The sequence below is a fragment of the Pelodiscus sinensis genome, chromosome 10, assembly GCF_049634645.1.
Source record: "Pelodiscus sinensis isolate JC-2024 chromosome 10, ASM4963464v1, whole genome shotgun sequence".
Taxonomy (NCBI): domain Eukaryota; kingdom Metazoa; phylum Chordata; order Testudines; family Trionychidae; genus Pelodiscus; species Pelodiscus sinensis.
In genome coordinates this window covers 2,293,761-2,578,060 of record NC_134720.1, presented here as the reverse complement: position 1 = coordinate 2,578,060, position 284,300 = coordinate 2,293,761, and the positions used below count along the sequence as shown (strand labels likewise).

Below are 284,300 nucleotides of genomic sequence, written 5' to 3'. Positions count from 1 at the left end.
CATTTCAGCCTCCTGAAAACCAAAAAGGAGTCTTACAGAAAGTGAAGACATGGATGAATTGCTGAGGAGGCAGACAAAAGAATAGCACAAGCATGGAGAGTCAAAATCAGAAAGGTTAAGGCACAGAATAAGTTACATCTAGCCAGGGACATAAAAGGCAAGAAGAAGAGGCTCTTTATGGGTGCGTCTTCCTAGCACCTTCAACTCGAAATAAGATACGCAATTTGCACTATGCAAATTGTGTATCTTATTTCAGTTGAATTTTGAAATAGGCTATTTTGAAATTTGGGACATCTACACAGCACCAAATTTTGAAATAACGTGCCATTTTGAGACATCTCTTAATCCTCATGCAACAAGGGTTACCGGGAAATAGCACACCTGTTATTTTTCGAAAAATATTTCAAAATAACGGGCGGCTTTTGTGGACGCGGGGTAGCTATTTCGGGATACCTCCAGTATCCCGAAATAGCTGTGCAGTATAGACATACCCTACGTAAGTTAGGAACAGGAGAAAGATGAAGACAGGGGTGGTCCTTCAGGTAACAGGGAAAAATAATGAATAACTGCAGATATCAAGAAGGCTCAGATGTTTAATGGCTATTTTGCTTTGCTTAGCGGTGACCAAAAACCCAACACAATCACTATTAAGAACAAGGGGGAAGGAACATAAGCCAAAATAGGGTCAGAACAGGGTAAAGGATATTTAGATCAGTTTAATGTTTTCAAGTTGGCAGGACCTGATGAAATTAGTCCTCAGGCACTTAGGGTGTGTCTAAACTACATGGCTCCATCGACAGAGCCATGTAGATTAGGCTGATCGGCAAAGGGAAATGAAGAAATCACGGCTTCAATTAAATTTACATGGCTGCAGCTCTGAGCCGACAAACAGCTGATCAGCTGTTTGTCGGCTCAGCGTGCTAGTCTGGACGCTCCCGCGCTGACCTGAAAGCCCTTTATCAACCCCCCCATTATGCCTCGTAGGATGAGGTTTACCGGGGAGGTCAATAAAGGGCTTTCATGTCGGCAGGGGAGCGTTCAGACTAGCGCGCTGAGCCGACAAACAGCTGATCAGCTGTTTGTCAGCTCAGCGCTGCAGCCATGTAAATTTAAATGAAGCCGTGATTATTTAAATCGCAGCTTCATTTCCCTTTGCCGAACAAACAAATCGATATGGCTCCGTCGACGGAGCCATGTAGTTTAGACATACCCTTAAAGGAAGTTGCTGAATCAATCTCAGAACCATGAACAATTATTGTTGAGAAGTCAGAGAGGGCAGGTGAGGTCTCTGGAGATGGGCAAATAGCATGTGTATCTTGAAAACGAGGAGAAAAGAGGGCCCAGGTGTACTAACAGGAGTGCAGGGTGCAAGGCATGTGAGATAACTGTCCCCTTCAGCTGAAAGGAAAAATGTGGACCCCTGAGAGCAACAAAAATGGCCTATTAAAAAAGTTTAACTCTCCCTGCCCCGATATGGTTAGTCCTGAGAAAAGAAGACAGATCGGGGAACCTGATAACAGGCCTCAGTCAGGTGATCAGTTGTTCTTCATGTCCAAAGTAGGGCAAGAAGAAATATGCCGGAAGGGAGAGCTGGTTAGTTAGTAGACACAATTTTCTAATGATAAGGGTGGCTAAGCTCTGGAATAGCCTATCAAGGGACATTTTGGCATTCCCAGCTTTGGAGGTTTTTGAGAACACGTTGGACAAAGCCCCTCCAGGGATGGTCTAGACTTATTCATCTTTCTTCAGCATGAGGGGTCGGACTTGCTGACCTATTGAGGTCCCTTCCGGCCCTACAGTTCTCTGACTCACGCAATCCTTGCGGTTCAGGCCAAGATGTTCGGGTCTGTTGTGTTCAACCCTGTGCTTCCCTTGAGGGGCGAGGGAAAGAGAAGGGATTTGAGAGTGAGTTTAGTGTTTGCAAAACGGAGGTAATGACCGTGCTGCCTGGAGCCAGGGGGGAGGCAAATTCCACAAACTACACGTCACCTTAATCCTGAAACATGCCTGTTGCTTGTCACCAAGCTTCTTTCATTCAGATATGGCCACTTCTGTGGATTTTTGCCAAAGTCCAGTGATGTGACCAGATGGGGACTAGGATAAAATCACTACCAATAAAAATCATTCACTGCCATTACAGGCATGTATAGTCTCAAATGAGACCAAGTCTCCACCTGGGAAAGGTAGTGGAGTAATCCACTTCCCTATGAGTCTTGCTACACATTATAGGCAGAACTGGTACAAGTTGAACCTCTCTAGTCCGGCACCATCGGGACCTGACTGGTGCAGAACTAGAGAATGTTCTGGACCACGGGAGGTCGATATCGTCTAGCAGCATTACCAACACTGAAAGCCAGGGCTGGTGGCTGTAAACAAAATTGCTGGTACTGCGGGAAACTTGGCCACATGTATGATAAGTGGACATCCAGCTAACTATAATCGTGCCGGACCACAGATGTTGCCAGACCAGAGAGTGCCGGACCAGAGAGGTTCAACCTGTAGCGTCATCTATAATTATGGCTGCTCAAAACTTTCCATTATAAGACCTTTCCTCAATTGCTTTGAACTTTAAGACTTTAACAGGGTTCAAAAGAGGGCTAGATAAATCCATGGAGGTTAAGTCCAACAGCAGCTATTGGCCAGGGTGGATAGGAAGGGTGTCCTTAGCCTCTGTTTGTCCTAGGCCGGAAATGGATAACAGGAGAGGGATCACTTGATGGTTCCCTGTTCTGTTCACTGCCTCTGGGGCACCTGGCGTTGGCCACTGTGGGCCGACAGGACACTGGGCTAGATGGACCTTTGGTCTGACCAGTCTGGCTGTTCTTATGGTCTTATATAAAGTAGCCAGTCTTCTAACTGGTTGGGTGAAATTTTCAGTGCTGAATGTCTGCTGGAGGTTGAATAATTTTGGAACGTTTCAGCCCAAAGTGTTCCGCCATCTCTGAGAACGGGGTTTGAGGAACACACACACACACACACACACACACACACACACACACACACACACACACACACCAGTGTTTTGCAAGGTTCAAAACACCCAGTGACTTTTGCTTTGAAAAGCCCCAGCACTCCAGTGCATTGGAAGAAGGCCTTGACGTTTGGCAAGAGGTTGGCCATGGTGCCAACCATGTGCCCTTTGTTATTGCTTTGCAGTGCACAAGGGGGTCTGAACAGGGCTGTGTAATACGGGAGACTGTTGTCAGTAGGGCCCTGCCTCATTTACTGCAGAAATTGGAAGTAGTGAACAAGGCAGGAACTTATAGGAAGAGAAAAGACACTCTCATGAAGGGAGGGGCAGTCTAGGCTAGTGAGTGGGCTGCGTAAGTAGACCTCTCTCATCTCAGTGGACCACAAGATTGTCAGAACCAAGATTGTCTCCCGGGATAGGGCAGTTTTGCTAAGTGCGCTTGCGTACCTACAATTGGCAGGGTGTGCCGACTGCACCGTAACAGCGCTTTGATTGGATGCAGAGGGCGTGCACAGCCTACACAACATTGTGTGCAATCAGCATGCAATTCACTTCATGTGCCCTTGCTTTAAGTGCATGTCACGTTTGTGATATCAGTAGGGAAAAAAACGATGTGGATGAAAACAAGTAGAATTTGACAACCCTGTGCATGGCCAACAGTAAACAAAATGTTGCATGGGCCACAAGAAGAATCCCATGGTCCAAGCTGACCCAGGCTAGTCTCGTGGTTCAGGCAGTTGAATGCTGCTCTGGAGAACTAAATTCTATCCCTGTCTCTTGCCACAGAGTCCTTGCAATTCTGGGCACGTCACTTGACCCAACATTTTCACAAGCAGCCACTAATTCTGTCCCCTTCATTTCCTGTGCGCCCCACTTGAGACCCTGGGGTCTGATTTACAGAAGTGCTGAGTACCGACAGCAGGGACCAAAATCAACAAAAGCTGTGCTTTGACCAAGTAAAGTAATCTGCTCTGAGCACACTCATTTCCCTGGGTCTTTTCTTTTGTGTTCATCACAACAGTACTTATTTTGGCCCGAGTGCTTCACCAGCATTAATTAATTTATTTTCACAATACCCCTACAAAGTGAAGGGGAATCACATCCTAATTTTGCAGCTGGGGGACACACAAAGCGATGAGGGTCAGACATATCCATTGATTTTGGGAGCCACCCAACATTCTGATAAAAATGGCAGATTTGGGGATACTGGGATGTTTTGGAAACCACGTCGATGTCACAAATTGTGCATTTTGAACCCTCCAAAATCGAAACGTTTTGTTTTGCCATTTTCAAAAAGAAGCGGATTGATTTCACTGTTTGTGAAGGGGCTCCACCTCTTATAGGTGTCCCCTTGTGGCCAAGGGCACATCTGCAACTTCCGTGCCCCGGCTGTCTCCAGGAGTGGAGGTGTCCCAGATGGCTTTCTGGTCACTTGTATGGGGCCAGGCTTCTTCTTACCCCCTGGCCGTAGCTGCTGGGGGAGCAGTGAGGGTACCCAGGCCTGCTCACTCCTCTGGGTCCTGGCCCAGGGACCCCATAAATAGCAGTTGCCTGCTAACTGTCTCTGCTGTCCATTGGGGCCTTGCTTTCTGGGCCATTTCCCGAAGATGCTGCTCCATCCAACCCCATCTTTCAGGGCTTTGATGGACCCTCAGCACACCCTGTTCAGAGTTCCATAAAGTGTAGTAGTCGGCTGTGGATAGTCTTCAGCCACTGGACCTGGGTCACAACCAGGTCTAAAGTTCAGCTCCCACTCGGAGCTGTCCGAGGTGCTGCTGTCCTCCCAGTCAGTCCCTAGATCTGGCTGGGTCGAGCTCCAGTGAGGAACTGCCAGGCCCTGGCCTATCAGCTTCTTGTGTATCAGCCTGCTGGGCCCTGATTGGCTGCCAGAGAAGCAGCCACTCTAGTCTGCTTGGAGGACCTCTTTTCTGCTCTTTTCCCTGGGGCGAGGTGTGGCAAGGCCTTCAGTCTCCAGCAGGGGGTGTCTAGTCCACCCCGTCACACAGTTGGAAACAATTTTCCATTAAAAAAATTCCTTTGATATGTGAGGAAAAAAAAGGAAAAATGTGTAAAAAATGGTCACAGCAAAAGATCTTGACTTTGTCAAAACAAAACATTTTAGTTGATCCGACACGATTTTTTTTTGTTTCACTTTTCAACGGATGAGAAATGTTGAAAACTTTTATTTTGGGCTTGGCCCGAAACATCTCCTGCCAAAGCTGTTTGCATTTCAGTGGTTAGATAGTGGATGCGGTGTTGGTGTAGCTACATTGCTCCCAGTGAGAAAAGGTGGGGGTGATAATATCTTTCATTGGACCATCTTCTGTTGAGGACACAGACAAGCCTTATATGGAGATGGTCTTCCGGTAGAGGATCTTTTGATTCCTCGGCACTTTCAAGAGAGTTTGTCAAGCAATTTGGCCCCTTTCTGCATGAACGATGCACCATGCATATAGACCCATATCATTATCATATAAGTCTGGCAACATGATGTCTGAAGGAAGGCTGAAAGAATTGGGTTTGTTTAGTTTAGAAAAGAGAAGATCGAGAGGGGACATGATAGCAGTTTTCAAGTATCTAAAAGAGTGTCGTAAGGAGGAGGGAGAAAACTTGTTCATCTTGGCCTCTGAGGATAGAACAAGAAGCAATGGGCTTAAACTGCAGCCAGGGAGGTTTATGTTGGGCATTAAGAAAAAGTTCCTAGCTGTCAGGGTGGTGAAACACTGGAATAAATTGCCCAGGGAGGTTGTGGAATCTCCATCACTGGAGATATTTAAGAGTAGGTTAGATAAATGTCTATCAGGGATGGTCTAGACAGTATTTGGTCCTGCCATGAGGGCAGGGGACAGGACTCGATGACCTCTCGAGGTCCCTTCCAGTCCTAGTATTCTATGTTTCCTAGTAATCTATGCCTCGTTTCTGATAAGTACACTATATTTTTAGAATAGTGATAGAAATGTAGCCGTGTTAGTCTGGGGTAGTTGAAGCAAAATGCAGGACAATGTAGCACTTTAAAGACTAACAAGATGGTTTATTAGATGATGAGCTTTCGTGGGCCAGACCCACTTCCTCAGATCAAATAGTGGAAGACTACTTTCTTCCACTATTTGATCTGAGGAAGTGGGTCTGGCCCACGAAAGCTCATCATCTAATAAACCATCTTGTTAGTCTTTAAAGTGCTACATTGTCCTGCATTTTGCTTCATCTATATTTTTAGAAGCATGTTGGTTTCTGACGGGCTCACACTTTTATTTTTGCCATTTATTCAGAATTAACTCTCAGCTGATTGGTTGATAGATGTTCCATTATTATTTTACCGACTATGTCACGAGACACCAGAAGGGTTAAAATTTAAATGCAGTCCATGGGCCTTTAAGTGCTGCATTTCTGTTGAGATTATCAGTTCATTCCCTGTGCAGCACAGAATAAGATTTAGCCCACGTTGGCTAGATTAGTATGAAAAATCTCTTGGCTACTTCTGAGAATGCTTTGTAAATCGGTTTGTAACTCAGTAAATTGCTGAAGATTCTATGGCAATAAAAGTGGCCTTTGTTTCTTTTAAAATAGAAGCAGCAACTGACTTTGAGGCTGCCCCTGGTTCCTTGTGGATATGCGCTCGGCGAGATTGAATTGAATGGAAACTGCTGAAGAATGTGAAGCAAGGGAAAATGTTTTTATAGGAAGAAGAAATGGCAAAACTTAGGGGAAAAAGCGGAGAATATAAGACCTTGAACCGAGACTGTTCTGAAAAAAAATAACGAAAAAAAAGTGCCCGCCTGAATAATAGAGTAACTAGCGACCTTGAACATAGATGGTGTGCATAATAAGAATGAAACAAAGGAATCCCTGAATATGAGGCATTCTTATTGCCGAGAATAATAAGCTTGAGTGGCAAATTTTAAAAATGGAAGATATGTAATATAATAGACTTCTCGGGGACCTGAATCAACTTGTGATTACAGAGAATGACTGGAGGGGATTAAATTGGCCTTGTGTAGCAAACAGCCTAGTTACAACCTACAGAGAAGAGAAGAAAATCAAGAAGGTTTTCTTTCTGCTCCGAAAATGTATTACTTACATCCTGCCACTACCTTTTGATAGTCTCCAGCAATACACACTGTTCAGGGTCTCTCACAGGAGGAATAATAGGTAGTTTGAACGAGGGCTTTAATTCGGACTACCGGGTCCCTGTTGTGTGTAGATGCGGGCAGTTAGTCAGGACTTGTAAATTTCAAAAGTGGCAACCGGCCAGGAAGATGCAAATTAAGCACGGGATATTTAAATCCCGGGTTTGATTTGCAACTTCAAATGCCTACATTAGCCTCCCTACTTCGAACTAGGGGGCTAGCGTAGACATACCCTAGTGGATTTCATGCAACCTTCAGACTAGATCCTTGACTTAAGTGGAGCCCCGTGGATTTACATCTGGTAGAAATCTGGCCCCGTGGAGCTGTGCTGTTTTATATCCGCTGAGGATTCGGCCCCACTGTCTTCAGTGGAGCAACCTGGATTTAAACAAGCTGGAGCTCTGGCATATGGACCTTTCTGTAGCTCTGCTGAGTTACAACACCTGGAGATCTTTTAGGTCCTTGTATTGGTCAAAGACTCTGCAGTACAATAGTCCAGTTGCGGTCACCTCGACTGTTGCCTCCTTATGCCAGGATCAGATGTCTTCATGTGTGCAGCCCACAACTGCGTTGAACTGTTTCGGATCCACATCCTATTGCAAACTCATGTCTGATCTGCTGCCCCCTGTAACCTCAATGTGTCTTGCTCTTTCACAGTGGGTATTGCTGTGCCTCGCAAGATCTCATTGTCTGCTTACGTTCTTAAATCTCTCCTAGTTCCCTTTCTTATTTCTTTGCCCCACACTGGCATACATAGCTTTTCCTCCTGTCTCGTCCCACCTGCAGGCATCTTTCAGGGCAGGTCTACGCAGCCGCATTATTTCGGAATAACGGACTTGATTCCAAAATAAAGAGCATGTCTACATGACTAGCCTTTATTTCAACATAATGTCGAACTGGAGGACTTCTTACTATGACCCCAGTAACCTTCATTTTATGAGGAGTAAGGGAAGTCGGAAGAAGAGGGCTCTATTTCTAAATATGTGCTGTGTAGACATGCCCAAATTCGAAATAAAGCTATTTCGACTTAAACTACGCAGTTAACGTAGTTCAAGTTGCATCGCTTATTTCGAGTGTAGCCCTGCTGTGTAGACATGCCCTCAGTGGGCTCACTAACACCACGGTGTAGACATAGCTTAACAGACTTAAATAAGACTTATCCCTGCGATGCACCCTTCCTTGGTCCTTGATAGTTACCAAAATGATCTGTGGTCTTTGAGCCACCTGGCATGTTCTGTTCAGTGAAGACTTTGAGAGGGACACATTGTTGCTGAGCTCCATGCTAGTGAATGCGCCTAGCAAGGTTAGAAATTGCAACGGACTCTTCTTCAAAGTCTTCTGCCTCTACTAGGTGCTTCTCCCCTGCGGAGCTAGACCAGGGCTCATTTATAGTTGTCCCACACATAGGGTATAGTCTTGAGAAAAGAACACTGAGGCTGTGTCTAGACTGGCCAGTTTTTCTGGAAAATCAGCCACTTTTCCGGAAAAACTTGCCAGCTGTCTACACTGGCCACTTGAATTTCCGCAAAAGCACTGACTTCCTACTGTAAGAAATCAGTGCTTTTTGCGGAAATACTATGCTGCTCCCATTCAGGCAAAAGTCCCTTTTGCGCATAACTTTTGCGCAGAAGGGCCAGTATAGACAGCTGAGATTTGTTTTCTGCAAAAAAGCACCGATTGCAAAAATAGCGATTGGGGCTTTTTTGCGGAAAAGTGCGTCTAAATTGGCCACGGACGCTTTTCCGCAAAAAGTGTTTTTGCAGAAAAGTGTCCGTGCCAATCTAGATGCTCTTTTCCACAAATGCTTTTAACGGAAAACTTTTCCGTTAAAAGCATTTCCGGAAAATCATGACAGTCTAGACATAGCCTGAGTGTAGACCTGATCATAGAATCCTAGAACACTAGAACTGGACCTTGAGAGGTCATCAAGTCCAGTCCCCTGCCCTCACGGCAGGACCCAGTACTGTCTACACCATCCCTGACAGGTGTTTATCTAACCTGCTCTTAAATATCTCCAGAGATGGAGATTCCACAACCTCCCTAGGCAACTTATTCCAGTGTTTCACCACTCTGACAGGTAGGAAGTTTTTCCTCATGTCCAACCTAGTTTAACTTCTTCTTGTCCCCCATTGCTTCTTGTCCTATCCTCAGAGGTCAAGGAGAACAATTTTTCTCCCTCCTCCTTGTGACAACCTTTTAGGCACTTGAAACGTGCTCTCATGTCCAGGTTGCTTCCTGAAGGTTACTTGGCTCCACCTCTCTTCCCTGTCTCTTCCAGGTGAGAACACGGGCATCACTCTTGTGGAAGGTCCTGGCCTCACCTGATACTGGGACTTTTGTGGGACCTGAGCCTAGATCTTGGCAGTGCAAAGATGGGCTAGAACTCGCACAAGAAAAGGCCCGATGGTATTTTATTTCTCATTCTCCCCCACTCCTGTCCTGAGCTGTAACGCACAGAGGTGATTCAAGCCAACCCCTCAACATCAGTTTCACTGGGGTTTGGTGCAAGCTTTGAGCAAAGGTTCCAGTTCCATGCCAGCTGGTTCACCCACCCTATGACTTATATCTGCTTCCCACATAGACACTTCCCTCCATGGCGGTCGGTGCAGCCACCTACAGCCCTGCCCCCTCCACAGAGGCCCAGTCTCCACCACTGATAGGGGAGGGGGCGGAGGCAGAGCAGTGCGCCCCCCCCCACGAGGAGGGGAAGAGCACACATGACCCAACATCCTCAGAGCTGTGCGAAAGGAGGTGGCAGCGACCTGAGCCTGCCCAATCTTCCCCGCCCCCGGGAGTAGCAGGACACGGCCCAAGCCACCCTGGAGCACAGGGAGGGTGGGCACTGGGGGCAGCAGGCATTCTGGGGGCGGAGCCAGGCTGGCAGTTGGGAAGACAATGCCTCCCCCCGCCTTATATACTGGACGCCCCACTTCCCTCCCTATAAAGTTCTGGCAGAGGTCCATCGCAAACCATTCCTTTACATATCCCTCCCGTGCCTACAGAACTCATCTCTGCCTGGCTGCCGCTTTGTGGGGAGCCTCATGTTGTCCTCATTTTTCACAGCACAAAAGATGGAGGATAATACTAATACCTATAATCCAAGAACGCCCTTCTGAGGACGGCTTGCCAGCTGGTATTGTACTGGGTAAGCACTCTGGGAAATAGCTTGTGTAATTTACACTCATTAGGAGGAGAATGCAGGAGATTAAAGGTAGCAAGGGTGAATAGCCTCCCATTTTTGTAAAACTTGCCTCACCTTTCATTCACCTACCGAGGCTGTTATTTTAGAATAATAAAAAGGAGGCGAGAGAATCATGCATGAACTTGGTGGAAGAAAGGAAGAAAAGAGAGCAAGCGAGGAGCTATTTTCTCTCAAGAGAAATGGAGTGGTAGAGATTAAAGGTGGGAAGACAGCCCTCATTTAAATCAATCCACCTCTCCCAAGTATATTTAGTCACAGATTAATTAGAGTTGCAAATGAAAATGATCAGGCTGGTGGGGGGCGTTATCAAGGCCTTGAAAGTGCAGGAGTGAAGATTAAAAGGAGGCAACCCATCCCCTTGCCTGGAGATCCAAAGAGGAGATCAAAAGAGCCGGCGTCCAATTAACAGTCTGGATGATTTCGCTCTTCTTTTTGTTCCTCGTTCATGTCCTCAAAGCTCATGTTGACACATGCAAACACAGTAGACCCGCTGTTCTGGGCTAAAAGGGGTGGAGGGAAGTTAAGCATCCTGGGTCGCCTTTTCCAATAATTCTAACTACAAATTGAGCCCCTCTAATCCGGCACCCTCGGAACCTGACTGGTTCCAAACGAGAGAATTTTCCGGACCGTAGAAGGTCAATATTGTCTAGCATCATTACCAGCACTTTCACTGTTCACTGAGGGTATGTCTACACTAGCTCGTTAGTTCGAGCTAAGTAGGCAAATGAGGGCAACCGGGGTGGCAAATGAAGCCCGGGATTTAAATATCCCGAGCTTCATTTGCATGTTCCTGGGCGCCGCCATTTTAAAATCCCCCTTAGTCCGAACTCCGTGCCCACGGCTACACGCGGCATGGAGTAGGTAGTTCAAATTCGGATCTCTAATTCGAACTACCGGTACACCTCGTTCTATGAGGAGTAACAATAGTTCAAATTATAGATCCTAATTCAAACTACCTACTACATGCAGCATGTAGCCGCAGGCACGGAGTTTGGACTAAGGGGGATTTAAAAATGGCGGCACCCGGGAACATGCAAATGAAGCCCGGGATATTTAAATCCCGGGCTTCATTTGCCACCCCGGTTGCCCTCATTTGCCTACCTAGCTCGAACTAACAAGCTAGTGTAGACATACCCTGAGCTCTTAGAAGCTTCAGAAGGTAGCGGAGTTAGTCTGTAACAGGAAAAACTTAAAAAACAACAAATAGTCCAGTAGCACCTTAAAGACTAACAAAACACATAGATGGTAACATGAGCTTTTGTGAGCAAAACCCACTCCTTCAGATGATCGGCCATAAGGGATGGGCTCTAAGAAGTCATTTAGGAGTAAATTAGAGCTAAATAACAGCACAGAACACAGAGCCAGGACCAATGGCTGTAGACAAACTTTTTGCAACTGTGGGAAACTTGGCCACACCCATGAAAAGTGGATATCCAGCTGCCTCAAATCATGCCAGTCTACGGAAGTTGCCGAACCAGAGAGTGCCAGACTAGAGAGGTTCAACCTGTAGTCAGGAAAGATCAGGAGATAACCGAGTGGAAGGTGTGGGGGAGAAGCACTTCCAGGTTTTAGGGTGTATCTAGATTACAGGGTTTTGTCGACAAAAGTGGACTTTTGTCGACAAAACTATACCTGCGTCCACACTGCCACTGAGTTCTGTCGACATAACGTCGACAGAACTCGGCAGTTTTGTCGATGGCGGTAAACCTCATTCTCTGAGAAATAACACCTTTTGTCCACAGAGTTCTGTCGATAGAAGGCGTTATTGCATCTACACTATCCTTTGCATCTACACTCTCATGTGGACAAAGCAGCTTGCTTTGTTGACAGAACTGGATGTAGTCGAGACGCTCTTTGTCGACAGAAGCTTTATCAACAGTATCTGTCAACAAAACTTCTGTCAACAAAAGCCTGTAGTCTAGACGTACCCTTAGGGTGTGTCTAAACTACATGCCTCCGTCGACGGAGGCATGTAGATTAGACAGATCGGCAAAGGGAAATGAAGCCGCGATTTAAATAGTCGCGGCTTCATTTAAATTTACATGGCTGCGGTGCTGAGCCGACAAACAGCTGATCAGCTGTTTGTCGGCTCAGCGCACTAGTCTGGACACTCCTGCACCAACCTGAAAGCCCTTTATCGACCTCCCCGTTATGCCTCGTAGCATAAGGTTTACCAGGGAGGTCGATAAAGGGCTTTCATGTCGGCAGGGGAGCGTTCAGACTAGCGCGCTGAGCCAACAAACAGCTGATCAGCTGTTTGTCGGCTCAGCACGGCAGCCATGTAAATTTAAATGAAGCCGCGATTATTTAAATCGTGACTTCATTTCCCTTTGTCAAACAAACAAATCTACATGGCTCCGTCGACGGAGCCATGTAGTTTAGATGTACCCTTAGAGTACAGGTGAGACAGAGGAAGGAAGGAGAGAATTTTTGTGTTCCTCATATATTGGGGTGCTGTAGACAGCTGTGTGGGTCTGACTGGCATGGACAACCTAGCTCCATCTTCTCCTTTATCCTGAATTAAGCATTGGTTCCTTGAGGTGCCCCTGGTCCCTTGTGATTGTTATAGGCTACACTAGAGACTCACATGGATTGCTATGACAGAAGCAAGTATAGTTTTATTTTCCAGGGAGGGTGAGGAGGAAACTCCTGGCCCAGAGAAGCCCCACTTGACCCTAGACTTTAGGAAAAAATGGGCAATGATAAACATTCCTTTACATCATTATAGAAGGCAATGCCCCTAGATCTGTTGTGAAAATTCAACGTGGAGGTTCTGGAACTACCACCACAAGACTCCAGGCCCTGTTATCTCAAGGACTAAAAGGGACTCGTTAGGCGAGCCAGCCCCTGGATGGGGACAGGAGGAGCCACACTTTGGGAGCATGAGTTACAACAACTATTAAGAACATCAGAATGGGCAGACTGGATCAGACCAAAGGTCCACCTAGCCCAGTGTCCTGTCTTCCCACAGTGGCCAGCGCCAGGTGCTCCAGAAGGAGTGAACATGCACCTAACCTCCATGAATCTATCTAGATCTTTTTTTGATCCCTGTTAAAATCCTTTTCTCCACAACATCATTTGCATGGACAAGGCCTACAAAAGTCCTGGTCTTCACAACATCAGAATGTATGGGCAAGGCCTATAAAACCCTACCACATCCATTGCACCATGATCTCGCTAGCTGCAGGACATAACTGGCCAAAATGGAACGTTACCAGCTGGTAGCAGTAGCGACACAGAGTGGCTTTGTTGAACATCCCATGATCAAGACATCTCATTAGTCTGGAGATCAAAGAATTACTTTAGGCTAACATGCCAGTGATGAGTATTGTAGAATACCTACATAGACTTCCCAGGTACATATAAACCATAATGTTAACGCTATGAGTCATGTGTTTTTCCAGCATTTTCACCCTACCCTTTCAGTGCATCTTCTTGGGACCTTGGCTAGTTAGTCATTCTGAACTTTTTATCATTTTTCCTCTAGTGTATTGAATAGCTTTTTCTTAGTTTAGCAAGCACACAGACTTACGGGTTCTTTTTCTTTTCTTGTGCCCTCTGAACTTAACACATGCCTTTTATTTGTAGGTTTCTATTGTAAATAGAGGCTCTCTGCTTGATCCTCCTACCTGTACTTAGCTTATCGAAAAGCATTGTTACCTCAAACAAAGCTGGCAATATGCATGCCAGTGACAAAGAACTGAATTTGCCTGCAGTGACCACAAAATGCAAGCGAGAAGAAGGAAATAAAAACAGCATCACTGTCGGGAAAAACATCTTTGCCTCTTCCTCATGTGTCCCATGAAGCAAGCCCCATCAGCTGGCTTCCAGACTGGGAAAACTCCCCATATGAAAAAAGGAAGTTGGCTTTCAGATAGCTCTGTGTTAAAACCTCGATCCTGAAAGGGGATCACATGGGATGGGATGGTGTCCAAACCTCTATCAGAGACTGGGAATGGATGACAGGAGAGGGATCACTTGATGGTTCCCTGCTCTGTTCACTCCCTCTGGGGCATCTGGCATTGGCCACCGTCAGCAGACAGGACACAGGGCTAGATGGACCTTTGGTCTGACCCAGTCTGGCTGCTCTTATGGGCACAGGTTCAACACCCAGGGTACATCTAGACTACAGGGGTTTGTCGGCAGAAGTTTTGTCGACAGATACTGTCGACAAAGCTTCTGTCAACAAAGAGCGTCTAGACTACATCCAGTTTTGTCGACAAAGCAAGCCGCTTTGTCGACATAACAGTGTGGACGCAAAGGACAGTGTAGATGCAATAATGCCTTCTATCGACAGAACTCTGTCAACAAAAGGCATTATTCCTTGTAGAATGAGGTTTACATACGTCGACAAAACTGCTGAGTTTTGTCAACGTTATGTCGACATAACTCAAAGGCAGTGTGGACGCAGGTATAGTTTTGTCGACAAAAGTCCACTTTTGTCGACAAAACCCTGTAGTCTAGACACACCCCCAAGGTTCAGGTACGACATGAGCTCCCCATTGATTGGAGAGCTTTAAACAGCAATTCTTCCAGCTGTTCCAATATGCTGAATGGTGAACATCTGAACCGGTTGACCAGAGAGGGGGGTGCCAGGTAGCTGATAGACATACTGACTACCTGTCTCTGAAGAGGTACCGAAAGTTTAAGAACATAAGAACGGCCAGACTGGGTCAAACCGTCCATCTAGCCCAGGGTCCTGTCTGTCGACAGTGGCCAATACTGGATGCCACAGAAGTAGGGAACAGAACAGGTAACCATTCAATGATCCCTCTCCTGTCACCCATTTCCAGTCTGTGACAGAGGCTAGGGACATCATTCCCCATCCCAGCTAAAAAGTATTGATGGACCTATCCACCACGAATGCATCTAGCTCTTTTTTGAACCCTGTTAAAGTCCTACTCTTCACAACGTCCTCTGGCAAGGAGTTCCATGAGTTGACTGTGCGCTGTGTAAAGAAAAATGTCCTTTTGTTTGTTTGAAATCTGTTTAAAGGCCAAACTGTTTGGCAGGTTCTGTGCATTCATAATCTGAGACCTGAGCCAGCATTAAAAAAATTACCGCTGTGGGAGTTGGAGGCAACCCTGTGGCCCTAGCAATTGACAGATGCAGGACCAAGAGATGTGAGGTTTGTACAATACCAGTAGCACTTTGGGTACAGGCTGCTGATTCCCTGGCTTGCTAGAAACAAGGAGAAAACGTGCTGTTCGTTCTGGACTCAGCTTTGCTGCTGGCTGAAGGACTCTGTGGGCGGGTAGTCGGTAAAGAAATGGTGAGGTCTCTGGAGGGGAACGCAGGAGGCCATTCTCAGGTGCTGGAAAAGGCAGGTGACACCCATACCTCTAGGCCCTACTGGAGAGACGGAGAAGGAACTGCTCCGGCAGAGGCATGTCGGCATGTATGTCTTAAAACAGAAAAGTGCACATCCTCTTTTGAAACTTGGCACCGAAATGTAGGTAACAGCCACCACATGGGAAATCTAAATTAAGAGCACTCACAGGTTCGTAAGAACGAAGATGGCCATCTTGGGTCAGGCCGATGTTGCATCCAGCTCAGCATCCTGCTTGCCGACAGAGGCCAATGCCAGGTGCTTCAAAGGGAATGGACAGATCAGGTTTTGGTGACCAAATGTGCCAGTGTAGGCAAGGCCTACATCCTATGTCAGCTCAGCTTAACCACATCAAGCAGAGATGCAATCTTGACCGATGGTTTAGATGTAACCCAACCTAAGTCACATTGTCAAAACCGACTTTAAAAATCTGAGCCTATCACCTCGTCTTTTACTCTATCGGGTACAACAATGGTCTCAAAATATCCTGAAGATCTTTTTTTCCCCAGTTTGGTCCTCTAAAGTAATTTTGTACCAACTAAAACAACGAGGAGTCCTGTGATACCTCAAAGACGAACACATTTATTTGGACATAAGCTTTTGTGGGCTGACACCCACTTTGTCAGACACATCTGATGATGTGGGCTTCTTTTTGCTAAAACCGACTAACACATCTACTCCTCTGAAACTTTGCACCAATGCTTGGGCTAAAACATTGACTATTATAAGGCATATATTGTGAATTCTTCCCCTACACCGATCTGAATAAGTGCATTCTAATTAATAAGTAGTGCTTAACAGTAACTGGACTGTGGTTTTGAGCCGTAGATTTTGCCATAAAGGCCCATGATCACAGAAATTGTGTAGGGTTGCTGGGTTCAACTTTCACTTTTTTCCCCCAGTGAGCGTTAAGTAGTGCAGATCAGAAACTTTTCCTTGAAATGGAAGTGTTTTGATAATGATGAAACGTCCCATTTTTAGAACATAAGAACGGCCAATACTGGGTCAGACCAATGGTCCATCTACCTCCGTATCCTCTCTGCTGACAGTGACCAATACCAGACGCCACAGAGGGAGGGCACACAACAAGTAATCCTCATATGATCCCTCTCCTGTCACCCATTTCCAGACAGACAGACACCATTCCTATCCATCCTGGCTAATAGCCATTGATGGTCCGAACCATCAATCTATCTAGCTCTTGAATCTATCTAGCTCTTTTTTGAACTCTGTTAAAGTTCTAGCCTTCACCACATCCTCCGGCAAGGAGTTCCACACATTGAGGCTACGTCTACACTGGCCCCTTTTCCGGAAGGGGCATGTAAATTTCACGAGTCGTCGTAGGGAAATCCGCGGGGGATTTAAATATCCCCCGCGGCATTTAAATAAAAATGTCCGCCGCTTTTTTCCGGCTTTTAAAAAAGCCGGAAAAGAGCGTCTAGACTGGCCCCGATCCTCCGGAAAAAGCGCCCTTTTATAAGAGCCTCCGGAAAAGGGCGCTTTTTCCGGAGGATCGGGGCCAGTCTAGACGCTCTTTTCCGGCTTTTTTAAAAGCCGGAAAAAAGCGGCGGACATTTTTATTTAAATGCCGCGGGGGATATTTAAATCCCCCGCGGATTTCCCTACGACGACTCGTGAAATTTACATGCCCCTTCCGGAAAAGGGGCCAGTGTAGACGTAGCCTGACTGTGTACTGAGTGAAGAAAAACTTCCTTTTATTTGTTTTAAACCTGCTACCCATTAATTTCATTTGGTGACCCCTAGTTCTTATATTGTGGGAATAAGTAAATAACTTTTCCTTATTCACTTTTTGACATTTGTATCATGGAGTATTTCAGTTTTTCCTTTCATAAAGACTTCTGAAACTTTTTAAAAAAAAGAAAACAACATTTTAACTGGTTTAATATGTTGGAATCGGAATAAACTGATTTGATATTAATCGGAAAGGGTTCTTCCCACCCCAGAATTTCATTTAATGGTAAATAAAGATTTTTTTTCATTCTATTTTAGAATGGGAATGGGTGGGACTGAAATAATGGAATTTCACTTGAAGCACTTGAAACACCATGATACTGTCGACAAAGCCTCTGTCGAAAAAGAGTGTCTAGACTACAGCCAGTTCTGTCGACAAAGCAAGATGCTTTGTCGACAGAGAGTCTAGACGTTCTCTTTTGAAAAAGCACAGTGTGGATGCAATAGCGCCTTTTGTCGGCAGAACTCAGTCGACAAAAAGCATTATTTCTTGTAGAATGAGGTTTACCGCCATCGACAAAACTGCCATGTTCTGTCGACTTACTGTTGACAGAACTCGGCAGTCGTGTAGACGCAGGTATAGTTTTGTCGACAAAAACCTGTAGTCTAGACATACCTATGTTATGCACTGGCCAAGCTGGCCATGTCCCAGGCTACTAGATGAAAGTCTAACCTGAGAACAGCTACTGAAGTATCACTTTTGAAGGAAGTATGTGCTCTGGTCTAGAATGGTCCCAGGTCAACATTTTTTCTCCTGTGGACCTGACATGGGGGATGCATACCTTCCTGGCCTATTTTGACCTGCTCACCTCTCCACAGAAGATCAATCCCTACTACTGCTACTGTTGAAGAGAGCTGTTCCCTTAACTCAATCAGAGCTGTCTGGACTTTGGTGTTGAAGTCTCCCATGCCTGACAACTTCTGGTTGGGGCCATTAGGTCGGCCTACGGCATTCGGCTAACCCATTCAATCTAGGATGATTTGCTGCATATTTCAGACTTGTTTATGCCAAGACTGTGTGAGGAGAGGATCTGAGAGGGATTGGGGTGGCAGAGGGAGGCCCCATTGACCACAGGAAATGGCCTAGTTACATCAGCCTCCAGAAACTCTGGGAAAGTTCAGATATTTATGGGCAGGTAAGAGGAGAACAAACAAGGGTCAGGTGCCATCGCTGACTCTTTAGTTGAGTAAAACACCCGTGAGAACCATCCATTATCGCCTTCTTCCACCTTCGTTGTCCATGTGAGAATTAGGAAGCAAAGAGGAATGTGATCCACCGCGTATGGGGCACTCCCATTCAAAAGAGGCATTTGAACAAACTAAGGGCATGTCTACAAACCAGGGTCAAAGCCGAATTAAGCAACACAACTTGATCTACACCAATTTTGTAGCTGAAGTCGAAATAACTTCATTTGGCTTTTGGCGCTGTCTACACTTAGCAGGAAGTCAAAGGAAGAGCACTCTTCTGCCGACTTCCCTTACTCCTCGTAAAATGAGGGTTACAGGAGTCCGAGTAAGAAGTCCTCCAGCTCGACATAATTTCAAAATAATGTCTTGCGGTGTAGACACGCTCTTTGTTATTTCAGATTAACGTCCGCTATTGTGAAATAACACTGCTGTGTAGATGTAGCCTAAGAGGGTGGCAGGAAAAAGGAAAGAATAAAATTATCCGCCGTTGGCCATGGAAATTAGCAAAACAAACCAACCAACCAATCAGCCCAAGAACAAATATTTTGTCAAAGACACCAATGGAAAAAAACAACCGCCCAACCAAACCAACCAACCAACCAACCAAATCAATCAACCAACTAAACAAACAAACAGCTTCCACCAAACCTTTGAAGGCTTTTGACCATTAAAAGTGATGCAAAGCTCTATTTAATGGACACTCCCAACCCCCCCGTCCCCTGCGCCACAAATGATTGCAGTGAGATTACGGTGCCATTAAAATTCATTCGGCCCATAAACTAATGCTGTGGAAAATGCTGACGTTTATCGCAGCTCCTACAAGAGACATATTTCAGGATGAAACTGAGTCCTAATGCAAGAACTTTATTTAGGTAAAACAACATCCGGGAGAGGGGGAGGAGGAGGAGGCGAGACGGTAGCACTCACGGAAGGGTTGATTTCATTCAACTAATGGGTATATGGACGCTAAATTTAAAAGACATTTTTAATAAATCTATTGGCTTTTGACAAAATCAATCCAAACCCCATAAACCAAGAAGTCACCCACTTGATATTAATGAGGCTGCATTTGCATTTATTTTTCCCTTACACTAGACAAACCATTAATTTCGTGTTTATGCTTCCTTTGAAGCCCGGACGCTTACAGATAGATGGCCATATCAAGTCTCCTGCTGCTACATTAATATTTGGCTATAAATGATAAATTTGACCATTTTCTACAACACCCCTTTTTTCTTTAAGAAAGCGGAGAAAATGCAAGCAATAAGTCTTAAGCCCCTGAAAGCTTTGCTGTTTTTTTTAAATTGCTCTGCAGTCATTGATTATTAAAGCAGTCATAGCTTTAACTTCAGGCTGTCTTTGATGGCACCCGGCACTTTGCTATTGAGAATTGTGGAATGTTCATTAACTAACTGTGATTGTTCTTTTCGTAAAGGCTGCTCTGTTTTGCTAAGGCAGAGGCTCGACCCAAGACAGCCTGGGAGTGGTCTCTCCCCAGATCTCCCCATGCAACTTCTACTGTATCTAAAAGGGTGTTAACCAGGAGGAGGGAGAAAAATTGTTCTCCATGGCCCCTGGAGATAGGACAAGAAGCAAGAGGCTTAAATTGCAGCCAAGGAGGTTGAGGTTGGACATTAGGAAAAACTTCCTGTCAGGGTGGTTAAACACTGGGATAAATTGTCTAGGGTGGTTATGGAATCTCCACCATTGGAGATATTTAAGAGCAGGTTAGACAGACACCTGTCAGAGATGGTCTAGACCAAGGGGAAAAAAAGGGCCTGGGGAAAGTTCTTGAGAAAAAAAAGGTCGCCTACCCCTTTAAAGGCAGCCATTTTGAAATCTGTTCTCCATGGCACACCTCCGATTGCCTCACGGCACACAAGTGTGCCACAGAATAGAGTTTAAGAAACACTGATCTAGACGGTGCTGGGTCCTGCCGTGAGGGCATGGGACTGGACTCGATGACCTCTCGAGTTTCCTGCCAGTTCTAGGGTTCTATGGTTCTCCTGCCCTTCAGGGTGGCCATTGGTGGTCGGACACGTTCCTGGAAGTTTCATCCTATGATATAATCTTCAATTAAAGATTAATCTTTAAATCCTGAAGACTCCAGGACAGCCAGGGAGGCCTAGCAGCCCTACTGCTGCATCCCTATTAGAGACCTGAGCTGCTGACCACCGAATGGGCGGGAAGCACGGATGTTCAGGCCAAAAGGAGCAGAGCAGCTCCACTAGTCATGCTGCACCTGCTACAGCGTTGCCCTACAGCCGTGCTTGTGTTCAACCCTGTCGTGGCCCTCTGGGTACTGTGGCAAAGCTCCGGGGGTGCCTCGTGGGGCCTGCCCTTTTAGGTGGTTGTTGTTTGCCTCAGAGGCCCGCTGTGACCCTCCACACACTAGAGGCCAGGGTCACAGCTTACTGAGCCCTCTTCGTCACTGGCAAAATCAAAGGATCGGGGGAGAGGGACTCCTCTGTAATTTTGGCCTCCCTTTCCAGGAGCAGACTTTTTAGTGGTGTGAGAAGGGTTGGAGGGACCCGGGCCCACCCGCTACTCTGGGTTCTGGCCCAGGGACCCTAGGAAGTGGCAACGGACTGGGGATTTTCCCCTAGCTCCAATACAGCAGTCCTTTCCCTGGGCTACTTCCCCAAGCACTGCCCCTAGTGCCTTCCTCCCGGTGAATCTTTCCTGCTTCAGCACAAAGACTCTTTCCTTTTCACAGTCCTCAGCGCACCAGAGATGCACTTTCTCCTCTCAGTCCTTCACTCTTCTCCTTCCCCCTCCCTTGCCTGAGGGGAAATCTTTTAAAGTAGCCCAGCAGGCCTTAATTGGTCTGACTGGCCTACTGCCTCAGGCAAGTTCTGAACTAAAATCAGGTGCCTACCTTGGTTACATGGCTACAGTCTCTGGCAGTTTCTTCAGGAAACCATTCACCCAGTTCCCATTATGTCTGCCCTCCACCAAACTATTGTAGCCATCTGCCTTGGGTACCTAATTCCCAACCCAGCTTCCTGAGTCACCAGCCTCTGGGGGTGGTTGTGGAAGCCAGAGATGAGCCGCATAACTCCAGATGAGGAAGGGTGGGAATGGGTTACTGCTATTCGGATGGCTGGGCAAAGCGCACAGTTCTAGGAGTTTCACAAGCTCTCGACTTCGCGTGGGTTGGCAGATGGAGGACTCTACTTCCACCATGTGACATGGGCATGAATTGTCTCCATCATCCCCACACACCCACCTTTGGCACAGCTAATAAAACTCAGTGCGATGTCAACTCCTAGTGCTTGGAATTTTTCCTCCTGAGCACTGTCCTACTAGAAAATGCCAATTGGTCAAAATTGAGACGTTCCATGGGAATGAGCCACAGAGTCACATTTTCCTGCCAACTCAGCTGCCTCCTTCCTTGGCTTCTCAGCAACCTGACTCACAAGGAGGTTGAGAGCTAGGGATCATCTAGTGGGTTGCAAGACTTGCAGGCTATAAGGGCTCTGGGCCTCCAGGGGGCAGGTTTCTGAAGCACCGTCTCTTCCAAAACTGTGATGTTTCAGAAGCTTCAGCGGGTAGCCGAGTTAGTCCGTTACAGAAAAAAACAACAAATGGTCCAGTAGCACTTTCTAGACTAACAAAACATGTAGAGGGTATCATGAGCTTTCGTGGGCACAGCCCACTTCTTCTCTTAACTCAGGTCATCTGAAGATGAGGGCTGTGCCCACAAAAGCTCATGACACCATCTACACGTTCTGTTAGTCAAGAAAGTGCTACCGGACCATTTGTTATTTTTTTGGTGTGATGTATCACTCTTTCTAAAAGGCAGTATTGGGGAATTTCATGTCCACAAACATTTCAAGAGCGTGTCTCTTTTGACGGGGCTTGTTCCAGGATGAAAATTGTTCCAAATATTTGACACTGTTTGTGGAAGTGAAACTCAGTTTCCCAACCAGCTCTGCGACTGATTCCAGGTTTAGGGGAGTGCTGAAGTGTGCAAAACGATGTCTAATGACCCATGGAAAGACGCCAGTGGCTCATGGAGCTATTATAGCATCTGCCGGCTGCATTTTGCACAACGTGGGTGTGCCTACACAGCACCCTTAGCTCAAAATAAGCAACGCAATTCGTGCTATGCAAATTGTGTAGCTTATTTCGAGTGCATTTCAAAATAGCTGATTTTGTCATTTGGCACAACTTCCAAAATAACGTGCTATTCCGAAATTCCCCTTAGGCCTCGTGGAATGAGGGTTACCAGGACATCAGAATAAGCCACCCGTTATTTTGAAATCTATTTAGAAATAACGAGCTGCTTCAATGGACGTGGAATAGCTATTTTGGGATACTTCTGGTATCCCAAAATAGCTCCACAGTGTAGACATATTATATGAAAAAGTGTTATTTCCTATAGGCACCAGAGTGAGGAAGCTGTGGCTCTTCTTATGGCAATTTATATCCAGACAGACAAACTGTTGTAAATGAGGCTTGTTGGTTGTTTTAACACAGCTGCAATGGGCTTACCGTTCTATTCGGGAATTCTCTGTGTATCCTTTCAACCTGAGAGGGAGCAACTGCCTATAAATAAGGAGTCCTTTATCGCTCTATTACGGGTAGGTTTCATGACACCTTTGTTAACCATCCCAGTTTGTTGATCAGTTGGCTGACCGAGTTAATGGAGGACCAACGTGAGGCGGTGTCAATAGAGGAGAAATTATTGGCATTTGCTGTCATGTGGCTCCTTTATGTGCTTGTGAGGTGGCAGGAATACCCGCAGGATGGGTTTGTGCCTTTATTACCTCATGCTTTCTGAATGGGTCTGGAACCGTTTTGGTAAGGATGACCACGGAAGCACGAATTGACGTTGCTGGATTGCCACGGACGATGGGTAGCCTTAACGTGCATGCTCTGTCTAGCCACTTTTTTAAGGGAAACATCGCCATCTTGCAGGCTGGTAAAATGCATGCTGTTTGGATTCCAAAATTCCTTTCCACACCCTTGTGAAGGAGTCAGATGACAGGGACAAGGCTGAGATGGAGCTAGAGAGTAGGTTCTATTTATTTACCATCTAGTCGGGTCACTTGATTTCTCTAGGGTCACCTTCTCGTGCTCTCCTGCACAACTATGAAACTTGCTTTCTTTAAAAATGAAACTGAGAGTCTATTAGAGACAGATAAGCCAAGTTGCCAGTATACCAAACACATGATAAAATGGTGAGGGCAGGCCAAACGGATGGTAAGTGTGGTCTCAGGAGTAGAATATTCTTCTAGTTTAGCTTCACTGACAGCACACACATCTAAGAGAAGACAGAAGGGGGACATGATAGAGGTTTTCAAGCATCTAAACAGGCGTTACAAGGAGGAGGGAGAAAAATTATTCTTCTTGACCTCTGAGGATAGGACAAGAAGCAATGGGCTTGAATTGAAGCAATGCAGGTGTAGGTTGGACATTAAGAAAAACTTCCTACCTGCCAGGGTGGTTAAACACTTGGCTAAATTGCCTGGGGAGGTTGTGGAATCTCCATCACTGGAGATATTTAAGAGCAGTTGGACAGACATCAATCCGGGATGATCTAGATGGTACTTGATCCTGCCATGAGGGCAGGGGACTAGACTCGATGACCTCTCGAGGTCCCTTCCAGTTCTAGGATTCTATGATAGGGACCATTTCTCTCTCCTATTCCATGTTCCTGGACATAGGTTTGTCCACTGTGCAACCACTGGAAACAATTCCTTGCCCCCATCCCCCCGCCATATCCTCCCAGCTACTTCTGGGATACCCGTGATATCAAGAGGGACACTTCAATAAGCAAGGGAAAAGTTAATGACCAAGCGAATCTAATTGTGGTGGTCATGGAACCCCAAACCAGAGCTAGCTGGGGAAATAAATCTGATGAAAACATTTGGTTTCTTCATTTCCATTGAGATTTGTCATTGATATGGGGGGGCGGGCGGGGGAATGTCGTGGAACGGAGAACCACGGGGTTTGCGGGTTTTGACTAATCCGGGACAAACCTGATTTTTATTTTCACAACAACCTTTCCTTAATCAAAAACCTCGCCATCAAAAACGTACAACCCCCGTGCCCTCGCAACAACCCCCAACCCACTTCAATAGAAAATTCCCAATCCTCCTTCCCCGTGTGCCAATTTTGGGCCAGAACATTCTCAGATAGTCCACTCTTTCAAATCAGACTTTGTGTGTTACGTGGCGGATTTTTCCACCCCGCTTGGTTGCTATGTTGAGTTTGAGCATGAGGCATGACCTAGCCACCTTTCTGCTGACACTACATATGGAATTATGCTCCACCGATCTGAACCCTTGAGCAGCTAATTCTGTAGTTCTACAGTGACTTTTGTTTTAGCGCCGTAGGTTAATCTCACAGAGCCTCAATTCTCTTTGTTATTCCTCATATAAAACCCTTGAGCTTCCAGCAGGAACAGCATCTGCAAAGCGACACCTTGCAAACAGAAGCGACGTTCCTGCAAGGGCTAGTTCAATGCAGCTAAATGCAAGAGCTCTTACAGCAGCAACTGCTGTCGGCTCCATGGGCAGGTTTCCAGTATCGCTAGTATGATGCCAGAGAGCCACAGTCTATCAGGACCTATCTCCATCATCTGATCAGGTCCAGAAAGAGTCCCGGCTTTATGTTTTAAAAAATGAATGAGCCCAAGCAGATTCAAGCCATACACACAAATCACAGGTAGATTGTGTATTCAATTAGTCCAAATGAGCTTTGCAAATGAAAGCTCTTTATTTCTGTTGTTTTGGGCCACAGCAGCCACGCCCAAAAAGGACCAGAATCGCTGACCTCCACTCCATCCCCAGCACAGTAGGTGCAGAGTTGCTGGATGTGTACTACAAACATATCATAGGCCATGTTTCCACTTACTGGAGGATTGGTGCCGTGGTGATCGATCGTCCGGGGTTTGATTTAGCTGGTCTAATAAAGACCTGCTAAATCAAACGCTGAGGGCACCCCTATCAACACTGGTACTCTTCGCTATTGCAAGAAGTTAGAGAAGTCAATGAGAGCTTTTCTCCCATTAACCTCCCGCTGTGGAGCTGCTTCCCTCCCCCCCAAAATCGATGCAAGATACATCGACTCCAGCTCTGCAATTCACGTAGTTGAAGTTGCGTCTCTTGCATCAATTTTCTCCGCCAGCATAGACCTGGCCATATTTCTATCAAAAAAATCCATCCACAGCTCAGTCACTCGCGGCATCAATACTCTTTCCTCTGGGATGGAAAATAGTAGCACACCCAGAAACAAAAAAGTGACGCTCATTGTCAGTGCGGAAGTCATCCTCACCCATGACCACCAGCAAACTACCTCTTCCCAACCCTGACAGCTGTTACTAAGAAGAGCCCTGTGTAGCTCAAAATCTTGTTTCTCTTCCCAACAGCAGCTGATCCAATACAAGATACGACCTCCCCCATCTTGTCTCCCTGATGTCTTTGCCTTCTTGTGCCACGGCCACTTCTGAAGTTAAAATGATAGCAGGAGAAGGCTACATCTCACAGGGTGACTTGTAGCACTTTGAGATCATTTTCTCCAGTTTGACAGTAGCTGTTTTCACAGTCTGAAAATGTGATTCTAGTGCGGGAGATTTACAATGCACCACTTGAAATCTGGCTCGGAGGGGAGTCATGCTTGTAACAATTGTAAATGCAACCAACTCTCCCGTCGACTTCCCTCACTCGTCATGACCTCCTGGAGCACCAGGGTCAAACGGGGCCACCATCAGCCATCGATTTAGTGGGTCCTTACTAGACCTGCTAAATCGAGCCCCGGAAGCTTGATCTCCGGAGCATCAATCTCTTTAACATAGATAAAATTTATCTTTAACATAGATAAAGCCTCGCAACTTTAAAATCAGAAGAGCTTCCCCATATTGCAAACTCATTCGAGAGATGGTGGCTTTGGGTCTGCACTTTTTTTCAGTCCTGTTGGAGACTGAGGGTAGATGAATGATGGATTAACAGCTCCCAGGATTGGAATTTCTCTTTTCTAGTGGGGTGTTATACACAGCAGCACTGTTATCCAGAGGTGACTTATCGGAGGAAATGGGTTTTACCTATGAAAGCTCATGATATATATTTTTGTGAGTCAGGGTTCAGAAAAGAACTAGATAAATCTGTGGAGGTGAAGTCCATCAATGACTACTAGCCAGGACGGGTAGGAATGGTGTCCCTAGCCTCTGTCACCGATTAGAAATGGGTGACAGAGGAGGGATCACTTGATGATTCCCTGTTCTGTTCACTCCCTCTGGGGCACCTGGCTTTGGCCACTGTCGGCAGACAGGACACTGGGGAAGATGGACCTTCAGTCTGACCCAGCATGGCCGTTCTGATGTTCTCTAAGGTGCCACAGGTCTACTTGTCGCTATCCAGGTAATACACTTCCTGTGCATGCCTGTCTGACTTGGACAGTCTCCGGGAATCCTTTGCCCACGTAGGCCAGCTCACTCCTTCCTCCTGCTCCTTTCAGGCCGCGTTGGGCTGTTCTGTTCTGTTGGCACCATGGCATCTGTGAGGCTGAGAGAGGAATTCCATTCCAGTCCCAGGTAGGGTGGTAAGGGACTGGGAGAGGTCACCTGGTGTGTCCCTTGTGCCGAGGCAGGAACAACGATCGCTAGCTCAGCTCTGATAGTTCTTTGCCTGGCCCGTTCTGAAAAGCGTCCGGTGATGGGGATTCCACCACCTCTGTAGTCAACACTGTACATTGGCTTTCCTTCACAGCAGGGCAGAAGTCAACAGGGTTTGCATCTCTCTCCCGATAACCTGACTGGTTAATGTATAATGGACTACCTCGTGTGCACAGCAGAACAGCCCCGTCCAGGCGAATTTACAGCAAGACACATGCTCTTTTCCTGGAACCTCCCCCCCCCCAAACAAAACAATTCTCCCTTCTCTGCCCTATGTGGATATCCCCTCCAGATTCTAGGATCCTGGGCAATGAAAAAACTCTTCTCTAGAGAGTCCATTCCCACTATAACACTGAGTTCAGTACCTGCCCAGAGAAGACATTGGGAGATTACTCCATGCTTTATGGATACTTAGATTGTGCAGACATGATCAATAAAATTCATAGGGGCATAATTCATACTGACAGAGGGTCTGGATTTAAGCAGCTCGCAGAAGCTGGGCTCGTAACTCCTTTGCCCTGTAATGTCTCCATAACTGCTCCTCGCTCTCCCCTCAGCCTCCTTCACCAGCGCTAACTCACTTTGTTAAGCCCAGGGGGGGTAAGACGCTTTGACTTAATGCAGAAGGACGCTGGAGTCAGGGAAGGGTGCTGAGAAAGCAAGGGATGCGGCAGGAACAAGAACATAGAATTGGAGAACACTAGAATAGAATAGAATAGAATAGAATAGAATAGAATAGAATAGAATAGAATAGAATAGAAGTCATCGAGTCCAGTCCCCTGCCCTCACAGCAGGACCAAGCACCATCTAGATCATCCCTGACAGGTGTCTGTCCAACCTGCTCTGAGATATCTCCAGTGATGGAGAATCCACAACCTCCCTAGGCAATTTATTCCAGTGTTTAACTCCCCTGACAGGTAGGAAGTTTTGTCCAACCTAAATCTCCCTTGCTGCAGTTTAAGCCCGTTGCTTCTTGTCCTGTCCTTAGAGGCCAAGGAGAACAATTCCCACCCCCTCCTCTTTCCTGTGACACTGGTATAGGCACTGAAAACCGTGATCATGTCCCCTCTCTGTCTTCTCTTTTCTAAACTAAACAAGCCCAGTTCTTTCAGTCTTCCTTCATAGCTCATGTTCTCTAGAACTTTCATTATTTTGGTTGCTCTTCTCTGGACACTCTCCAATTTCTCCACATTCTTCCCGAAAGAAAGACTAAGCTGATTGGGAGCAGACTAGTGGACGAGAGGCGCTGCTAAGAGAAAAGAGGGCTGGAAGGAGAGGCTTACAAGAAGTGATCAATGCATGAACGAGACTTTCTGGTCAGCGGTCCAAGGGAGGCCGAGCCATTCTCGTCAGGGTTATCAATGGCCCAGTGCTGTGGTGTGGGAGTACAACGCTCAGGCTCTGAGTGCAGGTGGCTATCACAATTGCCAGCACAGGGAGGGGAGACGTTAGGAACAAAGATATGGGCACTGGAAGAGGCTGGCGAGTGTTATTGCTTATTTTTAGGTGCAGCGCTTTTAAATGGAGAGACGCTCCCCTCCCTGCTCAAGCAATGAAGAGGGTCGAGCAATGTTTTGGGGACTTTCATAGCTGATGGGGCAAGCACAGAGACAGGACCAGGAATGGTGAAGCCTAGAGGTGCCTGGGTTCTTTGCCTTTGTCCTTTTTCATGGACCTCAAGGTGGCCCTCTCTCAGCAGGAAGCAAAGGCCTTTTGCAGAGGGGAAAGTAGAACAGGGAGCTGATCGCGGCGTTGGGGCGGGGGAAGCCCACCACAGCCATGAGGAACGCAGACTCAGCTTTCCTCCCCAGCGGTGGAGTTTTGCCCAGTTGTTTTCTGGAAGGAGATTTGTAGCCACAAGCGCAACATGAAGCGCCTCTGAGCACCTTCCCCCTCCCCGCCCTCTAAAGCTAAAGGAGAAGACAGAGCAGTCCGGTTGAATCGCTTTGACAATAGCTAACCCAGGGCCTCGCCGTGTCGCTCCAGGAGCATCTCGAGATCCTCCATGTTCTCCTGCTGGCCCCTCATGATGTCTCGCTCCCGCGGCTCCCCTCCAGGCTGGATTCCCACCACGCAAGCTTGAAAATGCTTCCTTTTCTGTTCCGTCCAGGCCTCCCCTCACCACCCTACACATCCAAACAGCAGCCTTTGTGCCCCCAGGACTCTCGTCTTTCCCAACTCCACCTCTCCTCTGCAGGGTATGGCTCCTGGCTGTCCACTCCTCCTTCCACAGGAGAGGAGACCAGCTGGGAGGGAGGGAGGGAGGAAGGAAGGAAGGAAGGAAATCAGGGAGGGAGGAAATCAGGGAGGGAGGAAGGGATGGAGGGAAGATGGAAGTAAAGAAGGAAGGAGGGAGGGAAGTCAGGGAGGGAGAGAGAAAGGGAGGAAGGGAGGGAGGGAGGGAGGAAGAGAGGAGGGAGGGAGAGAGAGGGGGGAAGGAAGAGAGGGAGGTGGGAGGAAGGAAGAAAGGGCCAGAGGGAGGGAAGGCAGGGAGGGTGGGAAGAAAGAAGGAAGGAAGGGAGAAGGGAGGGACAGAGGGAGAGTGGAAGGAAGGAAGGAAGGAAGGAAGGGAGAGAGGGTAAAGGAAAGGAGGGAGGGAGGGAGAAAGGGGGAAGGAAGGAAGGGAGAGAGGGGGAAGGGAGGGAGGGAGGGTGGATGAAGGAAGGGAGGAAGGGAGGGAGAGAGGGAGAAGGAAGGGAGGGAGAGAGGGAGAAAGGGGGAAGGAAGGAAGGGAGAGAGGGGGAAGGGAGGGAGGGAGGGAGGGAGGGAGGGAGGAAGGGGGGAAGGAAGGGAAGGAGGAAGGGAGGGATGGAGGGTGAAGGAAGGGAGAGAGGGGGAAAAGGAGGGAGGGAGGGAGGGAAGGAGAAGAGGGGAAGGAAGGGAAGGAGGAAGGAAGGAAGGAAGGGAGGGAGGGAGGGAAGGAGAAGGGGGGAAGGAAGGGAAGGAGGAAGGGAGGGAGAGAGGGGGAAAGGGGGAAGGAAGGGAGGGAAGATGGGAGGAAGGAAGAAGCGGAGGAAGGAGAAAAGGCAGGGACCTCAGAAGAAGAAGAAGAAATTGGGAAAAGAGAAGCGGGTTGAGCAGGACGGGGAAACAGGAGCTGCACATGATCAGAGCCCGGCCGCCTTCAGAGCTGTGCCCCTGGCTCCACAGCCCTCGCTGCCAACCAGGCGCGAGCCCCAGCCCCCTTCCCTCCGGCACCGTGCGACCTGCTCTCTCCCCGCGGCCCTTGTCTCCGCCACCCCTGACACAAAGGCTTGAAGTGGGCCCAGCTTGGCTGGACTCAAGGCTGCGCTGCGTTTCAATGTAGCCATTCACCACAGCTGTACGCGCGAGGGAGAGAAATGGGGGGGAACAAAGGTAAATAAAACCGAGAGGTGCGTTAACATGCCTGGCTCCGTATGCGCGCGGCAGACAAAGCCCTGCTTGTTCTGCAACAATGGCTCTGGAAAGCAGGTGTCATAGCAGCTGTACAAGGTTAAAGCACAGGGACCATTATGTACAAAATGAGTGAGTCTTTATCCGCAGGCCGCTTCAGCTCTTAAGAATGTGCTTCCCATTGTGCTGGCGTTTGCTGGAAGGACTCCATTTGCACAATGGAGAAATCTGTCATTCTCACCTTCCCCCAACCTCCGTTCCACCATCCCAGTCGGCAGTTATGGATATAATACAGACCTCTGGCATTCAAGGTCCTTGTTGCCCAACACTTCGGAAACAAAAGCTATTGTGCTCCACCATGAAAGCCCGTCTGTGGCAGGAGAAAACAGCCCCGCCGGGCAGCCTGAGAGGGTATTGGTGAGCCTCTCTCCAAGTTAAAAACCCGGGGAAAACAAAGCATTGCCAATTAAAAATGGCCTTTTGTTGTTTTGTTTTTGGGGTGTTTCTTACTGGCCTCTCAGAACATCTCGAAAGGCGGATGTAAAAAGGCAGGCGACCTGTCCTTGCTGTCACTCGCAGAGAGGAACAGGAGGAGGCGAAAAGAGGGGAAAATACATTGCTTGGGAGAGACATAATAGTCTAATAAAAAGGGCTGAGAAAACAGGAGCGGGCAAAATCTCTTTCCTAAGAAGCAAGGGTGGTTTTTGTTTTTTTGGGGACTAACAAGTCATGCAGTACAAGATAGGAGGGCACTCGAAGGGGGTCCTTTTGAGGTAATCAAGGACAGAAATCTTGGCTGTTTCCATAATATATTTTGCTCTTGTGGAAGGGGAAGGCTAGGTGCCTATGGAGCTGAAAATCCTTTCTTTGTCTCTACCACAAAAGGACAGCCTCCTCAGACCGCTCCTAGAGGGTTTATAGAAAAGGCATCGATTTGGCCTGGAGGACCCACGTGTAGGCAAAGGGGCCTGATAAAAGTTGCCCGGCGCTAGCCTGCACTAGCTCTCTACCCCCCAATACAAGGCGGCATCCTCTCAATAGGAAAACGCTCATTAAATGTAGGCCACTGCACTTCTTCACACATCGCACAGTCAACCTGTGGAACTCCTTGCCAGAGGATGTGATGAAGACCAGGACTTTAACAGCATTCAGAAAAGAACTAGATACATTCATGGCAAATGGACTTATGGACATGAATATACATAACTCAAAGGTGCTTGGAGCAAATTATTTCGGGTAACCCGTCAATCTTCATGCCACCATCCGCTGGTTCTGTTTATCTGACTCTGGTGTATGGATCGTGTGTGTGTAAAACGAGACACGAAGTGGGGAATACTTTGTGGGTTTCAAATGTGTGAATGGGAGACATGGAGGGTGTTACCCGCAACTTCTTGATGAGCCGCTGTTAAACACTCTTTTGTCCTTCGGTCTGAGAAGTGGGTGGTAGGGAGGGGCCTCAACTCCTTAACAAAAAGAATAGGAACACAGAGGCCTGGGTCTTTTGGCTGGGCTGCATCTGAAGGAAGGAGCCGGAGACGCCAGAGTGGGGAGACAGCCTTGGTTTGGAGCGGCAGCTGGAAAAGAGGTTTTAGGATGAGTCTGAAGAGTTTGCACTGAGGATTCAGTGGAGAATTAGCCAAGCGGTTTTGTTTCTTTTGATTTGCTCTGCCTGGTCTCACTTAAAACCACTTCAGTCCTATTGCTTCCACTTCATAAGACCATTTTTATTTTCTACCAAACCCAGTGTAAGTCATTGTTACCTGGGGAGGGGGGGCAACCAGTGTGCACAGCCCCCCTTTCGTTGTTAAAGGGGGCTCACCTAATTCTTTGGGGTTTGATCTGGGGAGTGCTACCTCAGGAGACTGGGCCCTCCACTGCTCTCTCCTCAGACCTGAAGAGGTTCCGTGTCTGTGCTGCGTCTCGGTGGGAGCAGGGACCTCAGCTCGGGGCCTTGGCGGGGGAGACCAGGGAGCTGGCCCAGTAGGACCGGGCGGTGAGGAGCTCCAGAGAGCGGGAAGGCGAGTGGCAGTGGATGTATCAGCCTCCCGGGAAGCCCCCGCATGGGGTCGTCTGTGACCACCCCCTGTCACAGGGAGTGAGGAGCAGCGGGGGTGTTAGCATTGGGGAACTGGACTTATTTCTCATTTTGGGCACGGCGAGCCCAGCTGCCGTTGGGAAACAGAAGAAACTCAGTCAAGAAACTGTGAGCCAGCCGAGAGGTTCACGCCCAACTCATAGTCGCCTGCTTCTGGTCACGGCACAGGCATGAAGTCGCCAGGTCATGAGATCGACCTGAGGGAGGAGGACCTGCCATTGGTCATTACAGGGGAGAGCTTTGAGAAGCCCGTGGAATCTGAAATTGCCTGTGGAGGGTCGGGGTGAGGGAGGTCTTGGAGTCACTTACACTCCTCCCTAGGAGGTCACAGTATCCCACAATGCCTTTTTCCACCCCAGCCAATAAGAAGATGGTGCCTGCTCTTCTGGGACAGACCTGGCGACGGGGCCTGTTCCACCGTTACTACTAGGCCGAGCTACTGTCATGCTGTCTACCAAGGGATCATGAGAGGAGCTACACAGAGGCTACGTCTGGACTGCAAGCCTCTTTCGATAGAAGCTTTTCTGAAGGATACTTTCGAAAAAACCTCTTTCGGAAAGGAGCATCTAGACTACAACCAGTACTTTCGAAAAAGCAGTCTGGATGCTCTCTTTCAAAAAAGCACAGTTTGCATTACCTACCGCCTTTTTTCCGAAAGAGCACTTTCGAAAAAAGGCATTATTCCTTGTAAAACGAGATTTTCCACGGTCGAAAAAACTGCTGCGTTCTTTCGATTTACTGTCGAAAGAACGCGGCAGCAGTCTAGACGTGGGAGAAGTTTTTTTTTGAAACAAGGCCACTTTTTTCGAAAAAACCCTCTAGTCTAGACACACCCTTGATGTAAAGTAAATCGAAAGAACGCGGAAGTTTTTTTGACCGTGGAAAACTGTTTTACGAGGAATAATCTTTTTTCCCCGCCATGTTTGGGTTTTTTTGTGAAACTATCTGGCAATCCTAGTAGGGACTATCCAGGACTAAGCCGAGGAGGAGATGTTTTCAGTGAAAGGGGCCCAGCAGCAGAGCCTCCAACCCCATAAGATGCCCAGTGCCCTTCCAAGCACAGATCTCGGCCGGATCGAAAACGAGAGTGGGTCTGATTGGTTGGCAGACAGGTATTCTTCCTCCCCTTGAGATCTATGGTTGAGGAGCGCTGGTTCAGTGAAACCTCCATGAGGGAGAAGCCAAGAACTTTCAATACTTGTATTTGTCATCCAAATACCGTGACAGTAGTCATGAGGGGACACAGAAGAATGATCCTCTGTCATGGGAATGGAAGATTCCCCTTTGGTAGCCCTGCCCCACAAGAAGTAAGTGACAAAAGGGTCCACCGTGTCTCGTTTTTGGTACATGGTGTCCGAAGAAAACGAAATCTCCTCAAAATTGGCAAATGAAGCCACCAGAGTACCCCAGCCTAGAAGGGGACTTAGCAAAGAACTGGAGGAACTAGTGGCATTTCTCCTAGATTTACTAGGAAGCAATTGACCCATGTAAGAATATTACTTGGTAATGACCAATTTTTGAGTGTGCAACTATCTACTTAGATGAGTTCCCTGCAGTTATTTTTCTCTCACGGCTCCTGGGCGCGGCAGGGAAGTAATGTTATTCCCATTTCATTAAGGCCTAGAGAGGGTAAGCAACCTGCTCCAAGTCACACAAAGTCAAAGGTGAGGAGCTGTGTCTTGAGCCCAGTTTTCCCAAGTCGAGTTGCACAAGCAAGAGGTTTCTGAGTTCGCCGGCAATTCTGAAAAACAAGGGGAAGTAACAGGCTTCCTGTCGAACCAAAATGATGCGGTCTTAAAATTTCAGCATATCAGCAAGTTAAAAACTCCCGTACTTTGGATCCAACTGTGGCGTGAGTTCGGTGTTTCTTAATGTTTACCGTTTAGCAAGTCAAATACAAGGACAGGAAAAGGCAAAACAAAACGCCATTTCAAATTGACAAGTCAGATTTCTTACATTTGGAAAATGTTCCAGCAAGACACTTTGATTCTTTTTCAGAATTTGAGGGTTGGGCGGGCAGAGGTCGACATGAACAAGTCAGCAAGATAGACGTGAAGTCGCTGAACGACTTTGGGTCACGGTGTCGGCATTTCTCACCGAAAAATGGTTTGGCCAAAAAAAAAAAAAATCACTTCCTTCCCCCTTTTCCCCAGAAGCCAGTTCTCAGAGGAAGGACCCTGATTTTTATGTTATGCTCCTGTGTCAGACCCATATGCAGGGGGAGTGAGAAGGGAACACGCCCCCCACGGTCCTCCAAGTAAAGTGTGAGGCTGGGACAGCACATGACCCCAGCCTCCCTACCCTATCCTCCCATTGGCTGGGGGAAGGCTGGGGCTGATTTACCACCCCCATAACCGAGGCCAGGGGTGGAGCTGATCCGTGGGGGCGGGGCAGTCACCAGCCCCTCCCATGGCATGCACCCCCCAAAAAAAATTCCTGCGTACAGGCCTGTGTGTAATAAAACAATTATCACATCATCAGAAATCTCACGCAGTTTGGGATTTGTGTGTGTGTGTTGCTTCTTGTAATAACTGCAGATTTCTCACTCGGACCCCTTACTGTCAATGGCCACATTCCTCTTGGCAGCTATTTCTTTGGCCACATGGGTTCTGGGGATTTTGCTTAGCGTTTCAGAGTTCTGGCATGTCCTTAGCACACAATGCCATCAAATGCAGGAAGTCCATCAATGCGCGCCCATAGTATACTTATACTTGGACACGGGCAGCAGGCCTTTTCTATTGGTCATCCACCTTGAATTTCTCCCTCTGAGAAAAGTTCTCGCTTTAGGTAACCTTTTTAGGGTGTTGGGTTTTGTTTGGGAAATGGGTAGCAAATGGAATTTTATATGGGGTGTGTGTATTTTTAATGAAAGCAACGTCTCCCTGTCCATTAAAGACCTAATCAGTGTTCTTAAAGAATCCAGAGAAGAGCAACAAGAATGAGGAAAGGTCTAGAGAACATGAGCTATGAGGAAAGACTGAAATAACTGGGTTTGTTTAGTTTGGAAAGGAGGAGACTGAGAGGGGATAGGGTAGCAGCTTTCCAGTACCGGAAAGGGTTTCACCGGGAGGAGGGAGAAAAATTGTTCTCCTTGGCCTCTGAGGAGAGGAGGAGAAGCAATGGGCTTAAATTGCAGCAAGGGAGGTTGAGGTTTAGGTTGGACATTAGGAAAAACTTCCTGCCTGGTTAAACGCTGGAATAAGTTGCCTAGGGCGGTTGTGGAATCTCCATCACCGGAGATATCTCAGAGCAGGTTGGACAGACACCTGTCAGGGATGATCTAGATGGTGCTTGGTCCTGCGGTGAGGGCAGGGGACTGAACTCGATGACCTCTCGAGGTCCCTTTCTGTCCTAGTGTTCCATGTGTTTATGTTTTATTCAGTTTGGTGGGCAATCTGTACACCTCAGATCATCAGTATTAACAGGCTGCTCTTCAGCCAAACTTGACCTGAGATGATCTGAAATATCTCTCTGGAGATATTTAAGAACAGGTTAGATAGACATCTGTCAGGGGTGGTGTAGACGGAGCTTGGTCCTGCCTTGAGGGCGGGGGGCTGGACTCAATGACCTCTCGAGGTCCCTTCCAGTCCTATTATTCTATGATTCTATGATCTAGTCTACTATTTCAAACTCCTCTCATCGGTAGCTTTCCCTTAATCGGCCTGCTTAGAAAGGACCCTGGCCTCATGGTGTGTCTGTTCTACGCACAAGCAAAGTTTTCACTATTAACTGTGAGTGGTCACTATACTCTTCTACATTTGCCGCTCGGGCTTGTGTTGAACTCAGCTCCAGTATCTAGCTTGAAATTCACTTTTTTGTTCATTTCCGTCCTTTATCTCAACTCAATCTCAGTGCCATCTTGTTTGGTGAATGTGCCAAACGATTCAACAAAAAACTTGGTTTCTGCATCAGCACCAGCGGGAGCATTTTTCCCCCCGGCCACATGTCCATGAATGCATTTGGCTTTCTCTGTGGGTTATGCCGTGAAGGACATACTGTTACCAAACCCCGGCTTTTCATTCTAGCCACGCCTTTCTTGGCATGCTGCCTGGTGATTAGCTCTGCATGTCTTGAAAACAATTCTGATCTCAGCCATTAGGTTACCCTTGTATTGCCTTGTATTCTTCTCGGCATCCGTGTATGTGTTATTTCAGTACAGGCAGTCCCCGGGTTACATGGATCCAACTTACATCGGATCCCTACTTACAAACGGAGTGAGGCAACCCCGCACTAGCTGCTTCCCCCCAGCAGACCAGGGAGACGCGAAGCTAGCACCTCCCCCAGCAGACCAGGGAGACGCGGAACAGCTTTTCTCAGCAGACACCTCAGCTTGAGAATAAAGGACTGAGGGAAGTGAGGTGTGGGAGAATAAAACTGAGCTCTGGAGAAATGTTTGGCTAGAGTTTCCCCTCCAATATGTCCCAGTTTCGACTTACATACAAATTCAACTTAAGAACAAACCTATAGTCCCTATCTTGTACGTAACCCGGGGACTGCCTGTACTTGTAAAATATTTCAGAGAGATGGGACATGTCTCCTGCAAATAAGCACTGTTCTTTGGAACAGCAAGTCCATCATACCTAGACTTGGAAAGGTTGGCTGTTGATCACTACTTGCTGGTAAAAGTCTATTTCATCACACATTCAACAACCAACCAAAATATGTCCCTCAATCACCATCAATATCGACAGATAGGCAAAGTAAGAAAATACCGCTTGAGAGTCTATTTGAGTTTGAACATAAGAATGGCCATATTGAATCAGACCTAAGGTCCGTCTAGACCAGTGTCCTGTCTGTCCATAGTAGCCAATGCCAGGTGCCCCAGAGGAAATGAACAGAAACAGGGCATCATCGGGTGATCCCTCTCCTGTCACCCATTTTCAGTCCCTGACAAACAGAGGCTAGGGACACCATTACTACCCCTCCTGGCAAATAAATATTGATGGACCTAACCTCTATGAATTTATGTAGCTCTTTTTTGAACCCTGTTAAAGTCCCGGCCTTCACAACATCCTCTGGCAAGGAGTTCCACAGGTTGACTGTGCATGGCATGAAGAAAAACTTCCCTTTGTTTTAAACCTGAGCCCTATTCATTTCATTTGGTGACCCCTGGTCACCAAGATACCATCTAACATGTATTGTTAGTCTATAAAGTGCTACCAGACCATTTGTTGTTTTTTAAGTTGATCCTGTACACACTAACTCAGCTACCTCCTAAAGCTCCCTAGTTCTTATGTTCTGCTTTGATATTAAGCCATTTACATTGCAAATTTTGACACGTGATGTTGAGAGCTGGTAGGAATGGCTAGAAAGCTTACACTTGTTGAATATTAGCACCCACTATCATTAATTGTGGTCTGGCAGCCTCAGGTCAATCTGACAGGCCAGAGACCAGAACCAAGCTGAGGTCAGAGTCAAGAGTCACCCCAAGGGTCACAACTGGAACCAATAACCCAAGCTAGGACATGAGGGCAGGACCTAGGCAAGGAGGCAGGAATCTGATCTCAGCAGACCTGGCAACACTGTTATAGGAAGAGGTGGGCTAGGAACAGGAAGCTTTATGCTAAGAGGCATCCAATCAACAGCCAGCAGATAGTCAGCTGACCCCAGTGAGTCAGCAGGTGTTTGTGAGACATCAGCTGCACTTTGCAGCCTTGCTCTTAGAGGTCTGTGGTGCAGAAAAGAGGCTTCTGTTGACCAGCCCTGGGGGTCTGGGTTCAAATCCTGCAATACCCACTGCTGATGACTGACCTGTATAACTTCTTGCTGCTATGAACACAAGCCTGAAACCTTGCCATCTTCTGCAGTATTGAAATGAATCAACTGCCTCAATAATTATTACCCATACAAATAAAACAATCCTATTCTGCCCAGCCTCTTTACTGTGGATCTGTGGAACCTTTAAATATGGCATCTGTGGCTGATTTTGTTACAGCCACTGTAAGGCCGATAGCCACATTCTTGTTAGCTGCGTGTGGGGCTACCCCACATTCCCCTGCCAAGAGGAGGCGTGGGGGTATTCAGATGTGTTTTCTTTATGGCTCCTCTTGGCTCTCAGTTTTATCGATGGGGGAGGAGGGTCTTACAATGATATCCCTGCAGAATTCTTTCCAATTTTATTTTTATTTGTCAGAAATGTCATTATTTCGGTTTTTTCCCCATTAACTCTCCTCCTCTGCATGTGTGTGACAGACAGACGGTGGGGGGGGGGGGGGAGGGGAGGGGGAAGGGCGTTCCCTTCCCGGCCTCCCACTGCCAGCCTGGTTGACGTGATGGAGGCTGAGGTTACTGCTCCCTGCTGGTCCATGGAGCTGTTGTCAGGATCCAGGCCAGCTCAGGACACTGGATACTGTGGCCCCAAATGGGGGGCTGAGGCGGTTGGGGTCTCCTGTGAAGCCTCCTTCCCCCCCAGGGTGGTGGGGGGCGGGGTTCTGTCTCTCCAGGGCCCTTCCCCCCCCCCCCCCCCCCGCCATGGGATCATTCAACTTCATCTCACATGTGGAGGGTGAGTGGGTGCTGAGTGCCAGAATCTTGGTAGAAGTGGGGGCAGAGCCCCAACTACACAGGGGAGGGATAGCTCAGTGGTTTGAGCCCTGGCCTATGAAACCGAGGGTTGTGAGTTCAATCCTTAAGGGGGCCATCTTGGCAGGGCCAGATTAAGACCTTCAGAGGCCCTAAGCACTGAAAAGATTATAGTGTCCCCCATATGTAATTCAAAATCAAAACAATATTATACCGTAAAATCTAATTTTTTTTTGGTGCCCCTGCTTTGCTGGTGCCCTAAGCACATGCTTAGTCTGCCTATTGGGTAATCCAGCCCTGCATTTAGGGATCTGGGGCAAATCTGTCAGGGATGGTGCTTGGTCCTGCCGTGAGGGCAGGGGTCTGGACTCGGTGACCTCTCAAGGTCCCTTCCCATTCTACAAGATAGCCCTCTCTCCCTGCTCCTCCAAGGCCCTGTACCCTGGCTAGGCTGGAAACCAGAGCTGATCTGAAGTAACACCTGCCCAGGCTGCGCTGGGGAACCCCGGACCTGCCAGGGTGGCACATCTCAGGAGGCCAGAATGTGTGCTGAGGGCTGTGCAGAATAAATTTTGTCCTGTGCACCAAGGCATGTGTGGATGTGCACCACCGAGAGAAACACCTGCTTCCGGCTGTGGACACTCTGCTAATCAACTGAGCAGCATTTGAACGGCTCCTGGGTGGCTTCCCACACGCACTGCTTATAGGGGACAGCAGATCTAATGGGTTAAGAGCCAGCCCCTCACTTCCTTCTGCATGGGAAGCAACTTGCATCTCCTGCGGGAAGGATTCAGGACAGCATCGGTCCCTGTGTGGACGACACAGTAGAGGACAATCTGGCCGGATATTTTTTTAAGGGACTAACCACGAGACACTTTCCACACATGAGCCTAGGAATTGCTGCAGCCTGGGAAGACCATGAAACAGGAAACAGGAAACAGTCACAGAATACACGAGCAAGTTAAACCTCGAATACACTGCCCAGGTAGCACCAAGTTCAAGAGTCCCGCCGGTGATAAAGCCACAATCCAACAGTCTTCCAACGGCGCCTCGGTCTCCTTTGTAGATAAAGGCAGCAGGTAGCCCTTTCAGCTCCCGTAATCCACGGGACACGGAATCCAGGAGACAGTCCGTGTTCCATGCCCTCCAAAGAGACGGATTTCCTCGGGCTCCCTGCAAGCCCTGCAGCAAACAATGACAACGACAGGCAATCTGTGCTGATCTGGCTCTTAATCTCCATTTGCCGGGAACAGGGTGGCTTATTCCGCCTCCTAGGGGAACACCATCAGGTACCTCCTGGGGGTGAGATCTCCACCCACACAAGAGGCAGAGCAGGTTCAGCTGGGTGAACGAATGCGACAGGCAACACCTGGGGGAGAACCAAGGGCGGAGCCCAATGGAGAAGAACCAGGAAGTGGAGCTGATATAAGCCCAGAAGTTTGCAGGGAGAAAGGGGCTGCAGGCTCTTTTTGGGTGGGGTGTTTGTGGGGATGGGGTTCAGTTGTCTGCAGTTTGGGGGGAGGGGGGATTTGAGCTGGGAAATGTAGGGAGGGAGGAAAGGCAGCAGGAGTCCAGGAGAAACAAGGGGGGCTGAGTACAAGCAGCCCCAGGTGCTAGGTACGGTCCTTGGCCTGCTGCTCTGTGCAGAGGGTGGGCCTGGGTTGCCCTAGAAACCCCTGGGGAAGTGGCACAGGCCGGGCAGTGGGGCAGCCTTCTGAGAGGACCCTGCTACCCCAGAAGGGGAGGTGGGCAGTGGCCGGGCCAGAGGGCCAAGCAGTGAGAACAGAGCTCCCTGAGTCGCAGGGAGGGTGAGTGGGGAACAGCCAGGAGGAGGTACCCTGTTCTGTTTCTTTGCATTGGGGGGAGTCTAGAGGCCGGGGTGAGGAGAGGGCTGTGCCAATGGAGGGGGGAGCTGACATCTCCACCAGTTGTAACAACACCCGTCTCCTCAGAGCCCTGCCGGCTCTGTCACACAGTGGCTGGGTCGGGCTCTCTGCACAGCAAAAGGAGGGTTACAAGGAAGGCAGGGCCTTGCGCTGTTCCTAGCTGGAGACCTGAGCGGGGAAAGCTACAGTTTTGCCAGCCAGACTCGGCCACTCCCCCACAACCGCGCACGGCAACTGAGCTGCGTGGGAGACTCGCATCTCTGTGCCGCTGCAGCTGCGACGTAGCGCCAGAGCGTAGGACCGGGTGGCATGGCTGGGCTGGATTGGTGGAATAGCTGGTGGACGGAGAACAGGCGCAGGACAGCAGGACCCGGGCAGCCCTCTAACGGCTGTTCTGTGCTGGGGGGAGCAGTGGCCATGCAGATGTGTGAGTGATTTGTTGGGGTTGGGTGTTGAGGGTGTACAGGTATGAAAGAATGGTTAGTGCAGGAAACCTGATCACTTGAAAAAGATGAGTGGCCATGTAGCCCAGTGTCCTGTCTTCTGACAGTGGCCAATGCCAGCTGCCCCAGAGACAGTGAACAGAACAGGGAATCAAAGTGATCCACTTACTTTTCAGCCTCAGACAAACAGAGGCTAGGGTCACCATTTCTGGCTAATAGCCATTGATGGCCCTAACCTCCATGTGTTTTTCTAGCTCTTTATTGAACCCTGTTAAAGTCCTGGTCTTCACAACATCCTCTGGCAAGGAGTTCCACAAGTTGACTGTGTGCTGCCTGAAGAAAAACTTCCTTTTGTTTGTTTTAAACCCGCAGTCTCTTCACTTCGGCTGCGTCTACACTGGCATGATTTTCAGAAAATCGCGTCTAGATTGGCAGGACGCTTTTCCACAAAAGCACTTTTTGAGGCAAAGCGTCCGTGGCCAATATAGACGCGCTTTTCATTTTAGCCATCGGGGCTTTTTTGCGGAAAACAGCGCTGTACTGTCTACACTGGCCCTCTTGCGCAAATGATTTGCGCAGAAAGGCTTTTGCCCGAACGAGAGCAGCATAGCATTTCCGCAGGAACACTGACGATCTTACATGAGATTGTCAGTGTTCTTGTGGAAATTCAAGTGGCCAGTGTAGACAGCTGGCAAGTTTTTCCGCAAAAGCAGATGATTTTGCAGAAAAACTTGCCAGTCTAGACACAGCCTTCGTGTGATGACCCCTAGTTCTTCTGTTATGGGAACAAATAAACAACTTTTCCTTATTCAATTTCTCCACACCTGTCATGGTTTTATAGACCTCTATCCTATCTCTCCCCCCTCCCCACCCCGTCTCCTCTTTTCCTAAGCTGAAAAGTCCCTGTCTTTTAAATCTCTCCTCACAAGGACCTGTTCCAAACCCCTCATCATTTCTGTTGCCCTTTCTGAACCTTTTCCAATGCCAATATATCTTTTTGGAGATGAGGTGACCACATCTGTCTGTGGGATTCAAGATGAGGGTGTGCCATGGTTTTATACAGAGGCAATATGAAATTCCCGGTCTTATTCTCTATCCCTTTTTTCATGATTCCTAACAACGTTTTAATGAGGCCTCAGCACCATTATTACATAATTAGCCGATGAAAGGAAAGCAAAATATGCGATGATGTTTCATGAAGGCAAACGTCTTGTCCCTATCTTAGCGGCACCAAGCGGGGGAAAGAAATGAATATGTTGGCGTAACGCGCAGGCGGTTACAGTAACATGAGCATGCTTCCTTGCTGCCTAGCTGTGGGTACAATGTCACATACCACCTGCCCGGCTGTTAGCAACCGGCCGAGTCCTGTACGTCAATAAAAAGGAGGGAACGCAGTGAAAGGCAACACAAAACTATGAAATGGGCTGGAAAACCCGCCTGACTTAAGTCTGTAAAGGTTGGCTAGGCAGGGGCTAAGGGGATGAGCTGCAGTGTTGGCTCTGTATGGAGACACAGCACGCAGCTTTCCTGTGGCATCAACTAGGACAGGGGTCTCCAACCTTTTTAAGCACAAGATGACTTTTTCAATATGGCTACATCTAGACTGGCATGATTTTCCAGAAATGCTTTTAATGGAACAGTTTTCCGTTAAAAGCAGTTGCGGAAAAGAGCGTCTAGATTGGCACGGACGCTTTTCTGCAAAAGGACTTTTTGCGGAAAAGCGTCCATGCCAATCTAGACGCGCTTTGGGGCTTTTTTTACGCAAATCGCCATTTTCGCGATCAGGGCTTTTTTGCGGAAAACAAATCTGAGCTGTCTACACTGGCCCTTTTGCGCAAAAGGGACTTTTGCCCGAATGGGAGCAGCATAGTATTTCCGCAAGAAGCACTGATTTCAGACAGTAGGAAGTCAGTGCTTGTGCGGAAATTCAAGCGGCCAGTGTAGACAGCTGGCAAGTTTTTCCGGAAAAGCGGCTGATTTTCCAAAAAAAAAACCTGGCCAGTCTAGACGCAGCCTCTCAGTTAAATGGTGCCCAGCCAGGGCCTGTTTCCGCTACCCCATCCCAGCCTTGATCTCCGTCCTGCACCGACCCCCTGCGCCCAAACTCCTCCCCGGAGCGTGCACCCTGAACCCCCAGCTAGACCGCAACCCCCTGCCCTGGGATAAGCCGCAAGCCCCTTCCGCACTCCAAACCCCTTGGCCCAAGCCCAGAGCCTACCCCCCAACCTGCTACCCAGCCTGGTGCAAGTGAGTGAGGACGGTGGAGGAAGAGGGATGGAGTGAGCAGGGTGAGGCTTCGGAGACAGGGCTTCAAAGAAGGGGCGGGAAGGAAGCCCTCAAGGATATTTGGGTTGGAGATAGATCTTACACTGCACTTATAGGCTGTGTCTAGACTGGCCAGTTTTTCCGGAAAATCAGCCGCTTTTCCGGAAAAACTTGCCAGCTGTCTACACTGGCTGCTTGAATTTCCACAAAAGCACTGACTTCCTACTGTAAGAAATCAGCGCTTTTTGCGGAAATACGATGCTGCTCCCGTTCGGGCAAAAGTCCTTTTGTGCAAAAGGGCCAGTGTAGACAACTCAGATTTGTTTTGCGCAAAAAAAGCCCCGATTGTGAAAATGGCGATCGGGGCTTTTTTGCGGAAAAGCGCATCTAGATGGGCACGGAAAGTGCTTTTGCAGAAAAGCGCCCGTGCCAATCTAGACGCGATTTTCTGAAAATGCTTTTAACGGAAAACTTTTCTGTTAAAAGCATTTCCGGAAAATCATGCCAGTGTAGTCATAGCCAGACAGTTTCCGGGTGGTGGAGCAGTGGGTTAAGGCAGCTGACTCCTGCCTTGAGCACTCCTGAAAGCAGCCGGCATGTACAGCAATGACTCCATGGCCCCTCCCACACAGGCACTGATCCCACAGCGTCTACTGGCCACGGTTCCCTATTACTGATCAGTAAGAGCTGCAGGAGCAGTGTCTGCAGGCCAAGTCAGATCTGCTGCTCTGCCTTTCTCAGGGGCTGCAGGGATGTGCCAGCCACTTCCAGAAGCAGCAATCCCCACAGGGATAATGACTCCAGCCACGCCAGGTTCGGCATTTTCCAACTCACTACTCAAAGCCTTAAATGTAAGCGTAAGAGAAATGAAAATGCTGAAATGCACAGACCCGTCAGAAACCGAAACGAACCCACTTTGCAAGCAGTAACAGGAGTAACACACGTGAGTTGGGTCGGGAGAAGAGAGGGAAGGACCGTGTGTGTTTGTGAGAATGACACACACACACACTGTGGCTGCAGCGAGACTGGCAAGTTTTTCCACAAAAGCACCTGCTTTTACACAAAAACTTGCCAGCTGTCTACACTGGCCGCTTGATTTTGCGCAAAAGCACTGACGTTCTACTGTCCGAAATCAGTGCTTCTTGCGCGAATGCTTTGACGTTCCCATTTGGGCAAAAGCCCTTTTCAGGTGATCCTGACTGGTTTGGCCAGGAAGCTGTCAGAGGCTCCAAGATCTACCGGTAGATCCCGACCTCCTGGTTGACGACCACTCAACTAGGGCCAAAAAGCCATCAGCTCCCTCTCCAAGCCTTTTGCAAGACTATCTGACAGCGTGACCCTGAGTTGGGTGGGACAAGCAACTTGCAAAACGCCTAGAGGTTCAAGGGAGCCAGAAGGAAATGGAAGGGAAAGGCAGGGAAAGTCTCCAGCTAGCTAGCTCTCTTTAACAGGGATGGTTCTCCCCGGAAAGCGATGGGTGCCCTACTGCTCGAGCCATTTCCCACGAGTCGGGGCAGAGAAGTGAAGAATCCTGCACTGTCAGGGGACGGGCGAGAGGATAGACAAGGTGTTTCTTAGCTCACTTCAGTGCTGCTATGAAGGAAGCGTCTGAGTCGGCCCATCAATGAACCCTCCGTCCCTGCAGACAGCCTGTTCCCTAGCTGCTCTGCCGTCATGCAACGGGAGAATCCGATGCCCTGGGGCGAGGGGCAGCCGGGGACCGTTACTCGTTTGTCGTTCCCGCCTCCTTGAAATTCTGGTGCCGCCTCGGTTGTCGTGGGCCTGTCGATGGAAACTGGCAGAACATTCTTCCAGACAATGAAACGGCTCAATGCACCCGGAGAGTCCATCTTCGCAGGCTGTGCTGAGGGATTCAGGCTGCCCGCCATCCGCAAGTTTTTGCTGCCATCTTGTGGCTGGGATACAAGTTGCTTTGTGGCTCCCACGGAGGGAAATTGGCCTTTAACAGGGCCCTCAAAGCCAAACAGAGATTTTTATCCCCAGGAGTAATGAATTCGGTCGTCACTATCTACAGATCGGGGCAAAAGGTCTCTTCCCTCAATGCCGGCATTTGTGTTCGGATTGTTGCTTGTCGTGGTTACAATATTGCCCGCCCCTACTATTCGAGAATCAGGAGTCGAGCCCCCCAGATTCTGAGCGTGGCTCAAACATTGAGATTATTAAAAACAAACACACACCTGGGCTACATCTACACTGGCCCCTTTTCCGGAAGGGGCATGTAAATTTCATGAGTCGTAGTAGGGAAATGCGCGGGGGATTTAAATATCCCCCGCGGCATTTAAATAAAAATGTCCGCCGCTTTTTTCCGGCTTTTAAAAAAGCCGGAAAAGAGCGTCTACACTGGCCCCGATCCTCCGGAAAAAGTGCCCTTTTCCGGAGGCTCTTATTCCTACTTTGAAGGGCACTTTTTCCGGAGGATCGGGGCCAGTGTAGACGCTCTTTTCCGGCTTTTTTAAAAGCCGGAAAAAAGCGGCGGACATTTTTATTTAAATGCCGCGGGGGATATTTAAATCCCCCGCGCATTTCCCTACTACGACTCATGAAATTTACATGCCCCTTCCGGAAAAGGGGCCAGTGTAGACGTAGCCCTGTAGCTTTAAAAGTGTACGATTGTAAAGGTAATTGGGTCACATTTGCAAGCATTTCTTCTACAGTCATAAAGGCTAGAAACGTAAAGAAAATTTGACATGCTAACCTAGTCACGTGACTCCGGGAGCTGGGGATTTACAAAACACCAAGTATAGCAAATGATCAATCGTAAGAGCTGGTAACATCTGACTACCTCTCTCCCGCAACCCCACTCCCGCCCCCTGAATTTTGTGACGTGCACCGATATGAAGGTGACATGGGCCCTCAGCCCCACACGGGTGCACGTAGGAAAATTCATTGAGGGAAAAATGAAAGGGGACACCGGTGCCAGGCCCACTCATCTTCTCTCTCCCCCGCCAGCTCCCTCGGTTTCCCCACGCCCGCTCCTCCCCTCTTGCGCTGTCTGCGAGGGAAGGTGGAAACTTCTAGAATTCTCCTCCTTCCGCCGTTGCAACGGCTGCGACTCCACCCGCCTCGTGTCCTGCCGCACAGCAGGCCCAGGCCCCAAGCGGCCTGAGGACGTCGACATGGCCTGCCTGGCTCTGCGAGGCTGCTGGGACCGGCACCATGGGAGCCATTATGGCGCCTGCCTAGTGTATTCCCGAGGCCCGAATTGTCCGCCTTCCGGGCAAACTCCGTGTATGCCCCCAACTCACGCCCACTGTTGTGGGGAGATGCACAGGATGGGGCCAAAGCGAGGGGAAGGGCTGGGGGGAGGAGGCATACAAGGAGCCTGACTCCTCCTCCCCTATGGGAGAAACCTCTGCCCTGAGGGGGTGGAGAGGGGACGCCTATAGGGGCAGCAGCTATATGAACGGCCCCACAGGCACGAGCCCCATCTGCCCTCCACAAAGGGCCCCCGTAGGAGTTCGCCCTCCTCCTCGGCCCAGCCATCCCAGCTGCGCCGAGAAGAGTCATGTACTACAGAGTCCCATTGGTTTCAAGGGGACCGTTTGGACAGATGAGTCAAGGCGGCACATCCCTCCTAAACTTCCTAGTTGCCTCATCGGCAGCCGTCCATATGGCCCCCCCGGGCAGTGACGGTTGCTGGTAACATCAATGCTCAGGCTGAACCAGGCGGCCAATTCCCAGCTTAAGGGTTTGTCAGTAAAATATAAAAGCTCAAAGCATCTGTCACAAACACCATTTCACGCTTGTTGCTGCGCCAAGCCTTTGTCTTCACTCATTGCTTTGGTGCCGTCAGATTTCCCTGGGAACCCCAGGAATTGTGTTTGCAAATAATACAGCCCAGCCTTCCAGAGGCCAGACGCTGGGCACTGAACAAACCAGTCGTCTGCCTCCCAGGTTTTTGGAAAGATAAAATATACATTGGCAGGGCCTCGGAGCTGGTGGACAGAGAATGCCCAGCGCCAGTATGTCTCTGTCTCTGTCTCTCTTAAATCTCCCGTTTTTCACAGAATCCTAGACCTTGAGAGGTCATCGATTCCAGCCCTCTGCCCTCACGGCAGGACCAAGCACCCTCTAGATCATCCCTGACAGGCGTCTGTCCAACCTGCTCTGAGATATCTCCAGTGATGGAGAATCCACAACCTCCCCAGGCAATTTATTCCAGCGTTTAACCACCCTGACAGGCAGGAAGTTTTTCCTAATGTCCAACCCAAATCTCCCTTGCTGCAATGTAAGCCCATTGTTTCTTCTCCTCTTCTCAGAGGCCAAGGAGAACAATTTTCCTCCCTCTTCCTTGTGACACCCTTTTAGGCACTTGAAACCTGCTCTCATGTCCCCTCTCAGGGTACGTCCAGACTAGGTTTTATTTTCTAAAGGAGATATGCAAATTTGGCACTAATTTGCATATCTTCTTCCGATCATTTTTTCCAAAACGGGTTTTTCGACAGTGAAAGTAGTCTGGATGCATTTTTTGGGGGGGGAACCCTTTTTTGAAAAAAACGCTCTTCCAAAAAAAAAAAAAGAGGTCTACACGGTTTTTCAAAAAAGGGTTTTTTTTTTCTGAAAAAGATGCGTCCAGACTACGTTCACTTGTAAAAAACCCGCTTTTGAAAAGGCGATTGGAAGAAGATATGGAAATTAGCACTGAATTTGTATATCTCCTTTTGAAAATAAAACTTAGTCGAGACGTACCCTCAGTCTTCTCTTTTCCACGCTAAACAAACCTAATGCTTTCAGCCTTCCCTCCTAGGTCACTTCCAGAAAGGAGGAGGATAAAGCTGCTAAGGGGTTCACTCATGGTGCAATCAAATAGGAGCCTAAGACATGTGACTTTCTTGGCCAAGCCACAGAGAGAGGGTGTTAGCACCCGTAAAGGCGCCCCTGCTAACTACGGGGAGTGAACAGGCATGGTCCCCAGCACTCTGGGAATCTGACACCTGCTTTATCATGAAGAAAGAGAGAAAATCAAACAGGAAGAAGCTATACAACCTACCTAATCACAGCCCATTCAGACAGGCCCACCTGCCCCTCGGGAGGGAGAAATCGGTGCCATTTCACCCCAGCTTATTTCGAGCCTTCGGCTTGGCAGCCTGCTAGGAAGGCCACTTCCAGTTGGCCAACTGGTGAGGTCTTCCCTACTTCGCCGGGTCTGTGTTCTCCCACTGACAATCCATCACCTCTCAGGGGTCGGAGGGTCAGTGAAAAGTAGAGTTGACCAAGTGAATTTCAGCTCAACAGGTTTGCCCTGGAAAATATCACTTCGTCGGAGTGACGAGGAGTCCAGTGGCATCTTATAGTCTAACAGAAGTGTCGGAGCATAAGCTTTCGTGGGCAAAGATGAAAGCTTATGCTCCAACACTTCTGTTAGTCTATAAGGTGCCACAGGACTCCTTGCCGCTTTTGCAGATTCAGACTAACACGGCGACCCCTCTGATATTTGTCGGAGTGGAAACTTTTCCCACAAAGAGGTTGGCTTTGAGCTAATTTTTGCCAGGAAGAGAACATAAGAACATAGGAATGGCCATATCAGGTCAGACCAAAGATCCATCTAGCCCAGTATCCTATGTACCGATAGTGGCCAATGCCAGATGCCCCAGAAGGAGGGAACACAACAGGTAATCCTCATGTGATTCCGCCCCTGTCACCCATCTCCAGAGAAACAGTGGCTAGGGACACCATGCCTACCCATCCTGGCTAATAGCTTCATGGAGGTTAGGTCCATCAATGGCTATCTAACTCTTTTTTTGAACCCTGTTAAATCCTGGCCTTCACCACATCCTCTGGCAAGGAGTTCCCCAGGTTGACTGTGCACTGCATGAGGAAAAAGTTTCTTTTGTCTGTTTTAAAACAGTTGCCTATTAATTCCATTTAGTGACCTCATAGTTTTTATATTGTGGGAATAAGTAAATAACTTTTCATTATTGACTTTTTCCACACCAGCCATAATTTTGTAGACCTCTATCCTATCCCCCCTTAGTCTCCTCTTTTCTAAGCTGAAATGTTCCAGTCTTTATAATCACTCTTCATATGGGATCCCTTCCAAACCCCTCCTCATTTTTGTTGCCCTTTTCTGAACCCTTTCCAATGCCAAGAGATCTTTTTTGAGATGAGGCAACCACATCTGTACGTAGTATTCAAGATGTGGGCATAGCATGGCTTTATATTGAGGCACTAAGATATTCTCCCTTACTCTCTATCCCTTTAAAAGTGATTCCTAACATTCAATTTGCTTTGTTGACTGCCGCTGCACACTGAGGTTATGTCTACACTACAGAGGGGGTTTCTTTTTCAGAAAAACGGCCGTTTTCCTGAAAAAACAATTACGTCCACACTGCAATCACGTTCTCCCAAAAGAAAATTGAAAGAAAAGAGGGTTTTTTCCGACATTGGTAATCCTCATTCTACGAAGTAGTCTTTTTCCGAAAGAGCTTTCGGAAAAAGGCATGCATGGACGGGGAAGAAGAAGTTCTTCCGAAAGAAGAGGAAAGAGGAAAAAGCACAGGTGCCTTGGTGGCCACTCCATCCATAGTAATCACAGTTGAAATGCGAGGGAGCATCCATTTAGTGTGGACGCTATCTTTCAAAAAAGCAGATGGCTTTTTCGATGCGCTTTTGCAGTGTGGACACGCTCTTTCGGAAGAAGTTTCTCCAGAAGATCTCTTCAGAAGAAGCTTCTTCCGAAAGTAGCCTGCTGTCTAGACATAGCCAGAATGAAGACTATCCCATGAGAAAATACCCTCTCTGCCAATCCCCTATCTAAAAAAGAACTAGATTAAAGAGCATTAAGCAACGGCATTAGAACTAGAGAACTAGATTAAAGAGCATTAAGCAACGGCATTAGAACTAGAGAACTAGATTAAAGAGCATTCAACACGGTCTACACCCAGTCCACACTGCTAGTTAATCTAGGCGAGGTTGAGTCCGGCTTGCTGCAAACTGGCCGTTCATAGAGACAACCAAGTTGAGAAATGTAAGACGACAGAGCATTATAATATGCCATTGAGAACTGGGATGGGAAACATGAAATAATGATTGGGCCTGAAACTTTGGCTGGCAGTTCCTACCCAATAAAACTCTTTTGACCTTTAATGGGAGCTTACCTTGAAAGAGGCCGGGCCCACCGATCTTAATGCATGTGCGCAGGATTGTGGGCATGGCCGTGCATTTCTTCATCTTGGCACTTCTCGGTTTGGCCAGCTGAAACGTGCAACATTAACATCACACTAGCATTGGGGTTTTCCATCTAATTACTAACCGCAGAAACGTTGCTGAACTGGAGGGAATCCAGCAATGGCCGACAAGTCTGATAAAAGGATTAGAGGGTATGGCTCATGAAGAGAGATTAAGGGAATTTTATCGTGGGCAGCCTAGAGAAAAGATGACAAAGGAGGCACATAGGATAACTGCATAGAAACACTTGAGAGGAAATAGCGCTAACGGGGCAGATGATTTATTTATGGTGGTAAAAGAAGAAGGAGGGACGCAAATCTGGGGGGGAAAAAGGAACAGAAACCAGACATTAGGAAAACCTTGTGTTCCAGACCGGTCAATTTCGACAATGCAATTGATGCTGCTGAAGTAGTAACATTAGCGGTGTTTAAAATGAGACTAGACAGGAACACTGTGAGGGCAGTGGACCTACCGGCTTAGAGGATCCTATTTTCACCTCCAGACAAGCTTTCCTAAACTCAAGAAACCCAGTGCTGATACTGCTCCTAGTAGTAATAGTAATAGGTAAGTAATCAAGAAATCATCCTCACTAACGAACACAGGAGAGGGGAGGTGTGATCCAAGCTCATGCAGGAGAATATGTAATTCATCACCGACGTTTGAGAGGATGACTGTGATATTTGGGTATCTGCCACATCTTCAAACCAGGCGCGTTCCTTAGCAGACTCAAGAGCTGCTAAATAAAACGGTAGGTCATTTTGAAAATTTAGAAAATCATAGATTTAAGGCGAAATGTGTCAGCTTGGTGTCTAAAATTGAACTCCCAAATACATATTTAGCTGGCTAAATGATGACCTCTCTCTGCCTATGAACCTTTAAACACCTGCTACGCTGTGTCTTTGAGAAGCAATAAAACCTTCCACTCTACTGGCTGGCTAGATGTGACACTCAGGTGGCCAGTAGAGTAGGTTTTATTGCTTCTCAGAGAGACAGTGCAGCATAGGAGTGATGTTAGCACAGGATCCAGGGTAGAGCCTTATTCTTCTCGGGGAGGAAAGGGGCTCATGGGCCCCAAACCCCCATTTCCTGCTCTCAATCTACTCTCCTCATCCTACCAGCCAAGACTAACTCACACTCCTAGCAATTGATCCCTAAGCCCCCAGGCGGCCACGCCCCTTTCTTTGTTCAGATCCCTCCACCTGGCCCAGGTGGCTGGTGGCTGGGCCACTTCCTACGTGCCTCCCCTCAGGAACCCATCCCCTGCTTTGTGCTGCACACACAGACACACACAGTCGCTGCAGACCACTGTAGGGCAGTAGGGATCACCCACAGCACAACAGAGCAACCAGTGAATGCAAAACCAGAGCAAATCCAGGGCCACAAGAGCGGGCAGCACCCCCACTGCGTCACAACCCCATTGGCAGCGCCGCTTGTGTTAATTACCCTACTCCCCGAGTGTTTCAGGGCAGAAAGTTTACCAAAGTAAAGAAAAGATATTCCTCCGCTCGGAACATGAATGAGATTTCACTTTGCTCGCTCTGAGGCAGGATGACAGGTCAACGTCGCAAATGTTTTTTGCAAACAGACAACCCGAGAAAAACTGGGTTGAGTGGATCTGAATGAATGACCTCCATTGCCCGTCTGGTTTTTGCCTCGTGAATGTTAGAAGAGCTGCAATCAAGGTGGTAAAACAGATTCTTTCTCAGTTCGGGGCTCTCAGATCTTCCAGCTGGCTGCGGAAAGTCTTTATAGTTATCAAGGATCTTCCTTTTCAAAGAAACATCTTATAATCTCTAGGAGCAAGCAGGTGGACAATCAGCTATTCTTGTCCGGTTTCTTAGTGCATGCAAACAGCCTCAGCCACCCATTGAGAAATTTAATAATCCCCAAGAAACATTCATTTCAAGGCTCATGGTTTACACAACTCCCCCAATAACATGCTAGAATTAATTAGCTTAGTTTGCATGCACTATTACCATTATTGCATGCCCAGTCTATTACACGATTCTGCGTGCAATTAAGTTGATAACTCGTAATTCGGGAAATATGTCCCAATCCATCCTTGTGAGTCCTTAGTTCATCGCTTAGAGAGGGGGCAAATCCAGAGAAGTCTCTTAGCTGCGACTGAACTATTGATTAGAGCTGGTTAGAAAAACTTTGATGGAATCATTTTCTATTGGAGACTGATCCAAATCAAAACAATTTGTGAAATCATGTGGATGTTGCCAAAAGTTCACTCTTAAGGTAAAAAAAAAGGGGAGGGGGAAGAAGCAAAGATCTAAGAGTTTCAACATTGCTGTATCGTTTCCTGAAGAAAACGTTTTGATTTTTCATTTGGAAACAACGTCCCATTTTGTCTTTGTTGTTTTAAATTCAGTATCACAGAAAAAGCCCAAATCCATCAAACATTTTGATGCACCTGAAAGGGCGCAGAGGGGTGTTTTCATTTTTGAAAATGTCAATATCTTCCCTGAAAGCAAGTTTGAAATTCTTTGTGAAATGGAATTTTGGTTCCCCGCATGACACGTGTCAGGAACCGGGCCATGATTTGCAAACTCGTCTTGCAGCTGGGCAGGATAAGTAGAACTCTGCTATGTGGGCTGGTTGAAGTTTTCCTGCTGGTTTTTTTTTCCTTTCCTCTTCTCTGTTTCCTTTTTTCCTTTTCTTCTTGTTCTTCTTGTCTCTCCTCTTCCACCCTTCACCCCCATTTTACCTTCTCCTCTTCACCCCACAGCTCTCCCCTTTCGGGTTCTTCTCCTACTTTATGCTGTCCGTGGACATACACTCAAAGAAGAACCATTTGCATTGATTGGGCAAAACGTGTCCAACTTTGGGCCACATTAACGGAGACATTCATGGTCCCGCAGACATCCTCTTCCCCCATTAGGAACTAAATAATGGTTGCAAGTCAACCGCAGCAACTGTTGACCTGGGAAGGTAATCTCATCATATGGGGGATGCGTCCGCTGCTGTGTTATGCCCTTCCGCCTCCTCATGTCCAAAAGGTGTTTCAGATGCCGAGAGGTGGTGGAGACCTGGACAAGTCTCTAAGGGTGCGTCTACACTGCACCGTTATTTCGAGAGAACTGGCGCGAGCGTCTACACAGCCATTCCGTTATTTCGAAACCATTCCAAAATAATGGGCGGCTGATTCCAAAATAGGAAAACCTCCTTCTACAAGGAATAATGCCTCTTTTGAAATAAAGCGGGTGGCGACGCCTCACTTCTGCTATTTGGAAATAGCCCCTCCCCAGGGCTATTCTAAGGTATTCCTCTAAATCGAGATAGCACGTCCACATTAGGGAACCCTGCCTTGGACTCATTTTGAGGTTTCCCTGTAGTGTAGATGTGCTATTTCGAAAGAAGCTATTTTGGAATAACTATTCCGGAATAGCTTATGCCGACAGAACTGTGCCATGTAGACGTACCCTGAGTGTCTGTTGCTGCCGATTGGTGATTAAGGACTGGTGATTAAGCTGCCTCCACTGGGCACAAGTGCAGCGAGGCTGGAGCGAAAGGATAAACACGAGAGCAGTATTAGCATGTTCTTTGGCTCTGAACAGCTGGCGAAAGCACAAGGAATCTTTTGGCACTTTTTTCCCCGGGAAAAAAAAAGAGAATATCTTTAATTGAAGCCCACAATGTTGTATAAATGGAAGATCTAAGTTTTAATTGAAAAATAATTATAACCATTTAATCATTTTAAATGAGGGCTATAATTGCAGTCACTTCATAATAGCCAAATGCAGACACTTAGATTCCCACAATAAAGCAGGGATGGTAGGGTTTGATTTGCTAATAGCACTTACACTTTCTCGCCCCTTTTGTCTCCGAGATTAATTCAGGCAAGGGCGATTAGTGCCGTTAATTGGTTCTGCAATTTAGACCTTGTGCTTGTGAATGAGTGACTGATGCGAGCCCTGCTGCCCGTGATGTGAGCACTCTGTCAAGGCGCGCCTCATTGTCCGGCCGGAGAGGACTTCCTGCCACCCCACCTCGCCGCGTCCCCAGAGGGATCGTGCTGAAAGAGCCTCTGCCGGCACGAGCGACTCGCTCGGCTTTAGATAGGGCGACGAGATGCCTTTGAAACGGCCGCAGACGGGGGAATCAAATAATTCGTCAGCCCTTGCAGGGACAAATCTGGTCGCCGGGAGGGATGTGCTGCCGCTGACGCCGGGGGAAGGAACGAGGTCGCAAGGAGGCCTGGCTGGAAGAAACCCTTGACCTTGTTGGACTGGAAATATACATGTCCCGGGCCTGATCCAAAACCTAGGAAAACCCACCGAAAGACTGTGGTTGGTGCCATAAATCAGGATCAGGCCGTAAGGAATGTGATCTCAGACGAGGGCTGGGCAAGATCGGCTCAGGGGCTGGATCCGGCCCTCCAAACACTTTGATCCGGCCTGTGGACTACACCTGGCTGCTTTCTGTTTGTGTCCTGCTGCCCCTGCCATCGAATTTCTAGGTAGTAGGATCCTGTTTGAATGGCTCCTGGTCGTGGTGCTACCCCGGCAGGGCCTGGAGCTGTGAGCCTCTTAAATCACCATAGCAACCCCAGGCGGCTGCCATGCAACATGGTAGCAGCAGGGTCGGGAGTCGTGAGCCCTTTGCTGTGTCTTTAATTCAAAGCCTCCGGCCTCAGACAGCTCTGGGAGAAGGGTAGTCCCCGGCCCCGCCCCTTCTGCTGCAGGCCACGCCCCTTCTGCAACAGGCCCCGCCCCTTCTGCTGCAGGCCCCGCCCCTTCTGGGGGTGGAACTGGCCCATGACCATGTACCAAAATTAAGTGCCCCCCCTCCTTAAAAATTATTGACCACCCCTGTCTCAGACTCATCTTGCAAGTTCAGGTTACACCCTTACTAGGTTGACTGTGTCTCTTATAACAAGCCAAGTTGAAAGAATTACCTGTAGGGGAGAGATGTGTCTACAGCCATTAAGAGACGATGTGCTATTGGGGGCGGAGCTAAGATTTCAAGGGATTCAAGGGACTACCCATTGAAATGGGACTTTCACTTCAAAACACCTTTCACTCTTTAAGAAATCTATGCCTAAGATGGTGGAAGGATATTGCGTTGTCCTCCCTAGTTTGAAGGAATTCAGACTAATGGCCCATGCAGTCAATCTGTGGAACTCCTTGCTAGAGGATGTTGTGAAGACCAGGACGTTAAAAGGGTTCAAAAAAAGAACTAGATAAATTCATGGTGGATAGGTCTATCAATGGCCAGGATGGGTAGGAATGGTATCCCTAGCCTCTGTTTTTCTGTGCCTTCCTATTAGTTAGGTCTTGTTTACGCTTCAGCATTAATCCCGATTAAGATTAAGAGCTAGGGGGGTCACCCAATGAAATTAATAGGTAGCAGGTTTAAAAGACACAAAAGGAAGTTTTTCTTCATGCCGCGCAAAGTCAACCTGTGGAACTCCTCGCCAGAGGATGTTGTGAAAACCAGGACTTCATCAGGGTTCAAAATAGAACTAGATACATTCACGGAGGACAGGTCCATCAATGGCTATTAGCCAGGATGGGTAGGAAAGGTGTCCCTAATGTCTGTTTGTCAGAGACTGGAAATGGATGACAGGAGAGGGTTCACGTAACGGTTACCTGTTCTGGTCACTTCTTCTGGCATCGGCCACTGTGGGCAGACAGGACTAGATGGACCTTTGGCCTGACCCAGTCTGGCCGTTCTTGTGTTCTGATGCAGGGGACCCGCCTAGGACTTGAGGGAAGCAGATGAAGAGGCAGACTTTGGCTCTGCCTCGGGGTGTGTCTACACAGCAAAGTTATAACAGCTGCTATTCCAAGATAACTATTTCGAAACTGTTTTCGAAATAACGGACGGCTTATTCCAACTTCTGTGAACCTCATTCTCTGAGGAATAACGCCTCTTCCGAAATAGCTATTTCAAAATACAGCGTGCGGAGATGCTCCGCCTCTGCTATTTGGAAATAGCCCGTTGCCATGGCTGTTCTAAGTTTTCCTCCTGGGGCTCTCAAACGAGAGAGCACGTCTACATTAGGGGAACCTGCCTCCGACTCATCTTGAGGCTTCCCTGTGCAGTGGAGACGTACCCTCGTTGCCTTCCCTCTGAAATAGTCCTGTCTACAGGCACGTTTCGTGCCCTCGCACCTAGCCTCCACACACTGCTCCTGGCAGGCCAAATCAAAAGGAGAAGAGCTGGGAAGGCGCCTTTCCCTCCGGCCTAGATACCCTTCAGGATCCTGGGCAGATTTCTGGCCCTGCCGGTCACTGCAGGGGCTGGCGCACCTCATGAGTCAGAGTGAAACTGCCCGGCAAGGTAAACAAAGAGCAAAGTGTTAACACAGTGACTAACAAATGGCTCTTGGTACCGGTTATCTCCCCAAACAGATAAAGGGAACTGGGCAAGCCCATGGTGCACAGGCCGGCTCCTTCCTGCCTCCATTCCTGACGTGGCCGGCGACTGCAGCTACAAGAAGCTTTGTGTTCGCGGGGAGCCCAGGCGCGATTCGGAGGGTGCGCGTGCCCATTCGGAGAGCGAGCCGTCAGCATGTCGGTGACAATGTGCCAGTCTCTGGGTTTTGTGGTGTCCCTGTTAGGGGTCGGCGGGATCCTCGCGGCGACGGGCATGGACATGTGGAGCACTCAGGACATGTACAACAACCCCGTGACCGCCGTGTACACCTACCAAGGCCTGTGGCGCACCTGCGTCAGGGAGAGCTCGGGTTTCACCGAATGCCGCTCTTACTTCACCATCCTTGGGCTGCCAGGTAGGGGCCTGCTGGTCTTATAACGTCCCTGAGGGGCAGAGGTGGGAGTCGGGGTGGGGGCTCTAAATTGGAAAGAGCTGGGCCTGCCGTCTGTCTTCTTCCCCCTACCGTTTCCCCCATTTCTGTAGTGATTGAGGACTAAATCTTGCAGAGGGACACGTCGTTTGGGGGTATCCAAACTGAGGGGCGGGCAAATGGCCTGTTGTTCTGAAGAGCAGGGTTCCCTCAAAATGCCTCAGCCTGTGTATCCAAAAAGCACCCGTCACATCTAAACACGTTATTTGGGACTCACGCAGTGAAAAGCAGAACTACGGCGTTTGAATACCACTTCCCCTTATTTCGGAATAACGGGCGTGGTAGTGCGGACACACTGCTTACAAATTTTACTGTGGGGGGGGAGGTATTTCGGACTAAGGTCCTCATGTAGACCAGGCCTGAATGTTTAAAGTGCGCCGTTTGCCATACAATCAGCAAAGTAGAGCAGAGGTAAGAGGCAGTAGGCTGGGATTATATTTCAAACCACTCACACATTATTCAAGCACAATGAGATTCAATCAGTCAGAGCCATAATGAATGCAGACGGGAGCCCCCAAAACGATGCCATTAAATAGTGGTAGGTTCTAGAGTTCGCAAAATGCATATGATTAGCGTAATGGAGGGAAGGATACAGAGTCATAGAAAGCTCCCAATTTTCATTTTGCAACTCTTCCTCTGTGCAAAGTTTGGAATTCACCAGTGCTATCTTCCAGGAAATGTTTTTTGTTCACTTGTTTTGCTGGACTGAGGCTTATTTTACACTCGGGTCTCAAAGAGACAGTTCCGCCGCCCCCGAACGAGCTGGAAAAAGCAGTTTACGATTGTGCCGTTCCTTGCACAGCTTTTCCAGTTCCCCACATTTCTCCTGGTTCTTCAGATCTTGGGTTGATACCTACAAGAAGAAGCTATTTCACTCTGCAAACATAAAGCAGGGGGGATCAAACGGATCAACTCACCAAACACTCGGTGATTTTCCAAATCATCAGAAAGCAAGGCGTTTTTGGTGGGCCAAAAGACAATCCAAAGATCATCCTACAGCGCAAACAGGCTTTTAATTAATTCATCATTTTCAAGTCCTACCAGTTAGAATCAGAAGCTTCAGGGGGTAGCCGAGTGAGTCTGTGCAGGATAAACTTAAAAAACAACAAATGGTCTGGTAGCACTTTAAAGACTAATAAAACATGTAGATGGTCTCATGAGCTTTCGTGGGCACAGCCCACTTGAATTCTCGGGCTCATTGCAACCACTGACAGTGGGGGTAAATCTCTTGTAAAAAAAATGGGGGTGATACGCAGGCCTCAGTCAATGGGATGTGAATATCGCCATGGGGGGGAGGGGGCACGCAGATACATATGAATATTTATGTTCTGTCTTTCTGATTTGCTGATCGTTACATCAGACGCAACCAGGAGTCTTGTGATACCTTAAAGACGCGCAGATTTATGTGGGCAGCAGCTTTCGTGGGTCAAAACCACTTTGGCAGACACAGACTAACGTGTCTGCCCCTCTGAGATCTGCGGCAGACAGTGTCTGCACTATCCGATGAAAAGGAACCTGGCTTTCCTTAAGGGGAGGGAAGTGAAAGAGACTTTCCTTGCCTGTTATACTGTATGACATTTCAAGTCTCTAGTGACAGTGGGGGGTGGGGGGGGGGCGGGAAATCCGACAGCCTCCCCATTGGATCTGCCGCAACATTGGCTTCGTATCTGAGCTAATTCTGCTGCACAGAAACACTTTTGCACTTGCAACTGTGGGGCTGGTTTTCAGCTAGAAAAAAAGCGTGTGAAAATTAAACAAACCCCTATCTCTTTTTCTTAATCTATTTTATTGAAGATGATCAGCCTGCCCACCCGTTTTAACTATTTCACCCCCTGATTTGCATTACAGCCGCCTTGCAAGTCGTGCTATAATTAATGGTATGTCAGTATTTCCATTATAAACCTCTATTTATTATCCCGACAATGGCAATTTATATTATGAACAATGGGGCCGTAGTGAATAAAAACAGTAAAGCAGGTCAGCCAGGTGACCCGAGTGCATGATTGAATTTTGAGTTTCTGTATTTTACTTTTCACTTCTCAACCCATAGCATAAGACAAACAGCAGAGTTGTAATTTTCCATCTTTTAGCATGCCTCTAATTTTTCTGGACTTTTAAATTTTGAATGTACTGGGGAGAAATCAATATAGGAAATTTGAAAACGAGAAATAACTTCTGTAGTTTATTGCTCTGACTTCAGCTGTTCCATTATAAACATTCTGTCTGGGAAGAAATTTGTCATCCAAGGACCAAGCTTGTTTGGTCTCATTTTGTTTCTGAATATTATTTTTTCTGGTAGATTTTCTGGACAAAAATACTCTTTTGTGATCATCTGAGGCACATGATCTGGATTTAAATATACAATAAATAGAGAGGTAAATAAACAAATACATAAAAATAATAAATAACCATTACTAATTTTTGGCGGCATTTTATTAACTGTATTAAATTCAGCTGGACACGTTCCATTATATACCATAGTTTTCAGTTGGTTATAACTTGGCCAAACGTTACTAATTCAGGATGAAATTTTCCACACCAGATGTCTGTTTCAGGCTGAATTTTTCTGGGAAGTTTCAGTGACATTGGTTCAGCCATTCAGCGAATGAGGCCACATCGTCACTCCATGGAAAATTGCTGCTGTCTTGATCCATCTTCCGGAGTTCTATTTAGTGAGTCTGGTTAAGACTTGCTAAATCAAACTCAGAGAGTGGCCACACCTGCATCCAGTACTCCTGCTATAGCAAGGAGTAAGGGAAGCTGACAGGAGTGTTTGCATCCCGTTGGCATCACATTGTGGTCCAAAGAAACATCCCTATGTGCTCAGTACAGATGTGCTGGTGTTTGGCAGCTAAGTTCTCCAGAGTTTCCATCTTCACTGATCATTCTCCAATCGGTGGTGTGTGACTATACTCTGCATGTGCCATCCCCACAGAGTGACGGGCATGCTCCATCCCAGGAGGGTCTCTGCAATTGTTGCTCCCGGCTCATGTGGTGCTGGGTACCAAAGCTGAGAGCAGGGATGGAAGGAGGGTACAGCTTGAGGGGGCTGAAACCAGAGTGATGGGTGTGGATAGAAGGAAAGGGGGAGGGAGACAGGTGGGCACACAGAGACAGAATACTCTATAACCACTAGATCATACTCCCCTCCAAACCCCAAAATTGAAACCAGTTGTTCTGAATCTCTATATTACTCTGCTACATAAGAACATAAGCATGGCCATACTGGGTCAGACCAAAGGTCCATCCAGACCGGAGTCCTGTCTGCTGAAAGTGGCCAATGCCAGGTGCCTCAGAGGGAGTGGACCGAACAGCTAATGATCAAGCGATCTCTCTACTGCCATCCATCTCCACCCTCTGACAAAAAGAGGCTAGGGACACCATTCCTACCCATCCTGGCTAATAGCCATTAATGGACTTAACCTCCAAAAATTTATCTAGTTCTCTTTTAAATGCTGTTATAGTCCTAGCCTTCACAATCTCCTCAGGCAAGGAGTTCCACAGGTTGACTATGCCAGAAAAGACTTATGAAACCCACTGGGAAAGAAGTGTGTCCTACCTCTTCCTGCAGTGGCTAGTCTACAACATAGAAGAGAAGAGCTTCTACTTTTACCAGTTATCCCGTTAGCTCAAATGGCAGAATTTTGTGTGGTGGACCTAAGAGTTCCAACCTGCTGATGACAAACGTTGAGCGCCAATATAGCGCCACATGCTAGAGCCTTTATCTCTTCTGTCTGTCCGTTTGTTTGAAATAGGAACTTACATTAAAATTCTACATGAAAAGAACAATGATATGGCAAAGCCAAGCATGGAAAAATGCCCGAATGAAGGTTTCCCTTGTCAAAGGCATAAGGAGAAATTTAATTGTGGCATCACCTAAATGATAACTCCTTGATTCTGCAACCGTAACAACCTTTTCACATAGGATACGTCTAAACTACATGCCTCCGTCGACGGAGGCATGTAGATTAGCCAGATCGGCAGAGGGAAATGAAGCCGCGATTAAAATAATCGCGGCTTCATTTAAATTTAAATGGCTGCCCCGCTCTGCCGATCAGCTGTTTGTCGGCAGATCGGGGCAGTCTGGACGCGACGCGCCGACAAAGAAGCCTTTCTTGATCGGCACAGGTAAACCTGGTTTCACGAGGCATACCTGTGCCGATCAAGAAAGGCTTCTTTGTCGGCGCGTCGCGTCCAGACTGCCCCGATCTGCCGACAAACAGCTGATCGGCAGAGCGGGGCAGCCATTTAAATTTAAATGAAGCCGCGATTATTTTAATCGCGGCTTCATTTCCCTCTGCCGATCTGGCTAATCTACATGCCTCCGTCGACGGAGGCATGCAGTCTAGACACACCCATAGTGTTTGGGACATAATCATGAATAACGAATGCACATCCGTTCCTTAACACTAAGACTTGTCAGAGCATGTTAGTTATAGAGCAGCAAAGTTTGAAAGCCAAAGAAATCATAGTTAAAATTCAACAGCCATTACCTCATTGCCTCCACCCTGGCTGGTCATGCTGTATATCCAAGAGTTAGACAGGGATTAGGGACTAGCAAAATACAGAGATCAATAATGAAACTCCTTTTGACTATGGTGGGGCTGGGATTTCATTGTATGTTTGGGAGTTCACATAGGTCAGTGATAAGTCTTCTCCGGTGCAGGGTCTGAGTCGTATCAGGAGGTGAACGAGGAGTACTAGAGTCCCAAAGAGCCCTATTTGGCCACCTGACTCACGTTCAGTGACGCCTTCTGTGGCAAGGATCTCTGCTGATGTCAGCAGCCTCATGGAGTAAGAACAGGAGAATGGCCAGACTGGGTCAGACTAAAGGTCCATCTAGCCCAGTGTCCTGTCTGCCCACAGTGGCCAATGCCAGATGCCCCGGAGGGAGGGATCACAACAGGTAATCCTTGTGTTATCCCTCCCTATACACCCATTTCCAGACAAACAGAGGCTCGGGACACCATTCCTACCCATCCTGGCTAATAAGTATTGATGGACCTAACCTCCCTGAATTTATTTAGCTTTTTCTTGAACCCTGTTAAAATCCTGGACTTCATCACATCCTTTGGCAAGGAGTTCCACAGGTTGACGGTGTGAAGAAAAATGTCCTTTTGTTTGTTTTAAACCTGCTACCTATTCATTTCACTTGGTGACCCCTCAGTCTTCTATTATGGGAACAAGTAAACAACTTTTCCTTATTCACTTTTTCCACACCACTCATGATGTTATAGACCTCTATCCTATCCCCCCCTTAATCTCCTCTTTTCTAAGCTGAAAAGTCCCCGTCTTTTTAATCTCTCCTCGTGTAGGACCCGTTCCAAACCCCTCATCATTTCTGTTGCCCTTTTCTGAACCTTTTCCAGTGCCAATATATCTTTTTGGAGATGAGGCAACCACATGTGTCCGCAGAATTCAAGATGTGGGCGTTCCATAGTTACATGTAGAGGCAGAAGGTATTCCTCAGTAGGAATAAGGCTGGCTTTATAAACACTGGGCTCTCTGGCTAATAGCATCTGGGTGGATAGAGAGGTTGTTTCTTGACTAAGTCTGGAAGATATGATGTCTGAGTTCTCATTGTCATGAACAGCCAGGTTTCACACCTTGTCCATTATAAACTGTGAGGCTGAGGAGGAACCTCATATTATATAGCACAGAATTTGGTGCTTGGAATTTTGAAAAGTGGAATTTCCCCTGAGTGTGAATGGGCACGTGTGTGACACCAACAATAGTCTAATAAGATTTCTGGTTTATGTTATTGATACATATTTAAAATTCAGCCTTTATAACTAAGTGATTAGGCAACAAAACGGCAAACGAATTTTAATGTTGATAAACATAAAGTAATGCACGTTGGAAAAAATACGTATAGTATGATGGGGACTAATTTGGCTACAACTACTCAAGAGGGAAATCTTGGAGTCATTGTGGATAGTTCTCTGAAAACTTCCACTCAGCGTGCAGCAGCAGTGAAAAAAGCAAGCTGAATGTTAGGAATTATTTTTAAATGGGTAGAGAATAAGACAGAGAATATTTTATTGCCTCTATAGAAAATCATGGTATGCCCAGATCTTGAATACTGCGAATAGATGTGGTCACCTCATCTCAAAAAAGATATATTGGCATTAGAAAAGCTTCCACGATAGAGGTCTATAAAATCATGACGGGTGTGGAAAAAGTGAATAAGGAAAAGTTATTTACTTATTCTCACAATATAAGAACCAGGGGTCACCAAACGAAATGAATAGGCAGCAGATTTAAAACAAACAAAAGGAAGTTTTTCTTTACTCAGCGCACAGTCAACCTGTGGAACTCCTTGCCAGAGGATGTGGTGAAGGCTAGGACTTGAACAGGGTTCAAAAAAGAGCTAGATAGATTCGTGGAGGTTAGATCCACCAATGGCTATTAGCCAGGGTGGGTAGGAATGGTGTCCCTAGACTCTGTTTGTCTGGAGGTGGGTGACAGGGGAGGGATCACGTGAGGACTCCCTGTTGTGTTCCCTCCCTCTGGGGCACCTGGCATTGGCCACTGTCAGCAGGCAGGATACTGGGCTAGATGGACCTTTGGTCTGAGCAGTGCGGCCGTTCTTATTGGAACAGAAGTCAGGGACCTCTGCTGACATCTGTGCTGAGTAGGACCGTTTTTAACCACTAAGTGATCACGGCAGTGCTAATGGGCATCGTGTCCTCTTCAACGGGCAGGAAGTGCAGCGGTTTCATCAACGCGAGGCCTGTGCTCTGCCTAAAACCCTTTGCCCCAGGCAGTTCCGCTCCTGAGTTGGACACACCAGTAGGGGAACGACTTAAACATCTTCCAAGGCCAGCTTTGTGGATGGCAGGGATGTGAGCCTCCTAGGGACAAGCCTATGGACTTCCCAGAGGAGATAAGGAGGCCTCAGAATGACCAGAGGCCAAAGAGACCAACACACAGAAAGGAGACCTCCATGCTAGGGGATACGACTTGTCCTCTTCTATGAAAGCAATGGGGCTCCCCCCAGATTGCTCTAGGTTTGGAAGCAGGGACGCTGGGGGCAGAGTGAACTGGGTCTCGTGACCTGGGCCATAATGAAAAACTCAGAAATACACTTTCCAGCCCATCCCCAAACCAGCCCCTCCGGCGTCAGTCTTCAATCAGGCCAACAGAAAACAACCCGACGCCAGCGTGTCTCTGCCGAGCCATTTACAAAATGGCCCGATCCCCTCCCAACCCGCAGTGGAAAGTGTCAGAGTAACCCCACTGCTTTTTCAGGCTATCCTAACTCCCTCCTGACCTGACTCAGACACTCCAAGAGGTCGGGAGGCAGAGGAGGTGGTAGTACTCGGCTTACACTCTGCCTGCAGTGCCCTGTCCCCAGTGCGGCTGGATGTTCTTGAGCAAACATCTGGGATGAAAGAGTTAAGAGTGTGGTCAGTAGGGACCAGAGTTAACACGATCTGATGTGATGCAGGGGGGCAGTTCTCAACTCACTTAGAAGGGCTGGTTCAGTCTCGCTGCCGCAGTTTACGGCCAGAAGGCTTTCTTCATGCGCAGAAGAGCTAGAAGTTTGCAGGGAGCTAGGTCCCAAGTTGCCGTATATTGGTGGCGCTGCACTGAAGTGGGCAGGGTGACTCCAAAGCTTAAACTCTTCAGAAACTGGGGGCATCGTGTCACTATGTGTCCTCGACTCAACCCATCCTGCCACCATCCCTCTTCCCCAAGCCCCTGGGGCCGTCAAAGATAAACCAGCCTGAAGGGGAGTCCAGGGCCCGGAGGAGGCCAAGGCGCCTTCAGTCTCCAGCAGACTGCCCGGAGTTCTGCTTTGCTCCCGCTAACGTTAAAGGCACCAACCCATTGATGCACGAGGGGCATCTAGCAAACTCCAAATGCTCCTGAAACCCCCACCGAGAGCTTCCGAGAAAGAAGCCCCTCCATTCCCCCAATACCAGGCACCAGGAGACCTTCATGGTGCCGTGGGGGGTTCTGGCGACTCCGGTTTTGCAAGTCACGTAGAGCAGGAGAAGAGGGTGGGTGTCTTTTGACTCAGTCTGAGTCGGGAACGGCTGTTGTGGGTGTGGTTTTGTGTTTGCCAACCACAAAGTACCTATGAGCAACAAGTAACTCCACGGGAGCAGCCGAGATAACATTCACCGGCGGTAATGGGCCCAGCGATTAGGTTGGAGATAAATTAGCACCGGCCAGATAAAGGAGGCGTGTCCTGAAACAAAGATTTTGACTTTCAGTTTGGTCCCAAATGGGGATGGAAATTCAAACCCACAGACTGTTTCACCCACAAACTATTCCGGAGCGATTTCCGTTGGCTCAGGCTGAGATGTTTCATCACAAGGCAAGCGGGTCTCCTTGTATGCTGGCATGTGTAATCCTTCGGCCGGGTCATGTCCCCTTTCTTTGGGACTCCTTCTGAAAACTTAAATAACACCCGCTCGAGCTCCCTAGCAGAAGCCTGGAACACTGAAACCACCAACCTGGGTGGCTTTCTTAGTCAACACCTAACGCCACATCCCCCCAAAGGACTCTGGTTCCAGTCTCGGGGCTGGGAAGAGCTAGGGGGCAGATTACCTCTGAAGGGAGCAGGCGATACTGAAAGTCGTAGGCCACAGCACACTCCGAGGGCAAAGGGCGAATGGCAAAGCCTAGCACGCCCCCAGAGAAAGCTAACCGTGCTGGACAAAACGGTGGGTGGAAGTACAAACAGCTGTCACCTCTGGAACAGCTGTACTTGAGCCGCTGCGTTCTGGGAGAGAGGTAGCGCACTCATCCCTTTCTTCATTTTCTGCGGGGAGTCGCTCTCTGGCTTGGGATTTTTGCTTGCCACGTGTTTGTTCTGATAGATGGGAGGTGCGCCAACCCATTTCTTGGCCCATGCAAGACTTCCTCCTCCGGTGCATTCACTAGCGGTTTTTTAGGGTCACTGTAACAACCCCAAGCATTGGAGGTTCCACCATGTCCCTTCGAGGGGTGCTTCTTAGGCAGGGCTACCCAGAGGCCTTCCAGAGATACAACACCTCTTTTAGGTCTTGGCCTAGTTTTATCACAGGCTACATGAAAATCCCTAGCGCGGTCAGTACAAACCCCAATTTCATACAGACAACGAGTTGGTTATACGGCTCTGTATACTGGTCACTGAAATGTAAGTACAAGATGTCTACTCCACTGGGTTTATCTGATAATTATCTGGTAAGAATGCGAAAGTTGGCATTTTTCAGCAGTTGTGTTCTGCAACCCGTTTGTATTTGTACGGCTGAGTTTTTAGACGTTAGGTGAGGTGAAACTTTGGAGGGACACGCAAGAGAAATCAGACTCCTGAAGGGGTGCCATAATATGGAGCAGGTGAGAGCCACTTCCTTAGAAGACACGTCCAGACCCTAACCCGGTACGTTGTTCGTTCATCTCCCATCTTGCGGCTCTTTCTCAGCCAGGCAGGCGTTTTCAAAATGAAGTGTCAGGGGCACACTGTGTTCCGAAAATGGTCCCTAAATTACCCTAGGGTCATGACCAGAGCTTGGGTGGTCAACCCCACGTGTTAGAGCAGGGGTAAAGGTCAGGGGTCAAGGGTCAGAGTCAGTGACTCAATCTACAAGTTAGAACTAGAACATATGATCAGTCAAGAACAAGGGTGTGTCTAGACTACAGAGTTTTGTCGACAAAAGTGGACTTTTGTCGACAAAACTATACCTGCGTCTACACTACCACTGAGTTCTGTCGACATAATGTCGACAGAACTCAGCAGTTTTGTCGACGCTGGTATACCTCATTTTACGAGGCATAACGCCTTCTGTCAACAGAGTTCTGTCGACAGAAGGTGTTATTGCATGTAGGGTTGTGTCTAGACTACAGGGTTTTGTCGACAAAGCAGCTTGCTTTGTTGACAGAACTGAATGTAGTCTAGACGCTCTTTGTCGACAGAAGCTTTGTCGACAAAACGTCTGTCGACAAAACCCTGTAGTCTAGACGTACCCCAAGGCCGAATGCGCCAGAATCTCACTGCCAGAAACAACCATACAAAATATCTAAAAATCCCTCCCCCCCCCAAAAAAAAATCATTCCATTTCTCTGTTTTCTGAAAGAAATGTTTCCATTTTTAATTGAGCAACTATTTTTGAATTTTAAATCAGTTTTATAAAAAGGGGGAAAAAATCCCACCCTCCCACCCAAATAAACAGAATAATTTTTGGTGGAGCAAATGAAATGTTTTGTTCAACCCAAAATGAGAGGCTTTGTATGTTTTCAGTTTGCTAAACATTTTAAAAAAATGTTATTTCAGGTCAACTTGAAAGATTGCTTTTAAAATTGTTTTTGTTCAGATGCTGAACCGGCGGGTTAACAAAAGATTTGACTATCCCATGAAATCAACTCCTCCTCTTGCGAGCATTTCTGCCCTTACCTCATTCCCATTTATTGCATTCGTTGTGTAAATTTAAGGCCCAATTCTCATTTTAGCTGCCTGGGGAATAGATCCTTACTGATGTAATTCTAGTAACATCAATGAAGCGATGCCAATTTATACAAGCTGAGGGCCTCCTTGTGAAATTCGCTAGCCCACAAGCAATTTGTGAGCTGACTTTGCTGCACTGCGTGTGATTTGCGATTATGCTAGAGATTCATATCGGGCCTTTTACGGGATTCTCACCTACAGGTTGAACCTCTCTAATCCAGAACTTGCTTGTCCAGAAACCTCCGTCATCCAGAACGATTTGAATTAGCTGCATGTCCACTTTCATGGCCAAGTTTCCAGCAGTTCCATAAAGTCTGTTAACATCCACCCATCCTGGCTCTGTATTTAATTCTAATTTACCCCTAAATGACCTTGAACAGCCTAGCAAGCAGTGGAAGGGTTGGTAATGCTGCTAGACAATATTAACCTCTCATGGTCTGGATTATTTTCTGGTTCAGAACTGGTCAGGTCCCAAGGGTGCTGGATTAGAGAGGCTCAACTTTATCATTGAAACTTTAAAATACAGGCAGAAAGCATTCTATTTGCTGCCAGTCAGTTGCAAGAGGCAACCACTAGCAGCTAATTTGCAAAGTTCGACTTCTCGGATTGTGCAAAAGTGTAGGGGTGTCCCTCTATGAGCAGATGTTCCTGCTTGTCTCGGGGTGGACAATTGAAGCAATCCCCTGTGGACTCCATTAAAGCAAGAAGAGAAAGCCACGCGAATCAGCTCAGAGGGCAACCCCAACATCATCCTTTCTCAGGGGGAGCGATCTAAACAAAAGACACAGCTGCTAGCTAATTCTTGCGGCTGTTCCACCAGGGTTCCATATGATTTCCTTCACCTTCTGATTATAAACCTAGGCCTAAATGGACCACGATTTTCGCGCGGTATTCCTCCTTGTAAATCTCTCTCCTTTGTCAAGATCAGGATGCATTTGCTCTGGTGCACGTAAAAAGTTAAAAGGGACGTCTTGGGGATGTCATTATATAGGATACAGAGGCAAGGTTTATAATAACCCCCTGTAAATCACCCATCCTTGTAGTAACCTCACCGCTCTTCCTGGTAGCTTGCCTTCTGCTTCCTAACGAGGCGATCACGGTCACTATCCCACCGCACAGAGCGCGCTCTGGATTGGATAAAGACAGAATTTGTTTCTAGGTCAAGGCTGAAGTAAATCAGCCGGGACAGTGCAGTCAATCAGAATGGACGAGCGGGGAGTCGGGACGCTCCTGTAACTCATAGCAGCCTGGCAAATTGATATTGCTCCCCGGAGCAGAGCCCTTGGCCACGGGGGGGAGAGAGAATTGATTTCCTCCTTTTCGCATCCCCTCTGCCTTCATGAAGAACTACTCCTGAGCCAAACCTCTCCCAGCGTTGGTTCTCCTGACAGCGCACACCCGGACAATGCGCATTGACACTGGGAGGTGTCACAAGTGGGGGCCAAGTGGGGTGGTATCGCGTGATGGTTCCCTGTTTTGTTCACCCCCTCTGGGGACCTGGCATCGGCCACTGTGGGCAGACAGGACACAGGACTAGACGGACCTTTGGTCTGACCCGGTCTGGCCGAGCAACAAAAACGAGGAAAGGTCTAGAGAACATGAGCGATGAGGCAAGACTGAAAGAACTGGGCTTGTTTAGTTTGGAAAGGGGAAGACTGAGAGGGGACGTGAGAGCAGTTTTCAAGTATCTAAAAGGGTGTCACAAGGAGGAGGGAGAAAAATTGTTCTCCTTGACCTCTGAGGTTAGGACAAGAAGCAATGGGCTTACACTGCAGCCAGGGAGGCTTAGGTCGGACATTAAGAAAAGCTTCCTAACTGTCAGGATGGTGGAACCCTGGAATAAATCACCTGGGGAGGTTGTGGAATCTCCATCACTGGAGATATTTCAGAGCGGGTTGGACAGACACCTGTCAGGGAGGGTCTAGATGGTGCTTGGTCCTGTCGTGAGGGTCGGGGGCTGGACTTGACGACCCCTCGAGGTCCCTTCCGGTTCTGTGATTCTTATGGACAATTGACCTTCCCGTTTGGATTGTTCCTGTATGAACACGTAGCTACCGATCTGGTAACCAGGCTAGCTATGGGCAGCTCTCCAGATGATGTAAAACTGGGTCTAGGCCGCACCTGCTTGTGCTGCTGATAGCATGGCCAGGATACGCTTCGCTCCTCTGAGGAACTGTTTGATGCCGGTAGCAACCGCAGCCCAGCTCCTGCCTGAACTCGGCGTCGGAGATGGGGGAAGGTGGTTGAAACGCACGCGACTCCTCTAAGGCATGCTGGGGATACCTCTGGTGCCCAGAAGAGCATCAGCTAGTCCTTTCCATTTTATCCTTATTACAGCTCCTTCCCTGCCGCCTGCTGAGGCCGTGGCTTTTCCCGCGCTTGGTGGCAGATCTTTGGAAGCACTCATGTAAAACACACATGGCCCGATTTCCCCCTGTGAAGCTGTGACGGTGGGAAATGAACGCAAGGGGAGCATAGGTTGTACCACCAGCCTGAGCTACGGGTGCCTGTTTGGATAGGGGGTAAAGAACGACAGAAGGAGCAAGGTGTGAGAATGAGATCCTTGTAATCCGTGAGGGCCTTTGGAGGGAGCTGTGTTGGGCAACACTGGCACGGTATGTCTACCCCAAAATGGGGAATTCATTTGTGTGTCCAGTCTCCCTTGGTCCCTCTCCTCCACCATGCGCCACACACAGAGAATAAGTGGAGCAGACTCCAGCCTAGCTAGGCACGGTGAGAGAAACAGGCACGTTCAGGCAAGGGAACGTGCCTCCGAACTTGGTTCAAAGCGGGTTTGCCCTACACTTGACCAGCAGTGACTGCTTAACTCTGAGAACAAGTGCTCGGAAAGGACAAAAGCCCCTATCTCAAGCCTCGCCAACCAAAAACAACACACAACCCTACCCAACGAGAGCGAAACTGGACTATCTTGCAAAAACACTTTGAGCAAACAAAGCCACGGAGCAGGCACCATCTGATAAGAGCAGCTGCGTTTCTGGTGACTCAGTCGAGAGGACTTGAGTGTTCCCAGAAGGTCTCCGGCTTCCACAGAGGTAGCTCCGATCCTGGCCAAGGGAGAGACATGTCGACGACCCTTTGCCAAGTGATGGGCTTTGTCGTCTCGTCTTTGGGTGTGGCAGGGTGCATCGCGGCCACTGGACTGGACATGTGGAGCACCCAGGATTTGTATGACAACCCGGTCACGGCCGTGTTCCAGTACCAGGGTCTCTGGAGAAGCTGCGTGAGGCAGAGTTCGGGTTTCACAGAGTGCCGGCCTTATTACACCATTCTTGGGCTACCAGGTAGGGGCAAAAGACGGACCCAGGAGAACCACTGGAGTTTTCTTGAAGGATAAATCCAACACTGTTTTCACTGAATTGTAGGAGAGGCTATTTTAAAGCGCTTTGCATAGGGGGGAAGGAGGAGGGGCTCTCCAAAGTATTTAGCATATGTGCATAACAACACGTGTACATTGTATTACTATAAATAATAATCTGACATGGCAAATATTACAGATTGAGGCAGATCTGTCTTGTACCACAATTGTTGTCCTCTGCTAGAAATAAATTAGCACACCTCCGTTGATTCTGCAGCGATTCTGGCTCTTTGGATTTAAATATACATGAAACGGGGGATCAGAACCATTCTGGAATTGTATTTAACTGTTCCAGTCTTGTTGGCTGATCATACTGATAATTTCCAGCAAGAGACCAGTGGAAACATCCCCCCAACTCCCCAAGGAAAGAGGTTATTCTGTGGAGAAAGCCGGTGCTGAAAGCAGACATAGAGGAATTGGCACGCAAGAGTCTAGAGGGTAATTGAAGGGCCCCTTTTTTGTACATGAAGTGTCACTGGAAGGTAGTGGTTGATTTGATTTGATTTGATTTGATTTGATTTTAATTGTAAAAGTTTTGGATCTTTAGGGTATTTTTGTAAATGGAGGCAAACCAGCTCACCTGATCTGTGACCTTTACAGCATCTCACCCAAAGCTGATTCGGATGGATAAGGACGGGTGTATGAAAGCTTGTATTAAAATATGGCATCGTCTTTGTCCCACTGGATCATTTGGTTACCATGCCATTATTCCTGGGGCCTGATCCTCTGTGGCTGAGCTATTTGTATAATGATTTGCGCCCTTGCAAGGTAAATACAAATTTGGTTTCAAACCCATTTGGATCCAGTAGCATTTTGCAGTCACTGTACCCAGTTGTAGAGGGGCAACGGAGTAAAGAACTCAGAGGAAGGTATTGAGAGGAGTCGGGAGGAAACTTAGGAGTGTTGAAATCAGGGGACAGTCCCTATTACCAAATCATTTTGTTAAAAAAATATCCAAACATTTTATACCCGCCTTAGAGCATTTGAGTAATTTACGAAGCCCTAGGAGATACTGAGGTTGGATCCACGTTGAAACTGACCAGAATGATCAGTGCCATTCTCCATTACTGTGCGCAGTTATTTACACCCGTTCAGGGTGGAATAAAAAATTAACACTGCGTCACTGGCTCATTTGACATCCATTTTTCCTTGCCCAGGTGCAAATCAGTGCCCAAGATGCAGGGCAGTGACAGATCATGGACTTTTATGTTCATATTGACTTGTGTAAAGCAGAGAACAGATCCTAGAATTTTTCACCTGTTCTGTGCGTTTGGATGGCTGACTTGCTTGGTCTTTGAGAAGCCACCAGAGACTGTACAGCTGAAGACAAACATTTTTGTTTTTGTGTTTGTTGCTTGATAAAGTTTGGGATGTCTCTCCAGAGAAGTGATTTAATAAATACACCCACGTTCATTATGGCTGGTAGACAACATGTTATTTGGTTTTGGAAAAACAAAAAAAGCGTTTGAAGCCGGTGCTGTCCTTTTATTTTAATAATGATCTCTAATAAAGTTGTACAAGACTGATTATGGTTTAAGACGGCAATATATTTTCCCTTTGAGACAGTGATGATTAGGTTTGACTTCACTGATTTATCACTGTCAGGAGACAGATTTTAATTAGGTTACTCTTTAAGTCATATTGCAATATGTAGAGACAATCAGGAGTTTTTTGATGAAATACATTTTTGCAGGAAAAATGTCCACTCATTAAAACCAAAACTTTATGCCAGAAACGGTCAAGTTCTAACAAATTTTCTATGTGTATGTGTGTGAAGCAACATGTTGTTTTTCAGTCTGAGATGCCTTTTCACGGAGAAATGTAAACTGTTTTGGTAGTAAAGCAATACACCAAAATTTGAAAGGTCAATATCCAATTGAAACAGCGAAAATTAATTAAGTAAAACATTTTGTTTGGCTTAAAATGACGTTGTTGGATTTTTGGTTTGTGAAAATGTTGAGAGTCTGAATTTTTGTCTCAATTAAAGTTGGGAACCTTTTTATCTAAATTTCAATTATTTTTGCAGGAGGGGAAACTGTTTCGGTCCTAATCTCTAGGAATAAGAACACGCATTAGACAGACAAAGAAACACCATATTGCAAAAACAGACGTTCAATCAGTGTTATTTTCTATAGTGCATTGCTAAAATGTAAACTTGGAATGACTTGACTTTAAATTGGCAGATTTTTCGAAAGATATTCATAGTCTAGTAACTGTAAATGGCCGTAGGGTTTTTATGACTTATATTTGAACGAATACAGATGATGTAGGCCCAAATCTTCAAAGGTATTTAGGAGCTTAACTCCTATTGGTGCCTAAAAACCTTTGAATGTATAGGTCTCAATGCATATTATTTATAGCAACATTGGGAAAAGAGAGAGAAGTCTCTTTCACATCTCTTTGGGCTGAACAACCCAATGATGAGCTACAATATTAATTATTACAGATCATTCACGGCTGGTTCAGCCAATCAGATTGCTTGACTGACAGATCATTGGAAAACTTCCATTTTATAGTGATGTGGCTGATGGATAATTCCATTGTTCTTGATTGGGAAGTGGGTGGGTGGGTGGGTGGGTGGGTGGGTAAGGGATTTTGTTATTTAATGTCAAAATATTTTCTGTTCAGGTTCATTTATATCACTGGTTGGATTTTTCAAAGGAGGTCTATGCCATTGCATGGATGTATCTCTTGTTCCTATCTTGTGCACGCAACCCCTTGAGGTGTGCATGCCAATAAGAGGTGCAAATAGACATTTGTGCAGCTGACTGTCCATGTATGTTCCAAGCAGGTCCGTGCGTGATAAGTGTATGTATATTTCATAGGCTTGGTTTAAAAATATGGCTATGGATTACTAAGTGCTCCAGCTGACACCTTTAGAATCTTTTATACTCTCCGTTTGGAGAATTCTAGAACTCTTCGTTCCTTCCACCGTTGAAACAACTATCCTCTTAGACATCATTTTATTAAAACGGTTTCTGATTGTTTCATTCTTTTGCTGAAAATGACAATGCTTCCGATCCCAACTGTTTCCACTCACCAGCCCGTGTTCAGGGTAAAGGATAGCACAAGGCCCATAATATGAACATAACGTGGCATCAGCTCAGGTGGCACTTCTTCTGTGGTCTTCTGCCCGGTGGGATTGGGTAGGAACCAAGCCCAGAGTGGGATACAGCCGTAAAACAGTGTCGCTCCATTGCAGTCCCATAGATAATGGCCATGCTTGATGGCCCCATACTGATTTACACCAGCTGGGGAGGTGGCCCACCATGGGTGCGCTAACTCACTCCATTTCGAACGACAAGGGGCTTGAGCCACAAAGAGGTCGAGGCTGGCGCTGAGGAAATGCTCAGGAGAGGGGTGGAGCCTAAGTCCCGCCTTTCAAAGGGATGTAGGCCACCAGGAGGTGAATGTAAGGCCTATCTTTGTGGCACAGAGGATGAGGTGTCTTGCTCTTTCCCACCCCAGGTGGGACTACAAGACGAGAGAGAGATCTGAGTGCATAATCCTTCATTTTTGCTTCTGTTGGCGTGAACGACAGAGTCGAAAAGCTCATGGGCTCCGTCTACACTGGCATGATTTTCCGGAAATGCTTTCAACAGAAAAGTTTTCCATTAAAAGCATTTTTGGAAAAGCGCGTCTAGATTGGCAGGACGCTTTTCCGGAAAAGTCATTTTCGCGATTGGGGATTTTTTGCGGAAAACACTACTGTGCTGTCTACACTGGCCCTTTTCCGGAACAGTTTTCTGGAAAAAGACTTTTGCCCCAACGGGATCAGCATAGTTTTTCCGGAAAAGCACTGATGATTTTACATGAGATCGTCAGTGCTTTTCCGGAAATTCAAGTGGCCAGTGTAGACAGCTGGCAAGTTTTTCCGGAAAAGCGGCTGATTTTCTGGAATAACTTGCCAGTGTAGACACAGCCATGATGTCTCAACCATCCCATAGCCAAGCCATGTCCGCACCTACCTGGCCTTCTGCCACTCAGCTGCATCGGGACAGAATGCCACTGCCGATTTTAAAACTCCCCAGCTCAAAGGAGTCCGTTCCTTAGCTCTGGCCCCAATCCACCAGTCCAGGCTGGACTTCACCCAAAGATTCTTCTTTCACAAGGACTCACAGTGTCGGGACTCATGTGTTTTGTAACACAAGGTCAAATCCAGGGTGGTTCCGGCTGCTTCACCCCAGACCAGAGAGATACAACGCAACTGAAATGTACCAATTTATCTCATCCAGAATGTGCTAGCAGCATCTATCAATACACCCTCCTGCCATCTTGCTCACTCCCAGAGATTGTAATCTTTTAGGCTACGTCTAGACAGCGGTGCTTTTTCGGGTGTCCGTCAGTATCGTGAAAAAGCTATTCCACGTCTTTTGAGCACGCCTGTTATACATAACAGGCGGGCTATCCCGGCATGCCTGTAACCCTTGTTCTATGAGGGTTAAGGAACATTTCGGAATGGCGCTTTATTTCAAAATTTGGCGTTGTGTAGACAGCGCCAAATTTCGAAATGAGCTATTTTGAAAGAAGATCGAAATAAGCTACGCAACTTGCGTAGTGCAAATTGCATAGCTTGTTTTGAGTGAAGAGTGCAATGCAGACACACCTTAAGTGTCTCAGAAGGGTCCCCATGTAAGTCTGTAACTTTGAAAACAACAAGTCGTCCCGTGGCACTTTAGAGACTCACAAAATTATATATCATGTGCTTTCGTGGGCAAACCCCACTTCTCAGGCTCCTCGAAAGAAGTGGGGTTTGCCCACGAAAGCTCACGATAGTATATATATGTGTGTGAGTCTCTAAGCTGCCCCAGGACTGCTCGTTATTAATCTTTTAAGGACATTCGTAGGAAGGAAAACAGTGTCACGCTGGAGGGCTCCTTGCTCCCTGAGAGGAAGCCAGAGGTGCAGACTCTGTTCCGGTGTGGCTTACTCACCGCAATGGAGCGTTAATTTCACCGGATGTCAAAACACCAAGCAACACAGGCCTTGCCTGGGGATATCACGGGCTACTTCTGCTCTCTCGCCAAAACCACAGCGGCTGAAATGAAACTGCAGCCTTTGTAAAGCAAAATGTGCAAAGACACATGGTGATTTTCTTCTCGCGGCTTCCGCCTGCGCCCCGGGAACACCCTTCGGGGCTGATAACAGGTATCCATCAGCCGCTGGGTTTCTGATGAATAACAATGAAATCGCACCTCTGCGCTGATGAGTGGGAGGCTGAAAATGCCTGCTTTGTTAACACTGGTTATCACCTGATAAGGGCATGCTTGATGAGCAGAATGACTCATGGCAGCAGTAGGCCGGAATGGCCAAGATGGCCGAATCCCATTGAAAGCCGTGGTTATTTAGGTTGGGTCCCTCCATGCGTCCACTGCTGTGTGTCACGTTCATTGTGCAGAGCTGAGAAAGCTACTGGTTCTACCCACATATGAGGTAACCCACCGAATGGCGGGGAGGTGTCATGGTCCCCTGACCACCTCCTCATCCGACGTGGGTCAGGAAGGTCGGGCAAAGCTGGCAGAATTGCCGATTCCCCCTTCACGCCTGGCCAACTTGTTGTGCGATGTCATTTTTTCCTATGGTTGCTATGGCAGGGGGGAGGGATAGCTCAGTGGTTTGAGCATTGGCCTGCTAAACCCAGGGTTGTGCGTTCAATCCTTGCAGAGGCCATTTGGGGCAAAAATTCATCAGGGATGGTACTTGGTCCTGCTGAGAAGGCAGGGGACTGGACTCAATAACCTATCAAGGTCCCTTCCAGTTCTAGGAGATAGGCAATCTCCATTATTATTATTAAAATTCTGTGGTTGTGAGGCAACCCACGGTCTTGGTGATGTGCGGGGTGGAAAGAATAATTGACAAAGGGGGCCCCAAAGCCCTGAGCAACACTCGTTCAAAACATTCAATTCACCTCAGAGTGGCGCTGGAGGGAATGGCCACTGAATCGTGGCTTCTCCTCCGTGCAGTGCATCATGGCTCACCTCTGGCTCTTTTCCATATGGTGTCTTCTCCCTCTCTGTCAGCTGATATACACCGTCAACCGATGGCCATACAAGTCAATAGGAGCTTTTATCACAGCCAGCACCAGTTGGTAGCAACACATGAACATCCAGAAAACTTTCTGTCTCTAGACACTCCCCTGTCCTTCACTCCACGCACTCGGCTGAGGCGAGGGTACAGAGTGGTATAGAAGATGGCCTTGACAGCTCTTTGCCAGCTGAGAACAACTAGATACCAAGGGACTTCCCACCTGATGGCATCACACTAGAGACTCCTGCCCTCTTGGTCACATGATTACTCTTGTGTTTGCAGAAATACAGCTGTTCATACCCATGAGAGCGTTGAGATAAAGAGAACTCAGTCGCTGTATAATCATAGAAGGACAAAAAGAGGCCCAAATGCATCAATATCAAATTACCCATAGTACTTTGCAAATGTATGTGTGACTGCATCCATCCACAATTTGACACGTGGGCTACAGCTGCATGCTGTGAAGTCCAATGTTTCCTTTCCCTACTTGTTTTGCAGCCATGTTCCAGGCAGTGCGAGCCCTAATGATCGTGGGCATCGTCTTGGGCGTCCTTGGTCTTCTCGTGTCCATTTTTGCCCTGAAATGCATCCGCATTGGCAATATGGAGGACTCTGCAAAAGCCAACATGACCCTGACCTCTGGCATCATGTTTATTGTGGCTGGTAAGTTCAGGCGTCCTTGTGCGCGACACGATTTCTTCTGTTGCATGCAAAGCTCAGCCAGCTAGATACATTCATGGAGATTAGGTGCATCAATGCTTATTAGCCAGGATAGGTAGGAATGGGTTACAGGGGATGGATCACCTGATGGTTCCCTGTTCTGTTCATTCTCTTTGGGCCACCTGGCATTGGCCACTGCTGGAAGACAGGACATTGGGCTAGATGGACCTTTGGGGTATGCCTACACTACCCTCCTAGTTCGAACTAGGAGGGTAATGTAGGCATACCGCACTTGCAAATGAAGCCCGGGATTTGAATTTCCCAGGCTTCATTTGCATAAGCGGGGCTCCACCATTTTTAAATCCCCGCTGGTTCAAACCCCGTGCCGCGCGGCTACACGCAGCATGAACTAGGTAGTTCGAACTAGGCTTTCTAGTTCGAACTACCGTTACTCCTCGTGGAATGAGGGTCCACTCGTGGAATGAGGAGTAACGGTAGTTCGAACTAGGAAGCCTAGTTCGAACTACCTAGTTCGTGCCACGTGTAGCCGTGCGGCACAGGGTTCGAACCAGCGGGGATTTAAAAATGGCGGAGCCCCGCTTATGCAAATGAAGCCCGGGAAATTCAAATCCCGGGCTTCATTTGCAAGTGCGGTATGCCTACATTACCCCGCTAGTTCGAACTAGCGGGGTAGTGTAGACATACCCTGGGTCTGACCAAATATGTTCGTTCTTATGTTCATCCGCTGAATTTGAGACTAGGAAAGTCTCCGTAAAACAAAAAGCAAAAGAACAAATACAGTCAAGATGCACAGGGAAAGAACGTTTCAGAATTTCGAGTGGCAGGAACCCCAACTCTAGCAATATTTCTGATGCTTTTATTAACACCACTGGTTTCTGTGGTCCTGGCTCCTTAAGCCTTCCCATCCAGGCCATCAATCGGGTACTCCTTGCATATTTATTTGCTATTAAATTCCATTTCATTTCCACAGCCCTCAACTTTTCAGTGGGCAGCATGCTTTAGACAGGGCTCCTTGGAGAGGAGCCAGAGACTTTGCTGTCTGGATTAAGGATAGATGGGGCTTTTGGAAGATGTCACCATCAGCATTGCTGGTTGGCAAGCAGAGGGGTTTTTCCGGGGGTTGAGTCTTTCCCTCCCCACTTTGGGACAGGGATATCTGTGACTTTAGATATGCAAGTGCATGGTTTGGATTCCTCACTCCAACCCCAGCAAACCTTCACAGCAGGTATTTGCTATTTGCACCTTTCTCACTATCGCAACGGGGGGCAAAATGATTTTGGTTTTCCCCGTGAAAAATGTGGGCAACAATGAAAATTCTTTCTTTGAAGTGTTTTGTTGGAAAACGGAACGTTCAAAACCAGGAAAAAGGTGGGTTTTTTAGCAATCACGGCTTACGTGACCCGCAGATTTGCTGTTGAGAAAAGGCTGAATGGAGAGAGCATCTACCAGCGCTCCTAGAAAGATGGTTTTTGGGAGGGTTGGGGAAAGAGAAGGGATGAGGTAGTGGATGCTTTGATTCTGGAGTGCTCTATCATTGAGCAATTTACATAGAAACCTGATGACTCTTGGTCTCACTGCCATGGCACAGCTTGGGCAAAGCGAGTGCCATCGGAAGGGGAGGTAGCCCTTGATGCCTATTCTTGCAAGATCTGAATGACTCCATGCCACAGGAGGCAGTGGGGAATCATGCTCCCACCTTCTCCCTGTTCCCAGGTCTATGCGCCATTGCGGGAGTGTCCGTATTTGCCAACATGCTGGTCACAAACTTCTGGATGTCGACAGCCAATATGTACCAAGGATCGATGCAGACGATCCAAACAAGGTAACTTTCTCTTCTTGTGCAGAACAGTCGGGGGAGGTTGGTACAGCTCGGGAGCAAAATCTTCGCTTGGGCATGCGGTAGCTAGCCTTGGCTGCCCTAGAATGACCAAGCTTGCAGCAATGGAGTCTAGTCTGTGCTTGAAGACGAGTTTGGATGCCGTGTACTGATGGATTTGTGAGGACAGATCTTTAGCTGTGATGGGCACACAGTGTAGCTTGAAACCACCTTTGGGGTCCCCTGACATCCATCAGGTCTGCTCTTTCCAATGCCAGTTCCCCAAGCATCTACTCAGCTGGGGACAGGTCTACCTAGCAATGTCATCTTTCTAGTATGGCTGCACGGAAGGGGGCACAATGTAGAAGTCACTATCGTGAGGAGACACTTGATCGTTCCCCTACATGGGGTGGGACCAAGGAAGTGGGGAGGTCTTCCTGGCCAGGTCTACACTAAAGGAGAAAGTCGACTTCAGATATGCAACTCCAGCTTCGTTAATTACGTACCTGGAGTCAATATATCTTAAATCTTGTTTTTGGGCCATCCTCACAGAGGGAGGTCAACAGGAGCAAACACTCCCATTGGCTTCCCTTACTCCTCATGAGGACCAGGAGTATTGGCACTGATGGGAGCACCCTCTGAGTTCGAATGAGTGGGTCTTCACTAGACCCACTAAGTTGAGTGCTAGAAGATCAACCTCTGGAGGTTGATCTTCTCCGTAGTGTAGACAAGCCCCCTGTGGCTAGTTAATCCTGCTTTAAGATCTGACCCAAAGCCCAGGGTAGTTAATGGGAGTCTGTCTATACCTTCAGTGGGCACTTTGAAGACTGAAATGAACAAGCAAGCAACGCAAACAATGTGGTGTCTATGCTCACTCATTGAACGAGGGGAGTAGGGAGAACACATCTGCCCACTCTACGACGTGGATCACACTAGTGTGGTGGGGATGAAACATAGTCACACTCATTGCTGTTGTGACAGAGGGAAATCGGAAGGCAAAAACTAAGAGAGATCTCCGCTAAGAGAACAACATGGCAGAAAGCAGGTCTTGTTCCAGGCCAGAATTCTGTGTCTTACATACACTTCAAAGCAATTAGCACGGCAATTTCCTACACCCTCATTGAAGTACGGGCCCTTTGTTTTTTTATTTTGTAGATACACCTTTGGCTCAGCCTTATTCGTTGGCTGGGTTGCTGGCGGCTTGTCCCTGGTAGGGGGCGTCATGATGTGCATTGCCTGCAGGGGACTGGTCCCAGAAGAAACCCAGTAAGTTGTGTTTGGTTCTACCTTGTAAGTTTTGCTGGTGATGAAATAGTGTTTGGCTGGGTCTAGATGACAAAGAAAAGTCGGAAAAAGATACGCAAATTGCAATATGCATACCTTTTTCCACTTTTCTTCGGAAAGAGGCTTTTCCAACATTTAGCTCATCTACACTGCACCAAATGTCGGGGAAAAAAGCCTCTTTCAGAACATCCCTTCTTCCTTATAAAACGAGGTTTACAGGGGTGCCGAAAAAACACATCTGCTTTTTGAAGGTTTTTTTTCCGGAAAAGCAGATGCGTTCCTTGGACGCGACAGATGCAGAAAAATTCCGCAGTCTAGACATACCCTTTGAGCATGTATCAGGAAGAAATGGGCACTCTTTTGCAGGTTGCAGTATTATATGGCACATGGTAAATTTCTAGCTTAGACTACTCTGTCTAGCACACCCTGGTTACAAAGGATATAATGATTAGAGCTTGGCAGGTTTTTTTCAGAGAACAGTAATTTCACTGAAAAATGCATTTAGGGGCACAAACTATTCACAAATTCATGCTGAGAATGATGCATGACTTTGGCCAAAAATGTTTTTTTAAGTAAAAAACATTTCTTTTCGATTTTTTGTTTTGTTTTATTTTGAAACGTTGCTTCATTTTGAAATGCGGCCACTTTTTTTTTAAATGAACAACTGTGAAACAACAGCGAAAAAGAAGCAAAATGGAAACCCGCAAAGCATTCATAATAAGCTCACCAAAACTTCATTTTCTCACGTTTTTCAAGTCAGTGAAACATTTCAAAAAAAAATGGGTTTGGGTTTGAATTGAAGCCAACTGTTGGGGGAGAGGGAGAAGGGATTGTGCATTTTGGCCCCGGCACTCAAAACCAATTATTTGCTCAGCTGTGATCATGATGTCTGTGGGCCCCCTAAGAGTTCAGTACACTTGTAAAGTACAAGTTCAACCTCTCTAGTCTGGCACCCTCAGGACCTGACCGGTTCCGAACAAATTTTCCAGATCACAGGAGGTCAATTGACAGGAGGTCAATATTGTTTAACTTCATTATCAACACTTCCGCTGCTTCCTGTGCTGTTAGAGGAAATTTAGGAGTCGATTAGAGCTAATTAACAGCACAGACACTGAGCGCCAGACTGGTGGCTGAAAACAAACTTTATGGGACCGTGGGAAACTTGGCCACATGCATGAAAAGTGAACATCCGGCTACCTAAATTCATTCCAGACCATGGATGTTTCCAGACCAAAAAGTTCCGGACTAGAGAGGTTCAACCTCTATTGATTACTTACATGAATGACCACTGGTATTGCATTTTTCCCGGACTGGGGGATTATATATACATATATCAACAAGGTACGAACTGCAATTTTTACAGTCAAATACACAATTCAAAATGTGCACTGTGTTTGTTAGCTAACTTGGTTACACAAATCACAGCATGGCTTGCAAATTTGGTAACCTGTCATGCAGCCTCCCAAGCCAAAGGAGCTAAAGCGTGAGAATCTGTCCCTGTGTGTTTCACTGTTACATTTTCAAATGGCAATGCAAACAATTTGCGGTCCAGGAATTTATTTGTGGAAGAAACCGGTGAAGCATTTCAAATAGTAAATTTAGAGGAGAGAATTATGCAAATCTGTTTGTGGACGTTCATCTTCCTCAGGGACTCAAGGGTTATTATAATACAAATAACAGGAATAAATATAGTGCTTAATCAGTTGTGTTTAATCCAGGAACTCACAGGAATAAAGTTCACAGTGGAACGGACATTGGAGGTTCTCAGGGTCTGAATCGCCGACGTTGTATTTTATTTCTCTTTCAGTTACAAAACAGTGTCCTACAATGCGTCAGGACGGAATATCGCCTACAAGACCGCACCCTACAAGGCTGGTACTGGCTACGAATCTGAAGCCAAAAGTAAAAAAGTCTCAGCATATGATGACACTGCTCGTAGTGATGATGGGAAACGCTCGTACCCTTCAAAGTATGACTATGTCTAAAAATCCTGTAGGGGTCAAAGATACACTATCGGTTTATACCACTTTTCAGTCCAAAAAGAAACCGAAAGGAATACTCAGACAAAATATACATTGGTTTACTCTTCCTTATTGTGTTTGGTTTGCTGTGATGAGGTGTAGGGCATTTTCATTGTCTATTCGTGTGACCTTGATTTGACTTTTTACTGGTGTTCCCAGTGTGATGAGGTCCATAAAAACACCAGTGTGTTCTAATTGTTCTCATCTTTAAAAGCGATGGTTAATATTTCAAATACAGCTTGTGAAAGCCAAAAGCATGGTTCTTCCATGCACCATTACCCATTTCTTTTAATCAATTGACATTTCTATTTCATAACACAACAAAGCGGAAGTCTGCCAACCCACGTAAATCAATGCCGGTTGCATTTGCAGCTGTGACGAAAAGCCACACACCACTGACGGTAGGCACGAAAGGCCTTTGCGAGTCAGGTTGCTAGCCCCAAAGGCCTGTGCTGATGAGCTACCAAAGGAAATTGTTTGCAGAAATGCTGGTGGCTGATCTTGGTTACAGAGCAGGGTGTAAAAACAACACAACAATTCGCCCATCTCCTCATGCAAAGGGAAGGTCATGCAAGGTATAAAGTTCACCCAAGCCTCTTGGGGAGCGTGGAGACCTTAACGCAACTTCTAGTGATGTTCAAAGAAAGCAACGGTGCTGTGTTTAAACCCTAGTGTATCTTTGCCCGAGTTTTGTAACCCAGCTTTGCCACGGCAGGTTGAAGAGAGGAAAAATCATGGCCTGATGTGTTTTATGCTGTGTGCTTTAGTTCCAGTGGCCTTTCTTTAAGCATAGTGGGCAGATCCAACATTTGCAATGGGCCATCACTTGTACCCAGACACTTCCTTGCCTCATCCCGTCACGTACCATACAATGCTGAGTTGGTGTGATATTTAATTTGATTGTCCTTAGACAGGGAACATATATATATATATATATATATAAACCCCATTGTTATTCCTATGCCTGGTATTTGATGTGAGAGCTGAGAAGCTTTGTGCATCATTGGTACTCCTGCAGATGTCATCTCTAAGGAAGCCAGCTGACTGTCCCCATGTGGAATGAATTAGAGTTACATTCGGAGCAGGAATCCCAGGGAAGATTAGATGAGTGATTCTCTTCCCTGGCATTAGGGCTTCCTCATGAATTCTTTCCATGCTGATTTGAATATTCACCCCTTAAAGGGTCACTATTATCTTCTCGGTGGTCAATGGACAATCCAACCTGCTGTGAGTATTGTAGGCCAAGATCCCAGGAAAGGGATCTGTCCCAATCCAGAGCATGGGAAGCCTCAACTCTTCCCTCAGCAGGCTTGACTCAAGGGGTATCTTGGATGGGTCTCTGGACAGCGACTCCCTAGCAGTGTGAGGATTTTCTGTTGTGGGGCTTTGATGGTTTAAAGGGATAAGCAAAAGAGGGATCCCAGAAACCCTTCCCTCAACCCGCCACGTTGAGAGCTAGCAGGGATGTTGCCCTTGTTCTTGGGAACAGCTCTAAGTTCTCTGCTCTCTGGAGCAGAAATGAAGGCAGAAGGTTTCCTCCACAACTGGATCCTTGCGGTGTCTGGAGGCCTTGACAGCATCCCCTTTCAGCATGCGTTGGGTGTGTGTCTGTTCAGCTCCTGAGCATAGTAGCCTACATTCATGAACGAGGCCCATCACATGACCGAAGCCCTGCAGAGAGCCCACGCTGGAGGGGGAGGACTATGAACTCCATGAGTATCTCCAGACTAGCTCCAAAGAGGAGAGAGTGTAAAGGGAGTATGGAAGTGGGATGGGGTAGAGACATAAGGCTCAGTGAGGTTGAGTTGCATCCCCTAGCCCTAGTGTAGACCCCAAAACGAAGTCTCATTGTACTGCCTTGGGGCGGGACCACATGACCGTCACCGATGAAGCTCAAAGAACTCTCACGTAAGTCCCAAGCCCGAGAAAATGCAAATCTGCATAATACTAAGGAACTCCATGGAACTTTGCTGGCTTATACCACTGGGGGAATTCTTTTTACAGGGCCGTTGAGTCACATGGCTCTATCGCGTATGTTTGGTGGGGTGTTTTTTAACAGCTGTCTTTGTTACCTTGAAGACTAGATTTTCATACCGCTCTGATACATCATTTGCTTTTGTGTCTGTGTTTTGCATGCTGGAAATATTGTGCTTGGTTAATGTTTTTGTTACTTGAATATTAAAGAAAGAGATGTTACGATCCCAAAGCGTTGGTTCATTTCTTTGGCTTTTGTGTTGGCGTTCTTTGAAGTTCGTCGGGATTACTCAATTCATTCTACAGTAAAACTCCATTGGTCCGGCATCCAATGCTCTGGCACTCCTGATGGTCCGGCACCATCGGGAACCTGGAAGTGCTCCGGGCAGCCGGACCATTGGAGCTGCTCTGTGCCCGGCTTCTCTGATTCAGCCGCTGCTGAAACTGACCAGCAGCTGAATCGGGGAAGCCGGGGGCAGAGCAGCTGGGGTGCTGCTGAGTTGGTCCAGTAGAGCCGCTCCTCGGCGCTGCGAGACCAACCCGGCAGCACCCCAACTGCTTTTGGGGACGCCTGGGACAGAGCAGCTGGGGTGCTGCCAGGTTGGTCCCGCAGCGCCGAGGAGTGGTGCTACCGGACCAACTTGGCAGCACCCCAGCTGCTCTGCTGCAGGCATCCGCGATTCAGCTGCTACTGAAATTGACCAGCAGCGGCTGAATCGGAGACGCCTGGGGCAGAGCTTGACTATCGGAAGGGGGGGCTATGAGGGATTTGGGGTGGCATCTCCCTCCACCCCACCCTAGACCCCTCAGAGCCCCCCCTGCCGATAGTCCAGCACAGCTGATAATCTGGCACCCCCTGGGTCCTAAAGGTGCCAGATTATCGGAAGTTTACTGTAGTTTTGGACCGCTCGAGTTCCCCTGAGTGTGATCTGCCAGAGAGGGGAAAATGGGTCCTTTCTTCTTTTTTGCTTCTCCTAGGTGTCTAAAGAAGAGCTAGAAGGTCGTTTTCTTCTTGGGTTTTCAGAGTTTCTTTCCTGCTTGTTGTTACATTGGAAATATAGTTTCATATGTAAGGTTGCTTTGTGCTCCAAATGTATATGTGCTCTGTACAAAACACTGCATAGGATCTGGGACAATAAATCAGGAATCTACACCCGAGCTTTCAAGAGTTACGTGAATTAGCCCATCAACTCCAAGGACCACATTTTGCCCAACAAATGCAAAGAACTCTCCTATTACCCTTTGCAAAAAATGTAGAAGATCTATTATAGTGCATTACCAGGAGATGTAGCCATGCCAGGTGCCTCTTATTAAAAAGCAAATCAATCACATATTTGCAGGTGGCTGCTTTTCCTGGGTAAACACAGAGAACCTGTAACAGCAAAGCACAAGAAAGGTTTGTTCTGATAACAGAGACTCGGAGGGCTGCTAGTTTTCACCACCAGTCTGGTTCACACACTCATTCTGCACACGTGCAAAAGGTAGTTTGGGTTTTCTCATCGTTTCCTGTTCGGCAGCTCAAGGGTCTAATCTCACAAACTGCACAGTCCAACCCGTGATCTCCAAAGGATCGGGTGTGTCTTTCAGCCAGTTGTATTGCTACTGCCATGGTTCATCATCGTAGGAATATAAGAAACGTTGTAGTTCAGGCTTTGGTCATCTTTCAAGAAGCATTAAAATACCCTCTGGGACTCTATATGACAACCCAGAAGAGATGCTACTATAACTCGCTGGTGAGTAAATGTTAAAGGCGTCTCTATGTCCCATTCACAGAGGGCAGGATTCTGTTACAACCCAAGCTAAAAATGACTGATTCTTTCATTTTTCCAACAACAGCTCTTGCTTTTAGCTATGGAGGTTCCGGTTCCATCCCTCGTGTGTCTCTTAAGAAGGCAGTACAGGTTGGACCTCCCTGGTCCGGCGTCCTCAGGAGTTTGCCGGACCAGGGGGGTCAATTCCAGCCTCTCTGCTCCTGGCCAGAATCCCTTCCTGGCCGCTAACCCTTCCTTGGCCACTGTGGGCAGACAGGACACTGGGCTAAATGGACGTTTGGTTTCACCCAGTATGGCTGGACTTATGTAACCCCACTGCCAGTTCCAACCACTAGGCTCCCTGCCCCTGGGCTGCTGGCCTGGCTCTGCAGTCAGCCCTGTGTGGGCTCCTGGCCTCCAGCCCCCTGGCTGCCAGATAGGCTCTGCTCCTGGCCCCAGATGCTGGTCCCTTTGCTGTTAGACCCCCAGCTGCCCCCCCTCCCAGCTGTTCCCAGGACTCTCTGGTCCAGGGGCTCTCGGACCGGTGATATTTAACCTGTATCACTTTATCACAAGGCCATGGGCTTGATTCAGCATAGCAAGGGTACGTCTATACAGCGGAGCTATTTCGGGATACCGGAAACACCCCGAAATACCTATCTCATGTCTTGTGACTGCACCCACTATTTTGAGACCTATTTCAGCATATCTGTAACCCTCATTGCACAGGGGTTAAGGGCTGTCTCGAAATAGCGCATTATTTCCAAATTTGACACTGTGGAGACGCGCCACATTTTGAAACCCGCTGTTTCGAAATTCAATCAAAATAAGATGGCAATTACTTTGCGCTTAGGGGGCTGTGTAGATGCACCCCAAATGAGCGGATTTCCCCCGGCTTGGAACTGAAGGAACGTAGTGATGAATTAAGCCTCCAACCTGCCCCAGATCTAACAGTTGGACAAAGAACATTGACCAGCTGACTGTGCAGAAGCCTCGAATCACAGAAATCACAGGTCCCAAGCCAGCGAATCCTTATGCAGAAGTTTAACTGACGCCATGTGAACAGCCGCATTGAACTCAGAGAGTCTATTCGCAGCGGTAAAGGATATTTGAATGGTTCTTGAAAGGGGACCAAAGACTGAACTACGTCATGTCTTATATTCCTACGATGATAAAGATAAACATTCTTGCAGGATCGGGGTCCTAGCCACTTCAGGCTCTGCTATTCTTTAGCACTCAATAGCCCTCCAGGGAAAAAAAACCAAATACTTCTGAGCACTTCATGGTGCTTTGAAAGGGACAAAAATGGCTGGTATGTACCCACTTCTGCTGCTAGATTCTGTCTGGGGAGAGATTGAAACGCTTGGGACTGTTTAGTTTTGATAACAGGCAGAGACTTGGTAGCATGTTACGTACAATAACGAGAAATCAAATCGAACAATGGAATAATCACACGAATACATTTTCGACCGTCCTAGAACAAAAGGCAACCCAGTTAAATTATACAGAAGTGTAGTACTTTTTTTTTTTTTTTAACACAGCACGGTTAGCTCTCTGACCCTGATATTATGGAGGCAAAATTTGTAGTGATTTCAAGTGAGTAACCGAATCACAAGAGCATACGCTCCCAGGGAAATTCCAAATGGGAACTGTTTGGTTTTTTCCTGAAGCAGGAAGAGAAATCAAACCACCCGCATTTTTCATGGAATAGGCATTTCTGAAAACATTCAGTTCCGAGATATCAAAATGCTTCCTTCTGAAGCTGTTCAGTATGAAACGGCACCGGCCGAGTTTGCCCCAGTGCCTCATGGGAGTTGTAGTTTCGGTGTTCCACGGGCCATTACCCGCGGTTGGCCAGACTCCCTGGCTGGACTATATGGTTCACGAGGCAGCCGTAGTCATGCGGGATCCAAAAAATGACTTGAGCATCCCAACCCCACCTAGAAAAATCATGGCACCCCACTGTGATCCCGGTAAGAACAGCCAGACTGGGTCAGACCAAAGCTCCACCCAGCCCAGGGTCCTGTCGGCCGACAGTGGCCAAAGCCAGGTGCCCCGATGTTGTCCTTAAATAAGTGACGGGGAGGGATCATGTGATGGTTCCCTGTTGTGTTCCGTCCCTCTGGGGCACCTGGCGTTGGCCACTGTCGTGGGACAGGACGCTGGGCTAGATGGACCTTTGGTCTAACCCAGTCTGGCCGCTCTTATGTTCTAGAGGCTAGGGACCCCATCCTTACCCATCCTGACTAATACATATTGGTGGACCTATCCTCCATGAATGTATCTAGCTCTTTTCTGAATCCCGTTAAAAGATCCTCTGGCAAGGAGTTCCACAGGTTGACTGTGCGCTGCATGAAGAAAAAACTTCCTTCTATTTGTTTTAAACCTGCTCCCTATTAATTTCATTTGGTGGCCCCCACTTCTTATGTTATGGGAACAACTACATAGCTTTTCCTGATTCAATTTCTCCATACCTGTCACGATTTTATAGACCCCTATCATATCCCCCCTTTAGTCTCCTCTTTTCTAAGCTGAAAACTCCCAGTCTTTTTAATCCCTCTTCATACAGCAGCTGTTCCAAACCTCTCACCATTTCTGTTGCCCTTTTCTGAACCTTTTCCAATGTCAAGAGGTCTTTTTGAGCTGGGTTTGGTGCCTAGGTTCCTCATGCAACGAATGTGGGGCACTGGCATCTTAGAAAGTAATCTATCAAGCCAGCATGCTAAATGGGGAGCTGCCTCACGTAACCACTGAGAAATATTGTCCAGAAAGGGATGTGCTGAGTCACTTGCGATCCATCAGCAGATCCCAGACACTGGGGCTGTGTCTAGACTGGCAAGTTTTTCCGGAAAATCATCTGCTTTCCCAGAAAAACTTGCTAGCTGTCTACACTGGCCACTTGAATTTCTGGAAAAGCACTGACGATCTCATGTAAAATCATCAGTGCTTTTCCAGAAAAACTATGCTGCTCCCATTCGGGCAAAAGTCTTTTTCCGAAAGACTTTTGCCCAAAAGGGCCAGTGTAGACAGCACAGTACTGTTTTCCGCAAAAAAGCCCCGATCGCGAAAATGGCGATCGGGGCTTTTTTGCGGAAAAGCACGTCTAGATTGGCCACGGACGCTTTTCCACAAAAAGTGCTTTTGCGGAAAAGCATCCTGCCAATCTAGACGCGCTTTTCCGAAAATGCTTTTAACGGAAAACTTTTCCGTTAAAAGCATTTTCGGAAATTCATGCCAGTGTAGACGTAGCCTGGGAGTCAGGTGGCTTTGGGGCCTGAGACATTCCTTGCTGGAACGAATTAGGTGCCTGCTTTGCTACTGACTGGTTTTGTTGTCGCACAATTTGGTCAGCTAGTGTAAAAGATCCGGGACCGTCCTTCTAGTCTCACCCAATCCAACAGGCTCTAAACGGTGCCCCTGTTCCCCACGTTCATTCCGAAGGCACGTGGGCCCCCGAGACATTTCTGACTTTCCGGAGTGCGGTGAATTTGTATTGACTTTGAGCGAGGGAAGCACAGGCCCATCTCGGGAGCTCCAAATTGGACTGGGAGATAAGAACTCTCCTGAAATCTATATGCAATTAAAAGCCCTATCTCCCTGCCTTTAGTGACAAGGTTACTGCTTTTATATAGCTGAGCCGAAATGAATGAGGCTGTGGATTAATAGCGCTAAGATTTATGACACTGCGCTGCCCAAATATTCTGGGAGTGCGGCTCGCTGGGGGAGAGATTCCAGCTGCATAAGTGCGATAGGATTTTTCTTTTCCTGTATTTTTCCGCTTTTGTGGGTTGGGGGTGTGTGCTGTGTTCCGGAGGGGGGTGTGTGTGCTGTCTGATTACCTGTTCGTTTTTCCAGGCACTTACATAGCCTATAAGGCTACGTCTACGCTAAGCGTTTTCTCGGCCAAAATATGCAAATGAGGGACTTATTTGCATGAGCCGTGATCTCATTTGCATATTTTCTGCCGATCCGTTGTTGCGCTGGGGTTTTTGCGCAAAAACCCCTTTCCCCGCAAGATCGGTACACCTGGGGACCAGATCCTGTGCACCACTTCAGCCTAAAGCAAGAATTGCCTCTCCCCTGCGGGTTGCAGGACTAGCCGCTCCGAGACGCAGCCATTAATAACATCTAGACGCTTCATCTCTGCGTTCTGTCCTGAGACGGAATGTACCCAGTCAACACTGGCTCCCGGGGGCGGGGCCTGGGCAGAAGGGGCGGGGCTAGGGGTGGGGCTGGGGGCTTGCCGGTTATTTTATCTAATGTGTGGGGGCGTGGCAGAGACCCTTTCAAGCATAGGGCTGCATTGACTGCGGGGTTGGAAATCACGTAGCCAGGTCAGCCAGAATTGATTTTGATCTAAGGACTGTTGCAACCCAGGGTGATGTTTAATTAATGGTGCCGGGCTCCACGAGAGGCTAATTGAATAACAGAAAAGTCCATTTCCAGGGTGTCTGTCTGAGGGTGGGGAGGGCTCCTCAGATCCGGGATTGATCCATCTGTAGAATATCCGCGTTGCCCCCGGGGCGGTGCCTCTCGCCTGCAACCATCCCTCGCTCCGGCACACAGACCCATTTCTCCTTCCCCTCCTTTGCAGACGGTGGGCTACCAGCTCCTGTCCCTGAGTTTTGACTCTCCCCTGGGTCGGGTCTGCTGGGAATCTCTCCCTCTCCCCCCGAGTAGGTTTTATGGTTACGGCCACTCTCGGCGCTGAAATGGTTAAACACACGGGGCAGGGCCGCTGGACCTCGGACTCCCCGGTACAAAGTGGGTGTCGGTGCGGAGGTCGTCGTTAGGCCTCTCCACGAGAGCCCTCCAAGGCCAGAAGAGACCACTGTGATCCTCTCTCCTGGCCTCCTGCAGAGCGCGGGCCGCCCCGACACCATCCCGAGTGCCATGGCGTGGGGGAGAGTGGCAGTGGGAGTCCATGCTGGCAGGATTGCGGGCGGCCTCTCCAGGGGCGAGAGCCCGTGTGGTCCAATGACCAAGGCAGCAGGAAGCGAGCTGAGCTCCTCCAGTTCCGTGCTGCGTGAGTCCCTTCACTCTGTGTGCCTGGGTCCCGGTTCTTTGGAGTAGAAGATCTAAGGGGAGGGTCCGTCCCTTATTTCGTGTTTGTACAGCACCTAGCACACGGTGGTCAGGTGGAGCTACCAGAAATACAATGGGAGCGCCAGCTGGGGAATGACAGCCTTTGGCCCATACACTGGAAACTGGAGTTGACTTTCTTAGCCTATGTGTATCGATTGCAGCTTCGGGTACAGGTGGGACCTCTCTGGTCCGGCACCCTGGGGACCTGACTGTTCCCAAATGGATTTTTCCCGGGCCAAGGGAAGTCATTTCTGGTCTCCCTGCTGCTGACCCTTTCCTGCCCTACTACCCCACCAGGTTTCCCCCCTCTGTAGCCTGCTGGGACTCTGATCCTGGAACATCCATGGTCCTTCCGGACCACAGATTGTGCTTTACCAGAGAGTTCCAATTTATAGAGGTGCAACCTGTGCATTCCGGCTAATACCCTGGACCTGTGACAATGTAAACTCATTTGCTATTTCACAGCATGTTTGGTGGGACTCCTTCATTTTATGTCCTCAGACACCGCCTCCGGAAGGAATGATTTAAAAGCAAATCCCATCGCTGAAACACACGTTTTATTGAAGGAAGTATTCAAAATAGCCTGATTTATCTTCCAGAAAGAAGGATAATGTCTGTTTAAAGTAATTGTAGAGAATCAGATTTAGGTAGGACACTGTAGCCATAATAAATAATTAATACAAATAAATCATAATTCTCCCTTAACCGGGGAACATAAATTAGTTATGGGCATGGGTGGGCCATGCATCTGTGTTTTCAAACAGGGTTTGTTTGCGCTTGTTTTGAGAGCTACGTGGAATTTCTTAAGAGTTTTGAGACTGCCGGTGAGCAGGTGTGCTTGATATTTTATAAAAGCTCGAAAACAGCATTTTGGAGTGAATTTCTATTTGAATTCTCCTAAACTCAGACTCTTGCATTCCACAGATGATGAGACCAGCCATGTAAAATGTCAGTGTAAAATATTTCTTGCCTAAAGACAGAGGCATTAGAAATAAAGCTGGTTGAAAAAGGGGGGAAATATAATGCATTTTGGCCTTCAATTTGACCTTTTTTCTCTTAAAAAAAATTATGAACATGTAAAAATTCTATGTAGCTCTATATTTGACTGGGAAAAAAGTGTGTGTGGGGGGGTGGGGGGAGTTTGTGCAACTGTTCCTGTGATTTTTTTTCTCCTGTTCATTTTACAAATTTACAAAAGTACAAAGATGAAAAAATAACCAGAGTAGAAAGGAGAGTGCTAGAGCAAATGCAATGCAACCTTGTTAATCCCCATTGGAGTCTGCGGAAGTAGATCACAGCCTCATAAAAGTACCAGGAAAAGCATCAAGTGAGCGGGAGGTAGTATGTTGGAAGGCTGTTGTATTCTTTACTTGTATAACGATCGTTGTGCCGTACTCGGCCATTTTAGTCCACAGTTAGAATCCTAGGGCTGGAAGAGAGCTCAGGAGGTCACTGAATCCAACCCCCTGCGCAAGGCAGGACCTACCCCAACTCGATCATCCCAGCCAGGGCTTTGTCAAGCCGGGACTTCTACACATCTAAGGATGGAGACTCCACGCCCTCCCGCCCTAGGGAACCCAGCCCAGCGCTTCCCCACCCGCCTAGGCTACGTCTAGACTGAAAGCCTCTTTCGAAAAAGAGCGTCTAGACAACAAGAAGATTTTTCGAAAAAGCGGCTCGCTCTAGCCACTCTCTTTCGAAAAAGCCCTGTCATGCAATAGCGCCTTTTTTCAAAGATGACTTTCGAAAAAAGTTGTTATTCCTTGTAGAATGAGGGTTACCGCCGTCGACAAAACCTCTGCGTTCTTTCGATTTACTGTCGACAGAACGCGGCGGTAGTGTAGACGCAGGTACAGGTTTTTTGAAAAAACCCTGTTGTATAGACACACTCCTAGGGAAATAGTTTTTCCTAATATCCAACCTAGGCCTCCCCCACTGTAACTTGAGACCATTGCTCCTCGTTCTGCCATCTGTCACCACTGAGACCAGCCTCTCTCAGGAAGTTGAAGGCTGCTCTAAAATCCCCCCTCATTCTTCTCTTCTGCAGACTAAATAAGCCCCAATCCCTCAGCCTCTCTCCATCTCCTCTGGAACCCCCTTGGGGTGTTACACATGCGGGGTCAGATGTGTCATTAAGGCACAGCCGGCAGAGGTGCAATTCTGCCTCACAAGTCTGGGGCTGCGCAATTGGGCTCCCCTGCCCCTTTTGGGGTGACATGGAGCTGCTCTGCGTGAGCCTTTCCTGACTACTGACATCCGGGAGTGGCCCCAGACCGGGAAGGTCCCTGCAAAGCGGGCCGCTAGGAAAGCGTTCGCATCCTTCTCCTTTGTGCTCCTGAGCAAGGCACAGCCACAAGCCACCTTGCAGACAGCCCTTCAGTCCAGCCTCACCGGCCCTGCTGGCCGGCGGCTGTATCCCTCTGGGGCAGCGAGGAGTCCAGAGGCCCTGCTGGCCGGCGGCTGTATCCCTCTGGGGCAGCGAGGAGTCCAGAGGCCCTGCTGGCCGGCGGCTGTATCCCTCTGGGGCAGCGAGGAGTCCAGAGGCCCTGCTGGCCGGCGGCTGTATCCCTCTGGGGCAGCGAGGAGTCTAGAGGCGCTGGTGGCTGTATCCCTCTGGGGCAGCGAGGAGTCTAGAGGCGCTGGTGGCTGTATCCCTCTGGGGCAGCGAGGAGTCCAGAGGCCCTGCTGACCTTTGGGCCTTCTCGGTCCCCACCGCACTTCCTGGTTTCCTGTGCACTTTCCAGGCCCTTCAGCGAATGGAGGGATATGTGGCTTCCGTTCTCCCAGGCAACAGTTCAGGCGGCTGGGTGTGAGAGACGGGCCAAGGTGGAAGCCGGCCGGGAGCCGGGCCTGGCGTGTGGACCTGACGCAGCTCTGCTGTTTTCTGTCTTGTGCTCGGCCGCCTGCCACCTGCCGCCCTGCCTGTTTCTGGGGCTCTGGCGCCATCCAGTGGGCGCTTCTGGACATCAGTCCTCAGAGAATTCCCAGCATTCCCGGACACTGCCACCCTCTGCGCTGGGACCCGGCTCCTCGGCGCTGGCACGCCTGGGAGAGGCCGACGCTGAGGGCCTGTGCCTGCAGCCGAGGGGTCACCAGTCATGTTCCGTGGATTTGATCTTTTGCTCCCTGGCTGTGAAATCAAGCCCGATTCTGGCTCTGAGGGCACAGCCCCGGGTGAGGCAGGGGAGGGGTGGAAACCCACGGAGGCTCCCCTAGGAAGGAGTGCTCTAGTGGGGGGGAGGGGTCCCCCACAGAACAGGCTGCGTCCCACAGGAAGGGAGGGCCAGGCACCCATCTGTGACCCTGGCGGGTGGCCTCAACCCCTCCCCTCCGTGGAACCGGCCTGATGGGGCCTCACAGGCAGCAGCTGCCTCTAGGACCCCTCGTGGGGGGCTCCGTGCAGGCAGTGGGGAAGCTGGGGCCTGTGCAGGGCTGGGGGGCATCCCAAAGGCCTCTCCATCCCTCCCATGGCAGCTGGCTCGGTTGCTACATGGAAGGGGCCATCGGCACGAGAAACATCCCCGCTGCACGCCTGGAGTTCTGCAGCCCCATCGGGCTCCCTCAGGGCCCGATCCTGCGATGCCCAGCACAGTGAGCTGCCTGCGGGGGGTCCCCTGTGGGGTGGGAGGAGTCGGGGACTGCTTCGCCCCCCCCCCCGGCTGAGGAGGCGCTTTGGTGCCTCAGTGGCCTCCATGCTCCAGACTGGTCAGAGCCCCGCATGCCCCGAACGCTGACCCATCCCCTCCCCCTGCTCTCCTTGCCGGCAGAACGCGCCCTCCACGCGCACACAGGGGTGCGGGCCGACGAGCCTGCCACTCCCCCAGGACACACCGGCCCGCGCGCTGGGGGGGAGTGCGACTGGGCAGCCGTCGCACGAATGCATCCTGGCCAGCAAGCGCTGGGGGCCCTTCGGCTCACGCTACGCCAGTGGCTTGTTCCTGCACTGGAGCCCGGTGCCTGATCCTCCCGCGAGTGGCAGGAGCTGTCGGCGTGGTGGCTGGCCCCTGAAATCCCAGCACTCTGCCGGGTCCGGCGAAGGGGCCATCAAGCGCTTCACCAGACGCCAGCCCTCGTGCTGCCGGAGCTCCAGACGCTGGTGCCCTGCGACCCGGCCGAGTCCCCGCTGCGCCTCACGCCCGGCGGCTGCTTCGTCTGGCGCCCGGGCTCCAGCAGCTGGGTGATCTCCTCCAGCGAGGAGCTCGCCACGTCGCTGTCCTCCGCGATCTGCACGGGGAACGGGAAGAGACCGAATGAGCTGGTGTCGGCACGGTCGCTGCTGACAGTGACCCAGGCTGGCCTGGGGCCTGGAGCGGGGAACGGACCATCCCTGGCGTTCAGGGCCCCGGCTGGGTTTAATGCTCCCTCCAGCTCCTGGCTGGTGTGGTAGCAGCTCCTAGGTCGCGGCGCTGCCCATCGGCAGAACCACGGAGAGGGTCAAATGTGTGTCATGGAGCATGAAGGCCGAGGTCCCTCAGCATCGCTGGCATGTAGCCATGGGCCTGCCCGGACCGCTGCTCCGATTTCTTGCCTAACAGAGGCCCAGAGTCCCCCTGGGAGTCCCGCACCGAGCCCATCTCCGGGGGGCTGAGCCAGGGGGCCTACTTCAGGATGGCCTGCAGGCCTTGTTTCCCAGGCCTGGGAGAGGGAGTGGGCAGAGCTGCGTGAGGCATGTCAAGGGACAGAATTTCTATGGGGAGAAGGGCAGGAGGGATCTGGCGCCCTGGGGAGAAGGGCAGGAAGGATCCGGCGCCCTGAGGAGAAGGGATCTGGAACCCTGGGGAGAAGGGCAGGAGGGATCTGGCGCCCTGGGGAGAAGGGCAGGAGGGATCCGGCGCCCTGAGGAGTGGGGCAGAAGGGATCCGGCGCCCTGAGGAGTGGGGCAGGAGGGATCCGGCGCCCTGGGGAGAAGGGCAGGAGGGATCCGGCGCCCTGAGGAGTGGGGCAGGAGGGATCTGGAGCCCCGGGGAGAAGGGATCTGGAGCCCTGGGGAGAAGGGATCCGGCGCCCCGGGGAGAAGGGATCCGGCGCCCTGGGGAGAAGGGCAGGAAAGGGAAGGGGCGCAGCGGGATCTGTGGCCTTGGCAAGTGGGGGCAGGAAGAATGAGCGTCCTGCCTCCCCCCAACCTCCCTTACTGCTCAGCAGCCACACCGCCCTCCTACCTGGGCCACACGCTGCTGCCCCAATTTCCAGCCCGTGTTGGCCTTTCCAGACGTTCCACCAGGAGGCACCCTCCCACGGGGCTGGCGCTGGGGCCGGAGACTGGGGCAGGAGGGCACTGCACCAGCAACACGGCCAGGCTGTGGACCTGGCCCACCTGTAGCTACCCCCCACTTCCGGGTCGCCGCTTTCTCCAAAAGGCACGATACCTGCAGTTGCTTGGCTGAGTGGCTGGCGTGGGGCGAGTCGGAGGGCGGCGCGGGGAGGAGTTTGAACCCGCCGACAGGCTTCCTCCCGGGCATGCTCAGCGTGCGCTCCAGGTTTCTAGCCATGGCCGACACCAGCGTCCCTGCGGAGAGCACAGCTCGGTAGGAGGGGAATGCGGGGCCCTGCCATCACACGCTCAATGTCGCTGCATCGCTGAGCTGCTCCCCAGGACCCAGCGTGGGTGGGAACGGATTTCCTTCCAGACCCCAGGGCGGATAGAGCCCTCCACCCCCCATGCCCGTGCCTCCCAGACTGGTTAGAAACCGTCTTCCAACTTCCAGCCTCCGCTCCCCCATAGGGCAAATACAACCAGCTGCCGATGACTGCCCCCATGCACCTCAATCTGAAATTGCTACGGCTCCTGCTACGCTTTGCTGCCGCAGCTCACGGTCCATCGCTGATTGAAATGTCGGGGCAAAGTTCTGGCCTCTTGGGGGGTGGAGCCCGCAGGTCGTTTCCGGGCATAGCACGCCGGAAAGGACCGCTGGGACCCTCCAGGCTAATCTCACCAGAGAACTCCCCAAAGTAATTTCCAGATCAGAGCTTTCAGAAACACAACCCATCTGGTGTTGACACTTGTCAGCGAGGGACAATCCACCACCACCCTTGGCCGGCAGCTCTAATGGGTTAGCGCTTGTCTAGTAACTTCCAGCTCATCGGGTGCCAGGTAACTCAACACGTGCGTGTAAGGCATAGTCTTGTCATGCCTCGAATGCCTGTTCCAGGATAAAAGTGCTTGTAATTTTGGCTCCCCCTCTACCCAACTCCATAGTCAAAATTCTATCGTTTTTACTGCCAAAACCCCATTGTTTTTACACTGGGATACCACACTCGCTACCCTGCTGGAAGACTCCGGTGGAGACAAGTCTCTGACTTTTACTGTGGGGAAGATAGGTGAGATCAACAGCCTAGCCCGGCCTGCGGTTCACCTTGAGTGTGATATTTACATCCTGCAGTAAACTCTTGGGGAGCATGCACACCCGCCTTTACAAGGGTGCTGGTAAAACACCTCCAGGGCACACACCTTTGCAAATAATGTGCAAAAGGAGTGTCGTTCAAAGGGATGGCGTCAAGATTTGGGACTGCAAATGTGGTCCCCACGTAACACGCTTGCCAAACACTGGGGCAGAGGTAGTGATGAAAGGGGCCATGTAAACAGACGTCTTTTAGCTCAAGCAGTAGAAGCCAGCTTGGTGGGGTTAAAGAAAGTCCTGGATTTATTCCCCTCTGGGATCCAACCAGGGAACTGGAATCTACTCGGGCACCTAAGGCTTCTCAGGGAGCAAGCTAAAATCAGTGGTTCTTTCTGTGGGGCGTTTGACAGCCATTTGCATATCGTTTGTTTCACTGTTTCCCGGAATAGTCAGTTTCTATCTTGCTTAAACCCCTCTCCCCATATCAGCCTCAGCAGCAAACCTGATATTGGTTCCCCAAAAGCATGTTGGAAAAAGACAGCACACTGAGCAAACACTAGTGTCCATTAAAAACGCCAAGTGGTAGCCAGAAGCCCCAGACCCCTTTATATTTCTGGGCCCCCCCAGCAGCTTCCCCCTTTACTCCTCCGGTCGGTGATCCTGCTTCACAGTTTCCTCCTAGACGGAGAACAGGCTGAACAGATGGGAACACTCAGCTGGCTCTTTGGTTGAGAGGAGCTGTCAAAGATGGCAACTGACGTGCATGCAAATCTCCCTGGGTATGTCTACACTACCCTCCTAATTCAAACTAGGAGGGTAATGTAGGCATACCGCACTTGCAAATGAAGCCCGGGATTTGAATTTCCCGGGCTTCATTTGCATGAAGCCGGCCGGCGCCATTTTTAAATGCCGGCAGTCCGAACCCCGTGCCGCGCGGCTACATGCGGCACGGAGTAGCTAGTTCGGATTAGGCTTCCTAATCCGAACTAGCTGTACTCCTAGGAAGCCTAATCCGGACTAGCTACTCCGTGCCGCGTGTAGCTGCACGGCACGGGGTTCGAACTGCCGGCATTTAAAAATGGCGCCGGCCGGCTTCATGCAAATGAAGCCCGGGAAATTCAAATCCCGGGCTTCATTTGCAAGTGCGGTATGCCTACATTACCCTCCTAGTTCGAATTAGGAGGGTAGTGTAGACAAACCCCCCTTTCCTCAGGGCCCGGACTACAATGGCGATTTCTGTTTCTAGTACCATAGCTGCCTTCCCGGAGAGGAAAATGATCCATGCTTCACCTTTCGGAGTGGTTCCTAGAGGCGGGCTGGCTTTTCCCTCGGAGGACTCCAGGTCAGACCAGTCGGACATGGTATTGTCATTCGGGATCCGGCTGGAAGCGGTGGGCGCTTGCCTCAGGGGGGTGGGATACTTGGGTTTCACTGGGGTGAAGCCGGCACGGTGCCCCTCAGAGTCCTCCTCAGAACTGAACGGCGGGGTGCTGCGATTGAAAAGATGGGAGAAGGAACAGTCAGACGCGGAGGAAGTGGAGGATTCTTGGCAGAGGGTATCTGGAGCTATTGGTGAAGAGACCTAGCTAGTTCCCCACCAACGGGCAGAGCAGGAATCTCGGACTGCCAGTCCATCCCCCTCGGGGCAAAATGCTGCCACAAAAACTCAAGTCCCTTGCCCATTGCTTGGCCTACTTCCAGCCCGTCTTCAAACCCCTCCATTGGCTTCTTCCTTCCACAACCCCACCCAACGCCGCTGCCCCAGATCTCTCCTCTGTCATCTCTTATCCTCGCCCAGGTGAGCCCTTCTTTCTACCCACACAGCAGGGCCTCTCCATTCTTGTCCTTAGGGCCTATGTGGACATTTGTCATCGAGACACTGTTGCTTAAAGAACGATACTTTTCTCAAAACGGAAATATTCTCAGAAAGTGGGGGTGAAACTCCCGGGAGAGGAGAGAGCCTGAAACAAAGGCTTTGGATCAGGTCAGAACGCCCTGGCGCGACGCTCATGGAACGGAACGTTCTAGATTGTGCAGTTCAAAGTGAAATGCATGAGTGGGGGCCTTATGCAGCATAACATTTGAAAAGCATAAAGGTCAGACTGGAACCAAAATGTTCCTATTTTTGTCAGTGTGTGGGCGGAGCGTGTGTCATAGACTAGGGGTGTCTACGCTCTGCCAGGCCGCGGGCCCCAGAGAGCGCCAAGTGGAAGGCATGAGAGCAATGTCTACGGCGAAGACAAGTAGTGTCAACGGCCTCACCTCGGCTGCTGGCTGGCGGCCCGGTGTGGGCTTCTGGCTTTGGTTTGTGGGGTTCCTCGGGGCAGCTCTGGTAGGCTGTGGGAGAGGCTGGCTTTGCTCCGAGGAGCTGGCCTGGGCGTCTCCTCCGCATAGGGCTGTAACTCCACTTGCAGCACTTGGGGCTTGGCAGAGGTGACCCGGCGAGGCGACGTGGGGCTCCTCTGACCTTTAGCTGGAAAGGAAGAAGGGACACTGAGAGTCAAGGAGTGAAGGATCGGCGAGCGGCCTGGCCCACGCAAGTGTCTAGCAGCACGGATTGACAACGCACTAAGCCAGCCTGGCAAGCGGGACTGGCTTAGGAAAAGCAAGCAGAGGTACAAGATGGCTGCTGAGAATCCCCAGGCTTTGAATCATAGAATCCCAGGGCTGGCAGAGACCTCAGGAGTCATGGAGTCCAGCCCCCTGCCCAAAGCAGGACCAACCTCAACTCCATCATCCCAGCCAGGGCTTGTCAAGTTGGGACTTACACACCTCTAGGGATGGAGATTCCACCAGCTCCCTAGGGAACCCATCCCAGTGCTTCACCATCCTCCTAGGGAAAGAGTTTTTCTGAATCTCCAACCTAGACCTCCCCCACTGCAACTTGAGCCCGTTGCTCCTTGTTCTGCCACCTGCCACCACTGAGAACAGCCTCTCTCCAGCCTCTTTGGAACCTCCCTTCAGGAAGTTGAAGGCTGCTCTCAAATCCCCCCTCACTCTTCTCTTCTGCAGACTAAACAGACCCAACTCCCTCAGCCTCTCCTCGTAGGTCATGTGCTCCAGCCCCCTCATCATTTTGGGTGCCTCCGCTGGACCCTCTGCAATGCGTCCACATCCCTTCTGTAGTGGGGGGGCTGAACACAATATCTCTCTTGCCCAGTTTTCCTTGGGGGTGCACAAGGGGTCCCAGACATGATGTCTTGCGACAACAGCTCCACGCTGGGATTGTGGCGCGGACAGGGTTCAAGGAGAGCATCGCAGCCCGTTACCTGGCACTACCGAAAGCTGCGGTGGGAACACGCCTTCATCCTTCTGGCGCTCCTTGACTTTCCAGGTGACCTCTCGGACGAGCTTGTCCCTTAAGCTGAGGAGATTGGGAAACTTCCTGGCCTTCTGCTGCTGCTGAGTCCGTATGAGGGAGCTCAGATTTTTGTAGGACTGAGCTGGAATCCCCTTTGTGGCCTAAAGCAGAGAGAATTGTGGGTAACATGGCAATCACCCCGGTTTAATTCTGACGCTGCCTCAGAGGGCGAAACCGGTCTCCGTTATCTCTGACAGAGAACATGGCCTTCTCCGGACGATGGGCCTCATCCAGCTGTCCATCAGCCTGGGCGCTGGATCTGGTCTTATGCCCAGGATGTTCTTCAGCATACAGCGGGGACCCAGTATCAACGGTGCAGCTAGTCCTCTCAGTGCAATCTCACCTATCCCTGAGGGGTTAGGAACAAGCTCAGAGAGTCGACTCTGTCCCCTCTGGGGTCACTCACCTGCCCTAGAGGAAATGGGGTGGACAAGGGGTGCTCCCCTCTTTAATGCCCCACTGCAACACAGAGCCCTGTTTCTTTTGGCTCTGCCGGGGATCCCTGAGAGAGGCCCATCCTCCCTCCGGAGCTGGAAGGGAGGACACACAAACTGGATGACAGGCTCTGGGCAGGGACTGTCTACACAGCCCGTTACAATGGGACCCCGTTCTGTGAGGGCCTCCCCTTAGCCAGGTCACTCTAAGAAACTGGAGCTGCTCTTTCTATCCATGCAGTGCTCCTCCCCCGTCAACTGTGCCCCAGCGAGGTAACTCACATAGAAAGCAATGGAAGGCGTGTAAGGGACGAGGCGGGAAGAGACCCACTTCCCCTCTCACAACTCTCACCTTCTTCACACCCATGTTCTCCAGCTTCTCCTCCAACGTCTCCTCCAGGATGGGGCGGAACTGCTTCAGCAGGTTGGGATTCCTCTTCAGGGCTTCCAGGAGCCTCTGCTTCCTGTCCAGGGTGTCCTCCAGGTCCGTGTCTAAACCCCAAATCACAAGGCTGGGTTTGGATGGACCGAACGCCCCACAGGAAATCAGAACCAGAGAGTCTGGGTCCAGAGGCGTGGTCCCTCCCGAAGATCCCCTTCTCTAGAGAGGATGGATTGGTAGCTCCCTGTTCACCAATTTTGTGGAGAGAATACCAGGGAGAGAGTACCTCACCCAAGGCCTGTTTTGTCCTGTCATTCCTCATTTTTGCACCCACTGATCCATGTCCAAAGCCCAAGAATGGCACCAGGAAAGAAGGGCTTTCACTTCTAGGATAGTTACCTTCATCAGAAGATTCCTCTAGATCTGGCGCCTTCGGTGCTTCCTGGGTCACTGCAGAGGAGAGAAACCTGGGTTACGCCAGCAGAGTCCTATGTACGACTGGCTTCCTATCTCGCTGGGAAGAGTCTCCTCCCCGGAAAAGGCAGACTCGCCCCTCTGATGAACACTGTGAAAACTGAGGCTTCCACAGCTAGTAATGCCACAGATAAGTGCTCTGCACAGGCTCTTAGGGCCTTGCAAGAGGTGAGGAGGTCAGAAGGTCTGTCCCATGCGCTTGAGTCCAGCACTGGAACCCGGGAGCCTGTGTCTGTAGGTCTGAGCCAGCCCTGATTACAGGATGGGCCCCATGCAAGAGGAATTAGCTGATTATGACATAAAAGGGGCCAGGGTTAAGTGCCCTGAGGGCCTGGTGGGGGAAAGGTTGGAGGGACAGAACTGCAGGGAGAGAGATCTTGCAGGGCCACGAGCAGGCAGAGAGGAAAGCTCTCCAGGCAGCGACCGACCCTGACTACATTCAGAACGGATTGGGAGACCATCAAGGTAGGAAGCGTTCCCAGGAAAACTGCAGTACAGGTCGAGGATCCAACCGAGAGACGGGGCTGAGGTGGGGTTCCCCGAGGGGCACAAGTCCCTTCCAAAGGTAGCTGGGCCCAGCAAGGAGGCCCAGAGAAGACGGAGGAAGGTTACTTTTTGTTTTTCTTAAGGAAACCAGGGACCTAGAAGCTGGGATGGTTGGGACTCCGGAAGGGGTGATGCTAAAATTCTGACCCGAGTTGACAGCCGCGTTCGCCAACCCACAGCCATGGCGCTGGCGTGATGGTCGGCAGGAGGTGGTGCAGGCCCAGGGTGAGAGCTGTCCCCCAGCCAGGGCATGCCCAGTCAGGAGCGGGCTTTACAGAGTTGGCAGAGTTTCAACATCCCTTTGCTGCCAAGTTTGGATGCTACAACTCGGACACTTGGGGGTTCTCTGCAGCTTAGTAGCCACAGTACCGGCAGGGAAGTCCTCGCTCTGCCTCGGCACTGGGACTGCGGGAAACCGCGATCTCCAGGAGAAAATCGGGGATGGAACAATTCCTTATTCTCGTGCAACCGATTTTCTGGAATGAAGAGTCATCTGGGAGGGGTGCTCGCTTTTCTCACCAGACCCTGGTTTATATCTGAATCCCTGGGGGAAAGTCTACACTGCTGCCGGGGCATCTGCACTATTGTAGCCCACCAAATACAAATGCTATATGCCGATGGTAGGGCACCCTCCTGTCAGTGTAATTACCCCACGTCTCCCACTGACACAGCACCAGTGTGGACAATGCTCTCGGAGAGTGTCTATCTCATACCTCCAAGTGCATAAGTTACACCGACTTAAGCAGTGGTATCCACCCGCCCTTAGACACAAGGGTCAAAAAACTTGAGATGCTCATGAGACATTTTCCTTTCTTGCTTGCCTGAGCCAGCAAGTATGTGGTAAAGTCTGTCGACCACGTGTTAACCACTATGGAAATTGTATCTGTTCTCACTCTCGTTAACTCCAAAGACGGACCATTACCTTCAGCTTTTCTTGCAGACAGCATCTTGATCTGCAAAGACATGATCTATCATTACCACCACTCAAAGACCAGTGTCTTTTGTCTGCAAAGTCTAGAAGCATTTTTATCTCGGCCTGGAGTCTGCACCATTTGGGCACAATTTCAATGGGTGCACAAAATGATTTGGAGACAGGCCAAAGTGGAATTGAGTTCATCAGACATGTGAGGGAGACATGTTTGCTGGAATGATTTCCCAGATGGTTCCCAGAAGGAGGCCTTGCCAGTAGGCAAAAGAAAAAGCTTTACTAATTGTGTCTTAATCAAAAGTCTGGAAAAGAATAAAATAATCTGCAAGCCACAAAACGGGACTGCATTATTTTTCTGTTCCTGGCTCGTGCCAGCTCATTCCCACATGTGTGTGGTTTTGAGGGATGTAGATCACACTCCGGGAAGTATAAAGCCACAGTAGCACTGTAGTGTCGACACTCCCTACATCTACAGAAGAGGTTTTCCCGTCCATGTAGTTAAACCATCTCCCCAGCAGTGGTAGCTAGGTTAATAGAATTCTTTGATCAATTTAGCCTCCTCTGTACTAGGAATTAAGTTGGCTTTATTATAGAGCTCAAGGATGTGAAAAAAAAGACACCCCTGAGTAATGCAGCATACGCCATCCTAAATTTTGAAGTGTCACCCAGATCTGAGTCCCTGATACGACAAATCGTTTTAGCTCCTGCTTCAATCCATCCCAAGTTACTAAAACATTTAAGCAGGTGCTTAAAGTCAAGGATCTGTTGCTGAATCGGGGCCAAACTTCCTTAATTGTATCATCATTATATTCTTAGCTCAAGCACAAGCAGCAGTTAGAGTGAGAAACCTGAAAGACCTTCTTGCCTCCTTATAAGTGTCCATTTCTGCAAAACTAGTCATTTTTGAGACTAAGTGAAAAAACCCCAAACCCTCAACATTTTCCCCGTTGTGTATGAAAATCCTCCACTTGTCTTGCACATCAGCCATTTGTGCAAGAGTGGAGATATGCTGGGTGAATGGTCCTTCTTGAGAAGAGGGGCCTGTTTGGTTCCCAACGGTTACTGCCTCAGCTGGAGACCAATCTAAAGCTCAAAGGCTGTGGCAGTCTCATAAACTAGGTGCGGATTAGCCTCTAGAGCAGGACAGAGAGCTGGGCGATGTTCACAGGCCCATACGAACATAGCTCACTTACTGTTTTCTCCTGCGACCTGATAACCTTGGTCTGCTCTTTGAGCCGAGCAGCGAGCGTCCCCATTTGCTGCTGGAAGCGGTCAGCTGCGATCTGTTGGTCCTGCGACAGGGAGGCCTGGAGTCTCTCGTTTTCACTCTTCAGCTGAGAGAGACAATAAGTGATTATGATGAGCCTAGACATGATGGGTAGGCATTAGGGATCAGTCGGCAAACGCTTCCCCAGCCGACCGATCTGTGTCTAGACTATCGAGCTGTGCTGGATCAGCTGATCGTCGGCACAGAGTGGCAGCCATGTTTATTTTAATGAAGGGGGGATTATTTAAATCCCCGCTTCTTTTCCGATGCCGGGTAAACTAGTTTACATGGCTCAGTCGACGGAACCATGTAGTCTAGACATACCCTAAGATTAACATTTTGGGTATGTCTAGACTACAGGGTTTTGTCGACAGAAGTTTTGTCGACAGATACTGTCGACAAAGCCTCTGTCGACAAAGAGCGTCTAGACTACAGCCAGTTCTGTCGACAAAGCAAGCCACTTTGTCGAATAACAGTGTGGACGCAAAGGACAGTGTAGATGCAATAATGCCTTCTATCGACAGAACTCTGTCGATAAAAGGCGTTATTCCTCGTAGAATGAGGTTTACATACGTCGACAAAACTGCTGAATTTTGTCGACGTTATGTCGACGTAACTCAAAGGCAGTGTGGACGCAGGTATAGTTTTGTCGACAAAAGTCCACTTTTGTCGACAAAACCCTGTAGTCTAGATACACCCTTTCATTTCACATTTCAAAGTTCCGGACTTTCTCCTGACGTGGAAATTCCGTTTTCCCAGCGGCTCTAGTGGAAAGCGACCCCCGCCTGCTGCTGCCTGATGCTGGTGGTTGTTCTCTGCGAAAGGTCGGCGGAGGGTCCTGTTCCACCTCTGGAAGCACACATGGATGCCTCACAAAGCCAATGTCACAACTGAGGGCACCGTGGGACTCTTCCCGTTGACTTTAAATGGAGTCAGATTGGCTTGTTACATTTCAAGTTACATTTTTGTTTCCCCAAATGAGTCCTTGAACAGCTCTGCGAAGTGGGGTATTTTTATATTGTAGGGGTGCCAACACTGTGTTTCAAACGTCAGGAATGGTTTTCGTAGTACGCCTACTCCACCCTCCTCTCCCTGCTATTATTGTTATTTATTATGATTAACAAGTTCTCACCTACGTGCACCGGGGCTATTTCTTGCAGCTTTTTGTAATACTTGGCAACTCCCAATCTTGTGGTCCAGAGATGAAAAAATAAGTGATGTCCCTTTGTAAGAAGGGGCTTTTGGCCACCCTACGGCACCTCCGCACTGAAAAATCCCTAACGTGACTTTGTGAGAGAGCTGCTATTGAGAAAGAACACAAGAATGGCCACACTGGGTCTGACCAAGGGTCCATTTAGACCAACATTGTGTCTTCTGAAGGGCCAGTGGCAGATGATTCAGAAGGCGCGAACAGAACAGGGGCCTTGTGTGTGAGTCATCCTTTCAGCCACTCCCAGCTGGGAGATTTTAGGGGCCTATGGCGCATACTAGGCATGGATGGAACTAGCCATTCCATGAACTCCTCAGATTCTCTATTGAGCCCAGTTATACTTTGGAGTTTCACCACATAACATGGCAAAGCCAAATGAAGAAAGTTACTGTGTGCCTCAGGAACGTATGCCTGATGTGCTGCCCAGAGAGAACTCCGAGTCACTGCTTTTAACTTCCGCCAAATACTTACCTCTTCCTTTTCCGCCTGGTGCTCCTTCTGGAGTTCCTTCAGCTTCCTCTTCCACTCTGTTTTCTGAGAATCCAAAAACACCGTTAGCTCTTCCTCACGCTGTTTGCCACAAGTGTGTCACTATTCACCACCAGAAGATTTACCCGGCGTGGCTCGGTTCCTTCACTCAATTATTGTTTTTCTTCATTTGAATCACTGCTCTGGGATGGGGCTGAGGAGGAGGGGTTCAGTCTGCAGGCTACCCTGGGCAGAGAGGACAACCCCAGCCCTCTCTCACTACAGCTGGTTGGGTCTGGGTGAAAACCATCTTTCCATGGCTGCTGCAGCTCCAGCAGGCACATCTGGGAGGAGGGGTGCATGTCCCCCCCATTAGGGAACAGACAGACAGACAAAAACTCTCTCAGATACATAGTAGGTAGCTGTCCCTTTCTCCACTTCTGCTCCAATGGGGGATAGCCGTCCCGGTCCCTATCTCTGGCCCACTGCTGCTCCCTATGGTCATTATATAGCAACGCCCTCCCTTTCCATTTTAGGAGAAGCAATCCCATTCCAGGCACATCCCATTGTCCTGGGACAGCCAACGCCGGACCTTGCTTTAAGCTATGAAAAGAGGAAGCTGCGTACCGAATTTGGTGGTCCCAGCTCTTAAGGATTGGGACAGGGTTTCCCAACCTCTGGGTCGGGACCCAAATATGGGTCACCATTACATTTCAAAAGGGTCGCCAAGTGTCTCCCCCGGTGGCTCTGCCCTCCTTTCTCCCCCCATTTTTGAATTGCCTTGGGTCACTAAGTCTTCCTGAATTGTCAAAATGGGTCCCCATGTGGAAAAGGTTGGGAACCGCCAGTATAGGAGGAGTTTTTGAACAGAGAGACCCAGAGAAACTCTCTCAAATACAAGAGCGTACTGTTATTCAAAGTGTCAGTGGTGAAGGCCGGTACAGGTGAGAGCCCCAATGTTTCCATTCCCTAAGGGTACGTCTACACTTGTGCCCTACTTCGAACTAGGGATGCAAATGTAGGCGATCGAAATTGCTAATGAAGCATGGATTTAAATATCCCACACTTTATTAGCACGATCGCGCTGGCGCGTTACTCCGCTCAACAGCTGTTCCGAAAGTGAAAGCGCCCACCGAGACGTGTTAGTTCGAACCAAACCCCTTGGTCCAAACTAACGTTACTCCTCATTACACCTATATGCCAATGCATATAGCTCATTCTTTACACACGCACCCACCCAGACACCATGTACGTGCATGGTTCAGGTTGCTAAATTGTACTATGCTTATTCTTGCTCACTTAGGGTGTGTCTAAACTACATGGCTCCATCGATGGAGCCATGTAGATTAGGCTGATCGGCAAAGGGAAATGAAGCTGATATTTAAATAATCGCGGCTTCATTTAAATGTAAATGGCTGCCGGGCTAAGCCGACAAACAGCTGATCAGTGCGCTAGTCTGAAAGCTCCCGCACCGACCTGAAAGCCCTTTATCGACCTCCCCGTTATGCCTCGTAGGATGAGGTTTACCGGGGAGGTCGATAAAGGGCTTTCAGGTCCCCTTTTCATAGTCTGCTGCTTTGTCTTTAGACAATACATTTGGTGGTTGGGTCTGTTGAACGCTGTAAAGAATGAGCCACGTGTGCAGTCAAACAACTGTAGTCAAATATATTGTGATGGTCACTGGGGGCTCTGTTTCCAGCTTCCCTCACTGGGAGGATGGTCAACAGCCCCCTAATTTAGCAGACAGGGTAGGAGACTGGAGAGCGCAGGTTCTATATTTCAGCTGGCCCATGACTGTTGAAAACGGAGGGCATGGTCAACCATGCAATGCACTGGCTTGTCCCTTCCCCTCGCTGTGTTACGCAATCATGGGAGAAGCTCCCACCGAGGCAGAGCCAAAAAGGCAGCTGCCGCCGGAGGTACTTCCTCACCTGTAAGTCCATCTTCTCCCTCATGCCCTGAAGCTCTCGCTGAGTCAGCGCCCGCTGCTGCTTGTCGTCAGAGTCGTCGTCCCGCAGGACTCCAAGGTTGGACGCCGCCAGATTTTGGGCCTGCAGCTCCTTCAGTTTCTGGAGAGGACGGAAGGAGGGATTGGAAGCGGTGTCAGAACCAGCTCGCTATGGCACCCGAAGGGGAGGGCACTCGAGCACTGAGGTCTGCAACTCACTGGTTAAATTGCCGCGTTGCCTGTCAGATGGGAGTGTTTGACCTTCGAATATGGTTTCCCTTTCGGTGAGACTCACCTTCATGATGCAGCGGAACTAGACACAAGCGAGCCTGCCTTGATACTGGTTTGGGTTCCCCTCACTATTTTAAGTCCAGTGCTTTGCTTCCTAGTTTCACTGACATGTCCTCGTTCCCCTGCCCCAGTGGGATAAAGGGGAGCTGCGCTGAGCGACCGACCGTGAGGAAAAGCACCCTAGCCAGCCTCTGGCGCTCTGTACTGGCCTGAAAGCAATGGGACAAACTGAGGCCCACACAGGAAGAAAGCCGAGCATCTCCTTCCACAGCGGAGCGGCAACTCTCCCGTTTCACTCACCCCTTCGAGGGCAGAGTTCTTGCTGGCAATTTCCTTGAATTCTGACAGGAACAACTGCCGCAGGCCCTCCATTTCCTGCTGGAACTTTGTCCTCTCCTCCTCTTTCCATCTCTCAAATTCCCTTCTTGCCTCCTCTTCTCTCTGGCGACTTTTCTCTGCTTCCTGCCAAGGAAACACAAACACCATGCAGGGGGCTGAGAAGAAAACTCCGTCCAGTGATTCAGACCCCCTTCCCCCTGGACCTTCTCTCTATGAAATGAGCCCTGACAATCTCGCTTCAGAGAGGCTGGCTGGTCTGCGAGCTTAGGTCTATCTGGACCCAAATTTTGTACTGGTTTAACACTAGCATTACCACTAAAGAGGAGCCTCCCCATTCACGCATGGACGTAGTGAGCACCAGGCATAGTTATGCCAGTGTACCTACAACCATACTAGTGCTTCTACAAGTATATAGCGCCCATTTATAAAAAGGGAAATAAGAACAACCCAGGAAACTACAGACCAGTTAGTTTAACTTCAGTGCCAGGGAAGATAATGGAGCAAGTAATTAAGGAAATCATCTGTAAACACTTGGAAGGTAGCAAGGTGACAGGGAACAGCCAGCATGGATTTGTAAAGAATAAATCAGGTCAAACCAATCTGATAGCTTTCTTTGATAGGATAACGAGTCTTGTGGCTAAGGGAGAAGTGGTGGATGTGGTATACCTAGACTTTAGTAAGGCGTTTGATATGGTCTCGCATGATATTCCTATCAATAAACTAGGCAAATACAACTTAGATGGGGCTACTATAAGGTGGGTGTATAACTGGCTGGATAACTGTACTCAGAGAGTAATTATTAATGGTTCACAATCCTGCCAGAAAGGTATAACAAGTGGGGTTCCGCAGAGGTCTGTTTTGGGACCGGCTCTGTTCAATATCTTCATCAACGATTTAGATATTGGCATAGAAAGTACGCTTATTGGCTGTGTCTACACTGGCACCCTTTTCCGGAAAAGGGATGCAGATTAGCCAAGTCAGAATTGCAAATGCAGCGGGGATTTAAATTTTCCCCGCTGCATTTGCATGAACATGGCTGCCGCTTTTTTCTGGCTCGGGGCTTTGCCGGAAAAAAGCGCCATTCTAGACAGGGATCTTTCGGAAAATAAACCCTTTTCTGAAAGGTCCCTTATTCCTGATTTTAAGAGGAATAAGGGACCTTTCAGAAAAGGCTTTATTTTCCGAAAGATCCCTGTCTAGAATGGCGCTTTTTTCCGGCAAAGCCCCGAGCCGGAAAAAAGCGGCAGCCATGTTCATACAAATGGAACGGGGAAAATTTAAATCCCCGCTGCATTTGCAATTCCGACTTGGCTAATCTGCATCCCTTTTCCGGAAAAGGGGTGCAGCGTAGACACAGCCTATGTGTTTATCAGCAGGGCTATGAAGTTCACAAAAGGGGCATCCAGACCAGGTATTGATCTGTGTGTGAGATATGGCAGTAAAATGCTTCTGCATAGTGCTTAGTTGAGAAGTAAAAACAATTAAATTAATTAACCAATTAGATGAGGGCAGGCCAGGGGACCACTCCTGACCCTACCGGGTTGGAACGCTCCCTTTGCCATGGAGGTGTGTTTGCAGGGGGCTTTTCTGCAGTAAGGTTCAAGTCCAAACGCGAGAAGGGTTAATGCTCCAGCAGACAGGGTGCTGTGGATACAGTGCTGGGAATGGACATTCTGTTGGATCAGCGACTGGGCGAGGGGTCTCCTGAAATGCAGGGCTGGTTGCTGGTTGAGCAGCTGGTTGATGCAGGATGTAGCCCTTGGAAGTGCACCAAAGCAGTCTGTGCCCGACAAGCTTCACTCTTTCAATCAATCCAGGGAAACATAAACTTAAAGGCCAGCACTCAGTGGCTGCGTCTAGACTGGCATGATTTTGCGGAAATACTTTTAACAGAAAAGTTTTTCCGTTTAAAGTATTTCCGCAAAAACGCGTCAAGATTGGCAAGTGCCTTTGCGCAAAAGCATTCATGGCCACTCTAGACGCGATTTTCCAGGTGTCCCCCGATTTTGCGCAAGAAAGGCCCGATCGCCATTTGCGCAAAACAGTTCTCCTTGCCAGAAGATGTGGTGAAGACCAGGACTGTAACAGGGTTAAAAAAGAACTAGATAAATTCATGGAGGTTACGTCCATCAATGGCTATTAGCTAGGATGGGCAGGGATAGTGTCCCTAGCCTCTGTGTGTCTGGAAATGGACGATAGGAGAGAGATTGTGTGAGGATTCTCTGTTCTGTTCACTCCCTCTGGGGTACCTGGCATTGGCCACTGTCGACAGACAGGACACTGCGGCTGGATGGATCTTTGGTCTGACCCAGTCTGGCCGTTCTTATGTGATCATTTTGAATTATAATCCTGTGCTCCAAAGCACTTCCAACTCCTCCCAGCTTGGTATTGTCCTCAAACAATTACGTCCCCACCGTATAGAAGTTCTGTTTCCCTAGTTTGTTTATGAGGCAAGTGTGAATTACCCAGAATTCTGAGTGGGCTTGTACAGCTCATGCTGTCTCAGCATCACTGTTCTGGTACCCAAGCTAGCTGGATGAAACCGAACTCAGTCACCCCCTGTGATCACTGAGTAGACATACCTTCCCTCCACGAGACACGTGTGGAGCTGGCCTGGGGCTAAAGCCGGCACAACGTCAGTGAGGCTTTTTGACATTTTTATAGCAGCAAAAGCCCCAGTGTAGCCATAGTTACATGGGCAGAGAAGTCATTTGGCAGCAGGGGAGGACTAGCACAAGCAGGAGGGCTTGGAGATTTGACACTGACTGTATATACCTGTATAATGACCCCCGCAAGTCTCTCTGAATGCAGCCTAGGCCTGCTTTTATATGACAGTTTGTTTTTTAAAGGGCAGTTACTATTAGGATATACCAACAATTTGGTGACTGTCAAGCAGTTTTGTCTTTCATTGCAGATTTTCTGTGAACAATTTTAAAAGAAATTCAACTTTTTCTTGATGTTGGAAACTTTTTGCTGAGATTTTCATTTTGTTTCCAATCAAAGTGAAATAAATGTTCTCCAACCCCCTTCCCACCGCGGTTTCCCCCCAGACCATTGGAAATACTTTTTTGGTGTCCATACCTGAACCCTGAGCTGAGTCTCAGCCTCTCTCTCAATTTCCAGCTGGGCATGGGTCTCTTTCAGCTTCATCCTTAGTTCTTGAATCTCATCCTCCATATGCTCCACCTGTTTCTTCTTCTGTCTCTCTGCGAAAGCCATTCAAACCGAGGATGCATGAGTGATGGCCGGAATGGCCTGATGCTTCCACTGTGATTTATCTGGGGCATTTAGGATCGGATCCCATTTTCATTAAAGCCCATGGCAAAGCGCTCCCTGACTTTAAAGCTGACTCATTTGCCCCAGAAGAGGGGCTCAGTTTTCTCTGTTTGCACTTGTTCAAATGGGTAACAAAATTAAAAACACCAAGCAGTTGGGGTGGGGGTGGGGTGTTGGGATTTTTTGTTTTTGTTTTATTTTTTGTTTGTTCTTTTTCTTTTTGCTTTTCACTACAGGTTGTATTAAAATAGAATTCTTGGGAAAGTGACTTAAGGATCTCACACCTGTATGGAGGAGCTATGTGTGACAACACTGCCCTCTGCTGGACAGAATAAATATCACAGCAGCTGGAGAGCCAGCCTTTAGCTGAGCTCAGCTTGCATTTTTTGTTGTGATTTCTGTCCTCCACTTGTTTCTGGGAAGTGGAACAGGTGACTACGGTGTCTGTTTTGCAGAGAGACAGTTCTCACGTCTTGTATCAGCCAAGCTGAAGCATCAGAATTCTGGCCTTGCTAAGTGACTAAATAGATCCCTAGATAAAGCTTTACAAAGGAGATCAGTGGCAGCATCTCCATTTTACAAACAGGGAAACTGAGGCATAGAAGGGGCAGTGACTTGCCCAAGGTCATCCAGCAGCATGTACCAGAACCTCAATCCACTGTGTCCATTGTTCTAGCCAGTAGACCACCCTGCCTCTCTTCTATCTATCTATCTATCTATCTATCTATCTATCTATCTATCTATCTATCTATCTATCTATCTATCTATCTATCTATCTATCCCCATCCACTCTCTCTCTCTCTCTCTCTCTCTCTCTATCTGTCTGTCTGGGTCTAAAGGTGTTTTCCAAGCTGTTGTTTCTCATTTGAAATGCTCGTGCTGCATCGCTGATTTGGGATGTTCAGCAGCGCAGATGGTATATTTCAAACCTGGTGGTGTAATGTTATCCACATAGATCCGTTTCTATCAACTGAAATATGAGGTTTGATTTTCAGCAGGGCTGAGTATTATAGCTGTTGCTCTCACTTTCCCTCATGTAGCCCCTGGTCTTTTTGGCAGCACCCACTCTAGGTCCCAGCCCTGGATCTGTCACCTCTACTGTGGGGGGAGAAACATATGTAGACTAGATGCTGAGTGGCAATCCGCTGGAATCACCCTAGCAGCTCCCCACCCATGAAGGCCATCCCCTGCAGCGGGGAGGTCCGACCAAAACCCTTTCAAAAAGAAGCTGAAGGAGAAAAACTCAGCCCCTTACTCACCCGCGTCACTGGCCTCAATGTGTCTGCGCTGAACGTGGGCTTGGAGGTAGGAGTAGTTCATGAAGGCCTTGTCACACAGCTGACACTGAGGAAGCGAAGGAGTGAAAGGGGTCAGAGCCTCACCGTGGCGTGTTCGCCCCATCCCATCCAATCCAGACAAGACGGCTTCATTCTGCTAGCTGAAACCAGAGAACCCGACATGCTTGGAGATCTGACTCAGGACCTTATCACAGCGCGACTGTCAGGAGCAGCTTCACTTGGAAGCCAAAAAAGAACCTGCCATAGGGTTGGATAAAAGAGGGCAATCCAAGGAGAAAAGTCAGAGGTCGCTCAGGCTTCCTGGGAAAACTTAGGGCTGCAGACAAGCAAAATGAATCAATATTAGCCACACAGTCCCAAGGGGCAAAAAGAAAAGGCTTTTGTAAAGATAGCCAGGCTAAAAGAAGCACGGGGAAGAAAGCAGGCCCATTAACAAAAGAGGAGGAGCATGAATTAAGGTTTCAGCTGGGGTACTGCAATTGAAAGCGAAAACTGTCCTGCTGGAGAAGACTCCGATGGTCCGGAATCTGATGGTCCAGCACTCCTGATGGTCCAGCACCATCAGGAACCCGAAGTGCTCCAGGCAGCCGGACCATTGGAGCTGCTCTGCCCCCGGCTTCCCCGATTCAGCCGCTGCTAAAACTGACCAGCGGCTGACTCCAGGAAGCCAGAGGCAGAGCTGCTTTGCCCCGGCTTCCTGGAATCAGCCGCTGGTCAGTTTCAGCAGCAGCTGACTTGGGTACACCTGGGACAGAGCAGCTGGGGTGCTGCCGGGTTGGTCCCGCAGCACCGAGGTGCGGCGCTGCAGGACCAACCCTGCAGCGCCCCAGCTGCTCTGTCCCAGGCATCCTGATTCAGCTGCTGTTGAAACTGACCAGAGCAACTCTGCCTCAGGCTTCCTTGAGTCAGCCACTGATCAGTATCAGCAGCGGCTGACTTGGGGACACCGGGGGCAAAGCAGCTATGGGGCTGCCAAGAACGTAAGCGCACATCGCACGCACGGTGGAGTCAGGCCGGATCAGGGCCTAACGGGGAAGTTTTCTCTCTAGTGCAGGGTCTAGGGCACAGCAGCAGGGGACATAAGAATGGCCAGACTGGGTCAGTCCATCCAGCCCAGTACCCTGTCTGCCAACAGTGGCCAATGCCAGATGCCCAAGAGGGAGGGCACGCAACAGGGAATCCTCACATGACCCCTCCCCTGTCACCCACCTCCAGAGAAACAGAGGCTAGGGACACCATTCCTACCCATCCTGGTCAATAGCCATTGGTGGACCTAACCTCCATGAATCTATCTAGAACTTTTTTGAACCTTGTTAAGTCCTAGTTTTCACCTCATCCTCTGGCGAGGAGTTCCACAGGTTGACTGTGCGCCGAGTGAAGAAAAACTTCCTTTTGTTTGTTTTAAACCTGCTGCCGATTCATTTCATTTGGTGACTCCTAGTTCTTATATTGTGGGAATAAGTACATAACTTTTCCTTGTTCACTTTTTCAGTCATGATTTTATAGACCTCTGTCCTATCCCTCCTTAGTCTCTTTTTCTAAGCTGAAAAGTCCAAGTCTTTTTAATCTCTCATCTGGGACCCATTCCAAACCCCTCATCATTTTTATTGCCCTTTCCGTTGACCAAGTTGCCAGGGTTTCTGAGGTGAGTGGGGAAAAGGCTCCTTCCCCTCACTCCCCCCTTTCCCCAGAACAATCTAGGCTGGGAGGCTATTTTTGCCCTCTGCCTGGAGCTCACCTTGTGGTAGTTATTGGTCCCAGCCTGCAGGAGGAGTTGTTGGGTGGCAATCATCTTCTTCCGCCTCCGGCTCTCCTCCTTTACCCCCTTCAGCTCCTCCGCCTGCTTGTCCAGCTCCTGCCTGGTGCGCTTCAGCTCCTCCTGGGCCATCCGCAGATGCTCCTCCTGCAGCGCCACGCTGGCGCTCAGGTACTCCTGCGAGTGCAGCAAGTACTCGATGGTCAGCTGCGCCATCTTCAGGACCTTCAGGAGAACTGGGTCTATGGGCTGCTGGCAGTGCGGGCACTTTTCAGAGTCCAGGTTACAGAAGGTGACGCCGACAATGTTCTCCTGGAGCGTGGTCACGTCCAGCTCCCGGGCCACCCGCTCCACGTCAATGGCACTGAACCGCCTCCAGTCAACGCTGTCTCGGCGGGACTGGAATTTGAAGGCGGGAATTCCGCCAGCGTTGGCCAGCATGTTCCCAAAGACAACCCCGCTAGTAGGGTACGTCAGGGGGGTCGTATGCCCAGGCATAGCCAGCCACGGAGGTGTGAAGACAGGACAGTGCCAGGGGTAGAATGTATTTTGGAAGAAAGCCTGGAAAATAAGGAGGGAAAGGCCGGTAAGTTCATTTATTGTTCTTCATAAACCGATCTGCACTGAGTGTCCACATCGACCGTGTGCGGACACAGAGCCACCCTTCCTTTGCACACCTTCAAATCTCTATGATCCTATGGCTAAGTGCAACATTTGGTCAAATACTTTTGAGAACAAAAAAAATGGGTTTTTGAAATTTTCCAAAAAAATCTGGTTTTGTTGGAATATTTTGGATTTTTGTTTAAAAAGATCACCACCACTCAATCCTTTACTCATTTGGGTTTTCAATGACAAAAAACCAAATTATTTTGAGGGAAAATGTCATCTTTTTTGTAGTATTTTGTTGGTATTTGATAACTCTGTATAGATCTCATCAAGATACTGAAAATACACAGAGCCATGGTTTCTGCATATACGTGTACGCCTAAGACAGAGCATCTATATTTAAATCCTGCATACACACCTAAAGCGTATGCATGTATGTCCAGTGTGAAATCCAATAACGCATGACTACAACTACACTGTATACACACGTACATGTGTGTAGCAATGCACATACCCATCTAAATAGCCACAGTGAATAGCAGAGGCTATTAGAAAATGATTCTCACTGTGAGGAAGTGGTATCAGTAGATTTTGTTAAATTCTGCGGGGAAATACATGTCAGCTACTGGCATATTGAAGACCGAGCAAAAATCAACAGATGGTAAATATGCTGAAGCACACTTTTCAGCTTTTAGTAGTTTAAAGTAGAAACTTTAAAAAGAAACCCATCCTTTTTGACTTACTAGTGCTTAAATGATCTGTCTCTCTTTCTCCCACACACAGTTCTGACTGCTTTTAAAAACCACGGCTGTGTCTACACTGGCCACTTATTCCGGAAAAGCAGCCGCTTTTCCGGAATAACTTGCCAGCTGTCTACACTGGCCGCTTGCTTTTCCGGAAAAGCAATGACGATCTAATGTAAAATCGTCATTGTTTTTCCGGAAAAACTATGCTGCTCCTGTTTGGGTAAAAGTAGCTGATGTAGACACGCTTTTTCCGGAAATACTTATAACGGAAAACTGTTCCGTTTTAAGCATTTCCAGAAAAGGGTGCCAGTGTAGACGTAGCCCACATGTTAAACAGATTCATTGTATTTAAATATTGCAGCATGTTTTTATTTGCCATTCCTAGGCCAACACTTTTTGTATTACTCAGTTCTGACTTAAATCTGTCACTCGCTGACACCCGGTTTGGTCATGCTGTGTCCTAAAACTAGGGTTTCCAGATGGTTTCAACAAAAATATCGGACACACTTGAGATTATATCACAATCTACATTACATCTTATTTAGAAAATACTGGACATTTATATTTTCTCATTTATATTTTCTCAATTTGTTTCCCAAACAGAAAGCTCAAGTACTGGACTGTCCAGTTCAAAACCAGACACCTGGCAACACTACCTAAAACACAGACATACATATTAGAGCCGTTGAATAAGCAGGTTTAAAAGATAGTTTAAAAATCTGCAAATCTCTTTCTAGTTTCAAGGAATGTTTCTCATTAGCCTTGGCAGCTGGAAATTCTGAAAGCGGTTAAAATCCATAACCTGTAAAATGGAACAGCTGTTTAACTGGTAAAGTCAGGACCTCAGTTGCAGGAGTCTAAAATTCTGCGCTCAAAGTTTGCAGAGTGGGATGGGAACCCAGATGTTCTATAGTCCCCGGAGAAGATACTGAGAAAAGTTGCCATTAATAAAATGCTACATACCATGTTTTCAGATGGACCCTGTACACCAAGAGGACTGACAACAGAGAGTTGTGTGGAGCAACAGCATGTTACTAGGTGTGTCGTGCAATAGTAACAAAGACACCTAAGAAGGGCCAGTTGCAGGCTTACACGGCAGCCGGTCTGAGATTGGCAGGTAGTTGAAATGAATCGGCATCCCATTTGGAGTTGTTGGAGGGTCAGGGGCACTCCGTGATTACGGTCATTGACGGCCGTGAGGTGGGGGCGCTGATCACGCCTTCCGCCCAGGTTGCCAGCTGCCACAGCCAACCTCGGGCCACTCCTGTGGAGGGTGCAGTGTGGGTGCGTGTCTCCAACACGACGGGGCCAGGAAACGGGGTGAGAGCTGATATAGCTGGGGCCCTATCACCAAGGCTGAGCTCTCTCAGATTTTCCTGAACTGCTGTCCAGCTTAACTCCCAGGCTATGTCTCGACTGCGAGCTTCTTTCGGAAGAAGCTTTTCCAGAAGAGATCTTCCGGAAAAGCATCTTTCGAAAGAGAGCGTCCACCCAGCAAAAGCGCAACAAAAAAGCGATCAGATTTTTCAAATGTTAGTGTCCACATTGATTGGACACTATCTCGCACTGAAGTTCTGATTACTGTGGCCCGAGTGGCCACCATGGCACCTGTGCTTTTTCCTGGTGGCCTCTTCTTTTGAAAAACCCCCTCTTCCCCATCCACACGTGCCTTTTTCCGAAAGAGCTCTTTCAGAAAAAGGCTTCTTTCTCCTCGAATGAGGTTTACCGTCGTCAGAAAAACCCCTCTGTTCTTTCGACTTTCTGTTGAAAGAACACAACTGCAGTGCAGATGTAAGTGTAGTTTTTCTGGAAAAAAGGCTGTTTTTCCGGAAAAACTCTGCAGTGTACACATACCCCCAGGGACAGACAAGGAGGCCCTTGTTCACAGATTATTGCACCCTGACATAGAGACTCGTGGGCCAGCCTCTGCTGGTGTAAATCCACATTGGCTTGTCGACTTCAAAGGTGAGGGTTCACGCCAGTGTTTTTCTCCTGTGCTGGGCCCAAGGGAGTAAAACAGGGGGGACACGAGGCAACAGGAGGGAGCCCGGCGGAGAGAACTCAGCCTGAGTTCTTCGCACCCAGAGCCTCACGAAGCACAATCTGACTCTCACCTACACCCATGGGACACAGAAGACCCCCATGTGGGTGTCCATGGCCCCTCACTGCACACGTCAGCCAGAGGAGAATTGGCTGGGCTGTGACTCACACTGAGATGTTTGTCCTGCATCCGAGGAACACAGGACATGCAAATCCGCTCCCCACTACGTTTGTCACAGGTGCCTCTCCCCAGCAGCTGGCCTGGGTCACACACGACTGACTACAATTTGCTTTTATGACCTAAACATGGGTAGGTTCGCTTCCTGCTTCGTCTCTTCTCTGGAGGGGAATTCAAACCCTGTAAAAGCCCATCCTTCCCAACCTCACACCCACACTCACTGGGACAGGGTTCGCTCCCGCGAGTAATACCCGGACGGACAGAGTCTCTGGCCTGCGGAAGAAATGTCCACTATTCATCTTTTATTTCTTTGCTTTGTGGTAGCATCCAGTTGAGATCAGAACCCTGATGTGACAGGTGCTGAGACAAGACAGGCACAAACTCCAGTTAGTCACAGCCAGTGAGCTGAGATTAACCACTCGGCTGCTGGCCGTTGTCTGTGTCCTGCAATGAAATGTCTGTTTCCCCATTGCTGTGACAAACTCCAAGGACCCCCGGGAGCGGGGCTGTCCTGCAATGTGACCTGCAATAGGATCTGGGGTGTGAATGCGGAGCCCTGCTCTGTGAAATCGAAACCAGCGGGGACGGCTTCTAGCCTGGGGTTACCAGTTCAGGTTGTTATGGTTACCTAGGGACTAACAGTGTGGAAAGCGCCCCATGCTGTTTACATATAGCAAAGGTAACAGCAGGGCTGCTGCAGAAATACAGCAATATAGAGAACACAATGCTGCAGTATATGGCATCTCTTTATAGCATGTCGGAGAGCATGACAGAGAGACTATAATCCTGCCGCAGAAGACGATGGGGAATCAGTTACCCCTGGACATACACAGCTCACTGTGTGGGTCAGGAGGTGTATTGCAGGGTACGACTGGCGGAGTTCCTTATGGGAACTTCGAAACTAAAGCATCATGAGCTGCCTTAGCCACTCCTAGGGGGCCAGTTCCCTATGACAAATCCTATATTCCTGCCATCCCAGTCAAAGTGGTTGGCTGGGGTGTTCTCTTCCACGAGGGAAACCCGCCCATGATGGAACTTTCCCAGTCCAGGGGTAGGCAAGAGGGATCAGGCAAGAGGAGAAAAGACCTGGTTGCTTATCTCTAAAAGTCCAGAAATACTGTTTTGCCCTTTGCTTGTTATAAAACCTGGGAAATTCCAGCCACAAACCCAGCATTCACAGAACATTCCTGGGGTGTCAAAGGCAAGCACACAAATGCTAAGAGTTGCCAGAACTGAGGTGGTCTATCTAACCTTAATGTAGCCCTGATGAGCACGGTGACATGGTCTTTCATTACATCATCATATACGAATAGGGACCGCATACTTCGGGCACTGCCTGACTTTTGCAACCTAACTAGTATTTTTAATATAGGCTTTGCAGTATGCTGTGTCACTAGATCTGTTGTATTGTGTGTTGTTGGTCAGCTCGGCTATTTGAAGCCCGCAGTGGCTTTGTCGTTTCGATGTAGTATTTATGTTGTGTACAACGCAAAAGACAACCCTCTCCTGCTGCACTGAGGGAGCAGTACTGATTTACATCAGCTGAGGATGTGGCCCTATACACTTAGTTTGCCTGTGCCCCAGGACTTGCCCTGCCATATCACAGCTGGAGAGGCGTGATTTTCTGCCTCAGCATGTAGGGCTAAGGAGAATGTCTCCTCTACTTCTCTGGAAGCTCCTCCCAGCTCTGGAACACAGATGAAAAGAAGCATCTAAGGCTGAGTCCAAATGTGGCTCCCCATCAAACTGCCTAACTACCAACTCAGCCTGACTCTGAGCGTCTCGAAGTTCCCTCATCCCTGGTGCACTTCCTGGGTATTGTCAGAGGGCTCATTAGGAACCACTAACGAGCTGCTCCATGACACTGGAAGCAGGTGTTGCTGTGCAACCTCACTAATATTAATAGTCTCATAGTGCTCCGTGGGAAAGGTCTTTAAGGAAGCAGCTTGAATAGGTGCCGGGCTGTACAGCCCAGAGCATGAGATTCCTTCCTGCAAGTGGGCCTCTGGGTGTCTGGGAACGCTCTGCCAGGCTGTCATTTTCTGCATGGGTGGCTTTTTGAAGCAAAAGTTCAACACAACTTTGTTTTGTAGAGTCAAACTCTATTTCCCATGGTATCTGGCTCTGCCAAGGGAGCCCCTGATTGGCCAATGTCCCAGCTGAGGACCCTGGGTGGCAGGAGCTGTCCCCACCCGAGAAGAGATCCTCAGCTGATGGGACAGGCACTGGTCATAGATTAGTAATAAAAGAAAAGGCCCTGACTTTTAGAAATGGAATGAGGAGTTTCCTTTGAACTTTGAGAAACAACCCTTCCCCACACCCATCTAGCCATTGTGAGAGACAGAATGGCTGAGAAATGCTGCCTCTCCTGTGTATTGTTCTGAAAAGAGGCTACCTGTAAATCTACAACTAGGTTTGGAAGTACTGGATTGTTATCAGCAAATGTTGGCAAACATTTCTAGGTGGTGCTTGGTCCTGCCTTGAGGGCAGGGGACTGGACTTGATGACCTCTGGAGGACCCTTCTTGTTCTCGTATTCCATGAATCTGTGATTTCCCTGTACACTTACAAACCAATAAACCATTTCAATAGATAATAATCAAAATATAGAGGAAGTCAAAGGAAGAAAAATAATGTTTGAGAACTTATTAGGGTCTGATTTAACAACATTTCTGCCATATATTGTATGGGGATGTTGACAGATCATTTTAATAGTTAGAAAACTCTAAATTTCTGAATCTCGATGTTCATTATAATTAAATATTGTTTTTTCCCCCTACTGTCTGACCCCCTCAATAATATCTAGGGTTATCAAGCAATTTAAAAAAATAATGATTAGTCATACAATTAAAAATTGTGATTGATAGTGTGATTAATTGCACTGTTAAATAATAACAGAATACCTTTGATTTAAATCATTTTGGATGTTTCCTACATTTTCAGAGAGTGCTCACTTTATTTTTTATTACAAATATTTGCACTGTAAAACTAAAAGAAATAGTATTTTTCAATTTCTCCCATTCTAAGCACTGTAATGCAATCTTTTGGCCATGAAAATTCAACCTACAAATGTAGAATTATGTACAAAAAGCTGCATTCAAAAATAAAACATTGTAAAACTTTAGAGGCTACAAGTCCACTCAGTCCTACATCTTGTTCAGTCAACTGTGCAAACAAGTTTTTTTACATTTGCAGGAGACAATGCTGCTTCCCTTTTATTTACAATGTCACCTGAAAGTGAGAACAGGTGCTCATATGGCTCTTTTGTAGCTGGCATTGCAAGATATTTACGTGCCAGATGCTCAAAGGATCCATGTGTCCTTTCATGCTTCAACCACCATTCCAGAGGAGATGTGTCCATGCGGAGACGGGTTCTGCTCAATAACAGTCCAAAGCAGTAGGGACTAATTCATGTTCATTTCACCATCTAAGTCGGATGCCACCTGCAAAAGGCTGATTTTCTTTTCTGAGGGTTCGGCTTCTGTAGTTTCCGTACCAAAGTGTTGTTCTTTTAAAATTTCTGACAGCATGCTCTACACCTTGTCCCTCTCAGATTTCAGAAGGCACTTTGGATTCTTAAACCTTGGCTCGAATGCTGCAGCTGTCACTAGAAATCTCACAAGGGTACCTCTTTGCATTTTGTCACATCGACAATGAGAGTGTTCTTAAGATGGACAGAACGTGCTGGGTCATCATCCAAAAATAAAAATAATATGCAATATAAGGCAGAATAAGAATCACACAATTCTCCCCTAAGAAGTTCAGTCGTGAATGTAAGCAACACAAGGTTATTAATGAGTGTCATCAGCATGCAAGACTGTCCTCTGGATTGGTGGCAGAAGCACGGACGGCATTCTATATTGCAGCTGAAAACAGTATATTTGAAAATGTCAAAAAATATCCAAAAATATTTTATACATTTCATCTGATTTTCTATTTTTAAGTATAATTAAAATGGAGGTTAATCGTCATTAAATTTTAACCCTAATTAATTTGAGTTGGTTGTGTGATTTAACGAGGATTAATTGGCATCCCTAATAGTTTACCAAGGAGCACAGTGGGGAGGCCAGTGATGTGCTGTGGAGTGGGACAAGGTGGGACAAAGCAGGAGCAGGAATAAAATAATCGAGGGGCAGGTTACTGGGGAGCTGAGACCTTACCCCTCCTCATCCTCATTTGTATCACCAAAGCACCTAGGAGACCCTGTTTTGGAACAGGGCACCACTGCATCAGGGGCTGCACAAACCCACCACAAACAGACAGACCCTGCGCTGGAGAATTTACAGCCCAAAGGATGGAGTATCCAGGCGCATGGAGCGCTCTGACCCTGTAAAGGGGGCAAGGGAGTGTTAACTGTGATGGATTAGTATCAGGGTTGGCCCACACACATTGCCTGGCCCTGGGGAATGGAAGTGAGCAGTGGGGTCAACTCCAGACCTCCAAACAGGCGAAGCCTCAGGAGGAGAAAGCAGGGCAAGGGTCAGCAAGCCGTCAGTGCCGCCTGGACTGTGCTGTGCGGGGCTCCAGTGCCGACTCAACAGGCCCGGGCCTCCTGTGCCCTTTAGCCACCCCATCAGTGGCCCTGATTCATTATCAAAACTCCCACAGCGTTGTGTCCTATCCCCTTCTCCCAAGTTACCTCAGGTTTCTAGGGATGTTCGGCCTGCTTTGCTGGCCTCTTCCACTCTTCGGAGGAACGCAGGCTGTGGGGAAGATGAACGCCTCCCAATTGCACAGAGCAGCCAGCAGCCTCTCCCCAACCCCTCCCCCAGTTTATGTGGAAATGCATCTCCTGGATAAACGCTCCCAACTGCCAGCAGCTGTTTTACAGTTGGGAGCTTTTATCCAGGAGACACTATGGCTACGTCTAGACTGGCATCATTTTCCGGAAATGCTTTTAACGGAAAAGTTAAAACATTTTCGGAAAAGTGCGTCTAGATTGGCAGGACACTTTTCTGCAAAAGCACTTTTTGCGGAAAAGTGTCCGTGGCCAATCTAGACGCGCTTTTCCACAAAAAAGCCCCGATGGCCATTTTCGCGATCGGGACTTTTTTGTGGAAAACAGTACTATGCTGTCTGCACTGGCCCTTTTGCGCAAAAGTTTTTCGGAAAAAGACTTTTGCCCGAACGGGAGCAGCATAGTATTTCCGCAAAAACACTGACAATCTTACATGAGATCGTCAGTGCTTTTGTGAAAATTCAGGCAGCCAGTGTAGACAGCTGGCAAGTTTTTCCGGAAAAGCGGCTGCTTTTCTGGAAAAAGTGGCCCGTCTAGACACAGCCATTGAGAGGGCTTGGCTCTCAATTCTCAGCCCCTGCTCCAGGGCTTCCTCCTGGCCGGCACTGGACTGGTTTGACCATTTTCAATGGATTTGCCAGTTGCCTGTTAAATAATTTGATCTGCTGGTTTGTCCTGGGGCTGGAGATTTGCATCGTTCTCACTGGCGCTGGGGCAGGACGGGAAAGTGTCTGTGCAGCGAGAGGCAGGTTCCTGCGCCCGCGGGCTCAGCAGGACCAGACCCAGCCTGTTGCATTCACAGCAGCTGTCTGCCCGGCAGCGCCCAGGCATGCGGGTGGGAGTCGGGGGAGGGAGGCACCCGGAGGTGCCCCCCTCCCGTCCCCAGTGTGTCTGGGCGGGGGCTGTGGATTCACCGGGGGGGGGGGAGGGGGTGTTGCAGGGGGCTGTGGATTCACCGGGGGGGGGGAGGGGGTGTTGCAGGGGGCTGTGGATTCACCTCTGGGGGGGGGCGTTGCAGGGGGCTGTGGATTCACCTCGGGGGGGGGGGGGGGCGTTGCAGGGGGCTGTGGATTCACCTGGGGGGGGGCGTTGCAGGGGGCTGTGGATTCACCGGGGGGGGGGCGTTGCAGGGGGCTGTAGATTCACCTGGGGGGGGGCGTTGCAGGGGGCTGTGGATTCACCGGGGGGGGGGGGGGTGTTGCAGGAGGCTGTGGATTCACCTGGGGGGGTGTTGCAGGGGGCTGCCTTGGGGCGAGCCCAGCTCTGTGACCCCCCTGCTCCCGCCCCCCCCCCCCCACTGGCTCTCTCCGGGCCGGGCCAGGCAGGACTCCCGGGCTGCACCCCCCCAGCCGGCACTTACCCGAGCTCGCTGCCGCGGCGCCGCCCGTCCCTGCAGGGGAGCCAGGCCGGGCTCCCGCCGAGCGCCCCGCGGCCCCGGGGGAAGGGCCCCGCCGCGGGGACAGGGGGGTTCCCGCTCTACCCCCCCCCCCCCCCCGGGAAAGCCGCCGCCCGCGCGCAGCCCCCCGCGCAGTCCCGTGGGCGGGGCGGAGAGAAAACCCCGCGCAGAGCCGCCCCCCCCTCCCCGCGAAAACAAGCGGTTGCTGTGGCAACGGGCCGGGCCTGGCTGCCTCGCCGGCCGGGCGCGGGGCGGGGCCCGTGTGTGTCTGTGGCCCCGCCCCCGGCTGGGTCTGCCCGCGACACCGGGCAAGGGGCTGGCGCAGCGTCTGAGCGGTGCCCCCGGCCCATCGCCCCGGGCTCCAGCGGCCCCCCGCCCCGGGCTCCAGCCCTTCCCCCGGCCGGGCGCGGGTCCCCTCAGGCCTGGGCTAGGCTGTCAGGGAGGCTCCTCCCCGGCCCGTGTTGTGCGGAGCGAGGGGAGCTCAGCGCACACCTGCCAGACTGGGCCTCGCAGGGGCCTGGAGGCAGAAACTGAGGCGCAGGGGATCTGGCCCCAGGAGTCCAGGCAGCGGCAGGGCCAGGCCGTGGCTGACTGGGGCTGTGTGGGTGGCGGCAGCGCCTGGCACTGGGGGTGGCTCCCTGGATCCCGCGCGGGGCTCCAGGCCTCAGTTCCACGACGGGGTCTCCAGCCGGGAGAACAGAGCTTCCCAGCCGCACGGGGTTGCGGCGAGACGCCCACATGCTGCAAGAACGGGGCCATATAAGGACTGAGAGAGACTCACACAGAAACCATCACTGAGCACAGACCCTCCCCCCCTTTCCTTTGCCCATCCCAGATGCTGGAGGGAGGCTTAGGTGAGGAAATACAAATTCAGAGCCATTGGGCGGGGTGGAGCTTTTATTTATAGAGACATTTAAAATGTCGCTGTGCAGACGGCAGGGTCCAGAGCTGAAGCAAAGGAGAGGCAAAAATTGTATTTATACCCCCATCTTCCTACTCAATTCATTAGGTCCTGGGGAAACTTGGAAGAAGAGCTGTATTCTGAGTCACTGACGCAGAGGAGATCCGTGATCCGTGTTGCGCACAATTTATTTTAATTACCGGACTCTCAGGGCTGGAAGGGTTACCTCGTTCTTCTAGATGCCATCATTCAGTCTTGTTTTGTTGCATATGGACCACTGCCTTCTGGGCCTTGAATAAGGACCGTATACGTGGTGGGGCAATATGTTTTGAAGAGGTTTTCCACTAAGGTGTTACTTCCTGCAACCACAGGCTTGTGTTCCCGGTTCATGTAGTTCCACAGATGCAGAGAATAGGAGTTGTTGAAGTTCGGCATCTTCTCCCAGACCTCGAAGTACCGATTCCATGCCGAGTAGGGGATGGGGTAGAAACGCTGAGGATGCAGGAAGGAAATGTTCTGGCAGTTTATATCCTCCATGTTCTGGAAATTGGTCAGGCTGCACAACGCTTTAAGCCTCCTTGTCAGTAAGCTAGGACCTTGGTAGCCCCAAATGTGTCCTTTGTAGTTTTGAACAAAATCCTCCATGCAATCCCAGAGGAACCCGTGATGGCGAGAAAAGCCAAAAATCGCACTGCCAGAGACCTGGGATGCCTCGGCTGTCAGGAAGTTTTCCACTTGAATAGGCCTGATGGAGATGACATCGGTGTCCATGTAGATCCCACCGTATTTCCAGATGAGTGCAAATCTGCTAGCATCAGAGCTGACATGCAGCCAGTACCTTTCCTGGGCTGGTTTTACCTGCAGAGTTGGAAAGGGATCACAAAGATGCAATTGACACCACTTTGAAACATCTCAACACCTGCTCCTGTTAGCTATATACTGTACAAAACTCCCAGACGTGTCTACCCTAATTAATGTCCATTTTTCTTTTTCAGGTATGAAATGTTGCTGGAAAAAGGCAAGAGCAGATGTTGCTTTTGTTCATTGTCATAGTACGAGTGTGTCCAAGGCACAGGAAACCCCAAGGAAACATTCGACAGTTATGAAATAATGAGAATCTGAATCATAATAACACAACAATAGCCATACTAGGTCACACTAAATATCCATCTAGCTCAGGATTTTGTCTGCTGACCCCAAGTGCTCCAGAGGAAATGAACAGAACAGGGAATCATCGAGTGATCCCTCCCGTCATAAGAACATAAGAACGGCCGTACTGCGTCAGACCAAAGGTCCATCCAGCCCCGTATCCTGTCTGCCAACAGTAGCCAATGCCACGTGTCCCAGAGGGAGTGAATCGAACAAGTAATGATCAAGCGATCTCTCTCCTGCCATCCATCTCCACCCTCTGACAAACAGAGGCCAGGGACACCATTCCTTACCCATACTGGCTAATAGCCATTTATGGACTTAAACCTCCATGAATATATCTAGTTCTCTTTTAAACCCTGTTCTAGTCCTAGGCTTCACAACTTCCTCAGGCAAGGAGTTCCATAGATTGACTATGCGCTGTGTGAAGAAGAACTTCCTTTTATTTGTTTTAAACCTGCTGCCCATGAGTTTCATTTGGTGGCCCTTAGTTCTTATATTATAGGAACAAATAAATAACTTTTACTTATTCACTTTCTCCACACCACTCATGATTTTATAGACCTGTAACATATCCCCCCTTAGTCTCCTCGGGTATGTCTACACTACCCTCCTAGTTCGAACTAGGAGGGTAATGTAGGCATACCGCACTTGCAAATGAAGCCCGGGATTTGAATTTCCCGGGCTTCATTTGCATAAGCGGGGCTCCGCCATTTTTAAATCCCCGCTCATTCGAACCCTGTGCCGCGCGGCTACACGCAGCACGAACTAGGTAGTTCGAACTAGGCTTTCTAGTTCGAACTACCGTTACTCCTCATGAGGAGACCACATCTGTACGCAGTATGCCAGATGTGGGCGTACCATGGATTTATATAAGGGCAAGAAGATATTCTCCGTCTTATTCTCTATCCCTTTTTTAATGATTCCTTACATCCTGTTTGCTTTTTTGACTGCCGCTGCACACTGTATGGACGTCTTCAGAGAACTATCCACGATGACTCCAAGATCTCTTTCCTGATTAGTTGTAGCTAGATTATCCCCCATCATATTATATGTATAGTTGGGGTTATTTTTTCCAATGTGCATTACTTTACATCCATTCATCCATTCCCAACTTCTGACAGAGACTAGGGACACCATTCCTACCCTTCCTGGCTAATCGCCATTGATGGACCTATCCTCCATGAATTTATCTAGTTCTTTTTTGAACCCTATTACAATCTTGGCCATCGTAACTTCCTCTGGCAAGGTGTTCCACAGGTTGACTGTGAGTTGTGAGAAGAAATATTTCTTTTTTTTTTTGTTTTGTTTTAAACCTGCTACCTATTCATTTCATTTGGTGACCCCCTGTTCTTGTGTAATGAGAAGGTGTAAATATCAGTTCCTTATCTTCTTTGTCTACCCCAGTTACAACATTTTAGACTTCAGCCATATCTCCCTAGCTGAAAAGTACTTGTCTTATTAATCAATCCTCGTACAGAAGCTGTTGCATATACCCCTTAACATTTTTGTTGCACTTTTCTGAACCTTTTCCAATTCCAGTGTATCTTTTGTGAGATGAGGCAATCACATTGGCATGCCGTATTCAGCCTGGATTTATGTATTTTCTCTGTTACCATCTATCACTTTCCTAATGATTCCCAACATTCTGTTTGCTTTTTTTGACTGCCACTGCACATTGAGCAGACGTTTTCAGAGAACTATCCACAATAACTCCAAGATTTCTGTCTTGAGTGGTAACTGCTACTTTTGACTCCATCATTTTATATGGATAATTGGGATTAAATTTTGCAAGGTGCATTACTTTGCATTTGTGGACCTTGAATTTCACCTGCTATTTTGTTGCCCAGTCACCAGTTTTGAGAGATCCTTTTGGAGCTCTTCACCATCTGCCTTAACTAACTTGAGTAGTTTTGTATCATCTGCAAAGTTTACCACCTCACTGTTTGCCATGATTTTCCAGATCATTTATGACTGTGTTGAATAGGATTGGTCTTCTGGGGTCACTAATATTTACTTCTCTCTATTCTGAAAAGTGACCACTTACTCCTACCCTTTAATTCCTATTTTTGTATCAGTTACCAGTCCATGACAAGATTTTCCTTTTTATCCCATGACCACTTACTTTGCATAAGAGCCTTTGGTGAGGGACCTTGTCAAAAGCTTTCTGGGATTCTAAGTGCACTACGTCCACTGGATCCCCCTTCTCCGCAAGAATTCTAGTAGATTGATGAGTCATGATTTCCATTTACAAAATCTTTGTTGATTGAGCCTCAACAAAGTATGCTCATCTGCATGTCTGGCAATATTTTTCTTTACCATAATTTTAAGCACTTTGCCTGATACTGAAGTCAAGTTTTTCAGCCTGTAATTGATCAAATCACTTCTGGGGCCCTTTTAAAAAAAATGGTGTCACATTAGCTATCCTCCAGTCATTTAGCAGAGAAATTGAATTAAAGGATAGGTTATAAACCACAGTGAGTAGTCCTGCGACATCATAAAGATGAACAAATTTATTTGGGCATAAGCTTTCCTGGGCACAGAACTCTTTAAATGCATCGTCTTTCCCCACAAATGCCCAAATACATCTGTTTTCAAGCTACCACAGGCTTCTTCGTTTTTGCAAATATAGACTGTGGAGGCAGGAAAAGGGAATAAGGGAATTTGTGTGCAGCCATCTTGGTCTTGTTAACAAGAGAGCAAGAGTCAGGCTAAGTCTGTGGCCTGACAACGCGAGATCTGTAATTAGACGCTGCCTTCGCCTCTCGCCTCCATACGGAGATAAGGATAGAATGCTGACTCTGGTAGGGACCTTGAGATAAGGAGCATCTGGGTGGAACTAAATAACTGTTAGCCATTGGTGTTTGTAATGGGAAGGAGACTAATTGCTTTTGTTATTATATTTAATAGACAGTATATAAACTGCTTCATAATTGCTTGTATTCGAAGATCTGCCTCGGGGGGGGGGGGGGGGGGGGGCTTCCCCCCTGTCCGAACCAGTTTTTCCCTTGCTGCAGCTCGTAATAAAACTGCCTCTGGCTACTTGTTGCTTACAAACTCAGAGTGAGGACAATGTTTTCTTCCACAATTTGGTGCCGTGACTCGGATGGCAATGCCCGATTGAAGACAGCGACAGTGGCTGCAGACCATCCCCCTTCACCCCCATGGCGCCAAACGAGAGGTAAAAGACCTTTTGAAATCTCTACTGGGGTTTGGAGGAGGACTGCCTGTAGGGTCGTCTGCTTCTTGTGGGCTCACGCCATCCGAACTTCTTGAATCTGCAACAAGGTCAGACGCAAAACGGTTCCGGGGAGGTTGTTTTGTCATCCCCGAGTAGGCCTAAGTTTACGCAGTGCTGGGAACTGCTGTGATATTGGTGGTGCCGCCCCGGGTACGGGAAGAAGGTTGTATTGCGTCCGGACATAAGGCACCTAGGTTTATGCAGTGCTGGGAACTGCTGTGGTTCTGGGGGGAAACGTGTTGTTTGCCGCCCCTGGGGGGAACAGTGTTGTTTGCCGCCCCAAATATGGACGAGGTCCATAATGAGAGATGCATCTAAAAGTGGGAAAATTTTTGTGTGAAAAGCATGCTGAGGGTGAATGTAATGAGTGGAGTGTGAATGCCGCTGCCCAGGTCTCTGAAAAGTAAGCTGATTCCAGCCGCACCAGGGCTCTCCCACAAGGGAGTTCTGAACGCAAGGGGGGTCAGCCAAACCTCGAGACTGAGCAGATATGTGAGGGAGTGACGACTCCTCTTATTTCATGAGCTGCTGATAAGGTCTGACACTCTAGACCCAGCAGACCCCTTCTTTGGAGTGTGTAGATTTAGTTTCCTATAAGCCACTGAACAGACGGGGAATGGACAGGATGCTCCCCTGAATGACTAAAATGGATGGGGATCAGTCTAAGCATACCCTCCCAGACCGCTGAAAGGCACCCCTGCGTACTACATGTACGTGCATCATGGTCCAAGGACCTGTAAGCATTTGACAGATTGACAGAGAAAGAAATTAAAGCCTTGAGGGATGAGATTGAAGCTCAGAAAAGCAAAAATCCGCCCTGCAGTGAGAAATGTAACTTACACGCAAGTGCACAGCCTCTCCCAAGCTTAGGGGGGGAATTTGGCCCAACATTACCCCCTCCACTCCTTTCTATGCCCAACCCTATATGGGCCCTTATCACACATTACTGAAGATAAAGAGGAGGCACAGAAGATAATTGAAAGGTGTCAGATCTTCCCTTTGGAAGAACGGGCTCTAGTTACAAATCTGTCCGATCCAAAGCAAAATACTGAGTTTTGGAATAGACTTAACAGCTTGTGGGAAGTATTCCTCCAAATTCTCAAGGAAGGAATGCCTGCCGACCATCAAGCCATATTGGCCCTAGGCATTTTGGTTGGAAACATATACACGGAACACAACGCAGGAGTAGGAAAGGGCTGCCAAGCAACTTTAGGAGATTCTCAAGCCCTTGTTAGCAAATAGATAGATAACTACAGCCTCTCTGGCTGGAATCGCAGGCTACCCAAGGATGTTTCTCAACGCACAAGTGGGGGCCGTCCAGAAAAAAAAACAGTTAAAACCTTTCCCTCACACACTGTTCTAATTAGCTTGAGGGCGTGGGAGGACGTAACCTAAAAGCCACCCTAAAAGCCAACTAGTGGGAATTGAATTTGAAGATGTAATCACTAGAAGCTAAATCTGCCCTAACAAGGAGACACATTCTGCAAAATAAATCTCCTTACAGAGCATGGTCGAGTGATCCACCCCAGAGTCAGCAGCATAGATCAACTGCTGCAGCATGGATGTTATGAAAACCCTATACTGAGAAGTTTAAAATTAGTAATAGCTGACTGCAATAATACACATTTGGATTTACCTATTGAAAAGAATTAGGAGGTGAGGGGGCTAATGGGAAAGCCCATCCTCCTTACCACATTAATACTGGACAAACATGTGTCATTGGGAAGGGTCATTTAGCAGGAATCAGGACAGATCATAAGAAGGAATTAAGCGATTATTGTAATATATGAAGGGAAACCTGCTTTAAAAAGTGGCTCCTTGTTTCTTGCAGCCTTTTTCAATAATCCAGGCAAAGAAACAATCAAATTTAACTATTTGGCTACGGACTCTTTTGTTAAATCTGCAAAAGGAAAAGAAGGAATTCTATTGACACTTAACTGGTTAACTGTATAAAAGAATGAAATCTATACATTCAATCCTTAAGGTTAAATTTACTCTTTAAGAAAACAAATCTTTGTTTTAAGAATCCAAGCCCTGAAACTTCACTGTGTCTCTGTTCAAGGCTGAGTTGATAACACTTTTGGCTTGCTTTCAAATCCAACATTATATGTGAATACAGGCTGCCTGGCTATTTCAAAGGAATATAAAACACCTGTCCCCTCAAGTAAATTGTCCAAATACAAACAAAATATTTATAAGCGCCCATTTAACAAAATTTAATGTCAATATTATTATTACTATAGTCTTAATAAGTAACACTGTATATGATTCTTTTCAGGAAAAGAAAAGCTTTTTGCTTGCTGGAACAATAACTAACCAACACCTTGTGCTAAGGAGAAGCATTATAGCTTCACACATTAAGCCTGATCTGTGGTACAAGAGGGAAACTGAGGCATGTCACTGTTGGGGAGGGCTAGCAACTCTAGAGGTAATTCGAGGGAGTGGAAGGTCACGAGTACCGATGAAGCGCCCTTGTTCTCGTAAAGTTATAGCTCATTCGCCCATGGAAGTGGTAAGGAACTACCTGTAACAGGTTCCCCTAGCAGATCTTAGGCAGTATTTTAAGTTATAATGGGCCACCCCGACGGGGGTAGAAATATTTTCTTGTCTTTCAGATCATCAGAAAGCGCTGGTGCCAGCTAAAGAAAAACAACAAACAACAACAAAAAACCATGGTTCTGTGTCATGACACAATAAGTTTGTGTTCTGTCCAAGTTTGTCTTGTGTGTCTTAATTGTAATACGTATTGCAAATATTGTTGTGTGTAGGATATTGTTTTAATGAAAGGATAATTTGAGTAAAGCAGAAGCATTAATTTAAACCATCAAAATTAATAATTGGGCCCAATCAATTGGCAACTTTAAAATTCAGTGAAAGGATAATAGTTTGGAAATTGTTTAGGCTAGGAGAATGTTAACAATGTCTCCACAGGTGAACAAAAAAGGAACTGGAAGGAAGCAAGGAGTGCATCATGTGAACAGAAGGACTGGGAGTGGGGTACCAGCCCTCTCCCCCACCGGATTGGTTTTGCTTTAATGGCTACACAAATGAAATATTTAGCTTCTGTAAATTTGCACACCAACCATAAAGTGGTTTGGCCAGAGATAATAAGAAATTTATAAGAAACAACACGGGCAAGTGGGACATCAGCATATTTAAGTAAAGATGCCCACAACAATGAGGAAACTAGTAACCTCACCATTGCAATAACAGCTACTTGCCCTGCTACTCATTGGTGCCTGATGCCTTAAAAGGCCTCAAGAATTATGGAATTGCATGGGTTCCTATTAACAATTAAACATCTGTGAACCATGCTTGGTCCTATAAGAGAAACAGTGACTCTAGTCAATGTAACCTCCTTCAAGTCACATACATAGAACAAATACACACTAATAGCAATGGGGAATACATGGCCTTGGGCCACCCCCCATTCACACATTTATTTTGTTTATTGTAACAACATGAACACTACGAGGACAAAGAATACACAGTCCTCTGAGTTAAAGTTTGTATGGAATATTGTGGGAAAGAAGCTAAACACTAACATTAGGCCACTGAAGTTGGACCTACTGACTCCCACTGAGGCTTACCACTTAAAGCCCAGACAAAGGTAATCCCTGAGGCATGGCTGTCATTTGTTAAACAATGGCCATTGCTAACTTGCCCTCATTTGGATATTATTAATCAGGTCCTTAAGGACAAAATAGAGCCTCCCAATTGTGCATCATGCCCTGAACAGACCCGTCTCAGAACCAGGACAACTGTCACTGGTCCTTACATTGGTGATGTTCCATACTGGTATAGACCAGCTGTGTGCTAAACTGGCTAATCAAATTGACAAGTGCCTGATTAGGCAACGAAGGGGCTTAGCAGATACCATCGCAGATTGGTTTGGGCCTGGAAACTCCGTCAGCAACACTTATGTCATAGCCCAGAAATTGTATGAGAATCCAGGCTGGTAGATGCAGTAATATCCAGTGCTCGTAAAGGCCTAGACACCAGCCAAGCCAACCGATTGATCCTGAATAGTTTGAAGGATCTGTCCAGCTCTGTGTCCATTTCACTAAACCTAACCAGATATTTGGACCAGAGACTAATTGGATTGTTAATTAATGGAACTAACTTAAAGGTATTAGATGGCCAGTATTGAAGAATAGGATAGCTTTAACCACCCAGCCCTTATGGTGATGAGTCCCCATCTCCCCCGTCCTACCCACGGGAGTGGGGAAGTAGAGAATCCATGAGGACCCAAAGGCCCACCTGGACAGGGCATAGTATAACAGTTCGTTTTTGGCCCCTCTGGGGATTCCTCACTCAGATCAGATCAGAATGGTAACCTCCCTGCCTGTACCAAAGCAGGAGCATATAGATAGATCAAGGGCATCGCTTATTCTGAAGGTGTGGGAGCCTCCCTATACCCAGGGATTGTTGCATCCACTTGGATAAGGAAATTTTATGTACCTGCCCATTTAACATCATGACGAATCTGCCTAGGTTTGATGTGGTTGTCTCAGAGAAACAAAAACATCGAGCTGGTCCAAATAAACGGTACCTACTGGTGTTTGACTACCCAGACAGATCACTCCATCCTGCCCCTCTACATATCCGTCTGTGTGTATAACAGCCCCTCGCCGGATGATCCTGACTGTTGATGGAATGCGGCTCTATCGCACTTCGGCAGTGATGAGTAACCTAACATGAGATCCTGAGTGGCACGGTGGAAGTAAGTACCTAGAGGAGGGTTTACTGGCCCTGCAGGCGAAGATCGAGGAGTTGGTGCCCAAAGATATGTCGGGGCTGGCCGTCTGAGGTACACACAGATAGGGAAACACCGTGGGCCATGCCAAACACCTACCTCTGCAGCACTCAACCAGGCAGTAGAGGTCAAACCTATAATCATGGGCAGCGCCAGTAAGGCGATGAAATATCTTAAAGATGGATTTAAATAGTGTTTGCCAAATTATGTGGGAAGTTTTGATTTTAACATTTATAATAATGCTGGTGATATACTGGTACTTCCAGAGTAAATTAAAACCCCTTAAATTGTATTTAACCTGGTGGGTTAAGGAGAACCCCAAAGTCAAGAGAAAGGAACTATAGGAGTAAACTGAGGCAATCCATGGTATCTTGCTGAGAACTGACAACTCAAACCTGAAAGTATTAGGCCAGCTTGGGAAGTAAAACAGTTCAACAGTTACTGTGACCCTGGTTCCCCTGGCAACCACATTGCAAAAGGGCCTCACTTTGATAAGGCTGGTACCAAACAACCAAACAACCGCGCGGGATTGTTTTTACAATTTGCTTTATTCCTAGGAAATAACCTTGGTTCCAAAGGAGCTAGCTGGCTTTTAGCTCAGAGAATAGAGACTCTTATGTCCATCAGCGAAAGACCGCTCTAGAAAGACCTTTACCAAGTTTTGCTAACCACCAACACCGCTGTGAAGTGCCAAGAACTGACTGTTGGCCAATGCTTCTCACTGCAAAAAGATCCCTCCATCTCGAAATGATCCTACCCCAATTGCTGATAAGCCTCTCTCTTTTGGTCCTGCTTTCCTACCTGCTGGACACCAGAGCTACGTCTACACTGGCCCCTTTTCCGGAAGGGGCATGTAAATTTCACTAGTCGTCGTAGGGAAATCCGCGGGGGATTTAAATATCCCCCGCGGCATTTAAATAAAAATGTCCGCCGCTTTTTTCCGGCTTTTAAAAAAGCCGGAAAAGAGCGTCTAGACTGGCCCCGATCCTCCGGAAAAAGTGCCCCTTTGAAGTAGGAATAAGAGCCTCCGGAAAAGGGCACTTTTTCCGGAGGATCGGGGCCAGTCTAGACGCTCTTTTCCGGCTTTTTTAAAAGCCGGAAAAAAGCGGCGGACATTTTTATTTAAATGCCGCGGGGGATATTTAAATCCCCCGCGGATTTCCCTACGACGACTAGTGAAATTTACATGCCCCTTCCGGAAAAGGGGCCAGTGTAGACGTAGCCCAGAAGAACCAAAACATTACAGGGTGATGTGCTGGTAACCTCTCCCCTGCATGATGCTGAACCACGACTGTTTCAAGAAAAAAAAAGAGGAAAAGTCCGCTCCTCTGACACCGCCAAAGCCCAAAGATTTCTGACTACAAAAGGACATTAAGAACTGACCTTGGTGAAAGAAGCGAAGTATTGTATATTGCCAAGGAGAAACTTGTGAGAGTGGTTTGGGTTTCTCCCTTTGATCTGGACTTTGTGCTTATGGACAGGTACCATCAGCATGTACCTGCCCTCCCTAATTTGGTTACTAATTATATGTTGTATGATGTTACTAAAATTATAGAACAGCCCCATCATAGAATTATATTGGGGATATTAATGATTATATTGCTTTTGCTTATTAAAAGTTTCATATTTGATTGTTGTAAGGGATGTGGTGGTAGAGATAGCTTTTGTGTTTGTGCTAATTGTGTAATGTTTAATGAAGATAAAGGTTTGGAGGGATAGTTGTGCTGTGGGCACAAAAGGGGGGATTGTGGAGGCAGGAAAAGGGAATAAGGGAATTTGTGTGCAGCCATCTTGGTCTTGTTAACAAGAGAGCAAGAGTCAGGCTAAGTCTGTGGCCTGACAACGCGAGATCTGTAATTAGACGCTGCCTTCGCCTCTCGCCTCCATACGGAGATAAGGATAGAATGCTGACTCTGGTAGGGACCTTGAGATAAGGAGCATCTGGGTGGAACTAAATAACTGTTAGCCATTGGTGTTTGTAATGGGAAGGAGACTAATTGTTATTGTTATTATATTTAATAGACAGTATATAAACTGCTTCATAATTGCTTGTATTCGAAGATCTGCCTCGGAGGGGGGGGGGGGCTTCCTCCCTGTCCGAACCAGTTTTTCCCTTGCTGCAGCTCGTAATAAAACTGCCTCTGGCTACTTGTTGCTTACAAACTCAGAGTGAGGACAATGTTTTCTTCCACAAGACTAAAATAGTGACCCCTCTGACACTACCAGTAGTAGGCCTGTGATTTCATCTTTGAGTTCCTTCAGAACTCTTGGGTGAATGCCATGTGGTGTTGGTGACTTATTACCGTTTATTATATGTGTTTGTTCCAAAACCTCCTTTAATGACACCTCGATCTAGAACAGTTCCTCAGATTTGTCACCTTAAATCTTTTGGGAATCTCCCTCACATCCTCGATACAAAGAATAAATTTCGTTTCTTCACATTGGCTTTATCATCCTTGAGTGTCCTTTCACATCTCAACTATGCAGTCACCCCACTGGTTGTTTAGCAAGCTTCCTGCTTCTGATGTACTGACAATATTTTTTGCTATTACTTTTTGAGTCTTTGGCTAGCTGTTCTTCTAATTGTTTTTTGGTTTTAATTATATTTTTACATATAATTTGCCAGAAGTTATGCTCCTTTCTACTGTCTTTACTAAGATTTAACTTCCATCTTTTTTTCTCTCACTGCTTCCTTTGTTTTGTTGTTCAGCCACAGTGGCAATTTTGGTTTTCTTTCTTTTTTTTTTTTTAATTTGGGGTATATATTTAAGACAAGCCTCTATTCTGGTGACTTTAAAAAGTCTCCATGCAGCTTGCAGAGCTATCACATTTGGTACTGTGCCTTTTTATTTCTCTTTAATTAACCTCCTCAATTTTATGTAGTTCTCCATTTTTATTACCTTTCATTATCATTGATCATTAATTGTTACTTCCACAAACAAATCCCCTTCCCATCTGAATTGACACACTCCCTGTCTTATTCAAAGCTTGTATGAATCAGTTGAGAGAGTCTCATTGACTTCCCGGAGCTTTGGAATAGACCCCTCCTGGCAATCTCAACAGAGGTTAAAAAGTGAGAGAGAAATTCAGGCTTTGAGTTATGCAGGGGCAGGGTGGGCTGGTGTACCAATATTCCACCCAGCTGCTGCTTATTATTCAGTCTCCTCTTTCATTTAAAAATAAACGAAGATTTACTCGGCTTTGCTTGGGTCCTTAACTCAGTTAATTTTTGTTTCTCTTCATTTCAATCATTGCTGTGGGGTGGGGCTAGGGAGGAGGGGTTCAGGCTGCCCGAGGAGAGAGGACGACCCCAGTCCTCTCTCACCGCAGCAGCTTGGGGTCAGATGAAAAGAGCCTCTCCATGGTTCATCTCTCCCTTGCACTCCCCAGCCAGAGTGAGGAATGCAGCCAACTGTGCACTTTCCCCTCGCTCCCTGATAAAGGGGAACAGCCAGCAGTGCCTCCATATGAATTGAGGGAAGAGCGGAAGGAGAGCTTGAGCCCCTAATGCCCTCCCTAAAGTGTTGTGGGGGGTGGGAGGCTCAGGGATGGGGCAGTCCATGATGTGTGGGCAGGGGCTCACCCTAGCCAGCCCCTTTCACCTGCCTATTGATTCTGTCTCTTTTCTGTATGGCTTTGAGAAGCAATCCCATTCCAGGCACATCCCATTGTCCTGGCACAACCGGATCCTGACCTTGCCTTAAGTTACGATAAGGGGAAGCTTTATACTGAATTTGGTGATCACCTCATTCTTTGGTGATCCTCATGGAATGAGGTTTAACTGTTAATTCGAACTAAGGGGTTTATCTCGGAATCACGCTTCTCTGCCGCATGTGGACACGGGCAGTTATTCCGGGCTAGTCAGTTTCCAAAATAGCGACCGCCCGGGAACATGCTAATGAAGCGCGGGATATTTAAATCCTGTCTTCATTTGCAAATTCGGTCACCCTCAATAGCCTCCCTAGTTCAAACTAGGGGGCTAGTGTAGACGTACCCTTCCTGTTTAGGAGGATGCCTGCCTACGTTTTCAAAACAAAAACTCAGAGGGGTGTGAACTCTCAGAAAAACACTTCTGAGACGAGTGGGTAAAGAGTGGAGGCTTTTCCCCCCAAATTGACCTCTGAATTCTTCTCTCACTTCTAAAGCTTGTGCCCAGACATTTTTGTTGCTGTCAGGCACATTTAACAAGCACTGAAATAATGTTTCCCAAACAGTAAATCCTCACTTTAAATTCATGCTGACTGAAATTTTTCAAATACAACATTTTTATCAGTCTCTTGCCTTTTTGGAAAAGGGGGTGATTCCCCATTTTGAGAAAATTATGATGGAAGTAGTCCATTTGCCATAACTCATCCATCAGGAAATACACAATGGCCATAACAATTTCAGTCAATATTTTGACTTTTGCATGGCAAAGAGTCATGAAAAATGGGTCCACACTGGTTGCAAGAAAAGGACAACAGCTTCAAAACTTGAATAAAAATGTGCCAAGCCCTTCATTGCCCTCTATTTCTACTTGATCTAAAATATTTCCCCCTTAATATTTCCTCTCACCTTATGATACCACGAGAACAGAGGTGTGTCCTCGAAAAAAGTTTCCATCTCAAAAGGAAGAAGGAAGACATTCTTCATTGCAGACAGAAGAGCGAAGGCTGCAGAAGTGGAATCTGAATCTTGCCATGTGTTATTTTTCAGCCCTTTCATGAAGAAAAGAACAGGTCTGTCTGGGTAGGCCCTGGCAGCAGACTCCACAGAACATGTAGCCAATGGAGAAAGCTTCAGGCGGTCTGTGGTCTCCACAAAGATGATGCCGCTGCTCTGGTTCACATCAGCCTTGTGCGTCAGGAATGGCTCAGGACTCAGCTTGAATGAGAAGCTGCAGCCAGGTGATGGAGAAAGTTTATAGACAACGACCATGGCAAAGAAAAAAAAGAGCCAAAGCCCTATTTCAATCTTCAACATTGTTGCTTTGCCTTGGGCAGATGAATCTTAATAAAAAGAAACAAATAAAGTCAGTGTTACTGGTTCATTGATCGTCCCTGGGAGTCAAATACGACAGGGTAGGATTTCAAATGTTATTATTCCTTTGGATTATTTCTTATGCGATTGACAGCTGATTGCAAAATGTGGGAATCATGGAGTTAAACCAAATCACAGAACTGAGTTGGCATTAACCTCTCCAACTGATGCCATGATTTATGAAAAACTCCTGTGAACCGTCTGTGGGGCAAAGCCCTGGAGTTTGCAGTCCTGAAACCAGAGGAGTTTTCTGCTGAACGTAGTGGCAATGAAAAGGGTCCCTGAACATAACAGGAAGGAGAAACTGCCTGGACTCTACTGGAGCGGCAGACTGCATGCAAGCAAAGGACCCTACTGATCTACAGTGGTGTGTGTTTGAAAAAGAGCAAGGGAAAGGCCCAGAAAACAGAACAACCCGCTGTCTTGTCTGGGGAGCTCCCTATGAGAGAGCAGAAGAGCCAAAGTAATTCACACCTTTCAGGAAGTGGTTCGTGTATTTTTCCATGTAGATTCTCACTGCAGGGCATTGGTAATATTAGAATTCACATGGTCTACTTGGCTGTGCAGTCCCTGTGGGAGCAGAGTTACTATCCATTTGTCCTCTGTTGTCTTTTGTCTGTGTGAAATGAAAAATAAACGCACAGGCCAAATTCACCCTTTCTACACAACCTCAGTGGATCTGAAGTTGCCTCATGAAGGAAGCAGAATTTGGCCCCGTGTCTGGACTGGCCAGTGTTTCAGGTGTGCTTCCTCTGCGTGGCCCGCTTGATTGATATTACCAGTGCATCTCCATTATAGACAGTTCTGCCAATGTTCCCAAGTCAGCCAGAGCTTTGTGAACAGCAGCCTCAGTGCCGAAGAGGACCACTTGTGTTATCTTTAAGATAAGGCTATAAGAGAGAAAGCGAGACCTGCCTGGACTCCATTCCAGTATCTGGCATAAGGGCAATTTTTTGGCAGTTCTGGATTTGAGGTGTCTGAAGGGGAAAATCTGCAGGAACCGTCTATAATACTCACTAAGTCTGTGAATAAATGGAGTACATTGCACTTCTAAAGTAAGGAGATATACCTGCATTGGTTTATCTGGTAATGTGTCTTGTTAATGAATTAATCAGACCAAAATACAAAGTACCAGGTACTGCACACAAATTATCAGACACAAAAGAACATAGTATCTTGGAGAAGACTCAATATGGCTTTTTGTAAAGGGAAATAACGATTCACCAATCTACTAGAATTCTTTGAGGGGGATCAACAAGCACGTGGACAAGGGGAAGCCAGTGGATTTTATGGATTTGGGTGTGGAGGAAGCCTATAACAAGACCCAAAGGTTCTTTTAAAAAGTGCTGGATTGTGTAGTAAGAAGAAAGTTCCTTCAATGGACTGGTACCTGGTTAAAAGACAGGAAACAAAGGGTAGGAATAAATAGCCAGTTTTCACATTGTAGAGTGAGAAATATCTGTAACTAAGGCTATGTCAGAACTACATCCCTTTTTTGATAAAGGGATATAGATTAGGCATGTCAAAATTGCAAATGAAGCCAGGATTTAAATATCCCATGCTTCATTTGCATAATGGCAGCTGTCGCTTTTTTTCAAAACAGAGCTTTATCGAACCCCCTCTCCCCCAGCAGTTTAAATGGGGCATTTTCGACAGAAATGCCCCATTTTGAAAGATCCTGTACTCATTTTTTGAGAAGTACAGGATCTTTCAAAATGGGGCATTTCTGTCAAAAATGCCCAGTCTAAATTGCCCTTTTTTCCCAAAAAAAGCCCCATTTCAGAAAAAAACGGCAGCCACCATTTATGCAAATGAAGCATGGGATATTTAAATCCTGGCTTCATTTGCAATATCGACGTGTCTAATCTACATCCTTTTATCGAAAAAAGGGTGTAGTTTCGACACAGCCTCAGAGAAGGAAATACCAGTGCCCCCATGAAGAGTGAGTACGGAGACCCGGGCTGGTCAACATATTCACAAGTGATAACATTGCAAAGTTTGCAGATGATACAAAATTAATGGAAATATGAAGCCCAAACCTGACTGAAATGTTACAAAGGGATCTCACAACATTGGGTAACGGGCCAAGAAAATGTCCGATGAACGTCAGTGGTGATAAATGCAAAGCAATGCACGTTGTCACACATAATCCCAGCTATACATAGAATATGTTGAGGTCTAAATAAGCTATTACCTGGTCACTCCGCGTTCCCCACTCAAATCTCTCACGTCCACAGTGACTCCTGGGGGCCTCCCATCCACTGCCCTCTTGGTGCCACTTACCCAGGTGGGTTCCAGCCGTCCTGGGCTTTCCTCTCCCAGCCCTGCCTGCTCCGTCCCTGGGCAGCTTCCTCCCACTCCTGGCTCTCCTCCTTTCTCTGGGTAAGTCAGCTCCAGGTGCTCCTCCCTTTCCCAAGGTGTGACTGCCCGTTCCAAGGAGCAGCCCCTCTCGTGAAAACTTCTTAGTTAGATAGGCCCAGCCTATTCCCAACTCCGGGAGCCTGCTAGTACTCACTTGCCTGCTCCCTGGCTCTTCCTCCAGGTGTTGGCTTTGGGCTCAGTCCCACCCCCTTCCTGTCTGTGTTGGCTGGATGCCGCATCACAGACTCCCCCACTCCAGATGGCTCCCCGTGGGAGGGGGGCAGGTATCGTCTCCCCTGCCTCTGACATAGCTAACCCCAGAGTCCCTCCCTCTCCTGCCCAGCGTCACCCACCCCCAGCCCAGGGCATCTTTTCCTTTCTTCCCCCAGGATTCCGGGTCATGCGGAGCCACCCGAAAGGCCCCGTCCTCACCTGCTTCACTTCCCCAGCGAGTCCCCCAGCAGCACCCTCTCTCCCAGGGCCTGAGTCCCCACAAAGCCCTTCCCCCGTCCCCTGTTTCCCACCTGTGGGCCCCTGCACACTGAGGGTATGTCTAGACTACATGGCGCCGTCGACACAGCCATATAAATGAGGTTTCTAGACATAGGGGCTGTGTCTACACTGGGCCACTTATTCCAGAAAATCAGCCGCTTTTCCGGAATAAGCTGCGAGCTGTCTACACTGGCCCTTGAATTTCCGGAAAAGCAATGATGCTCTACTATACAAAATCAGCCGCTATTCCAGAAAAACTATTCTGCTCCCACTCGGGCATAAGTCCTTATTCCGGAACACTGTTCCGGAAAAGGGCCAGTGTAGACAGCCCAGTAGTCTTTTCCGGAAAAAAGCCCCGATCACGAAAATGGCGATCGGGGCTCTTTTCCGGAAAAGCGCGTCTACATTGGCCACAGATGCTTTTCCGGAAAAAGGGCTTTTCCGGAAAAGCAGCCTGCCAATGTATTTCCTTTTCCGGAAATACTTATAACGAAAACTATTCTGTTTTAAGCAGATCCGGAAATTCTTGCCAGTGTAGACACAGCCAGGGAAATGAAGCGGCAATTTAACTAATCGCCGCTTCATTTACATCAAAATGGCTGCTGCGTTGTGCCGATCAGCTGTTTGGCGGCATAGCGCGGTAGTCTAGACGCTCTGCGGTCGACAACGGAAGCCTTTGTCGACCGTCTCATTATGCCACGTGGAATGAGGTTCACCGGGGCGGTTGACAAAGGTTTCCTTTGTCAACAGCGGAGCATCCAGACTACCGCGCTGTGCCACCAAACAGCTGATCGGCACAGTGTGGCAGCCATCTTGATGTAAATGAAGCGGCGATTATTTAAATTGCCGCTTCATTTCCCTTTATCGAGTACACAAATCTACATGGCTCCGTCGACAGAGCCATATAGTCTAGACATACCCCAACATACCCCTTCTCTCTGGTCTGGAGCCACTCTCATGCCATGAACCGCAGAACCCTCTTCGTGCCTCAGCCTTCTGGCTGGGTCCCTCAGCGTTCCCCCTACTGCAGTACCGGCCTTCAATCCCTCTGTCGGCGCCACGCTGACTCTGGCTATCTCCCCGCTGGTGCCACTTCCCCAGGAATGGGTAAGGATCCCGGGTCCACGCTCCGCTCTGGGATCCAGAGACCTTCAGCCCAGCAGGCGAGAGGGGTAGGCTTCCTGATAAGTTCTGGAAACAGAAAAGGCAGGATTGGCCGCAGCCTGAATGTGCAGGCACAAGGGGAAGGACGAGTCCAATATGCTATTTGGTTTGTGTGTGCATGTCTGTACATGGGCATCTCTTTCAGTTGGAATCTCTGGCTCACGTGCAAAGTTTGTTTTGTTTTTTTCCCTTTCATCCTCACTTAACAAATGACCTGAGGGGGGGAAGAGCTGGATCTTCCAACTCCCTTGTGCAACAGGGTGCCTCACTTCAAATGCCTGATTTGGCTGGGGGAAAGGGTTAGGCAAGGCGAGAAGTGCTGTGGCTGAATCAGCAATCAACCAGTAGCAAGTTAATGTATGAAGATAGACCATCTCAGAGAGCTGGAAGGGACCTCAAGAGGTCATCAAGTCCAGTCCCCTACTCTCACAGCAGGAGTGAATACCATCCTTGACACATTTGCCCCCAAATCCTAAATGTCCCCCCTCAAGAACTGAACTCACAATCCTGGGTTTAGCAGATCATTGCTCAAACCACTGAACCATCCCTCCCCCCGACTTTTCAAAAAGACCGTCAGGCACCGTAGAACAGTGCACCTCCTGCCGCCTGTACTTGTGACAAATACAATTTGCTAGGGAGCCCTAGAGAACAATGAAACAAAATGTGAAAACTCCCTGAGAAATAATAAAGAGACGAAGGTGTGCTGACCCTCAGCCACCACCTCTAAAGGTGTATCTCTCTCACACACTCCTCCCGTAACGTGTGTAGCTCTTGTAAAACAGAGCTCTGCTTCTCCCTCCTGCCCCATGAGGCTCTGCTGTAGGGTCTACGGCCCCCAGAACTGGGTTCTTCTCCCCTTAGAAGCAGAGGAGCTCACCGACACTCACACCCACTACCAGAGCTCTGTGGGAGGGGCGGTTAATCAGCGCTCACCGGCTGACCCCTTGGTGTCCCTGGACTGAGCAGGCTGGGTGCACAGCAATGCCAAGCGGTGACCTCCTCGGCCCTTGCACTCCGTGGACTGATTTAACAGCACTTCAAGCTGCCACCTCATAGGCCTCCGGGTTCAGCACCTCCCTGTCCCCACTGTCACCCGGCAACTGCTCTGCCAGTGACTTGCTTGACAAGCAAACCCACAGGATGTTTGGCTTAGGCACGAGGAGTGTTGTTGCAGAGGGGAAGGGGGGAAGAGAGATCGCACCAGTCTGGGAAACGTGGTGATGGTAGCGGGGGGTCCAGCGTGCTGGAGACAGGCAGAGCAGAGCAGAGCCCCCACCAGGCTCAGCGAGAAGATGACGTCCTAGTGGAACTGACGCAAACTCTAGATCCAGGCATCAGAACCCTTCTCCTGAGCAAGTGTAGCCAGACATGAACCCCCCTTTTAACATCCATTTTTGCTTGCTTGGAGCATGCAGGGCACACAGAGCAGAAGGCCCAGGCTGTGTGACCGTGAATGGCTGTAAACAGAGATACGCCAATTGCTGACCAAGAAGCTGCCAAGCAGTGCCCTTGACTTAACCCATATTGATACGAACACACAGCCGTCCGCGGGGGGAGGAATCTCCCGCCCAACAAAGAACACCCAGCACTCCTAATTTAGCTATCTTCCTCTCTTACAAGTGTAAATTAACTTGAAACTTCTTGTAAGAACTGGCACCACAAAACGGACCAGTACAATTTGGCCTCTTAAGATAAGAAAGAGAATAAGGGCCCCCAGGGATATAAAGATAGGCCCAGCAGCACACTTACTCTGAGTGTCAATCTACCATCTATCTGCTGGTCAGGTTAGATGTTTGATCTCCCGAGGTTCCAAGGGGACGCTCACCTCGTATTTGTCTTTCCTAGGAATTGAGAGACCGGCCCTGGCTGCTCCAGAGCGGACACCGCAGCCGACACTTACCCAAGCTCACTGCCGCGGCGCTGCCTTTCCCTGCAGGGGAGCACAGAGACGCGGGTTCCCGCTAGACACGGGGCTTCGCATGGGCAGGGCCCCAGGCCGAATGCTCCGTGGCACAGTGAGGAAGGCAGCCAGGCCGTCCCAGGGATGCAAATGGCTGAGAAACAGGAGCCTGGTCTGCTCCTTCCACACCAGCCTGTTCCCTTTGGATCTCTGTGGCTGGACTGGGGTTATTAGATGGCGAGTAATTGAATCTGGAGGGAGGAGGCTTGTCCATCGGAGCTCTTGGCAGTGACAGTGTCTCTCCTGCAAGCCCAGGTGTCATATTCTACAATTCCTACATTTGGGGGTTTCAAGGCTTTTGACCCCACAACAGCCAAAGGAGTTACAACAGGCAAAACACCATTCTAACAACTGCAGGAGAGACGTCAAAGGTCCTTGCCCACGAAAGCTGATGCTCCTACACGTCAGTTAGTCTATAAGGTGCCACAGGACTCGTCACCGATTCTAACAACTGAGCATCCATCAGCCCCCCAGCACTGACTGAACTGGATTCACACACAAACTGGTCCTGGATTTCTTCCCCAACCCAGCAGGAACTGTATTTACATAACAACAGCTGAATACCTTACAGGGCTAAGCACCTGAGTGAGCATAACCACACCCAGGACTCCTCTCCCTTCCAGCTAGCTGCATTGGAAACTGTGAGTCACACCCTGTGTACCTGTGTAGTTGACAGGATTAATCTATAAGCCCAGGCTTATTGGTTAATTGCACAGTTGTTTATGCGAAGGCATCTCTAGACTAGCCCACCAGGAGAGAGCAAATCCCAGCCACGGGGCTTGTGCTGCAAAGAGCAGCAGGAGAGCCTCAAAGGTGCCACAGTCTGAGAGTCACAGACCTTGGGGATCTTTTAAAAAATTCACAGACAGCCCCAGCGTGACCCCCCCACCTGGAAACCTGGAGCAAAATCTTGCCCTGGGGTAGAAGGTTTCCCCCTTTACCGGACGTGTGTCCAAGGAGTGAATCCCAGCTGGCAAGGGCCTAGATGCCACCGGCCTCCAGCTCCAGGCAGGTCCATGCCAAAGGCCCAGCATGTGAGGGCAGCGCGGAGTGACTCCAGGAAGGGCCCCCCCCCCACCAGCACCCCTAGAACTGAGCTCAATACTTCAGGGTGAGCGGGTGGAGCTCCCACATTGTCCCCAGACCAGAGGAGCCAACAGCCTCCATGGGCCCCAGGAAAGATGAGGAGGGGGACACAGTTTGTCAGAGCCTCCCCCCTCCCAATCTCCAGCAGGCCCCTGCTCCGCGTCGGCCCTTCCAAGCCTTCCCTAAGGATGAGCGGCCCCCTTAAACGGTCCGGTTGCTGGATCAGGAAGCAGACCCAGAGCCAGTTTAAACTCAGCCTAGTGACCCCAAAACCCTTCCTGTGCCTGCGGGTGTCAGGAGACTCCAGTGTGAGGCAGCGTGGGGGGTCCCCCCGAGGAGCTGGGGGTCTCTATGGGGGTCTTACAACTGAGGGACTCCCCCCTACTCCTTCCCCACACACTGGTATTAGAGGGCTGTGCTCCCTGCCCCCAGCCCACAATGAAAATAGGGGTCCGGGACAGGCTGAGGTTGGGCTACAGGCGCACACAGGGGTTCCTGCCAGCCGGCCGGGACCCCCAGGCTGTGGGGTACGAGGTCCGAGTCCCTCTCTTGCGGAGGGAGAACGTGTGTCCCAGACGCAGGCCGAAGGGAGGGCCGCGTGTCTGTCTCCCTGGGAACGGACGTGTCTGGCTCTGGGTACGTCGCCCTGCCCGCGGCCTCCCAGCCTGGGCTGACCCACTGGGGTGAGCGAGGCTGGCGCTAGCGCTCCCCACACAGCTGTGCACACGGCACTGCGGGGTTGTGGCTTGGGCTGGGGTGGAGGCTGTGAAGCCCAGAGAGAGGGGGATGCGGTCCAGGGCCGGACACCTCCACCCACAGGGCCGGTGTGGGAGGGGCCTGGCAGGGGTTTTTATGGAGGAAATATAAACCCAACCCTTGAAACTCCCTGACTCATTACTGAGGGTGGGGAGATGGGATGGCGGAGGGGGAGCTCCTCAGGCTCTCAGGTCACCTTGGTGCCAGTGTGAGGCAAAGTGCAGAGCTGAAAACACAGCTTTCCGAGAGGCCACAGGAAAAGATGCTGATGAGCAGCTGGCATTGAAAGGAGACATGGAGACAGAATGACGTGGGTACCCCCCAACTCTGGGCACCCCCAGGCTCCCCAACTCTCCTGTAGGCACACGCTGCAGATGCTGAGTTTCCACAGATTTCACACAGATATTTTACACATGGGCCCCAAAAAGCCAAAGTTCGGGGGTTATTTGGACCCCCCTAAGATGGCATGTGCACTCCCCCTTTCAATAAACATCTGCCCTCCAACAGGCTTAGTTCTGGTTTCAATCTTTGCCTGCGGTTTTCCTTATGGGGTTTAAGCCCCATTAGCAAGAGCCAAGCGGAATGCATTGTACTTTTTCTTCTTTTTTTTTTCTTTATTTTCTGAAATGTGAAGATGTGGGTGCCTTGAAACATTTGGCATTCACAAATTTGGGCTGATTGGGGAAACTAAACCGCTAAAAAGAACAACACTTGGGGCTGTTCCCAACGTTTTCGAAACAGGGGGCTCAGACACAAAACAACTCCTGCTTCCTAATTTTACTTCGACGTTAAAGTTAAAGAAGGTTTGAAAAAACCCTGGGCAATGAACGGGATGTTTCCTTTCAGGCTGAACTCAGCATTCGAAATGCAATTTCATGTCAACGTTCTTGCTTCACGAAAGGTATTTTAAAATAAATAATCTGATGGAGGCTGAATTTCCACCAATGGGCCAGAGCTTCCAGGCACCTCCCAGGAGAACATTGATGTGGTTTAAGAACATAAGAACAGTCATTCTAGGTCAGAGCATGTAGCCCAGAGCCCTGTTTTCCGACTGTCATGGGGTGTCTACCCACGCGGGACTGATAACCAGCCTGTTACCTGCATAGCCTGCCCCTGAAAGGAGAACCAGGGTGGTAGCTAAAAAGGAGGCCTTTTGGCTCTCTTACATGACCTGGAATCCTGGGGGAAGAAACTAAGAGATGCCCTGGGATGAGTTTAGGTGACATTGGGCAGGAGTGGGAGGGTCTCTGGGCTTAGCTATGTCAGAGGCAGGGGAGACGATACCTGCCCCTCCCACGGGTTAGATATCTGGAGTGGGGCATGCCTGCGATAAGGCGTCCACCCAAAACAGACTGTAATGCTAAAGGATTAACTCTACACTTTGGAGAACAGCCAGGGAGCAGGCAACTGAGTGCTAGCAGGCTCACCTAAGCAGGAATAGGCTGGGCCTATAAACTAAGAAGTTTGCAGCAGGCGGGGAGCGGGGTCTGGAGCGGATTGAACCAGAACCAGGAGCTGTAGGAAGCCGGGCAGGGCAGGCAGTGGGGGCTGGGAGAGGAAAGAACAGAGCTGCTGGGCTGAACGTCCCCCCACCCAGCCCTGGGGAAGTGGCCCCAGCAGGGCAGCGAATGAGCAGAGCTCTTGGGTCACTGTGGGAGGGAGAGATTGGACGAGCCGCGCCCTGACAGGGGGAGCGCTGTGGGACCGGGCTGGCGGGCAGGGAACAGAGGAGATTTGGTTCCGCAGTGGGCAAGGGGCTGCAGGGCAGAGCGAGAGAGAGGACGGGACGGAGGGAGCATCAGTGAACAAACCATGGAGGAGAGGGGGCCTGACGCGCTAACCCCCAAGCTGAGCGGCGGGAGGCGCCAGACAAGAGGTGAGTGGAGCATCCTGGGACCCCGCCTTGGTGGTACCAGGTGCGTCGCAAGGCAGGAGCAGAGCAAGGCAACGCTGAGGGGTCCTGTCATCCCATCCCAGCTTGGGGCAGGGCAGTTCATGGGATGGCTGGAGCGGCTCACAGGACAGCAGGTGGAGTGTGGTGAAGTGACTCGCATTGACGGCGGCAGCAGAACCCTACGGAGAGGCAGAGCCGTCGGTGGACCACGTAAGGTGTATCAACGCCCCGCCCCCGCCGTTCCACCCAGGTTGGGATGGTAAAACCCTGCCGGGTGAACTTTTGAACCCTGGGGTGGCACTGACCCGGGGCAGAGACTTTTGGGGTGTTCGACTTTGGGACTTCGGGTGATTTTTGGGTTGCTGGACTCAAGAGACTCTTGGGGTGTCAGACTTTTGGGGACTTTGGGTGATTCGTGGCTGGGAGGAGGGTCTTTGCTCATGCTTGATCTATGAATTTGAGTTGTGGTGATTCCCCCATTTAATGCAGATGTCGGTTACCTCATGTTATAAAGATTTGCTGCTATACCGAGGCTCTGTGCTTGTGAAAGGGGAAGAATTTCCTTTTTGAGGCACCCAGGGGTGTGTGTAAGATTTCCCAGGTCACTGGGTGGGGGCTTGAGCCGGTGTTGTATTATGTTGTTGGGAGGAGGCCCCTAGATACTGAACCTGGCCCTTGCTGCTATTAACTCGGCCTGGCAGAAAGGTTACATTTAATTGAATAGTTGATGAAATTTGCATTGACTCTTCAATGAGTCGATAAGGGCGACTGCGCCTCTGAAACTTAGCCACAGCCTTAGAGGCTGCTGCTACACTTCAAAGGTGAAAGTGCTGCAGGGAGCACAGGGCTAGTGGGGGACTCAAGCAGTCTCCATGCTTTCCAGATGTCAACCGACAGTCGGGGTAGTGAGTAGTGTGTGTGTGTGAGTTCTATTATACACCCGAGACTTCAACTGCTAGGACACAGGGTCCCTTCGCAGTGGGCAGCCCAGAGAGGCTGATAGGTGCCCCAAAAATTTACAGGAGAGCTTATTACACCCGAGACTTTAACTGCAAGGACACACGGTCCCTTCGCAACGGGCAGCCTAGGGAAGGCTGACAGGTGCCCCACGGATCTGTCCCCTGGAGGCGACATGAACCAAACGCCCAGCTCTGCCTGCGTCTACCTCTTTGACCAGCTGGAGTTCTTTTAAATTGTGCTTGGTTCTGTTACAGCGACTGAAGGAGTCAGATTAAAAACTTAAACAGTTACAAATGTATTAAAGAGGTTTCTAAAGCATGTGGTGACAGTGGCTATTGCTCTATTTCTTAACTGCTAGCAAATACAGATCTTAAAATGGTTGCAAAGGAAAAATAAAACAACAACAAAAATAAATAAAATTTAAAAAAAGGAAAAATAAAACAATATAAAACACAAATAATGGTACCAAATGACAGCTTAATCTTTAAAGAGCTCTACATCTATGCATGCACTTAAACAAAGGATACATAAAGGTACAATTTTTACCCCCTTCTGTGCCTCTCGATTCCAGCGTCTTAGAAAGACGAATATGAGGCAGGGCGTCCCCAGGAGTTCAATCACATTACCCGACCAGCAGGCAGTTGGTGGATCGAAGCTCAAATAAGCGTGCTGCTGGGCCGCATCTTTATACCTATAGGGGCACGTATCCTCTTTCTTATCTAAGATGCCAAATTGTGCTGGTCCATCTTTGTGATGCCAGCTCTTACAAGGGAGTTGTGAGCATAATTTATACTTGTAAGAAAGATAACTAAATTAGGAGTCCTGGGCATTTTTTTTTCTCAGCGGGAGATTCCTCCCCGGAGACTGTTGTGTGATCGTATCAATAACAGTGCCAGCCACGGGCAGTTTCTGTCGCCTTTGCGGGTTAACAAATGGCTGATGGCCCCTTCTATCTGTTGTTTACAGCCATCCAGGGTCACAGCAGCCAGCATATCCGGGCCTTCTGTCAAGGCTTCAAAGACTATGCTGATTTCATTGCTCTCTGTGCCCTGTGCGCTTTGAGGCAAGCAAGATTGAAGTTGCAGGGGGGTTCCCGTCTGGCTACACCATGGTGTTTGAAAGAGGCAGTGCCGCATGGAGTCATGGGTCAGCTGGGGACCCCCGGCTACATACAGCATTTCAAATCAGCAGACCCGAGGCTCCACACGGCCCTGTTGCTTTGAAGCATCCCCTCTTCTCCCCCTCCTTGCCAATACAGACACTAAGCGAGGGGAAGCAACTGGTCAACTAGGCTGTGTCTACACTGGCAAGTTATTCCGGAAAATCAGCCGCTTTTCCGGAAAAACTTGCCAGCTGTCTACATTGGCCACTTGAATTTCCGGAAAAGCACTGATGATCTAATGTAATATCATCAGTGCTTTTCTGGAAAAACTATGCTGCTCCCATCCAGGCAAAAGTCTTTTTCCGGAAAACTGTTCCGGAAAAGGGCCAGTGTAGACAGCACAGTAGTGTTTTCCGCAAAAAAGCCCCGATCGCAAAAATGAGGATCGGGGCTTTTTTGCGGAAAAGCGCATCTAGATTGGCCACGGACGCTTTTCTGCAAAAAGTGCTTTTGCGGAAAAGCGTCCTGCCAATCTAGACGTGCTTTTCCGAAAATGCTTTTAACGGAAAACTTTTCCGTTAAAAGCATTTCTGGAAAATCATGCCAGTGTAGACGGAGCCCTAGTGTATTGACTAAAATGCTTATCGGGTATTGGACCAGTCGTTCACATCCCTAGTGTGAATACGCCAACGCTCTGTGAACAACAGCCCAGACCTCCCGCTTCCCTCCAGGTGTTCCCTACAATTGATTTATTTAATTCTCTTCCCTTCAGCTCCGCACGGTGGGTGCAGGCAGGAAGATGCTCGAACCCTGCAGAACCCGCCACACTGGGCATGTTGCAGGCAGGGGCTGCTCCCACTGGCATGCAGCATCTCTTGTCTGTGGCCTGGGAGGCTGCTCCATCCTGTCCACAGCAGATGGCTGACCCACCCCCAACAACCCCCCATATAAATCGGTTCACTTTCAAAGGAGGGGAGCTCTTCCAAATTCCAGACACTCCCCTGTGTAGGGTGCAGCAGTTGCTCCTGGGGTTCGTAGGTCTTGCCGGACCACGGAGGTTGCTGGACCAGAGAGTCCCGGACCAGAGAGGTTCAGCCTGTGTGTTGATCTAGATCCCTCTGCTAATACTTTAGGGCCACCATAACATCAGCCTCCGCCTGGACAAGGTCGCTCTCAGCCAAGCCCAGACTGACACCCGGCAGGTTCAACAGGCAACCAACTAGAAGCCGGGCAATCGGCTGTACCAGCCCGGCCCACGACTCAGATAGGGAAGGGAACGTCACTGGCACATTATCGATTTGTTCGTCTTTGAGACGTCCCTGCTGGAAAGAGCCGGGCCGGCCACACTCCCAGCCAGCCCCGTCCACACGAGGACAAAATGGGGCAACAGAGTCCAGCCCCCTCTGGTTCTCTGCCCAGGACGGGGGCACACGGCAATTTCTGAGCATGCCCAGTGAGAGCGCTGGTGGCTGGCGGAGGGAGACAGGGAAGGGTCGGCCCCTCCCCAGAAGAGGCTGCAGGGCTGTGAGCAGCCTGTGGGCCGCGGTGTCCAAAGGGAGCATTTGTGCTGAGCGGTGACGGATTGAGCAGTCGCCCAGCCACGGCTCCTGTCAGAAGCCCCCTGCAGGGAATCGTTCCGAGTCCCGTCTGCCCATGGCCCATTCTGGCTCTGGAAGGCGTTACCAGCCGCAGGGACTGGCTGGGACAGACCGGCTAGGACCAGCCGCTGCCCCCGATGAACCAGCAGAACCGCCTCAGCAAAGGGGAAGTGGCCACACCCCCTGCCTGGCTGCTGGGGTAGCAGCCCTGTTGAGCTGGCCCCGCAGCAGACCGGCTGCTCTTCACTCAGTGCCAGGCCTGCAGCTGCCTTTGTCCTTCCAGGCCTTGCGCCAGCCTATGGCAGTCCCAGAATCACAGAACACAGAACCTGGCAGGACCTCAGGACGGCATCCAGTCCAGTCCTCTGCCTCACAGCACGGCCAAGCACCCTCTAGCCCATCCCTGACAGGTGTCTGTCCAACCTGCTCTTCAATAACTCTAGTGATGGAGAATCCACAACCTCCCTCGGCCCCTTCATCCTCAGCCACCTGCCTTCCACCCCAGCTCTGCCTCTTCTTCACTCTCCTCCTCTCGCCTTTCCCTTCGGAGTCCCTCTAGTACTGACATGCAGCTTGCTTCCTGGACTCTGCCCACCATGCACCCAGCTCTCACTGCTAGGCTGAACTCCCCCTGCCACCTCGAGACCTGTGTGCTCAAGGCCCAGTTGATAGAACACACCCTCGCAGTCACACCTCTGCACCACTGTAATAACCTTTGTAGGCAGTGTGCATCAGAAGGGATCGTTTGACTAAGTATAGTTTGTTGCTCAGCATTGTCCTCATGAAATGTTGTGGCAGCACTGAAAGGGTTTGGGTGAGAAGGCAGCACGAGGGCCCTCTAGTTTCACCCACTGCCAAGATGCAGGGTACTTTTTTTCTAAACTAGGGCTGGGGAACCTAAGACGCTGGGGCCATATGCGGCCCTGGCTTGCCTGGATCTGGCCCCCAAGGCTTGAAGCGCCCACCACAGCTTTGTGGGGCTGAAGCACACAAAATCTCTTAGCCAGGGACCTCCTAGGCTCTGGTGTGCAAGGGGATTGTGGGGAGTGTCTCTCTCCTTCTCAGCTAGTGGCCACGTCAGTTGATGTTTTGTTTTGGGTTTTTTTTGCTTCTCACTTGTGTGTGGCCCCCGACTGATTTCCTGTGGGTCTTAGTCCCCGCACCTCTTTCAAGATGGGTGAGAATCCAGCCTCCATTTGAAACATTCCAGTGAAAGACCTTCTACCTCCTGAGGCGTCCGTCCCATTATTCTGCTGTTCGCAACAGAGCCTCCTTGGGTCAATTGAGACAAGGGGACGGGGGAGCACGCAAAGTTTCCTCCCCCCACCAGGAGCATGCAGCATTTAGAGGGAACTGACAGCTGTTTAAAACAGCTGGTGAGTCTCTCTATGCCCTGGAGTGTGTGAGGCAAAGTCTTCACGTGCTCCCCAGTCCAATCAGAGCTTGTGGGCGGTGGAGAGTACCTTATTGCCTGCCCCCACTCTACACGCTTTCAATACATTGGTGAGTAAAACTGGACACCAGATTCCAGCTGAGGCCCAAGCAGAGGGATTCTATCACCTCCCGTGACGTGCGTGCCTTGCCTCCCTTAAGGCAACGTGCAATTTTCATTTGCTTCTTTTACAACAGCTCCACATTGGTGACTCATGGTGAGAGTGAGATCCACCGAAGCTCCCGTATCTTTATCGCCGTGCTACTGCCAAGCCAGTGTTTCCCCGTTCTGAATTTGTACATCTGGGTTTTCCTCTGTAGGCTCAGCGCCCTCTGTTGGTCTTTGGCCACGTCTGCACTCTGGGATAAGGTCGTGTTTGTTAAGGTTGATTTCTTACCACCTGATTTTATAAAGTCAAAGGTCCAGGTCCCCACCGTGTGCAAGAATTCCATGTAGTTTGAAGTAGCACTTCCCCAGTAGGGACAGGCGGTCGACATTGAGAGCAGTGCACTGTGGGTAGCTAGCCCCCAGTGTCACTGCTTTGCATTCTCCGTTATGCACACTGGCACCAAAACTGTGCAGTGGGTGGTTCTGGGTTCATGTTGTCAGCATCCCATATTGCGCTTGTCTGCTCCCTCCCCGTTTGCTTGGGATCCAAGGGAAACTGTCCTTTCATGTCCTTTTAGGTCCTGGTTACCTCCGCAGATGCCACAAGCTGTGTGTGCATGGCCCCCTCATGAATCCCATTTTGCATCACAGCACTGCCATGATGATGTTTATCTTGGTGAAGCATTTCGAGAGCGCATGCCTGGCCCTCCAGGAAGGCGATGAGTATGAATCTTGGGATGCCATGGACACGCTGTTCAGGCAAGCCCTTAGGATGAGCGAATTGGAAATGCAGCCTGCACCTGATGGCCTGGACACAGTGCAATGCTGCTTCTGGGGCTGGGGAACAAGCACAGATCGGTGGGACCGCATAGTGCTGCAGCTACGGGACCATCAGCAGTGGCCGCAAAACTTCCGAATGCACAAGGCCACTTTCATGGGACTTTGCAAATGGTTTTCCCCTGCCCTAAAGTGCAGGGACACGGGAATGAGACCTGCTCTGACTGTGGAGAAGTGAGTAGCAATTGTCCTGTGGAGCTTGCAAGGGCAGACAGCTACCGGCCAGTTGGGAAGCCGTGTGGAGTGAGGAAATCTACAGGGGGAGCTGCTGCTATACAAGTAGCCAAACCAATCCATCCCGCTTTGCTATGGAGGAGGTGACTCTGGGGAACGTGGGTGCCACAGTGGGGGGCATTGCCGCGATGGGGTTCCCTCACTGCGGCGGGGTGATAGACGGAACCCACATCCCCATCTTGGCACCCAGCCACATTGCCAAGGAGTAAACCACAAGGGGTACTTCTCAATCACGCGGCAGGCGCTGGTGAAGCCCAGGGGCAGGTTCACTGACATCAAGGTGGGATGGCTGGGGAAGGAGCAGGATACGCACATTTTTAACAACTCCGGCCTCTTCTGAAAGATGCACCCAGGAACTTTTTTCCTAGATAGAAAAATCAGATTGGAGAGGTGAAAATGCCTGTTGTGAGCCTTGGCGACCCAGCCTCCCCCTAGGGCTGGTGTCTAATGAAACCGTACACAGACAGCCTGGGCCGCAGTAAAGAGCGGTTCAGCTGTAGGCTGAGCAAGTGCAGAATGGTGGCAGAATGTGTTTTGGGCCATTTAAAGGGAAGGTTTAGGAATATAGGGCTTAGGTTAGATCTCAGCGAATGCACCATTCCCTTTGTCGTGGCTGCCTGCCGTGTGCTCCATAATATTTGTGAGTGCCAGGGGGGACGTTCTCTGGCAGGTGGGGGCGGAGTCAGAGCGCCTAGCTAGAGAGTTTGAGCAGCCAGACACCAGGGCGATAAGGAGAGCACAGTGAGGTGCAGTGCAAATCAGAGAGGCTGGGAAAGGAAGGTTTCCTGAGTGGCCAGTGTTGAGGGTCGTGCGCGTTGCTCTCGATGAGGTGCCCTGCGTCAGCAGTGACAGCGACTTAACATTTCTTATAGGGACTGTCCTAGTGCAACCCGGGTCCCTGCCAGCTCTTTCAATAACTCCCCTCTGCCTCTTCTTGCAACACTTGCCAGAGCTGCACAGCAGGGGGCCCTCACTTGGTTTCCCTCTGCCCTGCATTCGGTACGTGGGCCTGCACTCCCCACCCCACTCCTGCAAGATGAGCGATGAAGAGACCGCTGTTCAGAAATCTTGCGTTTTTAATTAGGGAAAAGGAGTCCGTGGTGGGATCCATGGGGGAGGGTGGGGATGTTAATCAGAAATGAGGAAAGGATGGTTTTTTACTTTATGACACACTGAAGGTTTGAATCTCCATCACCCCTGTGTCCTAGGGCCCCAGGGGGTGGAGGCTGCAGAACTGGGTGAGGAGGGTGGGGGATAGGGTCCTCTGCAAGCATACCGCCATGTGTCCCCATCACAGCCAGCAGGGATGAAAAGACATTCCCCTGGTGCTACACTTGCACTTCCCTGCTCGCTCTCCATTCCTGCCGCGCTGCTCACGTCCCCTCCAGGGGCGAGTTCTCCTCTCCCTTTGCTCTTTAAACATGTCTTCCCTTGGACATTGTTGCCTGCGGGTTTGTGTGAGCCGCACAGCTGGCAGGGCCGGGGGAGTGCGAAGGAGGCTCCCTGCTGTTCCAGCTGTAATGAAACGATACCAGGGCACACGTGACATTGTGGAGCCGAAACCCTAATCTGTTACCAACCAGTGATGGTCTCTCTAAAGCCAATGGAGACGTGTTCTGTGCAAGGCCAAGGCTGTGCTTTAAAGTGGCCACTGTACAGCAGGTACCCAGCAACGCTCTCAAGGGGAAACTGGACTCATGTGCTTTGGAAGCAGGCACGGCAGGGTATGATCCTGCAGGTGGGAGAGTAGCAGGAGTCTGATTGTGCCAGTCGGTTAGGGCAGTGAGTCACATGGTTTCTCTCCTCTGTCTCTCCCACACCCTGCTTCTCCGGACAGTGCTATTTCCCATCCCACTGGAGATTGTGGGCGGAATGAGGGACAGGGTCTGATCATATCAGTGGGAGAGGGTGGCATGTCACACAGCTTCCCTTCTCTGTGTCCAGCACAGCCGCTTCCCAGGAGAGCCCTCACCGCCAAGTGTCCAGTCTCCAGCCACTGGGGAATTTTGCTACCGGCAGTTGCCAATGTCCCTCGTGCCATCAGAGGCATCCCCTCCAGAAACGTATCTCGGTCATTCCTGACGCCAGTCAGGTGTTTTTACCCCCACTGCTCCCCTGGAATTTCACTCCTTCGATTCTTAGAAAACTTTGCCTTATTTGGGGGCTAAACGTGTTCCTGGCCACTCCATAGCCATTTGGTTTTGTGTCCCTATTGGCCATTCACTTAAATAACTCCTCACCCTCCCTGATAGTTCTGTTTGGATGTATTGATACAGACAGGAGCGGCCCTAGACGAGCTGCTGGCAACTGGTGCCCTAGGCGAAATGCGCGATCAACACCCTCGCCTCCAAAACCCTCAATGATTGTTTTTTTGGTGCCCCACGTGACTGCCTACGTCACCTGTATTGACGGGCCCGCCACTGGATACAGAGGAACGCTATCATCCCTCAACGGGGTGCCATTTCCGAATTTTGGTGCGGAGGCTAAGGGGCAGCTGTAACTAGGATTCCATTTCAGAGGCTACTTAGGCACATGAACAGTTGTGGGGTTTTTTTTTCAGATAATAATCTAGAAATTAACTGACCGGACTGGAACAGCATGCCTAAATCTTAGGGATCTGGGGCAAATCTGTCAGGGATGGTATTTGGTCCTGCTGTGTAGTTATTTTGTAAATGTATTTTAATCCACATTGTGAAGAGGAGAATGAATGTTAATTTCTTCCAGGAATATTTACAAGTAAATAAAAGGAAACACTAGGCAGCACTTTAAAGACTAACAAGATGGCTTAATAGGTGATGAAAGGTCATCCCTATTAAACCATCTTCTTAGTCTTTAAAGTGCTGCATAGTGTTTCCTTTTGTTTTAGCAAGATCAGACTAACACAGCTACCTCTCTACTACTATTCTACAAGTAAATAAATTACTGAAGAAACAAGCTACGCTCTAGATATGAGCGAAAGCAATGGCTAACCTGGTGTCATCGGGGCAGGGAAAATTCAGCAAAAATCAAATTGCCAGATTTCAACTGAATCAATAGTCCATGGTCACTTAAACAAAAAAAGAGTAAATACATTTGTAAATTTGCCCAAATTGTAAATTTGCCCAATTTATTTATTTAAACAATTCTTCATTTAAAAGGAATCACTATCAAGAGTATCAGAGGGGCGGCCGTGTTAGTCTGAATCTGCAAAAGCGGCGAGGAGTCCTGTGGCACCTTAAAGACTAACCGAGGTGTTGGAGCATAAGCTTTCGTGGGCAAAGACCCACTTTGTCAGATGCATGTAGTGGAAATTTCCAGAGGCAGGTATAAATACGCAGGCCAGAATCAGGCTGGAAATGACGAGGTGGATCCAATCAGGGAGGATGAGGCCCACTTCTAGTAGCTGATCTGGAGGTGTGAATTCCAAGAGAGCAGAAGCTGCTTTTGTAGTTAGCGAGCCATTCACAGTCTGTGTTTAATCCAGAGCTGATTGTGTCAAACTTGAAGATGAACTGGAGCTCAGCAGTTTCTCTTTGAAGTCTGGTCCTGACGTTTTTTTGCTGCAGGATGGCTACCTTTAGATCTGCAATTGTGTGTCCAGGGAGATTGAAGTGTTTTCCTACAGGTTTTTGTATGTTGCCATTCCTAATATCTGATTTGTGTCCATTGATTCTTTTACGTAGGGACTTTCCAGTTTGGCCGATGTATACAGCAGTGGGGCATTGTTGGCACATGATGGCATATATTAGGTTAGTAGATGTGCAGGAGAATGGCTGTGCAGTAACAGTATGGCTGATCTGGTTAGGTCCTGTGATGGTGTTACTGGTGTATATATGTGGGCAGAGTTGGCACCGAGGTTTGTTGCATGGATTGGTTCCTGAGTTAGAGTTATTATGGTGCGGTATGTAGTTGCTGGTGAGAATATGCTTCAGGTTGGCGGGTTGTCTGTGGGCGAGGACTGGCCTGCTTCCCAAGGCCTGTGAAAGCGAGGGATCATTGTCCAGAATGGGTTGTAGGTCACTAATGATGCGTTGGGGAGGTTTTAGCTGAGGACTGTAGATGGCCAGTGGTGTTCTGTTGGTTTCAAACAAGTGATGGTCACATAAACACCACGCTATGCCGAAAACATACAGACCACTATGCTTACCTGCATGCCTCCATCCCGGACACACCACATGATCCATTGTTTACAGTAAGCATTGAGATACTACCGCATATGCTCCAACTCCTCAGACAGAGACCTACACCTACAAGATCTCCAACAAGCATTCTGTAAAGTATGATACCCACACGAGGAAGTGAGGAGACAGATTAACGGAGCCAGACGTGTACCCAGAAGCCTCCTGCTACGGGACAAGCCCAAGAAAGAAACCAACAGAACACCACTGGCCATCCCTTGGGTACATTGGGAAAGTGTACCCTAAAGAAGAAGACATACTTATCAAGTCATCACAAATGGTATTTACACCCCCGGCTTCCCAGTCATTTCATTAGGTCATGGGGAACCTGGGGAGAAGAGGTGGATTCTCAGAGGTTCTCTCTTACAAAGTCACCTGCAGAGAGAAAATGGCTGGGAGTCACTGGCTAAGAGGAGATACACTTTGTGCACAGCTGATTCAGTCACAGCACTGTCAAAGGACGGAAGGGTAGCTTCATTCTCCTAGATGCCGTCATACAGTCTTGTTTTGTTGCAGATGACCACTGCCTTCTGGGCCTTGAATAAGGGTTTTATATGTGGTGGGGCAGTATTTTTTGTACAGATTTTCTGCTAACGTGTTACTTCCTGCAACCGCAGTTTTGCGTTCACTGTTCATGTAGTTCCACAGGTGCAGAGCATAGGAGTCATTGAAGTCGGGGCGTTTCTTCCAGACCTCATAGTACCGCCTCCATGCCGGGTAGGGGATGGGGTAGAATCGCTGAGGATGTAAGAAGGAAATATTCTGACAGCTTATATCCTCCACTTTATGGAAATTGGTCAAGTTGCACAATGCCTTGAGATTTCTTGTCATTAAGCTGGGGCCTTGGTAACCCCAAATGTGTCCTTTGTAATTTCGAACAAAATCCTCCATACAATCCCAAATGAACCCGTGATGGCGAGGAAAGCCAAAAATCCCATTGCTGGAGACCTGGGAAGCCTCAGCCGCCAAGAAGTTTGTTACAGGAATAGGCCGGATGGAGATGACATCGGTGTCCAAGTAGATCCCACCGTATTTCCAGATGAGTGCAAGCCGGCTAGCGTCAGAGCTGACATGAACCCAGTACCTTTCCTTGGCTGGATTTACCTGCAGAGGTGGAAAGGAATCACACAGATGTAATTGACTCTACTTCGAAACATCTCAACACCTGCGCCCGTTAGCTATGTCCTGTACAAAATGGGGAGCCGCCATTTTTAAAACCCCGCTGGCTACACTGGGCACGAACTAGGTAGTTCGAACTAGGCTTCCTAGTTCGAACTACCTAGTTCGTGCCCCGTGTAGCCACGCTGCACGGGGTTCGAACCAGCGGGGTTTTAAAAATGGCGGCTCCCCGCTTATGCAAATGAAGCCCGGAAAATTCAAATCCCGGGCTTCATTTGCAAGTGCGGTATGCCTACATTACCCCGCTAGTTCGAACTAGGAGGGTAGTGTAGACATACCCAAAGAGAGCATCCAGACTAAAAGAAGATTTTTCAAAAAGCGGCTTGCTTTTTCGAAAAAGAATCTAGATGCTCTCTTTCAAATAAGCCCTGTTTTCATTCAATAGCGCCTTTTTTCGAAAGATGACTTTCAAAAAAAGGTGTTATTCCTCATAAAATGAAGTTTACTGCAGTTGACAAGACTGCCCTGTTCTTTTGATTTACTTTTGAAAGAATGCAGCTGTAGTCTAGATGCAGGTGAAGTTTTTTTGAAAAAAGGCTACATTTTTCGAAAAAACCCTGTAGTCTGGACACACCTTGAGTGAATTAGGATTAGCTGGTGCTTTTAGTTACTTTAATTTAGTAACTTACTTTGATCTGACTTTTATCACTTACAACCACTTAAGTCTTACTTTTTATTACTTAGTAAAACTCTTTTGTTTATTATCAAGCCCAGTGTAAATAATTGTTACTGGGGTGGGGGAAGCAACCATTGTGCATCTCTCTCTTTCATAGCTATAAAGAGCTTCCCTTATGAACTTCCTCTGTGTAAAACCTTTACTTGGACTAAGATGGATTTTTATTAGGGATTTTGGTTTCTTTTGTGGGTTGGTTTCCTGGGTGCTGAGCCCTTCTAGCTTAGCCCTCCTCACGCTGAACTGGTTCTGCATTTGTGTTACTCTGCAGGGGGACAGAGTTGCCCCAACTTTATGCCTCTGGGGGAGACCAGAGCTTCTGACCCAGCAGGACAGGGAGGTGAGGAATCCCAGAGGGCAGGATGAAGGACATCAGTGGCTTGATCAGCACACAGGGAGACAACCCCAAGTGGACTTCTGTGATCCAACTTGTCACAACGGTGATTAACCATTTTCATAAAATAAAGTGATCAAAATCATTTGAAATGTTGCATTTGCCATAAATCCTGCCAGGAAATAGAAAAGATCCATAACAATTTCAATCAATATTTTGACTGTGCATAGCAAACAGTCACGAAAAAGGAGTCCACACTGGGTGCAACACAATGACAACAGCTTCAAAACTTGAAAAAAAGGTGCCAAAACACCAGTTATTTTCAACCACCTCTACTTCAAATATTGTTCAAAAATATCCTGCCTCCCACTCCATATATTTTGTCTCACCTTACGGTACCATGAGAGCAGAGGTGTCTCCTCAAACAAAGTTTCCATCTGGAAAGGACGGATGAAGACATTCTCCATCGCAGATAGAAGAGCGAAGGCCGCAGAAGTGGAATTTGAATCCCGCCGTGTGTTATTTTTCAGCCCTTTCATGAAGAAACGAATGGGTCTGTCGGGATAGATCCTGGCAGCAGATTCCACAGAACATGAAACCAAGGGAGGAGGCTCCAGGCGGTCTGTGGTCTCCACAAAGAAGATGCTTCTGCTCTGGCTCAAATCCTCCTCTTGCATTGGGAGTGGCTCAGGAGTGGGCTCGCATGAGAAGAAGCAGCCAGACGGCCGGGAAAGTTTATAAACAACGGAAAAGACAAAGACAAAAAAGAACCAGAGCATGAATTTGATCTCCTTCAGCATTGCTGCTTTTCCTTGGACCGATGAGCCTTAATAAAAACAAACAAAGTCAGTATCAGCGGTTCACTGTTTATCGCTGGGAGACAAATATGTCAGGAGAGGAGTTCAAATGTTTATTTTTATCTTGGATTATTTCTTATGCGCTTGACAGCTTGTCACAATAGTGGGGAATCAAGAGTTAAACCAAATCACAGACCTGAGTTGGCATCAGCCTCTTTGAATCTGGCAGTGGTTTATGAAAAAGGCTTGTCATGCTAAAGGAGATTAGAGAGGATATGGGCTGGTGGGGTCTCTACCACTGAAGGTGCGAACAGCTTTCTGAGCGGTATCCTTCCTGTCTCAGCAATCTATCTATTGACTTTGATCTTTATCTCCCTAGGTTTAAGTACCCATTCTCCAGATACTTAATAACGCCTTGTTTCCCATTCCCCACCCCTTCCTTTTTCCTTTCTCTTCCCCTCTCCTATTTATTTCCAGTTTTCATATCCCCTACTCATAACTCCGGTCATCTGAAGAAGTGGCCTGTGCCCACGAAAGCTCATGGTGCCATCTACATGTTTTGTTAGTCTATAAACTGCTACCAGACCATTTGTTGTTTTTTAATAATAATAGGGGATTTCAATTACCCCCATATTGACTGTCACCTCAGGATGAAATGCAGAGACAAAATTTCTCAATACCTTAAATGACTGCTTCTTGGAGCAGCTGGTACAGGAACCCACAAGGGACGAGGCAATTCTTGATTTAGTCCTGAGTGAAACGCAGGATCTGGTCCAAGAGGTAACTGTAACAGGACCGTTGGGAAATAGTGACCATAATATAATAACACTTAACATTCCTGTGGTGAGAAGAACACCTCAGCAGCCCAGCACTGTGGCATTTCATTTCAGAAAGAGAAACTAAGCAAAAATGAGGAGGCCTCAAAGAGCCACCGTGGCTTAACAACCATGTAAAAGAAGCAGTGAGAGATAAAAAGACATCTTTTAAAAAGTGGAAGTCAAATCCTAGTGAGGAAAACAGAAAGACGCATAAACACTGCAAAATTGAGTGTAAAAATGTCATTAGAAAAGCCAAAAAGGAGTGTGAAGAGCAGCTAGCCAAAAACTCTACAGGAAACAACAAAATGTTTTTTAAGTACAGGCAGTCCCCGGGTTACAGGGATCTGACTTACATCGGATCCCTACTTACAGACGGGGTGAGGCAACCAGGGAGACGCAGCAGACCAGGGAGACGCGAAGCTAGCGCCCCCCGCCCCCTCCAGCAGACCAGGGAGACGCGGAGCGGCTTTTCTCAGCAGACACCTCAGCTTGAGAATAAAGGACTGAGGGAAGTGAGGTGTGGGAGAATAATACTGAGCTCTGGAGAAATGTTTGGCTAGAGTTTCCCCTACAATATGTCCCAGTTCCGACTTACATACAAATTCAACTTAAGAACAAACCTACAGTCCCTATCTTGTACGTACCGTATTTTCCGGCGTATAGGGCGACTGGGCGTATAAGACGACCCCCTATCTTTTTAATTAAAAGATAGGGTTTCATCTTATACCCCAGCGCCCCGCCGCCTCCTTTGCTCCCGGTGTCCCTGGTCTGCTGGAGATGGTCCCCAGCAGACCAGAGGCACCGGGAGCAAAGCCGCCAGGAGCGCCTGGGCTCCCCCTCCCCCCCGCCGGCTTCCCCTGAGGCTTTCAAAGCCGCGGAGGGGCTCCGGCGGCGGGGCATCCGGCGTACAAGACGACCCCCGATTTTTGGGGGATGTTTTTTAACTTCAGAGGTCATCTTGTACGCCGGAATATACGGTAACCTGGGGACTGCCTGTACATCAGAAGCAGGAAGCCTGCTAAACAACCAGTGGGGTCCCTGGACGATCAAGATACAAAAGCAGCACTTAAAGACGATAAAGTCATTGAGGAGAAACTAACTGAATTCTTTGTTTCAGTCTTCATGGCTGAGGATGTTAGGGAGATTCCCAAACCCGACCCATCTTTGGAGGAGAGAAATCTGAGGAATTGTCACAGATTGAAGTGTCATTAGTGGAGATTTTGGAATGAATTGATAAACTTAACATTAAGAAATCACCGGGACCAGATGGCATTCACCCAAGAGTTCTGAAAGAACTCAAATGTGAAATTGCAGAACTATTAACTAGTTTGTAACCTAGCCTTTAAATCAGCTTTAGTACCCAATGACTGGAAGATATCTAATGTAACGCCAATATTTAAAAAGGGCTCTAGAGGCAATCCCGGCAATTACAGAGCGTTAAGTCTAATATCAGTACTGGGCAAATTAATTGAAACAATAGTAAAGAATAAAATTGTCAGAATAGAAGAACATAATAGAAGAACATAATTTGTTGGGCAAAAGTCCACATGGTTTCTGTAAAGGGAAATCATGTTTTACTAATCTATTAGGCTGTGTCTACACTGGGCCACTTATTCCAGAAAAGCAGCCACTTTTCTGGAATAACTTGCCAGCTGTCTACACTGGCTGCTTGCTTTTCCGGAACAGCAATAACGATCTACTGTAAAATTGACAGTGTTTTTCCAGGAAAAACTATGCTGCTCCCGTTCGGGCAAAAATCCTTTTCCAGAAAAACTGTTCCAGAAAAGGGCCAGTGTAAACAGCACAGTAGTCTTTTCCGCAAAAAAGCCTCGATCGCGAAAATGACGATTGGGGCTTTTTTCCGGAAAAGAGCATCTACATTGGCCACGGACGCTTTTCCGGAAAAAGTGCTTTTCTGGAAAAGCATCCTGCCAATGTAGACGCGCTTTTTCCGGAAATATTTATAATGGAAAACTGTTCCGTTTTAAGCATTTCCGGAAAAGGGTGCCAGTGTAGACGTAGCCTTAGAGTTCTTATAAGGGGTCAACAAACATGTGGACAAAGGGGATCCAGTGGATATAGTGTACTTAGATTTCCAGAAAGCCTTTGATAAAGTCCCTCACCAACGGCTCTTACGTAAATTAAGATGTCAAGGTATAAGAGGGAAGATCCTTTAATGGATTCAGAACATGGTTAAAAGATAGGAAACAAAGGGTAGGAATAAATGGTAAATTTTCAGAATGGAGAGGGGTAACTAGTGGTGCTCCTCTAGGTCAGTTCTAGGATCAATCCTATTCAATTTATTCATAAATGATCTGGAGAAAGGGGTAAACAGTGAGGTGGCAAAGTCTGTAGCCGATACTAAAGTGCTCAAGATAGTTAAGACCAAAACAGATTGTGAAGAACTTCAGAAAGATCTCACAAAACTAAGTGATTGGGCAACAAAATGGCAAATAAAATTTAATGTGGATAAATGTAAAGTATTGCACATTGGAAAAAATAACCCCAACTTACATACAATATGATGGGGACAAAATGAGCTACAACTAATAAGTAAAGAGATCTTGGAGTCATCGTGGATAGTTCTCTGAAGACATCTACGCATTATGCAGAGACAAACAAAAAAGCAAACAAGATGTTAGGAATAATTAAAAAAGGGATAGAGAATAAGACAGAGAATATCTTATTGCCTTTATTTAAATCCATGGTACACCCACATCTTGAATACTGTATACAGATGTGGTCTCCTCATCTAAAAAAGATATACTGGCATTAGAAAGGTTCAGAGAAGAGCAACTTTAGGGGTTTGGAAGGGGTGCCATAGGAGGAGAGATTACAGAGATTAGGCCTTTCATCTTGGAAAAGAGGAGACTGAGGGGGGATATAATAGAGGTCTATAAAATCATGAGTGGTGTGGAGAAAGTGAATAAGGAAAAGTTATTTACTTGTTCCCATAATATAAGAACTAGGGACCACCAAATGAAATTAATGGGCAGCAGGTTTAAAACAAATAAAAGGAAGTTCTTCTTCACACAGCGCATACTCAATCTGTGGAACTCCTGGCCTGAGGAGGTTGTGAAGGCTAGCACTATAACAGGCTTTAAAAGAGAACTAGATAAATTAATGGAGGTTAGGTCTATTAATGGCTATTAGCCAGGATGGGTAAGGAATGGTGTCCCCAGCCTCTGTTTGTCAGAGGGTGGAGATGGATGGCAGGAGAAAGATCGCTTGATCATTACTTGTTCAATTCGCTCCCTCTTGGGCTCCTGGTATTGGCCACTGTTGGCAGACAGGGTACTGGGCTGGATGAATCTTATGTTCTTATGGGTTAAAGCCCTGATGGAGAAGAGTCCACATGGCTTTTTGGAAAAGGAAATCACGACTCACCAATCTACTAGAATTCTTTGAGCGGGTCAACAAGCACGTGGACAATGATGTTCCAATTGATAGTGTGGACTTGGGTTTTCAGGAAGCCTGTGACAAGACCCAAAGGTTCTTTAAAAATGATGGATTGTGTGATAATAGGGAAGATCCTCCAATGGACTGGTACCTGGTTAAAAGACAGGGAACAAAGGGTAGGAATAAATGGGCAGTTTTCACATTGTAGAGAGAAATATCTGTAATCACGAGAAGCAAATACTAGCGTCCCCATGATGAGTGAGTACGGAGACCCAGGCTGATCAACATATTTATAAGCGATGAGAGGGCAAAGTTTGCAGATGATAAAAAATCACAGTCATAACCTGACTGTGAAATGTTACAAAGAGATTTCACAACTTTGGGTAACGTGGAAAGAAAATGTCAGATGGAAGTCAGTGGTGACAAATGCAAAGCAATGCACATTGTCACGCATAATCCCAGCTATACATACGATGTGGTGAGATCTAAATAAGCTATTACCGCTCAAGAAAGTTCTTGGAGTCATTGTGGAGAATTCCCTCCGAACTTCTGCTCAGTGCATAGGTGCAGTCTCTAAAAGCTAACAGACTGCCAGGGAGCATTAGGAAAAGGACAGATAATCAGGCATCAGATAGCATAATGCCACTGTGTTAATCTATGATATCCCCTATGCCCACACCTTGAATATTGCAGGCAGTTCTGTGTGCGCCAACAACCTGTGGAGTTCATTGCCGGGGACGTGCACAGGCCAGAAGCAGAGCTGGGCTCACAAAAGAATTAGGTCGGTTGCGGGAGGGCAGTTTCCTCACTGGCTGTTGGCGAAGCGGGACCAGAGGGGAGCCCCGTGCTCGGAGGCGCAGGGACACGTGGGCTGCCCCAAGCTGGGATGGGGTGACAGGACCCCTCAGCGATGCCTTGCTCTGCTCCTGCCTTCCGACGCACCTGGCACCACCAAGGCGGGGTCCCAGGATGCTCCACTCACCTCTTGTCTGGCACCTCCCGCCGCTCAGCCTGAGGTTTAGCGGTCGAGGACAATGTTTCCTTCCACCTATTGCCCACAGTCACTCCATCTCTTGCTGGCCTGCAGCCCCTCTCTCGCTCCAGCAACCACAGTCTCCTGTTTGTTACTTGGCCCTTCAGCCCGTTCACTCCGCGTTCCCCACTCAAATCTCTCACGTCCACAGTGACTCAGGGGGGGCCTCCCATCCACTGCCCTCTTGGTGCCACTTACCCAGGTGGGTTCCAGCCGTCCTGGGCTTTCCTCTCCCAGCCCTGCCTGCTCCGTCCCTGGGCAGCTTCCTCCCACTCCTAGCTCTGGGTAGGTCAGCTCCAGGTGCTCCTCCCTTTCCCAAGGTGTGACTGCCCGTTCCAAGGAGCAGCCCCTCCCATGCAAACTTCTTAGTTAGATATGCCCAGCCTATTCCCGCTTCCGGGAGCCTGTTAGCACTCACTTGCCTGCTCCCTGGCTCTTCCTTCAGGTGTTGGCTCTGGGCTCAGTTCCACCCCACTCCTGTCTGTGTCGGCTGGATGCCCCATCACAAACTCCCCCACTCCAGATATCTCCCCGTGGGAGGGGCAGGTATCGTCTCCCCTGCCTCTGACATAGCTAAGCCCAGAGACCCTCCCTCTCCTGCCCAGCGTCACCCACCCCCCGTCCAGGGCATCTCTTCCTTTCTTCCCCCAGGATTCCGGGCCATGCGGAGCCACCCGAAAGGCCCCGTCCTCACCTGCTTCACTTCCCCAGCGGGTCCCCCAGCAGCACCCTCTCTCCCAGGGCCTGAGTCCTCACAGAGCCCTTCCCCCGTCCCCTGTTTCCCACCTGTAGGCCCCTGCACAGTGTCACACCCACTGTCCCTGGTCTGGAGCCGCTCTCATGCCAGGAACCGCAGAGCCCTCTTCATGACTCGGCCTTCTGGCTGGGTCCCTCAGCGTTCCCCCTTCTGCACTACCAGCCTTCAAGCCCTCTGTTGGCACCACGCTGACTCTGGCAGTCTCCCCGCTGCTGCCACTTCCCCAGGAGTGGGTAGGGATCCCGGGCCCATGCTCCGCTCTGGGCTCCAGAGACCTTCAGCCCAGCAGGAGAGAGGGGTTTAGGTTTCCTGATGAGTTCTGGAAACAGAAAAGGCAGGATTGGCCACAGCCTGAATGTGCAGCACAGGGGAAGGACGAGTCCAATATGCTATTTGGTTTGTGTGTGTGTGTTGGTGCGTGGGTACGTACGTGGGCTTATCTTTGATTTCGAATCTCTGGCTCATTGCAAAGTTTCCTTTGTTGGGTTTTTTTTCCTTTCATCGGCAGTTAGCAAATGACCCGAGGGGCTGAGATTAGAGGAGCTGGATCTTCCAACTTCCTTGTGCAAGAGGGTGCCTCACTTTCACTTGACTGACGGGGGAGGGAAGTTAAGGGAAGGTGAGGAGGAGTGCTATGGCTGACTCAGAAATCAACCGGCAGCAACGTTTCAAGCAGACCGTCAGGCACCGTAGAGCAGTGACAAACGTTTGCTGACCCTCAGCCACTACCTCTGAGGGTGTATCTCTCTCACACACTCCTTCTGTAATGTGTGTAGTTCTTGTAAAACGGAGCTCTGCTTCTCCCTCCCTCCCCATGGGGCTCTGCTGCAGGGTCTAGGTCCCCCAGAACTGGGTTCTTCTCCCCTTGGAAGCAGAGGAGCCCACTGACACTCACACCCACTACCAGAGTGCTGTGGGAGGGGCGGTTAATCAGCGCTCACCGGCTGACCCCTTGGTGTCCCTGGACTCAGCAGGCTGGGTTCACAGCAATGCCAAGCGGTGACCTCCTGGGCCCTTGCACTCCGTGGACTGATTCAACAGCACTTTAAGCGGCCACCTCGTAGGCCCCTGGGTTCAGCACCTCCCTGTCCCCACTGTCACCCGGCAACTGCTCTGCCAGTGAGCTGCTTGATGAGCAAACCCACAGGATGTTGGCATAGGCACGAGGAGTGTTGTTGCAGAGGGGAAGGGGGGGAAGAGAGATCACACCAGTCTGGGAAAGTCTGTTCTGATGTTTTTTGGTTGAGGTTTCAGAATTCAAATTGATCATTGCTGGCTATGGGTGGTGTTCTATCACCTCGCATGACGTGCGTGCTTTGCCTCCATTAACGGAACATGCAATTTTCATTTGCTTCTTTTACAATAGCTTCACGTTGGTGACTCAGGGTGAGAGTGAGATCCACCGAAGCTCCCGTATCTTTATCAGCCATGCTGCTGCCAAGCCAGTGTTTCCCCGTTCTGTATTTTACATTTGGGTTTTTCTCCATAGGTTCAGCGCCCTCCGTTTGTCTTGGGCCACATCTGCACTATGGGATAAGGTCGTGTTTGTTAAGGTCGATTTCTTACCACCTGATTTTGGAAAGTGGAAGGTCTATGTCCCCACCGTGTGCAGGAATTCCATGTAGTTCGATGTAGCGCTACCCCAGTCTAGACGGGGCAAATGGTGGAAAACCTCTTCCAGAAAAGCAATCGGAAAAAGCTACGCAAATTCTGAAAAAAGGCTGTAGTGTAGACGCCGGTTTGGGTGCCGGGAAAGAAGCGCAGACCACTACACTCCACTACAGCTGCAACATCAGCGGCAACGCAAGCAAGCGTCTGGACTCTGAGTCCAGGAGTGTGTACACTCTGGGGTGGGGTCACTGTTGTACAAATGTTAGCTGTATAAGCTTCCATTATTGCTAAGTTTTGATAATGCTATTCATTGCTAAACTGTTAATCCCTGTTTATTTAAGTTAAGTAAAGATGGTTTATTTTAAAATATTCTATTAGATGTCTATGATTTGTAGCTGTTCTGGAATTAGATCCAGATGATAGTTGGAATGAATATGTTCCTAGAGGCTCTCAAGGCACCAGTGTGTGTACAAGGCCAGGTAGGCGGAGGCACCGCCATTTTACATTCATCACAAGCATGGGACTGCAGCAAGGGGGTGGACAGGACTTTCCGCAACTAAACACCATCCACACTAGGGTGCTCAGGATCTCTTTTGGGTTAAAACAGCAGGCACCCAGGCATACCTGTGAGTGTGACCTGCTCCCAGTAACCCGGGGAGGAAAAGGGGAGTTACACCAGATAATATTAAATTAATCAAAATATTAAGTCCAAAGTGGACTGAGAAATGTTACAAAGAGAATTCACAAAATGGGTTGACCGGGGAACAAATTGGCAAATGAAATTCAGTGGTGAAGAAAGGCACATTGTCACACGTAATCCTAAGCACAAATAAAATATGCTGAGATCTAAAGCATCTCTTAGTACTCAAGAAAGATCTTGGCGTCATTGTGGATAGTTCTCTGAAAACATCCTCTTATCTTGCAGCAACAATCTCAAAAGCAAACATTGCTAGGAAGACTTAGGAAAACAAAAGATAAGAAGACATCATATATCATAAAGGCTCAATATAAATTCACTACATGACCATATGTTGAATACTGCAGGCTGTCCGGTTTGCCCCATCTCCAGAACAAATAAAAAGAGAATTTAGAATTGAGAAAAGGTTTGGAAAAGGGCAACAGAACCAAGTAAGAGTCCAGGACAGCTGCAGCATGAGAAGAAATGAAAAACTGGGGACTGCTCAGCTTAGAAATGGGACGACCAAAAGGAGAGATGATAGAGGAGGAAAAATTCATGAACGTGGAGAAAGTGAATAGAGAAATGTTGTTTAATCCTCTACGTAATATAAAAATCAGGGGTCAACCAATGCAATGAATAGGTGGCAGGTTTCAAACAAACCAAAGGAAGGACCTTTCCCCCCCAACATCCAGGCAGCCTGTGGAGTTCATTGCCGGGGACGTGCACAGGCCAGAAGCAGAGCTGGGCTCGCAAAAGAATTAGGTCGGTTCCGGGAGGGCAGGTTCCTCACTGGCTGTTGGCCAGAAGGGCCCAGAGGGGAGCCCCGTGCTCAGAGGCGCAGGGACACGCGGGCTGCCCCAAGCTGGGATGGGGTGACAGGACCCCTCAGCGATTCCTTGTTCTGCTCCTGCCTTCCAACGCACCTGGCACCACCAAGGAGGGGTCCCAGGACTCTCCACTCACCTCTTGTCTGGCGCCTCCCGCCGCTCAGCTTGGGGTTTAGCGCGTCAGGCCCCCTCTCCTCCACGGTTTGTTCACTGCCGCTCCCTCCGTCCCGTCCTCTCTCGCTCTGCCCTGCAGCCCCTCGCCCACTGCGGAACCAAATCTCCTCTGTTCCCTGCCCGCCAGCCCGGTCCCACAGTGCTCCCCTGCCAGGGCGCGGCTCGTCCAATCTCTCCCTCCCACAGTGACCCAAGGGCTCTGCTCATTCGCTGCCCTGCTGGGGCCACTTCCCCAGGGCGGGGTGGGGGGGACGTTCAACGCAGCAGCTCTGTTCTTTCCTCTCCCAGCCCTCACTGCCTGCCCTGCCCGGCTTCCTACAGCTCCTGGTTCAATCCGCTCCAGACGCTCCTCCCTCTATCCTGGGCATGACCTCAGTTTATGGGCATCAGCCTCTACAGGGTAAATTTCCAGCTTCCCTGAGCCTGTTAGCACTCAGTTTCCTGCTCCCTGGCTCTTCCTCCAGGTGCCGCTGTGGGCTCAGTCCTACCCACCTCCAGCCTGTGTCGACTCTACGGCCCATCACAGACTCCCCCACTCCAGATGGCTCCTTGTGGAAGGGGCAGGTATCGACTCCCCTGACTCTGACATAGCTAAGCCCAGAGACCCCCCCCCTCCTGCCCAGCATCACCCACCCCCAGCCCAGGGCATCTCTTCATTTCTTCCCCCAGGATTCTGGGTCATGCAGAGCCACCTGAAAGTTTCCCTCTGTAGCTACTGCCCTGGCTCTCCTTTCGGGGCAGGCTGTGCAGGTAACAGGCCTACCTGTCCTGCGTGGGTGAACACCCCATGACAGTCGGAAGACAGGGCTCTGGGCTTCGTGTTCTGACCCTGCATGGCTGTTCTTATGGTCTTAAACTGCATGAAAGTTCTCATGGGAAGCTCTGGCCTATGGGTGGAAATTCAGCCTCCTTCCCCCTAAAAAATTGTACAAAATATTTCACCCAGGTCTTGTCAAGGTGCTTAAATCCCCTAAGAAAAACTGCAGGCAAAGATTGAAATCAGAGCTAAGCCCATTGGAGAGCAGACGTTTGTGTACATGGGGAGAGCACACATAATCTTCTGGGGGTCCCAATAGCCCAAGAACATTGGCTTTTGGGGGCCCACGTGTAAAAGGACTGTGCCAGGGACATGGAAAATCAGCATCTTCAGCGTGTGCCTACAGGAGAGCTGGGGAGTCTGGGGGTGCCAAGGGTTGGTGGGGCCCACATCATTCTATCTGCATGTTTCCTTTAAATGCCAGTTGCTGATCAGTGCCCTAGACTTTGGCCTCTCGATAGGCTGTTTTCAGCTCACAGTCCTCATTCAAATGGGCACAGAGGTGATCTGGGACCTTGAAAACAATGGACTGTGGTGAGCAGGAAGCAACGTTCCCCCTCCACCCTCAGGTAATGATTCAGAGAGGAAAACAGACATGGGGCCCTCCCTTCAGCCTACGTCTCTGATACACGTTCTCCCTCAGCAAGAGAGGGACACAGACCTTATATTCCACAGTCTGGGGGTCCCAGCAGGCTGGCAGGAGCCCTTATGTGTGCCTGTAGCCCAGCCCCAGCCTGTCCCGGATCCCGGCGTGGGCCCTGGCACAGCTAGACCCATGGACTGCTGTTTATTCCCCTCAGGGGAGGGCGCGACTTGGTGCCCTGGGATGGAAGGAGGGTCCAGTCGTCAAGGCCTGGTAGTGACAGATGGCAGAACAAGGAGCAATGGTCTCAAGTTGCAGTGAGGGAGGTCTAGGTTGGATATTAGGAAAAAGTATTTCACTGGAGAGTGGTGAAGCACTGGAATGGGTTACCTAGGGAAGTAGTGGAGTCTCCATCCCTAGGCGTGTTTAAGTCTTGGCTTGACAAAGCCCTGGCTGGGTTGATTTAGTTGGGATTGGTCCTGCCTTGGGCAGGGGGCTGGACTCGATAACCTTCTGAGGTGTCTTCCAGTTCTATGATTCTATGCTATCATTCAGTCTTGTTTTGTTGCCTATGGACCACTGCCTTCTGGGCCTTGAATAAGGACCTTATACGTGCTGGGGCAGTATGTTTTGAAGAGATTTTCCACTAAGGTGTTACTTCCTGCAATCACAGGCTTGTGTTCCCGGTTCATGTCATTCCACACGTGCATAGAATAGGAGTGGCTGAGGTCGGGGCTCTTCTCCCAGACCTCGAAGTACCGATTCCATTGTGCACAGGGGATGGGGTAGAAATGCTGAAGATGTAAGTAGGAAATATTCTGACAGCTTACATTCTCCACATTATGGAAATTGGCTTCTTGCTTCTAATGTTCTTTTCACTATTACTGTTTGAGACTTTGGCGAGCTGTTCTTCACATTCTTTTTTTGACTTTTTTAATTGTATTTTTACACTTGGCAGAGTATGCTCCTTTCCTCTGTCTTCACATGATTTAAGGATTTTTTTTTTATTTTTATTTTTTTGCCTCTCACTGCTTCTTTTATTTTGTTGTTCAGCTACAGTGGCACACTTCTGGTGTTCTTTTTTTTTTTTTTTTTAAAGTGGGGTATGCCTTTAAGACGAGCTTCTAATCTGGGGACTTTAAAAAAACTCCATGCAGGATGCAGAGATGTCACTTTTGGCACAATGCTTTTTCATATCTGTCTAACTAACCACCTCAGTTGTATGTAGCTCACCATTATTATTACCCTTCATTATCATTACCTGTGAACTGTTATTTCCCCAAACAACTCCCCCCCCCCCACACACATCTTCACTGACACACTCACTGTCTGATCCAAAGCCCGTATGAATCCACTGAGAAAGTCTCATTAAATCCAGGGGGCTCTGGAACAGGCCCCTCCTGGCAATCTCTGCAGAGGATGAAAAAGTGAGAGAAAAATTCAGGTCTCAGGTTATTGGGGGCAGAGCGGGCCGGGTGTACCAATATCGCACCCAACTGCCGATTTATTCCCCAGACTCTTCACTTTCATTTACAAACAAACTAGAGATTTAACCAGCCTTCCTCAGGGCCTTAACTCAATTCATTTTTATTTTTCTTCATTAAGTCATTGCTTCGGGGTATGGTTGGGCGAGAGGGGTCCAGTACACAGGCTGCTCCAAGGAGAGAGGGCAACCCAGCCCCCTCTCACTGCAGGAGCTTGGGACTAGGTGTTGTCAAACACCTTCAACAAGCATTGAAGTCATGTTTCCCAAATAGTGAATCCTCCCTTTACATTCATGCTGACTGAAATGTTTCGGATACAACGTTTGTATCAATCTCTTGCCTTTCTGGAAAAGATGGCGATTAACCACGCTGAAAGCGAAAGCGGAGCGTTGCTGGTAACGTGACTCCAGCAGCTGGGGCTTTAAGAGAAACACTTTTGATCAAATCCCAAGACTTGGCAGTGCTGATTTAGAATCCCTCCTTCCGAAGTGGAGAGCGACCTTTGAACTCTGCAGCCCCTCCCACAGCCCTCGGCAGCCCAGTCGGCTCCTCCGCCCAGCAACTATGCCCCAAAGGGTCCATACTGGGACCTGATCCTTTTCAACCTATTTATAAATGATCTGGAGAAAGGGGTAAGCAGCCAGGTGGCAAAATGTGCAGATGATACTAAACTACTCAAGATAGTTAAGAGCAAAGCAGGCTGTGAAGAGCTTCAAAGGATTTCATAAAACTAGGAGCCTGGCCAACAAAATGGCCGATGACTTTTAATGCTGATAAATGCAAAGTAAATGCCCATTGGAAAACATTGTCCTAACTCTAGGTACAAGTTCATGGGGACTAAATTAGGTTTTAGCGCTCAAGAGCGAGATCTTGGAGTCACTGTGGATAGTTCTCTGAAAACATCCACTCAACGTGCAGCGACAGTCAAAAAAGCAACCAGAATGCTAGGAATCATTAAAAAAGGGATAGAGAATAAGACAGAGAACATCTTATTGCCCATGTATAAATCCATGGTGCGCCCACTTCTTGAATGCTGCGTACAGATGCGGTCACCTCATCTAAAACAAACCAAAAAAAAGCTATCTTAGTATTGAGGAAAAAGTTAAAAAAAGAGCAACAATAATGCTGAGGGGTTTGGAACAGGTACCCTATGAAGAGAGATTAAAAAGACGGGGACCTTTCATCTTAGAAAAGAGGAGACTAAGAGGGGATGTGATACCTCTCTACTACTATTCTACAAGTAAATAAATTACTGAAGAAACAAGCTACGCTCTAGATATGAGCGAAAGCAATGGCTAACCTGGTGTCATCAGGGCAGGGAAAAATCAGCAAAAATCAAATTGCCAGATTTCAACTGAATCAATAGTCCATGGTCACTTAAACAAAAAAAGAGTAAATACATTTGTAAATTTCCCCAAATTGTAAATTTGCCCAATTTATTTATTTAAACAATTCTTCATTTAAAAGGAATCACTATCAAGAGTATCAGAAGGGCGGCCGTATTAGTCTGAATCTGCAAAAGTGGCAAGGAGTCCTGTGGCACCTTATAGACTAACCGAGGTGTTGGAGCATAAGTTTTCATGGGCAAAGACCCACTTTGTCAGATGCATGTAGTGGAAATTTCCAGAGGCAGGTATAAATGTGCAGGCCAGAATCAGGCTAGAGATGACAAGGTGGATCCAATCAGGGAGGATGAGGCCCACTTCTAGTAGCTGATCTGGAGGTGTGAATACCAAGAGAGGAGAGGCTGCTTTTGTAGTTAGCAAGCCATTCACAGTCTTTGTTTAGTCCTGAGCTGATTGTGTCAAACTTGAAGATGAACTGTAGCTCAGCAGTTTCTCTTTGAAGTCTGGTCCTGACATTTTTTTGCTGCAGGATGGCTACTTTTAGATCTGCTACTGTGTGTCCCCTACAGGTTTTTGTATGTTGCCATTCCTAATATCTGATTTGTGCCCATTGATTCTTTTACGTAGGGACTGTCCAGTTTGGCCGATGTATATAGCAGAGGGGCACTGCTGGCACATGATGGCATATATTAGGTTAGTAGATGTGCAGGAGAATGGCTGTGCAGTGACAGTATGGCTGATCTGGTTAGGTCCTGTGATGGTGTCGCTGGTGTAGATACGAAGGCAGAGTTGGCACTGAGGTTTGTTGCATGGATTGGTTCCTGAGTTAGAGTTACTGTGGTGCGATATATAATTGCTGGTGAGAATATGCTTCAGGTTGGCGGGTTGTCTGTGGGCAAGGACTGGCCTGCCTCCCAAGGCCTGTGAAAGTGAGGGATTATTGTCCAGGATGGGTTGTAGATCACTAATGATGCGTTGGAGAGGTTTTAGCTGAGGACTGTAGGTGTTGGCCAGTGGTGTTCTGTTGGTTTCAAAGAAGTGATGGTCACATAAACACCACCCTATGCCGAAAGCCTTCTGACGAAGTGGGTCTTTGCCCATGAAAGCTTATGCTCCTACACTTCAGTTAGTCTATAAGGTGCCACAGGTCTCCTCGTCGCTTTTGCAGATTCAGACACACCATCCCAGACACACCACACGATCCATTGTTTACAGCCAAGCACTGAGATACAACCGCATATGCTCCAACTTCTCAGACAGAGACCTACACCTACAAGATCTTCAACAAGCATTCTGTAAACTACGATACCCACACGAGGAAGTGAGGAGACAGATTAACAGAGCCAGACGTGTACCCAGAAGCCTCCTGCTACGGGACAAGCCCAAGAAAGAAACCAACAGAACACCACTGGCCATCTCTTGGGTACATTGGGAAAATGTACCTCCTAAAGAAGGAGACATACTTATCAAGTCATCATGAATGGTTTTTACACCCCCGGCTTCCCAGTCATTTCATTAGGTCATGGGGAACCTTGGGAGAAGAGGTGGATTCTCAGAGGTTCTCTCTTACAAAGTCACCTGCAGAGAGAAAATGGCCGAGAGTCACTGGCTAAGAGGAGATACACTTTGTGCACAGCTGATTCAGTCACAGCACTGTCAAAGGACGGAAGGGTCGCTTCATTCTCCTAGATGCCGTCATACAGTCTTGTTTTGTTGCAGATGACCACTGCCTTCTGGGCCTTGAATAAGGGTTTTATATGTGGTGGGGCAGTATGTTTTGTACAGATTTTCTGCTAACGTGTTACTTCCTGCAACTGCAGTTTTGCGTTCACTGTTCATGTAGTTCCACAGGTGCAGAGCATAGGAGTCATTGAAGTCGGGGCGTTTCTTCCAGACGTCATAGTACCGCCTCCATGCCGGGTAGGGGATGGGGTAGAATCGCTGAGGATGTAAGAAGGTAATGTTCTGACAGCTTATATCCTCCACTTTATGAAAATTGGTCAAATTGCACAATGCCTTGAGATTTCTTGTCATTAAGCTGGGGCCTTGGTGACCCCAAATGTATCCTCTGTAATTTCGAACAAAATCCTCCATGCAACCCCAAATGAACCCGTGATGGTGAGGAAAGCCAAAAACCCCATTGCTGGAGTACTGGGAAGACTGAGCCGCCAAGAAGTTTGCTACTGGAATAGGCCTGATGGAGATGACATCAGTGTCCAAGTAGATCCCACCATATTTCCAGATGAGTGCTAGCCGGCTCGCGTCAGAGCTGACATGAACCCAGTACCTTTCCTTGGCTGGATTTACCTGCAGAGGTGGAAAGGAATCACACAGATGTAATTGACTCTACTTCGAAACATCTCAACACCTGCTCCCGTTAGCTATGTCCTGTACAAAACTCTCAGCTGTGTCCTAACTGTAATCCCTTTGTCCATTAATGGACGTTTTTCTTGTTCAGCTATGAAACTTTGCTAGGAAAAGGTAAGAGCAGATGTAGCTTTTGTTCGATGTGATTTTGTCTATCTTGACTAACAGCCATTGATGGACTTATCCTTCATACATTTCTCTAGTTCTTTTATGAACCCTGTTAAAGTCCTGGCCTTCACAAAATCTTCTGGCAAGGAGTTCCAATCTCCTCTTGTTTCTGGAGCTTGTCCCCAGACATTTTCGTTGCTGTCAGACACCTTTAACAAGCACTGAACTCATGTTTCCCCAACAGTATATGCTTGCTTTAAATTCATGCTGACTGAAATTTTTTTAATATACACATTTTTATCAATATATTGTCTTTTTGGAAAATATGGTGGCCATGCTCCCCATGCTTTATGAAAATGGGCTGACGAATATGACTATGCATGATTTGCAGAGCTTTTAAACAAATAATCTCAGATAACATAAATTTTAATGTCACAATCTGCTTAATGCGTATATCTTATTTTTGTGTGTGTTTCATTGTAGTATGTGCTTTTAGAACTACCATATTTTAGCGAATATAACAGGCGGGTTATATTAGTTTTTACAAACCCTGCCCCCCCCCTCGTGGGGTATACTCGAGTGCGGGGTATACAAAACTTTGTCTACTCACCTGGGGGTGAGTGCAGCTGTGCAGGAACTGGGCGGTGAGTGTTTCTCCGGTCAGAGGCTTGGCCTCCGAAAGCTACCAGGAAGGTGAGTGCTCCCTTGCCTGGATCAGGCTCACAGGCAGGCATCACGGGGCACAGTGCCAGGCAGGCCGTGCTGCACATGTCTTGGAGAATGCCTTCCCCTCTTCCCCCCGCTCTGAGAGCCCCTCCCAGCTGAACCTTTGCTGGGCTGGGGTTGAGAGCTGCAACCAGCTTTGCCCCCGCAGAGAGTCGGTGCTGGATTGAACAGCCCACGGCTGAACAATGAGGGGAAACTTACAAGGGAGGAGGGCGCAGCCCAGTAACTTTTTCCCGGAGTGGCTCTCCCAGAAGGGGAGGTGAGGGACAAAGTCTTCCCGGGAGCCCGGCTCACTCACTGGGAACGCTCTGGAACTGGGGTAGAGGCATCCCCAGCAGAGGCGCAAGGTGGGAGGCTCCCAGCCTGGGCTGACAAAGGGAAGGAGCCCGGAGCCCTGTCCCGGGCAGCGGGTGGCCCGCGCTGCAGATCGCTGCAAACCGCCCACGCCCCCTGGCAACCTGCTTGCAATCTCCCCTGTGCCCCCTTGCAAACCCTCCTTTGAGCTCGCTTGTCATACCTCGGAGCAGTTGTGGGCACAGGGTTCAGCGGCCAGCAGCAGCAGCGGGAGGCTGCAGGCAGCTACGGTGCACAGGAGTGGGGCAGGCAGGAATATATCCGCACCCGAATAAACCCCACCCTCCTCCCCCATGGGCCATACTCATGCGTGGGATATACAGGGATTTCTAAACTCAAACGGGAAAAATCGCGTGGCATATTCAGGTGCAGGGTATATTCGCGAAAATACAGTATATAGTGTGGATCTATTGCTGTTTTGAAATGTGCTAAAGAAACTTAATGGCTCGGTGATCAAGTCAATGATCTGTGAATGGGTCTGTTTTTCCTGTAAGCCTGGATTGTGGTTGGTCATGCCTGGGTCTGAGCCAAGACCACCTTATGAGGAAACCCATTTTGTATCTTGTACTTTTCCACTGGTGGTGAGAAAAGATTGAATTGAGCACAAAGAATTCCCACCTTTGGCAAAAGGTTTAGAAGGGAGGGGGAATCAAACAATAGGGGCAATTACCAGATGCCAGGAGATTCCACCTTACTCCACGACTTACCACCTAGGATGCCTGCAGGAAATATCTAAAACTGAAAAGGAGGAAAGATCAGGGCCAAGGTAGGAGGCTTCTTAGCTTGTGAAAGAGATGTTTAGAGTTTAGGGTAAGTATTTGCATTTATCAAGTTTCTTAGGGTACGTCTAAGAGCGTACTTCTTAGACTACAAGCCTCTTTCAATAGTGGCTTTTTCGAAAGAGACTTTCAAAAAAGCCTCTTTCGAAAGAGAGCGTCTAGACTAAGGCCGTTTCTAGACTGCAGGGTTTTTTTCGAAAAAAGTAGCCTTTTTTCAAAAAAACTTCACCTGCGTCTAGACTACAGCCGCGTTCTTTTGAAATTAAATTGGAAGAACGCGGCTTTTCTTTCAACGGCGGCACTCCTCTTTTCACGAGGAAGAACGCTTTTTTTTGAAAATGCTCTTTTGAAAAAAGACATTCTTGAATGCAAACAGTGCTTTTTCAAAAGAGAGCTCTCTTTTGAAAAAGCGGCTTGCTTTTCTGAAAGTACTGCTTGCAGTCTAGACGCTCTTTTTCGAAAGGGGCTTTTTCAAAAGAGGCTTGCAATCTAGATGTAGCCTAAAAGAAGATTTTTCAAAAAAGCGGCTTGCTTTTTCGAAAAAGAATCTAGATGCTCTCTTTCAAAAAAGCCCTGTTTTCGTTCAATAGCATCTTTTTCGAAAGATGACTTTTAAAAAAAGGCGATATTCCTCAGAAAATGAAGTTTACTGCAGTCGACAAAACTGCTGCATTCTTTTGATTTACTTTTGAAAGAACGCGGCTGTAGTCTAGATGCAGGTGACGTTTTTTTGAAAAAAAGCTACTTATTTCGAAAAAACCCTGCAGTCTAGACACACCTTGAGTGGATTAGGGTTAGCTGGTGTTTTTAGTTACTTTAATTTAGTAACTTACTTTGATCTGACTTTTATCACTGACAACCACTTAAGTCTTACTTTTTATTACTTAGTAAAACTCTTTTGTTTATTATCAAGCCCAGTGTAAATAATTGTTACCGGGTGGGGGAAGCAACCATTGTGCATCTCTCTCTCATAGCTAAAGAGAGCTTCCCTTATGAGCTTTCTCTGTGTAAAACCTTTACTTGGACTAAGATGGATTTTTATTAGGGATTTTGGTTTCTTTTGCAGGTTGGTTTCCTGGGTGCTGAGCCCTTATAGTTTAGCCCTCCTCACGCTGAACTGATTCTGCATTTGTGTTACTCTGCAGGGGGACGGCTGCCCCAACTTTATGCCTCTGGGGAAGACCAGAGCTTCTGGCCCAGCAGGACAGGGAGGTGAGGAATCCCAGAGGGCAGGATGGAGGACATCAGTGGCTTGATCAGCACACAGGGAGACAACCCCAAGTGGACTTCTGTGTTCCAACTTGTCACAACGGTGATTAACCGTTTTCATAAAATAAGGTGATCAAAATCATTTGAAATGTTGCATTTGCCATAAATCCTGCCAGGAAATAGAAAAGATCCATAACAATTTCAATCAATATTTTGACTGTGCATAGCAAACAGTCATGAAAAAGGAGTCCACACTGGGTGCAACGAAATGACAACAGCTTCAAAACTTGAAAAAAAGGTGCCAAAACACCAGTTATTTTCAACCACCTCTACTTCAAATATTGTTCAAAAATATCGTGCCTCCCACTCCATATATTTCCTCTCACCTTACGGTACCATGGGAGCAGAGGTGTCTCCTCAAACAAAGTTTCCATCTGGAAAGGATGGATGAAGACATTCTCCATCGCAGATAGAAGAGCGAAGGCCGCGGAAGTGGAATTTGAATCCCACCGTGTGTTATTTTTTAGCCCTTTCATGAAGAAACGAATGGGTCTGTCGGGATAGATCCTGGCAGCAGATTCTACAGAACATGAAACCAAGGGAGGAGGCTCCAGGCGGTCTGTGGTCTCCACGAAGATGATGCTTCTACTCTGGCTCAAATCCTCCTCTTGCATTGGGAGTGGCTCAGGAGTGGGCTCGCATGAGAAGATGCAGCCAGACGGCCGGGAAAGTTTATAAACAACGGAAAAGACAAAGACAAAAAAGAACCAGAGCACGAATTTGATCTCCTTCAGCATTGCTGCTTTTCCTTGGACCGATGAGTCTTAATAAAAACAAATAAAGTCAGTATCAGCGGTTCACTGTTTATGGCTGGGACAGGACGGGATTTCAAATGTTTATTTTTACCTTGGATTATTTCTTATGCGCTTGACAGCTTGTCACAATAGTGGGGAATCAAGAGTTAAACCAAATCACAGACCTGAGTTGGCATCAGCCTCTTTGAATCTGGCAGTGGTTTATGAAAAAGGCTTGTCATGCTAAAGGAGATTAGAGAGGATATGGGCTGGTAGGGTCTCTACCACTGAAGGTGCGAACAGCTTTCTGAGTGGTATCCTTCCTGTCTCAGCAATCTATCTATTGACTTTGATCTTTATCTCCCTAGGTTTAAGTACCCATTCTCCAGATACTTAATAACGCCTTGTTTCCCATTCCCCACCCCTTCCTTTTTCCTTTCTCTTCCCCTCTCCTATTTATTTCCAGTTTTCATATCCCCTACTCATAACTCCGGTCATCTAAAGAAGTGGCCTGTGCCCACGAAAGCTCATGGTGACATCTACATGTTTTGTTAGTCTATAAACTGCTACCAGACCATTTGTTGTTTTTTAATAATAATAGGGGATTTCAGTTACCCCCATATTGACTGGGTACATGTCACTTCAAGATGAAATGCAGAGACAAAATTTCTCAATACCTTAAATGACTGCTTCTTGGAGCAGCTGGTACAGGAACCCACAAGGGACGAGCCAATTCTCGATTTAGTCCCGAGTGGCACTCAGGTTCTGGTCCAAGAGGCAACTGTAACAGGACCGTTGGGAAATAGTGACCATAATATAATAACACTTAACATTCCTGTGGTGGGAAGAACACCTCAGCAGCCCAGCACTGTGGCATTTAATTTCAGAAAGAGAAACTAAGCAAAAATGAGGAGGTTAGTTAAACAGAAATTAAAAGGTAGAATGACTAAAGTAAAATCCCTGTAAGCTGCATGGACACTTTTCAAAGACACAATAATAGAGGCCCAACATAAACATATGCCCCAAAGCGCCACTGTGGCTTAACAACCATGTAAAAGAAGCAGTGAGAGAGAAAAAGGCATCTTTTAAAAAGTGGAAGTTCAATCCTAGTGAAGAAAACAGAAAGATGCATAAACACTGCCAAATTAAGTGTAAAAATGTAATTAGAAAAGCCAAAAAGAAGTTTGAAAAACAGCTAGCTAAAAACTCAAAAGGTAATAACAAAATGTTTTTTAAGTACATCAGAAGCAGGAAGCCTGCTAAACAACCAGTGGGGCCCCTGGACGATCGAGATACAAAAGCAGCACTTAAAGACGATAAAGTCATTGAGTAGAAACTAAATGAATTCTTTGTTTCAGTCTTCATGGCTGAAGATGTTAGGGAGATTCCCAAACCCGACCCATCTTTGGAGGAGAGAAATCTGAGGAATTGTCACAGATTGAAGTGTCATTAATGGAGGTTTTGGAATTAATTGATAAACGTAACAGTAACAAGTCACCGGGACCAGATGGCATTTACCCAAGAGTTCTGAAAGAACTCAAATGTGAAATTGCAGAACTATTAACTATTGTTTGTAACCTAGCCTTTAAATCAGCTTTAGTACCCAATGACTGGAAGATAGCTAATGTAATGCCAATATTTAAAAAGGGCTCTAGAGGCAATCCCGGCACTTACAGAGCAGTAAGTCAAATGTAAGTACTGGGCAAATTAATTGAAACAATAGTAAAGAATAAAATTGTCAGACACATAGAAGAACATAATTTGTCGGCTGGACGCCCCATCACAGACTCCCCCACTCCAGATGTCTCCCCGTGGGAGGGGCAGGTATCGTCTCCCCTGCCTCTGACATAGCTAACACCAGAGCCCCTCCCTCTCCTGCCCAGCGTCACCCACCTCCAGCCCAGGGCATCTCTTCCTTTCTTCCCCCAGGATTCTGGGTCATGCGGAGCCACCAGAAAGGCCCCGTCCTCACCTGCTTCCCTTCCCCAGCGAGTCCCCCAGCAGCACCCTCTCTCCCAGGGCCTGAATCCCCACAGAGCCCTTCCCCCGTCCCCTCTTTCCCACCTGTGGGCCCCTGCACAGTGTCACACCCTCTGTCCCTGGTCTGGAGCCGCTCTCATGCCAGGAACCACTGAGCCCTCTTCATGCCTCGGCCTTCTGGGTGGGTCCCTCAGCGTTCCCCCTTCTGCTCTACCAGCCTTCAAGCCCTCTGTCGGAGCCACGGTGACTCTGGCAGTCTCCCCACTGGGGCCACTTCCCCAGGAGGGGGTAGGGCTCCTGGGCCTATGCTCCGCTCTAAGATCCAGAGACCTTCAGCCCAGCAGGCGAGAGGGGTAGGCTTCCTGATGAATTCTGGAAACAGAAAAGGCAGGATTGGCCACAGCCTGAATGTGCAGCACAGGGGAAGGACGAGTCAAATATGCTATTTGGTTTGTGTGTGCGTGTTGGTGCGTGGGTACGTACGTGGGCTTATCTTTGATTTTGAATGTCTGGCTCATTGCAAAGTTTCCTTTGTTGGTTTTTTTCCTTTCATCGTCACTTAGCAAATGACCCGAGGGGCTGAGATTAGAGGAGCTGGATCTTCCAACTCCCTTGAGCAAGAGGGTGCCTCACTTTCACTTGACTGACGGAGGACGGAAGTTAAGGGAAGGTGAGGAGGAGTGCTATGGCGGACTCAGAAATCAACTGGCGGCAACTTTTCAAGCAGACCGTCAGGCACCATAGAGCAGTCTGAAGGTGTATCTTATTCCTTCTTTGAAGTAGGAATAAGAGCCTCCGGAAAAGGGCGCTTTTTCCGGAGGATCAGGGCCAGTGTAGACGCTCTTTTCCGGCTTTTCTAAAAGCCGGGAAAAAGCGGCGGACATTTTTATTTAAATGCCGCGGGGGATATTTAAATCCCCCGCGCATTTCCCTGCTACGATGGCTGAAATTAACATGCCCCTTCTGGAAAAGGGGCCAATGTAGACGAGCCCAAACTGTAGGGGAGCATTTTAACCAGCCTGGACATTCAATAATGGATTTCAAAGTGGCCATCTTACCAAAAAAGGATTTCAAAACCTAAATCCAATGGGAGACAGCTGAGCTGGAGTTCCTTTACAAATTCAACTCCATCAACCTAGGATTGAATAAGGGGTCTTAACTGGTTAACGGACTACAAAGGCAATTCCCCCCCCCCTTGACTTTCACATCCCACATCAACTGCTGTGAATGAGCCACTTCTACCCTGACTTGATTAGCTTCATTAACAGAAGTAACTTGATTCTTTTCTTGTCTATCTATATCTATATCTATATCTATATCTATATCTATATCTATATCTATATCTATATCTATATCTATATCTATATCTATATCTATATCTATATCTATATCTAATCTGCAGTAACCATCTATAATACTCACTAAGCCTGTGAATTAACTGAGTACATTCTACTGCTAAATTGGGAAATATACCCATATTGGTTTATCTTGTAACATGTCTTATTAATTAATTAATCAAATCAGAATGCCAAGTACCAGGTACTGCACACCAATTATGAGCCACAGAAAAACATAACATGTAGGGGAAAAGTCAACCAGCCTATTGAAAAGGGAAATCCTGCCTCACCAAACTATTAGTATTCTTTGAGGGGGTCAGCCACCTTCTGGACCAGGATGATCTGCTAGTGATAGGGTACTTAGATTTTCAGAAAGTCTCTGACAAAGTCCCTCATCAAAGGCTCTTAAGCACAGTCAGTTGTCATGGGATAAAAGGGAAGGACTTCTTATGGATTGGTACCTGGTCAAAAGATAGGAAACAAAGGGTAGGAATAAATGGTCAGTTTTCAGAGGAGAGGGAAGAAAACATCAGGATCCACTTGTAGAATTGGTTCTGAGACCTATGAGGGTCAACATATTCATAAGAGACCTGGAAGAACATGGCAAATTGTGATGTGGCAAAGTTTCTAGTGTAGTCCCCTTACTAAAGGGGCCTCTGTTTTTTCCCTGGAAAGACCCTGTGTGCTGCAATCCAGACTACAATTCCCATGAGCCCTTGGGAAAAACAGGAAGGAAGGAGTCTTGTGGGGGAGATGACTCTCTCGCCAGGTGCTTGAAGAAAGAGGCCTAGGAGTCTGGGACTCTGCCTTGGAGTTTGGAACGGAAGGGGAGCCAGGCTGCTGTCAAGGAGATTGATCCATTGCAGGGGCTGTTGGATGCAGCTACAGACCGGGACTAGATGCCTTTGGAACTGGGATTTAGCAGGCTGCTTCCGATAGGCACAGCATGAGGCAGTAAGTTTCTGGGCCTTGTTGAAAAAGTGCTGCCTGGGACAGAGCTGCTGTCTAGCCTGGACAGAATCTCCACTACAGCTGCAACATCAGCGCCAACGCAAGCAAGCATCTGGACTCTGAGTCCAGGGGTGTGCACACTCTGGGGTGGGGTCACTGTTGTACAAATGTTAGCTGTATAAGCTTCCATTATTGCTAAGTTTTGATAATGCTATTCATTGCTAAACTGTTAATCCCTGTTTATTTAAGTTATGTAAAGATTGTTTATTTTAAGATATTCTATTAGATGTCTATGATTTGTAGCTGTTCTGGAATTAGATCCAGATGATAGTTGGAATGAGTGTGTTCCTGGAGGCTCTCAAGGCACCAGTGTGTGTACAAGGCCAGCCAGGCGGAGGCACCGCCATTTTACATTCATCACAAGCAAGGGACCGCAGCAAGGGAGTGGATAGGGCTTTCCCCAACTAAACACCATCACCACTAGGGTGCTCAGGATCTCTTTTGGGTTAAAACACCAGGCGCCCAGGCACACCTGTGAGTGTGACCTGCTCCCAGTAACCCGGGGAGGAAAAGGGGGGTTACACTAGATAATATAAAATTAATCAAAATATTAAGTCCAAAGCAGACTGAGAAATGTTACCAAAGGAATTCACAAAATGGGTTGACCGGGGAACAAATTGGCAAATGAAATTCAGTGGTGAGATGTGTGAAGAAATGCACATTGTCACACGTAATACTAAGCACAAATAAAATATGCTGAGATCTAAATCATCTATTAGTACTCAAGAAAGATCTTGGCGTCATTGTGGATAGTTCTCTGAAAATATCTTCTTGTCATGCAGGAACAATCTAAAAAGCAAACAAGCTTTAGGAAAACAATAGATAAGAAGACATCAAATATCATAAAGGCACAATATAAATTCACTTCATGACCATATGTTGAATATTGCAGGCTGTCCGGTTTGCCCCATCTCCAGAACAAATAAAAAGATTATTTAGAATTGAGAAAAGGTTTGGAAAAGGGCAACAGAACCAAGTAAGAGTCCGGAACAGCTGCAGCATGAGAAGAAATGAAAAACTGGGGACTGCTCTGCTTAGAAATGGATCGACCAAAAAAGGAGATGATAGAGGTGGGAAAAATTGATGAACGTGGAGAAAGTGAATAGAGAAATCCTCCACGTCCTATAAGAATCAGGGATCTCCCAATGCAATGAATAGGCGGCAGGTTTCAAACAAACCAAAGGAAGGACCTTTCCCCCCAACATCCAGGCAGCCTGTGGAGTTCATTGCCGGGGACGTGCACAGGCCAGAAGCAGAGCTGGGCTCACACAAGAATTAGGTCGGTTCTGGGAGGGCAGGTTCCTCGCTGGCTATTGGCCAGGAGGGCCCATAGGGGAGCCCCGTGCTCGGAGGCGCAGGGAAACGCGGGCTGCCCCAAGCTGGGATGGGGTGACAGGATCCCTCACAGTTGCCTTGTTCTGCTCCTGCCTTCCGACGCACCTGGCACCACCAAGGCGGAGTCCCAGGACGCTCCACTCACCTCTTGTCTGGCGCCTCCCACCGCTCAGCCTGGGGTTTAGTGCGTCAGGCCCCCTCTCCTCCACGGTTCGTTCACTGCCGCTCCCTCTGTCCCGTCCTCTCTCTCGCTCTGCCCTGCAGCTCCTCACCCACTGCGGAACTAAATCTACTCTGTTCCCTGCCCGCCAGCCCGGTCCCACAGCGCTCCCCCTGCCAGGGCACGGCTCGTCCAATCTCTCCCTCCCACAGTGACCCAAGGGCTCTGCTCATTCGCTGCCCTGCTGAGGCCGCTTCCCCAGGGCTGGGTGGGGGGACGTTCAGCCCAGCAGCTCTGTTCTTTCCTCCCCGCCCTCACTGCCTGCCCTGCCCGGCTTCCTACAGCTCCTGGTTCAAGTTTAATCTGCTCTAGATACTCCTCCCTGTATTCAGGGTGTGACTGCAGTTTATGGGCATCAGCCTCTACAGGGTAAATTTCCAGCTTCCCTGAGCCTGTTAGCACTCAGTTTCCTGCTGCCTGGCTCTTCCTTCAGGTGCTTGCTGTGGGCTCAGTCCTAACGCCCTCCAGCCTGTGTTGGCTCTACTCCCCATCACAGACTCCCCCACTCCACATCGCTCGCCGTGGGAGGGGCAGGTATTGTCTCCTCTGCCTCTGACATAGCTAAGCTCAGAGACCCTCCCTCTCCTGCCTTGTGTCACACACCCCAGCCCAGGGCATCTCTTCCTTCCTTCCCCCAGGATTCCAGATTGTGCAGAGCCACCTGAAAGGTCCCCTCTGTAGCTACCGCCCTGGCTCTCCTTTCAGGGGCAGGCTGTGCAGGTAACAGGCCTACCTGTCCTGCGTGGGTGAACACCCCATGACAGTCGGAAGACAGGGCTCTCGGCTACATGTTCTGACCCTGAATAGCTGTTCTTATGGTCTTGAACTGCATGAAAGTTCTCCTGGGAGGTCTCTGGAAGCTCTGGCCTATTTGTGGAAATTCAGCCTCCATCGTCCTGCAAAAATTGTACAAAATATTTCACCCAGGTCTTGTCAAGGTGCTTAAATCCCCTAAGAAAAACTGCAGGCAAAGATTGAAATCAGAGCTAAGCCCATTGGAGAGCAGACATTTATCTACATGGGGAGAGCACACATAATCTTCTGGGGGTCCCAATAGCCCAAGAACATTGGCTTTTGGGGGCCCACATGTAAAAGGACTGTGCCAGGGACATGGAAAATCAGCATCCGCAGCGTGTGCCTACAGGAGAGCTGGGGAGTCTGGGGGTGCCCAGGGTTGGTGGGGGCCCACGTCATTCTATCTCCACGTCTCCTTTCTATGCCAGTTGCTGATCAGTGCCCTAGACTCTGGCCTCTCAATAGGCTGTTTTCAGCTCACAGTCCTCATTCAAATGGGCACAGAGGTGATCTGGGACCTTGAAAACAATGGGCTGTGGTGAGCAGGAAGCAACGTTCCCCCTCCACCCTCAGGTAATGATTCAGAGAGGAAAACAGACATGGGGCCCTCCCTTCGGCCTACGTCTCTGATACACGTTCTCCCTCAGCAAGAGAGGGACACAGACCTTATACTCCACAGTCTGGGGGTCCCAGCAGGCTGGCAGGAGCCCTTATGTGTGCCTGTAGCCCAGCCTCAGCCTGTCCCGGACCCCGGCATGGGCCTGGCACAGCTAGGCGCATGGACTGCTATTTGTTCCCTCAGGGGAGGGCGCGACTTGGTGCCCTGCGATGGAAGGAGGGTCCAGTCGTCAGGGCCTGTTGACATGGCGCTTCACTACACACCAGAGGGGGCGTTTAGTCTGCACCAGCGTGTTCCACCCCAATGGGCCCACGTGGCCCCTGCTGCCCCACACCAGAACTTCCCTGGGGCATGCTGCCCTTACCCTGCTTGCAACGGCGCCACCATGGAGCTGTGGGGCCGCCCATGGGGTGCTCCTTGTCCGCAGAGGACCGGCTCTGCCACAGAAAGGGCCCCTGGCACAAAGGGCCTGGGAAGGGATCTGGTGGCTGTGAAACGACATGGTTAAATGACGAGGGGTAGGGGCCCCACGGGTGACAGGGAAACAACCACATGGGAGGTTGTTGGCTCTGTGCCTGCACACGCCGGGTTTCCAGAGCTAGCGCAGGCCGATAGTACACAATTCTGAGCTGTAAAAAGGCCGGAACAGGGCAATTTCCTGCAATATTCTGGGCAAACCTGAGTTTCTGTTTTCATTGTGGGCTGGGATTGTGTGTGCTCCATGGGAGAGTGGGAGCCCAGCCTTCCAGGTGCTAGTAATATTCTGTGAGGGGACGGGGAGTCCCTCAGTTGTAAGACCAGCAGAGAGACCCCAGCCCCTCGGGGGGACCCCCCACCCTGCCTCACACTGGAGTCTCCCGGCACCCGCAGGCACAGGAAGGGTTTTGGGGTCACTAGGCTGAATTTAAACTGGCTCGGGGCCTGCTTCCCGATCCAGCAACCGGACCGTCTAAGGGGGCCGCTCATCCTTAGGGAAGGCTTGGAAGGGCCGACGCGGAGCAGGGGCCTGCTGGAGATTGGGGGGCGGGGGGGGGGGGGGGGCTCTGACAAACTGATTAACCTGCCTGTCAATGGTTGTGTATTTCACTGTCACAAGGCCAGTGCCTGCTTAGAAACAGCCTGGGGGGGGGGGAATCTGGCTCAGTTGTGTTTGTGTCCAGAGCTGCAATGAGGCAGTTTCAGTGCCCTGGGCAACAGGCATATTTACACCCCTTCCCGCTTTCCCTATTATTTCTCCTCCCCGTTTCTCTGCCCCAGGGTTTTATGCCCTGCCCCTCCCCCTCCACCCCTGGCATTTGCCCCCTCCTCCTGCATTGAGCTCTCCCACATCTCCCAACCTCCTGCCCTAATTCCTGCCCTCCCATCAGCTGCCTGAGCACCCCACTTCTACTCTAACCCCTGCCGCCCCCACACGCCCAGCCCCTCCCTGAGCTCCTCCTAATCCCCCAGCCCTGAGCCCCTCACATCTGCAAGCCGCTGCCCTGACTCCTTTACCCCCCCACCTCCAGCCCCCTTCCCTGAGCACCCCACATCCACTGCCCTGCAGGACCCAGGCAATACCGAGTAACGAACACTGTTGAGTTTGTCATAGTGATTTGTCCAACAGCGAGACAAAATGAGTCATTTGTTATTCACACCCGGCTGGATCTTCAGCTGGCGTGAGGTAGTCCAGCTCCTTTGACACCGGGGAGACCATCCAGTTGGCTTCGGGAGAGTGGTGTCAGGTTGTACCACTGGAAAACAGCTCTGTAGGGCAGAACGCAGTCGTCCCCAGCGGCGCACTGCCAGAAGGGGACTCTTACGTGAAGCACTGTCACCCATTCCCAGTTTCTGACAAACAGGCTAGGGACATTCCTACCCATTCTGGCTAGTAGCCATTGATGGACCTAACCTCCATGAATCTATCTAGCTCTTTTTTGAACCCTGTTAAAGTTCTGGTCTTCACAATATCCTTTGGCAAGGAGTTCCACAGGCTGACTGTGCGCTGCGTGATGAAAAACTTTCTTTGGTTGGTTAAACCTGCTACCTATTCATTTCATTTGGTGACCCCTACTTCTTAAGTTATGGGAACAAGTCAATAACTTTTCCTTATTCACTTTCTGCACACCCGTCGTGATTTAATAAAACTCGATCACATCCCCTCTTAGTCTCCTCTTTTCTAAGCTGAAAGGTCCCCGTCTTTTTAATCTCTCTTCATAGGGTACCTGTTCCAAACCCCTCAGCATTACTGTTGCTCTTTTTTTAACTTTTTCCTCAATACTAAGATACCTTTTTTTTGGTTTGTTTTAGATGAGGTGACCGCATCTGTACGCAGCATTCAAGAAATGGGTGCACCATGGATTTATACATGGGCAATAAGATGTTCTCTGTCTTATTCTCTATCCCTTTTTTAATGATTCCTAGCATTCTGGTTGCTTTTTTGACTGCCGCTGCACGTTGAGTGGACGTTGTCAGAGAACTATCCACAGTGACTCCAAGATCTCGCTCTTGAGCGCTAACAGCTAATTGAGGCTGTGTCTAGACTGCAGGCTTCTTTCGAAAGAGCCTCTTTCGAAAGATCGCGTCTAGACAGCAGGCGGATCTTTCGATAGAGGAAATCCGCTTTTTCGAAAGAGAGCACCCAGCGAGTCTGGATGCTCTCTTTCGAAGACGGCCTCTTTACATTGTAGAACGCCTTCTTTCGAAAGAGGAACTTTCGAAAGAAGGCGTTCTTCCTTGTGAAACGAGGTTTACCACCATCGAAAGAAAAGCCGCATTCTTTCGAAATAATTTCGAAAGAACGCGGCTTGAGTCTGGACGCAGGGGAAGTTCTTTCGAAAAAAGGGTACTTTTTTCGAAAGAACCCCTGAGTGTGGACACGGCCCAAGTCCCCATGAACTTGTACCTAGAGTTAGGACTATGTTTTCCAATGGGCATTACTTTGCATTTATCAGCATTAAAATTCATCTGCCATTTTGTTGCCCAGGCTCCTAGTTTTATGAAATCCTTTGAAGCTCTTCACAGCCTGCTTTGCTCTTAACTATCTTGAGTAGTTTAGTATCATCTGCACATTTTGCCACCTGGCTGCTTACCCCTTTCTCCAGATCATTTATAAATAGGTTGAAAAGGATCAGGTCCCAGTATGGACCCTTTGGGGCATAGTTGCTGGGCGGAGGAGCCAACTTGGCTGCTGAGGGCCGTGGGAGGGGCTGCAGAGTTCAAAGGTCGCTCTCCACTTCGGAAGGAGGGATTCTAAATCAGCGCTGCCAAGTCTTGGGATTTGATCAAAAGTGTTTCTCTTAAAGCCCCAGCTGCTGGAGTCACGTTACCAGCGATGCTCCGCGGCGAAAAGCCTGAAATCAAGAGAAAAGCCTGAAATCAAGAGCGAGAGAACGCTGGGGGTCAGGACCCAGAAAGCAAAGAAAGCAGAACCAACGTTAGGTGTTATATGTTTTTTTAAAATACCGTCTTGCTTTTCAAGCCAATCACGTGGTTTTGAGCAGGACTGTTCTCTGGGCTGCCGTTGTGTTGTGCCTGGGACGGGATCGACAGCAGCTGGCTGTGGCTTGCAGCAGGCGCTGGGGGCTGTTGGGTTGGAGTGATGTGAGGATTAAGCTAAAAGGATGGAGCTGTTAAAACACAAGTGTTCTTGTTTCACTGCAGAGAACAGGAATTACCTGCAGGGCAGGAGATGCAAACACTGATTACTCGATTCATGCCATGTTAGGACGGGGAGAGGCCAGAGAGGAGGCGGTTGTCTCCACAAACATGTAGCATGTGGCAAGCAAGACTGTAAATCTATCCCTGGCCTCCCACGCTCTATCTGGCCGGGTGACTCCCTGCTGACATGAACTAGCCCTTCCCTAGTGTGCAGCAATCAACTCCCTTTTCCAAGCGGGGCAGCTCCTCCGACTGCCAGATCTTACATGAGATCGTCAGTGTTCTTGCGGAAATTCAAGCGGCCAGTGTAGACAGCTGGCAAGTTTTTCCGCAAAAGCAGATGATTTTGCGGAAAAGCTTGCCAGTCTAGACACAGCCGCAGTGTTTTCATGATGCTCTAATGATCCTTAAGTTGCTTGAATATCAAGGTCTTTTGTTATCTTAATCAAAAAACAGAACTATGTAGTACTTTAAAGACTAACAAGATGGTTTATTAGGTGATGAGCTTTCGTGGGCCAGACCCACTTCCTCAGATCAAATAGTAGAAGGAAATTGTCACAACCATATATACCAAAGGATACAATTAAAAAAAAAAGAACACATATGAAAAGGACAAATCAAATTTTCAGAACAGAAGGGGGATGAGGGGGGGAGGTAAATGTCTGTGAGCTAATGATATTAGAGGTGATAATTGGGGAAGCTATCTTTGTAATGGGTAAGGTAATTATATTCTTTATTCAAACTCAGTCGTGAAGTGTCGAATTTAAGCATGAATAACAGTTCAGAGGATTCTCTTTCATGTGTGGTCTTAAAATGCCGTTGAAGCAGGATGCAGGTAATTAAGTCATTGAGACAGTGTCCTTTCTGGTTGAAAAGTCAAGAAACTGTTTTTTCTTTGTGACCCTGTCTAATATCTGTTTTGTGGGCATTGATCCTTTGGCGAAGTGTCTGAGACGTTTGTCCAATGTACATAGCAGACGGACACTTTCGGCACATGATAGCATAAATTATATTTCTGGATGCGCAGAAATATGTGTTCTTGATCTTAATCACCCTGCCTCCTCCAAAGGCAAAGCTGGGAGCAGGCAAACTATTGCAGTAAAGAGCTGCCTCTGGAGCTAAGGCAGGTGCTTTAAGCAGATCTCAACTATGAAATCCAGGGATTCAAACTTTAGGGCAGCTACTGACCCCCTGGCCCCTCATAAATTACACCCTTGCCTTCTCTGCTCAGCAGCACTGCGATCGGCATAATGGAGAGGGTTAACAACGCCAGGGCAATGGGGATGGGCCACGTTTGCTTGTGTAGCTCAGTAACTCAGAGCTTGTATGGTTCAAGCTGCCTTATTTCAGTCCCGTCAACTCCCCCGGGCTGCAATCAGCTCCCTCTCCTTCAGCTTCTGCCTTGCTGCTTGATAGATCCCAACTGGGTAATAACCTTTCGATCAGCTAATCAGCCATCAAGGGAAGGTGGAGGGACACGATCTCTACCCCCTGCTCCTCTCTGCTCTTTTTGCAGACTTGTTTAAGTAATTGATGTCACCGGTTAAGGGGTTATTTTTTTAAGGAAAGACATTGCTGTGAACGTTCTTTTGTTTTATGTGTGTGTGTATATATATAAAAGGAAGTTACTCACCTCGTGCAGTAACGACTGTTCTTCGAGGTGTGTGTTCCCGTGGGTGCTCCACTGTAGGTGATGGGTCTTCCCCGGAACCGCAGATCGTAGACTTTTTCATAGCAGTTAGCAGTCGAGCCGCACGTACACACAGAGCCTCTCGTGCTGGTGGCAGTTGACAGTTGAGCATGGCCCAACCTCCTCCCTTCAGTTCCTCGTCTACCGCAGAGCGATTGGACTCTGAGTAGCAGGGAGGAAGGGAGAGTCCTGGAGCATCCATGGGGACTCACACCTCGAAGAACAGTGGTTACTGCATGAGGTAACTTCCTTTGCTTCTTCAGGTGATGTCCCCCTGGCTGTTCCACTGTAGGTGACTACAAAGCGGTACTTGCTGTGGCTGGCGGGACTCGGAGTCACTGCTTCGAAGCGGCAGATAGAACTGCCTTAGACGCGGATGTGTCAGTCGCCAGTTGAGGCGTAATGTTTGAGAATGTGAGGTCCAGTGACCATGTGGGTGCCCGATAAATGTCTTTAAGAGGCACCCCCTTAAGGAATGCCGCAGATGTTACTGTATCACGGGTGGTGTGTGCCCTTAGGGCCATCTTTAGTGGTTTGTTACCAAGGGAGTGGCATGAGAGGATGCAGCTCGTTATTAACTTCGACATGTGTGGTGTGGAGAGTGGGTTGCCCCTGGAGTAGTTTGCGACAGAGACAAAGAGGCGTGGGAACTGGCGAGAACGTCTGCGTTGTGTTGATGTAAAAAAGCCAGGCCCTTCTGACATCGAGGATGTGAAGCATGGCATGTGTAGTCAATGAATGTGGCTTTGGAAAGAACGCAGGTATTACTATAGATTCGTTAATGTGAAATCAGGTGTTGACTTTAGGTATAAAGGCTGGATGTGGTCTCAAAGTCACTTCATCTTTAGTGGAGACCGGGTATGGGGTCCCCACCATTACGGCTCCTAACTTGCCCACCGTCCTTGCTGACATGATCGTCCCCCAGAGAAAGCACCTTCATTGTGAAGAACAGGCGAGGGCATGTGGCCATAGTTTCAAAGGGGGCCCTCATAAGGGTCTTCAGGACCAAATTCAGATCCCAAGGGGCATTGTACTCTACGCGGTGGGAAGAAGTTCTGAAGGCCCTTAAGGAATCTTTTTATCACAGAATGCGCAAACCCCAGTGAGTCTTCCCTGCAGTCATGAAAGGCTGTAATGGCTGACAAGTGTTCTTGTATGAAAGACATTGACAGGCCTTCACTCTTTGTATAAGTAGTCAAGTGTAACGTGGATTGGTGATTTGTCTGGACTGGGTTCTCTTTGATGACACTACGATGCCAAGCGTTTCTTTTTGCTGGTAAATTGCTCTAGAGGTGCGTCTCGCTATGCATGAGAACGTTTGTGACCTGTTCCGAACAGGCTGCTTCTGTGCCTCAAAACCGGACAGAAGCTGGGCATGGAGATGAAGGGGATTAAGAATGCATCTCCCCTGGAGAGCAGGTTAGATAGGTTTAGGTTGGACCTGAGGAAAATTTCCCGTCAGGGTGGTGAAACACTGGAATAAATTGCCTAGGGAGGTTGTGGCATCTCCATCTTTGGAGATATTTAAGAGCAGGTTGGACAGACACTAGCACTGAGGGAACAGAGTGTTCCCCACCTTATTTTGTTTGCCTTTGAAGTGGTAATAAAGTATCAGTGATCTAAGATGAATTGAGGTCAAAAGGTTGAAGGTTTTATCTATGAGGAGAAAATTGCCTGAAGCGGTGGGAAGACTTTGTCTATAGCCAAGGGTGGTAGACGAGGAACTGAGGGGCGGGGGTCCGACCGCGCTCAACTGTCACCTGCCACTAGCGCAAGAGACTCTCTGAGCTCGCGCAGCCTGACTGCTAACTGCTATGAAAAAACAAATGGTCTGGTAGCACTTTGAAGACTAACAAAACATGTCGATGGCGTCATGAGCATTCGTGGGCACAGCCCACTTCTTCAGATGACTGGAGTTTTGAGTTTAGGATGTGCAGACCCAAAATAAATAGGAGAGAAGGGGGGGGCGAGGAAAGAAAAGGAGGGGAGTGAGAGACAGGGAGTCTACACAAAGAGCTGTTTGCACCTTCAACGACTGTTAAGTTGATAGTGTCCCAACCATCCTTCATTGTGATTGAGTCCATTAGCATGTGAAGTGAATTTGCGGATGAACTCTAATTCCAATGTTTCTCTGTGTATCTGGCTAGTAGAATTGGTTTGTGACAAGACAGCCACTTGAAGATCTTTTAAACAGTAATTAGGAAGATTAAAGTGTTCCCCAATAGATTTCTGTATGTTTCCTTTACGTGTATCTGATTTGTGTCCATTGATTCTTTTTGCAGAGACTGTCCCGTTTGTCCAATATATATAGTGGTGGGGCATTACTGGTATTTTATGGCATAGATCAAATTGCTGGATGCTAATGGACTCAATCATGATGAAGGATGGTTGGGTCACTATCAACTTAATAGTCGTTGAAGGTGCAAACAGCTCTTTGTATAGACTCCTATGTCTGGAAGGATACCATCAATTGACTTTGATTCTTATCTGCTTAGTTTTAACTACCCAATCTTCAGATACTTACTGATTCCCTCTAGCCCCCTGTTCCCATTCTCCTCCTTTTTTTCCTCCCCCCACCCTTCTCTCCTATTTATTTTGGTTCTGCACATCCTAAACTCAAAACTCTGGTCATCTGAAGAAGTGGGCTGTGCCCAAGAAAGCCCATGATAACATCTACATGTTTTGTTAATCTATAAAGTGCTACCAGACCATTTGTTGCTTTTTTTCTGTACAGACTAAATCGGCTACCCCCTAATGCTATGAAAAAGTGTCTCATCTATGGCTCTGGGGAAGACCCGTCACCTACAGTGGAGCACTCACAAGGACATCACCCGAAGAAGAACACAAATTTGACTAGCTAGCAAAGTATTAATTGAGCTCATTTGAAATAGGAAGTGAAGGTGAATGGAGTTTAGGAGGTTTAGTAGAGGATAAAATGTAGCCAAGTAATCAGCTAGGCAGTGATCCCAGGATCCTATGAACCAGGAGTGTGGTGAGCAAGACACGAGAAGTCATTCTTCTGCTCTACTCTGTGCTGATCGGGCCTCAACTGGAGTGTTGTGTCCAGTCCTGAGCACCACATTTCAAGAAAGATGTTTAGAAATTGGAGAAGGTCCAGAGAAGAGCAACAAGAATGAAGAAGGTCTAGAGAACATGAACTAGGAGGGAAGGCTGAAAGAAATGGGCTTGTTTAGATTGGAAAAGATAAGACTGAGAGGGGACATGATAGCGTTTTTCAAGTACCTAAAAGGGTGTTACGAGGAGGAGGAAGAAAAATTGTTCTCCTTGGCTCTGATTATAGGACAAGATGCAATGGGATTAAATTGCAGTCAGGGAGTGTGGCGGGTTTTAAGGGTGCGAGCTCCACACCCCAGATCCCCCGGGCTGGGCCAGCGGGGTGGGGTGGGGCTCCGCGAACCCACCGCCTTCCGAATGCCCAGTTACCCTGCCCTCCGGGGCTCACGGGCGAGTCCGGTCCCAGGTGCGATCACCCCTCGCCCCGAATAGGGCCGAGGGGGCTCGGCGGACCCGGACCTGTAACTTCCCGGGCGGCCCCCAGCCGGGGGTCCGACCGGGGCTCTTGAGCCGTCCCTCTAATCCTTGCCCCCTTGTCTGGTTGCCCCTCTCCGCGGGGAAGGGGAGGGGCGGTGTGTGCGGCTGTCGCCGCCTTGTGGACCTCCACTGAGGTCGGGGCGTAGGGGAATTAAGCAGGAATTAAGCATAAATATTGTTAAACAAATTGTTCAAAAGAAAACGTTACTTACCCAGAGGTACCAAAGACCCAGCCTCCACTCGGTCCAAATTCCATACTCTGTCAGTCTGACAGACGATGCTTTTAATACGGGATTTCTAAATCTACAGGAAGTAAAAGGCCACTGGATGAATGTTTGACTAGCAGCTCACAGATTGTGGTAAACCAAATACAGGCTAGATCTCCCTGGTCCCCCTCGGGACCTGACCGGTCCCAGATAAAGGATTTTTCCGGACCAGGGGAGGTCGTTTCTGGCTCCCCACCCACAATCTCCACCCCCAGACCCGGCCTGGCCCATCGGCCTCCCAGCCAGCCCCCCACCTCCTGCAGACCCTGCTGCCCTACTGACTCCACTGGTGCCTCCCTGGCCCACTGGAAGGGGGAGGAAGTAGACAGTAGTAAAGAGCCCTCCCCCCAAATGTGGGGGACCTCCGCTCAGAACCCTCCTCTGGTTGGGGAGAAGGGAGCTGACCAGGGATCTGCCACCTGCTAGGGGCTGCTCCAGCCCCAGGGCTAGAAATCCATTCGCACTGGCTCAGGCCCAACTGATGTTTAGTGAAAGAGAAATGGCTCCAACAGGAGAGCCTGGGGGAGGCCCACCTGGAGCATCCCACGGCCCCGTCGTTCAGGGGGCTCACCTGAGACGTCACATCCTTTATCCTCAATGGGCAGAGGGGCTTGACCAAGGTCTCCCAGCACCTGGGTGAGCGCACGAGCCACTAGGGCCACGACACAGCCAAGAACGTAAGCGCATGTCTCACACAGGATGGATGAGGGCATAACGGGGAAGTTTTCCCCCTAGCGCCGGGTCTAGGGCACAGCAGCAAGGGACCAAGTTGCCAGGGTTGCTGAAGTGAGTGGGGAAAAGGCTCCTTCCCCTCACTCCCCCCTTTCCCCAGAACAATCTAGGCTGGGAGGCTATTTTTGTCCTCTGCCTGGAGCTCACCTTGTGGTAGTTATTGGTCCCAGCCTGCAGGAGGAGTTGTTGGGTGGCAATCATCTTCTTCCGCCTCTGGCTCTCCTCCTTTACCCCCTTCAGCTCCTCCGCCTGCTTGTCCAGCTCCTGCCTGGTGCGCTTCAGCTCCTCCTGGGCCATCCGCAGATGCTCCTCATGCAGCGCCACGCTAGCGCTCAGGTACTCCTGCGAGTGCAGCAAGTACTCGATGGTCAGCTGCGCCATCTTCAGGACCTTCAGGAGAACTGGGTCTACAGGCTGCTGGCAGTGCGGGCACTTCTCTGAGTCCAGGTTACAGAAAGTGACGCCGGCAATGTTCTCCTGGAGCGTGGTCATGTCCAGCTCCCGGGCCACCCGCTCCATGTCAATGGCACTGAACCATCTCTGTCTTGGCAGGACTGGAATTTGAAGGTGGGAATTCCGCCAGCGTTGGCCGGCATGTTCCCAAAGACAACCCCGCTAGTTGTGTACGTCTGTGTGTGTGTGTGTGTGTGCCCAGGCATAGCCAGCCACGGAGGTGTGAAGACAGGACAATGCAAGGGGTAGTATGTATTTTGGAAGAAAGGCTGGAAAATAAGAAGGGAAAGGCCGGTAAGTTCATTTATTTTTCTTCACACACTGATCTGCACTGAGTGTCCACATCGACCGTGCGCGGACACAGAGCCACCCTTCCTTTGCATGCCTTCATGACTAATCATATAATTAATCATTGTGATAGATCATCTGATTAATTGCACTGTTAAACAATAATAGAATACCCTTGATTTAAATATTTTTGGATGTTTCCTACATATTCAGAGAGTGCTCACTTTATTTTTGATTACAAATATTTGTACTGTAAAAGTAAATAAATCAATTTCTCCCATTGCAAGTACTGTAATGCAATCTTTTGGCCAAGAAAATTCAAGTTACAAATGTAGAATTTTGTACAAACTAAAACTATGTAAAACCGTAGAGGCTAGAAGTCCACTCAGTCCTACTTTTTGTTTAGTCAAATGCATAGACAAACGTGTTTGTTTACGTTTTCAGGAGATAATGTTGACCCTTTTTATTTACAATGTCACTTGAAAGTGAGAACAGGTGTTCGCATGGCACTTCTGTAGCCGGCATTGCAAGGTATTTACGTGCCAGATGCTCTAAGGATTTGTGTGTCCTTTCATGCTTCAACCATCATTCCAGAGGAGATGTGTCCATGCGGAGATGAGTTCTGCTCAATAACAGTCCAAAGCAGTGGGGACTAATTAATGTTCATTTCACCATCTAAGTCAGATGCCATCAGCAGAAGGTTGATTTTCTTTTCTGAGGGTTCGAGTTCTAAAGTTTCCATACCAAAGTGTTGTTCTTTTAAGATTTCTGACAGCATGCTCTATACCTTGTCTCTCTTAGGGTATGTCTACACAGCAAAGTTATTTCGAAATGACAGCTGTTTTTTCAAAATAACTTTACTAGCATCTACACAGCCAAATCGTTATTTTGAAATTAAGTCAAAATAGCGGAGCGCTTACTTCGAATTTCGTAAACCTTATTCCAGGCCAAATTCGAAATGGCTATTTCAAAATAAGTGCTGTGTAGACACTTATTTCAAACTAGGGGCCCTCCAGCCTTCCCAGGGTGCCCCGGTGGCCATTCCAGCCTCAACCAAGAACACTCCTCTCCCTCTCCCACTCTGAAAGGGGTTGACGCTGGCCTGTGGCAGCTGCAAGCCTGCCAGCCCAGAGCCAGCAGTCACTGCCCCTGACCCAGTGGCCCCAAAATATGAGCCTGCAAGCCACTGGCAGCCAGCCCTCTACAGCTGCTCAGGAGTGAACATCCCTGCTCAAGCAGGTTGAGCAGTGTCCTTTGCCTCTCAGACTCACAAGTCCAGAAATGTAGGTGTCCCACTCACACGCCCAAATTTTCTCCGTACTCCACTCATGGTCACTGCCCTTGGTCAGAGCAGACCAGAGCTCAGAGGTGATCGGCAGAGCTCATCTCCCATCCTTAGGCAGTGGTGATAGCAGGCATCTCACCCACTTCCTTGGTCACTTGCTGCTACTCCCGCCAGCCGCCCTACTGGCCACCTGCTCCTGCCAGCCGCTTGGAGGTGGGAGAGGGGAAGAGAAAGTGTGGGAGAGGGAAACCTTGGAGGAGGGAGCTGGAAGGGGGAAGCAAGGGGAAGAAGGGGGAGGGGAAGCTCAGGGCCCAGGGTTGGGGGTCTCGCCGGACCAACTTGATTTTCATGCAAACCTGCTCCTGGGTTCACATGTGGCCTTTGGTGGCCAGCCTGGCAGCTATCCTGCCATAGATGGCCACATTCTTCCATCTAGTGCAGAGATCATGGACATTGGGGGCATCCCCCCTAACTCTGAATAAGGTCCATGATCTCCACCCTGGACCAGGAAGGCGCCCACCTTCTCCAGCCCCTGTCAGGCTCCTGGGAGCTGGCAGACTGCTCCTGGGGAGCGGTGGAGGGCTGGCTGCCAGTGGCTTGCTGGCTCATGTTTTGGGGCCACTGGATCAGGGGCCCCGGTGGCCACTGCTGGCTCTGGGCTGGCAGGCTTGGAGCTGGCACAGGCACTGTGGCCAAAGTCTACCCCTTTAATGGCTCCGGGGCTGGGGGAGAGAAGAGTAAGTTTTCCTGGTTGTGCCCAGAGTGGCCACCAGGGCTCCCTGGGAAAGGCTGGAGACCCCCTATTTTGAATTAAGTGTCTACACAGCACTTCATTCGAAATAGCTATTTTGATTTTGGCGTTATTCCTCATAGAATGAGGTTTACCAAATTCGAATTAAGCGCTTCGAATTCATTTCGAAATAGCAGTTTGCTTGTATAGACGCTATTAAAGTTCATTTGAAATAACAGCTGTTATTTCAAATGAACGTTGTGGTGATTTCAGCTCTTTATCCGCAGGGCAGGCCAGCAGAAAATAAAGAGACTCCTTGGGTACGTCTAGACTACAGGGTTTTGTCGACAGAAGTTTTGTCGACAGATACTGTCGACAAAGCTTCTGTTGACAAAGAGCGTCTAGACTACAACCAGTTCTGTCGACAAAGCAAGCTGCTTTGTCGACATAACAGTGTGGACGCAAAGGACAGTGTAGATACAATAATGCCTTCTATTGACAGAACTCTGTCAACAAAAGGTGTTATTCCTCGTAGAATGAGGTTTACATACGTCGACAAAACTGCTGAGTTTTGTCGACGTTATGTTGACATAACTCAAAGGCAGTGTGGACGCAGGTATAGTTTTGTCGACAAAAGTCCATTTTTGTCGACAAAACCCTGTAGTCTAGACACACCCCTTATGGAATATGTTTTAGGTCTATCCTTAGAACAGGGGGGAAGTGAGACAGGTTGAACCAGTCTCACAGCTCATGCCTGCAGAGCATGTAGCCAGCTAACGTCGTGTGGTGCTTCTCCCCACCACATCCAATCCACTCAGGTCTGGAAGGGGGAGGCTTGTCCATCTGAGATTCTTCGCAGTGACAGTGTCTCTCCTGCAAGCACTGGTGTCATAGTCTACAATTCCTACATTTAGGGTTAACATGGTTTGTGACCCTCACAATAGCCAAATTAGTTACAACAGGCAAAACATCATTCTAATAACTGAGCAGCTATCAGCCGGACAGCAGTAATTGAACTGGATTTACAAACCACACCCCGGATTTCTTCCCCATTTCAGCAGGAACTGTATTTACATAACAGCTGAATACCTTACAGGGCTAAGCCCCTGAGTGAGCATAATCACACCCAGGACTCCTCTCCCTTCCAGCTAGCTGCATTGGAAGCTGAGAGTCACACCCTGTGCACATGTGTAGTTGGCAGGATTACCAGATAAGCCTGGTTTATTGGTTAATTGCACAGTTGTTCATGCGATGGCATCCCTAAATTAACCCAGCCATGAAAGAGCAAATCCCAGCCACGGGGCATGTGCTGCATAGAGCAGCAGGAGACACCTCAAAGATGCCAAAGTCTGGAACAAAACCTCGCCCCACGGTAGGTTTTCCCCCTTCCTCTTTACCGGACGTGTGTCCAAGGAGTGAATCCCAGCTGGCAAGGGCCTAGATGCCACCGGCCTCCAGCTCCAGGCAGGTCCATGCCAAAGGCCCAGCATGCGAGGGCAGGGTGGAGTGACTCCAGGAAGGGCCCCCGCCCCCCCACCAGCACCCCTAGAACTGAGCTCATAACTTCAGGGTGAGTAGGTGGAGCCTCCAGATTGTTCCCAGACCGGAAGAGCCAAGAGCCTCCATAGGCCACATGAAAGATGAGGAGGGGGACACAGCTGTGTGCTCCCAGAAGGGATGGAACCTCTGGTGGAAGGGGTGGGCCAGCCCTCAGTGCCAGTAGGACCATGGTGCACCCCACTGCCCCCCACTTCAGAGCTGCTGGAGCACGTGACGTGATGATCCAGTGGCCATTTTATGGGTCCAGGGCTTTGGCTGTCACCACTACTGCAGGCTGCTGGCTCCCCAGCCCTCCCATCTCTTGGGTGGAAACACACGTCTCTTTCTCTCGCCTTCCTGACCGGGTATTTCCAGGCAGCACAGCTCTCGGCCATCTCTGAGGAGAAACGCCAGGCAGGCCAGCAGAGGAAGTCTGACCCCTGGGGAATTCATAGTGCAGGCAAATGGCCTCTCAGCCAGGGCCCTGACCAGGGTGGAGGGAGGGGGCAGGGCACAAAGCCATGGGGCAGAAAAACAGGGAGGAGAATCATAGAATCATAGAACTGGAAGGGACCTCAAGAGCTCATTGAGTCCAGTCCCCTGCCCTATCTAATTTGCCCTTAAATATCTCCGGCGATGGAGATTCCACAACCTCCCTAGGCGATTTATTCCAGTGTTTCACCACCCTGACAGGCAGGAAGTTTTCCCTAATGTCCAACCTCAACTTCTCCTGGCCAAAAAGAAAGAAAGAAAGAAAGAAAGAAAGAAAGAAAGAAAGAAAGAAAGAAAGAGAAAAACCCCACGCCTGGACAGTGAATGGGGTGTTTTCTGTGTGGTTGAACTCAGCCTTTGAAATGCAATTTCATTTCAATGTTCTTGGTTCGCTAACTGTATTTTGAAATAAATAATCTGGCAGAGGTTGAATTTCCACCAATAGGCCAGAATTAGCAGGGACCTCCCAGAAAAATCTTGATGTAGTTTAAGACCATAAGAGCAGCCATTCTAGGTCATAACACGTAGCCCAGAACCCTGTTTTCCGACTGTTATGGAGTGTCACTCATGCAGGACTGGTAGCCAGGTAGGCCTATTACCTACCTGGTAGCCTGCCCCTGAAAGGAGAAAGAGGGTGGTAGCTACAGAGGGGACTTTTCAGATGGCTCAGCATGACCTTGAGTCCTTTGGGAAGAAGGTGCCATGGGCTGGGGGTGGGTGACTCTGGGCAGTGGGGGGGGGCCTCTGGGCTTAGCTATGTCAGAGGCAGAGGAGACGATACCTGCCCCTCCCACGGGGAGCCATCTGGAGCGGGGAGTGTCTGCGATAGGGCATCCACCCAACACAGATTACAAAGCAATAGGATTAACTCTACAGCCCACACTTTGAGGAAGAGCCCAGGAGCAGACACCTGAGTGCAAGCAGGCTCATGTAAGCAGGAATATACAACAAAAAAGTTTGCACCAGAGAGGCTGCTGCCCATACAGGGCGGTCACACCCTGGATAGAGGGAGGAGCGTCTGGAGCGGATTGAACCAGAACCAGGAGCTGTAGGAAGCCGGGCAGGGCAGGCAGTGAGGGCGGGGAGAGGAAAGAACAGAGCTGCTGGGCTGAACGTTCCCCCACCCAGCCCTGGGGAAGTGGCCCCAGCAGGGCAGCGAATGAGCAGAGCCCTTGGGTCACTGTGGGAGGGAGAGATTGAACGAGCCGCGCCCTGGCAGGGGAGCGCTGCAGGACCGGGCTGGCGGGCAGGGACCAGAGGAGATTTGGTTCCGCAGTGGGCGAGGGGCTGCAGGGCAGAGCGAGAGAGAGGACGGGACGGAGGGAGCGGCAGTGAACAAACCATGGAGGAGAGGGGGGCCTGACGCGCTAACCCCCAGGCTGAGCGGCGGGAGGCACCAGACAACAGGTGAGTGGAGCGTCCTGGGACCCCGCCTTGGTGGTGCCAGGTGCGTCGGAAGGCACGAGCAGAGCAAGGCATCGCTGAGGGGTCCTATCATCCCATCCCGGCTTGGGGCAGCCTGCGTGTCCCTGCGCCTCCGAGCACGGGGCTCCCCTCCGGGCCCTCCTGGCCAACAGCCAGTGAGGAACCTGCCCTCCCAGAACCGACCTAATTCTTTTGTGAGCCCAGCTCTGCTTCTGGCCTGTGCACGTCCCCGGCAATGAACTCCACAGGCTGCCTGGATGTTGGGGGGAAAGGTCCTTCCTTTGGTTTGTTTGGAACCTGCCGCCTATTCATTGCATTGGGAGATCCCTGATTCTTATATTATGTGGAGGATTAAACAACATTTCTCTATTCACTTTCTCCACATGTTCATGAATTTCTCCTCCTCTATCATCTCCTGCCTTGGTAAAATGATTTCTAATCTCAGCAGTCCCCATTTTTTCATCTCTCTTCATGCTGCAGCTGTTGTGGACTCTTAATTGTTTTTCTTGCCCTTTTCTGAACCTTGTCCCAATTCTATGTTTTTTATATGGGGCAAACTCAACTGCCGGCACTATTCAGGCTGAGGGCATAGGCCAAATCATGGATTTATGTAACAGTGTGATGATATTTGATGTCTCCTTATCTAACCTTAGCTGCCTGTTAATTTTTTTGGCCGCTGCTGCGCATTAAGTGGATGATTTCAGAGAACGCTCCCCAATGACTCCACAATTGTTCCTGTGTAGCAATAGCTAATTTAGACCTCAGCATATTCCATGTATAGTGAGGATTATGTGTGACAATGGGCGTTTCTTTGCACATATCAACACTGATTTGCAGCTGCCAATTTGTTCCGCCATCACCCCATTTTGTGAGTTTCTTTTGTAACATTTCTCAGTCTGCTTTGGACTTAATATTTTGATTAATTGTGTATTATCTGGAAACTTTGCCACATCGTGGTTTGCCTTGGTTTTCCAGATCACATATGAATATGTTGAAGAGCATCGGGCTCAGGACAGATTCTTCAGGTGGAACCTGATATTTATTTCTCTCCACTCTGAAAACAGACCATTTATTCCTACCCTTTGTTTCCTGTCTTTTAACCAGGAACCGATCCACGACAAGCCCTTAAGAGTCTTTGGTGAGGGACCTTGTCCGAGGCTTTCTGAAAATCTAAGTACGCTATCTCTGCTGGATCATCCTGGTCCACGTGGTGGTTGACCCTCCTCAAAGAATTCTACTGGATAGGTGAGGCAGGATTTCCCTTTACAGAAAGCCATGTTGACTCTTCCCCAACATATTATGTTCTTCTGTGTCTTATAATAGGTGTGCAATACCTGGTACTTTGTATTCTGATCTGATTAATTCATTAAGAAGATATGTTGCAGACAAATTAATTCGGGTGTATCTCCTTGTGGTAGAAATACAGTGTACTCAGTTTATTTGCAGGCTTAGCGAATATTTAGATGGTTAATGCAGACACCTCAAATCCACAACTGCCAACAATTGCCCTCATGCTAGACACTGGAATGGAATCCAGGAAGGTCTGGCTTTCTCTTTTAGGCTATGCCTACACTACATGCTTCTTGCGCAAAAAGTCTTTTGCGGAAGAGTTCTTGCACAAAAACGTCTTGCGCAAGAGCACCTCCACACCTCAAAGCACATGGCAAAAGCTCTTGCGTAAAAGCACACGTGAAGAACTCTTGCGTAAAAGGGAGTTATGCCTCGTAAAAGGAGGTTTAGTTATGGCAGAAAATACCCTCTGTTCTGCTGTTTTACTCTTGATTTCCTTGTGCAAAAGTGCATTTGAGGTGTGTACGCTCCACGGGCTTTTGCGCAAAAACTTTCCAGTGTAGACGTAGCCTGACAGCCTTATCCTCAAGATAACACAAGTGGCCCCTTCAGCACAGGCTGCTGTTCACAAAGCTCTGGCTGGCTCATGAGCATTGTGAGAACTATCTATAATGGAGATGCACTAGTAACAAGCAGTCAAGTGGCCCAACCACAGGGAACATACCTGAAATACTGGCCAGTCCAGACATAGGGGCAATTCTCCCTCCATGCAGCAACTTTTGATCCACCGAGGTTCTGCAGAAAGGCAATTTTCCCCTCTCCTGATATCCACATCTCCACGTCAACTGTGAATGAGCCACTTCCATCCTGACTTGATTAGCCTCACTAACACACGTAACTTTTTCCTTTTGTTGTCCTTATATAGTGCCCTGTCTCTGTGACTTCCACTCCAATTCACCTGATGAAGTGGGTTTTCCCCACAAAAGTTTATGCCCTAAGAAATCTGTTAGTTTCTAAGGGTGCATGTACACAGCACCCTAAACTCAAAATTGCATATCTTATTTCACCCGGGCCTGTCTTACGTAAAATAGATTTCTCTTACTGCAGCTTCCTGCACTGTGTGCTTGGGTGGTAATTTAACAAGCTATAAGGATGAGCAAAGCTAAATCTCTTTTTCTAGCAACACCCAACACAGCAAACCACCTGGGAGTTTACTTGTCAACTCACATTTATACTAAAACTATAAAGAGAGTCCTGAGCAATGAAGCATTGCAGAGTGAATTACTTACGAGACTCGCCAGTTGATCGTCTCTGCCATATCCACATCTTCAGACACGACATTTTCTCCCAGTGAACAATTTTCCTTCTGACGTTTCAGTCTCAGAATTAGCCCCCGCATCTTCTTCTTGCCTTGCTTCCAGTTGACACGTTTTCCCCAGGGAATGGAATGTTTCAAAATGTCCCCAAAGAGGGTCTCTTTTACATGCAGGAGCCAGGAAAGTTTTTTTCTGTAGCAAAAGTGTGGAGCGAATAGAGAAATCTGTGGGTGTCCTGAACAATGCCTTCTCTTTTTCCTTCCAGTCAATCCACGGTTCCTTTCTATGTTGCCTCAGTCCTTTTTCTATCTCTGTTGTCTCTCTGCCTTTAAGACAAAGTCTTAACTAACTCCTCTGCCCCAAGATCAGCCACCATGTAAGCACAGAGCAAACCAATCCGACCCGACCTGTGTGCCTTTGCACTTGTCACTGTAGTTTGCTGACAAATGGAAATTGTAAGCCGAGGGCTCTCAAGAAGCAAGAGCAGGTAGTGAGGCTGGGCAGACTAGAGCCTGTCATTCCTGTTTTATGAGACTGTCAGTGTGAGCGCAACATGTTTGTGATGAGGCGTAATTGTAACTGTTACTTTCAAATACAAAATTTGGTATTTTATTGAGGATTTTTAAAAAATCAAAAAAATCCAATTTACATTTAAAAAAAAATCGGATTTTTTTTATCTGCCCTAGAAATAATCCAAAGTAATAATAACACTTGAAATCCTGTCTTCTTGTATTTGTCTCCCATCGATAGTCAATGAACCGCTAACTCTGACTCTTTGTTTTGGTTAAGACTCATCTGTCCAAGGACAAGCAAGAATGTTTAAGAAAATGAAAATAGGGCTCGGGCTCACTCTTCTTTTTGCCCTGGCCTTTGTCTATAAACGTTCCCGGCCGCCTGGCTGCCTCTTCTCATGTGAGCGGAGTCCTGAGCCGTTCCTGACAGAAAGGGACGTCATGAGCCGGGAGAGCGGCATCATCTTTGTGGAGACCACAGACCGTCTTGAGCCTCCTCCGTTGGTTTCATGTTCTGTGGAATCTGCTGCCAGGATCCACCCCGACAAACCCATTCGTTTCTTCATGAAAGGGCTGAACAATAACACATCGCTGGATTCAGAGTCCATGCCCGCAGCCTTATCGTCTCTGTCTGCCATGAAGAATGTCTTCCTTCTTCCTCTCCAGACAGAAGCTTTTTTCGAGGACACACCTCTGCTCTCATGGTATCGTAAGGTGAGGAGGCATATTAAGGGGGGAATATTTTTTGAACAACATTCATGTAGAATTGGAGGGAAATGAAAGGCTTGGCACATTTTTGTTCAAGTTTTGAAGCTTGTCGTCGTTTTGCTGCACTCAGTGTGGACCCCTTTTTATGACACTTTGCCCTGTATTAGTCCAACTATTTAGTGAAATTGTTATGGGCGCTGTCCATTTCCTGGTGGCGGGAGATATGGCAAATGGACCATTCCTATCATAATTTCGATAACCACATTTCCTCCAATGGTGAATCACCCCTTTTCCAGAAAGGCAAGAGGTCGATACTAACATTGTATTTGAAACATTTCAGGCAGCATGAATTCAAAGGCAGGATTTAGATGGGGGCTAATTTGGCTACGACAAATCAGGAAAGAGATCTTGGAGTTATCGTGGACAGTTCTCTGAAAACTTCCACACAGAGTGCAGCAGCGGTCAAAAAGGCAAATAGGATGCTAGGAATTATTAGGAAAGGGATAGAAAATAAGACCCAGAACATCTTACTGCCCCTGTATAAAACTATGGTACGCCCACATCTTGAATACTGTGTACAGATGTGGTCTCCTCACCTCAAAAAAGATATTTTGGCCTTGGAAAGGGTTCAGAAAAGGGCAACTAAAATGATTAGGGGTTTGGAACGGGTCCCATATGAGGAGAGGCTAAAGAGACTGGGACTTTTCAGTTTAGAAAAGAGGAGACTGAGGGGAGATATGATAGAGGTCTATAAAATCATGAGTGGTGTGGAGAGGGCTGATAAAGAAAAGTTATTTATTAGTTCCCATAATAGAAGAACTAGAGGACACCAAATGAAATTAATGGGTAGCAGGTTTAAAACTAATAAAAGGAAGTTCTTCTTCACACAGCGTGTTGTCAACCTGTGGAACTCCTTGCCAGAGGAGGCGGTGAAGGCTAGGACTATAATAGAGTTTAAAGAGAAGCTAGATAATTTCATGGAGGTTAGGTCCATAAAAGGCTATTAGCCAGGGGATAAAATGGTGTCCCTGGCCTCTGTTTGTCAGAGGCTGGAGAGGGATGGCAGGAGACAAATCGCTTGATCATTGTCTTCGGTCAACCCTCTCTGGGGTACCTAGTGCTGGCCACTGTCGGTAGACAGGATACTGGGCTAGATGGACCTTTGGTCTGACCCAGTATGGCCGTTCTTATGTTCTTAGGATTTGCTGTTTGGGAAACACGACTTCACTGCTTGCTGAGGGCGTTTGACAGGCATGAAAATATCTGGGCACAAGCTCTTCTCCCCAGTGTGTACACAGATGTCGCTGGCTGTTCCCCTTTGTCAGTGAGAAGGGGAAATGAAAGCGGAGAGTCTGGAGAATAAACAAGCATCAGAGTGCGCTATTGATACACCCATTCTCCCCCTTCTGCCCCCCCGCATTGCCCAAGGGCTGAATTCCTCTCTCACTCTTTATGCTCTGTACAAATTTCCAGGAGGGGCCTGTTGCAAAGTCAATGCGACAGACCGATCCATCTGGGTAGAGGCTTTCATGGACAAGCTGATGCATCTGACAAAGCGGATCTTTGCCCACAAAAGCCTATGGCCAATAAATCCATTAGTCTTTAAGGTGCCAATTGCTGTACCTTGTACAGGCTGTCCTCGCTGTACGTCCAACAGATGTACCAAGAATCTTGGCTTTATAGCAAAACAACTGAAAGCGGGGAATTGTTTTCCATTCCATTTCCGCAAACTGGGGAGGGGGGCTTGACACGGCTTAAGAACAGGGAACGGGAGGACTTACAAGGTATCGATTCCTACAGGCGTCAACGCCTTTCGTGGGGAAGGGATGTATGCCGGGTCAACTTATAGCGGGGATGCCCTGTAACCTATCCTTTAATTCAACTTCTCTACCAAATGACTGGCGGATAGCTAATGTGACACCAATTTTTTAAAAAGGGTCCAGAGCCGGTCCCAGCAATTACAGGCCAATAATCCTGACTTCACTACTCAGCTATTTGGTTGAAATTATAGTGTAAATATTGCCAGACCTATAGGTGAATATAATTTGTTGGGGATGAGTCAACATAGTTTTTGTAAAAGGAAACGAAGCATCATCAATCCACTAGAATTCTTTGAGGGGGTCAACAAGCATGAGGACCAGGGGGATCCAGTGGATACTTAGATTCCCAGAATGCCATTGACAAGGTCCCTCACCAAAGGCCCTTAAGTACAGCAAATGCTCAAAGGATAAAAGAGAAAGTCTTCTCATGGATTGGTAACTGGTTAAAAGATTGAAATTGAAGGGTAGGAGTTAGTGGTCACTTTTCAGAATATAGAAGTAAATATTGGAGTCCCCCCAAAGTCTGTCCTGGGACCAAACCTATCCAACAGAGTCATAAATGTACTGGCAAATCATGGCCAACCGTGAGGTGGCAAACTCTGCAGCTGCTACAAAACTGCTCAAGATAGGTAAGTCCCAGGCAGATGGTGAAGCGCTCCAAAAGGATCTCTCAAAACTGGGTGACGGAGCAACAAATTGGCGGATGAAATTCAATGTTGGGAAATGCAAAGTAATGCACCTTGCCAAACATAATCCCAACTGTACAAGTAAAATGATGGGGACTAAATTAGCTGTTACCACTCAAGAGCGAGATCTTGGAGTCATTGTGGATAGATGTCTGACAACATCCGCTCAGTGTGCAGTGGCAGTCAAAGAAAACAAACACAATGTTGGGAATGATTTGGAAAGTGAATTTAGTAAGGCAGAAAATATACAAATCCATGCTGTGCCCACATCGGCTACGTCTGGACTGCAATCCTCTTTCAAAAGGGGCTTTTTTGGAAAGAATAAAAAGCCTCTTTCGAAAGAAAGCATTGAGACTACCAGCAGATTTTTCAAGAAAGCACAGTTTGCATGCAATGGCGCCTTTTTTTGAAAGAGCACTTTCGAAAAAAGGCATTATTCCTTGTAACATGATGTTTACCGTGACTGAAAAAACTGCCATGTCCTTTTGATTTACTTTCAAAAGAACGCAGCAGCAGTCTAGACACAGGGGAAATTTGTTCGAAAAAAGGCGACTTTTTAAAAAAAAACCTGTAGTCTAGATACACCAATCCTGAATACAGCATGGCGATGTTGTTGCCTCATATCAAAAAAGTTATATTGACATTGGAAAAGCTTCAGAAAAGTGCAATAAAACCAATAATGGGTATGGAACAGATCCTGCATGAGAAGACATGAATAAGACTGGTACTTTTGTGCTTGGGAAAGAGGCCACTAACAGGGCTGGTGTAGACAAAGGAAGAGATATTTACTCCTTCTCATTACACAAGAACTAGGAGTCACCAAAAGAAATTAAAAGGCAGCTGCTTTAAAACAAACAAAAGGAAACATTTCTTCAGCGAGTGCACAGTCAACCGGTATTTTTTGCCAGAGAATGTTGTGAAAGCCAAGACTATAAATAACAGGGTTCAAAAAAGAGCTAGATACATTCATGGCAGATAGGTCCATCAACTGCAATTAGCCAGGAGGGGTAGGAATGGTGTCCCTACAGTCTGTCCCTACAGTGTGATGGTTACCTGTTCTGTTCATTCCGTCGTGGGCACCTGGCATTGGCCACTGTCTGAAGACAGGATCGTGGGCAAGATATTTAGTGAGACCCAGTATGGGCCTTGTTATGTTATTACGATTCAGATTCTCTTTATGTTGTAATTGTGGGGTGTTTTCTTTACCTTGGACACACTCGTACAATGACATTGAACAAAAGCTCCATCTGCTCTTGGCTATTTCCAGCACCGTGTCATGCCTGAACAAGAAAAACGTCCATTATTTGACAAAGGGATTACAGTTAGGACAGACACGGCTGAGAGTTTTATACAGTACGTAGCTAATAGGAGCAGGTATTGACAAGTTTCGAAATGGAATTAATTGCATCTGTGTGATCCTTTCCCAACTCTACAGGCAAATCCAGCCCAGGAAAGGTACTGGCTTATTGTCACCTCCGACGCTAGCCGGCTTGCACTCGTCTGGAAATACGGTGGGATCTACATGGACACTGATGTCATCTCCATCAAGCCTATTTTGCTGGAAAACTTCCTGACGGCTGAGGATTTCCAGTGGTCCAGCAGTGGCATTTTTGGCTTTTCTCGCCATCACAAGTTCATGTGGGATTGCATGGAGGATTTTGTTCAAAACTACAGAGGAGACATTTGGGGCTACCAAGGGCCCAGGTTACTGACAAGGAGGCTCAAGGCCTTGTGCCCCGTAACCACTTTCCATAACGTGGAGGATGTAAACTGTCAGAATATTTCCTACTTACACCCTCAGCGTTTCTACCCCATCCCCTGTGCACAATGGCATCGGTACTTCGAGGTCTGGGAGAAAAGCCCCGAGTTCAACAACTCCTACGCTCTGCATCTGTGGAATCACATGAACCGGGAGCACAAGCGTGTGGTTGCAGGAAGTAACACCTTAGTGGAAAATCTCTTCAAAACATACTGCCCCACCACGTACAAGGTTCTTATTCAAGGCCCAGACGGCAGTGGTCCATAGGCAACAAATGAAGACTGAATGACGGCATTAGCAGAATGAAGCCCTTACGGACCTGGCACTAAATCAATTGTGCACAACACATAGCTCTTCTTCGTCAGACTCTCAGCCTTTTTCTGTCTGCTGGTGACTTGGTAGGACAGAGCCTCTCAGAATCCACCTCTTCTCCTAAGATTCCCCAGGGCGTAATGAATTCAGTAGGAAGGGGGGAGGTTGCAAATACCATTGTGATGATTTGATAAGTAGGGCTTGTCCTTTCGGGAATGGTTTTCCAAAGCACCTAAGTGACCTTAGAGCCTGAGTCCTATTGTGAAAAGTCATGTTGGGTTTGGGAACCAAAACTCCATTGAAAATCGGGGCCACTCAGGAACCCAAGGGCCAGACGTTCCCAGGCATTTGGTGTCTGCAGATGCCCCTAAGTGCTTTTGAAAATCCCATTGGGCATCTGTCTGCATCTGTCTGCCGAAATGCCTTTCAGAATCTGTCCCCGTAGATGCATTTGGACATTTTTCCCAGTCACTTGCTGTGTGTGTCCTGCATCACCTTGTGCGATGAGCCTGAGGCTTCGCCCTGCTACTGAAATATCGATGTTCAGTGACTGTGAACACAAGGATGCCCAGCGAACAACAGCCCACACCTCCCGCCCCCTCCAGGTGTTCACTACGATTGTTTGCTTCCTTCTCCTTTGCTTCCCCCCCGTACAGTGGGTGCAGGCAGGGGGTGCTCCAGGCCTGGAGAGACTACTCCCATCCCTCGCATGCCGCAGGCAGGGGCTTCTCGTGCTTGTCCGCAGCAGCCTCTGTCTGTGGCCCTGGAGGGATGGCGGATGGGCACCCATCCCCAACCCCATCCCATATAAATCAATTACATTCAAAGTGGGGACGCTTCTCTGGCTGCCAGACACGGCCCCACGGATGGGCCGGCAGCTGGTCCCGGGTTCCTGAGATCCACAGGCAGCTGCAGCTGCTTCCAGGGCTCCCTGCCCCCAGGTCACTGGCTCTGCAGGCTGCCACTGAGCAGATCAAGATTAAACTAGATGGGTTTATGAAGAGGATGGTTTGATGAGATAACATGATCTTGGTAACTAATTGACCATTCATTATCAGTGGGAAATAGGTCAATGGAGGGATGATAGGAGTTACTATAGAGAACTTTCTGGGTGTCTGGCTGGTGAGTCTTGCCCACATGCTCAGGGTCTAGCTGATCGCCATATTTGGGGTCAGGAAGGAATTTTCCTCCAGGGTAGATTGGCAGAGGCCCTGGAGGTTTTTCACCTTCCTCTGTAGCATGGGGTACAGATCACAGCTAGAGGATCTCTGCATCTTGGGGTCTTCAAAGTATTTGAGGGCTTCAATATCTGAGATATAGGTGAGAGGATTATTCTAGGAGGGGTGGGTGAGATTTTGTGGCCTGCACTGTGCAGGGGGTCAGACTAGATGATCATAATGGTCCCTTCTGACCTTAAAGTCTATGAGTCTATGAGATCAGCTCTGCTCCCAACCTCTACCCTCTGTCCCCCTCTTGCGCCCACAGCCCCTCCCACATCTGGCACCCCTGCCCCAGATCACAATCCCCTCCTCTCCTAGGTCACATCCCAAACCCCTGCACTCCAGTCCCCTGCCCAAGGTCACAACCGCCTGCTTCATCCCAACTCCATCCCAGACTCCCTTACCCCAAGCTCCCTTCTGCACCCCACCTCCATCCCAGACCCCACATCTCCATTCACGTCATGCAGGAGTGCAGCCCTCGACCACTTTCCAAAATCTTGGACTGCCCCTCCCCATCAAAAATTATTGCCCACCCCTGCTTTAGGGCCATCATAACGTCAGCCTCCGCCTGCACAAGATCGCTCTCAGCCAGGGCCAAACTCACACCCGGCAGGTTCAACAGGCAATCAGCTAGAAGCCGGGCAGTCGGCTGCACCAGCCTGGCCCACGAATCGGACAGAGAGGGGAACGTCGTTGGCACATTATCGATTTGTTCGTCTTTGAGACGTCCCTGGTGGAAAGAGCCGGGCCGGCCACACTCCCAGCCAGCCCCGTTCACACGAGGACAAAACAGGGCAACAGAGTCCAGCCCCCTCTGGTTCTCCGCCCAGGACGGGGGCAGCATTGAAAGGGGTTGGGTGAGAAGACACCACGAGGGACCTCTAGTTCCATGCACGGCCAAGATCTAAACCAGGGGTGGGGAACCTAAGGCCCGGGGGCCAGATTCGGCCCTTGGCTCGCCTGGATCCGGCCTCGGACGCTCACAACTCCCAGCATTGCAGAGCACCCCTCTCTCCCCCGCTGTGTCCCCACGGGGCTGGAGCACACAAGGGCAAAACTGGACTCATGCACTCTGGAGGCAGGCACACTGAGGGCCAGACAGGGTACAATTCTGCAGGTGGGAGATTGGCTGGGGGCCGGTTGTGCTGGTGGGGCAGGGCAGCATGTGAAGTGCTTTCCCTCCATGTCTGCCACACCCTGCTACCCTGGACAGTGCTATTTCCAACCCTGCAGGAGCCTGCGGGCGGAATGGGGGTACGGGGTGGTCATGCGGGTGGGACAGTGCGGCAGGTCACGCAGCTTCACGTCTCTGTCTCCAGCACATCCCCTTCCCAGGAGAGCCCTCACCGCCGAGTGTCCAGTCTCCAGCCACTGGGGAATTTTGCTACTGGCAGTTGCCAATGGCCCTCGTGCCATCAGAGGCAGAAACGTATCTAGCTCATTCCTGAAGCCAGTCAGGTGCTTTTACCCCCACTGCTGCCCTGGAAATACTCTTCCAGAATCGCACTCCTCTCATTCTTAGAAACGGTTGCCTAATTTGGAGGCAAACCTTGTTCCTGGACAGTTTATAGCCATTTGGTTCTGTGTCCACATTGGCCATTCACTTAAATAACTCCTCGCCCTCCCCGATAGTTCTCTTTGCATGAGTTGATACAGAGCAATGCTATCATCCCTCAACAGCGGCGCCATTTCCGATTTCTTTGGGGAAGGGGCTTTAACCAGGATCCCATTCCACAGGGCACCTGAAAACTTTTGGTTTTTTTGCAGGTGATAATTTAGAAATTAATGGACCGGATCAGTTTGCCTAATTCTTATATACACGCAAAAATAGAACAAATGCCAATTATGCCGTATTTTCAGTGTATGTGTCAATTTAGAACAATCACTAGCAAGGGATTTCCAATCGCAGAGCTTGAGGGGTCAGGTTTGGAACCTTAACACAAGTGTGATGCTTTGTACACTGTCTTTAGCAGCGATAAATCAAATCTGTTTAAAATCTGCTCAGCCTTGCAATTACTGTGATTTTGTAAATGTCTTTTGATCCACATTGTGAAGAGGACAACGAGAGAATTAATTTCTTCCAGGAATGATTAAAATTAAATAAATTACTGAAAAACAAACAACACTCCAGATACAAAATACGCATGCTTAATGCCATGTTCTCATCTGGGCAGGGAATAATCAGCAAAATTCAATTTGCCAGATTTTTTCTCAATCAATAGTCCACAGTCATTTAAACAAAAAACAGTAGCCCTAAAGTAGGGAAATCTATTCATTTAAACAATGTGTTTACAGTGAGCCCTCGCTACTTCGCGGTTCGACCATCGCGGATTCACGACTTCGCGGACTTTTTTCATTACGTATGTATATATTATAAAAGATATATATCGCGGATTTTTTTAATATTTGTGCCTGTTTTAGTTTAGGGTACTGTAGTACATGCATTAAGTGTTCTGTACATTAAAGGGTGGTTTGTTAACAGTACTACGTAAAGGGAGGGTTTTAAAAGTCTGAATATACATGTTAAATAAATACGTAAATATGGTGTCCCTACTTCGCGGATTTTCAGCTATCGCGGTCGGGTTTGGAACCTATCTACCGCGATAAACGAGGGTTCACTGTATTTTAAAAGAATCACTATGAAGAGTATAAGTAAATGATGGATGTTAGCAGCTCAGATCTATAGGAAACGGATTTTGTCAGCCACGTCTTGACTTGGGTTTATTTACGTGCACTGAATGGCATTCGCAAAGTGTAATGAATAAATACTAAGGATTAGAAGGAAGTTCCTAGCATGTTGATCTAAGGATTTGAGTATTTACAAGGGACTCAAGGGAGTGAGACTTGGCCACCCTGAGAGCGATTAGAGAGGAAGTAAAGAGGCGCTATGATTGATGGGTCACCGGTTGGCAGAGAAGGGCGTGCAGCCCAGCAAACCCAGCTATAAAATGTCCGGCTGCTTAGTGGAGCATTTGTTTGTCTCTTTGCATGGAAAGTCCCCGCGGGAGCAAACAGGAGAGTTTTCAGCGAAGTTGAAGCAATGTTTGTGCTGTGACGGCTCAGGGGCGTTTCCTGACAGCAGGGAGAGATCCCAGGGTGACACTTTAGCTCTGCTGCTCTTGCAGGGACTCACTGACACCTCCAAAGCCGGGTGACCCTGAACGTGCCAGGGGTCGCCCCCTCCCGCCAGAGCAGCCTTGTGTCTGCTGGTGTCACGGGGCTCGCTCCTTCCAGCCTCCCTGTGGGACTGAGGGCAGATCATGGTGAAATCTGCAGCAATCACCTTCTGAGCACGTCCTTCCTCACCCACCGCCCCCTCAGCCTGTGTCCCTCCATAGATGGGGAAAAAAATGGCTACCAAAATGCCCAGCCCCGCTATTGGCTCCACCAGAGGCACCTCTGCATTGCTGTGGGAAGAGCGAGGGTGACATGGGGGAGGAGAGGAGGGAACTGCCCTGTCACTCAGTGGGGCTGAGTCTGGAGGCGTGTGGAGGGGGAAGGGCCCAGAGAGGAAGAGCAGCTGAGGTTGCTGGAAAATATTGGGAAATTGCACCTTGAGCTCATCACTGCTGCATATGGCAATAGTGGGTCTTCCCCTCCTCTTCCTCATCTGTGTCACCAAAGCACCTGGGAGCAGGGCCCCACCGCGCCAGGGGCTGCACAAACCCACAACGAAAAGACAGACCCTGCACGAGGGACTTCACTGCCCAGAGGTCGGAGCGCCCAGGTGCGTGGAGCGCTCTGAGCCTGCGAAGGGGCAAGGGAGTGTTCACTGGGATCGATTAGCATCAGGGCTGGGGACACACGTTGCCTGCCGGGCCTACTGCGCCCTTTGCCGCCCCGTCAGCGGCCGTGATGATTATTGAATCTCCCATGAGTGTTGATCCTGCCCCCTATTCCCATTCCTACCCCCCAACCTTCCCAGCTACTTCAGCTTTCTAAGGGCGAACTTTCAGCAGGACCAGACCCAGCCTGTTGCATTCACAGCAGCTGTCTGCCCGGCAGCGCCCAGGCATGCGGGTGGGAGTCAGGGGGAGGGAGGCACCCGGAGGTGCACCCCTCCCGCCCCCAGTGTGTCTGGGCGGGGGCTATGGATTCACCTGGGGGGGCGTTGCAGGGGGCTGTAGATTCACCTGGGGGGGCGTTGCAGGGGGCTGTGGATTCACCTGGGGGGGCGTTGCAGGGGGCTGTAGATTCACCTGGGGGGGCGTTGCAGGGGGCTGTGGATTCACCTGGGGGGTGTTGCAGGGGGCTGTGGATTCACCTGGGGGGGTGTTGCAGGGGGCTGCCTTGGGGCAAGCCCAGCTCTGTGACCCCCCTGCTCCAGCCCCTCCGCCCGGGGCGCCCCCCACTGGCTCTCTCCGGGCTGGGCCAGGACCCCGCCAGGCAGGACTCCCGGGCTGCACCCCCCCAGCCGGCACTTACCTGAGCTCGCTGCCACGGCGCCGCCCGTCCCTGCAGGGGAGCCAGGCTGGGCTCCCACCGAGCGCCCCGCGGCCCCGGGGGAAGGGCCCCGCCCGGCCGGGGATGCGACGGGCCGAGGCGCCGGGGCCCGGCCTGCTCCCTTGGGATCCCCGGGCCCGGCCCCACCCGGCCCCAGGCGCATGGGAGCGAGCCCCAAGCGGCCCCCGGAGGCAGAGTTTGCAAAGCACCCGGCTGAGGGTGCGGGGGGTCCCCACGTGGCTGCGGAGGCCCCGGGCCCTGCACTGCCGTTGGGGACAGGGAGGTTTTCCCGCTGTAACCCTGCATCTTCCACGGGATTCAAAGCCCCCCGGGAAAGCAGCCCCCACCCCCCGAGCGTTTTCGAGGAAAACAAACTGCAGAGCGCACCCCACAGCCAAGCGGTTGATATGGCAACGGGCCAGGCCTGGCTCCGCTCCGCTCCCCGATGGTAAGTCCTGTGTTTTTGTACCAGTTACCAGTCCCTTTTGCGCATGGCCGCTTACTGGGCGTAAGAGCCTTCGGGGAGGGACCTTGTCAAAAGATTTCTGGGAATCGAAGTGCACTACGTCCACTGGATCCCCCTTGTCCACAGGCTGGCTGCCCCCCTCTAGAATTCTAGTAGATTGGTGAAGCAGGATTTCCCTTTACAGAAACTATGTTGACTCATCCCCCCAAAATTACGTTCATCTGCATGTCTGGCTGAAATTATGGTAACGAATAATATTGCCAGTTTGCCTGACACTGAAGTCAGGTTTTTCAGCCTGTCATTGCTCAGATCACTTCTGAACACTTTTTAAAAATTGGTATCACATTAGCTATCCTCCAGTCCTTTAGTAGAGAAGCTGAATTAAAGGGTAGGTCAGAAACCACACTGAGTAGTCCCGTTGCATCATAACGATGAACACGTTTATTTGGGCATCAGCTTTCCTGGGCATAGAACTCTTTAAATGCATCGTCTTTCCCCACAAAAGCTGATGCCCAAATAAATCTGTTTTCAAGCTGCCACAGGACTCCTCGTTGTTTTTGCAGATACAGACTAAAATGGTGACCCCTCTGACACTACCGTTAGTAGTTCTGCGATTTCATATTTGAGTTCCTTCAGAACTCTGGGGTGAGTGCCGTCTGGTGTTGGTGACTTATTACCGTTTCTTTTATGAGTTAGTTCCAAAACCTCCTTTCATGGCACCTTGATCTGGAACAATTCCTCAGATTTGTCTCCTTAAAACCTTTGGAAATCACCCTCCCATCCTCGACACAATGAATTAATTTAGTTTCTTCCATTGGCCTTATCATCCTCTGGGCTGTGTCCAGACTCAGGGGTTTTTTCGGGAAAAGTAGCCTTTTTCCGAAAAAACTTCACCTGCGTCTAGACTGCAGCCGCGTTCTTTCGAAATTAAATCGAAAGAACGCGGCTTTTCTTTCGACGGCGGTAAACCTCATTTCACGAGGAAGAACGCCTTCTTTCGAAAGTGCTTCTTTTGAAAGAAGGCGTTCTTGAATGTAAATAGGGCTTCTTCGAAAGAGAGCATCCAGACTCACTGGGTGCTTTCTTTCGAAAAAGCGGCTTGCTCTTTCGAAAGTTCCGCGTGCAGTCTAGACGCTCTCTTTCGAAAGAACCTCTTTCGAAAGAGGCTTGTAGTCTAGACATAGCCCGAGTGTCCTTTAACATCTCAATCATGCAGGGGCCTGGTTGTTTAGCCGGCTTCCTGTTTCTGATGTACTTACAATATTTTTTGCTATTTCTTTTTGAGTCTTTAGCTAGCTGTTCTTCAAATTGTTTTTTGGCCTTTTTAATTATATTTTTAGACATGATTTCCCAGAGTTTATGCTCCTTTCTACTCTCTGCACTAGGATGTAACTTCCATTTTGTTAAAGGGCATCTTTTTTTCTCTCACTGCTTCCTTTGTTTTGTTGTTCACCCACAGTGGCATTTTTTGGGTTTCTTTTGATGCTTTTTTTTTTTTTAAGTTGAGGTATATATTTAAGATGAGCCTCTATTCTGGTGACTTTTAAAAGTTTCCATGCAGCTTGCAGAGATATCACATTTAGTACTGTGCTTTTTCATTTCGGTTTAATTAACCTCCTCCGTTTTAGGTAGTTTTCCTTCATTATTATTACTCTTCATTATCATTGATCATTAACTGCTATTTCAACAAACAAATGCCCCTCTCCCATCTCAATTGACACACTCACTGTCTGAATGAATCAGTTGAGAGATTCTCCTTGACTTCTCGGAGCTTTGGAATAGACCCCTCCTGGCAATCTCGACAGAGGTTAAAAAGTGAGAGAGAAATTCAGGCTTCGGGGTATGCAGGGGCAGAGTGGGCAGGTGTTCCAATATTCCACCCAGCTGCCTGCTTATTCTTCAGAGTCTCAGCCTTCATTTAAAAATAAACTAGAAGATTTACCTGGCCTTGCTCAGGTCTTTAACTCAATTTTTGTTTCTCTTCATTTAAATCATTGCTCTGGAGTAGGGCTGGGGAAGAGGGGTTCAGTCTGCTCCATTTGCCATAACGCCTGTCATCAGGAAATACGCAGTGTTCATAACAATTTCTATCAATATTTTGACAATTGCACCGCAAAGTGTCATGAAAAAGGGGTCCACACTGGTTGCAACAAAAGGACAACAGCTTCGACACTTGAATAAAAATGTGCCAAGGCCTTCCTTTTCCTCCACTTCTTGTTTGACTCTTGTTCAAAAATATTTCCCCCTCAATACTTCCTCTCACCTTACAATACCATTGGAGCAGAGGTGTCTCCTGGAAAAAAGTTTCCATCGGGAAAGGAAGAAGGAAGACATTCTTCATCCCAGAGGGTACGTCTAGACTACATGCCTCCGTCGATGGAGGCATGTAGATTAGACAGATCGGCAGAGGGAAATGAAGCCGCGATTAAAATAATCGCGGCTTCATTTAAATTTAAATGGCTGCCCCGCTCTGCCGATCAGCTGTTTGTCGGCAGATCGGGGCAGTCTGGACGCGACGCGCCGACAAAGAAGCCTTTCTTGATCGGCACAGGTATGCCTCGTGAAACCAGGTTTACCTGTGCTGATCGAGAAAGGCTTCTTTGTCGACGCGGCGCGTCCAGACTGCCCCGATCTGCCGACAAACAGCTGATCGGCAGAGCGGGGCAGCCATTTAAATTTAAATGAAGCCGCGATTATTTTAATCGCGGCTTCATTTCCCTCTGCCAATCTGTCTAATCTACATGCCTCCGTCGACGGAGGCATGTAGTCTAGACGTACCCAGATAGAAGAACGAATTTGAATCAAATGATGTGTGATTTTTCAGCCCTTTCAAGATGAAAGGAACGGCACTGTCGGGGCAGATCCTGGCAGCAGATTCCACAGAACATGAAGCCAACAGAGGAAGATTCAGGTGGTCTGTAATCTCCAGAAAGATGATGCCGCTGGTCTGGCTCACGTCATCCTCTTCAACCAGGAACGTCTCAGGACTCGGCTTGCGTAAGAACACACAGCCAGGCGACAGGGAAAGTTTATAGACGGCCATGGCAAAGGCAAAAAAGAACAAAAGCCCTATTTTGATCTACTTCAACATTCGTGCTTTGTCTTGGACAGATGAATCTTAATAAAAACAAACAAAGTCAGCATTAGTGGTACATTGACGATCCCAGGGAGTCAAATATGACAGGGTAGGATTTCAAATGTTATTATTCCTTTGGATTATTTCTTATGTGATTGCAGTTATGCAATCAGCTGTCAGAGTCAGGAGTTAAACCAGATCACAGAACTGAGTTGGCATTAACCTCTCCGACTGAGGCTGCGGTTTATGAAAAACTCCTGTCAACCGTCTGGGGGGTTTCCAGTCCTGGAGTTTGCAGTCCTGAAACCGGAGGTGTTTTGTGCTGAACGTAATGGCAATGAAAAGGGCCCCAGATCCTAACAGGGTGGAGAAACTGCCTGGACTCTGTTGGAGCAGCAGACTGCATGCAAGGAATGGACCCTGCTGAGCTACCGTGGTGTGTGTTTGGAAAAGAGCCGGAGAAAGGCCCAGAAAATAGAACAACCCGCTGTCTTGTCTGGGGAGCTCCATATGAGGGAGCCAAAGAGCCAACAGTCACTCGCATCTTTCAGGAAGTATTTCATGTATTTTTCCATGCATATTCTTACTTCAGGGCATTGGTAATATTAGAATTAACATGGTCTGTTTGGTTGTGCAGTCCCTGTGAAAGCAGATCTATTATCCATTTGTCCTCTGTTTCCTTTTTTCTGTGTGAAATGCAAAATAGACGCACAGGCCAAATTCAGCCTTTCTGCACAACCTCAGAGGATCAGAAGTTGCTACATGAAGGAGGCAGATTTTGGCCCTGTGTCTAGACTGGCCAGTGCTTCAGGTGTGCTCCCTCTACCTAGCCCACTTGATTGCCTGTTTCCAGTGCATCTCCATTATCGACGGTTCTGCCAAATGCTCAGGAGCCAACCAGAGCTTTGTGAACAGCAGCCTGTGCCCAAGGGGGCCATTTGTGTTATCTTGAGCATAATGCCGTAAGAGAGAAAGCGAGACCTGCCTGGACTCCATTCCCTCACCTACAGCCTCTGAAGATGTATCTCTCTTACACACACTCCTTCCGTAATGTGTCTTGTTCTTGTAAAACGCCCAAACATAGAACGAAATCCTGGCTCTACCGAAGCCAAAGAGTTTTTTCATCTACTTCCGTCTCTTCAAGTCTTCCTTTCTGCCAAAACTTTCTGAAAAACACCATCCTGGCCACCGAGGATGTAGAAGCTCTTTACACCAACATTCCACACGAGGATGGACTACAAACTCTCAGGAATTTTTTTTTCAGGAATATCACTGATGCTCTGTAGTTTCCTCAGGAAGTCAATGGTGTCTTGAAGGTAGCTAGGAGTGCTGGTAGCATAGGGTCTGAGGAAAGAGTCAATATAGCCGGATAATTCTGCTGGGAGGGTGCCAATGCCTGAGATGATGGGATGTCTGGGATTTCCAAGTTTATGGATCTTGGGTAGCCGAGAAAAGACTTGGGGCCGGGGGGGGGGGGGGGGGGCAGGGGTTGTGTAGATTTGGTCCCACGCTATAGCTGGGAGTTTCTTCAGCAGATGGTAGAGTTTCTTTTGGCATTCCTCAGTGAACCCAGAGGGAAGAGGCCTCTAGAATGTGATGTTGGTGAGTAGATTGGCAGCCTCCTGGTGATACGCTGACCTGTTCATGATGACTACAGCACCCCTGTGATGAGAATGTCAGAGTTGTTTTTGAGGCTGTGGATAGTGTGGCGTTGTGCATGGCTGAGGGTGTGTGTTACCCAATGTCATTTGTTTACAACTACAGCCTGTTCATGTTTGCGGAAGCACTCATTGTGGAAGTCCAGGCCGTCATTTCGATCGTCAGGAGGAGACCACATAGAATTCTTCTTCTTGTAGTGTGTGTAGGAGGGATCCTGTGGGTCAATGAGATGGTGGGACAGTCAGCGAGATGTTCAGTGGTGTACTGGAAATGATCCTTCAGTCAGAGGCAGTGAAAATAGGCTTCGAGGTCACCACAGAACTATATCCTGGGGCGGGAGGGGGGGCGGGCATGGGGCAGAAAGAGAGTCCTCAAGCTAGAACAGACTCTTCTACCGGGCTCCTTGTGTAAGTGGCTGGATTGACCGTGTTGGTAGGTGAGCTGAGGGTACCATAGCTGTAGTTTCCTGTGGTATGTAGGAGTGTAGATAGTGTATTGTCCTTTTTTCTTCTGTAGGTGAGTGCTGAAAATGGCTTGTCTGGTTTGTGTGAGGTCCAGACACGTAAAAGTTTGTGTGAAAGCTGGGTTTTTCCAAAGCGTCTCTAGTTACCAGATGTGCCCATTATGGTGGGGTAGTCTCATTCATCAGGGTCACTCTTACTGGGGAGGGGCAAGGTTAATAATTCTACCAGGGTGCTGTTGTGTTACTTGTACCATCCTCTGGACCTCTGCTTCTTCCTCCCTCCCCATGGGGCTCTGCTGCAGGGTCTAGGTCCCCCAGAACTGGGTTCTTCTCCCCTTGGAAGCAGAGCAGCCCACCGACACTCACACCCACTCCCAGAGCGCCTCTGGGAGGGGCGGTTAATCAGCGCTCACCGCCTGACCCCTTGGTGTCCCTGGACTCAGCAGGCTGGGTGCACAGCAACACCAAGCGGTGACATCCTGGGCCCTTGCACTCCGTGGATTGATTTAACAGCACTTCAAGCTGCCACCTCATAGGCCCCTGGGTTCAGCACCTCCCTGTCCCCACTGTCACCCGGTAACTGCTCTGCCAGTGACTTGCTTGACGAGCAAACTCACAGAATGTTTGGGCGCTACAGGTATCTGTAGCTTGGGCACAAGGCGCGTTGTTCCAGAGTGAATAGGGAAGCCAAAACAATGCCCCTCCGGGGGTGGGAGAAGTGAGAGAGAGTGAAAAGCAACCAGCTTAACAGTGAAAGTTATTTCTTTCCAGGTAGGAGCCAGACAAGTGGAGACAAACAAACACAAGAGTGACACTATTCAGTGTAAGTGAAAGCTGATTACCAATGTTGGGGCGACAAACGATGACTGCTCACATAAGGCAGGGTCAGGACCCTATCGGTGGAGAGTGGATGGGGGGGCAGTCTGTTCATCCAGGGCCCCCTGCGAACACCTTAGGGCCACCATAAAGTGAGCCACCATCTGAATAAGACTTCTGGTACACTGGCCAAGGGAGACAGGGAAGGGTCGGTCTCTCCCCGGCAGAGGCTGCAGGGCTGTGAGCAGCCTGTGGGCCGCGGTGTCCAAACGGAGCATCTGTGCCACAGCTCCTGTCAGAAGCCCCCTGCAGGGAATCGTTCCGAGTCCCGTCTGCCCATGGCCCATTCTGGCTCTGGAAGGCGTTACCAGCCGGCAGTGACTGTCTGGGACAGACCGGCTAGGACCAGCCGCTGCCCCCAACGAACCAGCTGAACCGTCTCAGCAAAGGGGAAGTGGCCACACCCCCTGCCTGGCCGCTGGGGTAGCAGCCCTGTTGAGCTGGCCCTGCAGCAGACCGGCTGCTCTTCACTCGGTGCCAGGCCTGCAGCTGCCTTTGTCCTTCCAGGCCTTGCGCCAGCCCCTGGCAGCCCCTGTAGAACCGTAGAAACATAAAACACGGGAACTGGCAGGAACCTCAAAAGGACATCGAGTCAAGTCCCCTGCTCTCATGGCAGGAACAAGCACCAGCTAGATCATCCCTGACAGGTGTCTGTCCAACCTGCTTTGAAATATCTACAGTGATGGAGATTCCAGAACCTCCCCCGACCTCTTCATGTTCTGCCTTCCACCCCAGCTCTGCCTCTGCTTTACGACTCTGCTTCACCCTCCTCCTCTCTCCTTTGTCTTCTGAGGGTGTGTCTAGACTGCAGGCTTTTTTAGAAAAAAGTGACGTCTAGATTGCTGCCGCGTTCTTTCGAAAATAAATCGAAAGAACGCGGCATTTTTTTCGACCACGGAAAACCTCATTCTACGAGGCCTTTTTTCGAAAGTACTCTTTTGAAAAAAGGCTCTATGTCATGCAAACTGTGCTTTTTTGAAAGAGAGCATCCAGACTGCCTGGGTGCTTTCTCGAATAAGCGGCTTTTTCGAAAGTACTGGTTGTAGTCTAGATGCTCTTTTCCCAAAGAGGCTTGCAGTCTAGACGTAGCCTGAGTGTCTCTAGTATTTACATGCAGCTTGCTTCCTGGACTTTGCTCCTGGCTCCAGCTCTCACTGCTAGGCTGAACTCCCCCGCCACCATGAGACCTAAGCACCCAAGGCCCAGTGTGATAGAACACTCCCTTGCAGTCACACTCCTGTAATAACCTTTGAACGCAGTGTGCATTGGAAGGGATTGTTTGACTACGCAGGGTTCGTTGCTCAGCATTGTCCTCATGAAATGTTGTGGCAGCATTGAAAGGGTTTGGGTAAGAGGGCAGCATGAGGGCCCTCTAGTTCCACCCACTGCCAAGATGCAGGGGTTGTTGTTCCTAAACCAGGCTGGGGAACGTGAGGGCCAGATGGGTCCCCTGGCTTGCCTGGATCCGGCTCCTGAGGCTCGGAGCTTCCACTTCAGCATTGTGGGGCTGGAGCACATAAAATCTACTAGCCAGGGACCTCCTAAGCTCTGGTGTGCAAGGGGAATGTGGGGAGTGTATTTTTGCTTCGCACTTGTGTGTGGCCCCCGACTGTTTTCCTGTGGGTCTGCGGCCCCCGCCCCCTGAAACCTTTCAAGACAGGTGAGTATCCAGCCTCCATTTGAAAAATTCCAGTGAAGGATCTTCTACAACCTGCTTAGGCATCTATTCCATTGTTTGCTGTTCATACAAGAAGTTTTCCCTGAAATACAGTCTAAAACTGCTGGGGCGTGGTTTGCATCCACTGCCACTCATTCTGCCTGGTGTGGCGAGAAAGAACAAGTTTTCTCCTTCTTTCATATGGCAGCCTTTCAAGTATGTGAAAACTACGACCACGTCTTCCCGTAATCTCCCCTTTTCCAACTGAGCCTACCCCATTTCATCAGCCTTTGTCCATATGGCTCGTGTTCCATCCCGCTCAGCCTCCTTGCCACTCGCCTCTGGAAACTTTCCCTGTCCTCTACATTGGGGTGAGCAACAGAGCTTCTGTGGGTCAATTGAGATCTGGGGACGGGAGCACACATGAAGTCTCCTCTCCCCCAAGGGAGCATGTGGCACTTAGAGGGAACCATCAGCTGTTTAAAACAAGTAGCCAAACCAATCCCTACAACACTCCAAGCATGAGTGAAATCCCAATTAAAGCCGTATTTTAAGTTTATTTGTCTGTTTAGAGCAATCACCAGAAAATATTTCCAATCGGTGTCAGTTTTGGAGCCTTAACACAAGTTTGATACTTTGTACGCTGTCTTCAGTACCGATAAATCAAATCTGCCGAGACTTGCAATTATTGTTGTTTTTTAAACATCTTACGATCCACTTTGTGAAGAGGAGAATGAGAGAGTTCATTTCTTCCAGGAATATTTCCAAGTAAATAATTTACTGAAAAACAAGCAACATTCCAGGCATGCGGGAAAGCAATGGCTAATATCATGGTCTCATCTTGGGAGGGAAAAATCAGCAAAAATTGAATTGCCAGATTTTAACTTAATCAATAGTCCACAGTCACTTAAACACAAAAGAGTTGCCCCGAAGTAGCCCAAAGTGGCCGGCTGCTCAGGACAATATTTATTTGTATCTGTGCCTGTCAAAGACCAGCAGCTCCTCAAGAGTGTTCTGGGGAAAAGCCCTAGAATTAGAAAGTCCTCCTGCGGGGGAACCAGCCTTTGGCTCTAACAGCCTGTGTGGCCAGGCCCGACCTGGTAACCAGACCCATAGCCCAGTGTAGTCCAAGGAAAGACTCTTTGAGATCAGTGGGGTTATGTGGAAGAAGAGACGCCCACCCGGAGGTGTTGCTGTTCCCCCCAAAATTGAAGAGCTGGAACAAACGGGAATTTTCAGTGACGTTGAAGCAGTGTTTGCGCTCTGACACCTCATGAGCGTTTCCTGACAGCAGGGAGAGATCCCCGGGGTGACGCTTTAGCTCTGCTGCTCTTGCAGGGACGCACTGACACATCCAAAGCCGGGCGACCCTGAACATGCCAGGGGCCACCCACTCCCGCCTGAGCAGCCCCGTGTCTGCTGGTGTCACAGGGGGCTCGCTCCTTCCACCCTTCCTGGGAGGATGGGGGCAGATCATGGTGAAATGCGAAGCAGTTATCTTCTGAGTGTCCCAGCCCGCCCACCGCTCACTCAGCCTGCCTGTCCCAATGGATGTGCGGGACAAGTGCAGCCGAAGCTCCCAGCCCTGCTAGTGGCTCCACCAGGGACACGTCTACATTGCTGCTGGTAGAGCAAGAAGGGCCAACTGGGACAGGCTTGGCAGGGGGGAGGAGGAAGGAGAGAGAACCGCCCTGTCAATCAGTGGGGCTGAGCCAAGTGGCGAGTGGGGGGGAGCCCAAAGAAGAAGAGCAGCAGAGGGAGCTGCAAAATGCTGGAAAGTTGCACCTTGAGTGCATCACTGCTGCGTTCTGCAATACTGGGCCTCTTCCTCATTGTGTCCCCAAGCACCCAGGTGTCAAGTGGTTGCTATGGAAACTGGATGGGCCTGGCTGTGCTCCGCTCTGCCTTGCAACCTCCGGGCACGGGTGCAGGGACTGCGGTGCTGCTACTGTGGGTGGGCAGGGGAGCGGGGCAGGGCCTGGCCCAGAGAGTTACGGCCCTGGGGGGGGCGGGTGCTTGTGGGCCATGTGTGTGTCTGTGGCCTCCCCGCATTGACTGTGCTGTGGCTGGCGGTGCAGGGAGAAGGGACAGGCGCCGTCTGCCTGTCCCCGGCTGTGTCTGCCAACGACACCGTGTCGCAGACGGGACGCTGGCCAATGGGCTGCGGGTTTCCAAATGGCCCGTCCCGCGGAGCAGGCAGGATCTGCCTTGGTGAGCAGTGAGGCAGGGGGGTTGAATTCACAACGGGAAAGAATCCAGCTGAAATACTCCCCCCCGTTTGATGGGCTACCCAGTTCCGCACTGCCCCTAACCCACTGGACAGGATTTTCCATCCCCAGTAGCTTCAGCCTGGCACTGGCTAAGTGCCTGAAGATGTGCATATGGCTATGAGGCAGTTCAGAGGCCGGGTCACTCTTCTGGGTGATGGGACGCTTAGGGTCCAACCCCTTCTCCTTGCTGGGCAGAGGGGGGTGATGAACCCTGTGGGTTCCCTCAGGCCTGGGCTGAGGCTGTCAGGGAGGCTCCTCCCCGGCCCGTTTTGTGCAGAGCGAGGGGAGCTCAGCGCACACCTGCCAGACTGGGCCTTGCAGGGGCCTGGAGGCAGAAACTGAGGTGCCCAGGGATCTGGCAGCAGGAGTCCAGGCAGCGGCAGGGCCAGGCCGTGGCTGACTGGGGCTGTGTGGGTGGCGGCAGCGCCTGGCACTGGGGGTAGGTCCCTGGGTCCCATGGGGTGCTCCAGGCCTTCAGTTCCATGTCTGGGTCTCCAGAAGCGCAACGCTGGGAGAACAGAGCTTCCCAGCTGCACAAGGCTGGGGGTAGACCATATGCTGCAAGAACGGGGCCATTTAAAGACTTAAAGAGACATACATAGAAACAATCACTGAGCACAGACCCCGCCCTTTCTTCTTCACCCATCCCAGATGCTGCAGAGAGGCTTAGGTGAGGAAATACAAATTCAGAGCCATTGGGTGGGGTGGAATTTTTATTTAAAATGTCGCTGTGCAGAAGGCAGGGTCCAGAGCTGAAGCAAAGGAGAGGCAAAAATTGGATTTATGCCCCTATCTTCCTACTCATTTCATTAGGTCCTGGGGAAACTTGGGAGAAGAGGCATATTCCGAGTTACTGACTCAGAGGAGATCCGAGTTGCACACAATTTATTTTAGTCCCAGGACTCTCCGGGCTGGAAGAGTCACCTCATTCTGCTAGATGCCGTCATTAAGTCTTGTTTTGATGCATATGGACCACTGCCTTCTGTGCCTTGAATAAGGACCTTGTACGTGGTGGGGCAGTATGTTTTGAAGAGATTTTCCACCAAGGTGTTACTTCCTGCAACCACAGGCTTGTGTTCCCGGTTCATGTAGTTCCATAGATGCAGGGAATAGGAGTTGTTGAAGTTCGGGCTTCTCTCCCAGGGTATGTCTACACTAGAAAGTTAGTTCGAACTAACGGACGTTAGTTCGAACTAACTTTCCTATGCGCTACACTAGCGCTCCGCTAGTTCGAATTTGAATCGAACTAGCGGAGCGCTTAGTTCGAACTAGGTAAACCTCATTTTACGAGGACTAACGCCTAGTTCGAACTAGCTAGTTCGAACTAAGGGCTGTGTAGCCCTTTAGTTCGAACTAGTGGGAGGCTAGCCCTCCCCAGGTTTCCCTGGTGGCCACTCTGGCCAACACCAGGGAAACTCTATGCCCCCCTCCCGGCCCCGGACCCCTTAAAGGGGCACGGGCTGGCTACGGTGCCCGTGCCAGGTGCAAGCCTGCCAGCACCCAGCTAGCAGACCCTGCACCTGGCACGGCACAGAGCCACCCACCCGATGCCCCCCAGCCCACCCCCTCTTGCCGGGACCAGGCTGGCGGCTCCCGGGAGCTTGCCCTGGACCGCAAGAGGCGGGCACCTTCCTGGGCTAGTGCGGACATCGTGGACCTTGTCCACGATCTCCGCACTAGGCACAGGAAAGTGGCCGTCTAGGGCAGGAGAGCTGCCAGCCTGGCCACCCAGGACCAGGTGTGCATGAAAATCAAGGGGGTCCACTGAGACCCCCGACACTGAGCCCTGAGCTTACAATGGCCGTCCTGGGTCAGACCAAAGGTCCATCTAGCCCAGTAGCCTGTCTGCCCACAGCGGCCAACCCTAGGGACCCTGGAGGGGATGGACCGAAGACAATGACCAAGCCATTTGTCTCGTGCCATCCCTCTCCAGCCTTCCACAAACTTTGGGCAGGGACACCACTCCTACCCTCTGGCTAATAGGACTCCATGGACCCAACCTCCATGACTTGATCTCACTTCCCTTTAAACTCTGTTGTAGTTGTAGCCTTCACAGCCTCCTGCAGCAAGGAGTTCCACAGGTTAACTATTTGCTTTGTCAAGAAGAACAACTTTCTCTTACTAGTTTCAAGCCTGCTACCCATTCCTTTCCTTTGGTGTCCTCTAGTCCTTCTTTATGGGATCTCAGGAAGAACTTTTCTGAATGCACCCTCTCCACCCAACCCCTGCTTTTACAGACTTCTATCCTGTCCCCCCTCCGTCTCCTCTTTTCTAAGCTGAACAGTCCCAGTCTCTGTAGCCTCTCTTCATCTGGGACCTGTTCCCAACCCCTGATCATGTTAGTTGCCCTCCCCTCTCCCAGCCTTTCTCTTCCCCTCTCCCACCTCCTTTTCCCAGTCTCCCCCAGTTTTGTTCAATAAAGACAGAGTCAATGTTGGAAGAAACGTTATCTTTATTTTGTACATCAAGAAGAAGGGGGGCTAGGGAAGGGCAAGTGGAAGGAGGTGAGGGAGGAATGGGGTACGAGCCCCCGATGGGGAGGACTGGGCTGGCTCTGCGGGCTTCTGGGGGTGGAAGCTCTCCTGCAGCCCCCCAATTACTCCCTCTCCCCAGATGGCAGCCTGCGGCAAGTGCAGCCGGGCTGATGGCCGAGTGGTGTGATGTGCCCAGTGTGGGCACTCAGGGCACTCCAAGCCAGAACTTCTTTGCAAGCGGGGCACCCCTTAGAACTGTGTGTCCGGGGTGGGGGTCGGGACCCTTTAAGCGCAGCCCTCGGCTAGCCTGAGACAGTATCTCCATGCTCTAAGTCCTCCTTTTATGCCCTGCCGGCACTGCTTCCGGCCATCCTTAAGCCCTGTTCAGAGTCCACTCAATGTGGACTTACTAGTTCGAACTAGCAAAACGCTAGTTCGAACTAGTTTTTAGTTCTAGATGCGTTAGTTCGAACTAGCTTAGTTCGAATTAACTAATTCGAACTAAGTTAGTTCGAACTAGCGCTGTAGTGTAGACGTACCCCCAGACTTCAAAGAACTGGCTCCATGATGAGTAGGGGATAGGGAAGAAACGCTGAGGATGCAGGAAGGAAATGTTCTGACAATTTATATCCTCCACGTTATGGAAATTGGTCAGGCTGCACAACGCTTTGAGCCTCCTTGTCAGTAACCTGGGACCTTGGTAGCCCCAAATGTCTCCTTTGTAATTTTGAACAAAATCCTCCATGCAATCCCAGAGGAACCCGTGATGGCGAGAAAAGCCAAGAACCGCATTGCCGGAGACCTGGGAACCCTCGGCCGCCACAAAGTTTTCCAGCGGAATAGGCCTTATGGAGATGACATCGGTGTCCATGTAGATCCCACCATATTTCCAGACAAGGGCAAGCCTGCTAGCGTCAGCGCTGACATGCAGCCAGTACCTTTCCTCGGCTGGATTTACCTGCAGAGTTGGAAAGGGATCAAGAAGATGCAATTGACACCACTTTGAAACATCTCAACACCTGCTTCTGTTAGCTATATACTGTATAAATCTCCCAGACGTGTCTACCCTAATTGTAATTCCTTTATCAATTGATGTCCATTTTTCTTTTTCAGGTATGAAATGTTGCTGGAAAAAGGCAAGAGCAAATGTAGCTTTTGTTCATTGTCATAGTACGAGTGTGTCCAAGGCACAGTAAACCCCAAGGAAACATCTGACTTATGAAATAATGAGAATCTTCTGAATCACAATAACATAACAATGGTCATACTAGGTCACACTAAATATCCATCTCGCTCAGGATCCTGTCTGCCGACTGTGGGCAAATCCAGGTGCTCCAGAGGAAATGAACAGAACAAGGAATCATCGAGAGATCCCTCCCCTGTCATAAGAACGTATGAATGGCCATACTGGGTCAGACCAAAGGTCCATCCAGCCCAGTACCCTATCTGCCAACAGTGGCCAATGCCAGTTGCCTCAGAGGGAATGAATCAACAAGTAATGATCAAGCGATCTCTCTCCTGCCATCCATCTCCACCCTCTGACAAACAGAGGCTGGGGACACCATTCCTTACCCATCCTGGCTAATAGCCATTTATGGACTTAATCTCCATGAATTTATCTAGTTCTTTTTTAAACCCTGTTCTAGTCCTACCCTTCACAGCCTCCTCTGGCAAGGAGTTCCACAGACTGACAATGCACAGTGTGAAGAAGAACTTCCTTTTCTTTGTTTTAAACCTGCTGCCCATTAGTTTCAGTTAGTGCCCCCTAGTTCTTATATTATGGGAACAAGTAAATAACTTTTCCTTATTCACTTTGTTCACACCACTCATGATTTTATAGACCTCTATCATATTTTCCCTTTGTCTTCTCTTTTCCAAGCTGAAAAGTCCTAGTCTTTTTAATCTATCCTCATATGGGATGCATTCCAAACCCTAATAATTTTAATTGCCCTTCTCGGAACCTTTTCTAAAGCCTGTGTATCTTTTTTGAGATGAGAAGACCACATCTGTACACAGTATGCCAGATGTGGGCGTACCATGGATTTATATAAGGGCAATAAGATATTCTCCGTCTCATTCTCTATCACTCTTTTAATGATTCCTAACATCCTGTTTGCTTTTTTGACTGCTGCTCCACACTGCATGGACATCTTCAGAGAATTATCCACAATGACTCCAAGATCTCTTTCCTGATTAGTTGTAGCTAAATTAGCCCCCATCATATTATATGTATAGTTGGGGTTATTTTTTCCAGCGTGCATTCCTTTACATCCAGTCATCCATTCCCAGCTTCTGACAAACAGAGGGACACCATTCCTACCCATTCTAATTGGTTTTTGGCCTTAATTATATTTTTACGTATCATTTGCCAGAGTTTATGCTCCTTTCTACTGTCTTCACTAGGATTTAACTTCCATTTTTTTTAAAGGACATCTTTTTTTCTCTCACTGATTCCTTTGGTTTGTTGTTCAGCCATAGTGGCACTTTTTGGTTTTCTTTTTATGTTTTTTTTTTATTTTGGTGTATATATTTAAGAAAAGCCTCTATTCTGGTGACTTTCAATTGTGAGATTCTCATGGACTTCCCGGAGCTTTGGAATAGACCCCTCCTGGCAATCTCGACAGAGGTTAAAAAGCGAGAGAGAAATTCAGGCTTTGAGTTATGCAGTGGCAGGGTGGGCTGGTGTACCAATATTCCACCCAGCTGCTGCTTATTATTCAGAGTCTCCACTTTCATTTAAAAAGTAATCAAGAAGATTCACTCGGCTTTGCTTGGGTCCTTAACTCAATTCATTTTTGTTTCTCTTCATTTCAATCATTGCTGTGGGGTGGGGCTGAGGAGGAGGGGTTCAGTCTGCAGGCTGCCTCGAGGAGAGAGGACGACCCCAGTCCTCTCTCATCGCAGTAACTTGGGGTCAGATGAAAAGAGCCTCTCCATGGTTCATCTCTCCCTTTCTCTCCCCAGCCAGAGTGAGGAATGCAGCCAACTGTGCACTTTCCCCTCGCTCCCTGACAAAGGGGAACAGCCAGCAGTGCCTCCATATGAGTTGGGGGGGAGAAGGGAAGGAGAGCTTGAGCCCCGAATGCCCTCCCAAAGTGCGCTGGGGGATGGGAGGCTCAGGGATGGGGCAGTCCATGATGGATGGGCAGGGGCTCACCCAAGCCAACCCCTTTCACCTGCCGGGTGATTCTCTCTTTTCTGTATGGGTACGTCTACTCTAGCCCCCTAGTTCGATCTAGGGAAGCTAATGATGGCGAACGAAATTGCAAATGAAGCGCGGGATTTAAATATCCCGCGCGTCATTAGCATGTTCTCAGCCGGTCGCCATTTTAGAAATTGACTAGCCCGAAGTAACTGCCTACGTCTACACGCGGCAGTGAACCGGGATTCCGAATTAAAGCCCTAACTCAAATTATCTGTTATTCCTCCTGCAATGAGGTTTACCAGGTAATTCGAGTTAGGGCTTTAATTCGGAATCCCAGTTCACTGCCACGTGTAGACGAGGGCAGTTGCTTTGGGCTAGTCAATTTCCAAAATGGCGACCAGCCGAGAACATGCTAATGAAGCACAGGCTATTTAAATCCCGTGCTTCATTTGCAATTTCAGTTGCCCTCATTGGCCTCCCTAGATCGAACTAGGGGGCTAGTGTAGACATACCCCCTGCCTTTCTGAGAAGCAATCCCATTCCAGGCACATCCCATTTTCCTGGCACAACCCAATCCTGACCTTGCCTTAAGTTATGATAAGGGGAAGCTTTATACTGACTTTGGTGATTCTAGCTCTGACCGTTTAGAAGCATGCCTGCCTATGTTTCCAAAAAGGACAAAACAAAAACTCAGAGGGGTGTGAACTCTCAGAACAACACTTCTGAGAGGAGCGGGTAAAGAGTGGAGCCTTTTCCCTCCCCTCCATTGACCTCTGAATTCTTCTCTCACTTCTAAAGCTTGTGCCCAGACATTTTTGTTGCTGTCAGGCACATTTAACAAGCACTGAAATCATGTTTCCCAAACAGTAAAGCCTCACTTTAAATTCATGCTGATTGAAATTTTTCAAATACAACATTTTTATCAGTCTCTTGCCTTTTTGGAAAAGGGGGTGATTCACCATTTTGAGAAAATATTGTTATTGAAATTATGATGGAAGTAGTCCATTTGCCATAACTCCTGCCATCAGGAAATACACAATGGCCATAACAATTTCAGTCAATATTTTGACTATTGCATGGCAAAGTGTCATGAAATAGGGGTCCACCCTGGTTGCAACAAAAGGACAACAGCTTCAAAACTTGAATAAAAATGTTCCGAGCCCTTCATGTGCCTCCTCTTCTACTTGATCTAATATATTTCCCCCTTAATATTTCCTCTCACCTTATGATACCACGAGAACAGAGGTGTTTCCTGGAAAAAAGTTTCCATCTCGAAAGGAAGAAGGAAGACATTCTTCATCGCAGACAGAAGAGCGAAGGCTGCGGAAGTAGAATTTGAATCCCGCCATGTGTTATTTTTCAGTCCTTTCATAAAGAAAAGAACAGGTCTGTCTGGGTAGGCCCTGGCAGCAGACTCCACAGAACATGAAGCCAACGGAGGAAGCTTCAGGCGGTCTGTGGTCTCCACAAAGATGATGCTGCTGCTCTGGCTCACATCAGTCTCTTGCGTCAGGAACGGCTCAGGACTCGGCTCGCATGAGAAGATGCAGCCAGACGACAGGGAAAGTTTATAGACAACGCCCATGGCAAAGAGAAAAAAGAACAAAAGCCCTATTTTGATCTCCTTCAACATTCTTACTTTGCCTTGGGCAGATGAATCTTAATAAAAAGAAACAAATAAAGTCAGTGTTAGTGGTTCATTCATCATCCCTGGGAGTCAAATACGACAGGGTAGGATTTCAAATGTTATTATTCCTTTGGATTATTTCTTATGTGATTGACAGCTGATTGCAAAACGGGAGAATCAGGAATTAAACCAAATCATAGAACTGAGTTGGCATTAATCTCTCCAACTGATGCCACGATTTATGAAAAACTCCTGTGAACCGTCTGTGGGGCAAAGCCCTGGAGTTTGCAGTCCTGAAACCAGAGGAGTTTTCTGCTGAACATAGTGGCAATGAAAAGGGTCCCTGAACATAACAGGAAGGAGAAACTGCCTGGACTCTACTGGAGCGGCAGACTGCATGCAAGCAAAGGACCCTACTGATCTACAGTGGTGTGTGTTTGAAAAAGAGCAAGGGAAAGGCCCAGAAAACAGAACAACCCGCTGTCTTGTCTGGGGAGCTCCCTATGAGGGAGCAGAAGAGCCAAAGTAATTCACACCTTTCAGGAAGTGGTTCGTGTATTTTTCCGTGTAGATTCTCACTGCAGGGCATTGGTAATATTAGAATTCACATGGTCTACTTGGCTGTGCAGTCCCTGTGGGAGCAGAGTTACTATCCATTTGTCCTCTGTTTTCTTTTGTCCGTGTGAAATGAAAAATAAACGCACAGGCCAAATTCACCCTTTCTACACAACCTCAGTGGATCTGAAGTTGCCTCATGAAGTTGCTCCATGTCTGGACTGGCCTGTATTTCAGGTGTGATTCCTCTGTGGGGCCTCTTGATTGGATGTTACCAGTGCATCTCCATTATAGACAGTTCTGCCAATGCTCATAAATCAGCCAGACCTTTGTGAAGAGCAGCCTCAATGCCGAAGAGGGCCACCTGTGTTATCTTTTGGATAAGGCTGTAAGAGAGAAAGCGAGACCTGCCTGGACTCCATTCCAATATCTGGCAGGAGGGCGATTGTGTGGCAGTTGTAGATTGAGGTGTCTGAAGGGGAAAATCTACAGTAACCATCTATAATACTCACTAAGATTGTGAATAAATGGAGTACATTGCACTTCTAAAGTAAGGAGATATACCTGCATTGGTTTATCTGGTAATGCGTTTTGTTAATTAATTAATCAGACCAAAATACAAAGTACCAGGTACTGCACACAAATTATCAGACACAAAAGAACATAGTATCTTGGAGGAGACTCCATATGTCTTTTTGTAAAGGGAAATAATGACTCACCAATCTACTAGAATTCTTTGAGGGGAATAAACGAGCACGTGGACAAGGGGAATCCAGTGGATTTTGTGGATTGGGTGTGGAGGAACCCTATGACGAGACCCAAAGGTTCTTTGAAAAAGTGATCAATTGTGCAGTAAGAAGGAAGATCCTCCAATGAACTGGTACCTGGTTAAAAGACAGGAAACAAAGGGTAGGAATAAATAGCCAGTTTTCACCTTGTAGAGAGAGAAATATCTGTAACTAAGGCTATATCTAAACTACATCTGTTTTTCGATAAAGAGGTGTAGATTAGGCACGTCGATATTGCAAATGAAGCCGGGATTTAAATATTCCACGCTTCATTTGCATAATGGTGGCTGCTGGTTTTTTCAAAATGGGGCTTTTTCAAAAAACAACCCCCCCCCCCGGCAGTTTAGACGGGGTATTTCCGACAGAAGTGCCCCGTTTTGAAAGATCCTGTACTCAGGGTGGCTGAACTGGAGGAGCTAAGGGAGGTTTTGAGGGGGAGACCGCTCCCCGCACTCACGGCCGCCTGCCGGTGGTGGAGCGTGGCGTAGGAGATGCCGCACACCCCGGGAAAGACAGGCGGCGAAACGCTGGGCGTGTAAACGCCACCTGCAATGTGCTGCCAAGGGCGAGCAGTGGGACCCAGGAGGGATCGGGCAGCACGCATGCTGCACAGGGATGGGGCAGCGCCCATCCCATTCAAAAGGGCGACGGCAGAGAGGAACGGGAGGAGGAGGAGAACAGCAGGGCTGGCTGTGTTCTCCCACCCTCCACAGGCAGCCAAAAGGGAGCAGCAGCCTGAGGAATCCGGGACAACCCGCGAAGCACCCCTGACCTGGGGGCTACCCCGAGGGTGGAACCCGCCACCGGGAGGATGCCCATCAGAAGCGGAAGGACACCACCAAAGCCTGGGGTACGAGCAGGCCGAGCATGAACCCAGACACTGAGGCCACAGTGCCCAATGGGGGACAGCCCGATACTGGACTTTCACAAGGGCATTAAGCGGGCGGACTGAGGGCCCGCGAACGAGGGGAGGAGTGTGCGAGAGACAAGGGGTGACAGCTAACCACTTCGCTACACTGGTGGAGAATGTGGGTACTTTAGGGATAGGGTAGCAGAAAAAAAGGGGGGGAGGACTTGGTAGTTATGGGGAGATGGAAATGGGAAAGTTGCCAGAAAGTCTGGCCGAGAACCAGCAACAGCAGCAGATGCGGCTGCTCCAGCAGCTCACTGAGCAGCAACAGCTGGTACGGGATCTAGTAGAGCACCAGCAGAAGCAGCAGGATCAGTGGGCGCAACAGGGAGCTGGGGGGCCGGTCTCCCTGGCGTTAGGGGACAATGGGGGGGGGGGGGGACGGCCCTGGCCCTTCCTTTATTGCTTGTAAAAATGACAGCTGAGGATGACCCAGAGGCCTTTTTAATCACATTTGAGTGGGTAGCCACTGCCCCCTGCTGGTCAGAGGAACATTGGGCAACTCTGCTGGCACCCTACCTGAGGGGCCCCATGCAGTGGGCGTATATAGGGTTAGCCACACGAGATGCCCTACATTACCGCAAGGTAAAGGAGGCTATTCTAGACCAGGCGGGGGTCACTCCGGAGACCCACAGACAGAAGTTCCGGGTGGAGAAGTACCGACCAGGGGAGCGACCAAGGGCCATAGTGCAGAGGCTGAGGGAGGCTGCCATCCGCTGGTTAGACCTAGAGTGACATACAGCCACTCAGGTGGTGGACATGATCGTCCTAGACCAGTTTTTGCAGATTCTACCGCCCGACAGCCGGACGTGGGTACGCCGACACCAGCCCACAACACTGGAAGAAGCTGTATTGATCATGGAAAACTACCTGGCCGCGGAAGGGGAAGAAGACAGTGGGCGAGGCGCCAAGACCCCGGAGAGAGGCCCAGCACCCACTGGGAGGACTCATCCAGCAAGAGGCTGAGGGACGGAACTGGCCCCCCTATGCCCTGGGTGCCATGGGGGGATGGAGCGAGACCTGGAACCTTGGGGAGCCCCGACGAGATGCTGCCCAGGGCCACGGGGGAGCCAACAGTCAGAACTGGCAAAGCACGGGGCACAATTCGAGGTAAGAGCTGACTGGCTGTACCAGGTGGCCACCCGGCCGGGGGAGATGGGCGAGACCTGGCAATTGTTAGTATCGGCATGGTTCAGGTGGCAGGTGTTGGACCTGGCTCATGCCAGCCCCTGAGCCAGCCACCTAGGGGTAGAAAACATGTTACAAAGAATATTACAGCAATTTTACTGGCCAGGCGTATATAAGGAGGTTAAAGACTTCTGCGACTCCTGCCCCGAGTGCCAGCAAGCCAGTGCCAAAAGCTCCCCTTATATCCCTTCTGGTGGTAGACACGCCTTTCGAGCGGGTGGCCCTGGACCTGGTGGGGCCGCTGGAGAGGTCCAAAAGGGGCAACCAGTATGTCCTGGTATTTGTAGACTATGCTACCTGCTATCCTGAGGCCGTGCCCCTCCGTAACATCAAGGCCCCGGGGCTAGCGGCAGAAATGGTAAAGATCTTTGCATGAGTGGGCATACCCCAAGAAATCCTTACTGATCAAGGGACAAATGTATCCGAGTGAGTCATGGCAGAATTATGCAGGTTGCTCAAGGTAAAAAAACTTCAGACCTCGGTCTATCACCCCAAGACAGACGGGTTGGTGGAGCACTTTTAGAGGACCTTAAAGTCAATGTTAAAGAAGTTCATGGGGTTGGACCCCCGGGAGTGGGACCTTTCTTGCCAGCCCTCCTGTTCATGGTCCGGGAGGTATTGCAGGCTTTGACAGGTTTTTCACCTTTCAAATTATTATACGGGAGGCAACCTAGGGGCATCCTGGACCTCCTGCGACAGGAATGGGAGGAGCAGGACTCCTGTGTAAGAGGAACGATCCCCTATGTACTCGAGCTGCGCAAGAGGCTAAAGACGGCCGGCGAACTAGCCAGAGACAACTTGCTGCAAGCCCAGGCAAAGCAGACATGGTGGTACAACCAAGGGGTCAGGAACTGAATCTTCACGCTGGGGGATAGAGTACTGCTCCTCTTGCTGGCAGCAGAGTCAAAGTTGATGGCCAAATGGCAGGGCCCCTACGAAGTGCTGCGGCAGGTGGGACCCATGGATTATGAGATACAGCTGACGGGTAAGTGCAAAAACACACAAATTTATCATGTGAACTTGTTAAAAAAATGGAACGCTTGAGAGAGCATGCTGGTGACCACACGGGCATCGGAGCCCAAGCTAGGACCATGGGGAGGGGACTTGAGTGGACCAGGAGGGGAGGCAACCTTCGGGACCACACTGACGAGCACACAGAAAGAGGACATGAGAGCCCTTATGCGGGAATTCTTGGCCGTGCTGTCGACACTTCCTGGGCGCACACTGGTGACTTGCCACCACATCCAGACGACACCGGGATTGAAAGTGCAAACGCCCCTCCGATGGAAGCTGTGGGAGACCATGTGCGAAGAGACCCATAAAATGCTACAAATGGGAGTGATCCAGGAGTCAAAGAGAGGGTGGCACAGCCCAATAGTCCTGGTACCCAAACATGACGGAACACTGCAATTTTGCATAGACTTCCAGAAAGTTAGCGCCATTTCTAAGTTTGATGCGTACCCAATGCTGTGGACGGAGGAACTGCTGGAAAGACTGGGAAAGGCCTGCTACACCCGCTTCCCAGGAGAAGATGGCCTTCGCGACCCCCTTCGTACTTTACCACTTCTTAACCATGCCCTTTGGGTTGAACGGGGCCACCGCAACCTTCCAGCGGCTAATGGATCGGCTCCTGGAGTGGCACCAGATCTATGCCACTGCATATATCGATGATGTAGTCATCTATAGTGCCTCCTGGGAAGGCCACCTACAACACGTGCGAGCCGTACTGAAGATCCTGGGGGACGCGCAGTTGACAGCAAACCCCAGTACATGTACATTTGGGCAAAGGGAGGTGACCTACCTGGGCTACGTTGTGGGGAACAGACAACTAAAACCCCAAGTAAACAAAGTCGAGGCAATGTGAGACTATCAGACACCGAAAACAAAGAAACAAGTCCAGCAGTTCTTGGGACCTGCAGGTTATTACAGATGGTTTATACCAAACTTTGCCACAATAGCCACTCCACTGACGGATCTGACGAGGAGCGGGCACCCACAGAAGGTGTGCTGGTCCGAGCAATGTGAGAGGGCGTTCCAACAACTGAAGCAGAACCTAACACAAGCCCCACTGCTCGTGCAACCAGACTTCTAAAAAACCTTCCTGGTGCAAACCGACACCTCAAATGTGGGGCTGGGGGCGGTACTGGCCCAGGAGAAGGACGGGGCGGAGAGACCTATTTTGTACCTAAGCCGCAAGCTACTATCTTGCGAACAGGCATACTCGACCATAGAGAAGGAGGCCCTGGTGGTTAGGTGGGCAGTGGAAGCCCTCCAGTATTACTTGTTAGGGAACCCGTTCCAGCTAATGACAGACCATGCCCCATTAAAATGGATGCATAATATGTGGGAGATGAACCCCCGCATAATGAGGTGGTACCTATTCTTGCAACAGTACCAGTTTGAAATTGCGCACAAGGCGGGGCAGACCCACGGGAACGCCGACTTTTTGTCGTGCTGTGCAGAGGCAGGGGAAGAAAGGGAAGCTACTAGGGATCAAAAGGGGGAGGTTCTGACAGGGAGACCACTTCCCGCATTCACGGTCGCCTGCCAACAGTGGAGCACAGCATAGGAGATGCCGTACACCCCGGGGAAGACGGGCGGCAAAACGCTGGGTGTGTAAACACTGCCAAGGGCAGGCAGTGGGACCCAGGAGGGATTGGGCGGCACGCATGCCGCACAGGGGCAGGGCAGCGCTCGTCCCATTCAAAAGGGCAGTGGCAGGGAGAAATAGGAGGAGGAGAGCGGCGGGACTGGCTGTGTTCTCCCACCCTCCACAGGCAGCCAAAAGGGAGCGGCATCCTGAGGAATCCGGGATGACCCATGAAGCACCCCTGACACGGGGGCTACCCGGAGGATGGAACCCACCACCGGGAGGATGCCCATTGCAAGCGGAAGGACACCACCAAAGCCCGGGGTACAAGCGGGCCAAGCATGAACCCGGACATGGAGGCTGCAGCGCCCAATGGGGGACAACCCAATACCGGACTTTCACAAGGGCAGTAAGCGGGCAGACTGAGGGCCCGTGAACAAGGGGAGGAGCGTGTGAGAGGCGAGGGGTGACAGCTAACTACTTCACTACAGAGATAGAGATATATGTTGATGAGACTTTCTGGGACACTGCAGTACTGTCTCACCTCCAGTCTGAGAGCCCCAGTGCTCTTAAAGAGGATGAAAGTCTCAAGGGAACAGAGCATTCAATGGGAACAGGGGGAAACCATCCCGTAGTTGGGACCCTCCTTCCAGAGGATGTTGTGGTATCCTCTCGCACTGAGGATACCTCTGAGGGGGAGGGAATGCCAGTTGTTAGGAAGAGGCAGGTGTTAGTAGTGGGTGATTCGATCGTTAGAAACATAGATAGTTGGGTTTGTGATGACCGAGAGAACCGTATGGTCACTTGCCTGCCTGGTGCGAAGGTTGCGGATCTCTCGAGGCATCTAGATAGACTTATGTGTAGTGCTGGGGAGGAGCCGGTGGTCATGGTACATGTGGGTACCAATGACTTAGGGAAGGATAGGAGAGACGTCCTGGAGGCCAAATTTAGGTTGCTAGGAAAGAGACTGAAATCCAGGACCTCTATGGTGGCGTTCTCGGAAATGCTTCCAGTTCCACACGCAGGGCCAGGTAGGCAGGCAGAGCTTCAGAGTCTCAATGCGTGGATGAGACGATGGTGTAGGGAAGAGGGGTTTGGATTTATTAGGAACTGGGGACACTTTTGGGAGAGGGGGAGCCTATACAGGAAGGATGGGCTCCACCTAAACCAGGGTGGAACCAGACTGCTGGCACTAAACATTAAAAAGGCCGTAGAACAGTTTTTAAACTAAGAGATGGGGGAAAGCCGATTGGTGCGGAGATGCACGTAAATCGGATGGAGACTTCTCTTAGAGGAAAATCCATTGATAGAGATTCTCTAAGCTGTAGTCAGAAAGAGAGGAGGGGAGAGGACAAACCATGGGCCAGAGCAGACAAGCAACCGCATATAAAGGAATCCAATGCATCAGGGAAGGGCAGACAAATAAGCAGTGGCAAATTTTTAAAGTGCTTCTACACAAATGTTAGGAGTCCGACTAATAAGATGGGTGAACTAGAGTACTTCATATTAAAGGAGGAGATTGACATAATAGGCATCACCGAAACCTGGTGGAATGAGGAAAACCTGTGGGACACAATCATACCGAGATATAAAATATATCGGAAGGATAGAGCAGGCCGGGTGGGTGGTGGAGTAGCACTGTATGTGAAAGATAAAGTTGAATCAAATGAAATAAAAATATTAAATGAATCAACATGTTCAATAGAATCATTATGGATAGTAATTCCATGCTCCAATAATAAGAAATTAGCAGTAGGTATATATTATCGACCACCTGATCAGGATAGCGATACTGACATTGAAATGCTGAGGGAGATTAGATAGGCTACCAAAATAAAGAACTCTATAATAATGGGGGATTTTAATTATCCCCCATATTGACTGGATACATGTCACCTCAGGAAAAGAAGCAGAGATAAAATTTCTCAATGGCTTAAATGACTGCTTCTTGGAGCAGCTGGTACAGAAACCCACAACGGGAGAGGCTATTCTTGATTTAGTCCTGAGTGGAGCGCAGGATCAGGTCTGGAGATAACCGTTACAGGACCGCTTGGGAATAGTGACCATAATATAATAACATTTAACATTCCTGTGGTGGGAAGAACATCTCAGCAGTACAGCGCTCTGGCTTTTAATTTCAAAAACGGGAATTACACAAAAATGAGGTTAGTTAAACGGAAATTAAAAGGCACAATGACTAGAGCCAAATCCCTACAAGCTGCGTGGAAACATTTTAAAGACACCATAACAGAGGCCCAACTTAAATGTATACCCCAAATTAAAAAACATAGCAAGAGACCTAAAAAAGAGTCACCGTGGCTTAACCACCATGTAAAAGAAGCAGTGAGGGACAAAAAGGCTTCTTTTAAGAAGTGGAAGTCCAATCCTAGTGAGATAAATAGAAAGGAACATAAACACTGTCAAATCAAGTGTAAAAATATAATAAAAAAGCCAAAAAAGATTTTGAGGAATAGCTAGCCAAAAACTCAAAAAGAAATAACAAAATGTTTTTTAAGTACATTAGAAGCAGGAAGCCTGATAAAAAACCAGTGGGTCCCCTAGACGATCGAGCTATAAAAGGAGCAATCGAGGATGATAAAGCCATTGCGGAGAAACTAAATGGTTTCTTTGCTTCAGTCTTCACGGATGAGGATGTTAGGGAGATTCCCAAATCTGCACCATCCTTTCTGGGTGATGAATCTGAGAAACTGTACTGGATTGAAGTGTCATTAGAGGAGGTTTTGGAACAAATAGAAAAACTTAATGTTAACAAATCTCAGGGACCGGATGGCATTCATCCAAGGGTTCTAAAAAAAACTCAAATGGGAAATTGCAGAACTATTATCTGTGGTTTGTAACCTATCCTTTAAATCAGTTTCCGTACCTAATGACTGGAAGGTAGCTAACGTGACACCAATATTTAAAAAGGGCTCTAGAGGTGATCCTGACAATTACAGACCGGTAAGTCTAACTTCAGTACCGGGCAAATTAGTTGAAACAATAGTAAAGAATAAAATTGTGAGGCATGTAGAAGAACATGATTTGTTGGACAAAAGTCAACATGGTTTCTGTAAAGGGAAATCCTGTCTTACTAATCTATTAGAGTTCTTTGAAGGGGTTAACAAACATGCGGACAAGGGGGATCTAGTAGATATAGTATACTTAGATTTTCAGAAAGCCTTTGACAAGGTCCCTCTTTACCAAAGGCTCTTATGTAAATTACATTGCCATGGGATAAAAGGGAAGGTCCTTTCATGGATTGAGAACTGGTTAAAAGACAGGAAACAAAGGGTAGGAATAAAGGGTAAATTTTCAGAATGGAGAGGGGTAATTAGTGGTGTCCCCCAAGAGTCAGTCCTGGGACCAATCCTGTTCAACTTATTCATAAATGATCTAGAGAAAGGGGTAAGCAGGGAGGTGGTAAAGTTTGTGAATGATACCAAACTGGTTAGGATAGTTAAGACAGAAGCAGACTGTGAAGAACTTCAAAAAGATCTCACCAAACTGAGTGATTGAGCAACAAAATGGCAAATGAAATTTAATGTGGATAAGTGTTAAGTAATGCACATCGGGAAAAATAACCCAACTACACGTACAGTATTATGGGGGCTAATTTGGCTATTACAAATCAGGAAAGAGATCTTGGAGTTATTGTGGATAGTTCTCTGAAAATGTCCACGCAGTGTGCTGCGGCGGTCAAAAAGGCAAATAGGATGTTAGGAATTATTAAGAAAGGGATAGAAAATAAGACACAGAATATCTTACTGCCCCTGTATAAAACTATGGTACGCCCACATCTTGAGTACTGTGTACAGATGTGGTCTCCTCACCTCAAAAAAGATATTTTGGCCTTGAAAAGAGTTCAGAAAAGAGCAACTAAAATGATTAAGGGTTTGGAACAGGTCCCATATGAGGAGAGGTTAAAACAACTGGGGCTTTTCAGTTTAGAAAAGAGAAGACTGAGGGGGGATATGATAGAGGTTTATAAAATCATGAGTGGTGTGGAATGGGCGAATAAAGAAAAGTTATTTATTAGTTCCCATAATAGAAGAACTAGAGGACACCAAGTGAAGTTAATGTGGAGCAGGTTTAAAACTAATAAAAGAAAGTTCTTCTTCACACATCGTATAGTCAACTTGTGAAACTCCTTGCCAGAGGAAGCTGTGAAGGCTAGGACTATAATAGAGTTTAAAGAGAAGGTAGATAATTTCATGGAGGTTAGGTCCATGAAAGGCTATTGGCCAGGGGATAGAAATGATGTCCCTGTCCTCTGTTTGTCAGAAGGATGGCAGGAGACAAATCGCTTGATCATTGTCTTCGGTCCACCCCCTCTGGGGCACCTGGTGCTGGCCACTGTCGGCAGACAGGCTACTGGGATAGATGGACCTTTGGTCTGACCCAGTATGGCCGTTCTTATGTTCTTATGTTCTTATGTTCATTTTTCGAGGAGTACAGGATCTTTCGAAATGGGGCATTTTTGTTGAAAATGCCCTGTCTAAACTGCCATATTTCTTTTTTAAAGACCCGTTTTGGAAAAAAGCGGCAGCCGCCATTATGAAAATTAAGCGAGGGATATTTAAATCCCAGCTTCTTTTGTAATATTGACGTGTCTAATCTATATCCCTTTATCGAAAAAAAAATGTCGTTTCGACATAGCCTAAGAGAAGGAAATACCAGCATCCCCATGAAGAGTGAGTACGGAGACCCGGGCTGGTCAACATATTCACAAGTGATAACATGGCAAAGTTTGCAGATGGTACAAAATTAATGGAAATATGAAGTCCAAACCTGACTGAAATGTTACAAAGGGATCTCACAACATTGGGTAACGGGGCAAGAAAATGTCAGATGAACGTCAGTGGTGATAAATGCAAAGAATGCACGTTGTCACACATAATCCCAGCTACACATGGAATATGTTGAGGTCTAAATAAGCTATTACCACTCAAGAAAGGTCTTGGAGTCATTGTGGAGAATTCCCTCCGAACTTCTGCTCAAGGTGCAGGTGCAGTCTCAAAAAGCTAACAGACTGCCAGGGAGTATTAGGAAGCATAATGCCACTGTGTTAATCTATGATATGCCCTATACCCACACCTTGAATATTGCAGGCAATTCCGTGTACGTCATCAACCTGTGGAGTTCATGGCCGGGGACATGTACAAACCAAAAGCAGATCTGGGTTCCCCAAAAAATTAGGTAGGTTCTGGGAGGGCAGGTTCATCACTGGCTGTTGGCCAAGAGGGTCCAGAGGGGAGCCCCGGACTCAAATGTGCAGGGACACGCGGGCTGCCCCAAGATGGGATGGGATGACAGGACCCCTCAGTGTTGCCTTGCTCTGCTCCTGCCTTCCCACACATGGGGCACCCACCAAGGCAGAGTCCCAGGGCGCTCCACTCACCTCTTGTCTGGTGCCTCTTGCTGCACAGCCTGGGCTTTAGCAGTCGAGGACGATGCTTCCTTCCAGCTATTGCCCACAGTCACTCCATCTCTCGCTGGCCTGCAGCCCCTCTCTCGCTCCAGCAACCACAGTCTCCTGTTTGTTACTTGGCCCTCCAGCCCCGTCACTCAAATCTCTCACGTCCACAGTGACTCAGGGAGGCCTCCCACCCACTGCCCTCTTGGTGCCACTTACCCAGGTGGGTTCCAGCCGTCCTGGGCTTTCCTCTCCCAGCCCTGCCTGCTCCGTCCCTGGGCAGCTTCCTCCCACTCCTGGCTCTCCTCCTTTCTCTGGGTAAGTCAGCTCCAGGTGCTCCTCCCTTTCCCAAGGTGTGACTGCCCGTTCCAAGGAGCAGCCCCTCTCGTGCAAACTTCTTAGTTAGATAGGCCCAGCCTATTCCCACCTCCGGGAGCCTGCTAGTACTCACTTGCCTGCTCCCTGGCTCTTCCTCCAGGTGTTTGCTCTGGGCTCAGTCCTACCCCACTCCTCCCTTGCCTCTGATATAGCTAAGCCCAGAGTCCCCCCCCTCCGGCCCAGCGTCACCCACCCCCAGCCCAGGGCATCTCTTCCTTTCTTCCCCCAGGATTCCGGGTCATGCGGAGCCACCCGAAAGGACCCGTCCTCACCTGCTTCACTTCCCCAGCGAGTCTCCCAGCAGCACCCTCTCTCCCAGGGCCTGAACCCCCACAGAGCCCTTCCCCCGTCCCCTGTTTCCCACCTGTGGGCCCCTGCACAGTGTCACACCCCCTGTCTCTGGTCTGGAGCCGCTCTCATGCCAGGAACCACAGAGCCCTCCTCGTGCCTCGGCCTTCTGGGTGGGTCCCTCAGCCTTCCCCCATTTGCAGTACCAGCCTTCAAGCCCTCTCTCGGCACCACGCTGACTCTGGCAGTCTCCCCGCTGCTGCCACTTCCCCAGAAGTGGGTAGGGATCCCGGGCCCACGCTTCGCTCTGGGCTCCAGAGACCTTCAGCCCAGCAGGAGAGAGGGGTAGGCTTCCTGGAGAGTTCTGGAAACAGAAAAGGCAGGATTGGCCACAGCCTGAATGTGCAGCACAGGGGAAGGACGAGTCCAATATGCTATTTGGTTTGTGTGCGCGTGTTGGTGTGTGGGTACGTACGTGGGCTTATCTTTGATTTCGAATCTCTGGCTCATTGCAAAGTTTCCTTTGTTGTTTTTTTCCTTTCATCGTCACTTAGCAAATGACCCGAGGGGCTGAGGTTGGAGGAGCTGGATCTTCCAACTTCCTTGTGCAAGAGGGTGCCTCACTTTCACATGCCTGATTTGGCAGGGGGAGAGAGCTAGGGAACATGAGGAGTGCTATGACTGACTCAGCAATCAACCATCAGCAACTTTTCAAGCAAATCAGCAAGCAGCATAGAGCAGTGCACCTCCCACCGCCTGTACTTGTGACAAATACAATTTGCTAGGGAGACCTAGAGAAAAATGAAACAAAATGTGAAACTCCCTGAGAAATAATAAAGAGACGAAGGTGTGCTGACCCTCAGCCACCACCTCGGAGGGTGTATCTCTCATACACTCCTTCCCTAATGTGTGTAGCTCTTGTAAAACGGAGCTCTGCTTCTCCCTCCCGCCCCATGGTGCTCTGCTTCAGAGTCTAGGGCCCCCAGAACTGGGTTCTTCTCCCCTTAGAAGCAGAGGAGCTCACCGACACTCACACCCACTAACAGAGCACCTGTGGGAGGGTCGGTTAATCAGTGCTCGCTGGCTGACCCCTTCGTTTCCCTGGACTCAGCAGGCTGGGAGCACGGCAATGCCAAGCGGTGACTACCTGGGCCCTTGCACTCTGTGGACTGATTTAACAGCACTTCAAGCGGCCACCTCATAGGTCCCCGGGTTCAGCACCTCCCTGTCCCCACTGTCACCTGGCAACTGCTCTGCTAGTGAGCTGCTTGACGAGCAAACCCACAGGATGTTTGGCGTAGGCACGAGGAGTGTTGTTGCAGAGGGGAAGGGGGGAAGAGAGATCGCACCAGTCTGGGAAACGTGGTGATGGTAGCGGGGGGTCCAGCATGCTGGAGACAGGCAGAGCAGAGCAGAGCCCCCAGCAGGCTCAGCGAGAAGGTGACGTCCCAGTGGAACTGACGCAGACTCTAGATCTAGGCATCAGAACCCTTCTCCTGAGCAAGGCTGGGAGTTCCTGTAGGGACACAGCACTGGGTCGAGGGAACCTGGACTTGTTTATGGGTGAGCAGATGGTTCATGGGAGTGTTCTGAACTTGTTTGGTTTAGGCCAGACCAGCGCTGGGGAACCTTCTATGGGCTGGGGGCTGCTGACCCACAGAAAAACCAGTCAGGAGCCACACAAAAGTGAGATGCAAAAAGAAATAAAAACTTCATGAATGTGGCCCCACATTCCCTTCCCACCCCAGAGTCCAGGGGCTCTGCTTACTAGATTGTGTGTGCTCCAGCCCTGTGAGGCAGGGAGGACCTGAGTGCCAGCGTGGACTCCCCAATGCTTCAGTGGGGGGGGGGGGTCCCTAAGCCTTGACAGCCAGATACAGGCAAGCTGGGGCCTGCATCTGGCCTCTGGGTCTGAGGTTCCCCACCCCAGGGCTAGACAACAGAACGTGTTCAGTGCTGGCTATGAGCGGTGTTCCTTCAGTGAGCTCACACTGCAATTAGGGAGTTTCACTATTTTGAATGCCAACAGAGAAATTATTACTACAATTGTCTGATAATTACTGAGCTGGGTGTGGGCAGGCGTGGATTCATTAGCATCTGGAGGAGAGATTTCCCACCAGGCCGTGTTTTCCTGCTTTGGATGTGCTGGTCAGCACTCTCTATGATACTGGAGATGTTTTTCTGTCCTATCTTCGATGCAGATGATGCCAGGGGTGTTTCCATAATCTCTTCCCTCTTGCTGGGAAGGGTTAGGTGTGTCTGCCTCTGCCTTTTCATTGCATTGACTGATTCAAGCAGAGGCCTTGGAAAGTATTGACTTCCAAGAGTAATATGCCCTGGTTCTCCAAGAACACAGAGCTGGTAGGTAGTTTTCACTCCAGCACATCTGATGAAAGCTCATGACCTCATAAATGTGCAAGTCTCTAAGGTGCCACAGGACTGCGACTTGCTTTCAAAGTTACGACTAACGCGGCTTGTCCTCCGAGACTCCAGAAGCAGTACGTTCATCCAGGTCCCTCTGCAAACACCTTAGGGCCATTTTAACATCAGCCGCCATCTGGATAAGACCTCTGGTGCACTGTCCAAGGGAGACAGGGAAGGGTCAGCTCCTTCCTGGTAGAGGCTGCAGGGCTGTGAGCAGCCTGTGGGCCGTGGTGTCCAAACGGAGCATCTGTGTCGAGCGGTGATGGATTGAGCAGTCTCCCAGCCACGGCTCCTGTCAGAAACTTCCTGCAGAGAATTTTTCCGAGTCCTGTCTGCCCGTGCCCCATTCTGGCTCTGGAAGGCGTTGCCAGCCGGCAGTAACTGTCTGGGACAGACCGGCTAGGACCAACCGCTGGCCCGAATGACCAGCTGAACTGCCTTAGCAATGGGGAAGTGGCCTCACTCCCTGCCTGGCCACTGGTGTAGTGGCCCTGTTGAGCTGGCCCCACAGCAGACCGGCTGCTGTTCACTCGGTACCACACCTGCAGCTGCCTTTGTCCTCCTTCTAGGACTTGTGCCATCCCTGGAAGCCCCTACATCACCATAGAATCATAGAACTGGCAGGGAGTTCAAGAGGGCATCCAGTCCAGTCCCCTGGTCTCACGACAGGGCCAAGCACCATCTTGATCAACCCTGACAGGTGTCTGTCCAACCTGCTTTTTAATATCTCCAGTGATGGAGATTCCACAACCTCCCTCGGCCCCTTCATCTTCAGAATCCTGCCTTCAACCCCAGCTCTGACTTTGCTTTATGACTCTTATTTACCCTCCTCCTTTGTCCTTTGGAACATCAGAACATCAGAACAGCCATACTGAGTCAAACCAAAGGTCCATCTAGCCCAGTGTCTTGTTTGCCCACAGTGGCCAACACCAGATTCCCCAGAGGGAGGGATCACAACAGATAATTCTCACATGCTTCCTCCCCTATCTTCCACTTCCAGAGAAACAGAGCCTCGGGTCACCATTCCTACCCATCCTGGCAAATAAGTATAACGATACGGCCAAGAATGACCTTGAGCGGGTTACTGCGGATTACGGAGAGTTGGGAAGAAGGATCAAAGGATTCGGAGTGCAAGTGGTGTTCTCATCCATCCTCCCTGGTGAGGGAAAAGGTCTAGGTAGGGATCGTTGAATTGAGGAAGTCAATGTGTGGTTGAGCAGGTGGTGTCACAGAGAGGGCTTTGGTTTCTTCGACCATGGGTCTCTGTTCTGGGCACAAGGATTGTTAGGAAGAGATGGGATCCACCTAACCAAGAGAGGAAGGAGCATCTTCCCGGGCAGGCTTGCAAACCTAGTGAGGAGGGCTTTAAACTAGGTTCCTTGGGGGATGGTGACCAAAACCCTGAAGGGAGTGGGAAAGCTGGATACTGGGAAGAAATGCAAAGAGGAACTAGCAAGAAAAGAGGACCCCTGATTCAAATGGAGACGATAGGGCGATCAATTGGTTATCTGAGGTGTTTGTACACTAATGCGAGAAGCCTGAGAAACAAACAGGAAGAACTGGAGGACCTGGCCGTGTCCAAGAAATATGATTTAATTGGGATAACAGAGACTCGGTGGGATGACTCGCATGACTGGAGCACTCTCATGGAAGGGGATAGACTGTTCAGGAAGAACAGGCAGGGGAGAAAAGGAGGAGGAGTTGCACTGTATGTAAGAGAGCACTATGATTGCTCAGAACTCCAGTATATAGAGGGAGAAAAGCCTATAGAGAGACTATGGGTTAAGTTTAGAGGTGCAAACAACAGCAGTGATGTTGTGGTTGGTGTCTACTACAGGCCACCGAATCAGGTGGATGAGGCATTCTTTGGACAACTGAGAGAAGCTTCCAGATCGCAGGCCCTGGTTCTCGTGGGGGACTTTCATAAAACTGACATCTGTTAGGAGACCAATACGGCAGTACACAGGCAATCCAGGAAGTTTTTGGAGAATGTTGGGGATAACTTCTTGGTACAAGTGCTGAAGGATCTGACCAGTGGCCGTGAGCAGCTTGACCGTCTGCTCACAAACAGGGAGGAACTAATAGGGGAAGTAGAGGTGGGTGACAGCCTCAGAAGCAGTGATCATGAGATGGTAGATTTCAGGATCCTGACTAAAGGAAGAAAAGAGAGTAGTAATATATACACCTTGGACTTCAGAAAAGCAGATTTTGACACCTCATAGACCTGATGGGCAAAATCCCCTGGGATGTTAACATGAAGGGGAAAGGAGTCCAGGACAGCTGGCAGTATTTTAAAGAAGCCTTATTGAAGGCACAGAAAGAAACCATTCCGACGCGTAGCAAGAGAGGCAAACATGGTAGGAGATGGGATTGGCTTACAGGGGAAATCCTTGGTGAACTTAAGCACAAAAAGGAAGCTTACAAAAATGACCAGCGAGGAGTAAAAAATGTATTGCTCGAGAATGCCGGGGGGTTATCAGGAAGGCAAAAGCACAATTGGAATTGCAGCTGGCAAAGGATATGAAGGATAACAAGAAAGGTTTCTACAGGCATGTTAACAAGAAAAAGGTGATCAGAGAGGGTGAGGGGCCCCTACTGGATGAAGGAGGTAACCTAGTGACAGTTGATGTGGGGAAGGCTGAAGTACTCAATGCTTTCTTTGCCTCTGTATTCACGGACAAGGTTGACTGCTGGACTAAGGCGCTAAGTGACGCAAGATGGGATGAAGATGGACAGCCCGTGGTGGGTAAAGAACAGGTTATGAACTATTTAGAAAAGCTAAATGTACACAAATCCATGGGTCCGGACTTAATGCATCCGAGGATACTGAGGGCGTTGGCAAATGTCATCGAGGAGCCTTTGGCCATTATCTTTGAAAAGTCGTGGAGGTTGGGAGAGATCCAGGAAGACTGGAAAAAGCAAATGTGGTGCCCATCTTCAAAAAAAGGGAAGAAGGACGATCCAGGGAACTATAGGCCAGTCAGTCTTACCTCGGTTCCTGGAAAAATCATGGAAGGGATCCTTAAGGAATCCATATTGAGGCACTTGGAAGAGAGGAAAGTGATTAGGAATAGTCAGCATGGATTCATAAAGGGCAGGTTGTGACTGACCAATGTGATTAGCTTCTATGATGAGGTAACTGGCTTTGTGGACATGGGGAAGTCCATGGATGTGACATACCTTGACTTTAGCAAGGCTTTTGATACGGTCTCCCATAATATTCTTGTCAGCAAGTTAAGGGAATTTGGATTGGATAAATGGACGGTAAGATGGATAGAAAGCTGGCTAGAAGGCCGGGCCCAGTGGGTAGTGATCAACGGCTCCATGTCAGATTGGCGGTGGGTTTCTAGTGGAGAGCCCCAAGGTTCAGTCCTATGACGGGTTTTGTTCAATATCTTTATTAATGACCTGGTGAGGGGATGGATTGCACCCTCAGTAAGTTTGCAGATGACACTAAGCTAGGAGGAGAGGTAGATACGCTTAAGGGCAGAGATAGGGTCCAGAGTGACTTAGACAAATTAGAGGATTGGGCCACAAGAAATCTGATGAGGTTCAGCAGGACAAGTGCAGAGTCCTGCACTTGGGATGGAAAAATCCCCAAGTATTGTTACAGGCTGGGGACCGAATGACTTAGTAGCAGTTCTGCAGAAAAGGACCTGGGGATTACAGTGGATGAGAAGCTGGGTATGAGTCAACAGGGGGCCCTTGTAGCCAAGAAGGCTAATGGCATATTAGGTGCATTAAGAGGAGCATTGCCAGCAGATCCAGAGATGTCATTATTCCCCTTTATTCGGCTCTGATGAGGCCACATCTGGAGTATTGTGTCCAGTTCTGCCCCCCCCCCCCACTACAGAAAGGATGTGGATGCATTGGAGAGGGTCCAGCGAAGGCAACCAAAATGATTCGGGGGCTGGAGCACAAGACCTATGAGGAGAGGCTGAGGGAGTTGTGTCTGTTTAGTCTGCAGAAGAGAAGAGTGAGGAGGGATTTGAGAGCAGCCTTCAACTTCCTGAAGGGAGGTTCCAAAGAGGCTGGAGAGAGGCTGTTCACAGTAGTGACAGATGGCAGGACAAGGAGCAATGGTCTCAAGTTGCTGTGGGAGAGGTCCAGGTTGGATATTAGGAAAAACTATTTCACTAGGAGGCTGGTGAAGCACTGGAATGGGTTACCTTGGGAGGTAGTGGAGTCTCCATCCCTAGAGGTGTCTAAGTCTCGGTTTCACAAAGCTCTGGCTGGCTTGATTTAGTTGGGATTGGTCCTGCCTTGTGCAGGGGGCTGGACTTGATGACCTTCTGAGGTCTCTTCCAGCTCTATGAATCCATCTAGCTCTCTCTTGACCCCTGATAAAGTCCTAGCCTTCCGCCATCCTCTGGAAAGGAGTTCCACAGGTTGACTGTGTGCTTAGTGAAGAAAAACTTCCTTTTGTTTGTTTTAAACCTGCTGCCTATTCATTTCATTTGGTGACCCCTAGTTCTTATATTGTGGGAATAAGTAAATAACTTTTTCTTATTCACTTTTTCCATACCCGTCATTATTTTATAGACCTCTATCATTTCAGCCTTTAGTCTCCTCTTTTCTAAGCTGAAAAGTCCACGTCTTTTTAATTTCTCTTCATATGGGACCCGTTCCAAACCCCTCATCATTTTTGTTGCCCGTTTCTGAACCTTTTCCAATGCCAATATATCTTCTTTGAGATGAGGCAACCATATCTGTATGCAGTATTTAAGATGCAGGTGTACCATGGTTTTATATAGATGCAATACGATATTTTCTCTCTTATTCTCTATCCGTTTTTTAATGATTCCTAACATTCTATTTTCTTTTTTGACTGCCGCTGCACACTGAGTAGATGTTTTCAGAGAACTATCCACAATGACTCCAAGGTCTCTCTCTTGAGTAGCTGTAGCCAGATTAGTCCCCCATGGGTGTGTCTAGACTACATGGCTCCGTCAACAGAACCATGTAGATGAGGCAGGACGACAAAGGGAAATGAAGCGGCGATTTAAATAATCGCCACTTCATTTAAATCAAAATGGCCGCCACGCTGTGCCGATCAGCTGTTTGTCGGCACAGCGCGGCAATCTAGATGGGGATCTACCGACCCCAGAACCCTTCATCAGCAGATCCTTTATGCCTCATGAAACGAAGCTTAGAGGATCTGCTGACGAAGGATTCTGAGGTAGGCAGATCCCGGTCTAGACTGTCGCGCTGTGCCGACAAACAGCTGATCAGCACAGCGCGGTGGCCGTTTTGATTTAAATGAAGCGGCGATTATGTAAATCACCACTTCATTTCCCTTTTTCGAGTAAACTCATCTACATGGCTCTATCGATGGAGCCATGTAGTTTAGACGTACCCCATGATATCGTGTGTATAGTTGGGATTATGTTTTCCAATGTGCATTACTTTACATTTGTCAGCATTATATTTCATTTGCCATATTGTTGCCCCATCACCTAGTTAACTATGTCTTCTGAGTCCCTCGAGTACTGACATGAAGCTTGATTCCTGGACTCCGCCCACCATGGACCCAGCTCTAACTTGTAGGCTGAATTCTCCTGCCACCGCGGGGCCTGATTGGCCAATGCCCAGCGTGATAGAACACACCCCCGTGGTCACACCCTCTGCACCACTGGTATCATTTGACCACGCATGGTTTGTTGGGGGTGGGGAACCTGGGGGCCAGATGGGGCCCTGGCTTGCCTGGACTTGGCCTCTGAGGCTCGGAGCTCCCACTCCAGCATTACAGACCCCACACTGGCACTCTAGCTGCCCCTTTGCCACTGTCTCCCTGTGGGGCTGAAGCACACAAAATCTATTAGGCAGGGACATCCTAGGCTCCGGTGTGCAAGGGGAACGTGGGGAGTGTCTCCTTCTCAGTTGGTGGCCATGTCAGTCGGTGTTTTGGTTTGGTTTTTTTGCTTCTCACTCATGTGTGGCCCCCAACTGATTTCCTGTGGGTCTGCGGCCCTGACCCCGACCCCCTGAAACCTGTCAAGACGGGTGAGTATCCAGCCTCCATTTCAAGGTCCAGGGAAGGATCTTCTACAACCTGCTGAGGCATCTGTCCCATTCTTCTGCTTTCCTTGAGTCTAAATCTGCTGGGCTGTTGTTTGCATCCACGGCCGCTCCTCCTGCCCTCTGTGGCGGCAGAGAACAACTTTTCTCCGTCTTTCATATGGCAGCCTTTTAAGTGTGGGAAAACGGTGACCATGTTCCAACGTAATCGCCTCTTTTCCAGCTGATCCTTCTCCATTTGGTCAGCCTTTCCCATACAGCTCGTGTTCCATCCCGTTCAGCCTCCTTGCCACTCGCCTCTGGAAACTTTCCTGGTTCTCTGCATCGGGGAAGGCAACAGAGCCTGCGTGGGTCAATCGAGACCTGGGGACGGGGGAGCACGTGAAGTCTCCTCCCTCCCATCAGGAGCATGAGGCATCTAGAGGAAACCACCACCTGTTTAAAGCAGCTGATGATTCTCTCTAGGCCCCGGAGTGTGTGGGGCAAAGTCTTCATGCACTCTTCCACCCCCCAGTGCCTTATTGCCCACCCCTGCTCTACATGCTTTCAATACATTGGTTTGCAAAATCAGACACCAGACTCCAGCTGAGGCCCAAGCAGAGGGATTCTATCACCTCCCGTGACGTGCGTGCCTTGCCTCCCTTAACGCAACATGCAATTTTCATTTATTTGTTTACCGTAGCTCCACCTTGGTGACTCAGGGTGAGAGTGAGATCCACCGAAGCTCTCGTATCATTATCAGCCATGCTGCTGCCAAGCCAGTGTTTCCCCGTTCTGTATTTTACATTTGGGTTTTCCTCCGTAGGTTCAGCGCCCTCCGTTTGTCTTGGGCCACGTCTGCACTCTGGGATAAGGTCGTGTTTGTTAAGGTTGATTTCTTACCACCTGATTTTATAAAGTGGATGGTCCCTGTCCCCACCGTGTGCAGGAATTCCATGTAGTTCAATGTAGCGCTACCCCAGTCTAGACGGGGCCAAGTGGCAGAAAAGCCTCTCCTGGAAAAGCAGTCTGGAAAAGCTACACAAATTCTGAAGAAAGGCTGTAGTGTAGACGCCAGTTCGGGTGCCGGGAAAGAAGCACAGACCGGTGGGACCCCCTAGTGCTGCAGCTACCGAACAATCAGCAGTGGCCTCAACACTTCCCAATGCACAAGGCCACCTCCATGGGACGTCCTGCGGGACTGAGCGCCGATCATGGTGAAATCTGCAGCAATCACCTTCTGAGCGCGTCCTTCCCCAGCCACCGCCCCCTCAGCCTGTGTTCCCATGGATGGGGGAAAAATAGCTGCCAAAGCGCCCAGCCCTGCTATGGCTGTGCCAGAGACACCTCTGCATTGCTGTGGGTGGAGCAGACACACGCCAGCCAAGAAGGGTGGGGAGCGGAGAGAAGAGGGAACCGCCCTGTCAATCAGTGGGGCTGAGCCAAGGGGTGTGTGTGTGGCAGGGAGGAAGGGGGGGCAGGCCTGGAGAGGAAGTGCAGCAGAGGGAGCTGGAGAATGCTGGAAAGTTGCACCTTGAGCGCATCACTACTCCATATTGCAATATGGGGCCTTCCCCTCCTCTTCCTCATTGCACCCCGAGCAGGACCCCACTGCACAAACCCACCAGGGACAGACAGACCCTGCGCTGGGGAACGTACAGCCCAGAAGTCGGAGCGCCCAGGTGCGTGGAGCGCTCTGAGCCTGCGAAGGGACAGGGGAGTGTTCACTGGATCGATTAGCATCAGGGCTGGGGACACACGTTGCCTGCCGGGCCTACTGCGCCCTTTGCCGCCCCGTCAGCGGCCCTGATTACTATCGAATCTCGCACCAGTGCTGTGTCCCCCCCTTTTCCATTCCTCCCCTCCCCCTCCCATCCTCACCAGCTCTCAACAGCTGGCAGCTGACTTACAGCCACGGAGCTTGGCTCTGAATTCTCAACCCCCGCTTCAGGGCTACCTCATGGCCAGCACTGGACCCGTCTGGTCATTTTTAATGGATTTGCCAGTTGCTGTTAAATAATTTGATCTGCTGGTTTGTCCTGGGGCTGGAGATTTGCGTCGTTCTCACCGGCACTGGGGCAGGACGGGAAAGTGTCTGTGCAGCGAGAGGCAGGTTCCTGCGCCCGCGGGTTCAGCAGGACCAGACCCAGCCTGTTGCATTCACAGCAGCTGTCTGCCCGGCAGCGCCCAGGCATGCGGGTGTGAGAGGGCTTGAGTTGGGGGACAGTGAGGTGCCTGGAGGTGCATCCCTCTCATGCCCAGTGTGTCTGGGCATGTTGGGGTGGGAGCAGGGTGTGGATTTACCTCAGAGGTGGCGGTGGGAGTATCAGGAGTCTTGCATTGGGTGGGACAGACACAAAACTCACTTTCTGCTGCATGGAGGCAACAGGAACATGCTCCCAACTGCTCCAGCAAGGCAGGGATTCCTGGTGCGGCTCCCAGGTCTCCTGGGCTGACTGTAATAAATCCCCCACCCACAGCCATCCCCAGTCCCCCACACTCTGGTGGGAAAGGCTGCTCCAGACAGGACACCGCAGCCGCAGCCGACACTTACACAAGCTCGTTTCTGCGGCGCCGCCTTTCCCTGCAGGGGAGCACAGAGATGCGGGTTCCCACTAGACACGGGGCTTCGCAAGGGCTGGGCAGGACTGCAGGCCGAGTGCTCCGTGTCACAATTAGGAAGGCAGCCAGCCTGACCCGGGGATGCAAACAGCTGAGAAAAAGGAACCTAGAGGCCTGCTCCTAAGGCACTGGCCTGTTCCCTTGGGATGTCTGTGGCTGGACTAGGGATGTTAGATGGCAAGTCATTGAGTCTGGAGGGGGGAGTCTTGTCCAAACAAGAGTCTTGGCAGTGACAGTGTCTTTCCTGCAAGCCCAGGGGTCATATTCTACAATTCCTACATTTGGGGGTTTCATGGTTTGTGACCCCACAACAGCCAAATGAGTTACAACAGGCAAAACACCATTCCAACAACTGAGCATCCATCAGTCCTACTGCACTGACTGAACTGGATTCACACACGCAGGCCCCGGATTTCTTCTCCATTCCAGCAGGAACTGTATTTACATAACAACAGCTGAATACCTTACAGGGCGAAACACCCCAGTGAACATAACCACACCCAGGACTCCTCTCCCCTTCCAGAAGCAGAGAGTCACACCCTGTGTACATGTGTAGTTGGCAGGATTACCAGATAAGCCTGGTTTATTGGTTAATTGCACAGTTGTTCATGCGAAGGCATCTCTAGATTAACCCAGTCAGGAGAGAGCAAATCCCAGCCACGGGACATGTGCTGCAAAGAGCAGCAGGAGAGACTCAAAGATGCCACAGTCTCAGAGTCACTGACCGGGGTGGGGAGGGCCTCTGAAAATTTACACACAGTCCCAGCCTGAGCACCTCCTCCCCGCCCCCGACTTGGAAACCTGGAACACAAGCTTGCCCCTCGCTAGAAATTTTTCCCCTTTACGGGACGTGCGTCCAAGGAGTGAATCCCGGCTGGCAAGGGCCTAGATGCCACCGGCCTCCAGCTCCAGGCAGGTCCATGCCGAAGGCCCAGCATGCGAGGGCAGGGCGGAGTGACTCCAGGAAGGCCCCCCCCCCCTCACCAGCACCCCTAGAACTTAGCTCAGATTGTCCCCAGACCGGAGGGGCTGACAGCCTCTTTGGGCCCCACACAAGGTGCGGAGGGGGACCTGTCTCTGTGCTCCCTGAAGGGATGGGACCTCTTGCAGAAGGGGTGAGCCAGCCCTCAGTGGCGCTGCCCCGACCATACCTGCCTGCGTGACATGGTGCTCTGGCAGCCATTTTATGGGTCCAGGGCTTGGCTGTCACCACTGCCACAGGCTGCTGGCTCCCCAGCCCTCCCCTCTCTCTCTCTTCCTCCTTCCTGACCAGGTATTTCCAGGCTGCACAGCTCTCGGCCGTCTCTGAGGAGAAAAGTGAGGCAGGCCTGCTGAGGGCTGGGCAATTCGCAGTGCAGGCAAACAGCCACACTGCCGGGGCCCCAACCAGGGTGGAGGGAGAGGGGCAGGGCACAAAACCATGGGGCAGAAAAACAGGAAGGAGAATCATAGAATCATAGAACACTAGAACTACAAGGGACCTTGAGAGCTCATCGAGTCCAGTCCCCTGCCCTCACGGCAGGACCCAGCACCGTCTAGATCGTCCCTGAATGGTGTCCATCCTGCTCTTAAATATCTCCAGTGATGGAGATTCCACAACCTCCCTCGGCAATTTATTCCAGTGTTTAACCACCCCGACAGGCAGGTAATTAGTTAAAACATAGAAATTAAAGGGTAGGAGTAAATGGTCACTTTTCAGAATAGAGAGAGGTAAATACTGGTGTCCCCCAAAAGTCTCTTCTGGGACCAAACCTATTCGACAGAGTCATAAATGTATTAGAAAATCATGGCCAACAGTGAGGTGGCAAACTCTGCAGCTGATACAAAACTGCTCAAGATAGGTAAGTCCCAGGCAGATGGTGAAGAACTCTGAGTCTACAAGGATTTCTCAAAACTGGGTGACAGGACAACAAAATGGCAGGTGGAATTCAGTGCTGGGAAATGGAAATGCCATCACAGTTTCATGTGGGATTGCATGGAGGATTTTGTTCCAAACTTCAGAGGAGACATTTGGGGTCACCAAGGTCCCAGGTTACTGACAAGGAGGCTCAAGGCATTGTGCCCTGTAACCAATTTCCGAAACCTGGAGGATATAAACTGTCAGAACATTTCCTATTTACATCCTCAGCGTTACTACCCCATCCCCTGCGGAGAATGGAATCGGTACTTCCAGGTCTGGGAGAAGAGCCCCGACTTGAGCAACTCCTATTCTCTGCATCTGTGGAACAACATGAACCGGGAACACAAACGTGTGGTGGCAAGAAGTAACACCTTAGTGGAAAATCTCTTCAGAACACACTGCCCCACCACGTACAAGGCCCTTATTTAAGGTCCAGAAGGCAGTGGTCCATAGGCAACGAAACAAGACTGACTGACGGCATCTAGCAGAACGAGGTGACCATTCCAGCCCTGACAGTCCTGGGACTAAATTAACTGTGCACTACATGGATCTCCTCTGAGTCAGTGACTCTCAGCTATTTTCTGTCTGTGTAGGACAGAACCTCTCAGAATCCACCTCTTCCCAGGACCTAATGAAATGAGTAGGAAGGGAGCGGAGTGTAAATACCATTGGAGGTGACTTGATAAGCATTTTTGTGCCCTTTTGGGTACATTTTTCCAAAGCCCCTAAGTGATCTAGGAAAACTTACGTTGGCTTTGGGTTCCAAAGCTCCACTGAAAATCAGGGCAATTTAGGAGTCCAAGGGTCAGACGTCTAAAGGTATTTGGTGCCTACAGATGCCCCTACGTGCTTTTGAAAATCCCACTGGGCATCGCTCTGCCTCTGGAGGTGTCTCAAAGCCTTTCAAAATCCGCCCCCTTTGGTGCGCTGAAAATTTTTCCCAGTCGCTTGCTGTGAGTGTCCTGCAGCACCTTGTGCGATGAGTCCAAGGCCTTGCCCTGCTGCTGTAATATCGATGTTCAGTGAACTACGGATGTTAAACTTAGATGAACTGGTTAATTGAAAATTCATTGCAATTCTCATCGACTGTTCGATTAGTCGATAAGGACGCCTGTGCCTTTGAATTGTAGCAACAGCCCTATTCCCAGTGGCTACACTTCAAAGGGGAAAGCGCTGTAGGGAGCGCCGGGCCAGCGGGAGACTCAAACAGTCCTCTGTTGGCCCCATGCTCCCCATGGTGTTTCCAAGTGGAAGCACAGGGACTCTGAGCTGCACGTGGTGCTACCGTTTTGAAGCAACCCTCTTCTTCCTCCCCTCCTTGCTGCCTCTTTCTGATAGAAGGCTCCGGGAGCTGGAGGCTGCGGAACTGGATGAGGAGGGAAAATTTCGCTGCAAGGGGTGGCAGCGGAGTCCTCTCCAGGCATGCCAACATGTGTCTCATCAGGGATGAAAAGACATTCCCCTGGTGCTGCTCTTGCACTTCCCTGCTCGCTCTCCATTCCTGCCGCGCTGCTCACATCCCCTCCAGTGGCGAGTTCTCCTCTCCATTTGCTCTTTAAACATGTCTTTCCTTGGACATTGTCGCCTGCGGGTTTGTGTGAGCTGCACAGCTGGTGGGGTCAGGGGAGTGCGCAGCAGGCTCCCTGCTGTTCCAGCTGTAAGGAAACGATACCAGGGCACACGTGACATTGTGGAGCCGAAACCCTAATCTGTTCCCATCCAGCAAAGATCTCACTAAAGCCAATGGAGACGTGTTCTGTGCAAGGCCAAGGCTGTGCTTTAAAGTGGCCACTGTCCAGCAGGTACCCAGCAACGCTCTCGAGGGGAAACTGGACTCATGCACTTTGGAAGCAGGAACAATGAGGGGTCAACCAGGGTATGATTCTGTGGGTGGGAGAGCAGCCTGGGGCCGGTTGTGCTGGTTGGGTAGGGTAGTGAGTCCCAAGGCTTCCCTCGTCTGTGTCTGCCACACACCGCTTCCAAGGAAAGTGCCATTTTCCCAATGGGCAGGAGCCTGCGGATACAATTTGGGACAGGGTCTGGTCATGTGGGTGGGACAGGGCGGCAGGTCACACAGCTTCCCTTGTCTGTCTCCAGCACAGCTGTTCCCAGGAGAGCCCTCACCGCCAAGTGTCCAGTCGCCAGCCACTGGGGTATTTTGCTACTGGCAGTTGCCAATGTCCCTCATGCCATCAGAGGCATCCCCTCCAGAAACGTATCTCGGTCATTCCTGACGCCAGTCAGGTGCTTTTACCCTCACTGCTGTCCTGGAAAAACTCTTCCAGAATCGCACTCCTCTCATTCGTAGCCTAATTTGGGGGCTAAAGTTGTTCCTGGCTAGTTTATAGCCTTTGGTTTTGTGCTCCCATTGGCCATTCTCTTAAATAACTGCTCACCCTCCCTGATAGCATTGCTCTGTATCAATACATCCAAAGAGAACTATCACCCCTCAATAGCATTTCTGATTTTGGTGCGGGGGGCAGAGACAGCTTTAACCAGGATTCCATTCCAGAGGCTACTTAGGCTCGTGAAAACTTGTGTGTCGTGGGGGGGTTTCAGGTGATAATCTAGAAATTAACTGAGAGGAACAACGAGAAGTCCTGTGGCATCTTATAGACTAACAGATTTATTGGACCATAAGCTTTCGTGGACAAAGACCCACTTTGCCCATGAAAGCTTATGCTCCAATAAATCTGTTAGTCTATGAGGTGCCACGGGATTTCTCATTGTTCTTGCAGATTCAGACTAACTCAGCTACCCCTCTGACACTTGACAGGGACCGTGTGCCTAAATCTTATGTAAAGTCAAAAATATATCAAATACCCATTAAAACTGTATTTTAAGTTTATTTGTCAATTTAAAACAATCAGCAGAAGAAATCTGAGATGTCAGTTTTGGAGCATTGACACAAGTTTGACACTTTGTACATTGTCTTTAGTAGCAATAAATCAAATCTGCTTAAAATCTGCTCTGCCTTGCAATTGCTGTTTTGTAAATGTCTTATGATCCACATTGTGAAGAGGAGAATGAGAGAGTTCATTTCTTCCAGGAATATTTACAAGTAAATAAATTACTGAAAAACAAGCAGCACTCTAGATAAGCGCGAAAGCAATGGCTAACACTGTGGTCTCCTCTAGGCAGGGAAAAATCACCAACAATTGAATTGCCAGATTTCTGCTGAATCAATAGTCCACAGTCACTTAAACAAAAAAACAGTAGCCCCAAATTTGCCCAATGTATTTATTTAAACAATGTCTTTATTTAAAAAGAATCACTATCCAGAGTAGAACTAAATGATGGATGTTAGCAGCACAGATCTATAGGAAACGCATTTTGTCGGCCACACCTTGGCTTGGGTTTATTTATGTGCATTGAATGGCATTCGCAAAGTATAATGAACAAATACTAAGGATTAGAAGGACGTTCCTAGCATGTTGATCTAAGGATTTGAGTATTTACAAGGGACTCAAGGGAGTGAGACTTGGCCACCCTGAGAGACATTAGAGAGGAAGTAAAAAGGCGCTATGATTGATGGGTCACCAGTTGGCAGAGAAGGACGTGCAGCCCAGCAGACACAGAGCTATAAAATGGCCGGCTGCTCTCACAGGCCAATGGGGCTAACTGGAAGAAGAGACGGCCACCGGAAGGTGTTGCTGTCCCCCCCCCCCCACACACACACAATCGGAATGCTGGGAAAAAATGGGAAAAATGTCGTGTAATTGGAGCAATGGTTGACGTGTGACACCTCATGGTTGTTTCCTGGCAGCAGGGAGAGATCCCAGGGATGATGCTTTAGCTCCGCTGCTCTTGCAGGGACGCACTGACACCTCCCCACCCCTTTCCCATTCTAACCCCCGCATCCCCACCAGCTACCTCAGTTTTCCAGGGATAAAAGCTCCCAACTGCCGGCCGCTGTCTGACAGCCAAGGAGTTTGAGGGTGGCTCTCAATTCCCAGCCCCTGCTCCAGGGCTACCTCCTGGCCGGCACTGGACTGGTTTGGCCATTTTTAATGGATTTGCCAGTTGCTGTTAAATAATTTGATCTGCTGGTTTGTCCTGGGGCTGGAGATTTGCGTCGTTCTCACCGGCGCTGGGGCAGGACGGGAAAGTGTCTGTCCAGCGAGAGGCAGGCTCCTGCGCCCGCGGGCTCAGCAGGACCAGACCCAGCCTGTTGCATTCACAGCAGCTGTCTGCCCGGCAGCGCCCAGGCATGCGGGTATGAGAGGGCTCGAGTTGGGGGAGAGTGAGGTGCCCGGAGGTGCATCCCTCTCATCCCCAGTGTGTCTGGGCCTGCTGGGGGGAGGGGTCTGTGGATTTACCTCAGGGGTGGGTGTGGGAGTTGCAGGGGGCCTGTCTTGAGGTGAGCCCCACCTCCCTCAGGAAAAACTCTCGCTGTCTGCAGACTCAACTGTGCCCTTCAGGGTGTGGGGCCTGGTTCCGAAACTGCTTAGCAGGCTGCCAGCCACCCCCAGCCTGGCAGCGAGTGACAGCCCTGCTCCCCCTCCGCTGCCCACAGGCGGGATGCCTGCTCCAGAGAGAAGGCCCCGGGGCGCAAGGGAAGCGAACCCCGACCTGGCCCCACAGAGGAAGAGTTTGCAAAGTGCCTGGCCGGGAGCTTGGGGCGACGGGCGCGGAGGGTCCAACGTGGCTGCAGAGGCACCAGGCCCTGCACAGCTGCTGGGAACAGGGAGGGTTTCCCGCTGTAACCCTGCAACCTCCCCCCCGCAAGGGAATTCAAAGCCACCCGGGAAAGCAGCCATCAGCGAGGAGCCCCCACAAAATCCGGGTTCCCGTGGGCCGGGCAAGGAGAAAACCCCGCTCAGCCCGGCCCAGCTGGACCCTTCCCACTGAAAGTAGCCGCCTCCCCGCCCCCCGGGCGTCTGTAGAGAGAACAAACTGCAGAGCGTGTTTGCCGGGTATCCAGTATGGACCCGGACAGTCTTGTATTTTCGCCTCCTGTCCAATAAAAAAATTCAGAAAATACCAGACACCTAAAATGCCCTAAAATGTCCGGTATTTTCTGATTTTTTCCCAGCCAGGAGGCAAAAATCCAAGCCCGGAGCAGGGAGACAAGGTGGCAGCTGGCTGGTGGCAGCCTGTTAGGGCCAAAAAGCCTCAAAAGAATTTCATTTTTTTTCCTCAACAGAATTTTTAAAGGCTTCAGGCCTTTAATTCCATGGCTGGAGTCTCCAGCCGCAGAACGGGGAGAACAGCACTTCTCAACCGCACGGGGCTGTGGGGAGATGAATTTCAAGAGATGCCCAAATGCTATAAGAGCGGGACTTAGAGAGACTGACATTGCTGTGGTGTCCAAGCAGTTCTGAAGCAGTAGTGGGTCCCCTCAGGCCTGGGCTGAGGCTGTCAGGGAGGCTCCTCCCCAGCCTGTGTTGTGCGGAGCGAGGGGAGCTCAGCGCACACCTGCCAGACTGGGCCTTGCAGGGGCCTGGAGGCAGAAACTGAGGCGCAGGGGATCTGGCACCAGGAGTCCAGGCAGCGGCAGGGCCAGGCCGTGGCTGACTGGGGCTGTGTGGGTGGCGGCAGCGCCTGGCACTGGGGTTAGGTCCCTGGGTCCCACGTGGGGCTCCAGGCCTCAGTTCCACGACGGGGTCTCCAGCCGGGAGAACAGAGCTTCCCAGCCGCACGGGGCTGTGGGAGATGAAATTCAAGAGTTGAAGTGAGATGCCCAAATGCTCTAAGAATGGGGCTTAGAGAGTCTTAGAGAGACTGACATAGCTGTGGTGTCCAAGCAGTTCTGAAGCAGTAGCCAATATTCTGGCTACTACTTGGCGAACTACGCCCACTCAGCCGGCCACATAGCCACTTGCGGCTGGTGTGTTGGACACCACAGACAGAAACAATCACTGAGCACAGACCCCCTTTCTTTTTCACCCATCCCAGAAGCCTGAGGGAAGCTTAAGTGGGGAAATACCAATTCAGAGCCATTGGGTGGGGTAGAGCGTTTATTTATAGGGGCATTAAATATCACAGTGCAGAAGGCAGGGTCCGGAGCTGAAGCAAAGGAGGAGGAAAATAAACAACAGTAATGAACACTAGGAGAGGGGCTGGAGGTATGGGTATGTTTGCTGAGTGTCATTATATTCACAGTGACATCAATATTTTAGTAGCATGGTGCAGCCTCAGGCTCATTGCACATGGTGCTCTAGGACTGCGCAAAATTTCCAGAAGTATCTAAGGGGACAGATTTTGAAAGGCATTGAGACACTTACTGAGGTAGAGCGATGCCCAAGGGGATTTTCAAAAGCACTTAATGGCATCTGTAGGCACCAAATACCTTTGAACATCTGACTCCTCGGTTCCTAAGTCATCTTAATTTTCAGTGGAGCTTTGGTTCCCAAAGCAAATGTGATTTTTCACAAAGGGACTCACTTAGATCACTTCGGTGCTTTGGAAAAATGTACCCTAAAGGGCACGACATACTTATCAAGTCATCCCCAATGGTATTTATACCCCTGTGAAATTACTGGATTCATTAGGCCCTACCAAGTCACCCGCAGACAGAAAATGGCTGGGAGTCACTGACTCAGAGGAGATCCGTGTTGTGCACAATTGATTTAGTCCCAGGGCTGTCAGGGCTGGAAGAGTCACGTTGTTCTGCTAATGCCGTCATTCAGTCTTGATTTGTTGCCTATGGAACACTGCCTTCTGGGCCTTGAATAAGGACCTTGTACGTGGTGGGGCAGTGTGTTTTGAAGAGATTTTCCACTAAGGTGTTACTTCCTGCAACCACAGGCTTGTGTTCCTGGTTCATGTAGTTCCACAGATGCAGAGAATAGGAGTGGTTGAAGTTGGGGCTTGTCTTCCAGACCTGGAAGTACCGCCTCCATGCGGGGTAGGGGATGGGGTAGAAACGCTGAGGATGCAGGAAGGAAATGTTCTGGCAGTTTATATCCTCTACGTTATGGAAATTGGTCAAGTTGCACAACGCTTTGAGTCTCCTTGTCAGTAAGCTGGGCCCTTGGTGGCCCCAAATGTGTCCTCTATAGTTTCGAACAAAATCCTCCATGCAATCCCAGAGGAACCCGTGATGGTGAGAAAAGCCAAAAACCGCATTGCCAGAGACCTGGGAACCCTCGGCCGCCACAAAGTTTTCCAGAGAGATAGGCCTGATGGAGATGACATCGGTGTCCATGTAGATCCCACCGTATTTCCAGACGAGTGCTAGCCGGCTAGCGTCAGCGCTGACATGCAGCCAGTACCTTTCCCGGGCTGGATTTACCTGCAGAGGCGGAAAGGGATCACAAAGATGCAATTGACTCCACTTTGAAACATCTCAACACCCGTTATCTATGTCCTCTACAAAACTCTCAGCCGTGTGTGTCGTAACTGTAATCCCTGCATCAATTAATGGCCGTTTTTCTTGTTCAGGAAAAAGGTAAGAACAGATATCGCTTTTGTTCAATATCATTGTATGAGTGGGTCCAAGGCACAGTAAACCCCAAGGAATCATCCAACAACTATAACATAATGAGAATATGAATCATAATAACATAAGAGTGGCCATACTGGGTCACACTAAATATCTAGCCCAAGATTTTGTCTTCAGACAGTAACCAAAGCCAGGTGCTCCAGAGGGAATGAACAGAACAGGGAATCATCAGGTGATCCATATCCTGTTGCCAATTCCCAGCTTCTGGAAGACAGAATGTAGGGGCATCATTTCTACCCATCCTAGCCAATAGCTATTGATGGACCTGTCCTCCGTCAATTTATCTATTTTTTTAAACTCTCTGAAAATCCTAGTCTTCACAACATACGCTGGCAAGGAATTCCACAGGTTTACTGTGCACTACTTTTTTGACGGCCACTTCACATTGAGCAGATGTTGGCAGAGAACTATCCACAATGATTCTAAGGGTACGTCTAGATGAGGCATACCTGGGAGGTTGACAAATGCCTTTGATGTCGCCCGCGGAATGTCCAGACTACCGTGCTGAGCCGACAAACAGCTGATCGGCTGAGCGCGGCAGCCATGTAAATTTAAATGAAGCGGCGATTATTGAAATCGCCGTTTCATTTTCCTATGCCGGGTAGTCTAATCTACATGCCTCTGTCGCCAGAGGCATGTAGTCTAGACCTACCCAAAGATCTTGCTCTTGAGTGGTAATAACTAACTTAGTGCCCTTCATTCTATAAGTACAGTTGGGATTATGTTTCCAAGGTGTATTAGTTTGCAGTTATCAATGTTAAAATTCATTTGCCATTTTGTTGCCCAGTATCCAGTTTTGAAAGCTCCCTTTGGAACTCTTCACCACCTGCCTTGTATTTAACTATCTTGAGCAGTTTTGTATCATCTGCAGAGTTTACCACCTCACTACCATGATTTTCCAGATCATTTAAGAACATAAGAACATGAGAACGGCCATACTGAGTCAGACCAAAGGTCCATCCAGCCCAGTATCCTGTCTGCTGACAGTGGCCAATGCCAGATGCCCCAGAGGGAATGAACCGTACAGGTAATGATCAAGCGATCTCTCTCCTGCCATCCATCTCCACCCTCTGACAAACAGAGGCTGGGGACACCATTCCTTACCCATAGTGGCTAATAGCCATTTATGGACTTCACCTCCATGAATTTATCTAGTTCGTTTTCGAACCCTGTTACAGTCCTAGCCTTCACGACCTCCTCAGGCAAGGAATTTATCACTCTGTTGAATAGGTTGAGTCCCAGAACAGACTTCTCGGCCCACCAATATTTACCTCTCTCTATTCTGGAGAGTGACCTCTTATTCCTACCCTTTAATTCCTACCTTTTAACCAGTTACCAGTCCATGAAAAGACCTTCCCTTTTATCCCATACTTTCTGGGAATTTAAGTACACTACATCCACTGGATCCCCCTTGTCCACAGGCTTGTAGACCCCCTCAAAGAATTTTATTAGATTGGTGAAGCAGGATTTCCCTTTACAGAAACTATGTTGACTCATCCCCCTAAAATTATGTTCATCTGCATGTCTGGCAATATTGTTCTTTACCATAATTTCAGCCAGTTTGCCTGACACTGAAGTCAGGTTTTTCGACCTGTAATTGCTCAGATCACTTCTGAGCCCTTTTTAAAAATAGGTGTCACGTTAGCTATCCTCCAGTCATTTGGTAGAGCCTTTATTCTGGTGACCTTAAAAGTTTCAGTGTAGCTTGCAGAAATGTGCCTTGTCATTTTTGTCTAACTAATCACCTGAGTTTTATGTAGCTCTCCTTCATTATTATGACCCCTCATTAGTATTAATCGTGAACTGTTGTTTCCCCAAACAGACCTCCCATCTCAACTGACACACTCAATGTCTGATCCAAAGCCCATGTGAATCAATGGAAAGATTTTTATTGACTCCAGGGGCAGTCCCCTCCTGGTACTCTTTGCAGAGCATAAAAAGGAAAGAGAAATTCTGGCCGTGGGTTTTGTGGGGCCAGAGAGCGAAGATGTACCAATATTGTACCCAGCTGCCAATTTATTTCACAGGGGTCTGTTTTGGGCCTGGTTCTGTTCAATATCTTCATCAATGATTTAGATATTGGCATTGAAAGTATGATTATTATGCTTGGCAGATGATACCAAGTTGGGAGGAGTTGCCAGTGCTTTGGAGGATGTGGTCAAAATGCAAAATGATCTAGACAAACTGGAGAAATGGCCTGAGGTAAAAAGGATGACGTTTAATTAGGAAAAATGCAAAGTGCTCCACTTAGGAAGACACAATCAGTATCACACATACAGAATGGGAAGTGACTGTCTAGGAAGAAGTACAGCAGAAAGGGATCTAGGGGTCATAGTGGACCACAAGCTGAATATGAGTCAGCAGTGTGACACTGCTGCAAAAAAAGCAAACATGATTCTGGGATGCATTGACAGGTGTCTTATGAGCAAGACACGAGAAGTCATTCTTCCGCTCTATTCTGTGCTGATTAGGACTCAGTTGGAGTCTTGTGTCCAGTTCCGGGCAGCACATTTCAAGAAAGATGTGGAGAAATTGGAGAGAGTCTAGAGAAGAGCAACAAAAATGATTAAAGGTCTAGAGAACATGAGCTAGGAGGGACGGCTGAACTAATTGGGCTTGTTAAATTTAGAAAAGAGAAGGCTAAGAGGGTGCATGATAGAAATTTTCAAGTATCTAAAAGAGTGTTACAGGGAGGAAGGGGAAAAATTGTTCTCCTTGGCCCCTGAGGATAGGACAAAAAGCTATGGGCTTAAACTACAGCACGTGGGTTTTAGGAAAACTTCCTACCTGTCAGGGTGGTGAAACACAGGAATAAATTGCCTGGGGAAGTGGTAGAATGTCCATCAAGAGCAGGTTAGACAGACACTTGTCAGGGATGATCTATACCAGGGGTTCCCAACCTATGGGTCGGGACCCACATATGGGTCGCCATTACATTTCGAAAGAGTTACCAGGTAGCTCCGCAGGGGGCTCTTAAGGAGCCATTCACACATTTTTTTTGAATTGCCGTGAGTCACCAAGTCTTCCTGAATTGTCAAAATGGGTCCCCATCTGGAAAAGGATGGGAACTGCTGATCTAGACGATGCCGGGTCCTGCCGTGGGGGCAGCGGACTGGACTCGATGACCTCTCCAGGTCCCTTCCGGTTCTAGTGTTCTAGGATTCTCCAGACTCTCGGCATTTATTTAAAAATAAACTAGAAGATTTACCCAGCCTTGCTTGGGACTTTAACTCAATCCATTTTTGGTTCTCTTTTTGTAAACAGTGATTCTGAGGTCAGGCTGGGGAGGAGGGATTTAGGGTGCAGTCTGTCCCAAGGAAGAGAGGACGAACCCAATGTTTCTCATCATTGACATCATTGCTTGGGGCTGCCCCAGGGAGGGAGGACTAACCCAGCGCTCTCTCACTGGAGCAGTGTGGGGCCAGGTGAGAAGCATCTCTCCATGGCTGCTGCAGTTCCCTTGCTCCCTAACAAAGGGGAACAGCCAATGACATGCCTGAATCTGGGGCAAGGGCTTCAGCTCCCTGCCCTCCCGAAAGAGCCCCTGGAGGGTGGGGGGGCTCAGGGCTGGGGAAGTCCCCAACAGGGAGGGGGAGCTCGCCCCCAGCCAGCCCCTTTCACCAGCCTGGTGATTTTGTCTCTCTTCTGTATGATTTTCAGAGACGCAATCACAGTCCAGGCACATCCCATTGTCCTGGCACAATCAAACCCCGACCTTGTTTTAAGTTATAAGAGAGCTTCCCACCAAATGTCGTGATCCTAGCTCTTACCGTGTAGGAGGATGCCAGCCTGTGTTTTCAAACAGGCCAAAGTAAAAACTCGGAGGGGTGTGAACTCTCAGAACAACACTCCTGAGAGGAGCGGGTAAAGAGTGGAGCCTTTCCCCCGGGATTGACCTCTGAATTCCTCTCTCACTTCTAAAGCTGGTGATGTTTTCGTTGCTACCAGACACAGAAATCATGTTTCCCAAACAGTAAATCCTCACTTTAAATTCATGCTGACTGAATTTTTTTCAAGTACAACATTTTTATCAATCTCTTCCCTTTTTGGAAAAGAGGGCGGTTCACCACTTCGGGAAAATATGGTTATCGAAATTGTGATGGAATTGGTCTATTTGCTATAACTCCTGCCATCAGGAACTGTGCAACGTCCATAACAATTTCAATCAATATTTTGACTAATGCATGGTTAAGTGTCATGAAAAAGGGGTCCACATTAGGTGCAGCAAAATGACAACAGCTTAAAAACTTGAAAAAAAACTGTGCCAAAGAACCCCTCATTTTCAATTCTGTTTGGCGGCTGAAATATTTTTCCCTTAATATTTCCTCTCACCTTATGATACCATGGGAGCAGAGGTGTGTCCTGGAAAACAGTTTCCATCGGGAGAGGCAGAAGGAAGACGTTCTCCATGGCAGATAGAAGAGCGAAGGCAGCGGAAGTGGAATTTAAATCCCGCCACGTGTTATTTTTTATCCCTTTTATGAAGAAACGAACGGGTCTGTCCGGGTAGGCCCTGGCAGCAGATTCCACAGAACACGAAGCCAACGGAGGAATCCTGAGGTCATCTGTGGTCTCCACAAAGATGATGCCGCTGTTCTGGCTCACGTCATCCTCTTCAACGAGGAACGGCTCAGGACTCGGCTTGCATGAGAAGAGGCAGCCAGGCGAGAGGGAACGTTTATAGACAAAGGCCAGGACAAAGAGAAAAGTGAGTGCGAGCCCTATTTTGACCCTCGTCAACATTCTTGCTTGTCCTTGGACAGAGGAGTCTTAACAGAAACAAAGAAAGTCAGTGTCAGTGGTTCATTGATTACTTCTGGGAGACAACTACAAGAAGACAGGATTTCAAGTGTTGTTATTAGTTCGGATTATGTCCAGGGTGGATAAAAACAACCAGATTTTTAAAAAATTTAAATAGGATTTTTTTTATTTAAAAAAATACTCACAAAATTTAGTATTTTATTATTTAAAAGTAGCAGTTACAATTACATCTCATCACAAATATGCTGCACTTACACTTACAACCTCGTAAAATGTGAATGAACGGCTCTCATCTATCCAGCATAACTACCAGCTCTTGACCTCCCTCACTGTAATTTGAGACCATTGCTCCTAGTTCTGCCATCCATGACTACTGTGAACAGCCTCTCTCAATCCTCTTTGGACTCTCCCTTCAGGAAGTTGAAGGCTGCTATCAAATCCCCCCTCACTCTTCTCTTCTGCAGACTAAACAAAGCCAAATCCTTCATCCTCTCCTTATAGGTCATATGCTCCAGCCCCCTCATCATTTTGGTTGTCATCCTGTGGATGCTTTCCAATGAGTCCACATCCTTACTGTAGTGGGGGGCCCAGAACTGGACACAATACTCCAGGGGCTCGTCTACATTGGCCCCTTTTCCGGAAGGGGCATGGTAATTTTTGAAATCGCAATAGGGAAATGCGCAGGGGATTTAAATATCCCCCGTGGCATTTAAATAAAAACGTCCGCCGCTTTTTTCCAGCTTTTAGAAAAGCCGGAAAAGAGCGTCTACACTGGCCCCGATCCTCCGGAAAAAGCGCCCTTTTCCGGAGGATCTTTTTATTTAAATTCCGCGGGAGATATTTAAATCCCCCGCGCATTTCCCTATTGCGATTTCAAAAATTACCATGCCCCTTCCGGGAAAGGGGCCAATGTAGACGTAGCCCAGATGTGGCCTCATCAGAGCCAAATAAAGGGGAATAATCACTTCTCTAGATCTGCTGGCAATGCTCCTCCTAATGCACCCTAATATGCCATTAGCCTTCTTGGCTACAAGGGCCCCCTGTTGACTCATCTCCAGCTTCTCATCCACTATAACCCCCAGGTCCTTTTCTGCAGAACTGCTACTTAGCCAGTTGGTCCCCAGCCTGTAACAATGCTTGGGAATCTTCCGTCCCAAGTGCAGGACTCTGCATTTGTCCTTGTTGAACCTCATCAGATTTCTTGTGGCCCAATCCTCAACTCTGTCTAGGTCAATCTGGACCCTATTCCTACCCCCCAGAGTATCTACCTCTCCCCCAGCTTAGTGTCATCTGCAAACTTGTTGAGGGTGCAATCCATCCCCTCATCCAGGTCATTAATAAAGATGTTGAACAAAACCAGTCCTAGAACCGATCCTTGGGGCACTCCACTAGAAACCTGATATCAATCCATTGATCACAACCCATTGGGCCCGATATTCTATCCAGCTTTCTATCCATCTCACAGTCGATGTATCCAATCCATACTCCCTTAACTTACTGGCAAGAATATTGTGGAAGACCGTATCAAAAGCTTTGCTAAAGTCGAGGTATCTCACATCCCCTGCCTTTCCCACGTCCACAGAGCCCATTACCTCATCATAGAAGCTAATCAGATTGGTCAGTCACGACTTGCCCTTTGTGATTCCATGTTGACTATTCTTGATCACTTTCCCCTCTTCCAAGTGCTTCAAAATGGATTCCTTGAGGATCCCCTCCGTGATTTTTCCGGGGACTGAGGTGAGGCTGACTGGTCTGTAGTTCCCTGGATCTTCCTTCTTCTCTTTTTAAAAGATGGGCACTACATTTGCCTTTTTCCAGTCATCCGGGATCTCTCCTGATCTCCATGAGTTTTCAAAAATAATGGCCAAAACTCTGAAATGTCATTTGCCAACTTCCTCAGAACCCTCGTGTGCATTAAATCGGGGCCCATGGATTTGTGTATGTTTAGCTTTTCTAAATAAATCCTAACCTGTTTTTCCCCCACGAAGGGCTGTCCACCTCCTTGCCATACTGAGTTGCCTAGTGCAGTAGTCTGGGAGCTGACCTAGTCTGTGACGACAGAGGCAAAGAAAGCATCGAGTACTTCAGCTTTTCCCATATCATCTGTCACTAGGTTATCTCCTTCATCTAGTAAGGGTCCCACACCCTCTATGATCACCCTCTTATTGCTAACATGCCTGTAGAAACCTTTCTTGCTCCCCTTCACATCGCTTGCTAGCTGCTATTCCAATTGCGCTTTCACCTTACTGATAACTTCCCTGCATTCTAGAGCAATATATTTATACGACTCCCTAGTCCATCTGTCCAAGTTTCCACTTCTTGTAAGCTTCCTTTTTGTGCTTAAGTTCACCAAGGATTTCCCTGATAAGCCAATCTGGTCGCCTACCATTTTTGCTTTTCTTACTGAGCATCGGAATGGTTTCTTCCTGTGCCTTCAATAAGGCTTCTTTAAAATACTGCCAGCTCTCCTGGGCTCCTTTCACCTTCATGTAAGCACTGCAGGGAATCCTGCCTATCAGTTCTCTGGGGGAGTCAAAGTCTGCTTTTCTGAAGTCCAGGGTGTGTATTTTGCTACTTTCCTTTCTTCCTTTGGTCAGGATCCTGAAATCTACCATCTCATGATCACTGCGTCTCTGGTTGTCACCCACCCCTACTTCTCCTATTAGTTCCTCCCTGTTTGTGAGCAGCAGGTCAAGCTGCGCATGGCCCCTGGCCGGTTCCTTCTGCACTTGTACCAAGAAGTTATCCCCAACATTCTCCAAAAACTTCCTGGATTGTCTGTGTGCTGCTGTATTGGTCTTCCAAGAGATGTCAGGATGATTAAAGTTGCCCACGAGAACCAGGGCCTCCAATCTGGAAGCTTCTCTCAGTTGTCTGAAGAAAGCCTCGTCTACCTCATCCACCTGATCCGGTGGCCTGTAGCATACGCCAACTGCAACATCACCCCTCTTACTTACACCTCTAAGCTTAAGCCATAGACTCTCAACAGGCTTCTTGCATTTGTGAAGAAACACCTTAGATAAGCAGTTGATAGCCCTACCTTCTGCATTCAAATCAGGGGTCCTCCTTTATTGCTCCTTCCTCCTTGTGTTTCTTCCCAGTAACCGACTTCCCCACTTACTTGAGGAATTTGGTCACCATCCTCCAATGAACCTAGTTTAAAGCCTTCCTCACTAGGTTTGCAAGCTTGCCCAAGAAGATGCTCTTTCCTCTCTTGGTTAGGTGGATCCCATCTCTTCCTACCAATCCTTGTGCCCAGAACAGAGTCCCATGGTCAAAGAAACCAAAGCCGTCTCTCGGACACCACCTGCACAACCACGCATTTACTTCCTCAATTCGACGATCCCTACCTGGACCTTTTCCTTCACCAGGGAGGATGGAGGAGAACACCACTTGTGCTTCAAATTCCTTCATCCTTCTTCCCAGTGCTACATAATCTGCAGTGACCCGCTCAAGGTCATTCTTGGCCATATCGTTAGTTCCCACATGGAGCAGCAGAAAGGGGTGGCGACCTGAAGGTTTGATGACTTTTGGAAGAGTCTCAGTCACATCCTGAATTCAAGCTCCCAGTAAGCAGCACACTTCTTGAGATTCCAGGTCTGGATGGCAGATGGATGACTCTGTCAATCTTAGGAGCAGGGCCAAAATAACAGAGGGGGGGGGCTAGCCGGGCATCTGCCCGGGGTGCCAACCTATGGGGGGGGGGGGTGTCTGATTGAAGTGGTAGGGGGCGCTGCATCAGGCGCCCCCCATAAGTTGCCACTCAGGGATGGGGCCGCAGCACCCTGTACATGTCAATCAGGTGCCACGCACTTGGGGCGGGGCCACGTATGCGCTGCGCTCCCGCTGCCCAGGGCACAAGAATGGCTTGGGCTGGCCCTGCTCAAGAGGGAGACCCCAACCACCACCACCTCAGAAAGTAAGAAAGAATGGCTCTTGCGCAAAAACGGCTGCTCATTACTTATGCAAATGAAGTGCGGTGATATTCCATGCTGCGCTTTATTTGCATATGATTTTCTGCAAGAAGGCTACAGTATAGATGTAGCCTTTGAGCACTGGTTTTCGTTGGGGAAACCCACTTCATCAGATGACTTGGAGTGGAAGGTACGGGGGGGAGGATACATAAGTTACTTGTGTTAATGAGGCTAATCAAGTCAGGGTGGAAGTGGCCCATTTTCAGCAGTTGATGTGGGGATGCGAAAGTCAAGAGATGGGAAAATTGCCTTTGTTGTGCACTAACCCGTTAAGATCCTTGTTCAATCGTAAGTTGATTGTGTTGAATTTGCAAATGAACTTCTTCAGTTCAGCTGTCTCCCTTTGAAATCAGGTTCTGAAATTCTTTCGAAGAAGGATGGCTACTTTCAAATCCATTCTTGAAGGTCCTGCGAGGTTAAAATGTTCCCCTACAGGTGTGTGTGTTCCCATTCTCAATGTGTAGAGACTGTCTCGTCTGGCCAATGTCAATAGCAGAGGGGCATTGCTGGCACAGGAGGACAGACAGCACACAAGAGGATGTTCAGGTGGATGAGCCCCTGATGTTGGGGTGTATGTGGTTAGCTCCTCTGATGGTGTTGCTAGTATGGGTGTGTGGACAGAACTGGCAATGGGCTTTGTTGCAGGAGTAGGTTCCTGGGCGAGTGTTTCTGTGGTGTGTTGTGTGGCTGCTGCTGAGTACTTGCCCGCCAACATGAAGCAAATACCAGCAGCCACACAACACACCACAGAAACGCTTACCCAGGGAACGGCTCTCTGCCACACACCCCGATGCCAGCTCTGTCCTACTATCTACTGTAATAGAACGGGTTCTGGGGGCACTGCTGGGAGGGTCAAATGAGGGTGAATGCTAGAAATGGGGCTACTTACAGCACAAGAGCGGGGGACCTCCACTAAAACGCGACTGAACCAGTCACAAAGAGCACTTCTGTTTGCTGCACTAGCCAGCAGAAAGTCCCATGAGCAATCCCCTCAGACACTCCAGCTTTCCCTGTGTCACAGCCAGCACCGAGCAACCAAGCAAATACTTGAGATACCAGAAAATTGTCAATTCTTATAACTTTAAATGCAAAAATCACACGTGCGTTTGAATAGTATGAAGAGAATCAGCAAAGCATCAGCTTTCAATAGACTTACCCACTTATCCACTTTGGACAGAGTTTGGGCTAACAAACAAAAGAGAGTGCTACCATATTCTGCATGGTCACATCAAAAATCCTGTAATCTCACATTATCCCTGCTACGTACCTCATTGCCACCTCTGGCCACACATCTATACAAGCGACACTATGGCAGGACTAACCCCATATGTAACATCATTGGGGGCTCATACTCCAGCATACCCTTTACCGTGCTACCAGCCATCCTATCCCAGCAATGCCCCTCTGCCATGGATATTGGCCAAACTGGACAGTCTCTGCACCAAAGGATTAATGGACATCAGCACGGGAACACAAATAAGACATCAGCACGGGAACACAAACAAGCCTGTAGGGGAGCATTTTAATCAGCCTGGACATTCCATAAGGGATTTCAAAGTGGACATCTTTCTAAAAAAGAATTTCAAAACCTAAATCCAATGGGAGACAGCTGAGGTGGAGTTCATTTACAAATTGAACTCCATCAACCTAGGATTGAATAAGGGTCTTAACTGGTTAACGTACTACAAAGGCAATTTCCCCTGCTCTTGACTTTCACATCCCCACATCAACTGCTGTGAATGAGCCACTTCTACCCTGACTTGATTACCTTCATTTACACAAGTAACTTGATTCTTTCCTAGTCTATCTATATCTATATCTATATCTATATCTATATCTATATCTAATCTGCACTAACAATCTATAATACTCACTAAGCCTGTGAATTAACTGAGTTTATTTTACTGCTAAATTCGGAGATATACCCACATTGGTTTATCTTGTAATGTGTCTTATTAATTAATTAATCATATCAGAATGCCAAGTACCAATGATCAGAAACACACACAAGCACAGTCAGCTGCTATGGGATAAAAGGGAAGGACTTCTTATGGATTGGTACCTGGTCAAAAGATAGGAAACAAAAGGTAGGAATAAATGGTCTGTTTTCAGAGCGGGGAGAAGAAAATGTCAGGATCTACCTGAAGAATCAGTACTGAGACCCATACTGTTTGACATATTCATACGAGATCTGGAAAAACATGGCAAATTGTGATGTGGTAAAGTTTCTAGATAATAGAAAATTAATCAAAATATTAAGTCAAAGCGGACTGAAAAATGTTACAAAGGGAATTCACAAAATGGAGTGACTGGGAAATGAAAATCAGTGGTGATATGTGCGTAGAAATGCACATTGTCACACATAATTCTAAGCACAAATAAAATATGCTGAGATCTAAATAATCTATTACTACTCAAGGAAGATCTTGGAGTCATTGTGGATATTCTTGAGTTCTTATGTTCTTATGATAGTTCTCTGAAAACATCCACTTAATGCACAGCAACAGTCTAAAAAGCAAACACTGCTAGGAAACCTTAGGAAAACAACAGATAATAAGACATCAAATATCATAAAGGCACAATATAAATTCATTATATGATCGCATGTTGAATACTGCAGGCTGTCCGGTTTGTCACATCTCCAAAACAAATAAAAAGATAATTTAGAATTGGGAAAAGGTTCAGAAAAGGGCAACAAAACAAGTAAGAGTCCAGGACAGCTACAGCATGAAAAGCAATGAAAAACTGGGGACTGCTCAGCTTAGAAATGGGACGACCAAAGGGGGAGATGATAGAGGAGGAAAAATTCATGAACATGTGGAGAAAGTGAATAGAGAAATGTTGTTTAATCCTTTACGTAATGTAAGAATCAGGGGTCGCCCAATGCAATGTATAGGTGGCAGGTTTCAAACGAACAGAGGGGAGTAACTTTCCCTTCCAACATCCAGGCAGCCTGTGGAGTTCATTGCCGGGGACGGGCACAGGCCAGAAGCAGAGCTGGGCTCACAAAAGAATTAGGTCGGTTCCGGGAGGGCAGGTTCCTCACTGGCTTTTGGCCAAGAGGGTCCGGAGGGGAGCCCCGTGCTCGGAGGCGCAGGGACACGCAGGCTGCCCCAAGCCGGGATGGGGTGAAGGACCCCTCAGCGTTGCCTTGTTCTGTTCCTGCCTTCCAACGCACCTGGCACCACCAAAGTGGGGTCCCAGGATGCTCCACTCACCTCTTGTCTGGCGCCTCCCGCCACTCAGCCTGGGGGTTAGCGGGTCAGGCCCCCTCTCCTCCACGGTTTGTTCACTGCCGCTCCCTTTCTCCCGTCCTCTCTCTCGCTCTGCCCTGCAGCCTCTCGCCCACTGTGGGAACCAAATCTCCTCTGTTCCCTGCCCGCCAGCCCGGTCCCACAGCACTCCCTTGCCAGGGCGCAGCTCATCCAATCTCTCCCTCCCACAGTGACCCAAGGGCTCTGCTCATTCGCTGCCCTGCTGGGGCCACGTCCCCAGGGCTGGGTGGGGGGATGTTCAGCCCAGCAGCTCTGTTCTTTCCTCCCCGCCCTCACTGCCTGCCCTGCCCGGCTTCCTACAGCTCCTGGTTCTGGTTCA

General features: G+C 48.9%; 7 protein-coding genes and 2 pseudogenes across 17 annotated transcripts; 2 read left to right on the top strand and 7 right to left on the bottom strand.

Annotated features, from left to right (window-relative positions):
• The first annotated feature begins 57,335 nt into the window (after window positions 1-57,335).
• CLDN18 (claudin 18) lies at window positions 57,336-84,412 on the top strand. Of its 2 annotated transcripts, none has more exons than XM_006111177.4 (5): window positions 57,336-57,705; window positions 78,117-78,281; window positions 80,013-80,121; window positions 81,271-81,381; window positions 83,207-84,412. In XM_006111177.4, the coding sequence occupies exons 1-5, from the start codon at window positions 57,486-57,488 to the stop codon at window positions 83,382-83,384; spliced, it is 783 nt and encodes a 260-aa protein (XP_006111239.1). In that variant the 5' UTR covers window positions 57,336-57,485; the 3' UTR covers window positions 83,385-84,412. The 2 variants fall into 2 exon arrangements, with proteins under 2 accessions (XP_006111239.1, XP_006111238.1); XM_006111176.4 differs by lacking the exon at window positions 57,336-57,705 and adding an exon at window positions 71,209-71,517 and having other exon boundaries at window positions 83,207-84,410.
• Window positions 84,413-91,362: 6,950 nt separating this feature from the next.
• DZIP1L (DAZ interacting zinc finger protein 1 like) lies at window positions 91,363-221,848 on the bottom strand. 4 transcript variants are annotated; one of them, XM_075937302.1, is made up of 17 exons: window positions 126,214-126,358; window positions 124,755-124,818; window positions 116,529-117,107; window positions 114,752-114,836; window positions 113,298-113,422; window positions 110,178-110,339; window positions 109,570-109,707; window positions 107,642-107,704; window positions 105,887-106,027; window positions 104,688-104,718; window positions 103,145-103,195; window positions 102,716-102,855; window positions 101,838-102,030; window positions 100,831-101,041; window positions 99,859-100,058; window positions 97,597-97,736; window positions 91,363-96,454 (listed from the first exon to the last, which is right to left on the bottom strand). In XM_075937302.1, the coding sequence occupies exons 3-17, from the start codon at window positions 117,042-117,044 to the stop codon at window positions 96,284-96,286; spliced, it is 2,367 nt and encodes a 788-aa protein (XP_075793417.1). In that variant the 5' UTR covers window positions 117,045-117,107; window positions 124,755-124,818; window positions 126,214-126,358; the 3' UTR covers window positions 91,363-96,283. The 4 variants fall into 4 exon arrangements, with proteins under 4 accessions (XP_075793417.1, XP_075793418.1, XP_075793416.1 ...); XM_075937303.1 differs by lacking the exons at window positions 124,755-124,818; window positions 126,214-126,358 and adding an exon at window positions 221,741-221,848; XM_075937301.1 differs by lacking the exon at window positions 124,755-124,818 and having other exon boundaries at window positions 126,214-126,338.
• LOC142830729 (alpha-1,4-N-acetylglucosaminyltransferase-like) lies at window positions 126,680-142,821 on the bottom strand (annotated as a pseudogene).
• LOC102446697 (alpha-1,4-N-acetylglucosaminyltransferase-like) lies at window positions 160,181-165,240 on the bottom strand. 2 transcript variants are annotated; one of them, XM_075938373.1, is made up of 3 exons: window positions 165,120-165,240; window positions 164,032-164,468; window positions 160,181-162,560 (listed from the first exon to the last, which is right to left on the bottom strand). In XM_075938373.1, the coding sequence occupies exons 2-3, from the start codon at window positions 164,440-164,442 to the stop codon at window positions 161,949-161,951; spliced, it is 1,023 nt and encodes a 340-aa protein (XP_075794488.1). In that variant the 5' UTR covers window positions 164,443-164,468; window positions 165,120-165,240; the 3' UTR covers window positions 160,181-161,948. The 2 variants fall into 2 exon arrangements, with proteins under 2 accessions (XP_075794488.1, XP_075794489.1); XM_075938374.1 differs by lacking the exon at window positions 165,120-165,240 and having other exon boundaries at window positions 164,032-165,107.
• On the bottom strand, window positions 177,415-192,610 carry LOC142830728 (alpha-1,4-N-acetylglucosaminyltransferase-like). 4 transcript variants are annotated; one of them, XM_075937297.1, is made up of 4 exons: window positions 186,369-192,610; window positions 184,982-185,085; window positions 183,897-184,333; window positions 177,415-180,274 (listed from the first exon to the last, which is right to left on the bottom strand). In XM_075937297.1, the coding sequence occupies exons 3-4, from the start codon at window positions 184,305-184,307 to the stop codon at window positions 179,663-179,665; spliced, it is 1,023 nt and encodes a 340-aa protein (XP_075793412.1). In that variant the 5' UTR covers window positions 184,308-184,333; window positions 184,982-185,085; window positions 186,369-192,610; the 3' UTR covers window positions 177,415-179,662. The 4 variants fall into 4 exon arrangements, with proteins under 4 accessions (XP_075793412.1, XP_075793414.1, XP_075793411.1 ...); XM_075937299.1 differs by having other exon boundaries at window positions 190,113-190,203; XM_075937296.1 differs by having other exon boundaries at window positions 183,897-185,085.
• On the bottom strand, window positions 194,930-210,409 carry LOC102458167 (cilium assembly protein DZIP1L-like). Of its 3 annotated transcripts, XR_012906170.1 has the most exons (5): window positions 210,272-210,409; window positions 201,628-202,202; window positions 200,695-200,785; window positions 196,874-197,674; window positions 194,930-195,165 (listed from the first exon to the last, which is right to left on the bottom strand). XR_012906170.1 is itself a non-coding variant. In XM_075937295.1 (4 exons), exons 2-3 carry the CDS (start codon window positions 201,997-201,999, stop codon window positions 200,780-200,782), a joined length of 378 nt encoding a protein of 125 aa, XP_075793410.1. In that variant the 5' UTR covers window positions 202,000-202,202; window positions 210,272-210,409; the 3' UTR covers window positions 194,930-195,165; window positions 200,695-200,779. The 3 variants fall into 3 exon arrangements, 2 of the variants coding, with proteins under 2 accessions (XP_075793410.1, XP_075793409.1); XM_075937295.1 differs by lacking the exon at window positions 196,874-197,674; XM_075937294.1 differs by lacking the exon at window positions 194,930-195,165 and having other exon boundaries at window positions 195,892-197,674.
• Window positions 208,803-220,661, top strand: LOC142830726 (alpha-1,4-N-acetylglucosaminyltransferase-like). The gene is made up of 3 exons (XM_075937293.1): window positions 208,803-208,937; window positions 211,088-211,524; window positions 215,460-220,661. The coding sequence occupies exons 2-3, from the start codon at window positions 211,114-211,116 to the stop codon at window positions 216,048-216,050; spliced, it is 1,002 nt and encodes a 333-aa protein (XP_075793408.1). The 5' UTR covers window positions 208,803-208,937; window positions 211,088-211,113; the 3' UTR covers window positions 216,051-220,661.
• An 11,088-nt stretch (window positions 221,849-232,936) lies between the features above and the next one.
• Window positions 232,937-239,499, bottom strand: LOC142830840 (alpha-1,4-N-acetylglucosaminyltransferase-like; annotated as a pseudogene).
• A 30,345-nt stretch (window positions 239,500-269,844) lies between these two features.
• Window positions 269,845-284,034, bottom strand: LOC102453825 (alpha-1,4-N-acetylglucosaminyltransferase-like). The gene is made up of 3 exons (XM_075937292.1): window positions 283,925-284,034; window positions 276,304-276,740; window positions 269,845-271,761 (listed from the first exon to the last, which is right to left on the bottom strand). Exons 2-3 carry the CDS (start codon window positions 276,712-276,714, stop codon window positions 271,171-271,173), a joined length of 1,002 nt encoding a protein of 333 aa, XP_075793407.1. The 5' UTR covers window positions 276,715-276,740; window positions 283,925-284,034; the 3' UTR covers window positions 269,845-271,170.
• Between the last annotated feature and the right edge of the window lie 266 nt (window positions 284,035-284,300).

What these genes read in the sequence shown, in the direction of transcription:
- CLDN18 (XM_006111177.4), top strand. Translation starts at nt 57,486, where the DNA reads ATGTCGGTGACAATGTGCCAGTCTCTGGGTTTTGTGGTGTCCCTGTTA. An exon ending in CACCATCCTTGGGCTGCCAG is followed by an intron (nt 57,706 to 78,116) that starts GTAGGGGCCTGC and finishes CTTGTTTTGCAG; the next exon opens with CCATGTTCCAGGCAGTGCGA. An exon ending in CATCATGTTTATTGTGGCTG is followed by an intron (nt 78,282 to 80,012) that starts GTAAGTTCAGGC and finishes CCCTGTTCCCAG; the next exon opens with GTCTATGCGCCATTGCGGGA.
- DZIP1L (XM_075937303.1), bottom strand. Translation starts at nt 117,044, where the DNA reads ATGCCTGGGCATACGACCCCCCTGACGTACCCTACTAGCGGGGTTGTC. An exon ending in AGACTCAGCTCAGGGTTCAG is followed by an intron (nt 110,340 to 113,297) that starts GTATGGACACCA and finishes TTTCCTTGGCAG; the next exon opens with GAAGCAGAGAAAAGTCGCCA. An exon ending in AGAACATGGGTGTGAAGAAG is followed by an intron (nt 102,031 to 102,715) that starts GTGAGAGTTGTG and finishes TCTCTGCTTTAG; the next exon opens with GCCACAAAGGGGATTCCAGC.
- LOC102446697 (XM_075938373.1), bottom strand. Translation starts at nt 164,442, where the DNA reads ATGCTGAAGGAGATCAAATTCATGCTCTGGTTCTTTTTTGTCTTTGTC. An exon ending in TGCTCTCATGGTACCGTAAG is followed by an intron (nt 162,561 to 164,031) that starts GTGAGACAAAAT and finishes CCACCTCTGCAG; the next exon opens with GTAAATCCAGCCAAGGAAAG.
- LOC142830728 (XM_075937296.1), bottom strand. Translation starts at nt 184,307, where the DNA reads ATGCTGAAGGAGATCAAATTCGTGCTCTGGTTCTTTTTTGTCTTTGTC. An exon ending in TGCTCCCATGGTACCGTAAG is followed by an intron (nt 180,275 to 183,896) that starts GTGAGAGGAAAT and finishes CCACCTCTGCAG; the next exon opens with GTAAATCCAGCCAAGGAAAG.
- LOC102458167 (XM_075937295.1), bottom strand. Translation starts at nt 201,999, where the DNA reads ATGGAGCGGGTGGCCCGGGAGCTGGACATGACCACGCTCCAGGAGAAC.
- LOC142830726 (XM_075937293.1), top strand. Translation starts at nt 211,114, where the DNA reads ATGTTTAAGAAAATGAAAATAGGGCTCGGGCTCACTCTTCTTTTTGCC. An exon ending in TGCTCTCATGGTATCGTAAG is followed by an intron (nt 211,525 to 215,459) that starts GTGAGGAGGCAT and finishes CCAACTCTACAG; the next exon opens with GCAAATCCAGCCCAGGAAAG.
- LOC102453825 (XM_075937292.1), bottom strand. Translation starts at nt 276,714, where the DNA reads ATGTTGACGAGGGTCAAAATAGGGCTCGCACTCACTTTTCTCTTTGTC. An exon ending in TGCTCCCATGGTATCATAAG is followed by an intron (nt 271,762 to 276,303) that starts GTGAGAGGAAAT and finishes CCGCCTCTGCAG; the next exon opens with GTAAATCCAGCCCGGGAAAG.